This window comes from Halichoeres trimaculatus, unplaced genomic scaffold (genome assembly GCF_033239565.1).
Source record: "Halichoeres trimaculatus isolate MK-OKI-2021-1 unplaced genomic scaffold, fHalTri1.1 fHalTri1_scaffold_6, whole genome shotgun sequence".
Classification (NCBI taxonomy): Eukaryota; Metazoa; Chordata; class Actinopteri; order Labriformes; family Labridae; genus Halichoeres; species Halichoeres trimaculatus.
Window position 1 is genome coordinate 24,729,600 of NW_027437184.1, and position 232,831 is coordinate 24,962,430.

Below are 232,831 nucleotides of genomic sequence, written 5' to 3' on the forward strand. Positions count from 1 at the left end.
AATTGTCTTCATAAAATTAAGTGGCATTAACTGCTTAAGGGTGCTTGTCTTCTCAATTCAACAGATCATTTTATAAAACTAACAGGTCATAAAAGCTTCTCAGATAAGAAATACTCTATAGTGAGTGAAATAACTAAAAAAAAAAAAAAAAAAAAGGAAAATCAATCTTCTTTTCTACTGGAGAGCAGAGCACCTGTGTGATTAGCTAGTTTAGCTTCAATAATGCTAGCAATTCCACTTAGCACTGGCTTTTTTTTAGTGAAGCCAACTTTATGAAAAATTACACAACAAACTCAAATATTTCACAACTTTGAAATGTTCATGTCAGACTGCATACTGTTGCATTATTATCATATTAACAGCTTAGCTTAAGCAGCTAAAGCTCCTGAGCCAAAGCTAACAAAGCCCATTGTTGTAGCACCAATCTTTCCTCTTAACTACACTGTCTTTAGCTTTATCAGCGTTAGCTATTTCTTCACCTCAGATCAAGGACAACTGAAAAAACTCGAAATATAATTAAGGTAGTAAAATAAATAAGTACAAACGTTGTAGCAGGCTGAAGGAAAATGATGTTGATGGAGTGAACACTGATGGGTATTTTTGAGCCAGTGAAAGCTGACTTTTACAGAGGTCAGATTTATTCTAATAAAACATTTATAACCAAACAAACATTAATCCAGGTGTAGACATATCTCTAGCTGTTATCTTATGAGACTTTGTGTTGATTTACTCCATCATGAAATGTTTGGGTGTGGTTTGATTAGCTTCGATTGATGATTGATGGACTAACGGCCTTTGGGTTTGGATCATACTTCACGTTGGTGCACTGATATCATCGTTTGGTAACTGAGATTTTCTTTCTTAAAATTTGTACAAGAGACGGACAGATTTACAGAAATTCGTACAGGATCTCAGAGTTAGAAACTGGTTGAAGAGGAGTGTTTTAGGCCTCTTGCTGTTACACTTGACAGATTTCTTGTTTTGCATGGTCCCTGCCAAAAAAAAATAGAAAAAAATTAGATAAAATTAAAAAAACTACTGCCGATCGGTAGTCAAAAAGATCTGTAGCAATGCTACCATAGCACTTTTTCATGACTCAGTCATGTCAAAAACATAAAACCCCAGAGGAGAGATATTTCCTGTTTGCTCTGTATGAGGGAAGTGCTGGGTTTGAGGTCTGACTGTGTGAAGGGGAAATATGTTTGAATTTTTCATGCTGCACCATTAGAGTGCAACGTATTTAACTTATTATGCATGTTAGTCTTTAGTCAGTCTTTAAATGAGCAGAATAAACTCATAACGCTGGAGAAGTTTCCATTAGGATCACGTCACTCATCTTGATAGTGTCAATCATTTATTTAAAATCTGAAGTGTGCATGTGACCTTGATGCATGGGATGACTTCATACCCAGCAGATTGCCGTTGTTATCTGATTTTAATTGCTGCAGAAATGATTATGACCTGGAGCCCTTCTCATTCAAAGCAGTGAGACTCGACTTTATCTCAGAGGAAGATTAATCTGACGCTCATTCTCTCGCTCTGCCTCTCTTAGAGACGCTGGACTCTGCACCGAGGGCACGCCAAGCCCTTGAACTCGAGAGATAAGATAGTCCAAGTTTATGAATAAAAGAGGAAGGATATGTTGAAAGTCATATGCTTCTCTGTATGTTGTACTTTTTTAACCATGTTTAAGGGCTCCTATCATGGTGCTTTGGTGAAGTGACGCTGGCTGACTTTACCGCTGTGATACAGTTTCATTATGACTGTAAGAAGATGTGCTGATGATAAGTTACAGCATTGGATCTCTTATTTTTCCAAACACTCCTCTAATTCATGAGAGATTAACTGTGTTCAAATAAAATCTATGACAGAGAGATGTTCATTTCATAAAGCCACACATCAAGAATTCCCTTTCTACACCTGTTCTGAACCTTTCTGAAGGTGTAGAACACATTCCAAAAAACAAAAAAAAAACAACCCCCCCCTAAAATTAGAACTCCAATGAGGAGTAATTCACTGATTACACTGCTAAAAAAAATCAACACAAATTAAAAGTAGAATTTGTGCTTGAAGCAAAATCATAATAACAGTGAACATGACCTAACTTATTTGGCTTGTAGTTTCATGTGGATGTGATCACCTGTTATTGGGCAAAAGGTTACACCCATCCACTCTGAACAGACTTAAATAATAATCATACTAAGTTGGGCTATTTGAGAATTTTCTTATGGTGACATTTTGATGTTAGAGGATTGTGGATAAGTCACGGTATAGATCTCTACAACCTAATAATCGATCTTGTGGTCTCAGTTTTATATTTCTCTATGGTAAAGAAATTCCTCTTCTCTCATAAACCATTTAGATAAAGCTGATGGCATATTTTAAACTCTGAGACCTTAACATGCAGTTGATGCAACGGTCTTAGTGTAATTCACTGTGTCTTTTACTGATGTCAAAACAAATATTTCAATCCCTGACATAGCTGATTGTCTTTTTAATTATGTTTTTAATGAACTTTAAAATGTCCTTGAGTGTTGAGAAATGCACTTTTAAATAAAATGTATAATAATAATAATAATAATAATAATAATAATAATAATAATAATAATAATAATAATAATAATAATAATAATTATTATTATTATTATTATTATTATTATTATTATTATTATTATTATTATTATTATTATTATTATTATTATCATTATTAGCTTCATTTTCTCAAAATTTTTTCTGTTTAAAGTCAGAATTCTCAAGTAAAACCTAGAACTCTAAATTCAGTTCTATATCGAAATTCTGGAAAAAAAAAAATCAGGCCTAAAAAAAAAACAACACTCAGATTTATTTTTTCTTTCTTTCTTTCTTTTTCTTTCTTTCTTTCTTTCTTTCTTTCTTTCTTTCTTTCTTTCTTTCTTTCTTTCTTTCTTTCCTTATCTATTTATTTATTTATTATCTACAGGTCATTATATTCTCTCATTGATTTTCCTCAAAGAATTGGGAATAGAATTGGATAGCTAAAATTTTAGGGGAAAAAATTTGATTTGAAAAAAGAGTTAGTAACTGAAGAAGTATATTAAGAAATTTTTTTAAGTAAATAAGAGAAAATTGGGGTGCACTAATTTTAAGATTTTTAAGTTCCATCTCTTTTTGAAAAAAGAAAAAGAAAAAAGTCAGAATTTAAGGTTAACAAAGTCAGAGTTATGGGTGAAACATGTGGATGAGATTTGAAAATATGTCAGAAATTAGATTGGGGAAAAAACTGAAGAAAGGAAAGTAAGAATTTTGAGACAAAACAGCAGGTTTGAAGAAAAGGTCAGGACTTTGGGAGAAATTATATCTGAAAAGAACAAAGGAGCCAGAATTTCACAAAAAAAAAAAAAAAAAGTGAGAATTCAGAGAAATAGAACTAAATTCAGTGGTCTTTTCCTTAAGTCAAACAGACACATGATTTTAACCACTGGAGTGAGGAAAGACCATGTAAAGCAGACACTATCAGTGCGCCTTATAAACATCATGAAACAGTAAACTCACACTGTTAATGTTCCTGTTTATTACCAGCACTGTGTGTCTCGTGTCACGAGTCGTTTTACAGCCTCAGAGTTAAAGACTGACGTTATTCAGGGTCTGTTAAAATAACCTCCATGATTAAAAGCATTTCTTCCCTCTCAGTTTATTAGCTGCGGTTATTTTTTATTCTAAAGCATCAAAGTGAACTCTGCACCCTCTTAAACACACTGTTTGGTCGCTGCTTTATGGCGCTGTTGTTTACTCTTGCTCTGCAGGCCAGTCTTTTGCTTCCTCCTGTGATATTGCCTCACAGCCTTGAGCTTCATATCTGTTTGTAGCAGTGCGTGGGAGTGTGTATGAGAGAGCTGGATGTATATTGGACTCACGTGCTGGTGTCATGCAGCATTTATGATTTAACAGATGAACAAAGGGAGTTACTTTGCACCTGTTTTGTCGGTGTCTCCTATTTTTCTGTTTTTTAAACAAAGATAAATCTCAGTTAGCACGGTGGATAATTGTACTTTATAAGATAACTGATAACATATAGTTTAAGTTTTTCAGTCTGGGTGAAAGCACATCTCTCTGTCAGTTTCTCCTGAAGGCCCTGTGAGGAGTTGGATACATATTTAGCGCAGGGGACAAAAGAGATGTGCGTGTGTGGGTCCGGCCCTTCCCTCTGTGTCAGTCATAGTGGAATCAGGATGTTGGACTGAGGGGCCGGGCGCTGGGCCTGTTAAATATTGACAGCAAGTGTAATAATTAACCTTCTCACCAGCTCATGATCTCTTAAACTGGCTGCTCTGCCCCGCTGCCATTGCCTCTCCTGTCGTTGCAGACATCTAAATGCTCTCCCTCCGTCGCTGCTGGCCCCTGTCACTATCATCCTCTGTCTTCACCTGTATCTGCTGTGTTTCCTCTTTTCTGCTCTTTCTTCCTCTGCTGCTCGGGGCCCTGACTCCTCCGTGTAACGACACCCTGCTGCTGCTGCTGCTGCTGCACCTCAAACCTTTGGCCTCGTCCTGTGGAAGCCAGAGGGCCATGTTGCATCAAGGTGAGTTTGAGCTCTTCGACTTCAGACTCTGGGAAATTATATTTAATCAAAGCAATGAAAAGGACAAAACATCTTTATGTCTATGAGAACGACAAATGAGTAATCAGAGAACTCATCTTCTAGTTTTTCTTCGCTGAAGTTGCTTCTTGCAAAAAGAATGATGAGGGACGAAATATTTTTGCTATGATTTACAGGAAATACAAAGTAAATATGAAGTTTTTGGAAGCTGTATATAGCGGTATATATACAGGCTCATTTTGGACCAACTATTGAATAAAACAAAACATTTACAGTTGTATTCTGATCAATGTTATATCGTTTTTGTGTTGAGAACAAAAACATGATGAATGCTGTCTTCTTTTGGTTTCTATCAGACAGAAAAGGGGACCAAATTTCAAGCATTGAAGCCCAAATAGAGCTGCCAATCATTTAATTACTTTACGGTTGTGTTCCTCCCAGAGTTCACTGCAAGGCAAAGTCTACAGAGATATTACAGAGCAGCCTGAACACGGCAGCAGGATGGAAAAGACCCAAATGCATCACAGCATTTCAAAACATAACGACTGTTCCTAAGTTTATTCAAACTTTAAAGCTGATCTTTGAGTAATTATGATGATCATTGTAAGCAGGAAATGCCTCGCCTGCAGGTACAGAGGTCAGACACACCCTTATAGTCACATAATGAAAAGCATGTTGACGGCCACCATAAAATCTGTGTTATCTCCCCGAGCCTTGGCCCTTTGGCCGGGCTGTTGGAAGAGTGTCAGCAGTGATGCTGTCTACTTCAGGCAATAAAACAGGGAGGAGGAAATTACCAGGTCAAAGTCACCTGCAAGAGGAGACTCCTCACGTACTAAAGCTGCTGCCTCTGAGCCCAAATCCTGAGTCTGACACGCTGCTTTTCTTTCTCTTCCTCCTTTTCTCTTGCTTTTATCTCAGGTGCTTCCACACAGACAAACACCCAGAGACTGTACTGTTGTCGTCACAGGTTTGTTATAAGGACAGGAGATCCCCTGGAGAGTTTCGGGTCATCTGGTGCTGGCTGCATGTAACAGCAACTCCATGTGGAAGCTGTTTCTGTTCCACTGGAGGTGCTGCTACCTGCAGAGAGACACTAAAAACAACCCAACAGAGGCTGCTAACTGCTTTCTTTCTTTTCATGGATAATTATTTATTTTCTCCTCAAACCGGCTGTTTAATAAACTGTGTTGTGAGTTTTATTTTGAAGGATCTGGGGAGCACTGGGGCACAAGGTGATGACCTATGAATTGACAGCCAGTGGTTGTAACGTCTGCCTGTCAGTTCTGTAGGCCACTGCTGTGTTTGTCCCTCTGAACCAGGGCCGCAAACAAAGTTAAAGAGAAGAAAAAAACACCTTTAGTTTGTGAATGTCTTAAGTTGGTGCTTTTCTGAACTAATTTGAAGTTTGTATTTTTGAATACATGTCTGTATCAATAAAAGTGTTGCTTAAAGAGTGGTTATTTGCTGAAAACGATGCGTTAAAATGTCTTTTACCTGCGACTTGGCTTACATTTACCCAGATAGAGAAAGTGTTAAGCAGCATTAATATTACAATTTAAAGTTTATTTGTCAGGGACTGATATGGGACACACAATCAAGCTGATAAGAGTCATCTAAAGCAGGTATCACAGTGTTTTCTTGATACTGAGTCACTCATTTCTCTGGTAGGACCTTTGGAAAGTTTATGTAAGTGCATTTAAAAGGGAAAAGGAAAGGTAAAGTGTATACAGCATGTTGCAATAAAACAGACATTTAGCTGTGACTATGCTACAAAATATGAGACATAAGAACCCGTTTGTTGTTTAGAATGTTGGTTAAGTTTGCACAATTTCAACCTGATGATCTAATTTCAGTAAAGTTTCAACCGAAAAAAAAAAAAAAAAACTTATTAAAATAAGTCAGAGTCTGTTTAAGTTTTCCAAACTTTAAATTTTGCGTCCTGTTTCCTGTATTATTCTCCATTTTCATAAACCACACTTTGGATTCCTCCGAATATAATATTTGTTGAGTTTTGTTCCCAAGCCTTGAGTCTCATGTGCATCTACTTTTTTATGAGCCATGACAAGAGAGTGGATAGTAAAACATAGCATGTTGTATCATCTTTTTTTACTCTAAATTGGAAAATAATTGACTAAAGAAACATTATGCTGAATTGAAGAAGACTTGAGACATGGAACTGAGACATCAAAGTCTTTAGGATAATTTTTACTGAAGCAATAAATCAGCAAAATAAGGTCACATTTTCTAACCTAGTTATAAACCATCAGACTTCTATTTAACAAGGTGAGTCACCCACTGCTGACCGCTAAAAAGACTGCAGGTTGGAAGCAGTTCAGTATTGGTTTCACTTTTGAAACCAACAACTATACTTTAAGACCAGTTGCAATATTTATCCCCTAACAAAATTCCTCTATTTTCTTGTTTAAATTCTGTTTTTAATCATGGCCAGGAAAAATTATACTAAATACTTATAATTATTTTTAAATATGCTCGCTCTGTCTAGGTCCTGGATATATATATGGAGAACAGCCATACAGTGATGATCACTGGAAGCCACTTTAACGTTGGTCTGTGCAGTTTATCTATAATAAAGTCTACATCCTGTCTGACAGCAGCCAGCTCAATGAAAATGAATAGTGTTTCTTTTTTTTAAGTTTCAAGTCATGTGATCAACATTTTAACAAAACAATTTAACAGGATGAATTTTAGTCAACAAATGGGCTAGAGCAGTTACATCCTTATTGTGTGGCAGTGCCAGGCTGCTAGAGTGGAATAATTACAGATGCGGGATGCAGACTCACAGAATACCAGTGTGCTGTCCTATGGACCAAACCCTCTTCTCCTATCTTGCTGTCCCCCTGTTGTAATATCATGTATCACCAGCAGAGGGCACCATGGCCTTATTTTCATCTTATCCCTGTTTGGTTCACTTAAAGGCGTGAGTGAACATTTGCATTGTTATCATTTCTTTCCTGTGTCTGTCATCATGTATGCTGAACCCACATTTGCTATGTGCCTTCATCATCCTTCTGCAAACAGTGGTTATCACAAAAACAAATATGAGTATAGCTAAAGTAAAAAGACAGCAAAGTTCCTTACCTTTCATCATTTTCTTCATGCACTGGTCTCAGATTTGTCCACAGCATCCTGTTATCTTTTTACCCCTGCTTGTTCAGCATTGGCAGTTAGGTTCTAGAAATGAAACCCTGTCAGTCCCGTCTGAAGAGGTGAGGTTTGATTATGTTTACTCACAGCCACATGCTCTTCCTGCCATGAATTTTCACCACCTTCCCAGTTAGACTCCAAATCTGATGGAGACTTTTTTTTTAATTAACTGTAAATAACTGACTCAATAACCAACCCTGTATTATTTAATTTTAAGACATGGAGTGAAATAAAAGGAAATGAATAAATGTTAGAGTAGGGATGGGCAAGTCTAGCATAACTACCATCTGATAGCCACTGGTAACTATTTAAAGGTTATTTGAGCCCCACATGTAAACAAACAAACAAACAATATCGGAAAAACCTGAAATACTTTTTATTTTTGCCATTCCTGTTCCAGTATAAATACAAAAACATAGCAGATAAATACAGTGGTGGTGGTTTGATGTACTGTACAACAATGGAAATAGTCATAGTTGTTCTTATGGGTTATAAACAGGGCTTGACATTAACTTTTTTGCTCACCAGCCACTGTGGCTAGTGGTATCCCAGAGTTACTAGCCACTCAGTATTTTCACTGGCCACAATTTGTTGTTGGATAATTATGTTCAATATGATTAAAGCCAATGATGACATGCTAAAGTTTACTTAAAAAAGATTTGCAACCTCTTTAAATGTAAATGACCCCTATGCACAATCAAAACAAGATTACATCAATGTTAAAATCCACAGGTCCTTAATCAGGTATTCAACTCTGATAAAGTTGTGTGTAACATTGTGCTCTTTTCATATGAAAATATGCAGTCTATCAAGACATAGTAATTAAAATAGTAGTTTGTTATTGCTTATAATAAAATGGTAAAGGGGATTAATTGAACTGATAAAAACTCAGTAAGAGACGCTGTCTGCTAAAATATTTATTAACGATTGTAATCAGGAAATCATTTCTTTTTCATTAGAATGATAATGAAGAGAAGTAAATTAAATTTCCTCAGAGCTTTCATCATCAGAGTCATCTTTTTGCTTGTCTCTCTGCTCCATGTTTGAGATAAAATTCAACCCACCAAAGTGGCCAGTGGGAGCGGCGGTGTTACCAGCCACTGCCGAAATCCACCCGCATTTGGCCGGTTGGCCGGTGTTAATGTCAAGCCCTGGCTATTAACCGTCAAAAATATAAAAGAGCGACTATTTTAAGGTGTCTTATAAAGTCCTTACAGAGTCAACAGGAAATAAAATCGAAGAAGAAGAAACAGCACCATCCTGCGGTGGAGGATTGTAGTTGCACTTCCCGTGACGCACTGAAACGCGGTAAAACGATATTCCGGTTTGCAGTAAGAGGACAGCAGCATGGCATCCGACAGCAGCACCATGGCTAACGTGAACGGACGGGAGACAGTCTCCTTGAACGGGGAGCCGGTCGTGAAGCGGCCTCGGGAGAGCGCCTCGCTGGACTGCCCTCTCCGTGTCCCGAAGGAGCCCCAGAACAAAGTGACCGTCGTGCTCGGGGCGCAGTGGGGCGACGAGGGCAAAGGAAAAGTTGTGGACTTGCTGGCCATGGATGCCGATATTGTTTGCAGGTGTCAGGTACAGAAAGAGTCGATTTTACTTCACACTCAACATTTAGACTGACGTTTTCAAAAGGCGTTGTTGTTATTATTATGACGTACTGTGAGTGTAAAACGGCAGTTTGGTAAAAACCGTTCCTGTTTCGCGGCCGTTGAATATTCATGCTCTGGTTCTGACGTCAACAACCTTGTGTGAGCTCCCGGATGTTAAAGTGCTACCTTAATGCTAGTAAACACAGCTAACCTCTTCCTCCTGTTTTGTGTGCTGGTGCGGGGGGCACATATCCTCTACATGACCTCTGTCTCTGATAACTGTTTCCTCTGAATTTAGAGTTATGTAAGACTCTCACCGCCCAGTGTTAGCCAGCTGCCTCTCAGCACTCAGCACAGTGACATTTAACAGCTATGCTCTCATGTTGTCTGTCTCGACAAAGCCAGCGGGAACATTGTTGTCACAAGAAGGTCGACAGAGTGTTGAAACACAGACTGTAATTATTCACCACCAAAATTTCCTTACTGTTTGCAGGGAGGAAACAACGCAGGTCACACTGTGGTTGTGGATTCAGTGGAGTATGATTTCCATCTGCTGCCCAGTGGAGTGCTCAACAAGAAAGCCCTCTCCTTCATTGGTAACACATTGCTCCTGTGTTTTCATTCTTGTCAGACATAGAAGTGGCGGGAAGATACAGCTACTTGTAAAACAATAAAAGTCAGAGTATGACCTACATCAGACTGACTTATCAGGAGTGAGGTCAATGAGAAAGTGTTGTTTGAATGCCATTCTTAAAAATGGGACAGGGGGATCAGTATGCTTTGTCGTACTGGGACAAATTTTTAGCTGGCTAAGAAACAGACTAAGCATAATGCTAAGTTTATTGAACCAAATGAAAATGAGTGTGTCCATGTGCTCTACAAACAAAAACACCATCAAATGAACATCTTCTGTACTGTTATTTTTACAGTAGAGACAAGTGTTAGAATAAACACAGCTTTGTTTTATGCTTGTCTTTCCACTACTTTGAAGTATTTTTCTAGTGTCTGACTCACATAACTGGCATCATAAGCGTCAGAATAAAGAGGAATATTAGTATTTATGATTTATTTACTGTATTAAAGCACACAAATGAGTACAGTTTACTAATTAAATAAATGTCCTATCCTTGGGAAAATGACGTTTTTTTCACCACTAGCTTTTCCATAAACAAGGCAGGTTGGGCAAATAAATCAAACCCACCCATCAACACTGAGTGTCTATGAAACAGCTCTCATTGAATCAGTCTGAAAGATTAACAATGAAGTCTAAGGCTGCAAAGATTAATTAATGAAGTTGATGAATACCAGTTAATAAAAGCGTCATCAGCAAATTTCATTATTGATATTTTGTGTTGCATGATTATTACGTACCTCACAGAGTTGCACAGCTGTTCATGTCTCATGCAAACATGAGCGTAGCATGTTGGTTAAAGTAAAGTGAAGTCAACACGTGAAATATTTGGAGGTGGAGAAAGTGGTTTGGCTTAAAACTTCTTTAGTGTGTGAGCATTTTACGTCACAGTTTGACTAATAAAGTCTTATAAAGACGGTTGGACATAAGCTGGAGTTGTGAATCATGGTTTGTCGACAGACAGTGGCCTCCTGTATCACAGCACACACAGGATGTGAGCAGGGGGAGAGTGGACAGAGGCGCTGATCCAACTTTATGCGTATTTGGAACTGTACATAACCTTTCAGACATTCATTGCGTGTTAAACAGAGCTGTTTTATGAACATACGTGTTCTACGTGTTCAGGATTTCTCTGCATTATCAGTGCAATACATGTGAGAATTAAAGATTTTTTGATCCCACTCTGAAATTCAGGCCCTAGCATTTTAAAAAACTACTGCAACCCTGCAGAAAATCTTGTCTTTTTTAAACTTATTCCTGTATTTGTTCAGATTTAAGGTGATCCAAACATGTGCTGCTTCACTTTTAAGATCACTTTGTTTCATGTGTTATTTTTTACAATGCAATACAATCTTTGCATTATAAACATCATGTGACTTCATCAGATTGAAAAAAAATATTTTACAAAATGAGTTTTAGTGGAAATATTGCATCTGTTTTAGCCATGTGTTTCTCAGAAATGAGAGCACAGACTGTACATATACACACACAGGGTGATGAAAGGTTGAACTTAGCTTAAGACAAAAATTGAACTGCCATTGAATTGCTCTGGCATATCAGTCAGCGTTTCTTTCAGAAGCTATTTTTGCTCTTAAGAGCATGATAGATGGAAAGAGGAACCACTAAAGTCCCACTTTTTTAGAATGAGACAACGTAATGGGGAAGAAGTAGCAGGCTGTGGTGTGAGATGAATGTCTGATTTTGATGTTATCTCTCATAAGTACTGATATGGTTTTGTTTTGCATTGCAGGCAATGGGGTGGTGATCCACCTGCCAGGTCTGTTTGAGGAGGCTGAGAAGAACCTGCAGAAAGGGAAAGGTAAAAGCAGTGACAGTTTAACATGACGATACTTTTAAGTATGTCAGTTATTGTTAATATGGGATGAGAAATAACTGAAAAAAAGGATTATATTGTTTTCAAAAATGTTTAGAATTTTGAAAGTTCACGTCATTATCAGGTAGTGTTTTTGATAAACGGCTGGACTGATCAGGAACTACATAATTGTTGGAGTGCTGTCATATGACCAAGTGTTTTGTTTTCAGGATTACAAGGATGGGAAGAGAGATTAAAGATTTCTGACCGTGCCCACATTGGTAAGCAAATATATCCTAACTCAGGTTTTTTGAATGGCAAATACTCTTACTGAGCGCCTCTTCTGTGAATTTCTAGTGTTCAACTTCCACCAGGCTGTGGACGGCATCCAGGAGCAGCAGCGACAGCAACAAGAAGGGAAAAAGTAAATCAAGCATGTTAAGATATCATTAAACCTCTACTGACAGACTTAAAGCTTGATATTTTGATATTATGCTCTGTATGATTGTTTTCATAAGTTTCAATATCTCTCAGTGGTAAAATGAGTATTTTTTTCACACAATCCATTCTCTGTATCTATTTTCTTTCCAGTTTGGGAACTACTAAGAAGGGTATTGGTCCTGCATACTCCTCCAAAGCTGCTCGAAATGGTCTGCGTGTCTGTGACCTCGTGTCTGACTTCAAAGTTTTTGAAGAGAAGTGAGTGTCTTTCTTTTTTTGTTTTCTATTTCTGACTATTATTACCTCCTCATGTTGCCATACCATGAGATACAGTCACTGGTGAATATCTCTGGTAGTGTTGCAGTCATTGTGTCTGTCTTATTATTACCAACTTTAAAGATCTTTTCAAAGACAGAAAAATCAGACTGTGAATCTTATTTTTAGTCTTAGGGTCATTGATGTCTTTACTTTTTCATTCTTGGTTTTGCTGCTCACTCCACACAGCTCTTTCAAATGTGGATGTGTGTTTATTCTATTTTTGTGACAAGTAATCTTCAAAATTGTTTAACTTGAGGGCTGAATTTAAAAGGTGTTGCAACAATAAGCAGATATTTTGTTTCCCTGAGTCAAAATGTTTCGCTTCATAAGCTGTAGCGTCTGTATCTCACCCTGCCACTAGATGGCAGAAGTACACATAGACATAAAGTCTGCTGGTCCACTGCTCTTCATGCAGGTGTTTCAGGAACCTGTCTTTCCTGTTTGTTGTTAACACAGTGTTAATATTTCTAAACAAAGCTGTGCTCGTAACACATGAACACACTTTGACCCCTCACAGGTTTCGCATGCTGGCAGAACATTTCCTGACAATGTATCCAAACCTGAATGTCGACATCGACAGTGAGCTGGAGCAGCTTAAGGTGAGTTCTCATGCGATGCAAGGAAGCACAGACACACACATATGTGACACGCACAAACACTGCATTAATCTGTGACCAGGTTTCATGCTGTCTCACTGCAAAGACATTTGATACAATAGATAATCGTGATTGGGAATCTTTTAGTTTTCATGATAGCAGCTCAAAAAAATGATGAACCAAGTAGAGATGCATCGATACCGATCCTGCTATTGGTGCATCTCACAGCTGGATCAATATCGATGAGAAAGGACTGATCTGTGGTGCCAATCCATGCAAACAGCTCCATGCCTTTTTTTATTTATTTATTTATTTATTTTTTTACCAGCGCTCTTGGCTATTTGATTTTAAATTTTACCAGTGATGCACTTTCTTAGTTTTTTTACTGCATCACCAGTGTAGAGGGTATAAAAGTTTACATTTGAATATAAACTTCTGTTCATGCTGAAGCTTTGTTTTGTTGGTAAACTTTTAAATATTTTATAGAATATTGACTTCAGTAATTTCATATGTTCATTTTTTGCCTTTTTACCCAAACCATTACCAGTCTTACCCTACTGTAGGGCACAAAGGTTATTAATTAACACTGGTATCGGATCCTACATTGTTTTTCATACCCAAAAGCTCGTCATTGCCTCTCACATGAGATTTAAATCACTCACTGTCAAACATGAATCCAGTGTTTCTGCAGAACTGTCTGTAGATTCTGATTACTTAGAGGCAGTAAAACCTTCAGTCAGTCACTGAGTTGTACGTTCCCCTTAAACACACTTTGAATAGTTTGGTTTCTGTTTTTTCAGGGCTTTGCAGAGCGGCTGCGTCCTCTGGTGACTGATGGCGTGTACTTCATGCACAAAGCTCTAACTGGACCCAGTAAGAAAATCCTGGTGGAGGGAGCCAACGCTGCCCTGCTGGATATCGACTTTGGTAAGAAACACAGGCTTCCTGTTGTTATGATTTTTGCAAAGGTGGGTGAATGTTTTTCTTCCTCATGCTGATATTTCTCTCTGCAGGGACATATCCCTTCGTCACATCCTCTAACTGCACCGTGGGAGGGGTGTGCACCGGTCTGGGCGTGCCGCCATCACATGTTGGGAGAGTATATGGTGTCGTGAAAGCTTACACCACCCGAGTAGGCGTTGGTGCTTTCCCAACAGAGCAGAATAACGTGAGTGACTTGAAAACAAATCTGTTTTTGCTTTCTGCTAATTACAAATAATTGTAATCAAGCTGAAAAGTCGTCGATGCTGTGATTAAAGGACTAAATTCATCACATCAGCTTCCCGGCTGCTCAGCAGCAGCTTTTTGTTAGAGAGCCAACATGCTCGCTCAAAGATGTGTTACTGTTAGTGTTCAGAGTCGACATGTAAGAGGGAAATGTTTCAGATATTTCAAGATTTAAAAGAAGTGAAAATTAAATATAACAAGAACATTTGAGCCATCAAAAAGTGAAGGCTGATTGGTATACCCAACAGATTTGTGCACTATGAGGCCTGGGGCAAACCTTTATTACAAAGTTCAATTTATATTCTGACCAAGCCTAGGAAACTGTTTTAAACATTTTAAACAGGAAATCAGAGAAGTTAAGAGGAAACATCCTGAATCTGAGCAGCTGAAGCTCCTGTGATATAGATCCTGAAGCTTCAGAGATGTCATCAGGTTTTTTCAGGTGTTGTGTTGAACTCCAGCTTAAGGTTACAAAGTTAGACTTGTGGTCATCTGCTCAGGGAGAAGCTTTTGTGGAGAAAGAAGTGATAAAAGAGCACCGGGCATGTGCACTTTAAAAGACACTTAACTTCCAGCTGCTCTGAGGCGATAGCTGTGGAGTGTGGTTGTGCTGGGAAGCCTGAGTGTGAGACTGAAGCAGGATGTTTGTAGAAAAAAGCTCCACTGAAAGTCTCTGCATTCAGACTATTAATCAGAGAGTTTTGAATTATTGTTTTAGTTTTAAGTAAGTTTTGTGTCATATAACTGTCAGCTGACATTGTTCTTTCCTCCTTTGTTTCTTGTATTGTAGGAGACCGGGGATTTGTTACAGTCCAGGGGGAGAGAGTTTGGTGTGACGACAGGCCGGAGGAGGCGCTGTGGGTGGCTCGACCTGATTCTGGTCCGATATGCCCACATGGTTAACGGCTTCTCTGCGTAAGGAACCATCATACAGTTTCTGAAAACAATCCTTCAGTCATCACTTGTTTCAGCCGTGACTTCGGCCACAATTTCCATCCTAGCTCCAGAATAGTTTGAAGTCTGAAATAGCTAAAATGTTTTGTTTTTGTTTAATATTGGCTTTAAATGATTTGCAAACCACCATCGCCTGTTTTTTCATGTTCCACAGCATTTCAGCTCTGAAGAAATTAGTGTTGTAGATATGTGAGTCACTCTGACCCTCCCTTTAATTCATCAACTCTTTTTTCTTCATCCTGTTGCAGAATTGCCCTGACAAAGCTCGACATTTTGGACACGCTGCCAGAGATCAAAGTGGGCGTGGCCTATAAGGTTGATGGAAAACCTCTGCCAAGTTTCCCCGGTGGGTCATTCTCACTGAGATCATGCTCTTTGTTGATACTTCAGATACATTCAGAGAGATGATGTCCTCAATAAACAGGAGTTATTTCATCACTTTAAATGGTTTGAGCTGGAGTTTGACGGCTGCAGGAGTTAATTTGATTAGCTTGAGATTTATTCATCTGTTCTCCTGTATCCTTCAGTTTCAACAGCAGGAAATTTATAAAAACACTTCAGATATTGAAGGTACCCATTATAAACATGGTACTTGTTTTTCATGTAGTACATGCACAAATTATTTTGATTATCATCAAAGTGGTCATTTATTTTACCTTACTTTACATGTGACTTTATTTACTGGTCCGTAATGAAACATTGTTTCAGATCTTTAGTCCCAGAAAGCTAACCTTACAACATTTAACCCAGTCAGATGAATCTTTATTTTCAGTGCAGCTTCCTATAATTTAGTTCAAGGCAAATAGAAAATGGCTTTTAATGGTCCCTGAGGTCTGATTTCACACTGGTCAGCTTTTGCTTGCAGGAAATGCAACAGCATGGGAGGAGTTAAAAATCCATTTTCTGCTTATTTAAATGTGCATTTACCTACTCCACATGCACATCAACAGTATTTTCAATACAGTTATCAATTTGTCCCAAACAGCGAGGAGCAAGACGCTTTATTACTGCTCCAAAGGGAAAGCAATCAGGACACTGAGAAGCAAAAGGTTAAAAAAATGGATCATTTGATAATCATGAGAATCCTGTTTAACTGGTGATAGTACAAAGACAGCTTGTCAAAGTGAAAAAAAAATAATAATAATGAAACATAAATGCTATAGAATAAAGGGGTCACTCAAACCACCTTCCTTCCTCTCTGTCTTTCTAGCAAACATGGACGTTTTGACGCGGGTCTCTGTGGACTATGAGACGTTGCCCGGCTGGTGCTGCAGCACCGAAGCGGCCCGGAGCTTTGAGGATCTGCCGTCACAGGCACAGAACTACATTCGCTTCATTGAGAACTTCCTGCAGGTGCCAGGTCTGTAAAGAAGCTCTTTATTTTAACAAAGAGGCCACTGCCAAACCGTTTCCTGCTTTGCCAAACCTCCCACTCACCTCTTGTCTGTTTTTCTTCTCATTTCAGTGAAGTGGGTCGGAGTTGGCAAGTCCAGAGAGAGCATGATCAAACTGTTTTGATCTAGCTGCAGACCTCTTATCATCCTGAACCATGGCTCATCTTATAATTTCAGTTTTTTTAGGATGACCATAGAAATTTAAAACTCAATCTCTATCCTAAAAGAAAAACTTTGCCAGCAAGGCTACCTGGGAGTCATTTAGTTGCTGCTTGTACTTCACACAGTGTATCCTCTTAGATCTAATTTATGCATTCCTCATAATGTTTTCTATATTTATTAGGATGTTGATTTTTAAAACCTGGTGCAAAGAGATCAATCATTTTTATTTCATTCCATCTAAAGGCAGTTTGTTATTTTAGCATTTAAGGCTAATTAACCTTATTTTCAGTCACTATTTTAGCTTTACTTTTTTTAACATCTACCTGAGGAGCCAGTGATGAACTGAGTTAGGGTCCTCAAAGTGTCACAACAAGGAAGATAATTATTTTCAGGCTTCAAAAAGAGATAGGGAAAAGGTTGAAAGCCGTCATGATCACTCTGATTGTGAATTTTTCTATCAGCGGTTTTAAAAAATATATATATAAACATCTCATTTGTTAAGTATGTAGCTGTATTTTCATGATGATTTTTTGAATAAATAAAGTGCTTTTTAAATCTTAAACATCTAGATAAGCCAACGCTCAGATATTGAATTGTATAAATGTTTTCTTGTTCATAATGAAAGAAAAAAATGAGTCTAAATTCTGTCCACAAAGAGACAGTGACCGAAGTGTGTGTGTAAATGTGAAGAAGTGGCCAAAGGGCAGAGTACATCTCCATGTGTCCTGTGTCCTCTCATTGATCCTGTCCGTAAACTGCCTCTTACTCAGATCGCTGTTACCAATAAAGGAAACTGTAACTAGTTTTGTCCTCCACTCATTCGTTCTTTTAAAAGTCTCAAATTCTCAGATGAAAGATTTTTTATTGGTTATGAAAGATAAAAAAAAAATGATATTCATGATGTATACAGAAATATAAAAAAAATCCACAAGGGACAAGACCAACAATTTCCACCTAGTTTTAACAAACATGTTCAGCTGTAATCTTCAGGTTGATGTTAGAAGTGAATAACACTGCAGCGAAAGACTTTCACATGTTCAGGACAAAAACTTTCTTAAAGGAGCTTTAAAGAGGGGGTGTTACGCATTTCAGTAGTTAACAGTTTATTAATATGTTTAATGCTCATGCTAAACATACAGATTATCAAACAGTGACACAGTCATATGTGGTATAAGTCCCTGAATCTGCTCTAAGCTGACCGTTCAAAAAGGGGAATGAAGTCTTCAAAAGACCTTCCCATAAGGATCTCTGAACTGGTTCAGGAAACATAGCTTTACCCTCTGACAGGCTTCTACAGGGCTGGCCAATCAGAGGGAAGGGGGTTTTTGAAGCAGGGGGCCTTAAAGAGACAGCAGCTTTAATGAAGTGATTGATGATGTGTAAAACAGAATTAACACAGACTGTCCAGTGAAGATGATCAATGCTCTGTATTCCTCTAGAACAACCCTATTGCTCAGGGTAAGAAGACAAATGAGGACTTGAGGGATTGGGGCCCCCTTTTTCCCCAATGCTACTTAAAGTTACAGGTAGGGTCTGCAGGAATTTTTGTTACTTGTTAGTAAACACAGCATTCAAACTAGGCCCCGCCTCCTTGGCTCAGTGCCAGCTGCAGCGCACACCCACAACCTTCGTCCATGACTATATGAACACACACTAGACCAACAACCAGCTGCAGCACCGTGTTTCTTCATGGGAAAGGCTCGAGAGATGTGCACCATACTTAGCATGCTAGCACAAGCTAATCACAGGTATTTGATACATAACAACTCACATCTCTCCTCGTCCCGTACTGCTCTTCAAGTTCCCAAAAGCAAGTGAAAGTCAAGCCAAGATTCACCCTCATTTAGGAAAAATCGCAATAGTTGCTCTGTGCTACGTCACTGTCCATCAATCATACTGAACTGGACAATTTTTGTTAAAAAATAAAAGTGGAGGTATTTTTTTAAAGAGCTAAGTAATGTGGCCACTGTTTAAGGCAGATGTGTCATCCCTGAAGTAAACCAATGCATAGGCTTACATATAGGTTTATCAGTTATGATGAAATCAGTTTAAAGAAATAAACTTGTGCAGACTCATGAAATAAACATCATTGTTATTGTTTGATGCATTTGGTGTTGTTGTTGTTGGTGGACGAATGCTTCCACTTTTTTCCCAGCACCTTCACACACCTCTCACCCATCAGCCTGAAATCTTCTCCCTCCTTTTCTCCCTCTCTGCCTGTCTACCTTTATGCCCTCTTTAGTTATGCTGACTTCCTCTTTTGGTTTAAAAGCTTTTCAGTACCAGGAGGGATTAGATTAAAGTGTAAAGTGGATTTCTTGGTAAAACGATCAGAGGTGTAACAGTGTCGGCTACAGGAGCTTCTTCTACTCCCAGACTTAAAAATGTGTTAAAGGGTTTTGCCGCCTGCAAGGTGTTTTTTTTTTTCTACATATAGGATGGATGGATCTAAATTTTGTGATAAATGCATAAAAGATGTTGTCATTCAAAGCCTGATGGTAAATCAAAATAAATAAATAATTGTAAAGTTATGCATCTGCAGAAAACTGGCAGCCACTCTTGAAAATAGGCATGGAGTCAAAAAATGCTAATAATGAAACTTAACTAACATTTTAAAGAGCTTGAACACTTCTATTTTTTTGAAGAGGAGAATAAAAACTGAATTTCCTGGAAATGTTTGTGCATGCTTGAAAAACAAGTTGTAGCTACTCTTGTGATCAATGTAGGGTTTTCGATAACCCGTATTCCAACTGATCTCACAAATACTGCTAAATAAAACCCAAAACTTTTAGTACCCACTGTATATTTATTAATTAATATTACTTCATTAAAGCATTACATATAAAATATGTGGATTCTTATATTAAGTTTTCAGACATGAGACAAACATTCATTTTGTTGTCACAGCCATAAATGCAGATGTAAAGCCTGTCAACAAACCAAAGGCGTGTGATTGGCTGAAACTTCAGGGGGCGGGACTTATCGACTGGCATGAAAAAACAACCCCACAACTTTAACTAGCAAAGCACACCAAGGTATATTGTGTCTATGGCTGATTTAAACTTGTTCTACTAAAAGATTGTATCATTAGTTAACTTGTACATTTGTGTCAGTTGTTTTTAATCTCTGTTGGTTTATGAAAATTATTCAGTCTATGTGATTAATAACTGGTTATATATGAACACAGAGAGTTTGTGGCTTCAAAGACTTGAGTAAAATGCTCTACTTTACACATTCACACATCCCTTCAAACAGAGGAAAAGCATTGTAATACTCTCATTTTCTTCGAAGTGCCTTTCATTGTGCTTCCACCACACAAATTAAAAAAATGTATTTTCCGACATTTTTACTGCATGTTTTAAGTGCATCTTCTGTTAAATGAGCAAAAGTTGCAGACGTTTGCTAACCAATCAATTTCCAGTCCAAGAAGTCCCTGCATCATCAAAAAGCAAGAGCAAGAGGCCTTAATTGAAAATAAAGTGCATATAATAGCGGTGTAGTCCTCCTCCCCCTCACATTTCTGCCTGTCCCCGCTTCCTCCCTCTCTTTTGTTTACTACCACCTGCCTTCACTTCTAATTGTGAGCATGTTTATCATCAGGTCAATCAATCGGAGCACGTTATTTAAGCTTTACTCCCTCTCTGATCTCTTTCCAAAACCTGTACATTGTCTTCACTCACTGGCTGGACTTAAAGTAACTTATCTTCAACCTGTTTGCCAACGAAACCCCTTAAATTTGAAGGACGACTGGAGCTGAAGCCAAGGATCGACCAGTGAGAAGTAAGGATGTTTTTTTTTTCTATTTCTTTGCATGACTGACCAAAAGTTGAAGGTTTTTCAAGGTTTCAAGCAAATGAGGCCTCTGTGCAGACAGCCGGAGGCAGAAATGTTCAATGTTGTAGAGTATATCCTTACTTAAAATGAGCATCGTTTACAGTAGACACTTTGTCATCATACATGCATTTATGAGTTTGTTTTAATGATTCACCAATGAGAAAGAGTCAGAGGAGTTTCCTGGCAGTGCAAAATGTTCAGAGGTTTTGCTTTTTCTGCAACATTTCAGGCTTCGGTCCTCTCAAAGGAACTCTGACCACTGCAACTCTCAGAATAAATATTCCCTCATTTGCACAAACCTTCCTCTGCTGCATTGTCTCATGATTTAAACATTCACTGAGGCCTCCGTTTCACCGCAGTTAGACTCTGATCTGTCTTCTCAAAAGAGAGGGGAGAAAGCAGCTGTCTCTCAGGTTGAATTGATGTAGCTAAATGTGTTAAACAGTTTATTTGGTAAGTGCATCGAATAAATCCAATTCTGCTGCTCAGCGATTAAAGATCGGGTGTAAAGTATTTGCAGAAGAAAGATGTCTTGAGGTCTCTCACCTCTTCAGATGCATCTGAGTATGGTGATGCTATAAAACATCATCCTGTGACTGCTCATTTCTCTCTTCCACCCATAAAAGAGGGAGAGATGTGCACCTTTTTCTCAGTGTTACATAATAGCCGTCGATCGACTGAAGCACATTTAGCTGAACAGCTTGAGAACAGGTCTATGAACTGCAGCTCTAATGTAAGCGAAGTGTGCAAAGTGGAGCATCTTGATTTTCTATAAGTGAAGGATAACATTAGGAACACTTGTTAATCTTTACCAGGCTATTGTATTTTATCTCATTTCCCCATAAAGTGTGTAATAAAACTGCTGTGGGTTGAATAATACAGCTTTTTTTCTCCCTGTTGATTTAAATGAAGCCTTTTGTTAAAAATAAAAATGATCAACTCTGCAACACTTTAGTCCTACTTTAATGTTATACTCCCTTTCAGCAGACTGTCTGCTACAATTTGGTGTTAGTTGCAGGTTTGTACCATAATTTGTTCCTGACAGTGTTGAAAATGATGATGACCCAGTACATATTTCATATTCAGGATCTTAGTATCCAGAATATTGCCAGGATCTGGATCGTACTTTAGCATCTGTCAGAAATTATGGTGACCTTGTCTTGTATTGTTTTGCAAAGCAATCCGACCATTAATGGTGGAGTTATATACACATATGGTGAAAACTGCCCTGTCTCACAATAATAAAGAATCCTTTAAAAAAATCCTAGCTCCAGTCGGTGATCCATATCACCTCCAAAATTTAATCACTTCTTCCTTATCCCAGTTTGGACATTTCTTGAAAGTTTCATCAAGACCCTTTGTCCTTTGATCCTTTGTTCACAGACAAACAAACAGACAAAGTCTCCCAAAAACACAACCTCCCTGGCAGAGGTAAAAATCTGAATTTAAAGACAGTAACATCAGCTCAAACAGCATTTGCCACATTAAGTGTCACACTGTGTAAGATATAACATATTTGATTAATTTAAAAAAGCATTAAAGGAAACTTGAAAGGACCTTTTATTCTGCTGCAACCACCTCTGCTGTCTGAGTCAGTGGTTACCAGAGAGGGGCTGAGTTCATCCTGGAGGTGAGATTTTTTGTATCAGAGTTTAAAATCTAATTTCGGTTGAACAATTTGCTTATTTAAATGAGTGTGAAAGCATCTTATGGTGCTCGGACCTAAACTCAAGCAGATTGTCTAAGAGTTGTAGTTTTAAGCCTTTCTGCATCAGCACCATTCATTGCTGCCAGAGTTTACTGCCTACTCCGAACAAAGCCTACCTTAGCTTTCCTGCTGTGCAAAGATTTCTCGGACTAAGATGCTGCTTGCTCATTTGAAACACCCTACCAAACCTTTAGTGAGTCTGAACATGTTGGCTACTGTACAAGTTTTTCCAATTTGTCTTTTGCGCCCCTGCTGGGACTCAGGCTGCAAACATGGGTAGAGCAGCTAGAAACTCTAACGCTGCATGGAGTCACATCTCTTTTTACCATTTCAGACCTCTAACATGACATTTTTACCTCCGCCAAGGAGGTTATGTTTTTGGGAGTTTGTCTGTTTGTCTGTCTGTGAGCAACATAACTCAGAAAGTAACAAACAGATCTTGATGAAATTTTCAGGAAATGTTCAAAATGGAATAAGGTAGAAATGATTAAATTTTGGAGGTGATCCGGATCACCGTGTGAGATAGGGCTGTTTTCACCATATGTGTATATAACTCCATGATAAATGGTCGTATTGCTTTGCAAAACAATACAAGACAAGGTCACCATAATTTCTGACAGATGTAAAAGTAAGATCCAGATCCTGACAAAATTCTAGATACTAAGATTTGGAATATGAAATATGTTCTGGGTCATCATAATTTTCAACACTGTCAGGAGACAAATTATTGTACAAACCTGCAACTAACACCAAATTGCAGCAGACAGTCTGCTGAAAGGGAGTATAACATTTCTAGATATTTTTTCCTAAGTAGTTTGGTCCCAACCTGTGGCCCTTTGCTGCACATTACTCCCCATTATCTGCCCTTCTTTTCCTGCTGTCTACCACCCTATCCTCTCCAAATAAAGACATAAAAAAGTGACGACTAACAGTAATCAAGTGACGACTAACAGTAATCTTAGCTTTCAAACCAGAAAGAAGTCAGATTATATCTGCGTTAAAAGCTACATGGTACAACTGCAGAGTGCTCCGTGGTCGATGACATGAACGTTTGCTGTTACAGATGTTTGACAGCTCGGAAAGACTGGAGAGAGTTGACACAGTGATGCGGCAGAGAGGCCTCACCCTCTCATCACTCTCTCATCACTCAGTCATGCTCAGCAGCTCCATTAACCACCACAACATGAAGTGATCTCTGTCTGCTCAACCAGGAAAACACCCTAGAGTGCCTCTCACCCCACTACCAAAACCACCAACAGAGAAGAGTTTAGTCAGACCCTTTTTTTTCTAGTTGTCCCTTATGAGCATGTTTTTAGCTCAAGAATCTCACATTTAACTGGACTTTCTCCTTCTCCTCTCTCCTCAAATGTTTGTGATAAAAGGACAAACCCACGCCCAGGTCCCTCTCTCCTTTCAGCTAAATATATTCCCGTGCTGTTACTGTCAGCGGTGGCTGCCAAAGTGGCGTGCCAGGGTTGTATATCAGGCTGAGGGGATGAGCTGAGTTATTGTTCAGAGCAAAACTTGGACCTGAAATTGGAGGTGGTACAAATAACAGAAGAAGGTCGCTCTGACAGGAGTAAACATCATGTAAATAAAGTCATCTTAATATTCACCTCCAAGTAAACAGACCACCTCTGAGTCTGTGTGTCAGGATTACATTTCCACTCCTTATTAAGGTAGAGTCTGCTGAATGGAGACGTCAAGGACGGTTTGACTGGTATTGACTGATAAGTCATCGTTTTGGTGCTGACATCAGTTTTTTTTATGATTGATTACAGAGATCAGTGCATTAGGTGATTATAGGCATTCATTTGATGAAAAAGGTCTCCTGGTATCAAGTTCCTGTCTGAGTTTTCCTTTAAATGCTTGTTTAGCTGAGTAATAGACTGATGGATCTGATCTCCCCAGACAGTGAGAGCTGGCTCTGGGTTTGTAGCAGTGAAGCATCCTGGGTATTTGCCTACTTGCCTTTATGATCTAAGGTTTCTGGCTGTGCTGACTTCATACTATAGCAGAATACCACACAAATATTCTCAGGGTCACTTTTGATAAGACATTAAAACACATTTACATAACAGTGAAAGAATAACAGCAGGATGTTTTTAGTGAAGATGATGTAGTGTCAGGAGGAAACATTTCTGTTTGCAAGCGTGAAACCAGGAAGATCATCACCTGATGATGTTATCGACTAAACATGGTGGATTGTCTCACACTCTATGCTCCCCACTATGGACTGTATAGGACTCATGAACAGAGCATCAACATCTTCACTGCAGACTGTAAACTGCTGCAGTATAGGTCATAAAGCCTGTCTCCTCTTTTATAACAGATGAAACATGGTTCAAAGTAGAAAGTTACAATAAACATGTTTTTTCTCAAACGTGCTTTCTGTCAAAGCAGGAAGCTCATATCATACTGATTCATGAGTGATCAGTTTTTATAGAAGTTTATTTTTAACACGTTATTTGATGCGACAAAAAGCGGACATGTAACATTAGGACTGACAACAAACACAGGATTCAACCGGCACCATTTACCAGACAAGCAAAGAAAAGAAAGATCAGTGTGTGAAACTGTAACCCACACTAACAGAGAGCTTCACATCGACATGGTGTCTGCCTGAGGGATCTTTGATGTGTTATCAGAAAGTTAAATGTGTGTCTTGGTCAGAGTACGGTGTGTAATTTCAATCCAGGTTGTGTTGTCGAGATGCTGTTTTGATTTCACTTTTTTTACACTTGGAGTGACGGAGGTAGGCTGTTCATAACGACATACAGCTCATAAAACTTCATTTTTTTTGCAGCACATAGGAAAGAGATTATGTTTTTGTCTGCTGGGGATGGATGGATACAACGGTGCAATGCTAAGAGACAAAACTGAGGGAATGACAACACCAGTTGATCAAACTCTGTTTAATCTAACAGACGAATAGCTTGACACTAAAGTGGGTTACTGTGCTAAACTGAGGTGAAATCTTTGTTTTGAGGTCTTTTCACTATTCGAATAGAAGTATGGAGCACTTTGATGGAAGCATTTAACCCAAAGCATGGATATACCTGAAACCCTTCGAGAACTGTGAACATGTATGTCAATTCATGAAGCATGGTCTGCATTGAAAACTTGTAGTTCCTCAATTGTAGCATTTGCCTCATTTCATTTGAGTTACATTTTTAAGCATTTACTTTCATTGAAAGGACAAAAAAAAGAGAGACAGGAAGTGTTGGAGGGACGTTGAGCAATCCATCTTGGCCTGGTGTTGAACCAGAGACTCCTGCAACTGTTTTAAAGTAGGGGAGACCGGGTATGGTTGTAACACTTCTTGCATCAGCACTTTCGACTCACTGAATTTTTGAGCCAGAGTTCTCAAACTTTAATGTAAAGTTCCCACATTGTTTACTACAAATGGCACCAATTAAAACATTTGGGAGAATATCACAGACTTCACCAGGTGATGTCAAGTAAATGGTGGTCCTTTGTTACAACCATCCCCACTACCAGGGTAGGTTGTAACACATGCTGAGGTAAGTTGTAACAGACAAAAAAGCAAAAACAGAGGTTACGCCCCTCAAAAAGAGGTTTATTGAAACAGAACAAACCAGAACAATGTCTCCGTGGCTGACCGTGACTCACTTCCTGTTTGACTTGAGTTCATCCTTAACAGTATGTATGCTGAAACATTACAATGTAGCTGTGCAAGGAACACATAACAAAAACTTTCCTCCGGCCCTCTGAGAAAACCTTGCTGCTGCTTCGGTAACGTACAGTGGGACATCACTGGACCCTCAGCTTCTGCAGTGATTTGTAGTAACATGGCAGATCCTGTGAGCCTTCGTGACTGATCTGACTGACTTGTCATCCTTTGTGACGTCATCAGATGCTTTTTTAAAAACACCTGCAGGCACACCTCTGCCAGTCTTTGTCTTTCCCTGTCTTAACATTATTAAAATCAAGAAAATGTTCTTAGTTGTACATAAGGGGATGTAATACTTTTTATAGATGTGTTACAACCATCCCCACTTGTCAGCCAGTGTTTAGCTAGCTGTATTAGCAAAGTGGATTAAAATTAGCATGGGAGAAATACATCAATTTTTTCCTGAAAAACTACAATTTATTCTGATATACGTCCAGTGGTTTTATCTGGAATATTATAAGTACTGAACAAAATATAGTCTTAGTCAAAAAATTTACTCTTATGTCAAAACCTTTTTTTTTTCTCTATAGAATCTACATGCAGCTGTTTCCAGCACTGACAATCACCATGTGTGATCAGGGTGGAAGTGGGTAAATACTGAAATGATCATGTGACTCCTATCTGATCCCTGGGTGGTGGAATTGGTGGTGTTACAACCACACCCGATCCCCCCTATTGCAGTTACATATGAAATTGAGTTGCTAAATTTTAGATGAGGATCTCGAATGGCACTTGTAGCTTACAATGAATTACAGTGAAATAAGACATTTGCAAAATACAAGACTTTGCAAAGGGAATCCTTTGGCATTGACACAAAATATGACTTTATTCTAAACTAACATGTTATGTAATAGATCAATGTTGTAGATGTTTATAAGATAAAACCTTTGAGTACAACTGTATCACACTGCAACGTCAGGTGAAAACACTCCTCTTATATGGATTTGATTAAATTAGTGTGTTAGAATAAACTTCTGATACCAGTAAAAGAAAATCTGAGTCCTGGTCTGACTGGAACATGAGTGAGAGGAACAGAGTTTGATTTGGTCTCCTGGATCTGTCCACGAAACCTTATCCAGACTGTGCACACACACACACACACACACACACACACACACACACACACACACACACACACACACACACACACACACACACACACACACACACACACACACACACACACACAGAACTGTGGAGCAGCAGCACTTCTGTCAGGCAGCTTGTGAGAAAGATGGGATGCAGAGATCATGGGTGGCTGAGCTGGCCTCACTCTGCAGAGTCTGCAGTTAAACACCAATCAGAGCAGCGAGAATGTCATTACATTTCTCACAGGGAGGTATCGAACACAACTGTGAGTGCGGCACATGCTGCTGTATGATGCACATGTTGAAATTATAACACTTAAATAAAGTGGCACGTGGTTTGGCCTCAAAAACACTGATCATATGTGAAAATTAAAATCTGATCTGGAGTCTGAAAAGACAGAAAATTTCACAACCACCATCATCATCATCATCATCATCATCATCATGACAGTCTTCTGCTGTGCTCCCCCTCTTCCCCTCTTCCTCCAGCTCACTCCCTCACTCCTCATAAAGTCACTTTGATGATCTCCTTCTCCTGTGCGCTCAGCAGCAGCAGCCTCCCTCCTCACCCTCATTCAGGCACACACCCATGCATGCTCACACACACTCACACAGGCACACACACACACACACACACAGGCACACACACACACACACACAGACACGCTTGTTGTCTGCGGCTGCATGAACTCATGAAACACTCTGCATGAGTCGACTGCTCCTCTGGACTCTTATGATTCTTCATTTTGAGGTAAGGCTGCCTGGCGCGTTGGTCAGTAACGTCCATCCCTTGGACCCAGAGGGACTCTAAGTGGTGATAAAACTGGATCACTACCGCTAAGGCTTGGCTGCAGTAGCAGTATTGGTACTTAATGCAGCCCACATTATAATTTCCTTTTGTCTAGTGGAGTATTATCCGTCTGGCTTTGTTTGGCACAGTCTAAGGTACGTTTACAGTAGATTAACTGCATATTAGATGAGCACTGTGATGCATCTTCTTTGTTTTGTCATGATAGACGCTGGTGGAGCTGAAAACACACTCAAATGTTTTTGTTATCTTTTTTAACTAATCTGGTGTTGCAAACTGAATTGTGCTTTTGAGGAAATTCATGAATTACAAGTGCATTCTTACTGTTTTGTGGTGTCATTTTAAGTACAAAAGCAGGAAGTGTATGCAAAAAAAAAAGGAAAGAAGAAAAAAAAGCTTTTAAAGTAACCTAAAACAAAATCTGATCATGACTTTTTTGCATGCATTGCTGAATACCGGCTGCAGGGTATTCAATCCAGTAAGTGGTTGATCACTTTGTGTTTTCCCAGCAGCTGTAAAACTGTTTGAAGAGCCAGTGTATATTTTGCTGTCACAGTGTGACAGTTTATTGCTCTAATTTTGGATCCGGACCAGCTGATCTGCTGAGTTAAGAGCTGCAGTCACCAAACTTTAAGAGATGGCAGATTTCTTTTTTTCTCTTTCCCCTCCCCTCATCCTGGCCAGGTCTGGCCCAGTGAGGCAGAGAGATGAATTAAAGTGGCAGATTGTCTGCTCTTAAATGACAAAACCCTCCCCTCTTAAATCATTCACCAAACTCCTGGGGCCAAAGGGAGCGTCTGGCACATCCATCAGTTACCCAACTACGGTGCGTTAGCAAGGTCAAGATGCACCAGAGTGCAGTTTGAGTTCAAAACGAAAACACTTTTTGACTTTAGCTGGCACAAAACATCAGGTCTGTCTGAGGGATCGGCTGCTGTAGCTTTCACAGAAATATCTTAAAGACTTTTCCACGTCTTTAACTGGCATCACCTTCACTTTACCTTTACCCACGGCAGGAATCTTCTTTTAAAATGAGGCATCTCTCTTTTCCCTCATCCTTGGTTTAACCCGGTGAGGGGAATACCACAGTTTATCACCTGTCACCACGAATAGGTAGAGATAATGTCTCATGATCAAGACAAAAAACAACAGGTGGCGTTGGTTCAACATGTGTGACACCGTCATGCCTGAACGCTTCACGTTGTTGTTGACTGTCATCCTCATCACTGTCAGCTTTCATGTTTGTTGGGAAAGTTTTGTTGGACCTCTCTTTACACTGTTGTCAGAAATGCTCTGAATGCTGGTTTGTAAAAGAGATGTGGTTTTAGGAACTATGTTTTCCCTTTTTGAAGATTACTGAAGTCACCACATTTCTTCAGACTGTAAAAAAAAGTTCATTGCAACATCAAAAATATTTAAATATCATGTGCATTATTCTTGCTAAGATAAACAAAGATGTGTTTTTTTCTCTAGTGCCTCCTCCCTCAGAGTGTGAGGCGGACGGCCTCCCCAGTGGATACGGATCGAGGGATTCGATCCTAAAGCCTGGGGAGAAGGACTGGAAAAGAGGAAAGCGTGGGCACCTACAGGCGATCAGCAGGTAACCTCGCTATGATTAACTTCTCTGTATTCATTCGCATTCAAAGCTGCTCCTGCAGCCACATCTGCTCAGTGTCAGGCCAGCTGATGGGTGTTTTCTCTGCTACTGTATGTTGCATTAACAGTGTGGCAGCCGTGTGGTGAGGCCTGAGTCCACTAAATGCCTCATGTACAGTCAACAGCCTGCCTGCAGCAGGCGTGTGTGCAGCTGTTCAGTCTCTGTGGTCAGAGAGAAAAACCCTCGTGTCTGTGTGGTTTCTGATGTTTCAGCTGCAGCAGCTGGGACCCCAGTCACACCAGCACCGAGGCTGGCAAAGGGAAGCAGCAGCCTGTGTTCGGGCTGGGCGGAGGTGCATCCATGCGTTGCTCCACGTTGCTCGGCATCCTCACCGGGGTGCTTCTGTACCTGGTGCTGGGAGCTGTGGTGTTTCGTGCCCTGGAGGCTCCACTAGAGATGGACAAACACGTGCAGCTGCAGGACGTACGTAGGGAGTTTTTGATGAACTTCACCTGCATCGGCCCTGAAAACCTGCAGAGACTAATAGAGGTACAAAAGAGCTTCTCTTTCTATGACAGTAATCATTTGGGATATCGAAGTAATAAATGAAGGAGGATAGATTTCCTGACTATCTTTCTCTGTCAGACTGTTACTCTGCTTCACTTTTCCTCCGATCTCTAGTGGGCGGGGTATTATGGTCTGTAACGCCTAGGGATGGGTACCTTTCATGTTTGAAACAATACGGTACCGATGCCTTGTACCTGGCATTTGGTACTGAACGGTACCAATTTTCGGTACTTTTTTGTATTTATGTGGTAAAAATTATTATTTTTAAAATAATAAAACCTTATTTTTTTACAATTTAACATATTAATTCTCCATTATATATAAACTTGCAGTGCTCCATTCATGTCCAGCATGGAAAATCCCCTACTCTTCCACTCACTGTCACAAGGATGCATATAGGTACCTAAACATGGTACCTTTCGATTTTGTGTGAATCAGTACCCGGTACGTTTGACTCTGAGTTCGGTCGGTACCTATAAAAGTACCTAATTCGGTACCCATCCCTAGTAACGCCACATTATGTAATAATGCCCCAATATGTAATAATGTAACAAATTTTGACTTCATTATGTAATAACACCACATTTCATAATCTGCCGTATTTTGTAATAAAAATCTTGAACCCAATATGTAATAAACTTTGTCGCATAATGTAATAAGTTCTTACTTATCGAATGCAGGAACCCACATTTGGTAATAGTGATGCAATATGTAAGAACTTTTACATAATGTGGCAAAGTTAGTCATTTTTGTGTTCAAGAATTTTGTTACAAAATGCAGCAGATTATTACAAACAGCGTTCTTACATAATGAAGTGCAAATTGAATACAATATTCCATATTAGGGCATTATCACACAATGTGGCGTTACATGGTCCACTTGTGTTTGCATGGGCTTGGGCTCTCGCCATAAACTTTGAGCAAATGATGAGATCTTTCTCAGGTTTTGGTCACTTACGGACCTTCAAATGAATGAATAGTTTAACGTAATTTCTTTCAGTTCAAAGCATCATTAAATTCATCTTCTGAAGCTCCATTTAGGAGAATTGTTTGGATAACCTTTGTATAATGTATGCTAATTAGTGTTTAGATGAACTCACAGGCTTAAATAAAGCTACACTGTAAAACCTTAATTAGTAAAATTACAGTAACACAGCTCATAATGTGTTAGAAAGAAAATCTTTAGATAGTAAAAGGACAGAGTAATCTGTTGTAAACTTTGGTAAATATCTGTAAAATAATCTTTCCAGGTGTTTAACTCTTTTAGTCTAGCACACAATTAATAAAGCTTAACTTATACCAATCAAGTTAAATGATTTTGATACTCTCATCAGATTTCTACAGTGTTTGGCTCTGTACTGACTCTATTTGTGACCCAGTGGAGTCCAGGGAGCAGGTGTTTTTACAGGGGCTATGTAAGGATAGGTCATCTCCTCCATGTGTATGCATGAAAACTGATCCATGCATAAGTTGAAAGTTACGAGCTGGGCTGAACTCAGTGCATCAATGACAAGATGTTTGTTCTCGCTCCAGAAAGAAACTTGTAAAATACAGTTTTAGCTGCAAAGTGATCTAGATGTGTTGGCTGACATTTCCTGAGAGGTTAAATTAGGACTGAGGGATTGGACGGAAGTAAACAGTCAAAGAGGGCAAGTGTTCAAAGTGAGATGATGAAATAAACTGGTTGACACATTTCTTTACCACGTGTCAGCAAGTTACTCAGGACAAGACTTCAAAGACAGAAGCTGCACAACTAAAGCAACACATTCCATCATAGAGGTGTTTGTGCTATCAGCTCATTACAGAGTGGCTCTTCATCCAACCAGCAACTTAAGCATCTGATAAACAAAGGTTAGTCAGTTAGCTCATGCTATCCCAATGCCCCCCCCCCCCCCCCCCCCCAAAAAAAAAATAAATAAATAAATAAATCTGAATCAAATGATTATGAATGAAAACAGAAAACACTGTAACTGAAAATGTCTTTTACTGTTGAACCCATCGTATCTTATTCTGCTTTCGCAACTTGCTTACAATCTTAGCTGCTTCAAATTTTAGAGATGGCATCAAATAAAAGCTCCAGGATTAGTTAGCCGCATACAGACAACCTGGAAGTGAAAAAAAGAAAAGAGCTGTATACCTCACTCTCGGAGAAATGTTAGTAGAGGTACTGGTAAGTTTGAGTTAACCAGCTAAAGTTAAAGAAACATGCTGCCGCTGACAATCTGCTAACTTAATCTCTGAGTAATACCCAGGCTAATGGCTAAAATACACCGGATGCGTCCGCAGTGCGTCTCCGCTCCTCTCACAGGATCCGTTCTGTTGCGTTCCGTCTGCGTGGCTGGTCCGTTGTGTTGCAGGTCATACACAGCCATAAACCTGCGTAGGGACAATCGAGCGGTACAGGAAGTCGTGACCGGAAACTACCTTAAAAGAGCCAGTGACTTTCAAAATAAAACAGACTGTGTAAAAAATCAGTTCGTTGCTAGCTTGACTACGATGATTAACGGACATAATGAGCGGAGCCAGACCACGAGTTCACAGGTTTGAGGTTTTACAGCACAAATGACTGAAGAGCGACTTATCAATGGAGAGAGAAGCGCGGGAACTCCTCGGTCTCGTGACTCCAGCTGTCTGTCAGTTACTCTGCTTGTCGGACTGAACACGCAGCCGGCGTCAGTTGTCAACGCAGTTAAGACGCAGAGCAAGTCGCACTGCAGACGTATGTGGTTTGTTTCAGGCGTAAGGTGCCACCGAGCTAGCAAGCCAGTGCTAGTCTCTGTGGACTGTTTTGCCTTTGAGTATTAGTATTTCATTAAGACTGAATTCCATATTGTCCTCAGTCAAGCTAACAGGTGCAAAGCGGCTAACTGGTGAGAGTAAGACAGAAAGAGGATACCTACTGAGGCACAAAAGGGAAAACTGAGTTTTTGGAAGTGCACTGAACAAAATATAGCCAGAGAACACTTCATTTTTTATACCTATCCATCCATAATAAATAAATAAAAGAAACAAAAAAAAGTAACTCATGCAAAACATTGCAAGGTGTGAAGCTAGTTGGAGGCATGCTTGATAAGAAAATCTTAAGGGTTAAAATAATTATAATAAAAAGCAGATTTTTTTTTGTTTGTGTTCAAATTTCAGATCCTTTTTTTTTCTTTTTTTTTTTTAAGTATCTTGCTCTTTCTGTTATTTGAATGTTAATGTGTTACTGCCTTTGAGCGTTTGTCAGGTTTGGTTATCAAAACAGCAAAAAAAAAAAAAAAAAAAAAAAAAAAAACACCTGCATGGAAATTCAGCTGACATCCACTCTTAGATGTATAAATGTGAAAACAAATCAGAACAGGTGTGAGCTTAATGACATCAAAACCCCAGTCGTCTTATTCCTGACTGAAGCAGGCAGCTGTGACAGCGCCATGCTTCAGATGTTCCTGTTTTACAAGTGGCATTGTGGGTCTTGTTTCAATGAACCATAGTCAGCTGATGTGTCAACAGGTCCTCAATCCTCCTCCTCCTACAATCTGTTCTCAGCGTTATCTGAGCCATCACCCACCACATAATGCTCCTGTGGCTGTAAATCTTGTCGTTGATCATTTTTGGGTCAGTTGTGATCGTGATGATCCAACAAACATGTTTCTGATAAAACTGTGAAAATCAACACCTGGTTAATGAGCAAAATTTCAATTTTTTGATGACTCGGCTTGATTTTTGGGAACTTCTGTCAAGAACTTTCTTGTGGAAACTGCGAGAAAACTTCAATCAAAACACTTAAAGTGTGTATTTCTGATGCTTACTGTCAGAATTTTCCTTCAAAATGTATTGACTTTATGTTTTTTGTATTAATCATTAAATTGTACAATCCAAGTGATAGATGTACATTGGACAAAAAAACATAAAGACTTGACACAGCATAAGATGAGAAGGACCACAGTGCAGTGTCCAAAAGACAGGTAAATAAACTGAGATAAGAAACAAAATGCGGAGGAGAAACAAGAAAATTAAGGACATCAGTTATCCAAAAATTAGATAATCAGATTAAAACTAAATTTTATGTCCTTTTAGTTTATTTATTTATTATGAAATTCTATATCATAGGGAAAAAACTCCAAACATTGATCACAATGGTGAACCTTTATATAATCAATCCCGTTGTTATTATGTTATTTCATTATATTATATTATTATCAGCTGTTGATATTGTGATGAGAGTCAGGGCCAAACCAGGCCATCCAGGATGAGATGGGTTATTATTATTTTTTTTTTTACCAAACTTTCAAGAACTTTCTGAAAGTTCTGGAAACTTCTTCTGAAGTGTTTTCTCCTCTTTCTAAGATGTTGATTCTGATAATAGCTTCTCTTTTGAATACCTTAGTTTCTGTAGAGACAAAAAGTGTTTGAATTACATATTTCTTTTTACAGTGACCAAAGATTGGATGAGACACTTTATAGGCAAGACAAATTTCTTAGATGTGCTTGTAAATGTTGTAATTCAAAAGATTAATTAATGTTCCAAAACTTTGAAGTTACTACAAAAATCCTTATGTGAATTGTAAGGATTTGAACAAAGATTGAAAAAGAAATAGCCATAAGTGCTGTTAATTCCCCTTCCAATTGAAAACACGGTGTTGAAGTTTATCATATCACTTAAATAACTGAGATGAAACTGTTTAAGTTGAGATGAACCCATGCAGCAGTGTGAATTCAGCCGACAGCCTCTGTCTCTGTCATAAACTCATTAGAGCTGATTATGTCTGCAGAGACCACACTCAGTCTATAATTCAGAGTTAACAAACGGTTTCAAGTACCAACAAGAGCTCAACTGTTAATGGATCAGAGAGTCTGATATTCTGCGCTGGCACCAGTTTGTTTCACTCAGGACTGAATGAGTCGTCACTTCATTGTTGCAGACTTGCCTGAGCAGATACAATGACGATGCAGTTTGGGCGCACTACTCTCATTATCAAAGGGCCCAAACCTCTGAGTCCCTATGCAACCTCCGGCTGATCACTTTAACTCTGTCTATACAGCATGAGATTCTTTACTGTCAGGGGTAAAGCTGACATTAATAGAATATTCTTCACCATGTGATTTAACTCAGAGTAGACATAAAAAGTAGAGGCACAGAGAGTTAATGAATTTTATTTATCAGTGTTTATACCATACCCGATGTTACTCCTGCATTTGTCCCAGTTTGGCTGCCCTAGTCTGAGCAAATCCCTGTTTCCTGAGAAATTAACTGGTCTCTGTGTGTTCACAGGAAGTGGTGGATGCTATGGGTGCAGGTGTGGATCCCAACAGTAACAGCACATTTGTCAGCCAATGGGATCTGGCCAGTGCCTTTTTCTTCTCAGGGACAATCATCACAACCATCGGTGGGTGAAGAGTTAAACTAACAAGGTCATCACAAAGAGGAGATCCTGGTTAAACATTTGTGATCTGCACAGTTAAGACAAACTTATCTAATCTGCTGTTCATTGACCTCTGACCCTTATGTGCCCAGGTTTTGGAAACATCTCCCCAAAGACAGAATATGGACAGCTGTTCTGTATTTTCTACGCCCTGGTGGGAATCCCAATGTTTGGTTTCCTGCTGGCTGGAGTTGGAGACCATCTGGGTACTGGACTGAGGAAAGCTGTCCTCAAAATAGAGACTCTCTTCCGGGTCAGATCCTAAACACACCTTCATATTCTTCATTTTCTTGCACTGTATTTACTGAACTGTGTATTTTTTTCTCTTTTGGGCAGAAATGGAAAGTAAGTCCAACCATAGTACGAGTGATCTCAGCCGTTCTGTCCATCCTGCTGGGCTGCCTCCTCTTCGTTGCAGTGCCTATACTGGTTTTCCAGGAGGTGGAGCAGTGGAGTCTGCTGGAGTCAGCCTACTTTGTAGTTATCACTCTGACAACAGTGGGCTTTGGAGACTACGTTGCTGGTATTTACATATTTTTTTCTTAAATAATCAAATTCAGACAGCAATCCAAGTTATGTTCACATTCTTGGAAAATGAGTATTCCAACGCCTCAGTGAGTATCTTAATGAAACTGTAACTAAGTTTAATAAAACTCTGGGTCTCAAACTTGATGTAACATGCTATTTATCATACCATCAAACACAAGAAAAGGATTTAGATAAAAACACAGAAGGGAAAATAAAACTTTAATAGCAGGTTTCCAGAAGCTTCCCCGCTGGCTTCAGCCTTACCCACCTTTCACCTTACACTTATAAACACTCAGATAGTTGTGAAGACAAAGTGCTACAAGCTAGCCCTGTCAGAGTTTGGATCATTCATTTAAGAACAGAAAGGCTAGCAGTAGTATTATACCCAATTAACAAACAAAAAAGTATCAAACTACATTATTCAAAATATTTTCTCTGGATGACTATTTACCTGTGTATTTTTTGATTTTTTTTTTGTTTTGTTTTGGTTTAGTTAATGATTTGTGACAGAGGGGCAGATATTAAAAGATAAGTCTACTTTCTTCTCCTTTTTCATTCAGAATGTGAGATTTCATGTTTGTCTAATTTTCCTTAATTTAGTTAGTTAGTTACACTGCAAAAAAAAAAACCTAAAATCTTTATGTCTGAGTGTTTTTGTCTTATTACAGAGAGAAATGTCTTTTTGGACCTGATATGAGCCACGTTCACTGGACCAGTCCAGTGTCTAATTTCAAGTTATCTACAGAAAAAAATAAGGCCTGAATTGATCGAAACAAGTGAAAAAATCTACCATTGTGGTAAGAGAAATGTGCTTGACAAGTCTAGAGTAATGTCTTAATACAATTACATTTTTCTTACCCCGCTGGTAAGTTTTTTTTTTTTTACTCATTACAAGCAATTCAGACCTCATTTTTGTCTTTAAATAACTTGAAATAAGCACAAAAACACTTTTCTGGACTGGTCAAGTAAATGTGGCTCATATTTAGTCAAGTAAGACAAAAGCACCTGGTAAGATTTCATTTCATTACCGTGTAGGGTTTGATGACTCATACATGTTGCTCTTTCATTCAGCTTAACCATCGTATAAACATGTGACTACAGGTCAGAAGTAATGAAACAGAAAGGCCTTCTTGAATTGTTGATTGGCGGGACATAGTAGTAGTAAGCAGAAAAATGTGAAGCTCCTGTCAGGAACTGCATTCAAATTTCCAATCTCTTTGCTCATCCTGTATCTTGATAAATCTCATCCTGTTTTCTAAATGTTTCTCTTGCTGTAAACATTTGCTGTGGACAAAGTTAAAAAGGTTTATTTTTGTCACAGTGCTGTTCATCAAACCATGCGACACCCACCATGTCCAGTGGAAGCAGAGGCAGGCTTTAAATGATCTAGAAATGCTCAGTCTCATCCCTGATGATCTGTTTTGTTTTTGTGGCTCACATAGAGACTCCAGTATGGACTTAATTTCATTTCATAACTAGATAAATACCAGAATAAGGTTTAAGTAGAATAGAAATGTTATTCATGTTCACAGTACTGGAGCAGAGGTAATGTTTCAGCAGCTAATGTGGTCAGTGCTTTGGTGTATAGGGGTAACAAAATGCTGAAAAAGTAAACGAGAGCAGTAAATGTGTGCTGCATTTTAGAATCACTTAACCCATCCTGAGCACAGTCAGAACTGTGAGCTGGACTCAACCTAACCAGAGGTTCACAGTGTAGACCAGGGGAGAGTCTCCACAGAGCAAAGGCATAAAGAAAACAGAGGGCATTTCGTCATCACTTCGTATGCTTCAGTTTACAAAGAAAAAATGACCCATGTTAATAATTCAGCATCTGACATGGACTTGCTTTATATTCTTGCAATTTTGTTGAATGTATTTAATTCTACATGAGTTGCATGTGCAGTTTAATTAGTCCCTCATAAATATGTCTGTCAGTTGTGATACATTAAGTTTACTTAGTGCAGACATTTTTCAATTATCTCATAAATTATTCAATGTTTTTCGTCTTGTCGGAGATGAATTATTGACAATGTCGTCTGATAAAAGTATCCCCAGTCGTAAATGTTTATATAGGAGAGAAGAGGAGAGGATGGCTGTATGCATGTGTTGCTGTTGTTTAATGTTGCTTTGTCTCCGTGTCAAAGGCGACTCAGGGAATGAGGGCAGTGACCACTGGTACAAGCCTCTGGTGTGGTTTTGGATCCTGCTGGGCCTCGCCTACTTTGCGTCAGTCCTGACTATGATTGGAAACTGGCTTCGAGTTTTATCCAAGAAAACAAGAGCTGAGGTGCTTCTTTTTTTCTTCTTTATCATCAGCCTCCTCTTCTTCTCTCATGTCTTTGTGTTTCATCTCCACCACTTCCTGTCCATTATCTCTGTTTTCATTCCTTCTTCTTAGATGGAGGAACTACGAGCCCATGCCACGGACTGGACCCAAAACATCCAGAACATGTCAGTGGATTTCCGCATCCCAGGGAAAATCGATGACCCCTTCAAGCGCCGTCGGAAAAAGCGCCGTCATGGCCCTCGCAGCCATGGTCACAGTGTATCAGCTAACGGCGTCCCTGAAGACAACCAAGAGCAGCGTGATGATAAAACAGAGTCTGGATCTTCTTCCTCCTCCTCCTCCTCTTCAAATGAATCAGAGTCTGAATCAGAACCGGACTCTCAGGCCACGCAGACGGAGCGTGTCCCGGAGGAGAAAACACCAGAGCCTGTAAAGGAGGAACCTGTTCCAGACCCTCACCTGTCCCAGCCTCTGGACTACTTTGGAGAGAACCTCGCATTTATTGATGAGTCTTCAGATACTCAGAGTGCTAAAGTACATTTAGGTCCTCTGCTGGACTCAACGCAGTCCAACTCTCGATCTGGTCAGCCTAAGAGGAGACGCCATAGGAGACCGATCCCACAGAGAAGCCCCAGAGCCAACCGCCTAAGCCAGGGCAAGAAGGAGCCCAATGGAAGTCCCAAACCACTCCCAAATCTACCACTGAAGCCCCAAGCAGACTACAGATCTTCCACTGCACAAGTATAGACTTCAGAGAAATGAGACGGGTTTAATGCTGCAAGTAATTTGTGCATCAGTTCAGCTTTATTTCAAACATTTAAAATGTTGCAGAAGCCTTAGCTACACGTGGTTTGCATTGAATGATCTTTGCATGTGAGTGTGTATGCCCCAGAGATGATGAAGTGATTTTTATGTTCATGGGAAGTTACTGCTCTCTACTGGACTGGATCAGAAATGCACTACACCCCTGAAAATGAGGGAGCTGCCTTTGAAAAATCATAAAGCCACTCAGTCACATAGTAGAGAGGTTGATCTGATATGAGACAGTCACTTTAAATCCTGCCAACATTAAACAGGTACTAAATCGGCTCTCACGCTCTTTTGGTGTGAGGAAAGTTTTTTAAACACTATGAGCATCAACGACACTTGCATTTTGTTTGCGAAACGGAGGAATCCTACTGTAATGAAGACACATAATAAAATGAAATGAAATTTGTAAGATTATGCAACACTTTGTCTTGCAGGTGTGTAATATCGCTACAATTACTTGGCTCCTTACAGGTTCAGCTCTGTCCATCACAAAATGAAACATGGTAACTGCAAGTAAATACACTCCTAGAAGTAAAGGGTTTCAAAAGGGTGGGCAGAAGTTCTACTCAGAATCATTTGCTTCTAAAAAACTTGTTTAAAATACGTTCTTCAAGGGATCTCTGTAAGACTAAGGGTTCCTGCAAGAACTGTTTCAATACAGAGAACCCTTTTTGGAGGACAGGGTTCTTTAAGAGCTGTTAAAAACACGTATTAGAAGGTCCTCACCCTCAAATATTCAAATGTTTAGCCATGTTTCAAATGGTATTTTTGTTGTAGATGTATCTGAAATACCCTTTATCAGTTTATCATACTTGTTCTGCCACAGCTTTAAATGACTTTGTCTTAACCCCAAGTTCAAACCACTCAAAAAATAAGTACCTATAAGTGAAATACAAGGCAGATACAGCTGTTGTTGTTGCTTATGTTGTGATGCTGTTTTGTAACAATGATTGATGAGGGAACGCTGTGGATATGAGACCCTGATGAACTTTGAGGAGTTAGGTAGGGGGTATGTTGGTTTTTTTGGCCCATGCAATTGGTCACAGACAACCTGTGCTCCCCGTGCAACATCTCTAAGTACAGCTAGGACCCATATCTATCTATGGCGTTCACATGGCGACACAGAGTATGACACATCCTTGGTTATCATCACATGGGAAACATTTCTGACAAAGCAGGAAGTTTGTTTATTTAAAGCTCAGTGTAAATGTGGACTTTCACAAAGCACCTGAGGGAGGTGATGTGTATCTTGTGTGCACATTAATGCACAGTTCAGCTCCTAGAGACAAGCACTAATGAGGAGACATCAGAGTAAGGGGGCTGAACATGGACTGGCACCTTGGGTAGTGGTTTGGTGCCTTGCTCACACTCATTTCAGAAATGCCTGGGGGGGGGGAAACTGGCACCTCTCTTGCTACAAGACAAATCTCAAAACTTTGACCCTCACTGGGACACCAGTCATCAGCTTCAATTTCTAAAGCCAAGTCCTTGCAGTTCGAACTTCTCTTTATCACATTTATGTAGCATTTGGGTGATCTTTTTTATGTTGTGATGAACAAATCATAAACATTCACTTTTGGCGCCAACAACATGGTTTCTTCTGATTACAGTGGAGGAATGTTAGACGTCATAGAGATACTAAGTATTACACTCCAGAAATGCGAAAACACAAAACGAAATAAACATTTGCAAACTGTGTAAACTGTATCTCAGAGATTAACTGACTAACTACAAATTAACTAGGACACAACAATAACATCAACGTTCAAAACTGCATAATCAGTATCATATTACATTAAATAATTGGGTTCTCTAATTCTTAACACAGTGTGTAGCTTAACGACATGAACACGAGATGTGCTTCATCCTGCATGTCTGTTAGGGTTCCAGCAGTGGGCACCCATTTTACACAGCAGTATCACCACAAGTACTACAAAGAGAATTCACAAACAAACAAACAAACAAACAAACAAACAACAATGACAACAACAAGGAAGGAAAATTAAGAGAAAATATTGACAAATACAGGGGAAATGATGGCAGATAAATCGCTAAAACTGCTGCAGACTCAGATATTTAATAACTTGTTTGCATAAATATGAAATTATAACCTTCAGGGGTCTGTAGGTATTTCTCAGAAAAGACAACAGCAACACTCAACCATCAAAATACAGGATGTGGCTGCATGTGTCACAACTTCAGCTCAACATTTCACCGAGTTCAACCTTAAGTTCCTCTATGGGAATTGTTTCAGTTTCTCATGGTCATCTTCACTGTTACTGAAGGATTAAGGTTTTTTCCTGTATGCTGGACATACCCCAGTGTGAATCTAGTCTGGAGAGAGGCCATTGAGTCTTGATGTGTTAATGTATAAAGTGAGGTTACACTGCATTAAAAAGGGCAAATAATAAGAATCTTAAATCCTACAAGATTTTAGTAGCAAACCACTTTGATATTGTTCAAGCAAGCTTTTTGTATCAGCCATTTTATTAATTTGACAAATTGTATGTTTTCATAATTTTGCAGTCGTGAGATGTAAAGCCTACCTTAAAGCTAGTTTCTTTGAGAGAAAGTACAGCTGTGCTTTATGCCTAATGCAAACATCCTTATGCTAAAAATGCTCACGATGACATGCTGATGTTGGGTAGATAGTTTTTTTTTTTTCATGTATAAATCTAAGTCATGTGTTAGCATGCTACCATTTTCTAATGTCCAATTTTCCTACCAATTGTCCAGAATGCACAGTACAGCTGAAGGGTGTGAGTTCATTATTAGTTTTGCCTCTGGCAATCAGCATGTGATTGTCAAAGCAACACTTTAGTCCTACTTTAATGTTATACTCCCTTTCAGCAGACTGTCTGCTACAATTTGGAGTTAGTTGCAATTATTTGTTACCTGACAGTGTTGAAAATGATGATGACCCAGTACATATTTTATTTTCCAGATCTTAGTATCCAGAATATTGCCAGGATCTGGATCGTACTTTTACATCTGTCATAAATTATGGTGACCTTGTCTTGTGTTGTTTTGCAAAGCAATCCAACCATTTATCATGGAGTTATAGACACATATGGTGTAAACAGCCCTATCTCACAATGATAAAGAATCCTTTAAAAAATCTTGGATCCAGACGGTGATCCAGATCCCCTCCAAAATTCAATCACTTCTTCCTTATCCCATTTTGAACATTTCCTGAAAATTTCATCAAGATCCATTCATTACTTTTTGAGTTATGTTGTTCACAGACAAAAAAAAAAACAAACTCTCCCAAAAACAGGACCACCTTGGTAGAGGTAAATGAACATTAACTTGGTAATGTAAAAAAGAGTTTAGGGGAAGATGAAAAAAGACTGTGTACTGACTTTGACACTCAAAGTGTCAACTTATTGTGAAGCAAAAAAAGAAAAAAAAATAGAGCTCCCCCTGCTGGCTGGCTGTAGAATCAATCATAAAGCCAAATTTCCTTATGTGAAAAGTTGAAAAATGGGCCAAAACCATCAAATTAAAATATACCTTAAAAAAAGACAAAAAAATTTTCAAACGTGGTTTCTGTCTATGTTAAGTTCTTGTTATACTGGTTCGAGCCTAGGTGTTGAGATCTAAGTAGCCCCTAGGTTTTAAAATGATGACTGACTGACAGCTCTGTTGACAAATGTGGGCTCAGGCAGCTAGATGGGGAACAATGAAAGAAAACACAAAAAATACAAGAGTCACTGAATATTTCATAGCCTTATGTGTCAGCTTTAGATGATCACAAGAATCTGTCCTGCCGTGGCCTGTAAAAACCATCAGAACTTAATTGGTAAGATAAATGCGTGTTTTGGACAACAGAAAGGCTGGGATGTCTGCCAGTTTACCTATGCACATGCCTTTGCACCACCAATGAGATATGTTAGCGTCTAATGAGATGTTTTTCAACTTAACTTCACATCTCACTACATTGATTGCCAACTGGGATACAGAGTGAAAGCCTGGAAAGAATTAGCTTATATGTCACGATAAAACAAGATATTTAACACATGACTTAGTCGACATCCAACACAAATAATCAGCTAACTTTTGCTAAAAGTACTGTCTGATCACATAACATGACCTCATAGGGTACAACACATCTTCTTAGGGAACAGGCCTATGTTCCCACATTTTGAATATTATTTTTTTCAAAACCTGGTTTTACTTGTCTGACTTGAGGAAATGAAAACAAGGGTTTCAGCATCTAAAGGCCCTGCTTCAGCCAAACTCTGTTCGTAAGCATGTTTTTCTTGTAATGATTGTGATAGTGAGTATTTCTGCTGCTGCTGACTGAAATAAAAGTAATCATTTATTCATTTACCATAAAGTGCTTCCAAAACATCTTGTGGTAGGATGGGGCTTATATCCAAGGGAAATAAAGGAACACAAGACCTGATTAAGAAAATTTCTAAGAAATGTGGGAACATAGGGCTGACCCTGGCTAATTAACAGTCCTGATAGAAGGCTAACCTTACAGTTATATCCTAACTCTTGGTAGCTAATGAATAAGTGTTGAATAAACTCACAAGCCAAGTCAGGGCAGCTAACATCCACATTTAGCCATACAAGCTGGCTATTGTCATTGAAAAGGAATCTTTTCTGTTGTACCTTTTAGCACAGAAAATCATGACGTTTGCCTGACGTGGCTGAATTAGTCTTAAAGGTGCAATAGTTAACAGTTATATTTGATGCCCAGCTTTTATACAAAGTTTAAAAGTAAATAAGAAAGTAATGATAAGAAAGTTTATCATTTGCATTATCATACTTTTAAATTACAGTAAATGAAAAAGATTTTCTCATTGTTTGCAGGCAACCGCAGGACAATACCTTACGATTTAATGGTGAGGGGGAAGACATGCTTGTGGCTTTAAAGCTTACCATAGACCAGCTTAAGCCGGAGGAGACAGGTCCAACATGTGCTGCAGGATCTGAATAGCATACATTCAGTTTGTACAGTGAAGGTACAGTATAAATGCCCTTCAAGTTGTCAATATGGCTCTGTTAGCATGTGCTACAGTGTCTGACTTGATCCATGTAAATGATACTCTGCTTGGAATTCTACCTTTGAGTTTCTGTCTGAAAATGGCTCCAAGGACAAACAGAGACAGTATGCTGCTTTTGCTTTTACCTTTTATTATGAGCAGACTTAAATCTACTTTGAAAAGATAAAAAAAGATATATAACTCAGACAAAGTTGTTACTAACTTGAGATCATCCCATCCCCTTGTGTTAATAAATGCAGACTATTTTCTGTGTGATGACAACCAGCAGATGGCACACACTGACACACTTTTCCTCAAGATGACAGCCAAAGACTAATTTACTCAGTAGAGTAATATTCATCAGAGGTCCTTTCCTGGGATTGACTTGCATACGTTTGTTACCATCTAAATAACTTTAAATATAACAAAATTGCAATTTATATTCATTTCCTCTCACTGGGTTTTAGGCAAACTCTCTTAGAGATGCAGAAACCAAGAGAAAATGAATTATTTTTTGTTGTTAAAGTGACACTTTCCTGTGTTAAATGTGAAAAAAGAAAGGCCGGGTGCTGGCATTGCAATCAGGAAGTCAGCAGACAGTGATGATGAGCTGTGGCAGTGGTGACCTTTTACTGGAGGACACACACTCAGCTGCTCTAACGTCATCAGCGCTGCTGCTGCTACTGCTGTTACCTTCAGCTGCCACCAGAGGGCGGGTGATGAGTAGTGTGCTGATGTAGGCTACACTACTGACCTAGAGATAAGGGGAGCACACTATGAATTTAGACTGGATTTAATTTATGTAGCATTCCATATTTAAGGTTTGCTTTTTGTATTTCTGTATGCTGAAGAGGAGTGACTGAGTGAGGCAATCACATCATGTAGACAAAAATCTGAAGCTCCTGCATGATGAAGACATTTTTAATCAACAAAGTGGTGCTGCACGCTGAGATATCTTAAACAAGATCTCTCATGCAAGCATGCAGTGAGTCATTTAAATGAAACCTTATAGTGAAAATTTCTGCCTCCCAGTTTCTGAGAATGAGGGTCCAAAACAGGCCTTACTGCTGATTTTCATTATTATGCAGCACAATCCTGATTTATGGTGAATTTTACCTTTTATCTTCCAATTAATGCAAAAAACAGAGTAAGTGTGAATGTAACGGAAAAGTCATTAAACTGTCTTTTCTTTTCTTAAAAAAAAAAACAAAAACATTTCCTCCTGTGTTGACTTTATGGCCTGCTATTATTTACACTTGTCACCTGTTAGTTTATTTGTCAGGACTCCTGGTTATTCAGCTGTGGACCAGCTGACCTCCACACTGATTGAAGTTACAAACACAGATTCAAGGTACCTGTCCAAATTTAACTCAGGTTAACAAGTGAGGGGGAACAAACGATATCTTTGTTTTTGACAATGTACTTTGAGCAATTCTACATACTCATTTTTGTGTTTATTGGTAGATTCAAGGGTACCACAACGAGGTGATTGTCTTGGTTTTGGAAAATATTGGAACAAATAAGAGTTTTTTACAGACTGCTGAAGAAAACAGAAAGATACATTTTCTGATTCTATATGTTTACAATTTCTTAAGATTCAAAACCAGATGGATGTTGAAAAGAGGCAGTTAAATAAAGCACATAAGAAATGCATAAGATAAACAGGCAATAGGGGACAAGCAGTTGTTATAAGGGGGATGGGAATCACAGGGTAACTCATGGTTATAGACAGCCTAATGCATTTTCTACAAGCAGGATAATGATGAAATCACAATACAGCATCATTGTGATAATCAATCAAATTCAGGACAATCATGTGTAATCGCATGTCAAAATATCTGATTGACTGAAGAATGCACAATGAGAAGAGAGAAAACATGTAGAAAATAGCTGCAGATCAGAAACAAACCACAGAACCATGGTCTCAGTACATGGTGTGGAATTTAACACACCTTTCTCTGAGCCAAACCATCACCCATCATAAGACTTAGATCTAAACACTTTTACTGTTTTGTCCCACTGTTGATTGTGTTTTGCAGGTACTTTTCAGAAAGTGTTGAAACAACTGAATATTTGAATTTTTAATTTGAATTTATGAAGGTATAGCCCCTTGAGATGCAGCATCTTGTTTTTGAGGGGGTCCCAGAATATATGTCAGCATAGTTGTCAGTTTGCAGCTTTCTTGCTCTCCCTCCCTTTAACTTTCTCTTTTACAAATACACTAACTGTACACTGAACAAGGTGTTAGTAGTACAGGTGGAGCTGCTCTCTTTAATATGAGTTGTCTATGACTCACTGATGCAGTGCCCAGTGCTATTCATGTACAAGAGACACAATGGTTTGTATTCGTGTAACCACTCAGCTGACACCTGTCTGAGGTCACGACCTGCTGTATAAGGAGCACCCCAGGGACCCCAGCTGGCATCTACAATGTGTTTCTACTCCTCAACCACAGCTTGAGCACGAACCCTCAGTGAATAAAGCCTGTCATGTGTAGGGCAGCTTATAATACAGTAGAGCAGTTAATCTTGAAGCATAAACTAAACGTAACAAATCAAATTTTCAGCGTTTGGAGTGTAACTAATGAAAATAGCATGAGCAGATCGCCTTTGACAGGATGATAGTGCACACTCTGCAGCAGTGTGATGCAGCTCCGCAGAATTGCAGTGTCTGCAGCACAGACTGGATAACCTTGCTTCAAGGTCACAATGACACTGCCGTCAGTTTTTCCTCTCATGCGCGCGCCACAAACCCTGTCCCGAGCCCCGAGCCCGCTACACGCACGTGACCACATCCAGATACACACACACACACACACACACACACACACACACACACACACACACACACACACACACACACACACACACACACACACACAGCCTACACGAGCTCTGCACGATACTGACACTGTTCAGGGAATACAAGTGTGGCTTTAGCGCTTATTGGTTTAAACCGACTAGACTGAGGTTTATTGGTCTATAATTACAGCCAGATAATGCCGGGATCTCAGGGGAAATACTTACTTATCCAAACAGTCTCATCCAACATCCTGATTTATATTCTTTCTTTGAATCAAAGACAGGGTGTCCAACTCTTCAGTGACTACTTGTCTCCTCTCTGTGCCAGCTGTTAGGCGTGTTTGGAAGTGCACGGGCAGCCTATTTAGAGAAGCAGCAACTAGCCTACAGGCCGAAATAATAACCATTTTATTTTCTTTAATGTTAGTATATCCAATAGGCTATGTTAAGGATTTCATTGGGCCTACTGCCTTCAGAGAAGTATGTCCAGTAGATTTATTTCCTCCCTTGTCTGTTTCCCTTTCTCATCCCATTGCAGCGAGCTACTGATCTCTTCCTTGGCCCCTTTCCAAATAGTGTAGTGGTGGAGTGAGCCGGGTCACAAGACCGACAGCATGACTACATTTTCCATAGAGGTGTGCAGCAGGGGACACTCTGCCTCTTTTTTTTTTTTTTAATTCCCTCTTCCGCAGTCCTCTGAAGCTGAGCAGTGTTAGTTGTATGACGATATCTATAGCAGCAGTTTTTAAATTAAAATGTTTGATGATAATGACATAAACAACCCACTTCTGTATGACAAAATGTTCACGAAGGTCAACTGGGCTTACTTCAAAATGTATGCATGAACAGTTGAAACGTCTCAGAGATATTTTTTTTTTCGATTTCTTTAGGGAGATTATATCCACATTTCGTCCTGCAGGCCCCACAATGTTGATTTGTTCATCAGAAATTCACTCTATATGTTTTCGCAGTGCATTCAGATGGATAAACCTGGACCACATAGGGATTAGTGGGTCATTTTTTTCCCTTAATTTATGAGTTGCAGGCTCTTATAATGCTGATGACGCGGGTAGAAGGTGCGTACGGACGTAACGGAGACTCAGCGGACGCAAATTGGGCAGAGGGAGGAGAAAAGACACGGGACAGAGGCTACGTCACAGAGTGGTGTCAAGCTAACGGTAACATGGGAGGAAACAGCCGGATGCCACTCTATTAAAGCCTGGAAAAATAAGACAACGAGTTCTATTAAGTATAGTCGTTTCCACCTTTCTCTCATTTTAACTATTTTTAAAATGGGGAAGTTGGAAAATTGCTTGATTAAATTGTACTACGCTACGTTTGGGTCATCATTTTAACTCAGAAGCGGTAAAACAGACGTGCCACTTTTATTGTGAAACTCCAAACCGGATATTCAGTTGTCTTTCTTAGAACCCTGTCGCCGCTACCCAACTACAACCTCGGCTGTGGCTGCTGAAGACGAAAAATTATAACACCAGGGTACCGATGCGAGCAGGCGGATAAGACAGTGTGTCGCTGGTTGTTGATAACGCCTTATTACACGGTAACGTAGTGATGCAATGAGAGAAACCGAGCGAGGCTTGGACAGCGCCGTTAAACCGGTTACACCGACAGCGGACTTGCCAGCCGCAAAGACTTGACTGACTTCAGATTAAAAAAACAACCTACGATGTTTTGACATTTCCCAGTAAGTAGCCTTACTCAATCATTACTGCAGATGCAGAACTCACAGTTAATGAGGGTTATGAGTCTTTTAGCCTATTGTTGTGAAATTTTCTGGTTGTCAGCTGTTTTAACGGTTGCTATGAGCTGCACGATTCTCCGGGCAGATCTAAGTTCGCGTGGCCACGTTATTCAGGGCAGGGGGCACGAGCTGCTGGATAAATATTAATTACATTGTATAATAATTTACAGTTCAAGATTTCTTTACAGCTCACACCCTATTCATAAATTATCACATGAGTAATTCAAACATTTAAAGGAGCAATACTATACGCTCAGAGGATAGTGCTCTATTTATCGATGGCCATCCAGAAAATGTCCTTATAAACAGCATGCATGGTCACTTATCGGCTTCATTAAGAATGCAGAGCCATGCTTGAGTACGGTGCAACGGATAATGATGTCCTCATACGGCTCACAGCATGTCCTTCTCACTTTAAAGGCGAATCCTGCATGCACAAATAGAACACCCGGCACTTCCCCAACTGTACACACTCAAAGTGCAGCTTTTTAACATATGCATTTTAACCCCTTGAGTTACCTTCTTACTCCTCTTTAACATACTGAACTCTGCAAGTCACCGAGCATGCTGGGCCAGGATTGAGGTCACCGATCTTAAGGTATAATCCACTATGGCAATTAACCTTTCACCGGTCCGAGATCAGTAGGCAAGGTCACCCCTGGGTGCTGTTCTCGTTGTCTCCACAGTGCGCCGCATTCAAAACCCCTCAAACTGAGTTTTCATGGACTGTCAGTATAATGCATATTGACTGAAAAAGACTGCCAGAGCCCCCTAATATCTTTGGAATTAGTAAAGGGATGGAAATTTGCTGTAAAATGTGTGCTGAGAAACAACATTTGTTTTCTATTTTCCAATGTCGTCTGTGTTTCATGAAACTTTCTGTTAAAACTATTCTTCTTCACTTTCACTACCAAAAGATGAAGCCATCATTTAAAATCAGTCCCAACTAACTTGAATAATCCTCAAAAGTTGCTATCCAGGTTGTGTTATTCGTGTGGAAGTAGTTCTGAAAAAGATGCAATTTAGGTTTTCAATATTTCTAAAGCTGTAGTAATATTTTTTTCTCTTTGAAGATGAAAGAGATGTTTCTAGTAATTCTATATTCATTAATGCTTATTAAAAGGGGTCCGGTCTTTAATTATTTACAGGGAGTTATCTCTAAACTTCAGCTTATGACTTTGCATGAGTGAGAGACAAGGTGTTGGCTTTACTCTGCTTGTCCTTCAAGCATTCCTGTAACTGTGACCTTTGGAGCCTGTCACGCAGCATAAGGGGGAGGGTACTCAAGCAGCATGCTCAAATCTGTATAGATACAGTGGAATATGTGTTTCAGGAAAAAAGTCAGTGTTATGAATATAAACATGACTTACAACAGGGGGAAACAAAGCTGATATAGAGGCTTGTAGACACTGGAAGACAAGCTCCCCTAATAACGCAATGTATACGGCTAGTCCTTGGACTTCAGAGGGTATAATTAGACTGGGCCATGGATATGTGACTATTAAAATGACAAATGGCAGGTGGAAACTGAAAAGTGGCCTAGCTGTAAGTTATGTGATGGGACTCAAAAACCTTTCCTCACTATGCAGGTGCCGTAAGAGCTGCTGAAGAAGTCCAAAAGCAATAACACCACATTGAGCCACGACCAGGAGTCACAAACACATAAAGGCTTCACATCCCAGCTCAGCAGACAGGTAACCTGTTTACAAATTTTATACTTCTGAAGTGTTTTGTATTGATGCTACCTTGATTTGTTTTTTTACTTGTGTTCTGTGCGTCCCTAATTTGAAGTTCATTCTGTTTGATTGACTTTAAGCTAGTAAAGTCTTCTCCAAAACTGACTTTAAAGGGAGGGGTGCATTGGAAGAAAATATTTAAGGTTCTTATTTGCCATCCAAAACGTTAAAAACAGCCAGTGATAGCTTGGTGCGTATCATTATTTTGCAGACAGGCGACGCATAGGATGAGCTGCAGGCTGAAATGTGTTGTGAAAGTCCAGCAAAACCCTGAAGGGATAAATGAAGGACAAATAGTGTATGGAGGGGAGGGAGGATTGCAGTATAAATCAAGGGGAGGATGTCTAAAACCCTGTGTGAGGACAAAGAAACAATGAAAGGATCAGTCTTAAGTTGAACTTGCCTTGTGCTGTACATGGGGAAGGGTAAAAGCTTTCTGCAGCACTATGTGTCATTTGGAATCAAAACCTTCTGTTGCTTCTGGTGTCCTTATTTGCTCTGTGCATTATTTATAACAATAGTAGCACTCACCAGTAAAAGTATTAGGCCAACTTTGCCATTCAGCCATGAAAAGCTCTTGTATTCCTGCAGGTGAAATTAATTGAGACTTTGGACTCATAATGTTTGATGCACCGATAGTAAGCTAATTTCTGACTTTGTCAAACAGAGAAAAAGTACATGCTTGTCATTTAGAAAAAACAACAACAACAAGGTTAACAAAGTGAAGCCTTAAGTGCACATGCATCCATTTGTTTGGGACTGTGTTTTTAAAGCACTTTCTTCAGTCTTCAGACCACTCAAAGCACTGTTACATTGTAAGCCACGTTCATACACTGATGGCAGAGGCTGCCAGGTTGAGAGCCATCAGTATTAACTAATCCCATTCACATACTGATGGCACAGTACCGAAGGCGGTTCAGGGTTCAGTGTCTTGTCCAAGGACACTTCATCATGTGGACAGTTGGAACTAGGATCAAACCCCCAACCTTCTAAATTGACTCTACCACTGAGCCACAACTGTTCAAAAACAACCAGTCTCTGGTTGTTTTCTAATAGTTTTTATTTTGGTATTTAATGACTTTATCTTAAATCCCCAGGGTCGCTACAAAACACCTTTCAACATTAGCACAGTAGCAGCATAGCATGTAGTGGCTTGATCTATCACACTTATATGTAATGCAATAAAATACAGACAATACTATTATATATGCAAGATTTCAAAATGCAGTCCATAACAAATTTACATTCAGGATCTAACTTTGTCTGGTGTCTTATCCCTGAACCTTTTGGGAATTGTTTTTATCATGAGTTTGTTTTTTCTTAACCCTAAATATTCGAGTTCAAAGTTAGAACAAGTCACTTAAGCTTAAAAACTATTAACTCTCAGTTCTTTTAGACATCAAATAACGAGGAAACAGATAACATTTTCAGACAGTGCTCCTTGAACTGCTGTGTTTTAGCTACAGTACAGCCATCCATAATCATCAACCAGCTGTTAGAGAAAGCCGATTGTATCCCAGCCCATACACACACATTCACACACACACACACACACACACACACACACACACACACACACACACACACACACACACACACACACACACACACACACACACACACACACACACAGCCTACACGAGCTAGCAGCCGCTAGGTCTGGAGACCGATTTTCAGTTAAAGCTGTGCCATGATATCACCCCATCAGGAGGCTTGAGTGCTGTTGTAGTCACCACCACCAGGTAAGATGCCGCCTTGTCCGGGTTAGAGAGACAAAAATAACCCAGGAGAGGAGAGGAGAGAAGAGCGAGTCAGCCAGGATTAACGTTAGCTACCGCTGCTAGCTCAGTTAGCACAGAGAAGCTAACCTGCAGGTATCAAAATGTGTTAGCTGGGTTAAAGCTAATGCTAACGCTACTCAAAACATGCTCAGTTTACAGTACACACGACACGCTCCTAACACATAACATAACATTTTAAACAAGCTCAGCTTGTTTTCATCAGAGTTTAACCTGCTTCTTTCAAATAAATTACTACACAGGTTTTACATTTTGTCTTTTATAAAAGTCGATGTTCCTCATTTGCAAAAAGCAGATGTGGAAGTGGCCAGCGGTGCACATGGTGGTGGGATACTTGTTGGTTTGAGTCTGAATCATGAAACTTGGATAATTCTTTGGTCGTCTAGGCTTATGTAGCATTCAGTGGACATGAAAAGTCAGTAGAAGTCAGCTAAACTTTAAACAGGCTAGGTTTGCTTTGACTCCTCTTTCCTGCTTACCAAACAGTCCCACAATCAGGTCCAGAGAGGGCAAACTCCAAAGACAGTGTAGACTGCCTGTGACTATATGAGTGCATTATCTGTAGTCTCTGTAAATATGATAAAAGCCTACTTAGTTTGTAATATTAGGTCGCTCACTTAATGCTTAAACAGCCAATGAGGAAGTATTCCTCTAAAACTATACCATCTTTTATTACAGATTGCATTGTGCTACCATGTACTCAGTACAGTTTAGATAGCAGGACTGACTCAGTCGTCATCATACCATCATTTTAAACATACTGCCTGTCCTTTTCTTTCAGTACGTCTTTGTTCCACTCTTATCTAATCTGACTTTCATGTACTCGGACATGCTAAGTTGGAGGTAGACATGAACTTATTTTGTTTTGTGCCAATGACTGCCAGCTTTGAATCTTTTGGTCAGACTGCACAAATGCCAGATGATACAGAGAATGAGTAAAATATCACATATTCATCCTGTCCTACACAGTGACATTGACAACCAGCATATACCAGAGGTCAGGGCTGAGCTCTTATTGATTTTGTGCGGTAAACATACAGATTGTGGGAGAATTTTCAAGTTACAATGAAAGTTAATGTAAACCTTTATCACTTAGCTTTTCTCACCGTGTAACTCAGTAACTGTGTATTAGGTACAATTCAATTTAATCTGTATTATTTAAACAGTGTTAAATAAACAGAGTTCCCACATTTTAAATATAGTAGTGACAACTTGATTTTCAGATAGCAGATGGATGGAAAGGGGGAATTGATCATTAGCATTGACAGATGGTTACACAGCCAAGATTTATTCCTCATGAGGAAATCACATCAGCTTCAGATCACAACTGGTCTGAAGAAATTTATACTGCACAAATCCCATCCCATTTCCTCCCAGTATCATGTATTTAGTAGGAACGAGAGCTCAATAATACGTATGTGTCTTAATGGATCCACTGATGAATGGACTCAGACTTGTGTGGGAGTGGCACACCTGAGTTGTGAATGAATTACCATTATTTGGACGGAGTAATGGTCACCCGTGCTGCACATTTGATACATTATGTGTCAGAGAGATCAGATAACTTTAGGCTGACCATAATATTTATTATTGATGAAAGTAGATTTAAGTTACAGTAAATGGAATCAGCTTTTAAAATTATAGAAAACAAGTAATTCATTGTAATCTTTAACTAATAACGTTGCACTCTGTGTTGGTAGTCATCTGAAGATGGTCACAGCTCTGAACTTATTTAAAAAACATCTGAAAGAAGTGACCATTGGACATTCCACTGTCTTTAAAGACCTGTCAGTGTTTGAGGATTGAACATGTATGTACTGGAGTGTTTTCGTGATTTTTAAGTCTTATTAGTTGTTTTTAAATTTACCGAGATGAAGGTAAAAATTAAAAATGTTCACTAAAAGAGGTGTCTATGACTGTGGAAATGTGTCAGCATAAAATCTTCCAAACTGTCCTCTGCAGTGCTGCAATTTTTTTGGGATTTGTTAGTCCTGTTTTAAACATTATGGGAGTAATACTTTTTAACTAAAACTGTGGATTCAGATCTGCTGTTTCATCCGGATGTAACGATGAGATCATACATGTCAAAGCCATCATGCATGCCTTTGTAATAAACTGAGTACTCCAGGCAGCTGTTGGCAGGCGCGCAGGTTGCTGCAGTGCTCTTACTGCCATACTTGAACATAAGTTATGTGTCTGGTTTGTTCATGAGCAAAGCGACCTTCACTCTCTCCGCTATTTTAATGTCCAGAACGTCAAAGACAAAGGCGTCACACTGCAGGGACAATCTGAGGGCTGCAGAGTTTCATTAAAGGTGTGAAAGGTTCTAGTTAAGCGAGTTTTCTGTGTTACTTATGGCGTGAAATGACCTATTAATGACCTCAAAGCGCATGAGTCCTGCTAAAGAGAACATTTGTTGTGTTTGCATGCTGATTGTGTAAATCTGGGTAGTGAAGGTTAAGGCAAAACTGCTCAATGTTCAATATCTATGCTTTTCTTTGGCTGCCTTTTTATTTTATTTTTTTTGTGTTTATACTCCAACCAACCCACACAGTGAACCCAAAGCATCAGTGCTACCAACAATCAGCAGCGTTTGGCTACCACATCAAAGACAGTGATAGGATACTGTGGCCTATGATCTGCCATTTGTTGCACCTGCTCACACTGTCTTGTCACTCGAAGATCTCACGTCAATATTTATGTATGTAATTAAGAGGGACAATACAGTTAGCAGCTGATTTATTTAAGGAAGTGTTTCATTTGACGCGAATGTGGAGATAATACACAAGATGAATGCCACGGTCAGGATTTGAAGAATGCATATTTGTGTGAAAATCAAAGATGTAGGTAAAAGGTTGTGTGCCTTTGTTTACCTTGACCTTTCTTTGTGTTTTATTTTCGCCCCTCCAGACATCATGTCTTCCAGGGAACGTCGGTCAGATGTCTACATAAAGGCTGAACCCAGCAGTCCAGAGGGAGGCGGGGGAGGTCGGACCAGCCCAGGCGGGGCCTCCTCAGACTCCTCACAGAGTGGAGGTGGAGGAACCAGGGGAGACAGTGCTAAACGTTATTCACCACCGCTGTACACGCCTGCTCTGCGCTGTCACTTCAAAGATGAGGGCGGAGATGGGGCGGAGGAGGGCTCCACTGGAAATGGTGCAGGAAGATGCAAGTACGCCCTGAGCACGCTACCCAAGAGGCTGTGTTTAGTATGCGGAGATGTGGCGTCAGGTTACCACTATGGCGTGGCGTCATGTGAGGCATGCAAGGCGTTCTTCAAGAGAACTATCCAAGGTGGGTGCAGAGGTGAAGTTTTAGTGTTTCTTCTGACACCTTTCTGAAACCTCTCTCTGCAGTATACAAGTAAATAGGTTTAACATTCAGAGATGTCGTGTTAAATGTGGAACATTTTTTATGACACAGTCTTCTGCTGACCACCACTGTTACAGAAAAAAATAGAACTATAAGGTATTATTGGCCGAATAAACAGGTGTATCTCAACAAATCTGGTAATTGTGAAAAAGTTCAAATATTTCCTTTGGTTAATTGAGACAGGGAAAATTAGATTTTCCATAGACTCCTTATATATAAAACCTTGTCAAGTATTTTTCTGTTTGAAGTTTTATAATTCTGGCCTGCTGTTCAAAAACATATCTCAAAATAGTTGAATATCTAATTTTGCATTTCAGTAGCTCACTTCTCAAACAGAACAAATAAGATGTATTGCTTAGTTTAGTCTAACACAAACAACCTCAATCATTAAGAAGACTGCTGGCCCGACAGTCATCCAGCAGACGATCTTCAACATCCTACACAAGGAGAATAAGCCACAGGAGGTCATTGCTGAAAATTCTGCTGTTTGCAGAGTACTTGGTCAAAGCATCATAAAGCACTGTTGACTGGATGGGAAAAGTGTGGTGGAAAAAAGTGCATGAGGGTTAACTGCAGCCCTAAAAAGGTTTTAAGGAAAAGTTGATATAAGAACGAGCAAAGAGGGAACTAAAGCTGGTTTAGAGCAAGAGCCACCATGAACAGACGTTTCATAACTGCCACAGTAATTTCAAGCCATTGCAGACAACATTCCCTTTTCCAGCCAAAACTTGGCACCTGCCCACAGTGCCAAAACATCTAACAAAATGATTCAGGCTTAACTGAGCCTGACTTGAGCTCCACAACAACTCTGTGGCGTATTTGTCAGAGGAAGATGAGACACACCCAACTTAGAGTTAAAGATAGGCTGAAGACTGCTATCAAAGCAACCTGGGCTTCTGTAACACCTTGACTCTGCTACAGACTGATTGCCTCCGTGCCATGCTGCATTGATGCAGTGACTCATCTAGAAGTAGCCCAAACCAATTGCTAAGTTTAATTAATGACTGAACTGAATATTTCTGCAATTTCAACCCATATTTAGATTGATTCAAGCGATAACATTATGGCTTCAAAATACTGGATTTCTGGTTTTCATTAGCAGTAAGACAGAATCATCACTTTACATGTGGTCAGTATAGAATTTATGAAAAAAAATTCTATGCAAACTAAGCCAAAAAAAAAAACCCAAACTTTTTTGCAATACTCTGTTAAAATTAATCTGAGTGTATCATTTAATTTGATGAACCAACATCACAAAACATGACACAATGATAGTTGTCGAAATTTACTTTCACATTCAAAAATAACTTGTGTTTCTTGTCTCTTTGACCCCAGCTGAATGTATGCACTCACTGCAATTTATTAAAAGAAACAGGATGTCCAGGGAGCTGGTCATAGGGCTAGTCGCTAATGCATTAGGCTCTAAAAGAAACAAATGAAGATGAATTAATCAGGTTTAATCAAGATACTGGTACAGCTAAATTCACTTAATCAAGTTAATTGTTCATTCTGGGACTCTCTGGGACATAGAGGTGGGAAAAACTGACCCAGTGACTAAAGACCTGTATCACATCTGTGTATCACATATTGTGTGATTGTAAAACATGCTTCAGTTCACCGTGTCTACAACCATCCCATCTGTTTTCTGCTGGCCTGTTAAAACCTTGAACACCTGGAGGTTATTTTTCAGTGTGTGTGCTTAGAAACTCTGTTGGTGAATAACACCCTGACAACTATGCAGGTCTGGAACTTACATCTTTGTGTCCTTATTATTATCATTGTTTGTTTGAATATTATCAGAACTAAACAATCGTCTTTGTCTCCATAAAGGTAACATTGAATATAGCTGTCCAGCATCAAATGAGTGCGAGATCACCAAAAGGCGCAGAAAGGCTTGTCAGGCATGCCGCTTCACCAAGTGCCTCAAAGTAGGCATGCTGAAAGAGGGTGAGTGTTCATGATATGAAGAAGCTCGGGTGTTTACGGTTGTACTATTTTGTATTTATTTTCTTGTGTCCCCTGATATTGACCTTAATTGTTTATTATGTTTTAATGCAGGAGTTCGTCTTGACAGAGTCAGAGGTGGAAGACAGAAGTACAAAAGACGCCCAGAAGTGGAGAATGCAACATACCAGAGTGCCCCTCTACCGCTCACAAAGGAGAGTGAAAAAGGTGGGATTATTGTTCCTGTTTTAGGACTTGAGATATCACCCTAAAACAGACTGGTAAAACAGGATGGTGCTGAAATAATACTGCCATGATGAGCACGTGGAAATGAAATCATAGTGGCTCAGTAACTCACCAGACATTAAGACAGACAGACCTTTGCTGAGGTTTCTCGGGACCTCCTGTGCTTCTCACACCCAGAAGTAGAAACAGATACTTGGAGTGTTCCCCCAACAAATGCAAGACATGCAGGATGTTCTGAACATTTGACTGTCAGAGTATACCAGCAACACACAACATTCTTCCAAAATACTCCACAGGATTTGTAAACAGCGCCATCTACTGCTTGAAACAGTTGTGGGAGATTCAGCCTGACCTTTTCAGTCAGTCACTGTATCCAGATATTTAAATGTTTTACTTAATTTACATACATTGGGCCAAAGGATTGTATAGCAGGGTTCATGCGGATCCTTGAAAAGTCTTAAAAGGCATTGAATTCACAATTCTGAAAATAAGACCTGAATTGGCATTAAAAAGTCTTAAATCCAAATTTGAAAAGTCTTAAAAATTTGAACACAGTGGTAAGATTAATGTTAGTTTGAAGTAAAAAAAAAATAAGTAACATTTATCTATTTTTCTAAATAATTTCCTGATTTACTCTCGTGGCAACATTGCATAATCACAATAGCGGAACTAACAAAACAGTGATGTCGTTGCACCAGGAACTTTTAAAGCAGATGCATGTCTTGGTTCTACCAAGGGTGCCTGGAGAGAGGAAAAAAATGAGGAAAAATTGGCAAAAAAAATTCCAAAAGTGGCTTAGGAAAATTAATTATGGCAGCAAAATTGAGAATTAAATTTGAAATTAAAATTCAAAAACCATGTAAAAATTCAAAAAATGGTTTTGACAATGGCCAAAAAAGATAAATGAGGGCAAAATAGGCATAAAGTTGTAAAAATGGGGTTAAAAAAAGGTAAAAAGTGATGTTTTATGTAAAATAAACATTGGGTTAAAATTGCCTCTAACCCAGGTAAAACATGTGGTGTTTTTGTTTGTTAGTTGTGTTTGTTTCAGTTGTGGTTTGTTCTCGACTTGTTTTTAAATTTGATTTGCAACGTCATTAAAAAAAAGTCTTAAATATAACTTGCCTTGAGCTGTAGGAACCCTGTATAGACTTCCTGTATAAATTCTCATATATTACCATTCAAAATAAGGACACAGCTTTGTCAATAAGACATCGGTTTGCAGCCAGTCAGTGGAAATCATATACTTGTTAAATTGACAGGAGTTTATAATGAAGCATTATATTTATCCATCTCTTGATTTATGCTTCAGATTTTATCGCTGCATCATTTTAATCCCCAGTTTTGTGTCTGCTTTGTGCACAGGATCCTCCAACATCATCGTGTCTCACCTTCTAGTGGCAGAGCCAGAGAAGTTATTTGCCATGCCCGACCCGCTGCAGCCCGACACAGCCCAACGCACACTTACCACCCTGTGTGACCTTGCTGACCGTGAGCTGGTCGTCATCATCGGTTGGGCTAAACACATTCCTGGTAAGAGATGCAGAGAGGATAAATGATTGGAGTAGAGGCGATAAGAGCATGGCTACTATGGAGGAGAAGTATAGCCTCAACTTTGACTTGTTTTTCTCAGGCTGCAGAGTCTGGATTTACTTCTTATGGAAACTAGAATTCTGACTGATGTAAAATGCCAAGGTCAGCCTAATCAGCCTCATAAATAGGCACAACAAGGTCAAAAACATGGTGGAAATAAATGAGATTTATGTATTACAGCACTGATGCAGTGCTGAACACTCACAGGCTGACTCAGCTGCTGCCCAGCTCTGCAATGAAAACTCTGCCGACCAGTGCTTGATGAGTCAGTTTAGAGCAAAGATGTGAACATATTGCCAGTTTGCTCCCTCTGCATTCACATTCCTATGTGTGTGTGTGTTTCCTCGCAGGCTTTTTGTCGCTGTCCCTAGCAGACCAGATGTCCGTGCTTCAGTCGGTGTGGCTGGAGGTGCTGGTGCTGGGTGTAGCATACCGCTCGCTTGGCTGCGAGGATGAGGTGGTGTTCGCAGAGGATTTTGTCCTTGACGAGGAGATGTCACGTGTTGCGGGACTAACTGAGCTAAACGCAGCAATTAGTCAACTTGCCCGCCGTTTCCGGGCACTAAACGTGGACCGGGAGGAATTTGTCATGCTAAAAGCCATCGCACTCACAAACTCAGGTACTACTTTGACAGAGGTGCCATCATAGAAATTGTTGAGTATAGCTTACTAGTGCATCTCATAGAAGCAGAATCATGTTGATGAGCAAGTTAATAATACTGTTGGTTGAAACTTTCACTGTGTAAAAGGGACAGTGACAAATAAGGGTTGGTATGATGTCCAAAATCAGTGCTTTAAACTTGTTTAAACAACATGTTAGATGTTAGTTTAAATGTGAAGTTTGCATTTCTGCAGGTGTCAAAGTATTTTATATGACATTTCTACCATTTTAACCAATTAAAGAATCAGTCCCACTAAACTTTCAAAAGGGGTAACCACGAAAGCATGAAAAGCATTTAAAAAAACACCTTCCTTGAAGTTATTCAAGTGTACTGATGAAGTAATTTACTTTTTATGAAATATCGTCTCAAAGTTTGTTTAATATTTCATCTCCTAACTTAAATAATATGGGTTTCTGTTCTGAGCAAGTCACTATGCTGCAGGCATCAGTGTTTTCTCTCTGTTCTTTGGTCATTTGGTTTAAAAACATTCCAAATTTCACTTTTTCTGTGTAGTAGACTGATAAAATCATATCCATAGTTACTTTTTGCGCAATATGGTATGAGAAACATTGGTTGCACCAATTGACATTTATCGGTTATACCAACTGGCCACTCTTGTTACCTAAGAACTGCGCATTAGTTGGTTTAATATAATTTTCCGTAGCTTAAGTGTCCCATACTTGAGCTACAAACTTTTTAAAGTATTTCAAATTAAAATATGTGAAAAAGTAGATTGAGAAGGGAATCATAGCTTAAAGATTAATTGCAGGGGGAAGATTGCACAAGTTTTAGCTGTTTGTAAGAATTTACTTCTCTATCTTTCTGAATAATCATGGCACACAGAAGTTTACTTTGTATTTTAAACTGTACAGTTTGGTTGGTACAAATGTGGGCTAGTGTGTCCTTCCAAATGGAAGTCGCTAGTTAATTAATTTAATCAGCCCTCATCTGACTGCTAAATGTAGCAGCAACAGTGGATTAGGTGGAATGGGTACGGTCAATGTCAATTGTCCAGCTTTTTAGCTTGATGAGATTATGTGCAAGTCTGGGACAACAGGAGGACGAGTGATGGGTGTTGCGAATGCTACTATTAAGTGGAACAAATAATATTTATTTCTGTCATTATCACCCTGTCTTACTGGCAGGTCTGCGAGTGCAGACATAAAACGTACCATAGTTGTTTAGTAGTTGTGTGAATTTTTTCAGTCAAAAAATGTGTCATAATCAGAGGGAAGTTTCTTACCTGTTAACTGTTGAATCCATTCACTAAGGTGAGAAAAGTTTCAGTCATTATCCAGCTTACTTCCTGGAGAGAGCTAGCAAGAAGCAGCTCAAACAGATGGAAGAAAAGAAAAAAAGACTTCATTGTGCGAAATAGCACAGCATGTGTCTGCGAAAATTGAGGCACGGACAGCTCCAAACATATTTAACCCCTGATGGTTATAAAAATAGTCAAGTCAAAGTCATAGTAACAGACTGTCTTTACAAATATATTACTGCCGGTATTTCAGAGGTCTTGATCAATGAAGCATTTCAATGTGACAAAGGTTATAAATACTTAAATGCTACTTCCACCAACTCTGAGCAGGCTGTACAAATGTCACTCCTAACTATGCAGGACTGTTAGTGCGGTGCTGGTGAACTAAGTGTATTACACATTACTTTGTGAGTTAGACAGTGCCTGTTTGGCTCATTTGCACAGACTCATCAGAACCAAGTCTGTAAAAACCTTGGTTGAAACGCCTCTACAGTGTCTTACCAAGTGCTCCCTGATGTTTTGGCAGACTCTGTTTACATCGAGGACATGGAGGCAGTGCAGAAGCTGCGGGACCTTCTCCATCAGGCCCTGCTGGAGCTGGAATGTCAGCGGCGCCCAGATGACCCCCAACGGGCAGGACGTCTCCTTTTAACATTGCCTCTCCTCCGACAGACTGCTGGTCGGGCTTTAACCACTTTCTACAGCATCAAGACCCGTGGTGGTGTTCCCATGCACAAACTATTCCTGGAGATGCTGGAAGCCATGATGGACTCCCCCTAGAGCAGACAGCAGCTGAATCAGAGGAGGATGCATTGTGAGGAAAGACCCAACAGAGATCTGGACTTGAGTGGTTTGTGAGACATGGAAGATTTTATTATAGAATTAATAATGAGGGAGGTGACCCTTTTCCCTTTTTTATAGGCTGCACAAACTGAAAAAAATAATATGAGAAAAGAAAACCTCATGTATTCATGTCCCTAAGTGGGAAATGGTTATTTACGGTAAGAAGTAACTGCCAAACGACAGCAGGAGGCTCCAAGAGTGCAAACACCCAACAGAAATGTCCGAACTCTGCTCAGTTTCAACTGTTTTAATGATGTGTTTCACCACAGCACCAATCTGCAGTTGCATCAACACTGAAGAACGACATTAAGGTACCCCAGAACAGACTGCAACGACGTGGCTTTGGAACTTTTTTAAATTAATGCAACATCTGCTCATAAAAGCCATAGTAACATACTTGGGAGGGTGACTTGAGGGTCCAGTAAAGGGTCACATTGACATGCACATGGAGGGCTTATATTTACTATAGTTTAGTGTGCCGTTGTAGGCAAGTCCATAGGAATTACTTGCAATATGTTAAAGCAATATAATGACTCAATTATTGTCTGTCACATTCAAAATGTGGTTAAAATGGAGATACATCCAGTTGTATGTGTATATCAGTAGTTCTCAACTCTCAGGGCCCCAACGTGTTGACCTTTGTAAATTCTAGCTTCCTGTTGGTACAGGTTTGGATCAAGGATACCAGGCCAGTAGGTTTAGAGAGAAAAGTACCATTAGCTTCTGACTAAATCCTGGAGTTGGGAAACACTGGTGTACAGAGTAGGTGCAGGATTCTTTATAAAAGGTTGTGCAATTGATTTTCAGTCTAGGAGAAGATTGTGTGCTCAAAAAATTCTCCACTTGGAAAAGTAAGTTCAGCGTTGTGTGTTAATTGGCACACATAAAACTTGCTCACTGACAAGCAAGCGTGTGCGTCTGTGTGCAGTCTAACTCAATGAGCTGCACCAAGATCAGGGAAGAACACAACTGTTTGACATTAAAGCCAGTGTGGCAACAACAGTCCTTTGAAAAGAAATGCTTATGCTTCATTCACTTTTTATACTTTGCCCCTTCTTCTTTAGATCCTGCCACTATTTTTAACTTCAGCAGCTGAGCTGTGAAAAAAAGTAAAGGTCTGATTTGTGAACTATAACCTCTAATACTAACCCAAATGACTGACAAGTGTGTGATGAGAATTTGCTGCATTTTCTGCAGCAGTGAAGAAGGTTGCATTAAAGATCTCAGTTGGTTCAATATGAGATCCGTCCTTTGTTAATGTGCATCAGCTGAACTTTATTTCGAAAGTGCCCGTGATGGGCTCAGGAAGAGACATGACACATATGCAACATCTTCCTTTTGGGTCTTTAACAATGTTTGTCAACATCCTGCCAGTCATTTTCATTGTTCAGCAGGTCTGTGTACTTAACTCTAGAAATGATTAGACGATGAGCTTCAAATGCAAAGTAAGGCCATAGAATCATATGTCTGACAAATCCATGAAAACATTTAGAGGCCACTGGACTATTAAACCTAGCCATGTACAGTTCCATTTAAATAAACAGAAACATGCAATTTTTAGTGGAAGATAATAAAGCCAGCAAATGTGATACAAATTCCCCATTTCAATTACATTTGTGCAGCTTACAGTGTTCTGAAATTTGTAAAGACTTGAAACTTGCTTTTTCATACGTTTCCTTTCTAGGATTTAAGGGTATTTTATTTACATTGTGACACTGTTGTGGGTTTGGTGTTAAAATGAAGCTTTCCATTCAGGACATTATGAATACTAATTGTTTTTATTTTGATGTAAGATGTAGTGTGTTTTCTGAAGCTGATTGTAGGGATCAATTAACAAGTCAAAGATTTAGCAGCATGGAGAGGTTACAGAGGGCTACCTCAGGAGGTACAGTAAGCCAGATGGCCAAAAAACTGTGGAGATAACAGTTATCATTGATCTTTTTGATTTGTGAATCTGAATATTAGTTTTTAATGAATGTCTTGCAGGTGTGCAAACTTTTGAGATGATTTTCCTCTTAGTTTTCGACATGTTAAGGTGTATAAGACTGGTTAATCAGGTTGTAGACGATGCCCCGTGGTACAAAAGGTTTCACACTGAGAGGCAAAATCACAGTCGCTGGTTTTACAGGAATAATGATGCAGCTAGAGAACATTGGAGGTCATTTTACTGCAGTTCACATCGCAAAATATTCACACAGATGTTATTTACTACAGCTAGCACTGTGGAGCAAGAACTGATATCTCTGACTCACCTTGTTTTCATGGTTACAACATAAATATTTATGTCATCTAAGATGATTTTTGGTCTCTGATGTGCTTACTAACCGACTTTCTCTTACAGTTAACTCAATTCTAAGGCAAACAAAATGAAATGTGGGTGCCTGGGTTACTTTAGGGCTCTTAAAGTTTCTTGGTATTTACCTGATCATTGAAATAAAGTTCGATTTCTCATTAGCATACGACTAAGTTTTAGGTACAGTGGGTTAGGGTGAAGGCAGGGTCATGGTGTTAAAATTATATAGTTATTTGTAGTTTTATTAAAAATGTGCGCATTAATATAAATGAGCAATACAATAAATTACCAAACCTCACACATTTCCTTGTATAGCCACGATGTACATTTAACATTGCCAGTTATAATGAAGAATAGCTACTAAACGTTCTATTATTTAGAAGTTCAAATCAATGTTTGTATTTTGAAAGACTATTTAAATGATTAAATTCTATTTTTTACTCAATTTACTGTTGTTTGTTGACACTGCTTTATTTTTCTGTGTGGTATTGGCTGTGAATTTCTGTGTGTAGGCTCTTTTTTTTTGTTTCATTTAGATCAAACAGTTTGATGTCCTTGTCTAAACATGTCCACATAAAATCACTGTGAAAAAAGTGAGATCTCCCACTGTCTGAAGCAACAGGGAGTGGACTATTGTAGGTGCTTTGTGTTGTGTAATAAATGGACACACCACCACCACATTACACTGGCCTCATCTCTCCCTGTCTTAGATGTATCTGTGTGTATGTGTTGGTTTCTAAGAATGTTAGCCAATGTGAAAAAGACCATCAAGTTTTATATTAAAATTATTAATATTGGTGCTAAAATCACATCTCATCCACTGTTTCATGAAAATAACCCTGCAAAGGTTGTGCTAAGCAAAGCTTTGATAAATTTGGTATTCATTTAACTAAAATAAAACAGTAGTAGTAGGTTGTTACCGGACCATACTTCTAGGGTTGTATTTTGTTAATAATCCATGTAAATCATGTGTCACATCATTAAGGTTATAATTCAATAATATTGATATTTATTGTTAACAATGAGCTACATCTTAGAGTTGAGATAAACAGCAAGAAGAAAGACTACAACATGTATATGTCTTAACAAAAATGGTTAATTCCTTTGTTTTTATTCATTAAAATGTTTACTTTTTGCACAGTCAAATAGTGCAATCTGAATTAAAACCATATTGTACTGGAGAGAAAGTTTCTGAAGTGTATATCAGCACGTAGTGATGCAGTTCACATGCTCAGCATAATCACTGCCATGCTGAAATTAGGAAGTGTAATACAACAAAAACATGAATTGAAAACCATGTTTTAAACTAGAAATAGTTTTACTGTTCTAATACATATCGAAATACCCAAAAGTGTGTAACTCGCACAAGTTTTTGCTTTATCTTTAGACACCTATATCCCACTAAGGTTAAATAGGCCAGTTGTAACTTTTATCAGTAATTTTCACCACTTTGTAGCTTCCCTCCTTGTAAATGTGTTCATGGCCAACAAACAGCAAAGAAAATTGTCCTTTTTGTTTGACTTGTGTTTGTATGTGCAGCATTCAAGTCTACGAATGTATCAATCAGTGTGACATAAATTACATTAGACTTACAGCTTCTTACTAGCAGATGGCGCAGTAAATAAAGATCTAGCAGGCCCATTTCTGGATGCTATGTTTAATCCAAACTCTATGTGGGACACTGCTGAGAGTTGAGTGAGTCGGGAGTTTTAGTTGCAGGACCGCTCAGTCAGGTTGTGGTGTGTCTGAGACGGCAAACGCAGCACACCGTTCATCCCACAGCGCTATCGCAGCATATTACCAAAGGCTACAATGCTCACCATCACATCCTCTCTAATCAAGAGCACCCGTGCCGTCCCGTGCGTGAGACTGTTACACACTTCTCCTGTCGCTAAAATGCCGATACAGGTGAGTTTTGAAGCGTTGACGATAGCATTAGCAATATGAGCTATATGGCTTGTTGAAGCAGGAGTGAAGCTGAGGTTTTATATAACTAAGGGTGATCTCTTTTATTAAGCAGTCTCTGTAGCTCGCCATGCTACCACCCCCCTTATAACCTCGTCGCCATGACAGCCGTTAGCTAGGAGTGACCGAATGTACCGTTTATTTTGACCGTTGACGTCCTCTCGATAGTTCACGGGCTGCTTCTCCAATACCTGCTCAGTTTGATTTGAACGCAGCATGGTATAAACTGTTATTGAGTACAGAAGTGCCATATTCCTGGTCTGGTGGCTTTCAGGCAAGGCCATTTGAGGGAAAGGGAGGATTTCAATTTGACAGGTCGAAGTAGTGACAAAGTTTAGTTGTCCAGAAGTTTCTTTCTGTAACACAGCGATAGTAAAGCCTTTAACTTTAGACGGATTATGTGACAGCTACACAACACAGCGTGCATATCGTCTCACAGATGACAATATGTACAGATAGTGTTTTAGTACAAGTATTTGTAGTTATAACATTTGTTAATTTAACACAATGTCCGGAGCTTGGTGAACAGGCTTCTGTTTAAGTGTGTCAACTGTAAATCGGTCAATGTCAGGCTTAAATTTAGGCTTTCAGCCATCTTAACGCGAAACACGCACCTGTCTATGGAGATATGTCGCCCTCCAGCGGCCATCAGCGGAAACATATTTACACATGATGACTGAAATTTTAACATCGATCAGTTTATTTAACTCTTCATCTAATTCCAAAAGTGATGCTCACAGTTTCACATTTCTTTTAACTGTAATGATTATCTCTGACAGTCAAAGAAGACTCAAAATTTAGTACCTCCTTAGATTTGAGTACTATAAAAAGGTTCAGTATCAAATTATTTTGCACCTGAATCCGCTTCTAAACTGAAAACACTTGCAAAGTTTCCCTGAGCCTTTAAATGGTCTCTTCATCTGGCAAGTTGGCTACACAATCATAGGGAAGACAGTTGACTGACAGGTATTCAGAAGACAGTTGTGATACCTTCCACAACAAGGGTCAGCCACAATAGGATTATTGCTAAAGAATCTGTCTGCTAACGGAGTGCTGTATCCAAGCAGATTACTAGAAAGTTGAGTAGAAAAAAAGAGCGCCAGAAAAAAAGTTTCACAAGCAACAGAGACAACTGCAGCCTTGAAACGATTGTCAAGTCAGAATCAGTGGTACAAAGTCTTCTTTTCAGTTGGAATTCAGATTTGCATGACAACTGGGAATCAAGGACCCAGAGTCTGGAGGAAGAGTGTAGAATCTAGGCAGCTTAAAGTCTTGCGTAAAGTGTCCACAGTCAGTGTTGGTCTAGGGTGCCATGTCCTCTGATGGTGTTGGTCCACTGTGTTTCCTGAAGTCTAGAGTCAACACAGTTGTTTCTTATGAAATTTCAAAGCACTTCCTTCTGCTGGCAAGCTTTATGGAGGTGCTGATTTCATTTTCCAGTAGGACTTGGCACCTGCCCACACTGCCAAAACTACCCAAAGGTGTTTAAATGACCTTGGTTTTACTGTGTTTGGCCAGCAAACTTGCCATACCTGCACCCCACAGAGAGTCTGTGAGGTGTCAAAAGAAAGATGCAAGACACCAAACACAGTAACACTGAGGAGCTGAAGGCTGCTATCAAAATTCCTCCTGGGGTTCAATAACAACTCAGCAGTGCTACAAGATGATATTCCATGCCACAATGTATTAACGCAAAAAAGGGACTCAACCAAGAATTAAGTGCATGGAAATTAAAACACTCTTCAGCAAGCCAATATCTCTGCATCAGAAACATTTTTTGTTTTTCTTATTTAATTTTCTTATTTTATGAAATGCTGAATATTTGATTTTGGAAAAAAAAAAATCTAGAAAGATTTAATAACTTTTCCTCAACACTCTAAATGACCGAAATCCACCCTAAATCTAATAAAAAGGGAGCTAAAAAACGATCAGATCATTCATGATCAGATCAGATCGTTTTACATTTTTCTTTGTTTGTTTTTGTGGCTTAAAAAAGATTAATGTGTAAAACTTTCTGTCTCTTCCCTAACAGGTTGGAGCACCCCTCCCTGCAGTGGAGGTCCAGGAAGGGGAGCCAGGAAACAAGGTGGCTATGGATCAGCTCTTCAAGGGAAAGAAGGGAGTCCTCTTTGCTGTACCTGGAGCTTTTACTCCAGGTTGTTCCAAGGTTGAGCGCACACTCTTATCACTCTGTCGGCTTTTTCCAGCTCACAATCAACTTGCCATCAGCTGACGTCGTATTTCTCTTGCTGCTTTCAGACTCATCTTCCAGGTTTCGTGCAGCAGGCTGGGGACTTGAGGAGTAAAGGCATTCAGGAGGTGGCTTGCATTTCTGTCAATGATGCATTTGTCATGGCTGCCTGGGGAAAGGAGCACGGGACTGATGGCAAGGTTAATGTTACATTTTTCTGTGAGGAGCAGTTGATGCAACAACCTGAACTTAGAGGAAGAAGCTAAACTTCAATTAATCTCACATCTTTAATGTGAAGTAGTTTTATTTATTATTGCTGTCTTACCTGTTTGACACTGAAGCAAACTTGTAATTCCTGTATGGCACTTACCTGTTGTTGTTGTTGTTTTAACCAGTAAAGAGATCTCAGTAGTCAGCTTGACAGCCTAACAGATTTTGTACAATTTAGATTATGATGTATAACTGGAACTGATTGCATGTGACCTTTAAAATGTGGATTATTAAATGCCACACATAGCCTTTGAGTCTTAAAAAGAAGACTGTTTCCCTTCTCATAGAGTAAGAAGCTTTAAGAAAAAGCAGACAAATAAAAGACAAATGTTTGTGATTTTACAAGTGTCATTGATATTAAGTTTACTGCTACACTCTTCTGCAGGTGCGAATGCTGGCTGATCCTACTGGAGCTTTTACAAAGGTGAGCCTAAATGTCTGTTATTTTTGAATTTCATTGTCCCGCAGTGTGTGCTCATCTGTCATTTCCTGTCTGTCTCTTTCTTAGGCCGTTGACCTGTTGCTTGACAGTGATCAGATCGTGCAAGTACTTGGGAACAAGAGATCCAAGAGGTACAGTCCATCAACATATTTTTTTTGTCAAGCAGTTGTTAAACTTTTTTTTCCTAAATAAAATGTCAATAATTTCAGTAATTTTAGGAGTAAAATCTCAGTTTACTGCCCAAATAAAGATACTTTTCACTATTGAGTGAGAGCAATTGTTTATCCGCTAGTGATTGGTGGAAAAGTGAAAGAAGGAAAGATTTCAAACATGGCATCAGATACAGAACGTCTTTGTGTGTTTTCATGATCTGTTTAATTGATACACAGAAACATTTTATTCATTTTTTAGTTAAGGTTCATTGTTAGTTCTTCAGGACGTTGTTTTGAGTCCAAAGCTATAAATCTGTGCATACTTCATCCTGTGTTTCAGATATGCCATGTTGGTGGAAGATGGAGTTGTGAAGAAGATAAATGTTGAGCCCGATGGCACTGGGCTGACTTGCAGCCTGGCTTCTAATATCCTGTCTGATCTGTAGGCTTATTTAGATCTCCTTGAACCAATCTGCAGGCACTGAGTCAATGCAAGAGCTGCATTTACGGAGCCCGCTAAAAAACCTCTTCAACCGTTCTCTCTCCTTAAAGATGGATGGAAATGTTACAAATAACAGCCTGAAGGTTATTAATGCGCACAAGTATAACTTGGAATGGCAACCAAAGGAATTTTCACAATCCTCTGTGTAATGTTACCACTGAGAAAATAAAGTTCACCCTAAAAGCAATAGTCCCTGTTTTCCTGTTTAGCTTTAACTCAGAGTTATATAGTTTTCTTGATCAGTAATGTTTTTTTTCTATTTATGATTAAGACTACTAGAGTGATGTTTAATGTCATGATATAGAAAAAAATTACAATGTTATACATCAAAATTACTCTACACTGAACCCCCCTCCTGAAAGTTGGCTCTGAAAAAATCTCTAAAAACTGTATGAGGAAATTTACAATTTACATGAACACTTCCAAAATACCTGAGGCATACTGCAACAATTATTGATAGAAATTATCACCACTGTTGCATTTTTTTTCCTTTTGAGGTGTGATACTATACACAGCCTGATTTGTATACATACTTTTAAAAGGGGGTTGTTTTTAAACACCAAAACGTAGAGAGCTTATTTTTGAAATCTATGTGATTATCTGTATTACACTAACAGTCCTCTATATTTTATGTCTCCGTATAACTGAAGTGATGGTTGCAGGCACTAACTAAGCCTTAAATTGCACAGTAATAAGCTTATCATTCAAATATGCATTAAAGTGCTCAGTTCGCTAGTGGATTTTTGTCTGAATCTCCATCACTCTATGTTGATAAAGACGTCAGGTTACTCTAATTAAAGGCTTTATGAACAGACAGGCTAGTGTTTGAGAGTGAAACTTAAGAAAAATATCAAATTTCGTGACATATAAACACACGTTGAGGATACTTTTTGTTTAATTTGTCAAACAGCATTCACAGTTGACCATAATTTTTTATTTAAAATACACCACGAATTTAAATTGAATTTCATTATATTAATATCAGGACGAGGCATATGTCGTTTCTCTTATCTCATATTTTATAAGGTCAACTGCCAGCTGGATGATAATTGCACCCTTCCATGTGATTTCACACCATTTTTTCATGTTAATTTGTCACCGTCTTCCAAAGCAACGTCTCTGCGTGAACTGTTATGATTTTGCAACTAGAAGCACAAACACTGTTCTGCTTCCTCAAGCTCTCCCTGTTTGCCTGAATCTCATTCTTACTCCTAAAGTCTGTGGTAGTTACTTCCTTCCTATCCATATTGAATAAAACAAGCTCACACTGCTGAAGTGTCACATGGAAGCTATACAGCTTATACTACTTTTTAAATGCTACATAAGAAATACACGACTCTTTTTCATTACTGATAAATCATATTACTGTAATTCCGTATATTTGCCGATCCTGTAAGACAATTCTCGGGGTTAAAAATGAGTTCAAATCGCGAGCCATGACGTCAGTGCACAGAAAAACAAGCGCAGTGCATTGTGGTCGCCGGTGCTTGGCTAGAAACAGAAACCACACGACTGTTAGTGAGCTGCGGTAATTTTCAGCCTGGGCGCTCTATTAAAAGGTAGGTTTGAGGTAACGTTCGTAGACCATCTTGCTTATAACCGATGGAAGCAAATAAGAAGAGCGAAGCACAAAGTAGAAGCTAGGTAAAGGGCAGTTAGCCTGCTAGCTATAGCGCTGATGCTCCGTTAGCCTAGGCTTTATACGAAGGCGCGTAAATTTTGAGCGACGGACCAACGACACCCAACATTTAAGCTGCTCTGCAACGGAGATGATTGCTGAAGCATCACGTCATGTCTAAAAATGCGAACAAATTATCATGGCCGATGGCCACTGGTGTTAAAAACGCTTGTAGATATTTAATGAACGTTAGCACAAGTGCTAAAGCTGTTAGCAAGCGCCTCCATTGCGCGCGCAATTCAGCGCTGTTCATTCAACACTGTTGTTGCTCATTTATGCCTTTTAAGGCAATGAGGGTCAACTGTTCTGCCTACATACCGATCTGTATGACTTACAGTTCCGTTAATTTCTTATTGACGATCGGTTACTCTTATAATGTTTGATATTCTGTCCTTTACATCACTGTAAATTACACTATCTTTAATTATTAAAATAAGTTGCTTGTAATCAAAGTTTCAGTTGTGGTAATACTTTTGCTTGCATCGTTTTTTTTTTTTTGTTTTTTTTTGCCATTCTGCATGGCACACCTCATAATATATCTGAGTTTTTTACTCGGAGCCCGAGGGCGTTAGTCTCTCCTCTGCGACTCTTCTTAATGCTTGAACACATGGTGTGTCCAACATTGATCCCAGTGCAGTCAAAACGAAGATAGTGGGTTTATAGTCTACTTGTTTAAAGAATTATCTCTCTGACTTTCTCAGTGACCCAACACTGTGCTCTAACACAACACCTTAACCGCACCTCATTACAAAATGCAGGACTAGTTAACTTTACAGTCCTGCAGTTTTGTTTTGACAGACGAGCAAAAGCTGCCCCCCCCCCCCCCCCCCCAAAAAAAAAAAAAGTAACTACAGCAAAAGCGAAACTTTGAGTATATATGTTGTTAGCACCATTTAAAGAACAGCTACAACTGATTCAAAGTGAAAATGCAATTGATTGCTGTTTTCTTTGCATTACAGATCAGAAGCTGTTGATTTAATCCCACCCACATATCAGCCATGTCGTCCACATCCCAGAAACACAAAGATTTTGTGGCAGAGCCCATGGGTGAGAAGCCCGTAACGGCTCTTGCAGGCATTGGAGAGGTCCTTGGTAAAAGACTGGAGGAGAAAGGCTTTGACAAGGTAAGATATGTTTAAATCCTCTTTTCTATAAAAAGTGTAAACAAACAAGTTGTGAGTCAGGGAGGTGTTCAGCTATATTGTGACATAGAGGTGGGTAAAAATATTGATGAATTGATGTATCGCAATATTTCCGTGTCCAAGTCAATATCAATTCAGCAAATCCTCTGAATCGATTCACCTCCTGGCAAGTTGATGGGGCTGTGTGTGTTATTTGCATTGTATGGACGAGGGACGCACGAGACAAAACAACAGCAAAATAGTAGCCAAAGCAGCAGCAGCAGCGTAAAGCCAGCTCCTTCAGCTTTAAAGTCTGATGTGTAGGTTGTTTTATTGCTCCAAGACGTGAGGTGACATAATGTCTTTGATCACTTGAACATGAAAACTGAAAATTAAAGCATTTAAATTAGGGATGCACGATATTATCGGCACAATATCGGTATTGGTTGATAAAAGCTCAAAAACACGTTTATCGGTATCAGCAGATATGAAAATTTCTGCCGATAGGCCCAGCTGATAAGGTGCTATTCAGTTAGGATTATTATTATTTTCCACCCGAAAAATAAGCTCCTTCAATAAAATGTAGCACTTCATTTATTTGCACTGCAGAGCTCTGTGTCTGTCACCAGGTTGTTACAGTAGCTCTAAAACAATCAAATGCAACTTGGTTATGTCTAAAAATGCCTTGTATATTTAAAGTTCATGTGATCTAAAGAAATTATTTTTCTGTATTTCAATACTGAATGTCTTGAGTTTGAAAAATAATACATTTCGTATTTATGGTAAAATCAAATGTTTTTTTGTCTTGTTTTATGTGTGTTTCTTAAACAAATAAGCCCGTCACAATAAGAGTAACATATAAATTCCAGTACAGGATAGACTTAGCTTTCTTTACAGTGAAAAAAACAAACTAACTTATGATTATCGGTATCGTTATCGATATCGATATCGGCCAAAAGGAGTTTCGATATATCGGATGTCGGCAAAAATCCAATATCGTGCATCCCTAATTTAAATCAATATCAAATCGAATTGTAACCTAAAGAATCGAGTTGAATCATGGAGTTCTTAACAATACCCAGCCCTATTGTGACAATATTATTTTAAAAAATTACGATAATGCTGTGTTAAAACAAAGAACAGAAATAAATTTATCCAAAAAGACCAGAAGTTGTCACTCAATACAGAGGAGAAATTTTGATGGCTGTCAGAATCACCCGCAGAAACAACACAGGTCTCTATTTGCCTTGTTTTGTAACAGTCATCTTTGTTACTTGTACCTGTCATGTGTTTGAGTGTTTAATGTATTCTCTTCAACCTCTGCAGGCGTATGTTGTCCTCGGGCAGTTCCTGGTGTTGAAGAAAGATGAGGAGCTCTTCCGGGATTGGCTGAAGGACACATGCGGGGCCAATGCTAAGCAACAAGGTGACTGCTATGGCTGTCTGAAAGAATGGTGTGACGCCTTCTTATAAAGCGCCAGGTCCTTGTTTTTTACTTCTGAAGCCCAAACTGTATGTTACCTCTTCACTGATCTTGACTCAAATCTGCTGCACCATCTGTTTGGACTGACACTGCAAACACTGATGATGTTTTTAAAAGTATACTCAAAGGAGGTGTTGTATTTCTGAAATCCTTTGATCCCTAAAAAGAAGTCTAACTTGTTCTCACAGTTTTGGTTAAAATGAATCTATGCCCTGTTGACACTCTTTGGATTGCTGTTAAATTTACAGGCTCAAACAATTTGACATGTCAAAGAGATAGACCAACAGGTATAACCATCATTTCCACTAGTGTTAACTTGTAATGTTGCTCACGTGGGGGTTGGTAAATCTGTTTGGCATGTCAGAAAAATCAGCTGTTAATGAGGAAGCTTTAAATTGAATGTCTACTTTTCAGATTTGAGAGCTGCTCATGTTTATCATTTCAATATTGCATGTACTGTCTCTTTTATCAATTTGTTTCCTCTGTTGTTGGTAATTTCCTGAGATTTTACAGTGTTATGATTAAAAAGGAAGTAATTTGTATGCCACAATGTTCAAACTTCAGTCGAAGATTTTTTTTTTCCAGACTAAGAACATTTTTATTCTCTGTGGGATGTATTGGTACAACCCAGACTGATAGTCTTGCTCACTTTTTTTTTTTTTTTCTGTCTTTACATGTTTCTCTGTTTTACAGCCATTGTAAAGTTGAAGTAAGCTGTATTTTCTATCCTATCACAGTCTACATTCATGTACTGTAAGTGCAGAGACATGGTTACATCATTGTTTTTTAAAGGGGTGTCTTGCAGTGGGTGTGACTCGTTTATATGACATGGAAAAGCTAAATCCAAGAATAAATGTGACACTGTCGTAGCAGAGAGGGGTTTTTTATATAGATATATCAAAAACTTAATGAAGCTTTTGTTTCAACCGTAAGTCTGAAATGTAAATAAAGATGCTGATACAACAAACTCAAAGCTGTCCAGAACGTGTTGCTCTATTACAGAGGAGTGGGCTGCAGCCTTTACTTTAAGAGTCAATAAGATAGACAATACTGCTAATTTAGTGAGTGGCTCTTAAAGCATTTTGTACTTGCCTGGAGTGCAGAGTTGAATAAGAAAGTTAAAGATGGGTTTTGTCATGGCAGCCCCCTAAATCAGTGTGCGCCCTGTTTATTCATAAACAGTGAAGAAGCTAATGTAATCAACATGCTGTGCTACTATAGAATGTATCTGAGGCTTTAGTAGAAGTTGACTGTTTTAACAGATTTTAACGTAAATCCAAACACGACAGTCACAATCCAAACTATCTGTTAGACGATGTCCTCTTATTACCTCTAAATGAAAACCCCCCGAACCAATGGCTTTATTTTTAGCTGAAAACCACCAACATTATGCACACAACCCTGACATACGTCTTCTTGACTGAGCTGATGTTGTTTTTGTCTTTTAACATGAGATGCCTTAATGCCTGCTAGATTGATTATTTTATTCAGAGGAACTAAAAAACTGCAGTAGTGCATGTCCAGGCTGTGCCACGTCCTCGTCCACATCACCAGCTGTGCAAAGATGTAACTGCTGCGTGGCTGCTTTTTGTTGAAAACAACTGGCTGGTGTGTTTGCATTCTGCTGTGCAACTCCTCAGTTTTTATAATGCTGTTAATACGAAATAAAAGGCAACTTTCAGACACTTGGTAACAGGATGTTTTATTTCAATGCCTGGTATTCCATAGTTACTTTTTCATCAAAGCTCCTAATTTTATACTTGCAAACACTGAAAGTACATTGGCTTCATATTTTGAAGTGCTCCAGAGCAGAGGTTTCTTGTGAGGTCTGTCACGTCAGAGATGATGGGGGAGTCGTGATGGGAGCACCACTGATGTGTTGCCTGTATTCTGAGAAGTAGTTTTTCTATTTTTTCATTTTTTTTTCAAATTTAATTCCACTTGTCATGAATATGGGTTAAGATGATCAGTTTTTCCTCGGTTCGTTGGAAACCTCTGCTCTGGAGACCCTCTGATTGGTTAAAATGATGATATACACCTGTCTTTAAAAGCACGGTATAGCTGCTTTTTTTTTTACTTTATTTGCTTTAAAGAAATAGAAAAAAACTGTTCCAATGACAGACTCTCATTTAGCTTTAATTCAGCTTGAATGGCTTTAGTCATATGTTAAATATCCATAACCCTTGGAATGTGTCTTTTTGTTTTGGGTCTGTGTGCTAGAAAATGTGGTTTAACAATGATCAGATGGAAAAAAAATCAATGTTAGTTTCACAGTAGCACCTATACACACTCACACATGCATACTTTCACATTCACACTACAGCAACAGTATAGAAATGAGCAAAATCTTAATAAAACTTTGAAACAAATAGACTGGATGATAATAATCCACTTATAAACAGCTGGTAGATACAAGTAACTGCCAAAGTATGAGTCACCAACGTGAACAAAGAGTACAAAATATATAAACAATAGATGGATGCAGCTCTGAAAGACAATCTAAATGCTATTATCAGCTCCTTTTACATATGGAAACACTCTGTTATGGTATATGTGCTTGATTACCTAACATAGGCGTGACTCTTCTTTAGTTTCAGATCTCACATGTATGTTTTTTCTTTTAGGGTCTGACCCAATCAGAGCAGCATCTGAGACCTGTAGCACCTCCAAAATTGAAAAAAGCCACCTAATACGGGAACTGAAGTCCCAGTTGAAGGTTTGAAAATGCTGCAGAATCCACATGAATCTGTTAAGACACTTTATGAGACACAGACCGTTTCCTCTCAGGCAGTTACATGTAATATAGAAATGAGCATGACGTATGTTTTCAGCTGTTACTTTAAATGTGATTTCTGATAGTTGTGACTCTATCTAGTACTTCAGTGTTCAGCTTTAGTTTCAAATCCCCACACCAGTTTTGTTCCTCTCCTCTAACACTGAGACAGACGATAGCAGGTCAGGAATTTGGATCGAGATATTTTGTCATAACTGATGATGTACTGTACATCGGCAGCTTTTATGCAAGGTTACTATAGTACACTGATGTTTTATTTTCGGTTGGAAGTACATGTACACACTGTACATACATGTACATACTGTACAGTTGTACTTTTAATCACAACAATCCCTGATTGATCTCAAAGCAGAGCGCAGAAGAATTTCTTCTCCCTGAAAGGATTCTCTGAGGTTGGCACGGGGCTGATCAGGGGGTCGTCACAGGAGTGTGCTTCGCAGTACGCCATCAGGTCGGACGCTGCCTTTGATACCTGCAGAGGAGAAAGACCAGATTCAGGGAAATTAAGAGTCTTATTGAATCTAATCCATTTCTGTATTATTCCACGCTTCAGAAGAAATTGAAGATTTTTGTCTTATTTTTGAGTAAAAATAATCAAATTAAGACATAGATATCCTTTATCAAGATGTCAAAAGAAAAAAATCACTTCTGTATTGCTAGAAAAGAGATAAAAATCGGCCAATGGGGTTAGATTTTTTTTATTGTCAAGTTTTCTTGTATTGATACATTATTCTTGTATAAAGAAACTTGTCAAGCACATTTTTCAAACCCATTGGATGACTTTTTCTAATGTTTATGAGGAATTTAGGTGCCATTTTTGTCCTTAATTACTTGAAATAAGACATTTTTCTGGACTTGTTATGCGAATGTTATTCATACTTAGTCTAATGAGACAGTTGTTACAAAAAAAAAAAGAAATTATTACAGTATTATTTTTTTTTACAGTGTATTTTGGAAGGAAATTTGAGTTATTTCTACGTGGAAGGAAGGTTTCCAGATGTTTTGATACTGAAAGTTAACTTTTACCTCAAGTAGAGAAGCTCACAATACCATTGATAAAGATGAAAGTACATACAATGTTGGCCAAAATTATTAGAACATTAGGCCAGTTGTTTTGTTGAATTGGCCATTAAAAACCAACGAAACAAATGAATTATCGAAAAAGTCATCATGATGCTCTAGATACCGCAGAAAAGAGCCACCACAAAGAGATTTTGGTCATTTTCCTTATAAAATGGAATACTGAAAATGTTGGACTAGCTTCCTCAAGTCTGGACCTCAACCCCATCCAGCAAACTTGGGTGAGTTGTAAAATAGATATACAAATCTCTTGTACACTCAAAGGCCTTTGGCTTGCAGAAAGGCATTAGATAACATTATTGTTGAAGTTCTCAGTTAAAATATTGACACTATGCCAGAGACGTGCTGCTGTAACTGCTGTTAAAGGTGGATATCTGAACCATTAAAGTTAAAATTTGATACTAACAGTAGGACTCATTTCTTCTGATATTTGTTGCGCACAGAGCAACCATCTGTGTATTTCATGATCATGTTTTGAAGACAAAAAGGTCAGTATTTTCAGATATGTCAGGTGTTCAAACAAATTTAGCCACTGCTGTAAATAAATCACCCCTGATATAGATGATACAACTGTTGTCCCTACTATGTATACTGAACACCGTCCCTTAAAACAACCAAGGACCTGAGAAACAAACGCAGCTCACACTAGCTTACAGACCCCCAGAACCCTGTTTCTGCTTTTTGGTAAAACTCTTTCATTATGAAGCTGCTTAATTTTGTTTATTTGATTCTCTTAACTTGATGAAAACATCCACAAAATGCTTGATTGTGCAACAGTTGTTCCTTGTATTTTGTAGGATTTGAACAGTAAACTATACACTATATGCTTTTACTGCCCTTTTGTTGTTGTTTGCATCACATGATAAGTGACCTGAAATCATTTTTTCTTTGTCACACTGAAAAAGTAGTTACTGTTTAAGACATACAACTGCTGTGTTGGCCTCTGTTTCAAGAAACAAGAGCATATTCTGAGGAGAGTATTGAATTATAGAAACAAATTTGTGGTATGCTAAATTCTTGGCTGTATAAGAGAGGAGCTTATGCTGTTGTCAGTATCAGAAAAACTGATATAAATCTTACAAAGTTTTCTTTTTTTACAGGATTAAACTCAGCTTGGTTGTCTTCAGTCCTTAAAGTCTTTGGTGTTTTTCCACTTTTGTAATGGTGATATGCTGATACTGACGACAACCCAGTGTATTTTCTGCAACTGTTCATAGTATTCCCCATTATTCCCATTTTTCCAGTAGGTTTTTCTTTAAATACTACTTTCTATTTTTTTTTGTCATGTCTCCTGTTGGTGGTCTATTTGGACCCCTCATGATATAACACAGTGACATTTCTTTGGATAATAATGACTAAATTTATTCATCAAAAACAAATAAAGGCATTGAATGAAAACTTCTGTTGAGCTTTAAATAAATAAGAATTTTGAACATGCCTGGACGCTGAAAAAGCAAATTAGTGCCCTATAAATATCCCAAACAGGATGAGCAGATTGAATTTATTGATTAAGAAAACAGGATGTTAGTGGTTACGGGGGTATCATGATACAGCAGTAAACACAGAAAACAAGGAGCATGAGCACAGATAATGTTGCCACTAATGATCAATGTGAGTAGAAAACTGAAAAAGAATAAAGACAATGAGTCGATTCATTTTTTTCTGGGCTGGATGTGAAAAGTTTGTGAAATAAGGAAGTTAAAATTCTCATTCAGTCCCAGAAAAACTCTGCTTTGCCTCTGTGATTCCTTTTAATCTTAAAATGATTCAAAGGCTCACATTTAAATGCAAAGTAGCTGCATAGTTAGCTGATTTGGAAAAAGAGGATTTCTTTCAAACTTTATCATTCTGAACACATCTGACTCCAACATCTAACTCACAATTTCACTCAAATGCCCCCCTTTAGAAAGAAAAGAAACGAAAAAGGAAATACAGTCTTAAAACTGCTGGTAAAAACAAAGTTGAAACATTTGTGGATATGTTATTTTTATGCTGATAAGCTGAGGGGGAGATGAGAGGTTCCTCAGCACACAACTTGGAAACTCTCCAAAGAGAACCATTGACTTTAATTGTCTTTGAGAGGGTCACAGCTGCCTTCCTTCATCTATGAAGCTGCTTGGATCATAAAGGGTTGTCTCTGCTTCCTTTTCAACTTTGATTCAAGACTTTGTGTTTCAAAGATGAGCAACATCAGGATCAAACTTTGTCCTTTATAAAAGACAGTAAGTCTCACTTTGACAGCAGTACTGATCATTATTAAATACATGTGTGATAATGCTATCACAAGAGTTCAGCTTGGATTATCTGGATGTGTATCATAAAAAAATAGATTCCTATTGAGCTTTTCAGTAATGCCATGTAAGAATAAACCCTGTGTATTGATCTGATCAATTGCCTCTTTCTCACTGAGTGTTTTAATGTTCAGATTGTCTTACCTTTATCCTGCAGAAACTCGCCTCTATCTTCAGCTGCTCCACCAGCTTCCTGGCCTGGCCGACACTCATGGTGCTGTTCACAGGGGTGTCTCCTTTCATCCTGGGAAACACATGCACAAAAACACAGCAATGTTGAAGCCTTCTGTGTTATAAATGGTTTTGACATTTTTAAGAGTAGAGGAAATTCACTCAGGGAAAGTTGATCCAGAAATTACGAAAATGTACAACACATGAAGTTTGATTATTTGTATCTTTAAAAGAGTAAATGTATATGTCATGTTAAGAGGTTGAAATATTGATGGTAAAATTAGCCTTTTAGTTCACAGGATAAGTTTTTCAACCTTTGACTGAACTGACTTTATAAAAAATCATTGTGTAGCACTTTTTTGTATTATCTGAAACTTCCAGTAATTTTACTTGCCCGTACATTTTTGGGTTTTGGGAGAACTGGCCACCATAAAGCCAGCATGAAACCCGTCAGTCTCCATCAATGAAACATGTATATCTTCCAATAATGTGTCATTGCATTGGCAGAGCTGGTATTGAATGTCATCTCATATGGCAAATAAAGGACAATTTTATGTTATATGACGCAAACGCAACATGTAAACTGGGCCAAATGGTCAGATTTATCCACCATGGCCCACAGATTCTTCCACCATGAGCAAGAATACCCACAGAGATATCAAATCCAGAATGAAAAAGCTACACTGACATTCATAAATATATGGATAAACATGCACACACATTAAAAAAAATGTGTCAGAGATGGAAAAGGAATCAAAAAGGGTGGATTGTCAACAGGAGGAAAAGCAAAAAGAGCGTATCTACATGAACCATTCTGGACCTTTCCCCATTGTCTTTTCCCATCTCCCTCCATCCATTCCCTTTCCTTCTTACCCGTATTATATTCCTCTTCAGGTGCAGTCTTCCCCCCTCTTCTCTCTCTCTTTTTCCTCTCTTTTTCTGTCCTCTCTGTGAGCTGCTGTTTGGTGGTATTAGTGTAGCCGGACCCCACCCCTCACAGACAACAGCCTTGTTGGTACCCTGCTCTGTACAGTCCAGTGCACTGCAATTCTGCCACAATGAGCTCTGGATGTGTGGTGGATGGATAGGATCACCCCCTCTGTGCTGAGTGGTACCTGCCAGACAGGGGGAGGGGGAAGCCATTAGTGATAGTTTTCTTATAAGGGTGGATCGTACCAAATCATCACAGAGGCAAAAGGGTCCAACCATTATCTCTCCAGTTAAAGTCTCTGTCATAGAAAAGTATCTTCTTTGAGGTGTAAGGTCGACTTTTTGAGGCTAAAAATAATTCACAGCTTGATATGTGACCTTAAGAGACCTGAACCTTTAAGTGTCTCAATGCCTTTTGTGATGCCCACCCTCTCCTCTGTTGCTATGGGGACTGCTGCAGTCTGTGGCTGAGTGGTTTACATCACAGTTTAAATTGTGTAATTTCTGCTGGTACTTGAACTCTGTATGAGGTACAGATAAGAAAAACGTATCAATCCTTACATATTTGATTAACTGATATAAAAATGAATCTTCCATGAAGGAAAAGAGAGGGTGTATGTTCTCTGAGACCAGACTCTTGTGACGCTCTCAGATCAAAGAGTTTGTGGAGCAAAGAGTGTGTACCTTTAGCATACAGCCACATCAGCCCTTTGTAATTATAACGGTCTTCAAACGAATGTAGTTAATTTATTCGCTTGTAATCCTCACAAACAGATTGTTTTTCAAAAGTAAATCAGATGAATGTGACCGTTCGTGGTTTTGTTTCCAAAATACTTGCACAGCTAGCTAACGGCAACACAGTAAGTGACGTACCTGACGCCATGTTTGCTAAGCTAGCTTTCTACCTCACTTTAATGGCGCTATGTGCTTGATTTCTGCTCTGTGGGCGGAGACTAATCTCTGAATTGTACCATCTCTGGTGGCGAATGGTGGCGAGTAGGCAGTTTCCTGCCACAGCCCATTTAAGAATGGCATTTACTTACATAAGAGGAAAATTAAACTGTTAAAAGAAGTGTTCTTTATCGAGGGTACTTTGATAGTAAGTCTCTAAAACATAAAGACTGCGACGTGTTGGCTGTTAGCCTGTGTCACAAGTTTTTATTGCTCATATTGATAATGTGGCAGCAACAAAGAGCTAAAGGTAAGTTGTTGGATACTCTGGAAATACGCTTTTCCACATTTCCTGATAATTTTATTTAATGTACCCATGTGTTGGAAAAACTATGAAAACACTGAGAAATTATGTCAGAACCAGAAGGTTGCATTAACATTTTAAAACTTTCATACAAGTCAATGGTAAAAGTCAACATACCAAGTTAACACCATTGTATAGCTGCTGGAGCCATTGAATGCATCGAACTTAAACTTAAGTTCTAAATAAAAATCAATTTATTTTATGCTTACTTCTTTATACAACTAACTGGTGCAGTGCTATATAATATCAGGTACAGAAGCTGAAAAATCAGGACAATATCTAAAAATACAGACACTGGCAAAATTCTTTCGTTATTCCTGACTAGATTTATCCTGCTGACTTCTTCAAGAAAATAATCTGAAGCAGACACACCCAGGCACTTAAATTTAATTGGTTTCAAATGTATTTAAATAATCATTGCATTTACTTCTGCCTCAAATATCACAGTACAAATAGTATGAACACATATTTGAATGTGTAGTTGTATGCGATGATTTGTGTGAAACATTCATACACTCAAAACAGCACGTCTCATTCTTTTCTTTCATTCCTAAACAAATTCAACACCTTTCAGTTAAAAGGAGATAACTAAAATCATGACAAGATACCTCATATTTTTTATTATTTTTCTTTTGCTTTATCTTTCGTACAAAGATTTATATCTTTCATATAAAGATTTATGTCTTTCATACAAAGATTTATATCTTTCATATAAATCCTTCCATAACTTAAAAAGTTAAAAATAATTTGTTGTTTAGGAATTATAACTTTCTTAAACCTTAGGTTCAGTGGTGATGGAAATGGATGTGCTGCACAGACTAGAGAGCAATAAGCAGCACACACACTTTCATTTATTTGATGTCAGTGTCTTTTATTGTGTTGAAACAACAGACTTTTCAAGTTGACGTCATGTATTTGGATTTAGAAGCTGCAGTTGGACTCCATCTGCTGGATGATGCTGGCAGCGTGGACTGCATCACCAATGCAAAGACCACAGCAGGTGATATCTTAACCCCTCACTTCTCAGAGCAAAACACTAGAATCCAACAAACACTAAAAATACCCCCCAAAAAAACACATTGGTTTCGGGAAAAAGTAGGTAGTTAGAAATGAAAGCAGTATTTACATATCAATGTTATATTGTGATGAAGTAACACCAGTTTGATTAAGCAATTGTCAACATTAATGTGAAGCACAACCTCAATTATTGTCACAGATTAAGTGCTTCATTTATTCAGATCCAAGGAATTTTACTGAAACATTCGAATTGGTTGCAGCCCAGTGATTTTGCTGCGATGTTTTAAACATCTTTTTAAAGTTTGGTATATCACTTTTCAATAAATGAGCAGTCATTTGTAGTTAATGCATTAGTTCTGACTTCAACGAATGGGTTACAGCGTTTCAATATCCCATAGGTCTTGAACTATGTCTTAATATCAGCTAATTATTCTAAAATGTCTATTATTTGCTGTATTGATCTAGCTTGTATAAAGGTCAATATTATCTATTCAGTTCATAAGAAATAACTCATGTATACTCCTTTTGTGTGGCTGTTTCTATTGGTGTTTTTTATTGCTGTAAAATAAAAGTGTGTAGAAGCAAATTGTGAACAGGTTTCAGGCAGCACATCTACGGTTTAAACACATTTTAATTCAGCAGGGACTTGGCACGGTTGCTGGCAATTTCAGGACCAGTTGTAATCCTCATGAACGATTTTTTGTCTTGGCACTATCTCTAAAAAACAGGGACAGCAGGTGCAAACCCGAACACGACTGAAGGAGCCGTGTCTTAACTGCTTACCAGATGGTCCACGAGAGCTCCCGCTTCTGCTTTGTTGTGTTGAGTGTGTGTGCGTGCTTCCCAATTAGTCATTAACTAAGAAGCTGGTGTAAAAATAATTGCAGCACCACTGTATAGTGATGACCAAGTTAGCTGTGGGGAGGTATTCATTACAGAAAACAGGAAGGTCTGCTTTCACATCTTTTCAACATAATCATGCCACAGGCCACATGAATCTTGTGTTGTTTTGATCAAATAACATAGTTTACATTTTAATAAGTAAAGGCCTTGTATGTTAATTAGCTTTTACTCTATAAATATGAAAATTAATCAACTCTTCTATAGTTTAATTTATGGGCCTTAATTAACTTGAACATAATTAACATTATTGCACACTGGAGTCTTCATGTCTGGAGACCTCAGAGCTGAGCTGTCTGACTCCTTTCACTTGATCTCTCACTCATTTTTATTTAAGTGTTATTTTTGACCACAGATTTTTACACTTGAGGGTTTTTTTTCATATAAAAAAACCAAAACCTAGGATCAGTCTTTTCTTAATATAAATAAAAAGCTGACTCCTGATACACGCCTGACATCTTGATTCAAACCCATGCAGCAGACAGTGTTATTATCCACCTCAAGGTTAATGTCAATATAAAAATTGAAACAATGTTGGTAAATGATTTTCATTTCAACCCATTTGGACCATTGATTTCATGATTGGATTTGATGGCTGACTGACTCTGAGCTGCTGGCGGTGTTTGGAGCTCAGCAGTAACTGTGGTGATGATATTGGCGTACATAATGCAAAGTGCATTATCTGTGTAAAAGTCTGAGCATTAGACTCTGATGGCAAGGGACACATAAATCAAACAGGGACCCTATAACAGTATCAATGGCACAATATGAACAATGATGATGATCTGTGACCAGTCATCATATAGAGCAAAAAAAGGCTAGTAATTAACATACACACAAATTATTTACATATGTGAATATATACATCAGGCTTTAGGATAAGGACATGTTTACTATACTTTTTATGACTTCTCCTTTAAACAACGCTCTGTTGTGAGCAGTTCCACTTTTTTTTCATGGTTTTTCAAATGAATTCAATGTGTGATAAGCCAGCACGGTGTAGATAATCCAGTTCAGCACTTGGACACTCCTGCTACAGAGCCATGCTGTTTTAATCCATCCAGGATGTGGTTAGTTATTGTCTCTCTGAATATGAAAGGTCCTTCCTAAAAAGGAAATTGTCTGGATGGCAATATTTGTCAAAACAAAACCTGTATATTACATCCTGAGGCATTACTTGTTCCTTCTCAGGTGCGATACCCATGTCAGGTGCAATTAAAGAAGAAGTGTTGCCCTATTTTTTATCTTTATGCTGGCCCTCTGGTACCTATGTAGTAGCCTTACATGATTTATGGACAAAATGAAATCAATGTTTTTCTCACGATGGGGTTTTAAAAAATCTTTGTTTCAGCCCCTGTCTGAAACGCCTTGTTTTAGCAGCTGTCTCTTTAAGCCTCCCTGCTCCACAACCCCTTCATTCTAATTGGCCAGCCTTCTGGAGACCTGTTAAGGGCTGGGCTATGGGCAGACCTAAGTGTAGGACACCGACCACTTCAGGGTGTCATGAACCAGTCAGGAGATCTCCATAAAATGACCTCGTCAGTTCAGCAAGTGTCATGAAGATCTTGTAAGAGCTAATGACTTTGATCAGTTTTTGTATAGACGTGTTGTATGGACACCAAGCAGGCTAAATTCATGTATGGAAAAGTATAATACCCGCTTTGAGGATCCCAATACCGTCCTCGATGCTAATGGTTGCTCCCTCCCTGAGAAGCAGAGGACCTGACACCTAGGATATTTAAAAATTTGATTAAATAGTTAAAAGGAAATTAGTCCAATTTTGTCTAATCTCGGCTTGGGCCCAGGGTTTATACATGGATCCTCTTTGTATGTGGCAGTTTCAACCTGCATTTATGGAAGCGAGAATGAACTGTTTTCAAAGAAAATGGCTTTTGGAAATAATTTGGGCATACAGCGTGATTTCAGCTGTCTATTAATGCATTGCCACCTGAGGTCCTGTGGATCGAGGCCGTCCAGTTTTGGTTTTCTGCCTTGTCATGTTTGTGTAAACATCTCTCCAGATTATCTAAGACTTTTAAAGATATTATGTCTGCCATCCATCTATCTATCTGGACTATGAAAGCTTTATTTTGAATAGAAATTAAATTAAGACAAACAAAATAATCATGAAGCAAATAAAGTATTTCCATTGTAACCCTAATAAGTATGTTTAAATATACTGCAAACAACATAATTTTAAAATAAAGCACAGCTAAAAGAAATTGAACTTAGTTATGTTTGTTTTAAAAGAACACAGATTGCACAAATAGGACATAATCAGAATGTTTAAGAATATAATTTAAATCAACATGGATATGTTTATTTTTCTCCTGGCACATTAGCTGCAGCCTATATAAACCCTTGTTTACAGACAGATATTAATTACTTGATTGCCAGACTAATGTATTGTATGTAAACTTTTCAGTTTCTTTCACACAGAATTAGTCTGAGGAGCCCCTTACGGCAAAGCTAATTCTCGGATAGTTGTATTTACCATCACCATATAGCAACAAAGTGTAGTTAAGCTTTGTTGAATAGAAGCAAGCTGACTTAAAGCCAAAGTACAGGGCAGTGAGAATGGCATTAGCTGATCTAAATTCCTAAAAAACAAATATATTTTCGACCTGATGGTGGGGCTAGATGAAAAGTGAAGGGAACAAGAGATTTTACAACTCATCCTGAGGGGAACACCAGTCCGTACCAAATGTCAAGGAAAGAATCTATAGGTTATTGAGCTATTTTAGTCTCATCTTTTTAGGCAAACAGAGTCATATGTAAACAGTATATACAAATAGGAATTTGGATAGCTTCAGGTTTCAACATTGTTCTCAGATTTTAAGGAGTCTGGATTTAAATAATTCATCTGTGTTACATTCAGATGGTGCAGGCCCATACTGCTCATGCTTTGCAGAACTTAGTGCAGGCACTTTGTTTTAACCTCTCTCATGGATCGATGGGCCCCCGGGTGCTTGCTCACACAGCTGTGAATCCCAACCACCTCTTACGTAATGATGAGCAAAGCAGATCTGGGTGGGGTAATCATCTGAATCATCAATTGCAATTGGTTGTTTGTATTGACTGCAATGTAACCGATCAATACTTTCCAAATAGACACTCCTGGCTTCATTCAGAGAGTCTCTTGCAGTTCATACTTTTATTGGATGTTTCAACACATTCACGGATAAAAAAAAGAATGAAAAATAAACAGATACTCCCTAAATGATTAGTTTTCATTTTTTTTATTAAAAGAGCCAGTTCCAGTGTGTTTACTAGAAATTAACATGGAGAACAACTTCACAGTCCAGCCATCAGGTTTCAATAGCACACTTTAGGATGCTTTTAAGGTAACATTATCATATTCAGTTAAAACCAACAAAAGAAAAGAGAAGACAGCAATTTAAATCACTTGATAAGAAATCAAGCCAACACAGATACCCGCTGCTAATTTAACATGACAGATAAGGAAAGGAGGAACATGAGTGAACCAAGATTGTTACTCACACAGAGCAGAGCACTGTCCAGAGAGCACTTCCTCTAAAATAAGAGTGTCTGTTTTTCAACTTCCTGATGCAGAAAGTGTGTTTGTTATCTACAGCTCTTCTGCATGCAGGACAGTTTGATGTCATAACCACAGAGTTTAATTGTATATAGACAGACCAATGATCCATTTCCACACACATCACTCCACTTAACGTCATCACCCTTACAACTCCACAGAGGGGAGTGATGCTGCTTTTTGAAACCATGATTTCCAAACTTTCCTCTTCTCTAGAAGTCACATGAAAAGCTTGTGGATATCTGAGGAAAAAAATCTTTACATTGACTGACTTGCAGGCTACAGATTCTCTGAAGTGTGTTTTAGTTTAACTCCATTTGAACTGTTGCATATTATTTTGTGCTACATGGTGATTTATAGTTGCAGACTTTTATGGTACATCTGAGATCTACTCCAGATTCTCAGAGTTTTTTTTAGCTTGACTATACCACGTATATATATAAATATCTACTGTGTAAGGAGACAAATTAATGTAGCTCAGAGTGTGTTCATCAGCAGCACTACCTTTATGTTGCTAACCTGAAATACAAATGTACAAAACAAAAACAAAAACAAAACTGTCCCTTGCTAACAGATATGGGCAAACCTCTGTATTACTGACACTGTAACGGCATTACTGCTAATTATAAGTTTTGTCTACTGGTCTATTTGAAATACTTGAAATCACATCATAACATGTGATCAACAACAGGTGTTTAACATTGTCAGACTGACAAAACATTTCTGTCCCATAGATTGTACGTTTAATCTGAAAAAGCTGTTTATTCCCCGATCATAAGCTGGTTGTAGACGTGCAGTAAAGAGAGCAGAGTGTTATCATAATGTTATTTTACATGGTAAACTTCAAATGTAACACACTGATGACTGTACAACCATGCTAGCAACTTACACAGCGATGCTTCAGATAAATAAAAATGTTAGCATGCTAACAAGCACATAGTGCTAGCATTATGATGTTTAACCAATATAGCACCATAGTTTACTGTTGCTGTGTCCAAAACTGAATAAAATCATAGTATTCATAATGAGTGTGGCGTAACATGAAGCATTTGTAAGAACTGCCGTGATCTTACCATGCTCTACTACCTGGATGTAAACCAGCACACGTGCTATCTTGGTGTATGGCGTAGTTTGGCAGTATTTTAATGTTGAAAATGTGGAACAGGTTGAATATAGGTTGTGTGAGCTTAAACTATTAAGAAACCATGTAACTCGGACTGGTATGTAAACACTGACTGGTAAAGAGGAATGAGGACTGGTGGTGCTAGCTCTGCTAATGTTAGCCAAGTATAGTGTTTAGTCAGAATTTCAATTTTCTTTTAAAACTAGAAGGAAATTACATGTTTCAGACTATTCCCTCTAGGTAGCATGTTTTGAACAGTATTCCAATTGGTGTGTGTGAAAAAAAAAGCATGTGTATGGGACTGGTCAGAAGGGGAAAGTAAATATTAGACAAGAGCTAACCTGTATTACTCAATTGCTGAAATGAGGAGCTCAACTGCCAGGCTTTATATCATGTTTTAAACATTATTAATGAGTACCAAAAATGCTAACAAAGTTGTTTAAGTAACTGACATTTAAGTATATTTTTGCTAAAAATGAGTATGTTTTACATGCAGGGAGTGCTAGCTTAATCATGTTACATAAGACCAGAAAAAAAATAAATAAAAAAAAAACTAAAAAAAAAAAAAAAAAACACAGAAAAGACTCACAGTACATTACTAACAGCTTCTACTTGTCAAGTTAGTAAGCAGTATGCAGTTTACATTGTCAAAGTATGTGGAAGGCAGAACTGAAGTTTGTGGTTTTGGACACAGCATGTGTTAGCACGCTAACAGTAGTAAATTAGCCATAAAACAAATTGGCTCATGGGAATGTAAGTACATTTTTAAGTTGAAACTGTACATGGCCTTGGCTAATCATCTGCTCGTGACCATGAATATCTGAACCAAATTGTCTCTATATTTCCATTACATGCTGGTAGTTGTCAACCTGGATAAACAGTAGTGGTGCTATAGGGGCTAATTCTGAAAAATTACCCAGGCATGTTGTATGAAAGCTATATAACGTGTCAATTTTGAACAGACCAGCGAAAACAAACAAAACAACAACAAAAATCCACCCTTAGAGCTTTGTTGCTAGCATAGCATAAATGTATTAAGTTAATGTTGGAATCTGTGTTGGTTGCATTGAAACAATGAAATGAAACTTAAAGCAGAAATTTGTAAGCTGCACGTCTGCCTCTCAGCATATACTCATGCACTTGTCTAATAGTTACAGGATTAATGTTTCAACAGTTTTGCCATTTAGGACAGAGTCTAGATTGGATTTATAATGTCTCATATTTGCCATTTACATGTTATATATATCCAACTGAAGCCAAGTATTAAAGTCTGAAAAACATCTGTTAGCCTGGATCAATGTTGCTGGATGAGTATTTGTAAAGAAAAGCAACATCACAGCTTTATTGGACCACAGTGAGTTGTGAGATGAGCTTAAAACAGGTATCTCTGCTACATTTTGCTTTTTTTCTGTCATGCTTGAAAAGGAAGACCAACAGGAACAGCTACAGATCCCACGCTTGTGCACTGTTGCTCTGAGATCCAAACACTGCACCGAGGCAGCACAATAAAGCCTGGACTGAATTTGAACAATGTCAGCACGGCCTTTGAGTTGAAGCCCACATTGTATCAGTCACCTTTAGGGATATCCACCCCTTTGTTTCAGCTAAATGTGACGTACAAAATAAAAGTCTTTGTGATATAGCAGCATTGTATTAGTCACAGTGCATGAAGGTAAAAACATTGTCGAAATACAAGGAACAGTTACGACAATATGAAAATATTACATTTGCTTAAGAGAAACAATCCATTATGAAAAGGAAAGTGGAAAGAGGAGAGCATCACAGGTTAGATTACATGAGTTTTTGGGTCTCTGGAGGAGGTGAGAGCACAGCTTTACAATGAGTCGTACCTGAAGAGTTCTTACCCCCCTCAGGAAGGAAGGAAGGAGGTGATCTGCTTTTTTTTTTTTTCATCATTCCTATGAGTCCTACAATTCAATATTTGGTACAGGAAATAACACAATTTTTGAAAATGAGCAATAAAATACACACATGAAGAATAAAGTTCCCACAAATAAGCGATGCACAGATATACAATGTCCTCATCACTAGTTCAGTTCCTCTTTTAAGGTGCAAAACAAACAAAAGATTTTTTACACACACTCACAGAGACACTGGCCCTTCAGTTCAGAGGAATTAAAAGACAAAATGTTCAGTTTCTTTCGATGTGTCTCTTGAGTACAAACAACTGAGGTCAGCATTGACTCAACTGCACAGCCAGTCCACACAGCGTGGACTTAAAGATGCTTCAACAGCCATTTTGCATATAAAGTCTGTATAAAAATCAAAGAGCAATAACAACAGGCCCTCTGCAAAGGTTAATACCACACCTACTGGGGAGAGAGCTGGAGAGACTGGAGGAGTGAACTGCAAGTTTGGTTCTCCAGCTGAAAGAAAGGCGAGGAGGTAAAAACAGGGTTGCGGTATGTTGACCCACTGAGGTCTGATAACAGTGAAACTGTAACACAAAGCACAGCTGAATATCCTTGCTTTCATGTCATTCTGCCTGGACGGGCTTTCTTACAACACAAAGCTCCATGTGAGAATAAAAAACAAAAACAGTGAACACACAGGTGCAGTAGCTGTGCATCCTGAGTATGACGGTAGAAAAATATATAGCCTTTATCAAAGTCACTCAGCCAAAAATAAACCCAGAGATAAAACTTCAGGATCATTTTACAAATTCATACTTTTAACAGCGACAAGGGAGGACCAAAATACACAAGGCTCAACTGAAGGCATTTCGGTTGTAGAAACTTTGTGTAAATGTGACTCAAAATCTGGGCTACCGTTAGGGCTGAGGGGGTGGGACGTATATCGATTAAGAATATATCAACAAAAAAAAAGGAGCAGGCCTGCTCTGAATTTGTTTGGGGTTTGTGGACAAATAATCTAGTTTTGTACTTCTTCTGTTTCAACGGATATTTAAGTTTTTTGAAGTGGGGTTATATGAGTTACATATCACTCGTCTTTGTATTTAAACAAAGGATATAGTTCAGGTCGACCCCTTGAATGAGAAACTGCACTGGAGCTATAGGCTGCGCTTCTTTGCAGACAGACCAGTTCTCTTGTCTAATTTCACCAACTTTGAGAGACTTTTTTTGCACTCAGAAAGCCTTTTTTTTTTTTTTTCGCACTACCCGCGGACACAACACAGACATGATCTTCAGCTCTGTGATCAGCTGTCGGGGTCTGCAGGCTTCAGAGGGACAAAAAAATACAACCAAACTTTTTAAGTGTTTCTAACAGTGCTGATGACATGCTGTTTTTAGAGGATACACATGGTCACTACACCAAAGGAAAGAGCAGAGAAACTTTGATAGAAAGGAAACTTTTAAGGAGCTGTTTGGACTATCTGGAAAATTTAGAGTATTTCTGGGATAAAGACTCCATTTCCCATGAGCACTTGCGCTATCTGGCGTAAGAACATGACCCGTTTTTTTGGAAGCAAATGAATGGAGGGTTGATCTTCTTTTTAACACTTCTTTACTTGGTTCAAGACAACTTTAACTGCGATAAGGTAATATATTTATTCACACTTATGCAGCGCTGTTGTTTGAAACGTGTCAACAAGCAAACTTTGTAAACTTAGTTTTGTAGTCAAGTAGCCAACTATGATTAGCGCTACTCACAGCCCAGTGGTCTAAGACATGTCCATAACCTAGCGAACATAATGAATCCTCGTTGTGTCCTACCAGTGCTTACAACCTCACCAATCAGAGCTAACGTAACCTCACTCTTCATTTTATTGATAGACTCTCAAGTTTGAACAGACCACTGCAGAATAACTGCTGACTGTGGGTTGGAACGAACATTATCACAAATAGGATCACCTGTGTTTTAGCTCGTACTCTATCATTTTCCTGTTTAGCTTTCTTCTGCTTTTCTGTCTGTTTTCTTTTTAATAGTTCAGCTTCAGTGTCCACTGTTACTATAACATTAATCCAAGAAATTGCTCACAGCAGAGAAAAACTCAGATCTCCCTTCTCACTGCTAAAATTTGTTGCCCGGCATGGTGTTGTCAGAGGGAGTGATGTAAATCAATCCTGTCCGGCCTGACCGAGAAGCTGAGAAATGCCATTTAGAAATAACTAGTGCTGGGAAAGTTAACGCGTTATTTTTGCGTTAACCCGTCAATCTATTAACGTCGTTGAATATTTTATCGCACATTAGTGCATGTTGCTCACATGCTTTTATTTTGTAAATGTCTGTTGCTGACCGCGGTGTAACCGGAAGTGAAATTGGCGGAAAAACATGATGAGTAACCAAAACAAGCGTGAAACAAAACAAGAGGGGCAACAGTCTGCGCGCACGGCATGCCAGATATAAACAAACGCAGGTAGTCTGTCAGGACGAAGAGACACGATGAGAACTAGAGCCTTATTTAGCGGTGTTTTTGTGTGAAAGTGACGTGCTGAAAATTCTCTAAATAAAGCATGAATGCAGACCGATGTCAGATTTTTTCGGTGGGAGTCCGTTTATTTGTGTTTTTGGTCAAGTAAAAAATGGCCCCGTCTGAGTGCAGAGGAAACCGGCAGAGGAGCAGGGAGGGGGTGTTTGGTGCGAGCGCCCTGGGCTTCTGCTGCACAAAATCACTGCTGTAGGGGTAATTTCTGCCCTAAACCTTGTGATAGGACCCAAATGTTCCATCCCAGAGTATCACTTTAATGTCCTGACAGTGGCAATAAGCTTTGATATTGTATTTACATTTTGTAAATTTGATTTGCACTAAATATGTGATTTAACTATTACTGTATAACAAGTACTGATTTAGTGTTTGCATGACAGATGTTATGGCACTTTCACAATGCGATTAATTATGACTAATCAGGGAAATCATGCAATTAATTACAATTAAAAGTTTTAATCGTTGCCCAGCCCTAAAAATAACCTATATTGGTGCTGATAATCTCATTTTAAGTTGTGGATTGCTATCAGGCATATATCTAGAAGTGAGACTTTTTCAAGTAACTTCTGAGCACTTGTGACAAAATGCTGTCACCAGTGAAAAATTGGTTACACGACACATCTGGCTGCTTTGTGTGACGCTTGCAAACCAGAGTCCACTACAGTTTGTCATCCACTTACTCCAATATTCAGGAGATGAATGTGGAAACAAGAAAACTGAGGGGAAGTTTGTCTTGGGATGTGTTCTTTAAATTCTTTAAACTACACAGTGACACAACCCATGGTCCACACGATATGTTTGCATTATCAAAATACTCTGTTTAGTTGCTAAATGGGTAGGCTGAGCTGAAATTACAAACATTACTGAGTCTGCGAAGTAAACTCTGGCATCTGGTGCTTAACACTTTGAAAGACTGTCAGAATTTGCAACATATCAGGTGCACAAACATCATGACCTGATGAGCTTATCAATGAGCAGTATTGGCCTGTTAACAGAGAAATGTAGAGGCCTAGCGGACCGGTATCTGTTGTTTCTAATGCAATAACTGGTAAAATGTAACTCATACAACCCCACTCAAAAAACAAAAACAATTGAAATATCCCTTTAATGTGTTCCTAAATGATCCTTAATCACTAAAGCTGTGTGCTGAATCCCTGCACATCCCTTTATTCAACTCATAAAAATAACACAAGCAAAAGACGTTCCCCACTTCAACACGCTTGCATATAGGAATCAATCTTGCTTTACAAAAATGAAACCATTTCACGATTGACACGAGCCAAATTAATCTTCATTTTTATGCAAATGCTTGAGTTGTAAACAAACTGATGTATTAAGCATCTTACCAAAATGTTCATGAAATCATTTTACAAAATGTGCAAAATAGTTCTCTCTGACAAATTACAAAATCCATGAATCACTCATTCTGCCCACAAAGTGAATTTACTAATATTATGTGAGAAAGGAGCAAGCTTTGAAAGTCCTGTGCGTCCTTTTGTTTTATATACGTGCCATTTCTATCACATATTCTTAATAGATTGACTTGGTGTGGAATACAGAGTGCATTCTGCATTATGAGCCTTCAGAGCAGTAGGAGGATTCAGAGAAGTCCAATTTTGTGTCTTTTTTTTTTTTTTCCTGTGTGTGTAGTGACTAGTTTTAATAGTGAATCACAACAGCTTCTCTGCTCCATCAAGAGCCTTCTTATGGAAATTGATGCACAGCCATGAGGGCCAAGGTCCAGCAAAGACAATAAGGCAAAGGGACAGTGCGGGGCTCTCTGACCTCTACAGAACATGTGAAAATAATTTAGATTTAGTTTTTAGATTAATCATGGCATAAAGGGATAATCTAATTTTGAATTAGTGTTGCATGAGGTAATTGTCATAGTGAGTGTATTACCTACAGGAGATGTCAGACAGCTCGGCTCCCTTGTTTGTAAATCATGAAACAGAAGCTAGGCTACTAGCTTCTTTAAATAGAGTCAACATTACCATGTAATTCAGCTCATTTCTGAAACATGAATGCCAGTGTAACTGTACACTATATTTGAAAAGATTTAAGAGCTTTACTTTGTTGTCAAAAGGTGCTCCATGTAACCTGGTGTTGCAGGCATGTAAAGAGTGAATCCATGCCCACAAACCCACAAACCAAGAAAGCTACTGCTGTCGAAGAATTGGTGAAAACACCAGCAGCTCACATGTATGACTGCAGTCTGCATCACTGACCAGCAGTTACATCAAAGAAAGGTGAAATCAAAGAAGCAAAGGAGAACTCAAAAATACCTGAAAGGAGCAAGCACCCACATTAGTGTTAGGGTCAGACTTTATTATCTAATGAGCTAAAATCCATGGTTGAGCTGACCATGTCTGAATAGCTCCTGTTCGACCTCTGCAAACAAGCCGAGCTGACAGGGATCCCCTGAGTAATGTTTCTGCTAATTACAAGTACCTAATGCAACCCTACCTAAAAAAAAGTAACTACTCATTTGTTAATTATGATTTAAGGTATAAAACTGTTAAATAGTTACTTGGTTGTTGTCATTTTTTTCTAATTAAGTGGGGAATATATTCTGCAGTCTTTCACGGGATGTAAAAACAATCAAAAATAAAAACTACAACAGAAAAAAAATTGACCAAGGAATGTCAAATGTTGCCTCTTTAATTTGACTGTTATATGTACTTGATTTGAAATTGCATGTGCTTTTTAAATATCTGAAGTTTGTGTCTGTGCATCAAAAAGGGCTGATGGATCAAAAACATTGTCTAAAAATTACAATAAAAATGATGGCATTTCTTTTGTAACAAATTAACTGACGCAAAGTTGGAGGAGGTGTCTTATTTTTAAAGCATATAACAAGATCTAACACAGTCCTCTGGTCAAAAAACTGTGAAGAAATGTGGTTTTGCTTTAATACCCATTTTAACTTTGTGTTCATGACTGCGCCACAGAAATCCCACACCAAGTCTTTTTTTCTGTCCTTACTTTAAGAGCTGCTTCACTGAAATAAAAGGATTCTCACACATTTCCATGAGGTGCTTGTCACTTGTGTCTCATTCAGGTTAATGCTACTCAATGCTACAGACTAGGTCCATGCTTCTCCATTGCACAGTTCAAAACAGGAAAAGAAGCAGACATAATAAACGTAATGGAAACAATAATTGAGGCCAGTGTGTCAAATCCTTCACATCTGTTTGACAGAAACAGAAAAAAAATTAAACAAATGCATGAGATTTAAAGTGCACTGTAATAACATGTGTGCTGCTACTTAATGGCAGGGCCATGAGAGTGTTGTTGTGGATGAAGGAGGACACAAACAGAGATCCCTTTGCATGTTTGTGTCCCTGTGCTGCATGCATTGATGTATTTCTGTGAGCGGCTGCGATTGTAAACAACAGGAACGAAAAGGATGAAGCAATAGAAAAAAAAAAAAGAGATGAGATATCTGAGAGTCATGTTAGGTCTATACAAAATATTGGCACATTATCTTATAAACAGTATACTGGATGTAGATCATGTTGTCTAAGAGCTACTGCTTAAACAATGATGCATCCAGTTCTTTGTCTCATATTTCACAGTATTAAAAGTGCACTAATTGCCAGACTGTCTCCCAGATGTATTTTTTCTCATCATGTCTGTCATCTAAAATGTGCCACACTCTTTAATTTCACTTTATTCTTCATTTGTATCAGCTGTAAAAACCTGCATGCTCCTGTCGGCTGACCTCTTCTCACACCTGTGTCTCCACACCGTTCAGTTTGGGCATCAGGATGCGAGGAGTCACCCCAGAGTTGAGGTCCCTCTCGAATTCCAAAAGCTGACCCATGAAGTTTAGATTGGGGGACACCACGGGACGCCGGCTCCGCACGTATTTGTAGGCATCTGTCATTGTCATGAGGGTGTGCTTCATAAGGTAGGCAATAACGATGGTTGCAGAACGGGACACGCCTGCCTGGCAGTGCACCAACACTCCCTGTCCACTCTGATATGCCTCCTCTGTGGATGAGAGCAATAAAAAAGTTTAGCTTTATTTTTTCAGTCAGTTCAAGAGGGAAAACTGGCTTTATATTTCATTCTAGCTTGCTGTAAGCATCTGTGAAAATGAGAATCATTTTTACAATCATTAACATTCATGACTGATGTATATTTTACAAGGTAGGGGGGTTGAAATCACCAAGGAAAAACTAGTTTTTGGCAGGCAAGAGTCCAAAACAGACAAGTGTCTAGGGTATTTTGGCCCAAAATAAAACTGTCACAACACAAAAATTGCTGTACACCTATGAGTCCGGCTCAAAGTTTGTGCCTGTTAAAAATAAGTTCCTCCCTGCCATAGCTGCCATAGCTGCCTGGTTCTTATTGTTCACAGTAGACTCTTTAAAGATGATACTGCAAATGTTTGAAAGCTGCTTTTGTCACAAATTTCATTACATCTACTAACTAGGGCAGTTTCCAGATAATTACCATGGGAATTTTAGCTCAGGAATATTGGAAAAATTACAGGAGTTTGTTGATATCAACTTGAGTTAATTTTTTTTGTAACAATTGAAATAACAAAAAATTGTGCCAGTTGAAACAAAATGATTGAATGCAAAAATAATGAATCACATGTGAGAACACATTGAGTCTGAGTTGAGAAGCACATTGATCATCATCAATCACTACTTTGCTAGACTACAGCATTTTCACTGAGACCACATTTCTACAACTGGAGTCTAGGGGTGCGGTCACACTGGCCACCCAAACCGTGCCGTGCTTAAGCACAATTGCCCCCCGCAGCGCTGTTCCTCCGCTGGAGAGTACGGCCGGCGGTCACACTACCTCAATATGAACCAGACTTCAGTGGGTATCACACACGCGCACGGCCCGCCTATGTCATCGTGAAGCATCTGTTTACATGTTTACTCTCATCAGAGTCAGCACAATGAGACACAGAGAGCACTGCTACAACTTCAGAGACTTTTGGACTTATGGTGAGTTGTTTTTGCCGACACAGCCCTCTAAAACCCCTGCTTTGTTTAAAATGATTGTTGAGAGATGTGCTTGCGGCAATCATACGTCATGGATCACATGCGTGCTCGTGTTAATGCATGAAGCGTGCCAAAGCAGAGAAGTGAATCGTGCTTAAACACAGCACAGTTTGCCAGTGTGACCACGTCTAGAAGTGCCGTGGAGGTATAAATTTGAATAAATTTAAAATAAATTTGATGGTATGGTTTGACCTTGAGTAATGGACACATTTCAAAATAAACTAACTCATGCTAATCAAAATGCGATAAAATTGTAATTGATTCTCTGAAAATTAATTTATAATGTTTATAATTTATAATGTTATAATGTTTATAATGTTTATATTTCTATATGTTTATATTTATAATGTCCTTTAGAAACATTGCAATCAGGGGTTTATATTAACACCTGCCAACCTGCCAAATGCGGGTGAATTCCAGCTGTGGTGGGTAGCACTGTAACTCCTACCAGCCACTTTGGCGGGTTGAATCATTTAATTGTAGTTTTCTGAAACGGCATCTAAAATACTGAACCCATTGCAATATGAGACTATGGCACTACAACTCCCATGAGCACTGCCTGCACACAGTGTTTGCTCATTGGACGCGCTCGTCTCGAGCCTCTGTCTTGGACAGCCTGACAGCTCCCGGTGTTTAGCGCCTGATAACGTGATTAAAACTTCACTCACGTCTTCCTTCCTCTCTATTGTAAACAGATTCCAGGGTTTGAGTCACAAACTAGCGTCAAAACTCCTGTAACTTTTTAAAAGTGAGGACGCAGCTCATTTAAACGCACACTGCACCGATCTCACCAGCAACACTCACCTAGAGCAGGGGAGGGGAGGTGGGCGTGGAGAAGCACACGTAGAGAAGAGAAACAGGTCACAGATACAAGGAGCTGTAGGACCAATATTTAAACCTCCTAATGTACAAACATTTATCAAAGTTATATTATATATCATATGTAAAAAGTTCACTCTAGAAATACTGTAAACAAACCAAATCATTCTAAATATATAAAACTTCTGGTCCAGTGTAACTTATATCTGCTGTTTTTGTCTTCATGACACATTTTTTTTAACTTTTGATTGATACAACTTAAAAATATATATATAATTATACTACTAAATGACAAAGTCCAGAAAGTATGGTACTTACTTAATTACTGAAAAATTACTGTTGTAAATAAATATCTAAGCAGACATTTTTTCTTGCTAGTTTTTCAGTTTAGTTTTTATCTTTTCAACTAACCTTCAAGCATAACAAATTTCATTCAATACAACAATAAACGTCTCCTTTAATTACTTTGTCTTAATTGTCTGCATATTTTCATATTAAAGGAGCACAACCGTTTTAGAACTTAATACCTGATCATGGGGTCAAACATTTATGTAGTTTTGATTTAAGTGTAAACAGAGGTCATTCACATTTAAAAAGGTTGTACATCTAGTTCAAGTAAACTTTAGCATGTTTTTGTCTGCTTTCATCATATTAAACATAATTACCCAACAACAAAATTGTGGCTGGTGAAAATGCTTAGTGACTTGTAAATCTGGAAAAACACTAGCCACAGAGGCTGGTGAGCAAAAATGTTAATGTCAAGCCCTGATTGCAATTGCTAATTGCTGATTAACTGTGTATGCAGGATTTATTGACAGTGGAAAGTTGTTGTAACCTCATTTAGTATGATATACGAATGGATGGGATCTATAAATTCTAGGTTCATCAAGCAAAGTTTCCACTAAACCTCATCTTTTGTTTGTGTTTTTGTTGAATTTCCTCTCAGAATGTGAAAATAATGATAGAAAATAACTGTGGGGACATACTTCAACAATAATGTACCGTTAAGCTCTTCCTGCCCTGCTGACCAAACATGAGCGACTCTTAACACCAGCTCCTGCTTCTCATACAAACTGCTTTGCACACCATCTCCACCCCAGCTCCTCCTTACATGCTGTGTCTGATTGTATCAGTGTCATATGTGTCATCACTGATGCCTGCTCTGTTCTGTAAACCTGGATCTTTGCTGCTGCTCTGCCCTCCTTGGCTTTTCATACATGCACATGTAAGAGAGGGGAGGCGTGGTCTCTCCACCTCAGGCTTTGGCTGTTAGTTTAGGCACATTGTAGGGCAGGGAATATAAATCAGAGAGTGAGTCTCACCAATGAACTCAAAAACCTCCTCAAAGTACTGTCGAAGGTTTTGCTTGCTGTTATCGGTGGCGGGCAACCTTTTGTAGCGCAGCCCAGAGTTGATGTGATAGAGGGGCAGGTGTGTCGTCACGTTGACCACATAGCCGATGTTGAGGCGCATCAGCAGGTCCAGGTCCTGGGCGTCTCTTTCGTTCCCCAGAAACAGGAAGGGCAGGATGGCACTGATCACGGCGTTCTCTGCATCGGGAGTCATCAAACTCTCGTCTGACAGAGAGGCGGGCAATGACGAGGAAAGCGGCAGAGTCAGGTGCACTGAGGAGATAGAGAGAAAACATGATTTTCTGAAGTGTGAAAAACATGAAAGTACAAGAAAACTAATTTTGACCCTGCCCTTGGTGAAAGTCTAAACCAGTGTTTCTCAAATTGTGGTCTGTGGACCACTTGTGGTCTGCCAGCGCCCCCCAGTGGTCCGCAACAACCGACAGGAAATTGTGTTTGTTTAAAGAAACATTCAAGAAAAAAGAGGGGGTGGGGGTGCGAGTTGTTCGGCTGCTACACAAATTGATAAAATCTACACAAAATTGATTCATAAAAGCGTTGGCATTACAATTCAATCCCAGTGCACTGACATTGGATATATGTGAGTAGCGAGGCAGAATTATGCATTTAGACACAGTATGAGTAATTAAATGTAACCTGTGTACTTGAGTATTTAAATACTGGAAATTTTAAGTATTATCAAATAATATATCAGTAATGTAGTTTTACTCAGATTTTCACGCCCATTTTTTCCTCATTCTAAAAAAATATAAAAACACCCAACCATGAGGGACTTAGTGCATTTTTTTTACTCCAGTCAGTGTAATTGTGAAAAAACACTTGTTCTGAATAAAGGGAATTGAAGAAAAAAAAAGTATATTTTTAATCATAAAAATAATTAGTGTATTAATCTATTTTCAAAATAATTGTTAGTTGCAGCCCTAGCAAGCTGTAACATGTATGATATTTGTCTATAGTACATCCATTTTTTTTCCTCTGGGGTGTTGTTCTGGGACTATTTAGCTCAGGGTGGTCCGCAAGATTTTTCTGGGGGGATAATTGGTCTGAAAATATTTGAGAAACACTGCTCTAAACCAAAGTCTCAAATCAATTAATTTACAGCATTTTGATTATTTATAACAGAAATGGAATAACTGTGAGTTTAAGGAAAAGGTATTTGTCAGAACTGCAGCATGACTGTTTAACTTAAGTAAAAAATCATGAGAGCACACCGCCGAGCCCTGACTACAGAGACTGCCCTTGGCCATGATTGATTGTAAGACATTCTTACTTCTGCTGTTCTCTTCATCTTGCTCTCTGTTCAGGGAGTTGAGGGCCAGGTGAAGGGACTGAGCCGATGGGAGAGAGTGCCCCCCCTCCCTGTCTCTTTGCCAAGGTTTGGGTTTGATGAGTGTGCTGGGGGCGGATGGTGGAGGCGAGAAGGACACAGGTGAAGGAGGGGAGACAGAGCGGGGAGAGGGGGAATGTGGATATGCTGCATCTCCGTCTTGCTCGTGACTATCTCCCATCCCTCCATCTTCGGTTTTATTCAGGAGCCTCTTTAGTGAGTTACGCCCATCATCGTACCCAGATCCAGTCCTGCGGCCCATGAAATCAAGAGCAGCCATCTTTCCTTGCTGAAGGCACCGTCTGCCGGCGTGGTCTATGAGCTGAGACGGTGGATACTCCTGGAGGTTTTGACAGTCCAGCATGACCAGGCCTGTCCCGTTGCTACCATTTTGTGCCTGGCTTGCGCAGGTTTTTCCGACTCCCAGTCCCATCCCGGCACAGTGATTCTTTTGGGCTTTGGAGTGGGTCATCTTCTTGGCCAGCTCTTCGGGCCAGATAGTACGCACGCTATAGTCATCATCATCAGCCTGGAACATGCCCATTGGGCGAGCTCCCCCGATGCTCCTCCCTGGGGGTTTGCCTCGGCGGGGGTTGAACGTCACTACTATTGGGTCACTGCTGCAGTAGCTGCAGGTGGAGCTGCCTGTCTGAGAGGCTTTGGGGTTGCAGCCTGTGACACAGCTCTGTATGGCCCGCAGAGGGGCTGAGGAGGACAGTGGGGTACAAGGCAGGCATCCCCCTACCAGTTTTTTGCGAAGAATAGCAGGACTTTCAAAGTTCCCTGCCTCCCCTGAGCAGGAGGCACAGCGGAGAGGTTTGAAGAGACCTGCTCGGCAGTCAGACACAGTGCTGTTGGAAGAGGACGTGTTGGAGGTGGAGGCGTTGGAGAGACACCCCCCTAGATTTTTCAGGCCCATCACTTTGCCTCCTCTTTTCACTGCTCCGACATTGTGACCACAGGAGAATGAGGTGGAAGAGCTTCCTCCTCCTGCTTGGCAGCTCGCTGAGTGCCCCTTATACCCTCTGCATCTTACCAGCTTCCAGCAGCCACAGCCGAAAGGATGGGTGCAGTCGATAGTGCAGGTGTGGTCAGGGCTGGGGAAGCCTCCGGCATGGGAGGAGCATGGGGACAGGGGTAGACCATGAAGGATGTGAGGGCGGTGATCCCGTCGGTGCGACAGGTGGGGCGGACCGAGCTGCTGAAATGAAACGGGGACATGGGGGGGTTGGGAGGGAGGGGATGAGGGGTAGCTGGAGTTTAGGATGGCAGCATGGGGGACGGGGACGGAGTTGTGGTGATAGGGCAGACTGTGAGTGTTATGGCTTTGATGGACAGTTCCCAGTTTGGAGCTCTTCTTGTGACTTTGAGAGTGAAACTCCTGCTCGCCCCTGCTCAGAGAACTTGTGTTTTCTTTTTCCTTTTCACTCCTGAATCTGTGGTGCTGGGCCTGAGCTGGAACAAACTGTAGGATGCCTCCGGGGGAAGATGACAACAGACTATGGCGACCTCTCTGTGACTTGTGTTCAGCTCCACCTGGTTTACCAGCAGTTTTCTCACACTGCCCTGGATCCCACTGCGAGGTGACACATTTCCCTCTGCCGCCTTTGACGGCTCCTCCTCGCCCCAACGAGTTGCTGAATCCTCCCCGTCCGCCTTTGTCTACCGTTACTCTGATATCAATAGTATGTGTGTGGGAGGGCAGCCGTGGGCCGAGAGTTACTGTGCCATTGCTGTGGCAGTGGCTAGGGTTGTGTCTGACACCCGCTGGGACTGCAGGCTGGTCGCCCTTGAATTTCAGCGCGCGAGTGGATCTGCGCTTGCATTCCAGAGTCAGAGATTTACAGGCGGGTGAGTAGAAATGGGGCTGCGAGGGGTGGAGGTGAGGAGGGTGGGCCACGTGTCCATTGGTGGAGGCTGAAATGTGAGAGGAGTGCTGCGGGATGCTCTGTGGGGAAGCCTCACACAGGGCTAAGTTTTTAGGGCGCTGGATGACCACTATGCGCTCATCGAGAGGGAGGGGAGGCATCTGGGTTTATGCAAAGCTGCCCAACGAAGAGGGAGAGAAAGAGACAGAAAGAGAGGCGGAGTCAGGAAATTACTGTAATTACACAAACACTAAAAATATGGGGCAAACTTTACATTTCATCCGTTAAATCTTGAAGAAAACACGCTGATGCATAATGAACACTGCCTCAGAGCCATGAAATATTTAGATGGTTCAGAGCGTAATTGAAAACAGTTGTTTTCTCCATAAAGAGGATGTAACAATCTTGTGCCATTATATTTACAAATGAACAGTATACATTATTTATGAAGTGTAAAGTAAAACCCCCAAACGTTCACCAGAAAGACAACATGACAGTTTTACAACAGATACATCAGCAGGTTTTTATGTTTTGCATATTTTTGTAAGTCATCACCGGTTGGGGTGGGTGTCTTTTATACCAAAACATATCAGGAACAAACACATCAACAACATTGCTGTTATTGCACACGTCTCCTTTCACATCTGCTGCAAATGAAAGGAGCAATAAAGAGGAAATCCAGAGAGGTGCATGTTTGATGGGAATGGATGAGACTGTAGCAGTTAACATCGATTGAATCCATTTAAACATGCACATCGAAAATCATCAGTTATCTGTTTATGCCAGGACCGGCTGATGGCCATGAAATGCTCTGTAATATGAAGCAGAGTTGAAATTGAACCATTTTCCTTCTAATCTCACTGTGGATTCAGTTTAAAAACTGGGGGAAAAAAATTAAAATCGACTCAATCTGATCTCAGGTATAAGGGTGTTTACCTGTTTTGCTCTTGAGGCAACTAATCCAAACTAATCCTGACGACAGCGAGGCTTCTTAAAAGCTCAGTCAGAAAAGCTGCAGCAAATGAGCTGCATCAACCTTCAAACCTCTGGTGAGTCCTCAATCTTACTGAGACACTCAGTCCCAGGACACTACAGCTAAGTCATAGCTTATGATACAAACAGCTAAATATGGTGCCGTACATGACTGAATTTACTGTTCTTGATGTAGAGATGAAAAGGCCTGACAGAAAAACGAGCTGCTTTGCCATAAATGTATTTTTAAACTACAAGCTTATATAAGTCGCTGCTTCTCTTCACAGAGAAACGACGGCTCCTTGGGACTCTTCATTGGAAACGCTGTGAAATACGAGAGAGTCATGAGATTATCTGAAATGAAACACAGTCTGCTCCCAGCCATGTTCACTCTGCCTCTTGAATAAATTAAATTAACTGAATCCTTTGGGCCAATTAGAAAGGAGCATTTGTCCAGGCCATGGTATAAACAGAAGGTCACCACATACACAACAGCATAACTCAGCTGGAGAGACAGCTTTCTCACCATGACACAGCAAAAAGAGATTAAGACACTGTAGTTTATAAATATACACTCAGAGAATAAAAGACAGAGAGGTTTCTACACTGTGTCCTCAAATCGCCTTTGAGAGTAATGTTATTAATAATAGGTTGGAACAGTGACTACAGGACTTTATGTTTTTTACATTTATTCTGTACATCCATTATCCAGCTGCCCTCAAACGTTTGGATGAAAAATTGTTGTCGTTAAAGTAGAAATCCACCCTCTCATACACACACTGTTAAATACAATCAATCAGAGACGTTAAATACACCCAGGAGGTGTTTGGCTGATAAAGTGCTTTAATTTGCTTTTTTGCCACACAAGCAGCACGGCTGTAGAAGAGGCTATAAGGGTCAGAAAGAAGGATTTTAGCATTTAGCTCAAAACACAAAAGAGGTTTAGGTAAAGGTTTTGTTTGAGTAACACAAAGAGAATAAGAAGCTATCCATTAAACTACAAAAGATTTCTCATGTTGTCGCTTTAATGTATTCTAAGTGTTTAATATCTACCATTAGTTTCAAAGATTTCTTTCCTCTTGATCATAAAAAAAACTGGTGTAAACTGATGCCTATTAGCTTTGTGGCTTAACTTCAAGGTAAACGTTTCAATATTTTAATTTAACATTTATATCAAGGGTGCTGTTGGGCAGCCAGCCCAGGATGTGGTACCTCAATACCTCATTGTTTACTATTACACAGAGATGCTTGTAAAACTTTTTAAAAATGGTGTGCCAAGTGTAGCTAAAGTTAGCAAAGCTAGCATTTTCAGCCTTCTGTCATTCTTGCCGGTTAATGTCCACATGCCTGCTGAGTACTTCAATACAAGATAGCCTTTATACTACTTCTAAATACTAACATACCAGGCCTGCATGAGAGGCCATCTGTGCTTGTTTGCATCTGGGTGGTAGAGCATTGTAGGGTTGTAGTATTATGGTAGTAGGCCCCCACTAATGGCTCAGCTACATCCCTAGTTAGTATGCTAACACAGAAAACTTAGATAGCCACATTTAAAAGCCTTTAACCCTGTGGAAACCAGCATGCCAGTATTTTATTTGTATGTTAGCATATGGTGGTAGCTTAGCATATCCCTTTAACACCATAAAACAGCCAGAAGAGCTGCTAGCCTAGCAAGGCAGGACAAGTCTTCACTGTTGGCATAACAGACTATGCAGATTTTTTTTGATCAATCCAACATTTAAGAATTCAGCTATTTCTGCTTTAACCCAAAAAAATCTGATGTAAATCTGACTTACCTCACAGAAAGAGAACAAAATATTCTATACCAAAGTGAAAAAGTAAAACCGTGACAACAATTACTTTTTTAAAAACACTTTTCACCAGAGTCATAGTTCAAATGATTGACCTCTATTTCTCTTGTTGGCTACATTAACCTGAGAAACAGATATCACAATAAGTTCAACACACTGTGTCTGTATGACCATGAACCATAAGAGAAAGAGTAATTTGGATCAGATTCAAATAAATAAAACAGGAGGGTGGAGATGCAACAATCAACCACCGAACTAAATGAGCTTGTTATTGCTCTGAGCATCAATCTGTACATATAGCTTTAAACTCAGTGTTTGGTGTGGTGCATACTTTGTTTTGACTTTCAGCCCTTTGAGCCCTATTTATGGAGGATCTCTTGGGGGGGACCAAAAAGGTTAAAAGGAGGACTGGGAGAACCGGTTGCAGAGGACGACACTGGCTGACAGTAACAGAGAGGGTATAAAGAGAAAATACAGGGGGACAGATTATAACGTGACACTGTAAAGCACAGAGCACAGGCAGGGAAGGAACACGTCAAGATAATGTTGGGATGCCTTCAGTCCCAACACAACACAGATACCAACCCATGGTGAGAGCAAACCACGCTGCAGTGTCCCCATGCTTAAATCCAGAGTCTGCCGACGGTATCCTCATCTCTTTTTTTTCCTTTTCAGCCTTGCCTGTGGTGGAGGGGGTGGGGGTTACATTGACCCAGTTTTATCATGGTGGAAGTCACTATCACTCTGATCACTTTCCTCTCACACTGTTAACTGCAGCCTGGCCAGTGGCCTTTCACTCTCACTCATTCACTCACTCACAGTCAAGGCTTCAGCAGACAGAGAGGACCGCAGAGAGATGGAGAACAATCAAAGTGAAGCCAAGAGGCCTCCCTTAATTTCACTTCATGTTGCTATAATACACAAAAATAAAAAGAATAAAATACACAGTTAAAACTGTGCTCTCTAGAGACTGTAGTTATCCTAGAAACATCCCGTTATCTTGGGCAATTACTGTGAAATTATGTAGTGGCAGCACATAAAAAGAAAGTCAAATCTGCAGAAAAAAAATAAAATAAACAACATGAATTTTAATGATCCTCTCTGTTATCTCAGCAGAGATCATTTGACACTTATTTCTATGTTCTAACTGCAAAATGCAAACCATTGTGACATTTTCCCACATTTCATCCACTTTCACTTCATGAAAAAAGAAAAACACATCATTCCATCTCATCACAGTTTGGTGAAAAGCTACAGCACATTTAGAATGAAAGATAATGAAATGTTGAATACTCTGGTCAGAGATTTGTGGTCATGTCTTGTTATTTTACTGTCCCAGTGACACCATATTTCACATAATATAGCAAAGTCCATAGAAGAGCTCACGAAACAAGAACAGTTGTGTTCAAGAGCCTTTCTTTCATTAGTTCATGTCTCTGCCTGTGGCATCAACCTCGACTAACTCTGATATATGTTTCTGGATGGCCCTGACCCTGATGTTATGAAACAAACAGAGAAAGAAACAAACAAACCCAGGTCTAAACCACCTTTCTGTAAATAGCAGTTCAAGAACCAGTGACTTCTCAACCCGCTACAAAGTTAAAATGTGCTGATACCCATGGTTAGAAGAGTTATACAATTTTCAGCATTTTTCTTGTTCCTTTGATGTTTTGAAATACTGTTTTTAATTTCAAACTGGTTGTCATTTATCATAAAGGCTGGTTTATTGATTTACTTTAGATTTATTTTCAAGTTTTTAAAAAATAATGTTAAATTAATTTTTCAAACTTACATTTTGTAATAACCTTTAATACTGGTTCCTATACTAAGAAGCAATATTTTTCAAGCTTGCATCAAAGTTAAAAACTTCTGACATTAACTTAATGATTTTAAGTTGGATTGTTTGAAATAAGAAATTGGCTCAAGTTTGTCGTTATTGCCTTATTTTTTTTATTTAATTTTTTTATTTTTTACAAATGCCCCATCGACATTTTTTCCACCTAAAGTATTACCTCCTTTTTACAGTTAATTAATTAATTTATTTTCATTAAGATTGATAACCTTAATCACAAGACATGTGGACTGGTATGAACCTTACAATAAATCTGAAACAATACTTCAGGCTAACAAAAGTGGGATTATAAATGTAGAAAACTTATGTGTAATTTACTGTTAAGCTGCTGTGAGGAACTTGTAGTTTTCCGTCAGGTTTGGCGCCCCTTGTGGACAAATTGGTGCTTCTTTTAACTTCATCATTTTTTTCCCCTGTGCACGTGTAAGGGTGCGGTCACACTGGCCATCCAAACCGTGCCGTGCTTAAGCACGATTGTCCCCCCCGCAGCGCTGTTCCTCAGCTGGAGAGTATGGCCAGCGGTCACACTACCCCTATGTCAACCAGACTTTAGCGGGTATCACACACGCGCACGGCCCGCCTATGTCACTGTGAAGCATCTGTTTACATGAAGCACGATCTCATCAGAGTCAGCACAATGACACACAGAGAGCACTGCTACAACTTTAGAGACTTTTTGACTTATGTTAAGTAGTTTTGGCTCGACACAGCCCTCTATCACCACGCTTCATTTAAAATGATTGTCGAGAGATGCGCTCGCAGTGATCATACGTCATGGCTCACACGCGCCATCTGCGTGTTTGTGCTTGTGCATGAAGTAAACCGTGCCGAAGCCCACCTCTCTGAAACATGCCAAAGCAGAGAAGTGAGTCGTGCTCAAGCACAGCACGGTTTGCCAGTCTGACCGCGTCCTTAATCTCATTTTTGGGTGCTGCTATGACCCAGCAGTAAGATCCCATGAGGCTAGCCCTCAGGTGGACAACAGGGGTTTGAATCAAACCTGCAGCCCTTCCTCTCATGTGTCTTCCCACTCTCACTCTGTTTACCGCTCTGTCCACTGCTCAGTTATCTTTGAGTAAAGCCTGAAAAATACCTTTAAAGAGAAATCTCATCCTGCTTTCTTTCTCATTAAAAGTATCACTTAACTGTCTCTGCAGCGTGCCGATCATCATCATGTCTGACATGTTCTGTGCTACAGCAGTTTCAGACATTAATAATGGCTTTGTAAAAATAATAGCTCTTTCTGCTGATGGTCTAATTTCCTTTAAGAGGCTATCTAAAGGCATCAGTATCCATTTCTGTCTGTTTCATAACCAGCTCAAAACTCCTCACAGGAGTTTAAATAAAGGGTTCATGAAGTTTTTGAAGAATAATCAGGGCTTATTTTAATTTAAGACTGAAAACCATTGGACAAAAAAAGACAGAAGTCACTGATAACTCACTTTTCCTGACAGCTCAGTGCTTTTCTTCTCTGAACCTGAGGACTGGATGCCGCCTAATGCCAGTATCCACCTCCAAAACCAAACAGTGTGAGCGCAGTCGATTGAGCGGTTGGCTGAAACTGTGTTCAATTAACTGTGTTTATGTGAAATCACTTCAGCGGGTTGGTGCTCAGTCATCTATCTTTCTAACACATTAATGGAGTCTGACGAAAGCTGCTCTGTCAACACGCTGAACATGCTGAGCGCTGTCGTGTGTTTTGAAAAGAGAGCCGCCTCAATCTGCTCCTCGAGGACGTCACAGACAAACTGTACAAACTGAACAGATTAGTGTGACGCTTGGAGAATGAGGAAACTGTAGCTTGTATGATGAGAGGAGCAGGCTTGTTCTGCTCGGGTTGTGATTTGACAGTTTTTCATTATTGGACCCTTGTTAATAGCTCCAATTGGCAGATCCCAGAATTGCGATGGCAGCCACTCTGACAGCTCAGAAATAAACACAGCAGAGAGCCGAGCGGAGGGATGAGGAGACGAGCTCATTACGGAATAAGAAAGCCATTACAATTATCTCAACTTGATAACAAGAATGAATGTCTTACGATAAACTCTAAACATAGAAAACTCTGCTTAAAGGGGACATATCATGCTTGTTTCTCCTTTTCACTATGCCAGACTAGGATGCCTGCAAAGCATTTCTGCCCTCAGTACAAGTCATTTAGTTCCTTCATTGCCCCACAATAGCGTTCTCAATATCCTCATTTTAGGCCATTCTGAAGATCTCGTTGAAACGCTCCGTTTCCAGAATGACTTCCAGTAACCTCGCAACGTCACAGCCCTTTGTGCTCTGATTGGTCAGTTCTATCAGAGGGGCGGAGGGGGTAGAGCCAGGGGGCGGTTTTTGCAGCATGGCAGTATTTACAAAATCCCCACATTGAATGGAGCAGACCGAGCGAGTTTGCTGTTTGCCAAAACTTCACCGTAAGGCATTGATAGCACTAATAAAATGGCAGAGTGTAGGATACGTCCTTTTGTATTGGACCCAGAGTCAGACCCGGACGGTTCTGCAGCTCAGGAGGAAGAAAATCCACCTCGACACAGATCATCTCAGGACGCTTCAGTGTGGTGAGTCAAACCGGTACTGTAACATGTAGAGTTTATACGTGGAAATATAGGCAGACTTCACCAATAAACTATTTCTATAACAGGGCTCCATCCTGCTCCTTCACTTTTCTCTGTCTGTTTTATCCATCATGCTGAAAGTGTAGTCTAAAGATCACCTCTACCGTCAGTTTGTCACTATGTTAGCACTCAGTCAAGTTAGCCAGAGCTAGTAGGAAGCTTTATTTATACTCGGCTCTTGGTGGGTGTATCCCTCGGTGGTGGTTGTGTGACTAACTGACTTCACAGAGGAGGAGCTGCTTTATCAGATTACTCCAATAAAAAGAAAGGATCCTCGTGTCGTCATGAAGGTCGAAATCTCGAAGCCAAATGTCAATGACCTATTTTCAGAGGCATCAAATCTCGTTCTAGGATATCAGAAAAAATACAATATCTCGTTTTTTGAAAATTCAGGGGGTGAAGGGTCTTGTTTTCAACTTTATTATTTTATATGTAAGTATTAAATCACGGATCAGCATGATATGTCCCCTTTAAACGGTTTTTGTAGGCCGTGGCCAGGCTAAAAGTGAGCATTCAAGTGCATGACTGCCACAATATTATGCATAAAACTAGTCATATCAGTGTGGGATTGTGCAATATTTCCACTGGGCATGTATTTCCTCAAAAGCCGGCTGTTAAGTGTGAATAAGTTATGAGTCTCTTTCAGAAAAGCCACCTATAAGAAATTTCTGAAGCAGTTAGCTTCTTATACCGTCTGAATAAACAAATGTCACAGAAAGGATCAAGGAGCAAAGAAGCGAATGTATGCGCATGATTAGGTGTGTATTAATATTTAAGGCTTGTGCATGCTAAGCTTTGCAATCACATTAGGAGCTTCACACCTCGGGCGGGCGCACAGGAGTGTGACGAGTGGAACTAAGAACTCACACAGATGAAAAGAAATATCAAAAAGAAGCCGGAGAGGGGGAGTTAGTTAGGGCTGCATGAGCTCTACAGGAGGGATGATGATGCCCTCCCTCAGCGCGCTGCCGCCCGCCCCACCAGCAGAATGGAGATAACAGCTTTACAGTCACAGGCATGAGGAGAGAGCAGGCTAATGTGTTCCAGATGATTTAACACCTGGGCAAACCTGCAGCATAATAAACTATATAATTAGCCTGGTACGAGTCTTTGAACCGTGAAACATTCAGTAAAAAAATAAAAAGTACATGTGGGTCCAGGCATTTTGGGAAAAAAATAAAGATTCCAGCAACTCTTACCTAAATGATCAAACTTGATATTGAGCTGGAAGTTTGATTTGGTAACGCTGCCAGTTTTAGGATTGTACTGATATTATGCTGATTGAAAAATACTAAAGAAAGCCTGAAGAAACCACAGGATTCATTAGTTAGACTTCAGAAAAGAGTGTTTTGCATGCGCTAGTCGGCTTTAATTTTCTGTAGCTTAATCCTTTCATTTTTCAAGAGCAGAAGATGCAAACCACAACAAATGCTGAATAAAGCAGTTCAGAGTCTTCTGAATCTTGCAGCAGCTCCTCTCTGAACAGCGATAGGGATGGGTATTGAAGAGATTTTATTGATACCAAAGCTCTCATCGATTCTGCATATCGATTGGATTCTTTATAGATTCCCTTATCAATTCCCTTGTGAATTTTCTCTCTACACAAAGTAAGTTTTACAGGCTTTCTGCATCAGCAACATATTGAGTTTATGAGGAAATAAATATGAAATTAGTCACTCGATTTGGATATCTCTAGACGTAAATGAATAGCAGTAATAAATAATTGCACGTCATGTGATGTTGATGTTCTGTTTTGTTTTACGTTATTGACTCAAGTAGGCCATCCAGTGTCTTGAAGTGGTTAAAGCAGTTGTTTAAGTTGTTCGGAACCTTGTCATAGTTATGAAGCCAGCCATGAGCCTACACAAAACTTTTCTTTCATTTTTGTCACTTTGAGTTTTCAGTATTGTTTACAAAGAGTAACTGTGATAAGTCTCTGATGAAAGTTTAAATTCTATTCTGAAGCTGAAGTTATACCAATTTATGCTAACCGCTAGCATATCAATGCAATTTCCCATATAAGTTGGCACCTACCTAGCGCTATTTTGTTTGAATCGTTTTGGTAAATAAGGTGACGTATAACATGTTGAATGTGTTGATTAGGAATCTTGTGTAGGAGAGTAATGTACATTTTTTTGTTTGTTCAGCTCTTCAATAAAACTTCAAGTGGAAACTCCTGAATCATAGTTTTCTTGGGAAACTGTTATCTAACTGCTAAGCCAAGATAGCAGTAGCAGACTATTTGTCGTAAGGTCCGGCAGCTTCTGCATACTGTAAACAGTCGATAAGGAAATCGTTAAGCATAATGGCTATCAATATCGATGGAGTGAAACATTTCTCATCGATTCTTTACAGGAACTGGTTTTCGATTCCCATCCCTACTACTTGATGTTGTCATTTCTTCTGTGTTCAGCAGACATGCAGGTTTAGCAAGAGTCTAATCCAGAAAAGTCAGAAATGCTAAACTTCCACTGTTGAGTACATTTCTGTAGCAAGTTAACGATAATGTTAAAAGACGACCCAACCAAGATGAAAAGGTTCTTAAAGCTCTTGCTAATAGTGGCTAGGCTGCAGGTAGTTTTGAGGTTTTTTGGACACCTGCAGTGAAGGAATCTACATCCCCAAACACACTCACAGGGTCAGTCAGAGTCTGTCATAAGGTGAGACATGTTTTCTACACGTCCTAAAGTCCCACACAGCCAGTCCACGTTGACTCAGTGAATAGTTTGGAGTAAAACAGCACTCTTCCTTCAGATACTAGGCTACACCAATAAAGCAGGGTCATCTTTAATCGAATCTGAGACTCTCAGAGCATCATGAGGAGCTGCTTCTGAAACTAACTCAGCTTGTTTTCAGGAGCTTGGTTTGAGGTTATGATTTCTTTAACAGTTGTCCAAACAATGACCAAATTACTGTCCCTGAAATAAAATTTTCCCTCCTTGTGGCTGTTAACTGAGACGCACTTCACTGAAACCACCAAACACATGCAGTATTAATGGTACGGTGAAGTATCTCTGCTTTTGGAAAATGAAACCAGGAGTACAAATCAAAGTCACTACACACCAACCACCTGCCAATCAGTCGGTTCAATTATCTGTTTTTCTTCATCCTCCAAGTTATCCCATCATTCAAAATGTTTTATGAAGAATAAGTCTGGCAGTTGTTTAAGTTGTTCGGAACCTTGTCATAGTTATGAAGCCAGCCATGAGCCTACGCAACTTTTCTTTCATTTTTGTCACTTTCAGTTTTCAGTATGTTGTACGTTTTACATACTTGTGGGTCAGTGAATTCACATGGCTGTGCAATATGCCGGAAAATCTTCGTAGGGTTTCTGTGTTAGTCAATTTTTTTGATCCCAGTCCAAGATTTGTGTGATGAACATGCAGTAGATATTACAAAGGGGGAAACAGAGCAGTACTGGAGTAGACGAATGATATGAATAACATATGACGTTTACAGAAATGCTTTTGTTGCAGGAAACACTGTGTTGACCAACCAAAGGGTTTGACGCTTGCGTTTTTTCAACACACAATAGCATTTTGAAGAAGGTGCGTGACAGGCTAGGGTACTGTGTGGGTCATTGTTTCCTTATAATAGCTGTTTGGATACAGCTCTTTTTGGCATATCAGGTGAACTCATTCATTTTGTTTTGAAAACAGGAAATGGGCCTCAGATGCAGGCCAGCATGACAGGCCATGACTTACAGCGTAGAGGAGACCATAAAGTAGTGTAGTCTTTGGGCAGCATGGTGTGCAATGCGTCTCCAGCTGCAGGGTTGATGCAGTGAACATTTTTAGGGACAAATTAATGGAGGGGGGGGCTGGTGTTTTTGGGAGCAGATGGCTGTCTGGCGGTGCAAGACTGATGGCAGGCTCTCCGTTCCCCTCACTGCGCCCCAGCTTTACGCAGCTCTTCCATCAGAGGGCCCCTGACTGACAGCCAAACACCCACACAGCAGAGTGGACAACACCAGAGCAAAAACCAGGCAGTTATGTGAGCATGTGCTGCTCAATTACTGACTCTTAAAATTCCCTGACTTAGATAATCTCTTCCTCTGCTGCATACATTTTCTCATCAGAAAAAAAAACAGGCTGCAGAAAGTGGATGGCAGGAAAATTAGTCATCTGAGTCACTTGTTTCCAGAGGCTGATGAGCAGGCCGTTTCTGTCAGAGGACAATCCACGTTTCCACATTTATGCTCGTGTTAAGCTCTGAGCTGGCACAAAATGACAGGAGGCGGTACACTTCTCTCTTTATATGGTTGTCCTCACACATAACCAAACTGACAGAGCTACAGGCGCTGTGCAGGAAGGAGGAAAAAAAAAAAGAATAGACCAGGATGTTCCCAGAAATACAACGTGCAGCATGGAGGGTTGAACAGCTGTTACAGGAGCTTCTACATACACACACACACACACCTGAGGTTTGCTCTGGTGCTGCTGATGTGGCAGAAAATCAATGAACAGGTTTAGTAGATGGCTAAATAAATGCTGGAGCACAATGTCACGACCGTGCAGCCCTACTAGCGCCAATAGAAACTACAACCACTTGTGCTGTTGAAGAAATGGTTTAACACAAAGTAAAAGGATCCACCCAAAACCAGTGTTTTTTATTTAGACAACATGTAAACAACAAATCTTCAGGAAGTTTCTACAAGCTCATGCCCCTATGAAACAAGGAGGACTTTAGCTGGTAACATAACAGTTAAAATTTAACACTGATTCTCTACCATATGTAGCAACATAAAAGTTAACTAAGCTGTTGAGAATGATCCAAAGGGAAACATTTAAGAGTTGGATAAATAAATTTAAATTTCTGACTAACTGACTAGTTTTAATGGGCAAAAATGATCCAACATACCTAATCATGGGATCACAGAGACTAGAGTTGGTTTGCCAAGCATGGCTACAGTAAGCAGAGCTAGCACCATTTGGTTACCTGTGCTGATTGCACGTTAAACTGGTCAGTGTTTTACGACAGCTTAACAAGACACAGCCAACAAACAACTTAATCTCCCTTCACTACATTGAAATACTGAAAAAAACATCCACGCCAACGTGATATGATCTGTAATCTATGCTCGTCTACATGGGGGCAGTACAGCCTTATAAAAGCCTTGAAATCTATTAATAACTCAATCAATTGAATAAAAGTTCTGGTACTGAGCATAGACTGTATATAGAGTGGACAGTGTTGCTCCGCCATTTACCATTGTACGGTTTAGAAGCCAAAGTTCCTCCGTCACAGGCGCAGCCAGATAGCAGCTGTGCAGCCAGAGTCTGTGCAGTAGAGACTGTGAGGGATTCTGGGAGAATCTGAGTGGAGCCGGGTGACAAAAATAATAGCAGTTTTTTTCTGTTGAGAGTCCAATCTCTTCTTGGTTCTACCTCTTAACACATTTTACAATCCCTAAAAAAAATAAACAAGAACGTTGGCTGTCAATCATAGTTAAACTTAACGTAAAACCTTGTTTTTAACCTCTTATAACTAATGAAAATAAACTTTTCAGAAAAAAGCAGACCTAAATACAAGGCAGCCAAATAATATCTTCAAATCACCACAACAATCGGACGTGAGAAACATTTCTACGAGGTGTATTACTTTTTTTAAGTTTGACCACAGTCCATATGGAATGACTGGAGAGACAGATTTTTTGACTAATACTGCAGCCAGCCACCAGGGGGAGCAGTTTTTGTGGGCCGACCAAGATGACATCACAATTTTTTTACAGTCTATGGTGTCTATGGTGGCTGACTGACAAGAGTGGTGACATTTTGTTCAGTGTACCAAACCTACACATTCTGTATCTATATTTTAATTACTGAAACCTCTGCTGCTGCCTGGAGTTACATGTGGGACAAAAGAAGCTTTTTTTCTCTCAAGGCAAAGATTCTTCCTCAGCTCCTTACTCCGGCTGCTCTATCAAATAAAGACCCCCCCCCAAAAAAAAAAAAAAAAAAAAAATCTGAGAAACAGAAACAATTTGCTCACGTACAGGAAAAATATCATGAGAGATGAGAGGTTGTGTTATAGTCCACAGGGCGCACTGAGAAACTGAAACACAAAAGATGTTCTGCTAACCAAATACACAGCATCCTTATCTAATTTCAGATTTGGAAAAGCAGGAAGTCAGATTTCCATATGTCGATCTTAAACATGAGCTCTCAACAGTCTTCTGTCTCAAACTGGGTGTTGGTAGACTGATGCTTCTGTGCATCATTAGAAAGCTAATGATAGTAGGAGCTGAACACTGGTCATTATCAGGGCTGTTGACCTAATTTGTCTTTAAGTTTTTAATTTGAAAACATTCATCTCCTCCAGTCATCATGCTAAGCTAGGCTCTCAGTTTGTTGGTCGTAGCTTTGTGTTGATCTGACAGGCATGAGAGTGAAATCAGTTTTCTCTCCTATGACTCTAAACTAGCGAGTAAACATCCAAAATGCTTCACTACTTCAAACCACTGCAGGTTTATATTTATACACACTGAACCACATCCTCCTCTCAGCTGTTAGGTGAACACAGAGGGTTATCATCATCATCATCATCATTATGAGGGGGCTTGGAAGAAGTCAGCGTCTTACATAACCTCACTGAATTTTTCATTTTGTTTTCAGATCTGGGTGAGATTTTATCAACTCTCAGGCTGAAATATGTCTCTCGTCAGTTTCTGTTTAGTCTCTGTTTGTTGTGTGAAAATGCTGCTCGCCTGATAGAAAACATCCACTTTGAGCTGGCTGCAGTCAATTTTCCACTCAGATGTTAAGGCCAAAAATAAAAGCAGAAATCAAAGCGGCTCCCTCTGCTTTTCAAACAGGATGTGCAAAGATTGTTAAGTACACTTTGACACCTTTAGACTGAACGTTCGGCGTGAAATGAGTAGTTGTGCAGAGCTTTCAGCTTGAGCAAATGTTGGTCTAATCAATGAAAACAAAGACTTTTATTTGCCTGCACAGATGTTGTTATCACAGAACAAGATTATACACAAATCCGCATGGAAGCAGGGAATTATCAAACTAATCTGGGTTTTAACACTCGAGCGTGATTCAGCATCCAATTTCAACAAGATAACACACTCTCTGATGCATCCCTGATATATTTCCCTGACCACAAAGCTTTCAGGGCAGCATTAAATCCATCCAGTTTTCACAAATGAGGTCAAAGTTGACTTTTAGAAAGCAGCACTGCGTTTTTTTTTCTGACCACAAAGTCACAGCAGCATCTACCTGTGAGGGAATGTTAATTCAGCTGCAGCAGTGTGGGGCTGCAGGTGGAGGGAGGCGGCTACGTGAAGCACCTCCAGCTTTCTGCAAATACAAATATATGATAATGATCACGTAATAACTGATGCAGCATCTGCTACAGATGGCTGCTCTCAAAACCAGAAAAAAAAAATCACCTTTTAATGAGTTTTCCATCCCACCTCTTCTGACTTCAGCCGTTCAAGTAAATCATAGAGGTGTCGTTAGAAACACATGTTGTGTGAGCGGTTTCAAGAAACAAGTCACTCAGCTTCACACAGACAGATTTAATAATTGATCAACTTTATATTAGAGATGGGTACCAAACTAGGTACTTTTACAGACTGAAAACGGGGTCATGTTTAGGTACCTAAACGCATCCTTGTGACTGTGAGGGAGTGGAAGAGTAGGCGATTTTCCATACTGGACATGGACACACCATTGCAAGTTTATATATTGAGAAATAAATGTGGTAAATTGAAAGACTTATGGATTTAGTATTAAAGCAATACATATCCATTACCACATAAACACACACAAAAGTAACAAATAATTTTACTGTTGAGTACTGATATGGATTGCCAGGTACTGGGCATTGGTATCTCACAGTGAAAGGCACCCATCCCTATATGAACATGCTAAATCTTCCATGAAACTTATAAAACTCCAAGGATGTTTCTTAAAATTATCCAAATTATCATGTTTATTGACATCAACTCCATATATTTAGGGATTCATAGAAGGGATTCACAGATATATAACCTCAGTGTGTTGGCTTACTCTCACCCTGTTGGCATAAACTAGTAACTATTGGGGTTACAGACATCTAAAGGCAGCTGATCTGTGTTACATTTGATGCATAGGATGATGATGATAATGAAAACCCTGATTTTTCACAGGCTCTAAGTTTTTAGTATTAAAGACAACACATGCAAACAAAAAATGTTTGAATATGAAAAACTAATTTAAAAGCTGAATAAAAAACCTGCTAAACGTGTGTAATTATTAATTTACAGATTTTCTTAAGATCTGACTCACATCAAAGATTTTGTGGTCTTACTTTTTTTTTGCTGTGAGAGTAGATTAAAAAATGCTTCTTACAAAGTCTGTGATCATAAACCAGACTGAAAAGCAGAAATAGGTTACAACACTCAATGTTAATGAAACTGGATTGGTCAGCATTTTCACTGTAGCACTCTTATTTATTTTTTTCTTTTTAAATGGTTTACCAGCCGCCTAAATAATGACTCATGACTTCAGGAAACTAAGCTGCATTGTTGTGGCTCATGCTCTTGACAGTTTGGTGAGATCCTAGTTGTTTTAGTTTGTCAAGTTTTGGGGCAAGTATTTGAAAGTTCCCCAAATTCAATTGTGAAGCGTCTTTGTGCACCTTTTGTAAAAAGGTAGCCGAGTCTTCTCAAGAAACAAGCCTGTAGCTTTTCTGGCCATGTTGGCGACACTGGGAATTTTCAGTGATGGAGAGTTGGGTGGTTGAAGCTTAATGAAAAGTCAAACATTAACACATTTCACCATGCAATGCGGATTACTGATAAGACTATCCATTTGCATAAGTATTTATAAGGAATATAGGTACTGATACTACAGAATTTGTTTCAAGCAGGTTTTTGTAAATTAGTGTGACTGAATTTGTATTGAATTTGAATTTGTGACTGTGCTGTCTTTGGTCAAAATTATCTGTCACTGTTAATTAAAATTTAATGTATCAAAAGTGCTAGTGGTATTGGGACTTGGTATTGGTGAGTACTCAAGAGAGAGTACTCGTACTAGTATCGGTCTGCATAAAAAGCAGTATCTAACATCCCTAGTTTTTGGTAATGTTTTCAAAATAAATATTTTTTTGGCCCAGGTGAGGGGTTTACCAATGAAAATAAAATGTGCAACCAAAATTAACAGATAAATAAAATAAGAAGCTGTGTTGAAATTGGTTCACTCACTGTTGAATTTTCATTTTTAGCACTGGAACCATTGGCCCTGTTTGCATCCCTGATTCAAAGTCCAAATGTTTTTTTGTAGCTTAAGGTAAAAGATTTGACATTATTAGTATATCAACAATAAAAGTTTATCAGTCGCTATTTATAATGAATGTTGTCTGAAGTCACCTGCGAAAAACGAGCAGGTGTTGAGCATAATGTTTTTTTGTTTTTTTTGTACGGAGAGTAGGAACTGGTTAAACTGTGAGAGCCATGGAGCTGATTAAGTTAACGAAGAACCGTTTTTAATCTGCAGACACAGATAAGGTGGACTGAAGTCATTATGACTCAGTGATCAGGCTTAACTCGCACACGTCTAATGACGTAAGATTAACTTGGAACAAAAGACATTACCTCCAACCTGAAATCCTGCCGGCTGTAATGACTTCCCTCTGACTCAGGGGCCTTAATGAGAGTGTGTTTGCCAACAAAGGCATGATAATGATACAATAATGACACGCAGGGATGGGCCTCGTGTTAAAAAGTAAGCAGCATTAAATCTTTCTTGTCTCTGTATATTACTCATCCTGTTGTTTGGCTGATATGGATCAGCTCCAGCACAAACGCTGCATTAATCCTAAATGACTCGAAGAAAAGACAATGACTCCTTTATCCTTACAGCTCATCTGTTTGGCTAATTCTGCTTTTCGCAGTAATCTGCTTCGTCTGACTGTCTCATCAAAGCTCACACCACTACAGGCAACTGATGGCAAGTCAAAATAATTACATCAGCTTTATCTCTGCAGTCAGCCGACAGAAAGAGACGGAAGAAACAGCACAAACCGTCCAATCAGAGCGCAGAGTGATCGTGAGTGTTGAGCCATCTTTTCTGTTCTCATAGTTTTCATTTTACCTTGTTTCACACTGAGACGAACACCTGACTCTCAGGACAATGAGTATCAAATGTCCTAAACATCCAAAGCTAATTTATTTCAATCATTACAGAAAAAAAGATGATGGTGTAAATCTGTGCTGCAGGGCGATGAGCTTCAGCGTGGCCCACATATTCCTGTTCTTTTGACGGATATTGAAAAGAAGTCAGAGCCAATCCGTTATGGACAGCACCTCTGTGAGCACAGTGATTTCTTTTTATGTTCAGAGACAAACCTAGGCTGCCACGATGTAATGTATTGGCACATTGTGAAGTTGAAAGACGAGAGCTGAATTTGACTTTTTTCCTGAAATAGAAAACTAAGAATAGACACAGACAGAGGAGCTCAGAGCGAGAGAGGTTTTGTGCTTGGCTTGGATCTGAGCCCTCTGTCACACCAAGATAAGAGGAACAGTCAAGTGCTTTGAATATAATTTTACATCTTTAAAGTTTTATCTTCTAGAAAAAAAGCATGAGCTGTGCTTAGAGGTTGGAATTATAATCAGCTGATGCTGTAAATCTTAAATCTGGACACTGCCAAAAGGAGCACTAAATGTCATTCAGACTGTGACTTCCTGACTTCAACAGCATACATGAAAAACATGATTGTCCTGGTTGTATAGCTGCTAAAGAAACGTGACCTGCCTGTTACAAAAGAAGACTGCGTTTTGATCTGAAACAGGGAATGATTAATTAAGATCTCAAATGCACTGGAACTTGTTGAATCATGCATGCAGAGGTCCAGAGGATCCCCAAACCATTTTGTATCCAGCAGGCTTTTCATCCAGAACAAAAATAACCCAGTGGCAACATCTGCTAGTGTCAGTGTGGTAACAACAGTCTGTTTCCCTCCCCTCTCTTTAATTCATGCCGGACCGTGTTCATGTCCTCAAACAAGACCTTTGAGAGAGGATGACTGTGCATGAAAACAGCAAAACAGCAAACCTGGAGGCTGTCACTGCAGCATCTCCCTCAGCTTCACACTGCCTGCAGCATCAACATTTTTCATGAGAGTAACATTATTAATAAGGTGGGTGAGCATAAGGATGTGTATGAGTGTGCAGTTTTCTCTGAGGATAAGCACTATCTAAGAAACTTTAATATCATATTTCACCTTATATCACAGTTTTACATAGAAGAGCCTGCACGTCTCTGCTCAGCTTGAGCAGCGTCTTAGCTTGTGCTATCTTTAATTATCGAGCTGCACCACATTCTGCATTTTTCTGTTTTTTATATGAGCATGACACTTTCTTTAAATTCCTTTTGGAGCCAAAAGTTTGGGCCAGTGTGACCCAGAAGCATTTTTTGAATCTGCTTCAGAAAGTTTTGATACACTTATGCAGACGACACTGTAGCTTAAAGTGATACTCCGGGATGGAACAAGTTGGGTCCTATCACAAGGTTTAGGGCAGAAATTACCCCTACAGCAGTGATTTTGTGCAGCAGAAGCCCAGGGCGCACGCACCAAACACCCCCTCCCTGCTCCTCTGCCGGTTTCCTCTGCACTCAGACGGGGCCATTTTTTACTTGACCAAAAACACAAATAAAGGGACTCCCACCAAAAAAATCGAATATCGGTCTGCATTCATGCTTTATTTAGAGAATTTTCAGCGCGTTACTTTCACACAAAAACACCGCAAAATAAGGCTCTAGTTCTAATCGTGTCATAAAACGGCGCTATCTCCGCTGCAGGGCCACAGCTGGCGATGAGATATAAACAAACGCAGGTAGTCTGCCATGACGGAGAGACATGATGACAACTAGAGCCTTATTTAGCTGTGTTTTTGTAGGAAAGTAACGCGCTGAAAATTCTCTAAATAAAGTGTGAATGCAGACCGATATCAGGTTTTTTCGGTGGGAGTCCGTTTATTTATGTTTTTGGTCAAGTAAAAATTGGCCCCGTCTGAGTGCAGAGGAAACCGGCAGAGGAGCAGGGAGGGGGTCTTTGGTGCGAGCGCTCTGGGCTTCTGCTGCACAAAAACACTGCTGTAGGGGTCATTTCTGCCCTAAACCTTGTGATAGGACCCAACTTGTTCCATCCCGGAGTAACACTTTAAAGACCAAACTTGCGCTTTTAAAGATAAAACATGAGAAACAAAAAGCCCTTCATTTCCTTAACTGTGCTAAATAAATTACTAATAACTCCACACTCCATCACAAATAATTCAGGCTTGCTCCTTCCTATTCCACCGGAGGCTATCCCAGCATGCACTGGGTTTAAGGCAGGTAAGCAGAACAGGTCCCAGTCACACGCTGCTAAAACATGAACAGGCATACAGTCACATCTGTCAGCAGTTTCTGGTCTTTCTGGCTGGTGTGTCTGCAGACTGTAGGAGGAAATTAGAGCACTGGGGGAGATGGTTAGAGTACAGTATGCAAACTGGAGCTGAAATAATTAGGTGATTGACAGAAAAGAAATCAGCCACTATTTGGTCCAATTTTCAAGCTGTGGTGTTGAACATTTGGATGAAGTTAGTGTGAGAAGACTTTGAATCGAATGAAAACTTGATCAAATCTAACCTTGCTGCAAAATGATCGATACTTTTTTTAGTTATGAAACCTTATTAAAAAAAACTGAGAAATTACTTTTTTAGCAGAAGCAGCCCAAAGCTCAGCCTCTTACATTGAAGGCTTACCTCCTCCTACATCAGTAATATCTTTACCCACCTGAGGCAAAGCATTACTTTTTTTAGTTTTATTTTTTTTACCAACTTTTAATATCATCAGTGTGTCTGAAATGTGCTTATCTTTTTAAACGTAAAACACAGAACAACACTGACTTTGTTAATCCTCATTACTGTTGCTCAGGCGTTTCAGGTTTATATCATTATTATAGCCTCTAAATGTTGTCCATAACAACCACATTGTTTTATACAATTATAAGGGTTAAGGATTTCTTCCTATGCAATCCTCACGTCTCCCTTTTTTTCTTTTCTGTTAATACGGTTTTGTTTTTTAATGTAACTTATGCAGTGACGGTAAGGTAAGGTAAGGCACACCTCATCCTTCCTGAGAGTCAAAGTAAACTTAATTATTGTTCCACTGGAACATTACACCCACTCCAGTAATGGCTGCCTATAGCTTTATACAGGAGATTAATGGAAACACTGAGTCACCTCTATAGTTTCTGTACTTCAGATAAGAAACCCCTCATATGAAAGGAAGGAGGCGTCACACTGTGAGCTGCTGAGTTTGATGATTACTGTCAGTGGTGTGTGGTCACTAAAAACCACAGGAGCCTCATTAACTTTAATATTGCAGAGACAAGTTTGTAACTGATCCGTGTACATCCCTACTTTGCTTTGTTTCTTTTAAGACAGCACCACTCTGAATCCTATCTTTGTGTATTTCTACACAGTTACCACACTTACTCATTAAACAGCTAATTATCAAACTTTTGATGAAATAAATAAGCTAATGTCAGATTTCCAAATGCATCAATCGCTTTCTTTTTGGCGTCTGTTACACTCAACTGCATCTGCTCCTCCATCTTTGTAGGCACATCCTGTTAGTGACACTTTCTTTTGTTCCTGCTGGATTTGTACTCCCATTGTAAACAGGGACAAGAGCATTTACTATGAAATGTGTGTCAATGAATCACCTGGTGGTTACACTTTAAATACCTCAAATGTTCTCTCTGACAGCTTATTATCTCTCCTCTGTCTCCTTTCAGCAACACTGAGGCATAAATAACCCACATATATGTAGTTCTCCTCTTCCTCTGCATTGTTGTTTATATGGCTGTTTTGCAGGCCAGTAATGGAAAATCTATCAGCTCCTGTTTAAATCATCGCTAGGTGGCGCACTGCTTAATTTATCTGTAATTTTAATCGCAGCTTCCTTCTTTAAACCTTTACAAAGATGAGAGGTTAGCTAATTGTGATATAGAGAGCAGGCCTGGACCCACAGGCCGCTGAAGCTTCACATGCTGTGGTTAAGAGCGGATATGTTTAATTAAGGCTCATTAAAACATGGCTGCAGTCTCTGATCTCGATAATAAACCAGCTCCTTGTGACAATAAAACAGCTGACCTCCTCCACACAGCGGTGACCAACATAAAGATGCTTTACGTGCTTTTAGTACGAGTCGTCAATGTGACTGCAGAGTTAAATCCTCAGGAATCATGGAGCCATGCAATAAGCGATGTTTCTGTGCTGTGAGCTAACCTGACCCTCACGCATCGCGGTGACAGCCGCTGCTCTGAGCGCATCCTGCTGCTGATGAAGGGCTCAGAGCAGCGGCAGGCCGAGCCGGACCCGTCGCCGGGACGAGCAGCGTTAGTAAGAGATAAACATTACTTACATCAAGCGTGGCAGAGCTGTGGTGTGTTCATCATTTGTGCGCAGCGGAGTGAGGGCTCCTCATGTCTGTGGTGGCCCGGGCAGCAGGAGCCGATGCGTTGGTATGATCCAGATGTGTAACACCTTCCTTCCTGCCTGCTCGCTCCTTCATGTACTTTAAAGAAACACACACATAAAAACAACTAAAGAGAGCTACCTGGCCGTAGTAAGAGGAGCACAGCTCTGCCGGGCTGCAGACAAACAGTTAAATAAATAAATGTGATGCAGAGTGCTTGGCTCACTCAGCTGGCGTCACGTCTGAGCGTGTGTCACTCTGAGTTGCGCTTCGTGTGTGAGGACACACTGACGGGGAGGTGGGCTCTTTTGTCTCTCCTCTGGATGACATCATCCCAGACCAATGGAGAAACACACGAGATGAAGGGCTCAGGGGCGAGCACGCAGCACGTGCGAGCTGGTGGAGGAGGAAGAAACGGAGGAAGAGGATGGAAAACAAGCCAAACAATCACTGTCTTATCAAAAATCTAACGAACAATTTACAAATTAAATTAATAAATTAAATAAAGTGGGTGAAAGATTAGTGTGCGAGGGAGCAGCAGTAGGTATGAAGGAGTACGTTTACTTTATTTACGCTTTACCTCTACTGCTCTACAATCCTGAAGCTTGTATTCAATTTTTCTTCTATTTCAGTCTAATTAAGGTGTTTAAATGAAAAAGAAATTTGTTTATTGATGTTTTTTTAAAGTGTTATTAAAATTAAATCCATAAACTATTTAATGGCTATAGAACTAAGTGCATTAAATACTTATTTTTATGAGGTTGCCTTTTAAAGTTATAGGAGATATGATACAATGTTGAAAACTATATTACAATTTTACAAACACATACATAAAAAAAAAAAAAAAAAAAAAAAAGCTCTACGACTGAAATGACAAAAAATGACGACATTTTAACAACATAAGAAACAGAGCATAATGTAATTATTGTCAAATGACCTCAGCTCTTAACAGAGAATTTAATTCAGTGTAGCCATTCATCACTTAAATGATTTCAGCCTGAAAAGCACTTGCAATCGATTACTGTGTTAACATCAGTCATGAAACAATTTTGTATTACCATGTTTGGCTTGCTTTTTCTAGGTGTAATGAATGGCTGTCTTGGAGATCTTCAGTTTTTTTTTGCTACATGTCTCTCTCTCATGCCAATTTCCAGCAATGCTAAGATGACTGCCTCTGTGGATTCACATTATTCTTTTGTTTCAAGCGTTATGTGAGAGCTGACCACTTCTGAGATGTGCTACAGCTTGAATGTGAGCAGGAAACCACTCCTGGCCTTTGCATGTGCAGTACTGCTTATGGTATGAAATAGCCTCTCATATACCCGGGGAATACAACAAAGTTTAAGCATGTCATAAAGGACATAAAATATTATGTAATCAGTTGCATTTTTGGTCATGTTCATTGTATTTTCCAGGTAATATAACTTTACCACACATTAAAGTGATCAAGAAATTGAAGAAAACAAAGGTGGTCTTATTTTTTGATACTGCTGATGGGGGGAAAAAAAGTGTGAACATGTAAATTAATTATAGCGTAGTAAACTTCAGTCACTTGCTAAACACCGTAGTTATCTTGCTCCCTGCTGCCATTGTGATAGATTTTTTTTTTTAATTGCAAAATTTACTTCAAAAGCTCTGAGAGAGTTCGGCTAAAAAAAGTTAAAAGTAATTCATTTATCCTGTTAATTGGAATTGAAAACTTAATCAAAGTAGTACCTCAAGACTAATGCCGTGTCCCTCTGTAAGTACACTTACATGAAGAGCACTGTGTACTCTCTGTACTTACTGTAACAGTGCACGAAATCTGACAGGATAGTGTTTTCCCAAATCAAACACTGTGTCTTCAATAGAGAATAGAGTATTTTTACTGTTGTTTCAATAAGATGCACTGCAATTTAAAAGGTAAATTGTTTGATAGCTCCAACTATCCCAACTATTTATTTCAAAGTTTTTACATTTGTTTTTTTATCATGAATTCTTTAATAAGTTTTTCTGATTAAAAAGTTTGTTTGTTCAACAAATTCATAAAAGATTGTTTTGTTGAGCTATTTTATTTTCTATTATTTACTTTAATTCTTTTCATTAACCCTCCTGTTATCTTTGGGGTCAATTTGACCCCATTCAATGTTTATCCTTCAAAAAAATAATAGTTAACTTTTTTATTTTGGCTTCATATTTCATGACTTTTCCTCATTTAATGGGAACTATTGATTTAGCATAAAATTATTATGATGATATTTTTTCATTTTGCTGTACACATATTGTACGCATCGGTGATCCTCTGGGGTCAATTTGACCCCAAGCTGTTTTGGCTGTGTAAAACTTGTTTGTCTTTGTGTGACCCACGTGTGACCTTATATTTCCACACCTGCAGGTGCAGAGTTAATTCTTTTGAGTTGATACATGTCATGGAGGGGGGGGGGAATGTGTGTGTGTGTGTGTGTGTGACCTACTACTCACACCTGACAAATAGAACTGATATTTCCCGCACTGTGGAAGGTGGGGTATTCCCGCAAGGACAATGGTCGTTTATGTAAAATAAGGGAGGAGCAAACATAAAAGCTTGCATTGCAGCTCTCTGTCCAAATCATTAGGGCTCGAGCCCACCAAGCGCAGGTTGGGCGAGAGCCCTATTGAAACCCTTGTGATTATTATTCTACGCATTTTTTTCTTCTTTATTATTTGTTTCTGCCAAAACATTGCCAATTGTGTGCCCTTTGCTTGGAAAAAACGCCCCAAAATTCACATGCCTGAAAAAATCTATGAATCTGCAACTTACACAAAAATGAACGCTCCATAGTGCCCCCTAGGGGATTAAAACTGCAGCCCCTTGGGCGACTTTGAGCTACAGCCCTAAAATTTGGTGTGTATAATGAGCATGCCCAGCCCTACAAAAAATGTCCCTAACGACTTTTGTGCTTTACGAACTTTGCTATTTGGGCCTAAACATCGTAATTTGGCGATTTTGGCCAACATACAAACTAGTCCTAGGTTTTTTCACTTATCAACTCAAAACTTGGCTTGACTATACCACTCCCATTGAAGATCAATAATCATAATTAAATTTTTATAATTTTTTTCGGTATGGGTACGTCATGGGCTCAAACTCTGCCACTGCCGGTCCCAAGCCCGGATAACAAAAGAGGAGGGGTGAGTGAGACTTTATAGTGACCACAAATATGTTACAAAAAAGTAGATAAAATAAGTAAATAAAAATGTTTATGAGAGTAAAGGGGGGGTTACCAACATCAATCAATATGGTTCATTCTGTGAGAGTCATGAATGTGCACCCCAATCAGAAGAGATTTGGATGAAAGATTTGAAAGATACACAAACTCTAAAACTGAAAGTTTGACCTGATGGTGGCGCTGCAGGAAAGGTCATATCATCACCAAAACCATCAGGGTTCATACTCTTATTGTCATTAATGTTGTCAGTAAATTTGAGAAGATTTGGATAAAAACTTTTCAAGATAAATTATTTCTGATTGAAAAGTTTGGCCTGATGGTGGCGCTAGTGGTCAGGTCAAGGTGCCATTATCAAGGGGTTATTTATGTATTCAACAAATAAACAAAGTTCCCGGCACAAAAAATTGGTCAACTATTTTCTGTAAATCATCTTCTGAGGGCAAATATCCCTTGGGGTCAAATTGACCCCAAGGGTAAAATGTGTGAGCAATATTTGAGGACGATAGGAGGGTTAAGTAATTATTCATGTTTTAGCTATTATAAATTATCTCTTTTAATATTTGAGTGTTGGATTTCAGCTCAATATTTTATTTCTTTTTCTTTTTTGCCACACACTCTTTGATCAAAGCACTTCAGATGCAATTTCTTGATGTCTTATTTTATTTATATGTCTTCTTTCTTTTTTAAACATTTAACTTTGTATAGTTATTCTCATTTTGTGCCTCAGTGTCATGTCATTTTTCTCTCAGTGTTTATAATGCCTTTTTTTATTTTACTCTGTAAAGCACTTTGAATTGCTCATTTTATTAATGGTGCTTTCTGAATAAACTTACCTTAAGTTTGCTGAAAATAGAAAAACACACAAATTTACACAGAAACACTCACACAAAGCACACAGCGCACCATTATCTCTCTCAGTTTGTTATTTAGAGCAAAGCTACTTAGCCAGAACAGAAAAATCCACTTTTCCCTCATCTCAAGGAGAGAGGATGATTGACGTGGATGTTTTTCCGACTGGGAAATGATTTGCTCATTGTCGTGAAGTAAAGTGGAGCCAACAGTCCCAGAATAATTTTAGCAGTTTAAGAGTTGGCCCAGAAAAACAGAGATTTTAGCCTTGGCTGGTTTTAAAAATAGTTGTGTGTTCATCCAGCTCGTGTGGCCTTCAGAAACATCTTTTTTTCCTTCTGCCATTTAAGTCACAATAACAAAGACTCTCAGCCTTGAATCTTCACTGTATTCAAGTGAACTCATTTTTCAACAAATACTTTTTGAGCTCTTATTTAAAAGACTAATTCAAGAGCCCTATAACTGCTCTGCTAGCTCAACAAAGACATCACCGTCTGTTGCCAAACATAAATTTGGCGCAAGCAGAAGCTCACCAGACGGCTCTTTGATGGCCTGGGCTTATTAACAGCCCTGGATAAAAGCCCTGGCTGAGGGTCTTACAAGCTGGCCCACCTCGAACAAACCTCTGCAACTACACCTCTGATCACACGGGCCCGCTCATGATTAGAGAAATTACCACCACGCAAACCTGCACCCACATTGGAGTTATCGATTCATTTGAACTTCATTAACTCCAAATGTGCGTCTCTGACTGCCACATAGCTGCCTCTGCTACCAACAACACTCCTCCATGACACATTGTCTCCATCTGCAAACACTGGAGACACTTCACCCACCACCGTCACTTCAGGCCTGTTCACAGCTGTGACTGTACTGTTAAACAGAAGTCTCTCAGATTCACTAATTAGCAGCACGGAGCAGACAACAGTTCATGTCCCCGTGGATATGTCAGAGACACCTTCTTCACTTGGTGATGTAATGGGATGTAAATCTGACAATGTGGAAAATCACTCCTGACACCTGCACTGTAAATTAGACAACGTGTGTGTGTGTGTGTGTCTAAAACTGGTTCACTGAAAACATTTGCAAACCTCAGTTAAACACTGAATGTAAGCCAGGATCACACAATGAGCTTTATCTCAAATATATCAGTCTTTATGACCAATTCCTCCTGCTGAAATTATCTAACAACCCCCAAAGAAGACTATCTTGTCCTAATGTGGCCTGCGCAACAAAAGTTTTATTATGCAGGAGTCATACTTACATATCTCTGCTTCATTTCAGAGCAGCAGGCGGTGTTGAATTTTAATGTGCTTGTCCAACCTCTTTTTATCCGTTACAGAGCCTCCCTCACAATCTGAGACTAAAGGTCAGCTGGTTTCTGGTGCCAGGAGGTGTAAGTGTCACCTCCTGGATGGCTGCTAAAGAAGCAAAACAGAACATGTGTGAATATATTGTTTTTTTATGTCATCTGTGCTGGTAAAAATAAAATAAAATGAAATAAAATAAAATAAGATATCTGAATTTGTTGCAGGCAGTCATTGGTTTTGGTTTGTTCACCTGCTTTAAAGAGAGGTACTCCTTGACCACTGGCCTTTTGTCACACATTCATCCATTCTTCCACTTGTCTGGGGCTGGGTCACAGTCGCAGCAGGCCAGGCATTTCAAGACTGACATTTCTCTCTGAGCAACATTTTTTGGCAGCTCCTGTGCATTAACAGGCCAAACGGGCTGTGTAATCCCTCCACTCAGCTCTGAGTCCATCCCCTTCAGAGGCATCCAGGAGTTAAATGCCCATACCCTCCTCTACTGACTCTGTTCATTGTGAAGTACCTCTGATCCGAGCTCCCTCCAGTTGTTTGAGTTTCTGAACCTTTTTAGGACTGAGCCAGGCAGCCTTTGAAGGACACTCATTTTGGCCACTCATATCTGTGATCTCACTTTTCAGTCGCTACCCAAAGCTCATGGCTGAAGGTGAGGGTTGGAAGGTGGATCCGCCGTGCAGGAGAAACTCGCTGGGATTAAAAAGCTTCTTTGAGAAAGACAGGCAGCACGAATCAAAGAGCAGCAACACATACAAACACAATACAAGACAGCGCGGAAAATGAGGGAGAGGACTGAGTTGCAGATATAACAAAAAGGTTTGATCTAACTAAACTCAAAAATCCAAAAACTCAAAACAAAAACTCTAACATAGGAAACAAAACCAAAAAATACTGGAAAAACTCACGAGGACTCAAGAAGCACTGGAAGCACAAGGCCATGACAGGAGACAGCGACAGCGTACAATCCAACGCAGACAATGAACTGACAGAGGAACACAAGAAACACAGAGACTATATAGACAGGGGAGTAATCAACGCAGGTGTGAAACAAGACACAGGTGAAACACATGAGGAGCAATCATACTGGAGGGAAACACAAGGAGAACTAAACCAACAGAGGGAAAACACAGAAAGAATAAGAATAACCACAAGAAAACTTACTTGTGACTAGAACCAAACCAGAACCACAAGGAACACAAGCCAAAGACGAAAACAGGAAGCACAGAACACACAACAAGAAGACCTGAGATAAACACAAGAAATGCCAGACAAGAATCACAAAGAATAACCAAGAAACCCTGAGACACCCAAGAAAATCCAAAACACAACTGAAAACCCAAATCATCACACCTAGACATTCAAAGGTACCTTAAAGACATTAAATGAGACTAGTGCCCCAAGTTCCAGGTCTTTTTGATTCATTCCACCTAATATTAGGGGAACAACAAACTTGGATTCTGATGGACCTCAGTGCTCCATGGTTCATGTGATTCACAGTGTCCAGAGTAACTAGGCGATGCACATAAAGAAGTCATTTTGGACTGGAAAAAAAGTAGGATTTGATTCCAAAAGGTGTTTTAGTTTTAGGCCATGTCCACAAGTATTTGGGAAACCGCATATATTTTCATACGTTTATGCCTGTCGTCCGCACAAAACTGCAGCTTTACGTCACTTAAAACAATGTTTTCTGAAAACTTATTATTCTGATTGGCTGGCATGGGTTTTACGTCAGGAAAACACTGCCCATTATGGGTTCGGCGTGCTTGGAGCCGCACTAACCAGCAGATTTACCCGCTGTGTACGGACAATAGTCTATTTTAAATGAAGGGGGGGGGGGGGGGGGGGGGGGGGGGGTACTCGTTTTTGTAAATACCAGGCTACGTGAAGACATGGCCTTGATCTTCTTAACATACTTCTTTCAGGAGCTACATCAGTGTAGCTGACTGACTTTGTGAAGCTTAAACTGGTATGAGCCTCCTCTGTTGCCATACTTTTTGGTGTGACTCTGGTTGCAAGTCTAATATTTATGTCTTTGCAGTAACTATGAAGTTCATTCATTCATTCATTAATTTTCTGAACCGCTTATCCTGTTTAGGGGTTGAAGGTGGCTGGAGCCTATCCCAGCTGTCTTTGGGCGAGAGGCGGGGTACACCCTGGACTGGTCACCAGCCAATCACAGGGCTGACACATAGACAGACAACCATTCAATCACACACTCTCACCTACGGAAAATTTAGAGTGTTCAATTAACCTTGTGAGCATGTTTTTGGACTGTGGGAGGAAGCAGGTGAGAACCCACGCATGCACAAGGAGAACATGCAAACTCCACACAGAAAGGCCCACTAGCCAAGCTGGGAATCAAACCGGTGACCTTCTTGCTGTGGGGCTGCAGCACTGACTATTGCACCACTGTGCAGCTCCACTTTGAAGTTAACTCAAGTAAATAAAGCGTGGGGGCAATTCATGGGTTGGACTTTCTTAGAATAAACTAATGTGTTAGGGTTCATCCTGTTCATGGCGTTTGACAGCCTCGTTTCAGGGCTGGTTCTCTTTCCACAAATAAGCCGAGCTATCTGGGATCTCCCTGAGGGTAAAGCACTCTCAATTTATAAGAACAGACTTGAATTTTAACAAATTACCTTTTTAAAGTCAATCACAAAAGTATTACAAATTAACACTGTATCACTTCACTGGTGTTACATAAAGTCTGTATACACCATTAACCATCAGAAACTATAGAGACTGTTTGCTGTTTCAAATACAGGACACCCCTTTTATAGAAACAAAGTGAAAACATGAATTAGAGTCAAATAATTTTCTAAGTGATATTATACACATGGTGGTACAAAGTAGATCTATATTCTGAGTCAGCTTGAGTTGATTTTCTTCTCCATTAGCGGCAGCACAGCAAGCTGTTAGCAGTGATTTTAGCTGTTGTTAGCTCTTATGAAACAAACAGTAGCTTACCTCCATACCCAGCAGATGCAGGGAAACCTCCATGTGGAGTCATGTTTATGGTAACTTGATCTACAAAGCACAAGTCCACAATAAGCTCTCCCTGAATCCAGCCTCTCCTGACTCCTGTGGGAAATATCTGGCTCGTTAGCTGCTAAATGCTTCACCATGTTCACCAGCTGCTTGCTAACTTTGTTATGTGATGCTGAGCTGAGTGTTGTGTAAAGTGAACTTATCTGCTGACTGTAGTTTCCTGCAGCAGGGATATGAAAACAAAACAGTGAGGTTTAAAGATGCTACAGGCTGGAGAGATGAGGGGAATTACTTCAATAAATGATAATTGTTGGTTTCAAACAACACCGATCACATCATTCACTGTTATTACCAGAAAATACGAGTGATTTTAATGTTCAAGCACTTAAATCCCAGATGTTTTGAGCCACACTGTTTCTGTGACATGTGTCTCTGAGTTCACATCCTTTTGTTTTAGTTCTTTATCAGCCGTCGTCTTAACCTGCTTGTTCCTCCTCAGGGGGCTGCAGCATTTCTCAGCGTGCTGTTGGCAGCAACAACCAAACCCATCTACAGCCACAGCATGTGTACACATATTAGGTCCATGCTTCATTTCTGATGGTAGAGCTGGGAACAACAATGTCACAGAACAAACCAATATGTGTAAGCCTCATTGGCAAGAATGGTCTAACAGAGAGATTTTTGAAGCAGAGCGGTGATTTGGGCTCAACAGGCTTTATTATGTGATACCAGAACTGAAGAGGATAATACAAAAGATTATTCTCTTTCAGAAAAGTTTGAGACCTCTGTGTTGTTTCCATGTGTTTAAGGGGTGTATGGAGTTGGAGGTGGAAAGTGAGGGTTGAATGAAAATGGTTTGTAACAGGATCACAGCAATCAAAAGTGTGTAGGGTAAAGGGGATGTTTGGGCAAAATAAGTCAGGGAATCTGGACGAAAAGGATCAGAGGCAAGCAGAGGCCAAATTAAATCTGAGAGAGAGCAGCTCATCCCTTCTTTTTGTTTCTCATCTCTCTTCTCCCTGTGCTCACTCATTACAGTTTTTCTCAGTTGCTTTGGTTCATTTCTCAGAATTGAAATTCTCAGCTGCTTTTTGATGATGTGGTCCTGTTGGCTTCATCAAGCCGTGACCTTCAACTCTCTCGAGCGGTTCGCAGCCCAGTGTGAAGCGGCTGGGATGAGAATCAGCACCTACAAATCCGAGTCCATGGTCCTCAGCCGGAAAAGGGTGGTGTGCCCTCTCCGGGTCGGGGATGAGATCCTGCCCCAAGTGGAGGAGTTTAAGTATCTCGGGGTCTTGTTCGTGAGTGAGGGAAGGATAGAGCGAGAGATCCACAGGCGGATCGGTGCAGTGTCTGCAGTAATGCGGACTCTGCACAGGTCTGTCGTGGTGAAGAGGGAGCTGAGCTGGAAGGCGAAGCTCTCTGTTTATTGGCCGATCTTCGTTCCCACCCTCACCTATGGTCATGAGCTTTGGGTAGTGACCGAAAGAACAAGATCGCGAGTACAAGCGGCCGAAATGAGCTTCTTCCATAGGGTGGCCAGGCTCTCCCTTAGAGATAGGGTGAGAAGCTCGGCTTTCCGGGAGGAGCTCGGAGTAGAGCCACTGCTCCTCCGCGTTCAGAGGAGCCAGATGAGGTGGCTTGGGCATCTGATGAGGATGCCTCCTGGACGCCTCCCTGGTGAGGTGTTCAGGGTTCGTCCCACCGGGAGGAGACCCCGGGGCAGACCCAGGACACGCTGGGGAGACTACGTCTCTCAGCTGGCCTGGGAATGTCTCGGGATCCCCGGGAAGAGCTGGACGAAGTGGCTACGGAGAAGGAAGTGTGGGCTTCCCTGCTTAGGCTGCTGCCCCCGCGACCCGACCATGGATAAGCGCTAGAAGATGGATGGATGGAAATTCTCAAAACTACTTGTTCAATCATCACATCATTGTTTTACTTGTGCACATCAGAAAAGCAGTTTCTTTGAACAAGTGGCAAATGCTTTGGGACACCCATGCAAATTATTATGTACAATTATCTGCTGTTCCTTACATTATCATTTGCTTTTGTCACGTTGATTAAAATGGATTATCATGGGTCTGTGTTGAATAGTCTCACCCCCCAAAACATTTAGTCATGAGTTCGTCTCATAAGTATTTACATGCGGTTGACAAAAGGTTGAACAAGTTATCATAATCTGTCAAGCATTTTTCCACACAATCCCATTAATATTTTTCCTGAATCTGTCTGGATTAGTAATTTGCTCCCTGGTCAATCTTGACTTTCTCTAACAAATGGAAATGTGTGAAGCATCAGATCAACCAATGATCAACCAGTTTTCTGAAATAAGTCAGAGGTTCATGTCATGATCCAACCATCAACTGGAAAGTATGTCTGTGTACTTTCCTCTGTACAGAAAGTGGCAACAAATTTTATTTAAAGAACAAAAAAGATGTTTCACACATGTGGACCATGTTCTCAGTCATCAGCTTAGCTTTTCCCTAAAGAGACTGTTTTGTGTTCACATTTCTCCTTTTTTTGTGCTATGCAGCGCCTTCTTCTCCTTTCTGTATCAATGATGGGGTCAGTTACAGTTTTTCTCAGTTGCTTTCATATATTTCTCAAATCATCCTCGCTATTTGCTAAACAGTAATTGCATTTCTTACAACAGTTTGTACAAATAGCAAACCACCATGGATTACCTGCAAAAGCCAGTCTCCTTCTCAAAATCCTTAGTTCTTCCCTCAAAGTAAATTTTTGTGTCAGTGAACTTGTCAGTGCATCAGAATGTCAGTGTGTATGGATAGGACAGTCAAAGTGCTTAGTCATGTTGTCAATATAACAGTTTACTCTGGAAGGACGTTCCGATGTAAACTTTGCCTAAAGTTTTGATAACAGTTGTTGTAAATTGTAAGATATATCTTAGTGAAAGTGGGAGATTAATTACAAGAGACTAGACAATATTCATGTTTTCTCTTTTACTGTTTGTGCTGTAATTTGTTGACCTTCCCCATCATTGTGATGAACATAGATCAGTCATTTTAGAGAAAACTGTTCATGCAGTGCTGTGGAAATTACAGAGTAGTGTAGCCTTCCTACATCTCTACACAAAAAGTCTGAATGATTGAGGACACAGTTGTTCTCCCAACTTTTGGCTGCATCCTTCAACCAACCTGGGCCATTGTGAGCTTATGATTGAGAACATGGTCCACCAGTGTGATAGATCTTTATTGTCCTCTTACAGAAAACTTGTTGCCACTGTCTGTACAGAGGAAAGTACATAAACATACTTACCAGTTGATTGTTCATGAAATGCATCTTTGAGCTATTTCAGAAAACTGTTTGATCATTGGTTGATCTGATGCTTTACACATTTCCATTTGTTAGAAAAAGTCAAGACTGACCACGGAGCAATTTACCAATCCGGACAGATTTAGAAAATCAGTCTAACGGGATTGTGTGGAGAGATGCTTATAATGTTATGATAGCTTGTTCATCTTTTTTGCATGTAAATACTTATGCCATGAACTCATGACTAAATGTTGTGGGGGATGAGACTATTCAACAGAGACCCATGATAATCCATTTTGATCAACATGACAGAAGCAACTGATGATGTAGGGAACAGCAGAGAATTGTACATGATAATTTGCATGGATGTCCCAAAGCATGTACAACTCGTTCAAATAAATGAGAAACTGATTTTTTGATGAGCACAAGTGAAACAATGATGTGAAGATTGAACAAGTAGTTTTGAGAATTTCAATTCTGATCTGAGAAATGAACCAAAGCAACTGAGAAAAACTGTAACAAATTACAGCACAAACAGTGTAAGTGAAAATGTGAATTTTGTCCAGTCTCTTGTGATCAATCTCCCGCATTCGCTAAGATGTAACTTAAAATTTATAATAACTGTCATCAAAACTTTAGACATAGTTCACATCAGAACGTTCTTCCAGCATACACTGTTTTACTGAGAACATGACTCAGCAACTTGACTGTCCTATCCATACACACTGACACCAGGACTCGTCATTCTGATGCACTGACACAGAAATTTACTTTTGAAGGGATGAACTAAGGGTTTTGAGAAGTAGACTCACATTTGCAGGTAATCCATGGTGTTTTGTTATTTGTACAAACTGTTCTGAGAGATGCACTTACTGGTTTGCAAATGGTGAGGGTGATTCGAGAAGCAACTGTGCAAAATTGTAATAAGTGATAGGAGGGGAGGCAGAGCGTACACCCTGATCCAAACAGGCTTCTTACCATCTCCTTTCTCTCACACAGACTCTTCTCTGGTCTCTGGTTGTCTTGTTTCCTGTGTGTATAGGTGTGTGGGTATCATAGGAGGCCAGAGCTAAGTGTTGAGCCTCCCTGAGGTATTGTAAGGCTGATTTGATTAAACACAAGTGAAGATTCCCCCTTAATAACCCTGGTGATGTATTGGTTCACTCCTCATCTGTCTTGATGCTTTGGGCGTGGAGGACATTAGAGGCCATGTAACAGGTCATGTGACTTATTAGGGCAGTAAAACTACTTGGTTGTTGGATAATGGTAAAGTTTACTCGACCTTCACATAAAAGCAAAAGTATCCTGTGTATGTTGGAAACCAGCGTCTTGGAGAGGAAGTTCTTTGCTTTATCTGCTTCCACTTTAAATTCAGAAAAGTGTTCACATCCAGCAGGAGTGACCTTTAATACAAACTCTGTCAGGAGAGGGATGAACTGTTTCCATTTGAACAAAAAGTCCTCAAAATGAAATCCCCCTCTTCTTTAAAGTGAGCAGAGGTAATCCCACAGATGTGAGGGAGAGCATGCAACGATAATAAGACTCTCCTGACACAGTGGGGGTTCATTTACAAGTTAATGTGTTTGGACTCAGTACACCCATACTCCTGCAATAAAAAAGGTCCAATTATGAAGACGCTATGTATGCCACAGGGGGTAAGTGGATAATATTCACTCATCAGACTGGGTTTTCCTTTTTTTTTGAAAGATTATATAAACTTTGGTTGATACTTTTGATTTAGGTTTAGCTTTTGTTTAAGAGATGCTTCTTAAATACTTTTTTTTCCTGTTAATTCCTGCCAAGGATTGGTAGGAAAGACCCAAATACACAACTTCTGGGTTTATAACAAAATAAGCAAAAATAAGCACTTTATTTTCAATAGCTGTAAAAAAAAAAAAGTGTAAATACAGTAATAAGTGGGTTATAACAGAAAATGATTGCTGAGCTGGAATAAACAAAATAAGCAAAGCATAAACCAAGAAATGGTATCTAACTGTGAAACAAAACTCAGAATTTGGCAGATGAGGGTTAACAAATATAAATGGAGACAGACATGTATACACAAGGTCATAGGGCATTGTGAAGTTCTTTGGGTTGTGTGAGTGTTTGCATAAAATGTGCCACGAAAGAGATTTGGATTTGATTTTGAATAACTTTGAAAACTTTGAATAAAGTTTGACTTGATTCAACTTAGGTGAGATGGACCAAGTAAAATATGTCTAATATACACTTACCAACCACTTTATTAGACACACCTGTCCAACTGCTTGTTAACGCAAATTTCTAATCAGCCAATCACAAGGTAGCAGCTCATTGCATTAGTCATCTAGACATGGTCAAGACGATCTGCTGCAGTTCAAACTGAGCATCAGAATGAGGAAGAAAGGTGATTTAAGTGACTTTTAATGGGCTGGTCTGATTATTTCAGAAACTGCTGATCTTCTGGGATTTTAACCCACAACCATCTCTAGGGTTTCCAGAGAATGGTCCCAAAAAGAGAAAATATCCAGTGAGCAGCAGTTCTGTGTGACAAAATGCCTTGTTGATGCCAGAGGTCAGAGGAGAATGGACAGACTGGTTGGAGCTGATAGAAAGACAACAGTAACTCAAATAACCACTGGTTACAACCGAGGTCTGCAGAAGAGCATCTCTGAACATGACAATGAGTTCACTGTACTCAAATGACCTCCCCAGTCCCCAGATCTCAATCCAATAGAGCACCTTTGGGACGTGGTGGAACAGGAGATTCTCATCATGGATGTTCAGTCGACAAATCTGCAGCAACTGTGTGATGCTATCATGTCAATATGGACCAAACTCTCTGAGGAATGTTTCCAGTACCTTGTTGAATCTATGCCATGAAGGATTAAGGCAGTTCTGAAGGCAAGAGGGGGTCCAACCCGGTACTAGTAAGGTGTGCCTAATAAAGTTGCCGGTGAGTGTAAATATGAACAATGATAAAAGTGATGATGAAAGTAGGACTGATAATGTAGGAGGAATGTATAATGAATGGATGGCTATGCAAACTCAGATCCCTCGAGGGTGAGCAGGATCCTGATTTCATATGGCTTGTTTGGGTTTTCCTGGTTTCAGCCAATCAGAATTAAGTATTAAGCACTGCCAGGTGATAATAGCTGAGACAGAAACCTACTCAATTTCTTTTCTTTTTTTATTTTATGCTTCACTCTCAGTACATTTATCTGATTAATGAAGCCACATAAATAGTTATTTCTCGGTGTTGTCACAAAACAACTGTTCTTGTGTTGGCGTGAGTTAATGATCTGACACCTTGTATCCATATCACTGGTTTCCAGATCATTATCCCATCCTTACAGCTCCCATACAGTTATTTGCTCTGGGCTTCAAACAAACTGCCCAGAGACTGACACTCATCAACATCTCTAAAACAAAAATAACCAAATACGGGCAGAAAACAGAGTCTCTGCAGGCACAGAGACAATGGTACGATTTTGGCTGTTTTAGAAATGCCTTTTAAAACTAAAAGCTAATCCTGTTGGTGAAATGAACATTTATGAGTTAATATTATGTTTGTTGTAGATGTCATGGTAGTGGTTGAAACTCCACTAATGAGATGTGTCTGTTGTTCCCCTGAGCTCTGGTATGAACTACAGTAGGTGTTATTGTGTTGGAGACTTTTAAGCCTGTTGCTAGGCTAAAGCACAAAGTTACAAAATAAAACCGACGATAAAAGTATATTTTGAGAATATGATCCATTTCCCCCTGTGCTTCATTTTCTGTCTTGATAACTGAGCCGTTTTTGTTACAAGCACACAAGAAGAAAATCAAAAACATTATATCAAAAATGAACCCCCTGCCGTGCTGTTAGCAGTTCCACCGAATGATGATTTTCCCCCATTAAATTTCCCAAATTTTTCATATAAGTAACAGTTTCAGCCTCACAGTACTAAAATTATCCAAATTTCTCTTCAAAAAGGGGTCAAAGGGTGAAGACAAATTAGTGTTGTTGTTTCTTCTTCTTCTTCAGCCCTCGTTAATTATCTCACAGCCTCATGACTTCACTTGTGACCCTTTCCAGAGATCTGACCTGCAGGTTGGGAAACAGTGGGCCTGACAATCGACTGTGTGCAGAAGTTAAAACAGCTCCAACAATTCAATGTGCTCAGTTAAGACTTAATGGATCAGTATTTATACTCTGAACACTTAATGATCTGTCGCTGCAAGAGAACATTTTCTGCTGAATGAAGATAACGCGTTAAAAGTGTCTTGTATGGTTTAACATGAGCCACATTTATCTGACGAGTCTTATTTCAACATATTAAAAGAGAACAATGAGACCTGAATCATGTAGGAAGAATTGAAAAAAAGTTGCTGGTGAGGTAAGAAAATAATTGCTTGTTTTGTTTCTTGTGTTACATTATTCTTGTCTCACAAAACATGACAAGTTCATTTCTTACCATAGCAGATATTTTGGTCATGAAACATTAACTACAACATGGAATGACTGAAAAAAACTGAGGTTAATTATCATGACTGAACATGAACATTTATTTTTTCTCTCAGCTAGTCAGTGGATCTTAAAACTTTTGTATAAGCTAAATTGGTCTCATAAGAATAAAACTTGTTTCAAGATTCAGTCACGACCCCAAGTTGCGTGATTTAAGACTGACATTATACAGCAGAGGGCTGCATGGTGGCGCAACGGTTAGTGCTGCAGCGAGAAGGTCACTGGTTCATTTCCCAGATTGGCCGGTGGGCCTTTCTGTGTGGGGTTCGCATGTTCTTCCTGTGCAGGCGTGGGTTCTCCCCAGTTACTCCTGCTTCCTCCCACAGTCCAAAAACATGCTCACCAGGTTAATTGAACACTCTAAATTGCACATATGTGTGAGTGTGTGAGTGAATGGTTGTCTGTCTCTGTGTCAGCCCTGTGATTGACTGGCGACCAGTCCAGGGTGTACCCTGCCTCTTGCCCAATGACAGCTGGGATAGGCTCCAGCCACCCGTGACCCTGAACAGGATAGGTAGTTCAGAAAATGGACGGATGTTGCTGGGCGCCGCCCTGTTGGCTATGGCAGCCTGTTGCAGCAGCTCTCTCACTTTTGTCCGTTTCTTGTAATTTTTTCATCTCTTTTTTGTAATCTTTGTATTTGGAGTGGATCATTACTTTGTATGGCTCATTTGTTGGTCATGGACACCAAACTGGTTTTGTCTTTCAGTGATATTTTTACTACTTTTTCTCCTGTGTTTGTCTGGAGATCCTACATGTAACCATGGCTGCATTGTTTACATGTGAAATCAGCTGTTAGCAGCCTGTAGCATGTCAATGCTAACTGGTACAAGGCCTGATGTTTCCACACAAGGTGAGGAGAAGGAGGTGAGGACGATGTGCTGGTTCTCAGGTGTGAGCTGAGAAGTGACGACATGGACCTGTTCTTCCATCCATCGTTATTGGGAACGTAAGATCTATCTCTAATAAGATGGACGAGCTAACTGTGCTAACCCAGCAACAGAGGGAATACCAGAAGGCAGAGTAGCATCATGCTTCTGCTGTGAGCAGACAGGATCCAGGAGACAGAGACTGAACAGACTGCTGAAGAAGCTCAGTCCTGGACCCTGTGGAGGTGGAGGCTGGCTGAACTGAAGAATGATGGACAAGCTGTCATCTATTTCGGACCTTTTTGCACTTTTTATACACTTTCTTACTTTTGTTTTCTTGATTGCTGCTGTGACTCCTCCTGAATTTCCCCTTGGGGAGAAATAAAGTATTTTCTATTGTTTTGTGCTGCATTGTGTTCTATTCACCATTTGTTTCTATTGATTGTGTTCTTATACATTGTGTTTTATTGTACTTGTTTTTAAGATTTTACAGCACTTTTGTCAACTGTGGTTGTTTTAAAATGTGTTGTATAAATAAAGTTTGATTTGACTTGACTTCACCTAAAAAGACTCTCTTGTAATGAGCCACTTCCTGTAGGGGTCATCATAGATGCTTTCAATGAAAATGTTAAATTAAGACACTAGAAAGGCTTTTTTCATCATCATAAATCATCAACATTTATTTCCACTTTTTATACATTAAACGTGCATATCAATAAAATGAAATTGATCATATAAATACCTTTACCGTAATACTTTTACAATAAATATGGCTCTACAGATTCTAGGTTAACTAAAAACCAAACTTCAATATCAACTGCTGTGCGACACAAGGAGACACTCCCAGGAAGTTCTGTACATGTCTTCTTTTTTGGCAAATTTTCTCATCTCGAATGATGGAGCTTTTTCAGTGGTTGTGCTGTGATCAGGATCTAAAAACTCCTTCCAGAGTCCTCAGAAAAAGAAAGAAAAAAATCTGTGCTTCTTCTAAAAGTGTGGATGCTGAAAAATGTTCACAGTGTCAGCGCGACAGACTCCCAGGCTGCACTTTTCCTTTTGACATGAACAACTTTCACGTTTGTGTTATCAGTGACCACAGGGTGTGGAGCTTTGCGCAAACTTGTGCTGGAGAGCAGAGAAGCACACACACACACACACACGCAAACACACACACACACACACGCATACATAGAAATCATTAATGTGCTTTAAAAATTTACGCCTTCTAGTACAATGAAAAGCGGGACCTCTGCTCCAGGTTGACTTATGTTGTTTAAAAAAGGCATCTATAACCCTGGATATGTCGTGATGTTTGGGAGGGTTCATGGGAAAGGGGACCAGGCAGTGAAAAGATTATGATACAGCTGTGTTTCACATGTACAGGAACACATCAACACGTCAACAGCCATGTCAAAATATTACATACAGTACTTTTAAAATAGATTACCAAGGAACTCCTATTCTGATAACGTGCAAAATTTAAAAAAAGAAACACGCCTACTCTTTCACAAAACTCCCACACACAATGTTCATCTTTTACATGATATACAATGAATAATTAATGTATAGATTGATTAATAAATATCAACACACGAATATGCTTTACGAGTCACCTCAGCCTTGATAATGTCTTCCTTCGTATGTGAATGTCAAGTGTAATGTCGCCCCATGCACCTTCTGCTAACACCCTCCAGATAACAAGGAGTCGTGGAGTGCTTGCTCATGCTTTTGCCTTCTTAACACTTCATAACTCAAATTAATGTCCGCACAGAGAGAGGACGTGATGCAAGGAAAGTGACTGTAGGTGTCATGTAGCTAATGCTGATAGCAAGGGTTAGATAAATGTCCAGTGGAATAAAATGTTTCAAAAGAGGAAGGGTTTAACTTCAGTGACTAAAGCTGTACTTCACAGCAAACTGGGTGGTAGCAAAAGTCCAAAGATTCAAAGTCAATCAGATATTGTGCGGTATCAATAATAACGAATGATACAAATCGATATAAACCTTTGTGAAAATAGACAAAAAACTGAGAGAAAACACGTCAGAAGATTGTAAAAACAAGGAAAAGAGCTGGTCTGTGTGTGTTTCCCTCAGTCTCAGAAGCCAGGCACGTGGCAGTACGCCTCCAGCGAGGACAGCAGGATGTAGATGAACCAGAGGGAGAGGAACATTAAGAAAGTGAGTAGCTTGGGTGTCCGTGGGCCTCCCAGCTCTCCGCCTGACACACTGGGACGCCGGCGGTAAAGCAGCACCAGCACACATATCAGCGCCATGATGGTGAAGAGGGTGACGGAAAAAGCCAGGGAGCCGGGGTCCACCTTGAACGTCTTGCCTTTGGTATGCCAGTAAACAGCAGCGATGGTCCACGCCACGCCAATACCCAGGAAAACGTTCACTGCGTTGCTGCCCGTCACATTGCCGATGGAGGCGTCAGCGTACTGGTCCTGGATAGCGGCGACTTTACTGGCAAACGTATCTGTGAAAGACAGAGAGGTGAATTAATCAGGTACTGGTGTGAAGCTTGGTGGACTAAAGTCTCCTCTGAATCCCTCAAGTGTCAGGACAAATAGATTCATTTTATCTTTGTTTGTTGTAATCCTAATCTCAACAACTTTCAAGTGTCACACTCAGGTGCTGTGGATGCAAAGCTTTGAGGTTTCTGATGGTCACTGCTGGTGCGGAGGCTGGAGACCTCACTGCACTGGCTGCAGCATCGAGTTCATGTCCATGTTTAATTAAATACATGCAAATGGCATAAACCTATGGTCCAAACACATGAAGCCAATGTGGACGTGATGCAGTTCTTCAAGAGTCCACCAGATGCTGGCGACAGAAACACCAGAAACCAAAAACACACCAAGACAAATGGGACAATTTTAATAAAAGATTGAATATGTTTAAAACCTCATCAAAAAAAAGAAATGCTTGGATCTGAAAAGCTCTTTTTCCACTGGCTTACACTGTACAAGGAGGACATTTTTTATTCAAGTCGTAATTTTTGAAGTTATTAAAATGAAGGTTTTGACTGTTAAAAGGCATGGATGACTTTATTAAACACTGGGTTCTCTGTAGCTATCTGTGGAGAAGCTAAAGGCTGATTTCTTTACCTCATCTAAACTGAAACAAGGCTTAGTTGAGCAAAGTTTTTTTTAGTATGGCCCTCGGAGACAATAGACTTTATAAGTCCATATCAGAAACAAATGGGTGATGTCACGGACATATTTATCATAGAGTAAACAGTATTTCATCATATGTTTTGTTTCTCTCTCTACAGCTGCCCAACTATATATAAATATACTTGTGATCCAAATCACAAGTTGAGTGATTGTTTATGTTTGTGGACCCTTTGCTTCAGTTGTTTCATCCGTGGTGAAATCTTTATGTAGAGCTGCCTGTAGTGACTAACAGATACAAATCTCAGCGGTTATTAAATCATGTTCATTTGTCCCTTTCTAATAATCCTCTCTGCAGCTATGAATATCATTATTTCCAGATGGTCTAATGGGAAATATGCCAGCTTTCTGCTGAATGAAGATGTAGTCAAAAGAAGAATAAAGCCAAGTAGCCAAAGGATACCCCCAACTCACCCCCACCATTTTTTTTTTGTGAGTCAAGAAAAACATGCTAGCAGACCTAAAATGTTGTCGGCTTTCTGCAGCTAGTTAACAGCATGTGCATTGTTGGCTGACAGAGCTTTATGAAAAGGACCAGGTAGGCAGCCACATAGCCTTGACAGTGTCCAAGCAAGACAGAGACAGACTCATTAACCCCTTAAATGGCACGAGGAGTGCTAAAAGTCGCTGTTGGCACACACTGAACGGGGTTTTTTTTTTTTTTTTTTTTCCACTTAGTGGTTTAGAAGATTTGAGGATCGTCTGCTTGTCCAATCAGAGACACAGCTCAGCTCACGTGACTGACAGGGGCCCTATAGCTGTTATGGAAGCTTAAAGCCTGCATCTTATCCAATATGGCGCTGTCAGATTGGCTTTATTTACCGTATCGGGAACAGGAGTACAATGGGTGATGTTGCAGAGACTACATCTCCATTTAGTGTAAAGAATAAGTTTAATGGTTGTGCTAGTAGGTGGATTTTGTTACTCTTGGTTTTTATTCCCCTGCACTGCAAAAACTGAAATCAAAGAAAGTCTTTGTGTCTTCTCTTCAAAAGAAAATGTTTTATCAGACTTAAAATATTTCTTATTACAATACATTAAAAGACAGAAAAATGATTCCTCAGTTAATTGTAAAGAGTAAAAAAAAAAATCTGCAAAAGGAGTAATAAAAACATGGTTTAGGTTCCTTGAATTAAAAACAATGTTTTGATAAATGAAACTTGTCAGGTGAAATAAAAAAATAAAACTTTTTTTTTAATTTATTAAACAAAAATAAAGAGTAATCACTCAGATTTCAGTTATTTGAAGTGTAATGAGTCTATTTAGTTAATTGAGCTGAGCAAAGCTAAGCAAAACCAACAGTTTTTAAATTGTTGAAGCCTCATATTTTAGCATTGCATACAGACATGAGAGATGTACTAATCTACTCATGAAACTCTGCCAGAAAAAAAAACACATTTCTTCAAACTGCTGCTTTAGGCTATTAAGAAATTTGAGCCAAATTTTCTGCAAACTTTTGACCTTTTGCTGGAAGGTTTTGACCAAAGGAACAGAAATCTGCAGAGGAAGACAAACACCTGCTGAAAGAACAATTTGTGTCACGGCCAAATAAACTTTGCTCCTAAACATTGCTCCTAAAAAGCATTAGTAAATAATTTATTTAGGGTCTTTTTTCAGCATTTCTAGTTGGCTTTCTATGCAGTACCTCTATATCATTTTAGAAACTAAACTGGAGCATCAGCCAGAAGAGTGACTATTTTTCAAATTGTTATTTTTAATGCCTTTGCATAATTCCTGGGTCTGTGTCAGCGAAAGTGATTTGTAGCCACTGAACAGATGTGCCTTTATCTGCAGTTTCTGTGAAAAAGATTCTCAGTGAGGCAGAGATTTGTTAGTCTGAAGACAGGAAGAGAGTTTTTCTCCTCTAGCTGCAGAATTTGAAAAAAATTGAGAGACCATGACGGACTTCAGATTTACCTTTTTGTTTAAATTTACCATCAAACTTGGTGAGGAGGTTAAATGTGTGCTGTATTTGTTTTCATGCAACTTAATGAAGAAATCTTAAATGTGTATCCTGCCAACTAAAATTACCTAATTTATTGTGGAAGTAAATCAGAACAACTGCAAACAGATGCTTGTCTGGATGTAAGTATGGATAGACTGGTGGTTGCACTTTCACCAGCCCATGAAGGGTGATCCTCCAAGGGCTGGTCTGCTAACCTGTGCAGGGTCCACCTGTCTAATCCTTATTGTCATGTTCTAATTTGTGCCTCTGTGTGGCAGTGTTTAACATACTGGGATGTGGATGCAATCGCTCAGCTCAGAGAGAATAACAAGTGAGGCTGTGTTTTTCTCAGTTTACAGCCTGTTAATGTTTGAGGCGAGCGCTCTGCAGAGAATTACTCCGACTGAAAGGCGGAGGAAGAGGTTACACACGTCTCCTTAAGCATCTGCTCCTTCTATACAGGCAAATCCCAGAGAGGAAACCCTCAGCAAGTCCTCTGTTAAACTGATAGACGCCCACCTGGAACTGAAGTGCCGAGGGCCACGAACACCACAGCCGTGACCGAGTCTTTGAGGCCAATGGTGCAGCCGAAATGGGAGGCCAAGTCTCCGGTCACAGCTGTCAGGACGCCAATCAGGGAAATGGACACGAAGAAGCAGGCCCAGCCGTTCCAGTACTCAGTAGGTGGGACAAAAGCAAAGAGAACTTTCCAGAAAACTGTCAGGAAGTGCATGATGTAATCAAAGCAGGATGGCAAACGCTCCTCTCCGCTCTCCTCTTCGTCATCATCACCTGGCAGGGATAAAAAGAGATGCATGAAAAACGGTTTTGAGTCATTTAAAGCTGAACCTGGCTGATGTTTCGAGAAATTGGATGTGAAAGTTTTACAATCCAGCTTCAAAGTTACATCTCAAGGCAGAAATGCTGGTTTTAATGGGGACGAGCATCAAGCCGTTATTTCTGTGCCAACGACAAACCCTAATGCCGTCATTAGTGTAACTGCTAATACATCCTCAATGCAGCCTCAGAGTCCCTGCAGCTCCAGAGGAAATGCTGCAGATGAGATCAGCTGGACTAAAAACGCAGCGAAAGGTGAGATTCCTGTTATTACACCTGGGGTTGTTCAGACACCTGAGTTAAACTCATCATCCTGCAGGCACAGCTTACATGAAAATTCACAAATGAGAGGGACGAAACTCAGACAAGTTCCTAGTGTCTTGTGTTTCATTTGGCAGCCACTTTCTTCTTTTAAGAGAGACATTAAAACGACCACTCTCCCTCTGCTTGAATCATTCCTCAAGACTGTGGGGGCCAGACAGATCACGCTTTGATTGACATCTCCCTCCTTTTGATTGACGCCTGCCTGCCTCTGCACACAACAGCAGAGTGACAATCAGCTTGGCCCTGCTTTAAATGTTTGAGTCTTTGATTCACATTCAGAGGAGGACGCAGAAGCCCTGCCAACTGCAAATTTATTCATTTCAATTTGTCACTGAGTGGTGAGTTACAAAATACTCTGCTATCCATACCGTTTATAGCAGTTAGCGCCCTCACGCAGCATTAGCTGAGGCTTCCCTCTTTGTGACCAATACTTTGCAACTTTATTTCAGGATTAGTTTGTGCTGTGTGATAATCTAAGTAAATTTCCTCTACCCACTCAGTGTTAGTTACTGTTAGACCATTGTTTTGATTCATTCACAGAAATAACTGAAAACTTAAATGACGCATGGTGTAACCATGCTACATCAAAAATCATCCTCAAAGTTTACAGACTTCAAGACACTGCAAGTCTTAAGCCTTATCTCCACCAAGAAATCTGGTTTAGATCAGTATGGTCTGGTTTGGGTTGGCTCGGTTAAGCTTGGTCCTGTTTGCGTTTCCAGCCGCGCCCCCTCATGGTAGACAGCATGTAAGCTGGACGCTGACAGCCGCATCAGTAACATAATACTGTGACGCCATAGCAGCTTGACACAGTGTACCCTGCTCTAAAATCCAATGAAGAAGAAAAAGGCAACACAGTAAACAAAGAGCAACGATGGGACACATGCAGCATTTCGTCTTCTTTGTGATTGTCATGTAGCTCTTTGAGACAAAGCATAATCAAAGTTTCATTTCAGAGAAGGCTGTGTGCCACCATGAGAAATGGTGCTGTCGCACAGTAAGTGACAATACTTTCGACCAGTCAACGGTCTGCAGTTTTGTAGCTCCACCTTCCAAGATCAGATCGGATCGGTTTAGTCTGGCACCCCTACGGAAGGGTGCCAAAAAGTGGGACGGCTTGTCTCAGTTATTTAGGAATCTGTCCCTGGATCAGTCAGTGGAAATGCGTGCAGACGAACCGAAAAGAACAGCTTGGTGGAAACAGGGCTTTAACGATTTTGGTAACCCCTATAGGTTAACTCTTAAGTGTTTACTCGGGATGAAAACTACATTTCCCATGAGCACCACCACCCACTGTCCCAAAGATGTGAGACCGAACCACTCTTCTCAAAGGTGACAAACCATGACTTTCAAATATTCAAATAGTTCATTTATACAAAAATGGAATAGTTCATGTGACTTAAAAATATATTCTTCATTATTTTACCAGAGTCTAGCTTTATCACAGTACAACTGAAACATGGCTGTTCGGAAACTGATTGCTAAAGAAGAAGAACACGCCAATGCCAGGCACAAGTAAACAACAAGTGTGTTTCTGTGAAATTTCATTAGCCCTAAAAAAGTTCTGTGAGAAACACACAGGGTCGAATTACAGCAACAGAAGTCTATCGCAGAAGTCTATCGCCACCTCCATGCACGGCAGGTGATGTACCCAGCAGAAGGGACAACGGCTCCTGGATTAATCACTGGTTGTCACCCTGTGACAGCTGAATAGCATTTTGCCTAAAATATCCATCCTGACTTTTTAACAAAACTTTTGTTTTTAAAGACTACTCTACACATGGTGCTCCTTATAACAAACTGTAATGCCATGACGATACATAACCAAGTGATGTATTAGCACAAAAAAATGGCACCAGCAGTGAGAGCGCATTACTCAAACTAGTTTTGTCTTTTTGTCTTTTCCCATTTCTCTCTCGTCCTGCCTCGCAGCAACGACAGGCTGACAGCAGTCAGAGTTCAGGACATGTTTAATACTCGCTGTCAGTCTCTTCTCCTATTGCTGGAAATGAGATGGATTACCAAATTTGCAATGCTGTGTTGGCATTTAGTAAAGTTAGGCCCACAGTGAGCAGCATTGGTCTCATTTTTATCAGATTTTAAAATTGCTGAAGTTTATGTGGCAAGACATACACTCACCAGCCACTTTATTGGGCACACCCGTCCATCTGCTCAACGCACATTTCTAATCAGCCAATCACATGGCAGCAACTCAATGCATTTAGGCATGTAGACATGGTCAAGATGATCTGCTGCAGTTCAAACCAAGCATCAGAATGTGGAAGAAAGGTGATTTAAGTGACTTTGAACTTGGCACGGTTGTTGGTGCCAGACGGGCTGGTCTGAGTATATCAGAAACTGCTGATCTACTGGGATTTTAACCCACAACCATCTCTAAGGTTTACAGAGAATGGTCCCAAAAAGAGAAAATATCCAGTGAGCAGCAGTTCTGTGGGTCAAAATGCCTTGTTGATGCCAGAGGTCAGAGGAGAATGGACAGACTGGTTGGAGCTGATAGAAAGACAACAGTAACTCAAATAACCACTGGTTACAACCGAGGTCTGCAGAAGAGCATCTCTGAACACACAACACGTCCAACCTTGAGGCAGATGGGCTACAGCAGCAGAAGACCACACCGGGTGACCCTCCTGTCAGCTAACAACAGGAAACTGAGGCTACAATTCACACAGCAACACCAAAACTGGACAATAGAAGATTGGAAAAACGTTGCCTGGTCTGATGAGTCTGGATTTCTGCTCCACATTCAGATGGTAGGGTCAGAATTTGGCATCAACAACATGAAAGCATGGATCCATCCTGCCTTGTATCAACGGTTCAGGCTGCTGCTGGTGTAATGGTGTGGGGGATATTTTCTTGGCTCACTTTGGACCCCTTAGTACCAACTGAGCATGGTTTAAAGTCCACAGCCTACCTGAGTATTGTTGCTGACCATGTCCAACTCTTTATGAGCACAGTGTACCCATCTCCTGATGGCTACTTCCAGCAGGATAACGCTCCATGTCATAAAGCTGGAATCATCTCAGACTGGTTTCTTCAACATGACAATGAGTTCACTGGACTCAAATGACCTCCACAGTCCCCAGATCTCAATCCAATAGAGCACCTTTGGGATGTGGTGGAACAGGAGATTCTCATCATGGATGATCAGTCGCCAAATCTGCAGCAACTGTGTGATGCTATCATGTCAATATGGACCAAACTCTCTGAGGAATGTTTCCAGCACCTTGTTGAATCTATGCCACAAAGGATTAAGGCAGTTCTGAAGGCAAAAGGGGGTCCAACCTGGTACTAGCAAGGTGTGCCTAATAAAGTGGCCGGTGAGTGTAAAAACTACAGGTGCCTCTACAAACAAATAACTGTTAACACAACGCACAAATATCTATGAGTATTTATCTTGTTTAAAGGGGTTTGAAGGACCAGGTTATGTGATGTAAATATGCTCACAGTTTAACCCTTACGTCCACAAAGAGCGGTAAAGCACTGGGCGGATATCTGTTAGCCCCTTCCTCTCTTTTACAAAGCAAAGCCCTGATTTTAAATTTCCCCTCAGCAGGAATCACAAGTCTCTTTAATAAACCTGCAGAGGAGCACAAAACATTACGTAAGGAGAAAACTGTCTGAAGAAAGAGCTCCCTTGCTTGCTAACTTCCAGGTGAGTGCTGAATATTGACTCGGCTCTTTTTTGTGTGGAGAATAAACACAGGCACTTAAAGCCAGTACTAATAAATAACCACTCTTTGTCACTGAAAATCTCATTTTGCACAGAAGAGCAGAGAAGAGTGTTAACAAGGTGAAAATGCTCACAGTGACTTTAAATGACAATATTTCAAATTTGTATTGAAACTTGTTACTTGATCTATTTTATATGAAGTCCTTCATCAATCTGACTCAGCCATTGATGATTTTTCCCCTGGTAGCTTTAAGTGGTTTGATGAATGTGTAGGATCTAACCTTTTCCACCAATTACATTAAATCTCTGAGTATAAAAATGATTCACTAAATGTCACATTCGTTAAGGCAAAGGATTGGATTCTGTTTCGACACACGTCTTTTATGAAACCTGAGTGAAACTGCGCAGAGAGACAGAGAGAGTGAACTGATAAAATGACACGTCTCTGGTGTCTCAGTCAGCTTTTAGCCCGAAAGCTTTGCAGAGTGTTGCAGATCCAAAAGGTTCACAAAGCCAAATGAATGGCTTCTGAAAGGGCAAAATAAAAAGGGTTCATCATACAACAGGCATCTACACAAATTGTTCAGGGCTATTAATTGACCCAGCAGAGAGCTGCAAGTTTAGTTTTTTTTTCTCATGTAGAGCCACGGGAGGAATTCACTACATCATGAATTTTTAATAAACCCCCTGCAATAAAAAGGGAAGCAGCAAACAAGCACAGAAATTGCCAGAATATATTCTAACAGGCTTTGTTTCTGTAAGCGTTTTCATTGATAATCCCTTAAATTAGGGTTTTAAAAAATGCAGCTAGTGTCAAACTGGGTCATCTGGGATTTCATTAAAAGTTAAAGATAAAGTGAGGAAAAAACAAACAGCAAGAAGCAGGTGAGGAGCAGCTGGTGGGTCAGATCAGCCCGCAGGCTTGTCCTCCACAGGTACGGACACAGAGGGCTGAACATGGGACATCTGAGGACGCTGCGACTCACCTGCGCTGACAGTGACGGCGCTAACAAACTGCTCTCTCCAGCTGCTGCTTCCCACCACCAGAGCCAGGTTCGTCTTCTTAATCAGCTTGTCCACTGTGCTCTGCAGACCGTACGAAAAACAAGGAAGAAAGAGGAGGAAACAGGAGTTAGTGATAGTTATCGCTCGTGTTTACAGGATCAGTATTAATGTAATCCTGTCATGTGAGAATTGGGAAGCCAATGTGCTGACTTCAGGTGCAATTAGAAAAATCTGCTCTCCCACTGAGATTAACAGGGGCCCCAAAAAACGTGAGGGGCAGCATTAAGCCTCTGGAAAACAGCAGAAAGGCAACATAGATTTCTTTATTCCTGTGAAAAAAATGATTTATTTCAGTTGCAATATCAAGTTAGAGCTGAAACCTGGTCTTAAGGTTCACATCGTGAAGAAAAGTAGAGTTACATGAAGATAACAGCTTGTAAAATGGTGAAAGTGTCATCTGTGGCTCTGCCAGGAGATTGGTAACCCCAAAAATGTCACAGCACTCAGTCCAACTGCAGTTCATGAAATGTTAAAAAAGGGATTCCTGTGCATGAATAAAAAAATTATTTTAGTAGGAAAAAAAAGTACTTCAAACGATTTCTATTTTGTGCTTGTAAAACAAGACTCTGAGCTAGGGCTGGACAATTAATTGGATTTTAATCATGATTTCAATTTTGCCATCTGACAATCATAAAAATAATATAATCGAAGAAAAACAATTAATATGTCACACAGTGTAGATGTATGCAAGTTCCTGTGCTTCATAGCTCTTCTGTGTTTCATGTGCAGCCACAGCGAGTGTGTGTGACTTATGTGTATCAATAATACTGTATGTGCCACTTGCTGGTTCTTTAAAGTTGTGTTTAAATCAGTGCTGAAGTTTTTGAATAAATGAATAATTGTGTATATTAATTGTAATTTCAATATCACTTAAAATAATTGGGATTCTTATTCTTAACATAATCACCCAGCCCTACTCTGAGCAGCAATAAATTTGTGTTTTGAGTTTGTCACACAGCAGACACATGTGTCACTGACCACTGAGCCAAATTTGAAAGATTAAAAAAAAATTCAAAGTATATAAATAAAAGTCTCAAAATCATGGAAAAACAAGCACTTCACGCTGCTGTCAAACGCTGGGGGCGTGTCAGTTCGAGGTGCTGGAACCACGCTCGCACGCGGGAGGGGAGTCTCCTCCGTGTACTGAACAAAACCAAAACCTACAGTAGCAACGGTAGCTAGCGCCTGTAGCCTCATCGGTCAGATTCAGCCCCACCTGTTTGAGCCATCAGAGCCAGAATATGAATCAGACACTGATAGAGCTCATCTTCATTCCTCACAGTCTAGTAGAAACAAATGCTGTCCGAAACTCGAGAGAGAGCGGGAAAGCCACCGAAGCTAACGACACTGAACTTATTCATGCTACACCAGCAGCAGGGGCAGGGTTATGCTAATGATGGCCCCTTTATGTAACGCGGCTATGATTTCTGACCCGCACATTACATCCTGAACACAGAAATTCTGAAACACAGTTTGTGAGCCTAGCCCCGCAATTAAACCCTAAATGGTTGAAAGACTTTTTCATATTTGAAGGAAATACATCTATGACCTTTTTAATGCATCTATAAGAAAATGTCTGAATTTGCTTTATATGGACTTAAAGCATTAGTTCATGTTGTAGGAACAGGAACTACAGGCAACAATGGGTCAAACAAATGCAGATCTTTATTTAATGAGAGCACACACAGGGGAGGGACCTGTTAAAAACCAAAAATGAAAAATGATTTGTTTCAACTACAAAGAAATATCTCCAGCTCTCTGGTGTTAATCAGTTATTAAAATGATGTCCCCAAAGCAAACACAAATAACATTATCAACTTTTCTCTGTATACAGAGATGTTTTCAGGTGTTTTAAAAGTTTTAGGGGCTAGTCTCATCTAATTTTTTTTTTTTTGACAAAGTGTAATGCAGAGAAGCATCACTTATAACCTGGTAGGATTCAATAATTACCAAACTGTCCACAGCCAACATGTTTTAGATTTACAGTCTTTTGAAGAGAGAGTTTTGCAAGTGGCTTCATGTACTTTTAAAAAGGAGGTGAGTCTCTCCACAGGAAATAAAAGCTGCAGCTGTAGACAGACATATTGTTGAAACAATGAGTGGCTCATTGTGCTGGAGAAATGTGCACAGCTCGTGGTGAAAGTAGGGTTCATTTCATAAAGACCTGTGTAAGAAAACCTGATCTGCTGTCCTTTCTGAAGTAGAAATCAAATGGCTCAATGACTATCATAGAGGCAACATACTGCATGCCGAGTGTGTGAAAAAAAGAGGGTCAAGAGGAAACAAAAAAGCATGTGATAGAAAACATAATAGGGGATGATTTGTAACAATAGTCCTTAAAGGAAAAGAAGATGGCACCTTGATCAAACTGAGGTTATGGAGTTGTGAAGGTTATTGAATGAAAGGACATATTTTGATATATTATGGAAAGAACAGTGTAGTCCATGGTCGACTAATACAAAGGTTTAGATTGAATTTTCTGACTGCACTTGAGTCTTTTGTGAGAGTGACACAATAAAAACATTCTCAGTTGGACTTAGACACTGCAAACTTTTATCAGGACACTGCAACAATTTTTACTTATGGAAGTGAATCGCTGTCATAGAAGGAAATATATATCATGTTTCAATTAGGGCTGCCACTTTAACACATTAACTATATTATGAATTGCACCACAAATTAATTAGTAAAAAAAAATAACCTGACTAACTTATTCGCTGCCAGACATTTTCAGCGCATATTGAACAATCTTTCAGGCAGGCAGGACCGTAGTAGTCTTGTTTTCTATGATATTCTAAACATTAAAACTACCTAAAAGAGTGGACTATCTTCTTTTATGTCTCTCTTTCTGTTTTTGATAAAAAACAAAACAAAACAAACAAAAAAAAAACAGATAAACCTTTTTTTTTTGATCGCGCTCATTTTGGGTGCTTCATCCTTTGATCCTCTCTATGATCTCCTGATCTCCGTCGTGTTTTCTGACAATTGCGCCGCTCTTTCTCTCTGAACTACTGTGACACACCCTCAGTTGGAGCGTGAGTTGTCTGAACTTTTCTGACTTGCAGCGTCTCGCTTTGCCTCTGTCATCTCACTTCTTCTCCTCATATCAATCCTGATCTCTCATCCAAAGAATGCACCGCTCTCACACACAGTAGTTAACAAGCATGATTTTGATTGACAAGCTCCACCAGACCCTGCCTCCTCCTGCTGAAAAACATAGTTTACTGCTATAGACACAGTGAACAGTTGCCCAACACCAATAGCAGTGAACACGAACATTTTAATATTGGTCAGTCGAAAAAAATGTGGTACTCTTTGAGTATTCATTTGATTAGTCATGCACTACAATTTTGTAATGTCCTAGAATTCAAAATCTTTATTTGGGGACCTTAAGCAGATATGAGATTAAAGTGATTAATTAGATTGATTAATTACAAATCCTGTAATTAATGGATTATTTTTTTTAATCGCCTGACAGCACTAGTAATAATACAAAGAGTGTTTTTGTTCCGCTATTTATCTTGTTGTCATAACTAAACATGCGATAAAGGAAAAGGTTTCAGGTTTTAAAGTGAATTTTATGGTGAAATGTGTGTCAGCGAGGAAACGGATAACAGATATCTCAACAAAGGAAATTGGTTCACTTACATGATTTGATTAAATTTTACTTCCTGCTTGAGTTAAATTAAATAAGTGTCAGCATTTTGAAATGCATGGGGCTCTATCACAAAGAGTCCAACGCCACCCAACACTTATGTCAAAATGTTTTACTGAATAACAATATAAGTTATTGTGAACAGTTTGACCGTAGAACAAGATAAAGAGGATGTTGTAAAAATAAAGGAAAGTAATGTGTCAGGATGTCAGAATCGTGCAGTTCATAAAAACAAAACTATCTTGCTATAACCTGAAAAAACATACTGATATGACAGGAAACTTGAATATAACAACATGACACAGATACTTTTTTTTTTTTCCCCAGTGTAGCGGCAATAGGCACCCGTAGTTACTAACATGGCAAATGAGTGCTGGGTTGGAATATGTCGGCCTCTTTTGCTTCCATTCAGAACTCCTATTTCTTTTTTCTCAGTGTGTCTCTTGTAATATCCTCAGTACCAGCAGAGTAGCTCTTTGAAGACTGCACTGAGGTTAAAGTTACGCTCTTCAAACTTCATTTGGTTATTCTAGCAGTATGAAATGAAGAGCGTATGACTCTTCTGACAGAGTCATTACTTAAAACCACATCACTAATAATTCATCGCCCATTCCTGGTGTTATTAAAAATGTATCTCCATCAGTCATGGCTTAAATATTGTGACAGAAGTGATATTGATCTAAAACCTCTTTAAAAATAAATGTCTTATTTGGATATCGTCTAGAAACGATGCCGTGATTTGTTTCTTTAGTGAGACAGGAGAAAATGAATCTTAAAAGTATACAAAACAAAAGCCTTCATCATTATTGCAGGCTAAAGGAACAGTTTGACAGGTGAGTGTGGCTGTGAGGAGGAAAAGCTGCTTATTTTTAGTTACCTTGAACTCGTAGGACTCCTCAATAACCACCTCCAACTTGGTGTGCTCACCCAGACAGGGGCAGCCCATCTTCGACACGTCCTCCGGCCCCACTGCTGTCTTGTTATCATTGGTGTCTCCTGAGGCAAGAGGCACAGGTGTTCAGACTATCAGCCAGCGTTCAGCACATGGGCTTAAAGATAGAGAGTCTGCTGATAATGAAACCGACTTTACATGCACACTGTTTGCATGAGAATAAAGCAAATTACTGATGCAGGTAGCTATCCTGATTTGCAGAGAAGAGGACAAGCTCCACAAGGATTTATGAGTTGAACTATTTCAATATAATTTAATATAATATATTTTAGAGGCCCATCATGTTGTTTTGTGTATGAAATGTACTTTTTAGATAAAGTATGACTTGACTCTAACTTTCAAGTACTGCTGGATTACATCTTACAAAGCGTGAAGGAGGGTAAAAATATGTCAGTCATATACAGACAGGTAGGGCAAACAGAACTTTATCATTAAAAACAACCAAGCCTGCAAAACTAAGATGTGTTCACACCATATGTAAATGAAGTTATAAGTGTGGCTGGATTACGTCACGTGTAGAATCGATGTGAAGACCAGTTCTTGTCAGGTAATGGTGATGATGCCAATCAGATGGCGTGAAAAATAAAGATTTGAGCATGCTCTCCATGCGGATGGTGCAAAACCCCAACACATTCAACACAACTTATAACTGATAGTTAAACAGATAATCTCATCCTCAGTGAAGTTTTTGTGGAGCATTAACCAAAACATATGACAGAAAGAACAGGCACGGCTTCAGTCATCTGGAACATGTCCGACAAACTTATCTTATCTGTGTGGAGCTTCCCTGAAATCTGTGGCTTGACCTTTTTTTTATTTATTTATTTTTTTAAAAAAAGGTGATGTGAAAATTTGTAGTGCTTTTTCAGGGATTAAGGCTCCAGTACCCATGAGCACTATCACCTACTGTCATAATGATGTGATTACCACCAAGATATGTTTGGTTTAGGAAGCAAATAAACAGAGAGCAGATCTTCTTTTAAAACACTATGCTTCTTTCTTTTTACAGGAGGCAAAGTGATAAGGTAATATATCCATTAACAGTTACTTAGTGTGATTGTTTGAAATGTGACAACAAGCAAACATTTTAAATACCATTTGTAGTGTAGTGTAGTGTACGGAAGGTAAGCAGACTATCTGTTCAGTGTTACTCACAGCCCGGTGCTTAGCCCGGTACCACTGCTTGTCTATCACCTCCAACCTCACCAAGCAGAGCTAACGTAACCTCACTCTTCATTTTATTGATAGACTCTCAAGTTTGAACAGACCACTGCAGAATAACTGCTGACTGTGGGTTGGAACGAACATTATCACTAACAGTTCAGCCCCTGTTAGAGCTTGTGCTCTGTCACTCTCCTGTTAAACCTTCTTCTGCTCTTCTGTCTTTTTTCTTTTTGAAAGTCTTTTTCCAGCTCCAGTGTCGAATCAAAGATCCTTTTCTTCAAGAACAATGTAAAGATCTTACTTCTCACTGCTAATCTTTGCAGGCCAATGTAGTGTTGTCATAGCGACTTTCAGGCCATGTCCACACATAGCTGGGTAATTTCAAAAACAAATACCCCCCCCCCCTCATATGTTTTTAAAAATATTTTGTCCACACACAGTGGGCAAATCTGCCAATGAGTGTGCCTCTTCACATGCCAAACCCATTATAGGCAGGGTTTTCCAGATGTAAAAACCATGCCGTGCACTCAGAATGAGCCCATGTCATTCAGCTGTGACGTTTGAAAACCAAAAACTCCATTGACCAACATCCACATGAAACCACGAAACCGTAGTTTTCCAAACTTTTTACTCTGGCTGTGGTTTACAGAAAACATCGTTCAGTGACATAACTGCAGTTTCGTGTGGACAACAGGCCTGAACCAATAAAAACACATTTGGTTTCCCAAATACCCGGCTACGTGTGGACATGGCCTCAGTCTACGTGCCGTGAGAGACTATTTCAAGATCACTTAGAAAGTCCTCAGAGTGTCTTCCATGAAGCAGTCTGGTTTTGATCTGTACAGTTGGTTACAGGTTGGATCAGTAAAGCCTGATCCCATTTGTGTTTCTACAACCTATCATGTCCTTTTTTTGGTAGGTGTTGTGTAAGCCAGATGTTGACAGCACTGTCAGTTACGTAATAGTATGATGCTACTGCAGCATAACACAGTGTACCCTACTAATAAATCTACTGAACGAGTAAAACGCAACAGTGAACAAAGAGCAACGACAGCAGTTTGTCCTCTTTGTGATTGGCATGTGCCTCGGTGTTACAAAGCGCAATCAAACTTTGTTTCAGAGAAGGCTGTGTGCTGCCAGAAGAAATACAGCTGTCACACGGAAAGTGACGACTCTTTGGACCAGGGGTAGGCAACCTTTTCCACTCATGCCCAAAGTGCCAAAACTTACTTCTTTCATAAAATCATTGACAGTTGATAGAAGAGTTTCCTTGAATGCTTCTCCATACTTAGCTATGCAGTGAGAAATGGTATCACTTCCTCCTGTTGCCTGGTTTTTAACAGTACAGAAAGTTTTGAATGTGCTGCTCTGTTTCACATACTTTGCTAACACTGTTTTCATGTTTGGTCTCAAAAAGACACTGCCCACTTGATGTCCTACATACCACACTTTCACAGCAAAGGGTGCATATTGCTCGACCTAGGGCCATCTCTGGCAATAGATAGATACTACCTTATTCAGCCATCTTAAAAAGTATACCTAGAACTTGGTTTGTTTGCCTTGATAACCCTGCCAAATGGATGCAATTACAAGCTAACAGTGTGATGTCCCAAGAGTTTTGCGGTGACGCACTTGCAAGGCACATTCTCGCACTTGAAGCGTAAGCTAAATTTATTATCTAATGTTATTTGTAAAATTGCTATGTCAGAATATTTAAAGTGTGCTCAATGTCTTGTTCAGTGCTGAATAGAATACAACACAATAGTTTTAGAATTTATTTTGTCCTCTGCCTTATAGAAATTATTCTTTTCGTGCCAACATAAAAAGCTACACATGCCAGCTATGGCACCCGTGCCCTAGGTTGCCTACCCCTGCTTTATACCAATCAGCGAGCTGCAGTATTTCTAGCTCCACCTTCTGGGGTTGGATCAGTTTAGTCTGGCAGCCAACAGAGGGGTTCGTCTTGGTCCTGTCCCAGGATTAATTGGTGGAAACACCACAAAATGTGTGCTGTACCGAAATGAACCAAGCTGAACCGCTTGGTGGACACAGGGGTTTACTTGATTCCAACTTTTGTTTGTACGAGCAAGTTAGCACTGCCCCAGTTGGCATGACCAGCTCTGACCTTCAACATATTGTGTTTGGTGACTGGAGTGGAGAGTTTTTGAGTGAATCAAGCAAGCTCGCAGAAAACTTTCTGGCATTCATTTGCAAATTAAACGGTTTCTTTATTTCAATTACATCCCATGTGAACACAGCATTATGCCAAACAAAATAACTAATTTAATGCCACATTTTTTTCTTTTGCATGAAGCACAGTGTCCGCTCACTAGGTTTATGAAAATACTAATTTTTTTTTACATTTTCAACCTTTTCTCACATCCCTTTATATCTGTATGTGGTAGGTGATGTGTATTATTTACAAAGCAAGTTTCAAAATCTTTTCTCTGTTAGGTTGATAATATTTGGAGGTGTGTTGGTGGTTTTTAAGCATGTTTGAGCTGTTTTTAACACCTTCTTTGCTTCACCCTCTCTACATTTTGTAAATGCACCCATCACTTCACATTACTGCTTAATGACAAATCCATTTTCTATGCATCCCAGTCAAGGTTATGATGATGCATTTAGAAAATATGACTGACATGCAGCTGTGAAGAGAGAGTGAACAAATATTCTGATCAGAAATACTCTTTCCTCCCTTTCAGCTCTAACCCTGATCTAACTACTTTGGCCTCAGCTCTTTCAAAATGCAACCTCCAGCATAAAGCCTGGCTCTGAAAACGCTCCGGGGACTAATGAGATCACAGCTCTGACCTTGGATTACCTCCAGAGTTGTGAAGAATTTGTATCAACACATACAAACCGTGTGAGCACATTAGCATAAATAAAATATCACGAAGAACGAGTGTTGAGTAAATGTGTGTTTAAACCATGAGATAATGAGGAAGATGTGTCCTCAGCTCACCATGTCTCTGCCCGACCTCCAGCAGGATGGGCTCCTCCAGCACGATGGTGAAAGTTTTGTTCTTCTCGTACTCTTCATCGTCGATGATTTTCACATTCAGCAGCTTCCTGGAAGAAAAACGAGTCAAAGCAGAAAGAAGGAGGCAAACAGACAGGAAGGAATTATTTAATTTGCATTATTTAGGGCAGAACAGCAGCTGTCAGTGAGGTTTAACCTGCAGTATGTTATTTAAACTAAATCAAAAATAGACCACAGGCAGCCAGTGAGAGCAGCTTCTATTGCTAAGCCTGAGCTTTTGTACACATTGGAATAAAGGAGTGCAGCCAAGAGGTAGACTGCCTACACAATGAATCATAAAACAGAGATGTTAGATAAGAAGATCCCCGCTTCAGATTTTTCCCAACAATTTAGCAAATACTCTCTTTAGCAGAGCACCGTGTACAAAATTAGATAAATAATAGAAATATTCCATTTTTTTTTCTGGTACCCCACAAGAGGGCGGACTCCTTCTTCACCATTAATTCTATTAGAGCACAAGAGGAACCTCATGAAAAAGCCCACAGCACTCCCACACATTTCAAGTTATAAGTCATGGGAAATTAAATTATCATCTCGTCCTCGAAGGAAATCAAACTCTGCTTCTCGAGGAATCCATGTGGGGGGAAACAAACTCTGAAGACTTATTCAGAAAAACAGTGTGTACAGTCTGACATCCAGAAACACGTGAGGATGTGGTGTCAAACTGTGACCGACATATTCGCCTCAGCCCGCTTCGTTCTCCTACACTGTCACAGCGAGTCTTCCTCTCCCTCTCTCCATCTCCCTAATGATATGTGGGTGGCTGTCTATTTCTGTCCACACTTATACACCCCGGATTCGACAACACGCAGAAAGAGCTTTCACTTGCTGGAGAGAAGAAATTTATTTTAAAACATGAATGATACGTCATCGGTTGTCTAATGTCAGGGAGAGTCATGCCTGTGGGAGCAAAGGGATGCACAGTATCGCCTGGAGTCCTCACAGCGGAAACAAAAGAGATTATCTTTGAAACGAGATGTTATTTCCAGAGGAACATGTACAGGAACACAGCAGGCTTCATCTTAGGCATCATGGGAAGCCCTAAAATAAATTATCATGTTGGTTCAGTCGCCATGGACCGTGTTCATGCAGCGGCCATTTTGCATCCCACTTTGTGAAGATGCTGCTTCAGAGTTTTGATTTATAGTTTGTGCTCAGACAAACATTTACATTTCAAAAACAGAAATATAGGCTAAAAAAAGAGAAGCTGTCAAAAAGCAGCAGGGAACGAGGTTTGCATACTGCATTAGACTGATTAGAAGGTGTTTCAAAATCAACCCCCGACACAAGCCTTTGCACTCATTTCATACAAAAAGTGATCAAATCAAAACTGACAACAGATAAATCAAACTACAAGATAAGAAAAGGATTGCATCTCCTTTGTTTGTTTTCTAGGGAGGGGAGCAAGGGCATTAAGAACGACACTTCTCTGGTTGAGTTTGATGAAAGCAAATGTTTGCCATGAACATTATAGGTTCATAATGGATTCACTCTCCTGTGCATTAACAGTTGTTGTTGTTTTCCACAGGGAACAAGCCCTTGTAGATGTTTTTTGGCTCCTCTTACAGTTTACTCATCTCTAAAGTTCAGTAACAAAGTGAATATGCATGAGCACTAAACTCAAGTACATTATTTGAGTATCTACAGTTGACTTGAGTTACACTTATTTGGGGACGGGAGTTTTTCACTTTTACATCTCAAAGACAAATATTTTACTTATTACAATTTTTCTTTCACTACTCACAACTTCTGCTCTGACATCACCACATTAATTTTTTTGCATTTTCTGAAGTCTGACCTCGAAGACGGTTAAACTATGTCAAGCTGCTTTACGTGTGGTTTGTCCAAGTGGTGTAGCCATACCTCTAAATTAAAGACAGACCAATATGGATTTTTCTGAGCCAATACCAATACCGATTATTTGTAGTCAAGGAGGCCGATAACCGATATTTGAAGCCAATATTAATTTGCAGTCAAAGTGAAAATATTGGTGTCAAAATTTTGAACAATACAAACTCCAACCCTTAACTGCATTCAAATGGCTTCAAGCACGAGTTTATCAAACAGCTCTCAGGCTTTGCAGCATGTTTTATAAAGTTAAATGAAAACATAAAAAAATAAATAGCTAAAGTTTTCTACAGTAAATTAAGTTTTCCATAATTTCAATGTAACTGTAATAACTGTAATAGATGCACTGCTGATTGGCTGTTACCCAAGCCATGGCTCTGCTTGTAACCAATCAGATTGTACTGTGGGTGGGACAGTGCTGGGGATTGAGTAGTGACTGCAGACAGCGGAGCGGCTGGATCAGAGCTGCAACAACGCAGTTTTAAATTAGTTTCTTATCGGCAGAAGGATTTAAACAAAGCCTGATGCCAATATGCCTCAAACTGCCAAATATTGGCCCCGATAATCGGCCCGACCTATAATTGGTCTATCCCTACTCTACATGATGCTTCTTCATAGTTGAACCAAGCAGCCACCTCCAGTCTAAGAATATGAGACAATGCAGAAGTGCTAAAATCTGCTGTGAGTGTTGGCTTGAAGCTGGCTCCGGAAGTAGCAGAAGTCGCACACACACCAAACCAAAAAAGCTGTTTTCAAAGCAGAAATTAACCTATTTACAGCCTGGTTCAAAAAACGTCTCCTGTCTGAATTTTACCATCGGCACACACTGTAGGGGGGGTGAATTTTTTTTCTAACTTGGTTGTTCAGAGGATATTAAGATCGCGAGATTGCTCAATCAGAGGCACAGCTCAGGTAATGTGACTGATGGGCGCCCTATGGCTGTACACTGTAAGCCCTTGCCACTCCCAATATGGCAGCGATTCCCAATTTGCTTCATTTTCCATTTAAGAAACAGACTGGTGACGTATGGGAGACCATGTCCATGTTTTATACAGTCTATGACATGAACATAAACTATACAAACAAATTCAGATTGAATGTCACTCAGACCAGGTGGTTCATTTTGTGGTGGACTATGATTTTCCACCTGAGCAAACACTGATTTATCTTCAGCTTTCAGGATTCATTTGATCCCTAAATATCCATTCACCTCGCATATTTCATCTTAAACAGTAACACGCGAGCACGATGTCTAACTTCTTTAAAACAGCCTAAACAGAGTGGTTATTCTGCCGCCAGCGCCTGTAAAGATGGAGTCTACCACAATTGAATGTAATGCTCTGTTGGGGCGTACTCTTTATCAATTTTATTTCACTATAAGTAGAAGAAACAAATGCCCTCACACTAGCCAACTTCCAAAAAGACCTTTTAGAAGAAAGTTAAAAAGTAGACGAGCAAAGATTTTTGCTGTTCCTTATTTCACCATAAGTAAAAACAGTCTGTTTTCATTACCAATGACTGGACCGGTGTACAGTTTCAGGTCAAAACCACAATCCGAAGAGTATTTGTGGGTTAAAAGAACAAAAACAAAAACCTATTTGCAAGCAAAAAAACAAAAATTGATTTTGAATCTAACAGTCAACTATAATAACTTCTAAATTCTGTAAACTGAAGGGCCCTTCGGGGAATAATGAAGTTGTCTTTTTTATGTTTTAGGAGCATGAACTGATTAACACGTTGCAGTAAAAACAAAATGACTTGAAGGTAGTAATTTCAAAGACAATCGTCAGTTAATCTGCTGATCTAGATTATTCAAAGTAGCTTAAAAGCTATGTAAAACCAATCATTATCTTACACCAAAGACCTGCAGTTGTTAAGTTTTGTATAATCCACGGTCTTATGTGAAGAACTGGTACTTAAACAAAATAAACACAGAGACAAATATTTCTTTTGAATTGATTAAACTCAAGTGTTAAGATAAATCTAAGTCAATGCTCCTTAAAATAATCCTCCAGTGATTAAAGGATTGGTTAGCCGCAGCAGATACAGAACTGCTGATAACAGAGAATAGCATTAAGCTAATTTTGAAAAAAAAAAGAAAAGAAAGAAAGAAAGAAAGAATTTTGGATCATTTCAGTCACAAACGAACTCAGTCAGGTTGGGCCTACAATGCCTACATTTGTCGATGTTAATAAAACTCTGGCTGCTTCTTTGACACTGCCCCTTCCTGATTACTATGAGAGGTTAAGAAGCTAGCTAGCTAGCTTTAGGAAAGTTTCTTTCTTGAGGTCTGGCCTTGGAGGTTTGCCAGAAAGTAAGTAGCAAGCAGCTAACATAATTTAGCTTTTTTAGAAACTTGTTTTCTTTCAGAGAGTTGTGCAAGAAGATAATCACCACCCTCATGACTGTGTGGCTAAAAGTAGCAGGTGGTGAGTTTAGCTTAGTGTTTCGCCTGAGACATACAGAGAGGCAGTTAGCCTGTCTTTGTCTGGAGGTTAAAAAATTATCATAGAAACAAAAAAATCACCATCAGAAACACTAAAGCTCATTAGATTAAATTCAAATTAGCTTCATTTATTCAAAATAATGGAAATTAGTTTTTAAAAAAGCTGAATTACATGTTCAACTTCTTTCTCTGACTTCTATAAAAAACATTTCTCTCTCAGTTACTGTGTTTTCTAAAGATCTCTCTCTGTCCTTTAAAAATGCATGAAGTCGATATTTGTGTTTTTCTGAGTTTCTTCCTGCATTTAAATTTGATATTTTACTCCAAGAGACAAATAATCAAGTAAAATAAATCCATCCACCTCTGCTCCCTGAGCCTTGTATCCCTGCAGGTTGATGTAAACTCTCTGTACATAGAGCACAGTCAGATTGTAGCGAGGCAGCAAAGCCCCAGTTATTGCGTATTACATTCCCCCATGTATCGGCGATGCATCTGCCCGTCAGTTTCTGAGGAGTCAGTCAGAGTATCATTGTATCTGTCAAACACAATTGTGAAGGAATGTATCATCTGAGCTGGGAAGATTGATCTCTGTTCCACTTGAAACATCCGTAATCTCTGCAGCGTTTGTGAAATTCACTGCGGACTGCAGAAACTCGGCTGTTCCTTTGAATATGTCCCAATAAAACGCAGCAGGCAGCAGAAGTTTTCTTTTTTAACTGATTTTCTTTTTCAGGCCTTGACTTAAAAAAGTCTATGTCCTCGTGTTGATTAGATGAGATATAAGATGAGATGCTAAACTGTGGCTGCACACAGGGAGAGGATGGTTGGTTTTGCTGTAAATAGAAGGACCTTTATTTGGAGTTTCCCTCACCTCCACACACCCTGCGTTGGTCTGTTGAGGCTGCTCCAGTTTCCTCCTACTGCCAGAAGACACACACAGTAAGTTATGAAGACCGGAGACTCCAGACTGCCTACAGGTATGAGAGTGAGTGATTTTATGCCTCTGTGTGCACCCTGGGAGAGGAACTGTGCTCTCTATACTCTGCATGCTGGGATAGACTCCAGCCCTCCAGAGAAAAATGAAGCCAGTGAAAAGAATGACTGAATGCATAAATGCATGACAGCATGTCAAGTGCCCATGACTGAACAGGACACTGACACTCAGTCAGAGAGTCCCAGACAAAACCAGAGTGTCAGCATGTGTCTGCCTTACTGAAGTGTCCTTGAGCAAGATAGTGAATCTGTATCAACCTCAGAGAAGCCTCAGTGTGGATGTACACAGGCAGCAGAAGCAGCATGAGGAAATGTGTTTCTCATATGTGGAGCAGATGCAGGGGCCTTCGTCATTACATTGTGTTGTGAGGTTATTATGCACAGATAATTTATGTGGAAACTAAAATTCTTTGACACTGATAATGATGTATGACCCTTCTTCAGATCGTACTTGTACTTGTGTGGGGCAGCATACGCAGTACGGCTTCTTAATGATATCTGAACTAACGAGCGCCAGGGGGGACCGTAGAGATGAGGAAGAATCCAAAATATAAGTCAGTGAGTTTAAAGCTGCTACAGAGCTGCTTGTGCGATGGTTGCTGATTTTTTTCACACTACCTTGTTTGAACACCCTGTTTACGGCCGGCGTTATACCTGATGTGTATCTGAGTTTGTGAGGAAAAACGTGTGCTTATAGTTAGGCAGACTGCAGATAGTTTGTCAGTGACAAGTTGAATAATTTATAACTTTATTCCCAATTTCAAGATGTCAGAATTGAACAGATGTCTGAACTTTGAACCTCATCTATGTTTTATCCAGGTGTTTCTGTAAAGGTCAACCTGAAGCTCCTCATCAAAGACACTGTGTGGTGGTCTCTTGTATGGTTTTACAGTAGGTCTCTCAACAGGGGCAACAACTGGGTCAGTTGTCCAAGGGGGACCCCACACTGGGCCTCCTTACCGGTACGTCTACTGGAATTTGTTGAAACTCATGTTTTTTGTTATAAGATGTGTTGTATTTAATTTCTTATGTTTCTTTAATATTACAATTTATTTTTTCTTCCCCTCCATGTGTTAATGTCCTATTACTAAAGGGGTTCAGAGCACTTTTGACCAAGCCCTCCCCCCATGCCCCTTCTGTTACCGTCAAAATGACGAGTCGGCAAAAATCAGGTGTGTAGGAGGCACCAGGGACTACAAGATTTTTTTTCCACCTTGAATCTTTTTATTCATTTTTTTTGCAGACAGCACAAAATGATTCGGATTGGTCAATTTTATATAAAGTACGCCTGTGCCTCTAAAGTGTAATCCCAAACTCTTCCTACACCACCGTCCCAGCTGAGGCCATGACTCACGACTTATTAAACATTCAGACCTATCAAATATGGATGAATCAACAGATAATTAAAAAAAAAAAAACTAAAACAAAAACGGAAGACAAAAATGAGTCAAAGAAGAAAACCCTAATGAGGATAACCTACAGTAAAGTAAGACAGTTGGACACAGAGTGAACTCACAGATGACCAGATGTCAGCCTAGCTTAAAAGTTAATTAGCTTCTATAAAACAACATTTCCTCTTTTACATGTCACATGCATCTATTCACACCACGTCCACACGCTGATGGCCCAGCCACAAGGGGGCAGTTTGGGGTTAAGTGTCTACTTCTGCATGAACCAAAGGGCCACTTCCAGTCCAAAAACATGAAGCCCATGCAGAAGTGCTAAAAACTGAAGCTCTTTGGGAATCCCTCATGGCTGGCTGCAGAGACACCAGAAACCTCACCGACACAAGCTACGAAAGCAGATTTTTTTTCATCCTTGTTCAAAAAGTGGCTTGGGTCTGAACAGCTCATTTAGTTATTGGCACACGCAGTAAGGGGGTGGATTTTTAATAACTGGCAGGGCCGACTTGACAGACAGGTGGCCACCCTGTGGCTGTCTGCAAAGAGGCAACGTTATCTTAACTCGCTCTGTGATAATAATTTTCTGCAGGAATGTTTAAAAGGACGCTCCTCTGCTGGTGTGAGTGTGCCACTCGTTTAGAAAGCAGTTTAATGGCTAAAATTTCAGAGTGTTTCTGTCCCTCTCCACGCTCCAAGAGATGTGTTAACATGTCGTGTGTCATGTCTACCATCTCAGATTAGCTTGTTAGCATGCTAATATCTTCTGCTCTGCAGAACACGTGATATATCTGTGGCTAATGAGAATAACTGTAGAATAAATTAATGTATATGAACACATAACAACAAACTCCTTTTTCCTCTGATCCCAAATTTTCAAAGGGCAGCACACATGTGAATGATAATAAAGCTTTCCCCCCCCCCTTTTTTTAAATATATTTATCCATATTCAAATTATTTTAGCTTTCTTCTGATTTGGTTTGCTTCATGTATGACTTTGTATGCTTTGACAGAGCTGATGATAACTGTGTAAATACTAGGAAAAATGATTTTAGAAACATACTTTGAAATATTGAATCTTAAAAATGATCTAAAATGTAAGTTTTATCCTACAAGTAAATAAATGAACAGAATCTGGAAAATGGAAATGGAAATGCAGTAAAAGGTCTGCATCCTTATCAAAGACTATAATACATGGACTCAGTCTCTATGACATCCCCAATTTGTTTCTGAAGTAGAGTTTTTGAAGCCTATCATCGGTCCATACTAGGGCTGGGACAATATTCTTTTCATCTGATTCAATTCTTTCACAATGTTTTGGGTTGCAAAATGCAGATTCAATTCCACTTGTGAATCTTTGATATTCCTGATTTTGGGGATTTTTAGTTCTCTTTTTTTTTTTTTTCACCACCGGACCATGTGAAAAAGTTGAATGATGATGATAATGTCTACAGACTATATCAACTTTTAGGATCTGTTTAGGGGATTTGACATCTCAATTTTTCCTACCCTGCTATAAACAAAGACTAAACTGAGGGACTTTAATTTGAAAAAAAAAAATTGAGCAAAAAATCACAATTCAAAATCGAAAATCAAAAAATCAAAAAATTTCTAATAATATGATACATCTATTTTTTCTCCCACCCCTAGTGCATGCCATGATGAAAACGCTCTTTCCACCTAAATTTGGTGAAACTAGTGTGAACTATGAAGACATAGTCAAAGCAGGCTTTGAAACAGTGTTGTGTGCCGACCTTTTGAAAGGCGAAAATAAAATAAAAATACATATAGCAGGTTGTCACCACTGAGTTGGCAGCTAAGTCTTGAATGTTTTCAAGGGCCCTTTAGCGAGCAAGTTGCTCCCAAAAGGGTACTGCAGCACATGTTTTGGCTCCTATGTGAGCACTTTAGTGCGTCTTTTTCTATAATTGGGCCACAAGAGGGGCCAACAGCCCATCCAGCTACAGATTTGCCAAACATTTAAGTCAGCTGTGCCTCTTAATATTTGGTCACAGTTTTCTGGCCGATTACTGATCAACGATCTTTACAAAGCCTGACCTGCAGATACCGTTTTTTATTTTTTACTTTTTATAACTGACAGCAGCTACCTTCAATTTTCCAATCTTACCTTAGTGAAAATCATTGAACAATACCTGTGAAACAATAAAATCTTTATGTTTAACTTAAACAACCAATAAAGTGTCCTGAGTTTTAGGTCTCAGAGCAAAAAGCAACAATGGCTGGCTGTCAGACCTTCCTGGAGGTTTATAAGATCAGTTTTATATGTAAGGACAAAATTAAGGAAATCTGCACCGATGGATTGGTGCATGTCTGCTTACAACGTAAACTTTTAATTAGAGCTGAAACGATTCCTCGAATGGTTCGAGGTACTCGATAACAAAAAATACTCGAGTAATTTTCTCCGCCTCAAGGAATCGTTTAATTTTTAAAAAGATCAAAGAGTGGTATTTCAAATAGAGCTGAGGCCATATTAAGAGAGTTTTCAGACCCCTCAAGCTACCTGTCATATAAAATAGCAACTAGCAACAAATCTAGCTTCTTTTCTGGAGTTTGGAGACTAATGGGTCATTCTACGAAACAGGTGCCATTTGGGGCCACAACATTTAATGAGATGTACAAGGCACAAAAATGTGTCAAAGTGTGTTTACAAATTTTGGAGCTACCAAAGCAAGTGCTCTTATTGACATGCTGTATCAGAAAATTCTATTTCTTAAAGAGAAAAATCTTCATTTGAAAAGAACCTGCTCTTTAACTAAGCAAAAATGTATTTTATCCGATTACTCGATTAATCGATGAGATTTTCAGTAGAATACTCGAATACAAAAATATTCGATAGCTGCAACCCTACTTTTAATATTAATTTCTTCTGTGTTAGGGGTGACTGTGGCTCAGTGGTAGAGTTGTCGCCTCACAATCAAGTAGTTGGGGGTTTGATTCCAGCTTCTGCAGTCACAAAGTGAAGTGTCCTTAGGCAAAACAAGGGTCATAGTAAACCGTTTCCACTGTTGGTCAGTGGGGTGTGGATGGGTCTGAATGGTTACATAAAACTGATGGTTCTTCCCTAAAACATCCCCACCATGAGTGATTGGATGAATGAGAATGGCAGTGTGAAGTGCTTTGAGTGGTTAGAGAAACTAGAAAAGAGCAATATAAGTACTGGTCCATTTACCATGAATTATTGGTTAACTAAAACGATTTTTTCAAACAGGTTGTGAACTTTTTTTTCAGCTGTAAAACCCTTTTTTGGAAAGAGTGTGTTAATAGTTTCTGATACTTTCAGAGCCAGCCTCAAGTGGACACCCGAAGAACTGCAGTTTTTTCAGTTTTCTCAGATTATTTTCTCGCTGCTGGAGGTTGGCATTTGAACTTCCGTTATCATATTCATCAGTCAACAGTGACCATTGAATAAAGAACTCTGAAGGGTGTTTTGCATCAGTAACCAAAGCCTAGATACAGTAGATTCAACACTTTTAATATGCAAACTTTTTTTTTGGTTATGCTACCATTAACAGTTTGCCATGCAACCCCAGAGGTTGTCGGCAGAAGTTGGTGGATCACTGTTACAATCCCTACCTGTGGAACTGTGAATTGACTGTAAATTGTGTCAAAATTCTCCTCATTTAATCATAAAGTCTGAGAAACTGTGATCCATCCATAAGATTTCACCCCATGTTGTGAAGGTATCAAATTTAAATGAGTTATAATGAATCGCTGTAAGCTTTCAATACGACAATGAATGTTTCACAAAAGGAAGACCACCAGTGCTGCTTTAATAAAACACACCTTTTATTCTACCTTGAAAGATTTTAACGGATCTAAATGTGTTAACACTACCCAGCTCCACTCTGCTGCTCTGCTTTTATCCATTTTTGGCAGAAAGTTCAGGATGTTATGGATCCTGACTACATTAAGCATGAGAAATAAAGAATATCAGAGTATTGATTTTCTTTTTCAGAGGTGATCTCCTCACACCTCTTTTATCTTAGCTTATGCAACCGGCCCCGTTATCCGCCTCATCCTCAACCAGTATATAGTGCCACACATTCTGCGGCTCTAACAAACAAAAACTGAAACACAAGGAATCTACAAACAGGCATCAAAGGGCCTGTGCAGATCTGCTAATCCATATACGTCCAATGTAAGAGTGCTTCTCCGTTTATTTTAGCCTCAAGGTTTGTGTCTGTACATCAAAATCTATTTACTGCAGTGCAGGAATAGATGCTAAATTATGATTTAACTGCACGCCTGGATTTTAAACCGTTCCTCCTAGCTCTACGTCAAAATGCTTTAAAACTCGTCTTCCTTTTTTGCTGCTCTGCATGCGCGTATATCGATGGGGACAGGCAGATGTACACAAAGCCGGAGACACTGTAACAAACACACACACACAGAGCTGCCTGGAGGCCTGCTGCCAAGTGTCAGCTCTTTGTCCTGGACGCCCAGGGAAACACTCGGGTAAGAAAATACAGCTCTGTTTGAAGGATGAACTTTGGCAGCCTGTTTAGCAGCAGCAGCAAGCACGGATTTATGTTTAACACAGAGCGTGTGCAGACGGGTTTTACACACACAGATAGCGACCTTAAAGTCTGTAATGCTTGAAATTACAGCAGAACAATCTCAGACATAAAAACACACATTAATATGTTTTAAAACAAGAAGTGCTCCGAGCCGCAAAGATACAGAGTGATGGAGTTTCACCTACATTTTTTAACAGGATAGACCCAACGCTCCAAATTAAACAACCTCATAAAAAATTCATTCTGACTCGAGCATCAGAGTAGCATGAAGCAGAGGCAAAATATGAGCACCCTGAAGAGGGCCCTTGAAAATCTGTTCAACTGGGAGACGATGGCTCAACGGCTCTTCACCAGCTTTGATAAACGCCTTTGTGCAGGAAATAGACATGAGTGGTGACCTTTTTCAATAACCTTCTAACAACAGGTATCCAAGATCCTAAATTCAGCTGGATAAAAAGATAAGTACACTGCTGCGACCTGACCTATCTGGACCGGGATATTCTGGCTCAAGATCTGACTCAAACCTTTTACCTCTGATCACAGCGCTCCCCCATTCCCCTTTAAGTCCGTCTTTGCCATTCAAAGGAGCAGCTGAGCACAGCTTTGGCATTTCCCATTGCGTTTGGAGTTTCTTTTCATTGGCTTTTCTGGTGGCACACTGTCCTGCCCTGCTGGATCCTGCTCTCCACAGCCCTTCCTCTCCCGCTGCAAAAGCAGGAAGCAGGACTCCAGATAAGATGCTTGTGTCACTGTCAGCTTGCTACAGTCAGATAAACAGAGTCTTGGCTCAGGAGGTGAGGATTTTATCTACTGCTCAGTCTCCATTTGAGTGCAAATACAAGCTGCCAGCCTCTCATTTCACATTGTAGCACAGCACTGTCTCATTAACTACGGCTTCTGAAGCTGTTTCTGCACTGGTGAGAACTTTTGGGACTCTTTTAACCCCTCTTCACTGGCTTTAATTGCTACCGTTGCTCAAGATGCTCTTCTGAGCTCCCCTCTGGAGCGACATTTTGTTTGATGTGGGTTTAAAGTGGATTCGGCGTGGGGGTTAAGACAAGAACACCCTTCAAAACGCACACGGGGAACACAGAATCAAAAACGATAATGTGGACAATAAAACCGACAAACGCACACACAAAAATATTCAAATCTCACCTGCACAGCGAGGCAACAAAAGACAAATATGGAGATCTGCGTTCTCTTTGACACCATGTATTCACCTGCCTTTCCTCCCACTCAGCCATCCTACACAATACTCCTACACACTGGCCCTGAAAATGCTCCTCACACAGACACATTCATCTGACACATTTTATTCCTTTGTTTCCTCCGCTGGTGTTGCTGTAAATCATTTTGGGATAAGCTTGATACAGTTTCTTTCTAAGCTGTGGATAATTGCCAGGTCCTTTGCTCAGCACATCATGAAACAAACACTACAAGTGTGCTCATCATTCAGCCAAAGCTGCCACACATTTTTCAAGAGAAAGCTGGAAAAACATCACACTTTCAGTGCTCTCCTCTCTAGCCTCTCTCTGCCTCTCTGCTCTTTTCATCTGCCTCTCTGTTGGTGCATCCATGAATCCTTTTTGGTGAGATTATCGCACAGCCTTCATCAACATGCACCTGTTTCTGTCACCACTCAACTCTTATCCCCTCCTACCCGCTGTGGAAGTCACCTGTCTGATTTTCATTCCTCTGCTCGCACACCTTCTTTGTTTCTCCGCAGTCGAGTTCATTACATTGAACTCCCAAATAACCTTCTCAGAATTCCCGAAGGGTCGCGTGTTAATTCATTCACAGAAAGCTGATTCCCTGCCTCTCCTTCTTCCTCTTCTTCTCCTCCTTTCACATCAGCCACACTGTTTCATTATCTTCCTCACAATTATATCCTCTTATCCTCCCACGCTAACCCTCTGGAAGATCTGAACTTCTCGGAGTGAACGTATCTGTGAGTCATGAAAACAGTCCCTTTATGCCTCACCAGAAGAGATCATTTACAGTAATCTAGCAGGACTGTTTAACGTACCAACATGTGGGCTGTGATGTTTGACCAAGTAATGAGAAGCAGCAACAAAACAATACGTAAGAGAAGAAGAACTGTCACTCACATTGTCTCGTCGTTCTGAAACTCCAGCTTTCCAGACACCTCCTCGTAGTCCTCGCCGGCCTTGGCCGTGCCCTCCACGGTGTGGTAGGGCACCGCCACCTTCCCTCTTGCCCCGGACGTCCTGTGAACCTTCACCTGCATGTTCCCGACGCTCTCGCTGACCCTCGTGGAGTTGCTCTCGAATGTGAAGATGCCAGCGTGGTCGTCGTCGTAGATTGTAACTGTGGCGGTGTGAGCGTTACCCAGGGCTGCCTTCGGAGGGATGTGGGCGGAGAGGCCTACCGTGCTGTTGCTGGAGGTGATGGAGCTCGGCTCCAGGACGGAGACCTCGGCTCTGTGCACGATGCGTGGGTTGCTGAGGCGTACGTAGAAGTGCTCGTCTTCCTCAAATATGTCATCATCAATTACTCCGACTGTGAACTCTTTGGTGGTCTCACCAGGTTTGAAAACCAGCGTGCCCTCAGCAAACTCATAATCTGAGCCGGCATTAGCAGTTGCATCCTCTGTCCTGTAGTCCACCTATGTGAAAAGAAGACACTTTATTAAATATTTAGAGTCCAGAGCTACGATAAAAACATGAATTATTAACACTCTGTAAGCCTCAAGCATTTACAATTGATTGTAAATTGACCCTCTGCATTTCTAATATTTCTCTTATTACTTTTCCTAACCTTCACGGTGCATCCACTCTCTCCCCCATGCCGGGTCACGGACAGCTTCAGGGACCCACAGTTCTCAAAGCACTGGTAATGAGAGGACTCAAACTGCAGGTAGATGGTGTTGGGATCCTCCTCTTGTCCGCTGGCCTCATGGCAGCTCACCACCTTCCTGGCTTGATCAGCGGCGTGCTTCTTTAAGATGTTTCCAGCTCCGATCATCATGCGAGTGGCTTGGATGCGATAGAAGGCCCGGCTCTTCTGCTGTTGGACCAGCACTTGGTAGTTTGCCATCTCGATCAGCTGCTCCATGTCTTTCTCTGGGTGCCTCTGTTTTAAATCTTTCAGCGTACGAGCCATCTCTCGCCGGGCCTCTTCCTCTTGATCCTGTTCTGCGCTCAGCCCTCCACCTTCCTCCACTCCCTCCAGCATCCCATCCAGGGCCTCTTTGGGATGAGTGTGGGAGTTCACACCCTGGCCGTCCATCTCCAAGTCCATTTTGGTGAACATGGCGTCCCCCTCTGACTCGATGATGATGCCACGGGTCTTGTCAGCACGATAGCGCTTGTTGACATACTTGTAGAAGAGCAGACGCCGGTCGGCAATCCAGGCTTGCAGCACACAGACAGGGAAGAAGAAGAAGGTCAGGATGGCCTCCCAAAGTTCCACTTCACCAGGGGTGAAGACGGACAGGATGAGATAGAGCCAGACGTAGGCGAACATGCTCCAGGCAGCAGTGACAAAGAACACCCGCAGGTGCTTTATCTTTCGTATTTCATTCTCAGGCACCACATAGACGCAGATAGCGATGATGATGAACATGTTGAAAGCAGCGCTGCCTACGATGGTGCTGGGACCCAGAGCGCCAGCCTCAAAGTTATGGCCAATAACTTCAATAACAGAGAGCAGGATCTCAGGGGCAGACGAGCCCAGCGCCATCAGTGTCAGGTTGGATACCGTCTCATTCCAGATGCGCACGGTGGTCGTGGTCGTCTCCCCGTTGGGTTTCTTGATGGTGATCTCCTTCTCTTGAGAGGTGATGACCTCGATTGAAGACATGAAGCGGTCTGCGATGATGGACATGCCCAGGAACATGTATATGAGGGCTGCAAAGTAGACAATGGCTCGTGCCACCTTGTCCCCCACCGCAGGGTTCTGGGGGTTCCACATGGGCAGCACCACGCCATCCGAGCAGTTATCTTCACTGGAGCAGTTTCCTGGTGAGCTGTTGTGGCTGGCGCTGCCCTGAGAGAAATGTGTGACTCCTGGAAGCAGCAGCAGGAGGATGGAGATCAACACGCATGGTGGGGTGAAGCTCAGGACAGGTTTGTGCAGGAACATGGCAGCGTGATGATGCTTGGCGTCTTCTTATTCTGGTTCAACCCAGGTCACATGTGAAGGTCTGAACAAAAAAAAAGGAAAATAAGATTTTTTTTGTGTCAGATTCATCATTGATAAGACTCTATAATGCATCATAGCAAACCAAACTCTCAACCTATGCCATCCAGCATTAAAATTAATATACTGGCTTTTTTGCACGTCATTCCAGTACTCACTGTTATAGTGAAATGCTTATCTTATACTGATCTTATTTTTTTTGCTTTTATGTAAATATGTTAATAGATATATTTTTTCTATTTTCCTTCAAAGTTCTAATTTCATATTCTTTTTCTATTACATAGAGTGTATAAAACATGGGCGTAGTCTCCCCCCATCATACGTCTGTTTCTGAAACAGTAAATGAAGCACATTGACTGTAGCGGCCATATTGGTAGTGGCAAGGGATTTGCATACAGCTATAGGGCACCTTTTGGTCATGTGACCTGAGCTGTGCCTCTGATCTAAGGATCTAAATATCCTCTGAACCGCCGAGTTTGAAAAAAATTCACCCCTCGAACAGTGTGTGCCGATAGTGAAATTAACTACTCAGACAGGAGACGTTTTTTGAATCAGACTGTAAATAGGTTAATTTCTGCTTTGAAAACTGTTTTTTTTTAACTTGGTGTGTATGTGACTCCCGATACTTCTGGAGCCAGCCTCAAGTGGACACTCGAGTAACAGCAGATTTTAGCACTTCAGCATTGTCTCATATTCTTAGACTGGAGGTTGCTGCTTGTTGTATTACCAATCTATTTCTATTGTTATTGCATTTATTGCACTTTTCCTGTGAGCTGCTGCGGCAAGAAAAAAAAACATGGGGTATAAATAAAGGGATATTCTATTCTATTCTATTCTATTCTATTCTATTCTATTCTATTCTATTCTATTCTATTCTATTCTACTTTGAGTTATATTCTGAAGATCAGCCCCCCCAAAAGCTGTGGTGTAACACCACAGAAGTATGAACAATCAAACTCTCCGGTGTGCAAATGACGTGGGATCTGGTAGTTTGGTAAGTCCGAGTTTGGAGATCCAGAAATATTGGCACCTACTAATGGTTGACTCATTGATATTGAACCACCGTGTCAGACACCCACACATGTAATGTGGTCATTCTGCGCTAAGCATCAGTGGAAATGTTACCCTCTGCACCTGTAGTACTGAGGGAAAAGTGACTCAGTCCACCATCTACTGTAAAGTTCGATGGGCTTCCAAAAATAATCCTCCCTGACAATGAGTACAACCAGAGGAGAGAAGCTGCTCTGACAGTTTAAACCTGCACAGAAAGATTATTCAAAGGCAGAAATCTTTGATTTCCGCAGCCCTGCCTCTGTATCTATCTCTGTAATGTACCATCCAATCCCTGAAAATGAACTAAATACCTTTGTTTCATTTTTAAAATAAGCTATTAGAGCTATGTCAGGGGACAACTTAAGATAATATCTTGGAGGTTTTCTCAGCATCAGCGTGGCCATCAACTGTGCAAGTGAACAATCCAGAGAGTAAGTGCAGCAGAGCTGTTCAGAGGATTCAACATCTGCATCAGTGTGAACAGGGAGACAGAGATGGAAAACGCAAGGGAATGTAATCTGATGCTTCCTAATTAAAATTTTAAGATCATCTCTGTCTTAAAAATAGGTTGCCTACCTTCAGCAGGAGTAAATTTGACAATGCTTTATGTACAGCACATGCTCTCATTGACATGCAGCAGAGAAAAGCTGCAATCTTCTCCCCGACCTGCATAAGAGCAGAGCACTTTTTCCATCAAGGCTGCACATCGGGGTGGTAGGTGAAGTGTGCAGCACAGAGGCAGGAATCAAATAGTCAATTTTTGGTGAGCTCATAAATAAAAGACTAGAAGGTTGTACTTGTGCAATAACAACGGCCTTATGCAACAGCTCTACACCTGTCTGCTGAGGGGGATGAGGGAGTCATCAGCAGGATCAGCACCACGGACAGCGGCTGGCGTAACAAGCAGGAGGAACACAGCGGTACAGGAAACATGTGACCCACAGCCTGCTTTTTCAAAGGATGGTTCATCCACATTCAGCAAAGACTTCTCAGGGTTTCCTTTCACAGGCTCGCTGTGACGGCTCTGACATAAAAAAAGACCCCAATATCAAAGCTAAGAGGACAGGATTTTGCACATCCTGTCGTTTAAAGAGCCTTAAATATTCCAGCAGTGCTGACGTGTCATCTCATTGATTCCTTCCAGTAAATAAATGTAATACTGCTTTCATCTGGCACTCAACCCTGCACAAATTTTGAGTGGGAGATGTTTCTATGGTAAAATCAAGCTCTCCAACTGGTTGGAAAGGCAGGGAGTAAAACATGTTTTCCAACAATACTATGGAGACTAAAGGTCTCCACATTTCATCTGCTCAGTGACTCTCATTCCTGACCGAAATCTCCAGGTGGCAACAAGCTAACAAGGTACACAAACTTTTAACAAGAGCAACTCTGTCTGGTTTTCTTGCAGAATGTAGGTTTTTCCAGCCAAGAATGAAAGTTTTTACCTAACTTTTCATAATTGAGATAGATTTCGAGGACGCATACCCCTTGCTGTGACTCTGCCCCGCTGTTTGTCACGTCTTGATTAGCAATCTTGATTTGCTGCTCACCTTTATCAGCTTATCAGCGATGGACAAGCCCAGCAAGATGCCACTCTTCTGTTTCTGATTTAACCTTTAGTGATTAAAATATATCAAAAACTTCCAAAACCCTCCTACCCAAACACAATTATGATGATTTAATCCTTTTGGAAAACAGAGGTCTCAGGTTGGCAAGTAAACATTAGTACATAATGAGTCACACTTTGATGCAAGTGCTTATTATGTGAGTTATTTTTTCCTCATGATGGCATTCTCAGTTTGTAATGAGGCTCCTCATAAATGTCATTTCTACTACCTTGGGGATGAAAAGTCATAAATATAACAGACGGGAAAATGAAACAAACTGTGAAAAGAAACAAAAAAGAAAGGAGGGGGGGCTTTGCAGAAAACACCTCCAGGCTTCATGTTGAGGTAAAAGCAAAATTAATAAGCAGAAATCTGAGCGGAAATTACCCCAAAACATGTGCTCTGCTAGTTTTCATGTAGCTGTGAGTTTAACAGCCAATCATGTAGAAAAACAGACGGAACATGCCAACACCTGGTGTGTTTTCTAAGAATACACAGCTCCTATTCTTGATATAGTAACAAACTGCATTACTCACCTGAGTGCAGTTGTCAGTGAGTCAGCTCAGGGGTGGAAGTTCTGGCCTCCGGGGCTAAACTTATTTCTCCATGTTTCTCTGTGAAAAAAAGAGATGTAATATTAAATTCACAATGTAGATAGAGTGTAATAATCAGCATGAAAACTAGCTCGAAATGACTCCACTGAAGAGAGTTAAAAGAAGCAGAGTGAAGCCACATATGTGTGAAAAAAGATTGAGCAGCTGTAGAGAAAATGCAATTTTAACAGTGCTGCTGCAGCCCAGAGGAAATTCAAAGTGTTAAGTTACAAATGGCTCCTGAGACAGCTGATTATTGGACATTTCAGATGCAGGAAAAAAAAAGCCGATTATTCCTTAAGCACGCTGCTCAGGAGGGACAATTAGACGGGTCCATTTGGTGCGCACAGCAGTCCCACTGATACTCACAAAAAGCCGTGAATCTCGGCTGGACCCCGGTCACAGCGTGGTTACCCTGCACCAGATCAACAGAAGGAGACACTCCGTGTGCCATTCACACAGCAGGCTGGTGTAATGGTGTTGGCTTGTTGCGCTGGTGTCTTGGAAATGACGCGTAGCTCTCCACGGTGCTTTTTTTTTTTATCTGACAGGTAGTCTACCTCAGCAAACTTAACACAGTCTGTTTAGTTCCTCTTCTTAATTTCTCCTTCTGCTATCACAGCGACAGCTTCCGCATGGCTAAGTTATGTTTCAAAACCCACAATGCGTTTTTAGCTTTTTCCTCTCCAGGCTACGTGCGAGTGTTGATGCGTAAAATAATAAATAAAATAACTGGCTGGTCTTCTTTCGTCCGGCATGTACAGTCGGAATTTCTTCAAAAGTCAAATCATGGAGAGCTGTAAGGGTGTTTCTCTGCCCGGCAAAAAAACAGAGTGGAAAAATTCCCTTGCTTTTCTGTCTGAGATGAAGAACGCAAAGAACCAAACAGGACTGCTCATGAGAGTAGGCGTGAATGAATGGAGAGGGATCGAGCGGACGCAAACCACACAGTACGCGGATCTGGACAAGATGGATATCAAGCAAAGGGATGGTGGCAGACAAGAAAAAAGAGTGTGGTGTTATGCAAATGGTAGTCTTGTCTTACTCTTGCGGTGGGCAGCATTGGCACAAGAAACGATGAGCGAGAAGCAAAAAGCAGTAACACTGCAGAAACAGGGGAGGAGACGTTCAGAAACAGCGCTACACGCACGGCTGGTCCTCCTGACTGCGCATCAGGAGTCCAGATGAATGATCATTTCACTCCTAAATCCTCATAATTTGCTCATTATCAGCCATCAGAGCAGACAGCCTGCTGTCAGCTATAAGCTAAAGATCTGCTGTTCGAGTGGAGACTCAGTAATCCCAGATGTTGCTGGCTGCAGGTCTGCTGTAGGTTGCTGGTTTGATTTTTGTTGTCTGGATACCTACAGACGGAGATGTAGTGCAGGAAAAATATTGATTTTTACACTTGGTACAGTTTTCTACCAAGTAACTGCACAAGAAACACAAAAGTAGAAGAGAAGACATAAATTAGACATACATTGGACGGGTTAAAGTAGAAAATACGGTCTTTAAACGGATAAAAAATAATGAGCATAACACTAAAAGTGCTCTATCAGTAATGCACAGTAAGCAACATCAGGCAAGATTCCTGTTAAACTTAATAAAAGAAATAAAACTTTGCTATTTTGATTGTTATCACTCGTGGGGTAAATATGATGTTTGGCCTTGAGGTGGTGCCAGAGTAAAAGCCACCAACTTAAACACGAAGGTCAGACTGCAGATCATAAGGAGTCAACTCAGCCTGAGGGAAGAGTTGCGTTTTTATTGTCTGAAGCTCTCCAAGGGGTTTTCAGATGAAATAACCATGATGATTTCATCTGATGGTGTAGACATGGCATCAGGTTTCTCTTCAGCTTTAGTTAAACTCTGGCAAAGAAAACCTGGGCAGTCAAGTCTAAGAAGAGTGCGAACAAAAAGCTGGAGATGAGCGGCACAAACATTTAACAGCAGACAACACGTTGCCTGTCATTAACTGGAAATGGCAGGAAATCTAAAAGGTGTTTTGAAAGGGGCCATGAGGACTTGAGGATCCTGAAAAAGTTTCCCCTTCTAGTTTATGCCCGGTCGTAATCCGCATTTAAAAATGACATTAGCGCCAATTTCGAAATGCTACGTCGTAGCTTCCCGATCGGATTGAACAACACCAAACCGGCTGACAAGGGTTAGAAGTTAGAAGACACATCTGTTTTTTTCCTGTTGTCAACGATTTTAGTATTTAATTTTGTAGTAATGGTGGACACTGGAGCCTAACTGTCCAAAAAAGGACATAAGAGCAAAAGAAAGCTGAACGGAAGAGTGATACAGCCCGAGCTAACAGGGCTAAGCTAATCTCTTTGTGATAAATTCATTCCCACCCACATGCAGCAGTTATTCTGCCGTAGTCTGTTTAAATGTGAGAGTCCAACACTGGCAGGACTTGAACAGAATTCACTATCATTACACGGTACAGACATGTCTCACAGCTGTCAGTGGCACTACATAGGGCTACTAAACTACCATACAGACTGACAGTTAGCTTGTTGTCATACGTCGTAGCACAGGGCTGCTAGTCGCGCTAGCCAGCTACAAACGTACAGTACAAACTCACATTTGCTTGTTGTCATGTTTCAAAGGAATTTAAGTACCTTACCTTGTCGTGTTGTATCTGTTAAAAGGTGGTCCTGATAAAAGAAAATTAGTTCCAAAAATGTCTTATCTTTACAATATTGTGCATGAGACTCCAGGCCAGAAGGTGGCGATGCAGTTCATTTAAAACAGATCATCCTCATTCTATATTTAATAAAGGATTCAGATAATTTTCTAAAGATGAAGAAACAACAGTTGGTTTGCACTAAGTGGATGACTAGTACATAACAGTATCATCTGCACATCTGTGACATGAAGTGCATCATGAAATTGATAAAAAAAAAAAAAAAGGTTTTCTACATACTTTGTAAACAGCAGAGGTACCACTATAAAACCCTGTGGCACACCTTTTGATACTAGAAGAAAAGCTGAGGACTGACCACTCAACGCTTTTTTACTTCTTATAAACAAAGTGTTACCGCTCTAATGAGGAGGATACATGCTCTTTATAAATCCATCCCATTAGGCCTTCTTCCCAGTAATAATGCTAACAATAAGTTCAAAAACAACTTACCACATGTCCATTAGTGTCTCCCAACACCAGAGCATGAGGATAGATGGAGACAGGCGCTGAAAGAGGCACATCACTGAAGGTTTTGAAGTGGGCCCCTCCCTTCACTGATGTTTTGTCAAGTTAGGCCCACAACACCTCTGAGAGGCTCAGCTGGAGCCAGCTACCAGAACCACCCCCAGCCATGCTCTCACCTCTCACCAAACCCACACACCAAAACAGAAATGACAACAAAGAGAGATGATGGGAAGAGGACAGGGAGGGTGGAGCCAGGGTGAGAAGCCTGTTTGGTCTGGGTTTCAAACCTGCTGGGCTCGGCTGAACACTCTGTGTTCATCTACTCCCCTGCTTTCATGGAGAAAAAGAGGAGAGGGGACACAGAGGAGAGTCTGCAGAGGCAGGGTGAGAAGTCTGTTTGGGTCAGGACTTCTCCTCCCCTGGTTTGGCTGCACACCCTATCTCCCCCCTACACCTCCTGCACCACTAGGCCGTACACTTTACCTACGTACTTCTCCATTTTAATAAGAGAAGAGGATTAAAAACACATTAGGAGCATGCGTGGAAATATCATTACTAACCAAATTAAACATCTGACAGGAACCATTACAACAAAAGGACAGCATACCAGAGAGTATGTGCCTTTTGTATGTCAGTCTCAATTTTAATTCTACATATTCAGACGATGGCTACTCTCTCTTTCATCACACTTTGGGTTGGAAGCCCTTATGTTTTTATCATGTTGTACTGCTGAAATTCTTGTGTGAGAATCTGAGCCATGGAAACAGACTTAAATATGTGACACTTTTTTTGATTATCAGCACTATATTGGGAAAAACAAAACAAAACAAAACAAAAACAAAACAAAACAAAACAAAACAAAACAAAACCCCTCAGTAATTCAAAAAGGGACTTATTCACAGTAAAACAACACATTATGTAAAATTAAGGCATTAGAAGAAGTGACATGTTTATATTATTCTCTAAATGATATGAAGTTTTACCAATACACACTGTTTCGCAATAGAATGCAGCACAAAATCCTTCTTAAGCTGTAACATTTTAATGAAAGTGGCTCCAGTGAGAATTTGGATCATGCATTTATTTTCCCCAAAAAACAATAGAAATAAAATTACATCTGTAAAAACCTGCAGAGAGCTGTGATTGATTAGCGTTGTGAGAAATGTAGGATCTAACGTTTGTGCGTTTTAATAGTGGGTGTACATTCAACAGTGACCCGTTGTGTTGAAAAATTAAGCCACATTTGTAAAAGCTTGCAGTTCCTTTAGTTTCTACTTGAGACTGACAGCAAAAAACAGAGACTTTTCTTTCAAGCCAATAAAACATAAATCGTATCACAGCATTAAACTTATTTACAGATGAGTTCATAAATTACAGTTGGCCAAGTTACCTTAGTTTATACCTAAATTTTAAGTCTGCAAAAAGTGGTGCATTTGTGATAACTCATCTGTTTTGATTGTATTAAGGCAAACAGTTGTTCAGAGTTTCAGGTGATAAAGGGCATGGCGTCTTTGACCAACAGGTGGACACATTTGAGACAACGACCTCAACACCACCTCACTTTTAGCCAAAGGGTGGTTGGAGTCCATCCACCATCATCTTTGCTGCTGCTCCTTTCAGAAGTCATATGGAGCCTTTCCCAGCTGTCATTGGGTGCAAGACAGAGCACACCTTGGACAGGTCTCTAGCCTATCAGAAAGCTTACATGATCAATCAACATAATACTCATATTTTTTGTACAGCAGGAGGGAGCTGGGCAGTGGTGTGCACAGATTTTTTAAAGGCCAGGGGCAAAAAAAAAAAAAAGGCACATAAAGCGTGTTATCACCACTGATGAGGGTACTCGTGTTTCGCCAACCAGGAGGACACTTGAGCTTAAATTTATCCAACCTAAGTGGGCGCGTTAGTGCGTTTTGGCTCCCAAGGAGGCATTTTAGTGTGTGTTTTTCAATGATTGGGCCATGAGGAGATACATGGAGAGATCCCACACAGGCACCAGCAGTCAGTCATTAGGTTTCGCGCATGTTGACGTTTCTTTTTTTCATTTCTTTATCCAATAAATCTTGAATGAAATACTTTTCTGCTTGATATTCATTTAACTGGGTAGAAATCTTTTAATTTTAAGGTTGAGGTTGAGGTTTAGGTTAAGGTTCGGCTAACCCTCCAGTCAGGCTTCTTTAGCATAGCTATGTGCTAAGCTAACCCCTCATGTTTAAATGCTATCAGGCCAACAGTTTGTATATAACAGGTCATATACATACATAATCTTCCTGTGAATATGTGAGGGATGGAGATTCAGTCTCTGGTCATTAACTGTAATTTGGTGGTGACCAACAACACCACTAGGCTTTAATCCTTGGGGTATCATTAACATGTGTATCCACTATCTGCAGGATTTGTGTCTACAGATCAACACCCCAATGCCTCAAGCCCCACTGCAAGCAAAGCTGAAAATACAGCTTTCATTTGGATAAAATTCATTTTGTTTTATTGGTGGATGATTGCCTGCAATAACGAATGGAGGCTGTAGATTACCCACCTGGAGGGATGATCCTGGCAAACCTTGGAGAGACATAAAAGAGATTATTAGACTGAGATCTGGAGGACAGAAAACATCAGGGGAGGGGAAAACCCCCCAGAACGCCAGCAGGAGGAGGAGGGAGAGGAGGAGGAGCAGAGTGAAAGCGATAAAAGACTCAGTTTTAATTCAGATGATGGATCATGTGGAAGTTTGCACTGTTTTCTGTGGAGATGCTTGATCAAGGCAAATCGCTTAGAGAGTGTCTGTTTCTTATTGGTCTGTGTAAAAAGGATAATTGCTCAGTTGTCACTTGACTTTTTCTATGATGCTCTTTTTTCCTGTGATGCTGATTCTCTTTTCTATTACAAACAAGAGACCTTCAAATCATAACTCATCCTGATTCATGTCAAGTATCTGATATAAACCGACATCTCTAGTTGTGATTAAAAGCACAAGGTCAAAACCAAAAGGTTAAACAGCAACTAAGCACATTTGAATCTGTATGAATTTAAAGCATAAGTGTGTTGGTTTAAAGAAAACGAACATTGATTCACTATTGAAACAACCAACCCCTGCGTTAGCTGAAGGCTCAGTGTCTTGTAAAACACTATAGCACCAGTGAAGCAAGCTTTTTTTCTTCTCTGTAAACCGCAACAGATGGCACCGTCTATAGCTTAAGAGAGGAGGAGGTGCTGCTCAGTGTAACACATGACACTGACGACTCCTTCTATATATTCATTATCACATTTTCCAATGAGTCCACATTAGCAGAAATGTCCGTCACAGGCCAGACACTTCAAACAATGTCAGAATCCATCTTTCACATCTGAGTCACTGTCTGTCAGCACCATGGACAGCACCTTATTTAACACCGAGTAAGAGCTGCAAAAAGACAAACACGCTCAGTAACACATCATTGTTTCACCTATTTATTACAGCTCATTTCTACAACTCTGCCTTAACATTCATCTCTAGATCATTATCATATAATTTATAACACAGAAGCAATTTCAAATGCATGTCATCTAAACTTCTAAACTCTCCATTTCACAGCTGTTGGGCTTTATACATATAAAATGTGGAAATGTATGACATTCTTTATTGATCTACATCTAGTATCTTTATCTGTCTTTATCTCTATCTCTATTGGTCAGATATTTACCTTCGCTGAACTTGTTTTTCCTCATTTTAAGCAGACAGGCAACTCAAGATGCATTCATTTCACACTTTTCCCGCGTCATCGTGACATCCTCCTAATTTGGCAATCTATTTATGCAGACAGTCTCTCTGCTTTGTCATTGCCACCACTCCTCTTATTCCCAGCAGCAATCTGAGGTGAAAAATGCAGCCTATGTGGAGGATAAACAACAAAACCTGCAGTTCCTGGAGCGTCCGCTTGATGCTGGATCTCAAAAAGCTCCATTAACAAACATTTTAACATGCTAATTTTTAGGGCCAAAAGAAACATATTCACAGTCTGGTTCAAACAAAGGTTTTGGTTCAAGAGGCTCATTTCTTCTTTCCTAAAATCAGGGTGGTTTCCAAAAACATTAGCAGACAAGCTAATATCATATTATTAACAAAGACCCAACATCAAGACAAGATAAGGAGTCTTATCTCAACCCACCTTGAGCAGGGCACTTTGCAGCATTCAGCTAGTTACAATAGAGAGTGTAACCTTCCTTTAATAGACAGAAACCTCGAGCAGACTCCTGTTTTACAGGCTGCGCATACCATTTTGGGGTTAGAGGGAAAGATAGAGGACGATGCAAAAAGATAAAGAGACGGGCAGGGTTTGAAAATTAACACCAGTGTTGTAGCAGTGATGATGATTGTGAGGCTGTAACTTCCAAATAGCAACCACAGTCTGGCAGACCCACCGCAGCAGGTGGTTTACAGAGGAACCTAAAGGAAACAAGGGAGCTCAGGGACTCCCAGACAGATCTATGTTCAGAAACGTATATACATTTCTTATTCATCTGTTTGAAGCTAACAAGGCACTCCTCTAGTCAGTGTTATTGTATGTGCAGAATTAAAATTGCCTTTGATTCTGAATCTGAGCAAAATCCGTGACAGAATTGGCTTTGTGATTGATTCGGTGGTTCTGTCCTGGCTCTCACAGTCTGACCTTGACCAGGATACTGAATCTAAAGTTGCTATGTTGCTGTATAGCCAGCTGTATGTGGATGATAGAGTACAAGATCAGTGTGTATATGTGTGTGAAGGGGTGGGCAGTGTGATGTAAAAGTGCTGTGAGTGGTTTAAAAACAAAAAAAGCCCAAAGATGCAGTCCATTTACCTGCCCAATGCTGAGAATTATAATACAGTTTAATTAACACGGTGTTAAGTGTTAATAAAGCAATAAATCCATAAACAAAACATCAGCTGCTTCACAAAGCAAACCTAACGGCCGAGCAGCTGTGTAGTATTAAAAAGGTCTATCTGACTAATTCAACCCCTCAACACAACCCTCTGTGCTCTAAATTAAATGTTTGTGTCAGCTTTGTTTATAATAAAACATTGATCAATCACCAAAAGGAGGTTTGGACCTTGTGTGAGTGAGCTCTTAAAAGTACAGGCTGTTGAGGTCTCTGTCCTCCCACCCCCTTCCTTTCATGTGTGTGATGCCACAAGGTGGCCCAACGGGGAAAACATCTCCCCAATGCAACACACAGAAAACACCTTCAACATTCAAAACATGCAAAAACTGAATCATGAATAAAAATGAAAAATGAATGAACAAAAAAAATACAAGGCACAACCAAAAAATCATTGACTGTGAGGCAGCAGGGCCGGGGTCCCAGATGTTTACACTGCTCCTTTCTGTGGGCAGCAGTGGACAGAACAACTGAGAAGAGATGACGTACATGAGCATAAACAAAAACATGTGTAGCAGACGTCCCAGAGGGTGAGGGTAGCAATGCCAGGTGAGAGGACAGGTGTTACTACTCTCAATTTGATAGCACGAGAGGAGCTGATTCATCAGACCTTCAGATGGTTTGTTTTATCAGACAAAGGCAGACAGAAAATAATAGTATCTGAGCAACATTACCTAAAAAATGTTTTGATTTCTTCTGAAGGTTGTCTGGCTGTTTCAGTCTCTGTTGGTATTTCTCCGGTGGAACAGCACGAGCATCCTGTACCATGTTGGTGTTATACCATGAGCACCTCAGCTCTCTGCGGTATTCAATGAGAAAACTTGCTGATTTCACATCAGGATGCTGAACCTGTCTCCTGTGCTCTTCTGTAATGCAGCTGTTTGGTCTTCTGTAATTTCCACCCCCAGCTGACTCCTCTGACCTTGCAGTGCAGCACTGTGGTGCATTTAGTGTGTCTGCAGGTTACACCAAAGTTTTTTTTTTAGTTAAAAAAGGGTTTTGTTTTCTCACTAAAAGCTGCAAATATTTTAAGAATTGTGCATTTATATTTTGTCAGAATGCTTAAGCCAGCTCCCTTTTGTTGCATTGCTTTGTGCATTTCACGAGTTATCTCTTACTATCTTTAGCAAGGTAAAGGTTGGATTGATTCTTACGTGGGTGTGTCTTTGCCTGCACCTGGTTTTTATTTCTTTAGCAGCCAAACCTTCTGTAACTAAAGTACTGTTAACCTACATTTTCAACATGTGCACCATGACCCTTGACCTTTGCAAAAGCAAACACATATGTCACTTAATGGGAAATTAAAGTTACAAGGCAACAGGTGGCTGCAGAGGAGTTTTGTTCAATTATTTTCCCAAGATGATTTCTTAAGATTTAAGAAAAAAAAACACTCTGATGCTTTGATAACTTTAAAAATAGGGATGGAGGTATCTCCTTTCAGCCTCTCTTAGTGACTCACACACCTGCAGTGCCATGGAGGCTAAAGCAGCTACTGCACTTAATCTGAGAGTAGAGTTCCTGGGTTTATTTTTTTAGGTGATGTATCGTACTTAATGAGAGCATATGATCCTTTATGTCTTTATTTGGCCCATTTACTTGGTATTTAGTGCTCTTACAGTGCAGGTTGCAGTGTGTTCTGCTTTATGACTTAGGATATCATAATGTAGGTTATCATATGTTTCATGTTTTTAGACAGTAGGTTGACGCTTGTTTTATCACACAGCTTTTATCAAAACTGGTTAGGTTATGGACTCTGTTAAAAGAGAGTCTCACGTTGATCAATCTGTAATACATAATTTCAGATGACAGCCTTTGAAATGAACTGTTCATCCCTCATGTTGGAGAGCAGTTATTAAAAACAGGGTGAGCCAGAAACAGCAGGAGAGACAGGGAGAGCTACGACCTCCGTGTAAACAAGGACGTCTTTCAGGAAAATTTGAACTCATGTTTAAAGGGCAGAAAGTGTTTGATTTCTCGTTCAAGTCTGAAAGACAGCCTTACTGGATTTGTTGTGGTTGCTATGGTAACTGTTGGGCCACTGTGCGTCTACGGCTGATTAAGACGCCTTCACAGTTCTGTTGAGCTCTCCTCTGGCACTCATATGTAGCCTGGGTTTATTTTAAACTTGTGAATAGATTCATTAACGCTCTAATGAGGCAATGATTGGATCGTTTGTGTGTTTCATTCTCTGACAGCCAAAGATGAGCTGTGTGTGTCTGTGATGGTCAGCAGCACTGAGGTCAATGGATAACAGGAGAGCACAGGACACCGAGGTGTTTAACACTGACCTTACAGACATAGAGAACATTTATTTACCTAAGAGTGCAATAAATAAATAAATAAAAATATAAAAATAATAACACTAAGGAGATATATTGTGTTGCTATGCGCCACCCTGTTGGTTGTGGCTGCCTTTTGCAGCAGCTCTCTCTTCTTTGTCTGTTTCTTGTAATTTTTTCATCTCTTTTTCATAATCTTTGTATTTGGAGTGGATCATTACTTTGTATGGCTCATTTTTTGGTCATGGTCACCAAACTTTTTGTGACTTCAGTGATATTTTTTCTGCTTTTTCTCCTGTATTTGTCTGGAGATCCTACATGTAACCATGGCTGCATCGTTTATATGTGAACTCAGCTGTTAGCAGCCTGTAGCATGTCAGTGCTAACTGGTGCAGGGCCTGATGTTTCCCACAAGGTGAGGAGAAGGAGGTGAGGACGACGTGCTGGTTCTCAGGTGTGAGCTAAGAAGTGATGACATCGACCTGTCCTTCCATCCATCGTTATTAGGAACATAAGATTTATCTCCAATAAGATGGACAAGCTAGCTGTGCTAACCCAGCAACAGAGGGAATACCAGAGGGCAGAGTAGCATCATGCTATTCACAGACATGGCTAACAGAGCTAACATCAGACACAAACACCACATTGGAAGAGCTTCCAATGGGAGGTGACGACGTGGACCTGTCCTTCCATCCATCGTTGTCGGGAACGTGGGATCTCGCTCCGGGGGATGGACGAGCTAGCTGTGCTAATCCAGCGGCATCGTGCTGTTCACGGACGTGGCTGATGGAGCTGACATCGGACGCCGCGACACATCGGAGGAGCTTCGCCTGCTGTGAGCAGACAGGATCCAGGAGACAGAGACTGAACAGACTGCTGGGAAGGCTCAGTCCTGGACCCTGTGGAGGTGGAGGCTGGCTGGGCTGGAGAGTGGTGGACGAGTGGTGGACGGGATGTCGTCATCTAATTTCTTATGGACATTTTTGCACTTTCTATACTCTTTCTTACTTTTGTTTTCTTAAATGCTGCGGTGACTCCTGAATTTCCCCTCGGGGATAAATAAAGTATTTTCTATTCTATTTCTATTCTATTCTATTCTATTCACCTGCTGTGAGCAGACAGGATCCAGGAGACAGAGACTGAACAGACTGCTGAAGAAGCTCAGTCCTGGACCCTGTGGAGGTGGAGACTGGCTGAACTGGACAATGATGGACAAGCTGTCATCATCTATTTTTTTATGGACCTTTTTGCACTTTGTATACACTTTCTTACTTTTAATTACTTGATTGCTGCTCTGACTTCAATTTTGTTCTACTTGTTACAATGACAATAAAGTTCTATTCTGTTCTATTCTAATCAGTGCAACAAAGCAATAATGCAATAATAGTGTAATATTTTTATGTACAACGAGATTTGTAAGTAATGCCAATACAGAGGGAGTAGAGTCTTCAGTGGTCTATGCATTAAAGATCTGAGAGATTTAACAGAAGTTAATGTTCAAATTGTACATGCACATGATAAGGATGGATAAAAGCATTTTCAGTAAATAAAAATGTATGATTATTGCACCTTTGCACATGTGCAAAGTTTATATATATCATAATAGATGGGCCAAATTATAGTTTAAATGATGTTGGTGTAACATTGGTATGTGCAATATATTCATGTGACGGTAAAAAGTGCAAAAAACCGCCCGGTGTACTGCCTGTGTACATGGCTGTACAACACATGTATACTGGATTGTGTCAGAATCCTCTGCAGACCTGATAACAAGCTTTTGACCCTATTCTGAACAGATGTGAACAGCATGTTGACGGGTTAATCTCAGATTTATAATAAATCATAATCACGCTGAACTGCAGCGATAGAGAGAAGCTGACATGATGTTTTGTTTACTACTGGACAGAAAGGCATGGCAGAAAAAATGACTCAGACTGCCCTATTACTTGCAGAGCCGCTGTGTATCAACATGTCACTGAGGTGCTGTAGGCCTAAATTTATGCATTAGGTTAGGATACAGCGATCTGGTCCCCTTGGGTGCTCAATTATGTTTGGTTCTCCATTCTTTAAATGGATCAATAATGCCGAGAGTAAACAACAAAAACATTTCATTCAGGTCCAAAGGGCAGCAGGTCAGGAAACAATAGATGACCTCTTTTGTTCCTTGGAGTACTGGTGCTACAGTTAATGAGTTTAACACCTGTTTGCACCCTTGGGACAGTTTTGATATCTGCTAATTGCTTAAATGATCCACTAAAATCTGCGCTCATCTGTTCAGTGCTGTGAGCTCGCGTGGCATAGTAAATGAGTCATCAGTCCAGATTGCACTAAAAACTGTCCTGGTCTTAAATTTAGGAGCCAGTGAAACAGCTCTTCCCTTTTCTTTCCTTGTTTCCTGATACACTCTCCTGTGAGCAAAAGTATCAAATCTTCAAGTCCACAGGTAAAGAGAATAAGCAGATTGTAGGATTATAGCATTCTGCTTTGAGATTAAGTCATTTGTAAATCAATACTGCTGCTGTTAGACACCTAATGGAACCATCTGTTGCCTTCTCGCCTCTCGTATGTTGCCATCTTGTGGTCAATTTAAAACCTGTCACTCCTCATTTGCACAAACCCACCAATTAAAATGTTCTTGGATTCACACACAGTGATGTGAAATGCAATGTTAATTGCACTTTAGTAGCCATTTCCATGGCTGCAGGGGCTAAAAAAAGACTAGTTTGACAGCTTGGTGTCCCTGAGAGCAACAGAAAAACAAAAAAAATTAAAAGAATATTTGATTGATAATTTATTATTTAGGGAAAATATGTTTTCTTTTTTCCCCCTGCACAAACTATGTGATTATTTACATTATTGTTGAACTTTTTTTCCCTTTTGATTAGGATTTTTTTTCGGGGATTTAGCAACAAACTGACACAACTGACTAACATTAGTGTGAGATAATAACACTGTATGATTTATTAGTAACATTAATTTGGAATCTGTGTAACTGCTTAAAAACTAGAAAATAGAATCATTTTCATCTTCCTAATCAAAGGTTTAAGATGATCTTCATGATAATTTTTTGTCTTACATAAGTTGAAATAATTTATTATTCTCATATGTATATTTTTTTTTCCCAAACAACTAGCGCCCACCTGTTAACAAAATAAAATGATTCAGAGAAATTGTTACATCTGGAGGAGGGAGGAACATCAAGTACATTAAGGAGCTGCAATGACTTATTTTCACCACTAGTGGGAGACATAAAGCTAGCAATGAGACAGCAGAGCTGTAAGTGGACCGGACTCAACAGGGGGAAAAAAAAAAAGAAAAAAAAAAAAAGCCTTTTAAGAAGAGGTTTGATTACTGTTTGTTTAGAAGCACAGGTGCAGCAGATTGCATATTTTGTAGCAGATGTTTTTTTACTTTTCCAATCAACTTGTATTCTTTTTTTTGATAAATGCACATTTGTTAATTTGTCTTTATTGAGGTTACCATGCATGGCTTTACACACACACACACACACACACACACACACACACACACACACACACACACACACACACACACACACACACACACAAAAAAAAAAAAAAAAAAAAAAAAAATCCTTTGTATGAAACATATTATGTTTATTCCCAAAGTAAATAAACTTTGTCAGGAGGAATCCTCGAGGACAAAGAATTGATTTGTTTTCTGTTTTTCTTTTTCTTTTCCTGTTTTTCTTTTTTTTTTCTGGAAAACAGAGAAGATTTCAAAGTATGTATTTTGGAAAGTTATGAGGTTTGATTTTTGCATTTTTTTAAGTTGAAAAGAATACACAAAAAGATTTAAAAAAAAAATCCAAAATATAAGTAAATTGTTTTCTAATTTGTCATTACTTGTCAAATATCAACAAATTTGGGATTTTGAGTAACAGTGTCTTGAATCATTTTGATTCTCAAAAACCCAACATCCAACTCCAACTAGACATGAAACAACATAAATAAGGCCCAGGAAAAAATAAAAATAAAATTAAAGGTTCCTTATTTATTCCAGTAGACTGGAGTAGACCAAAGTTTGGTCTTTTGCTAAAGGCTGCACACTGGCCCTGGTAGTTTTTCATGATAAGCAGCTCTAAAATAAATAAATAAATAAATAAAATTCCCTATTTTTCTCACACTGGTGTTTTAGAAAGCCCCTTTTTTCACCCTTTGTCTTTAAGGCCCCCCCACTCCATAAACCCCCTTTCCTCTGATTGGTCGGCCCTCTGAAGGCCTACCAGAGGCAGAGCTATGGTCAGACCTTGGTGTTTGAAGCCCACCCCTCCAATGTACTGTGAACAAAAGATCTTTATGTGATGACCTCATCATTTCAACAAGTCTTGTTAAGTCTTTGCAAAGTTCCCTCTGTGAAATTAGCAGTTTACAGAGAGATTCAGGGATTTCTGCAGGATAAGAGCATGAAGCAGTGTAAAAGTTTGTACACTTTTAGTATGGAGATCCAGCTTTGTTACTTAACATCAATAAAACATGACAAAGTATGACACCTCCATCATGAGCCTGAGGGATGTAAAGAGTCCTTTCCTTGCTTATGAACAAGTGGCTTAGGCTGATGTCAGAGTGAAGATCTGTGACATTAATTTGGTCTCTTCAGGGGTTAGAGGACAAAGCTTGATGGACTTGTTTTGGTCCAGAGGTGTTGTCTTGCCATTAAAGCTAATAAGCAAACTTTGTCTGGTGTGTTAATGTAGCAGAATAAAGAAACTTGGCATCTGAATAGATATTGATTCAACCAAACAGTATGTCATTAGTTAGTCTCATATTACACTTTGACTTAACTGCTTTAAAAACTCAAAAAAACACAATAAAAGTAACACAAATAAGGAAAATGACACAGTTTGACCGGACTGCAGGGAATCCCCGACCACTGACCACAGAGCTGACAGAAATAGACCAGAAACCTCCACCAAATGCTTAGAGGCCAACACACTAACCCAGATTTCTGAAAACATCACAATCAATGCTCTGTGCTGCTAACCAGATCATGTTCCTCACACCAGATTTTCATTTCTGTCTATAATCATTATGTGCTGCCATGTGTTGTATTTATGAGCCTGGTGAACAAACTGAACATCATGTCTCTTGTATAAAAAAGGTGGGTGGTGATTCAGAGGTTTGGAGCCAGACTGTGCTTATATACAGACATACCACTGTGCAGATAAGCCATGAATACCTGTATAATATGAAGGGATTGAATATGAGGGTTTCAGCCTTTAATTAGACTTTTCCTTTTTTTTTCAATTTCAATTTGATTATCTAATCTCATTTATGTCAAAAAAAAATTCTAAAAGTCAAAAACCAACCTGCACATACTTTCATGAAAGTATTCAAGAAACAATGAAATCAAAACACAATGTGTCAGTTCACACAAACAAGACTTTTTATTCATGCAGCAAATACCAACTCTGTATATTGAGGGTTAAATTTAGGATGTAATGGATGTTGACATAATCTTTACCAGCACAGTTAAAGTCTCCTTTTAAATCTATGAGTGAATGAGTTGCTGTCTCTGTCAGTCTGAGGTTCATTTATAAAGTTTATTTAAAAAAAAAAATAAAAAAAAAATAAAACTAAGGTTGACCAAAGTTCTTTACAATTTAAAGAAGAAGAAAAAAACCAGTAGATCAAAATGATATAATTCTGTTTTGACAATTAGGCTTCAATCTCAAAAGGAGGCTGAGAAGAGCTAGCAAAAAGAAACTAGTGAGCATAAACAAAACTTATTTAGAATTAGTGAGGAAAAAATGATTAAAAGTAGAAGTCATTGATAAACTTTGATTCTACTGTAACAGCATTCCTCCACTATTGTCACTTGGTCATAGCTGCTTGATCTATTGTTGTATATTCTACAAACTATCCACTAAAGTCATATCTGCCTGACCATCAAATAACCTGCAGCAGTACATGAATAACTGCAGACCCTGAATCTAGCCACCTTAAACACCCCAGGATTGTAGAAGGTTATAGATGTACTTTAAAGTTTAACTTTTTATTGTCATAATGTTCAATCAAATCATAAATCATACATATAACTTCTACTTTTAATTTGCATATGATTTATGATTGGATTGAACATTATAACATTAAACAGTTAAACTATAAAGTACATCTATAACCTTCTACAATCCTGGGGTGTTTAAGGTGGCTAGATTCAGGATCTGCAGTTATTCATGTACTGGTGCAGGTTATTTGATGGTCAGGCAGGTATGAGTTTAGTGGATAGTTCGTGGATTATACAACAATAGATCAAGCAGCTATGACTGAGTGACAATTGTAGAGGAATGCTGTTAAAGTAGAATCAAAGTTTATCAAACAGAAAGTGGAAATGGAAAATCATTGGGAGGGGAAATAAGGTGTTGAACACACCATTATATGGACGATATTGTTCATTAAAATGTCACGGTGCAGTATTAGGAAACAGTGTCAGTCAGGACAGATTTTTATTTAATTTTAGATCAAAGGGCTTAACTGAGACCTGTTCATTTTGAAGTTAATTCAAACACATAAGGCAGATTGTTTTAAAAAAAAATCCAATTACTAAGGGAATGCTAGAACAATGATCCATTTATTATCTCATATTTACTGTTGTCCAATGAGAAAATGATTGACCTGTTTCTCAAGTGACATTTTGGAAATAAAAAAGTTATTGTTTGTTTTCAGGTGGATATGTCCACAACCTTCAGTTGTTGTGATGCTGTGCTCTGTTTTAGAAGAATATGGCAAAAATCCCTTTTAATTTTGGTAGTATGTAAGTAACAGTAAGTTAGGAGGGACACTGAGTTGTGGCTTTTGATTGGTAGATTTGTAAGTCATTCATACGTAGTCATTAATCATTAATTGATGGACTATCCTGTACTCCAAGGAGCAACATTGGGTTAGTAAAAATGAAGCCTATGCGTAAATGCTTAAAGCTGCTTTTCATCGAGAATCCGCTTGAGGCTGGCTGCAGGAAGACTGGAAGTCAAGTACACACTCAGCCATAAAAACAGACTTTTTTGGCACTAAAAATCATATTTACAGCCTGGTTCAAAGAACCTCTTGGGTTTAGAACACTGATTCCACCATCAGCACACACTGTACGGTGAGTGAAATTTTTTTCTAACTCGGTGGTTTAGAAGTTATTACGATTGTTTGAATGTCTAATCAGAGACATGGATCAAGTCGTGTGACTGCCAGGCGCCCTGTAGCAGTTCAAAAGAAAACTCACAGCCGGCGTCATAACGACTGTGGCTGTGTCCGCGGATTGGCTTCATTTCACGGTTTCAGGAACAGACGGGTGACATTGCGGAGGCCACATCCATGTTTTATACAGTCTATAGTTATAACTGGATGTGACTGATTAAAGTTTTTTATGTTTGTTTTAAATACAACTTGGGTCACAGTTAAGTCTTGCTAGTTACCTCATCCAAAATGTGACAGTTTGTGTGAACTAGTCAGCTAATGTTAGCCCAGGGCACTAGCAAACTTTAGCGTGTTGGCTGACTTAACCACATGCTAACTTATATGTTACCTTTGAATTAGCTGATGAAAATTCTTAAAAAACAGCTCTCTGGGCTAACATTAGTTTTTATATACTGTACTACTGTATTTCGACTGCATGGGAAAGCACGTAAAGTTTAGTTGTCAAAAACAGTGTTGTAGAAGATGATTAGAAAGAACGTGAATTGGGGGTAAATGACAGTTCAACCCAGCTTCTCTTGTGCGTTAACTTAACTTCAAATTGGCATTGGTGTTTTATTTTTTCTTATTTTAATCTAACCAGGTTTAGATTTATTCTTACTAGTTGCCAAGTTGCCATGGATGTAGCTGTTAGCTTTCCCTAGCTAGCTAATGTTGACTAAACTTTGGCATGCTGGCCAAAGTTAGTGTGCACTGTGTTCCCTTTTCTCCAACTGACGTAAAACTAGTCTGTAATTAAAAAGAAGAGTATGTGAGACTTAACCTCTTAAAACCCAGCGTCCACATATGTGGACATTATATTTCTGCCACTCAGACCCATAATACTTTATTTTTTAAAGCTTTGACCTGTTAGCCACATTCAGGGACACAGGCCACATGATCTTTTGGTAAAATCACAACATTTACACCCATTTTAGTGAAAAAACAATGTATTTAAGTTCAATAACACTAATAACAAACAACTAATAGAGAACTCATAACACAAATAATCAAACTTCCTGTACAATGACTAAGTTAAGTTTTTGTACTTATTAGGTCTTACTTATCCCAAATAGTAAGGGGAATTAAAAAAGGCACACCAGACAAAAGCTCGGGTCTTAAGAGGATAAGGGGTGATGTGGGTCAAATCAGTGTTTGCGCTCATCTGACAGGACTGTGTTAGACTAAAATATAACCACAGCATTTAATTATCACATCACCCCTGCTCTGACCTTTGCGTTAACCAGCAGAGCGCTGTTATTAAACAACAGTGGGGTATGAATCAATGTGGTATGCATGTAAGTTTTCTGGTGAATCAAAGGGAAGACCAAACGTAACTTTGTCGGATGAATGATGGTTATTTTCATCAAAGATGAAGCAGGGACATGCGGCAGATGGCTCTTAAATCTGATTGTAAGCAGAGGTGTGGGTGAAATAAAGAACCAACAAAGAGTGGAAATGAGCTATTAAACAGATATTGAGTGAATAGCGAATGGAGGGGAGGATTGAAATAAATGACAGGTGATTGAGAGCAACTCCTCTGGAGAATCAGACTCACATTTCAAAATATGACAGATGACTGAAGGAGAGGGTGGAAGGAAATGACAGAGAGATGGATAGAGGTGGGAACAGAGAGAGGGACGCAGACAAAGGGAAACACACTTCCAGCCTGCCCTGCCCCCTCATCGCTCTCTGGGGAAGGAGGGATTATGGAAATGTATAAAATGTGAGGAAGAGGGAGGGAGACTGACAGACAGAGAGGAGGAGAGAGCAAAAAGTGAGGCGGAGGGATGGAGCGATGCTATTGGCTGGCGGTTTTACCATCAAGCGTGATAGAAATATTTCTCTCGCAGTCTAAGAAATACGGGGAGACCGGCAGAGACAGTAGACTCAGGAAACATCATCAGGTCTGTTTTCTAGAGAGCCTGAAAGAGAGACTTAAAAAAGAGAAACAGACAAGAGGAAGGCAGTAGAGAGGTGGACTCACTGACTCATGACTTCTGACAGCTGTGGAGGTTTTTTTTGCTTTAACATCTGGAGTGATTTCAAAATCTGAATGTAGATGCTGTTTGGGTTTCTGGTTAAATTTCCTCCAGAATTAGAATCTTAGCATGACAGTTTACCGAAGCAAATTCTTACTTATTGTCTTTTCTGAGGGATGCGTCTGAGAGAAAGATGCAGAGCAGAGAGTTCTGACATGGTGCCGACCCAAATTGACAGAGACGAGGACAGAGTGGACTGTTCAGAGGCTGACACGTCTCCAACCAGACACAGGTATTCTCTACTCCATTTAAAGAATAGTCGAGATATTGATCCATGCTAGCTGAATCCACAGCTGTTGTTGTGCTCTTATGTTATATTTTGAAGTCCTTGTAGGTGTCATGCTTGGATTCTAGTGAATGTAGAATGACAAATTAGCTTGTTTGTGCAGTTTTATTACAAGAAAAGAAGTAATTTGCTTTGTTGGAATAAATCTGTCTAACTTGCAAAGCAATACAGAACAGATTCATACTGTCTGAATGAAATAATACCCAGAGACCGCCTTTGTATAACAGCCAACATAGTTGCTTCAAAGATGTGCTCCTGATTTAAAGCAACAGATGAACTGAAAGCCATACAACAAACAAAACTATCACAAGCCATAACCATCCAAGACAATAATCCTCGCTGTTTTTAAAAACACTCCTCTGCTCAGTATCGACAAGAATCCTGTGCTTCTGTTGTCAGCGTGTCAGTCGCACACTTTGTGGTTTGCCTTAGCGTGAGGCAGTGAAAAATGTGTAGGCTTTGTGTAAAGAGAAACTACACGGAGGAGGAGGAGGAGACAGACATTTTGCCTGTCAGGGACTGAAAAGAGGAGCATCAGGCCAACAACTGTGGCTGTGAAGTGCCTCCTAATCAAAGCCAGAGAGCGGAAGTCCTGCTGTTCAGACATTCAAGAAGAGACAAAGAGTGGAAGGCACTCAGTGAAGGTACAGCTCATGCTGATTATCGATTGTTTCTAAAAGTGAGTGCTTCACCCACCTGGACAGCCCAGACTCTCAAAGGGAGAGACAGACTAAAACCTCCTCTGACAGAAGGAGGGAGCCCGGGCAATAGAGGAGTAGAGAGCAGGAGGGGAGCTTCCCTTTCCCACTCTCTCGACCCATCTCGTCGTCAGGCTGGCCGGCTCAGCCATGGCGTTCACCTTTGCGGCCTTCTGCTACATGCTCACCTTGGTGCTGTGCGCTGCCCTCATCTTCTTTGTCATATGGCAGGTGAGTGGGGCTGCTGTACACACACACACACACACACACACACACACACACACACACACACACACACACACACACACACACACACACACACACACACACACACACACAAAATGGATCACCTGTAGGGCCTGCAAATGTCCATCCCACACAGGCAGACAAACACATCCACCTACACTCTGTGGTACAACACTTACAGGAACACTGCAAACACACACACACACACACACACACACACACACACACACACACACACACACACACACACACACACACACACACACACACACACACACACACACACACACACACATATACACACACTCACCTCCCTCAGGTGCTGTGGAGGTAATGACATACAGAAATATATCAGCAGGATCTCAGAGAAAACCCCAGCATGATTGCACTTATATGTGAGTGACATTTTGAATTACCTCCTAAAAGCCACAGAATGGCACTTTAATTTCTAACAGCTGGTTGCAGAGACAAAATAGGAAAAAGATTAATGTTGTGTGTGGACGAAGTCGATGAGAGCGTTGTAGGAGATGGATGCAGTCAGCCTGAAAAGTAGGAGGACATAATCATGAGTGATCGAGTAATGTTTTCTCTGTGACACTTTCAGCCTTATTTATTTATACAAACTTATAGAAGTTTATATTAAACATGTGAGCTGGGAATGGAGAGCAGGAAAAGCACATCCTATTTCTTTTACTATAGCAAACAGAGCGAAGTTTCTCAGTAAACGCTCTCTGAACTCATTTTAAAACTACACAGGAAATAACAACCTTTGTCCGTAGTGTACCATGTAAAGAGGTGGCAGTCTTTGAACAGGCTGAGCATCTGTCACACGTTCAACTCTCATACTGAACCTCCTGCTCAAGTCATCTCTATTGTAAAAAAAATAATCTTCATCCCCTGTTGAACAAAAATGAAGCCTAAATGCCCTCAGATAGCCATCTTGTGATGGTGACCTAACATTTTGTGCTTCAACATGGGCAAAAGGATCTGACTCGTGGGTTCGCTAACCAAAGCACTAACTAGCAGCAAGTTAGCCAATTAACAGTCAAACAGTCAAGAAGTAGAAGTGGTTCTTTGGTTGATTTTAAACAGACGTGCTCACATACAGAAAGCTCGAGGTGTCATAGGTCAGTGTTAATTACGTCCTCTCGTTAAACTCTGCTTGAGTGGCGTATGTCAACACAGATGTGAATGATGTTGTCATATTCCTTTTTTATCCACCAATAAATAACTGAAACAAAATCTTCCAGAAAATAATCCCTTGGATATATATCAGCATGAACAGAACTATCCATAATAAGAAAAAATGTTTTTTATATATATTTTTTTTACCTACATCTGTTAACAGACGAGATAGGCTTTATACTGCGATCAGTCTTGAGGGGGAGCTGTTCCCTGTTTCCAACTCTAGCAACTTGCCCGTGCTCATGACAAGCCCCCACAATAAATAAAAAAAAAAAAAAAAAAAAAGAATATTCAATAAACACAAGTTAAAATGATACTTATAGTTATAAATACTGTATAAAGATTCACAGTCAAAACAAACTTTGGCCACACTCCTCACTGCTATGGTGTTTGCTCTGTGACAGACCAGGGTCAGTCAGGGGTTAGTTATTAACTCTTTAGTCAGGCTGTGTCTCAGTGTTTGAGCTGTGGACTCTGAGTCAGAAGGTCAGGGGTTTGATCGGACCCTCATATTGCTTCTGTTGTTCCTGGTTGTCCTTTGTGAATAACTTTGAGAGCTCTCCTCCCTTAGACACAATCCTACTTTACATCTCTCTAATAAACTTGACTCTGCTTTAAAAGTTTCCAGAGAGCATGAGAAGAAGAGGGTTCAGACAGAACTGATCTCAGGCTTAGAGACTGAGACCACCATGAAGAGCACTGATCAGTATAATAAAAAATAAAGGAAAATATAAAAAATACATTTTTGGCATTTTTTCAACTTATTAGCATGTAACTCTATATAACATTTCAATTACTTTATGATTTTGGTTAGTCATCATGAATAAATAATGATTATGACAAAAAACTTCTGTGGAGGCGTATATCTTAATACCACAGAGGAGAGTTTGTATAATTTGAATTTATTCACATGCTGTGACTTTTACTGACCTGCTTCTGTGCAGCTTTATGAATTTTAAATTAAATGCTTCTAATGTGACAACGACAGAGTCACCAAAAAGACTGTCACTAACAGCCTCCATCCCTTCATATTAAAGCAGCATATAATCCCTCAGGTCTGACAATAAACACCTCCTCAAACAAGGTGTTCAGGCTTCAGCAAACAGCATAAAATGAGAACACAGAGGCTGCTTAACACTCCAGCGTACAAACACAGCCACCACCACCAGACTGTATTGAACCTATCTGCTCGCTATTTTGAGATAAATTTGCTCAGGCATGGCAGGACCTGCTGCGGCGTTTACAGACTGAACAAACACTTTGATTTCCACCTCTGACTTTTGCTCCATGGAGGCAAAAAAATGTGCATTTCAAAACATATCATTACCAATATAAGCCGCGAAATGACTAACGTACAAATTGACTAAGTGGGTGAGACTACATATGAGTCAAGCCGAGTGTCTGTGAGTGAGAGAGACGTGTGTGTGTGTGTGTGTGTGTGTGTGTGTGTGTGTGTGTGTGTGTGTCTGACTTGGCGCTCCACCATGTGATTGAAACGCTTATCAAACCGATTCGGCTCACCCCTTCCCCCCTCCCCACCTCAGTCTGCCTCCACCCACGACCACAGCACCCTGATTCTTTACGGCTCTCAACCAATCAGAGCACTCGTTCACTGCTCTAGTAACCATGGAGCCCACTGAGGGTCTCACCATGTCGCCATGGAAACTGCATCTGTTTACAACAGAGCTAAGTGTGAAAGAAGAGGATGGAGAGCTGTGGAATTACCACCGGGGAGTGTTTCAGTTTCAGACAGAGAGATGTGATCCATCAGACGCTCATCTATCCGCTCATAATGTCTTGATTTTATTGTTTTTCAATGAGCCGTCAAAGTGAGGCTTCGCTGTGTTAAAGTAGGACTGATGATAAACACAGCAGGTGGTATTTACAGTGAGAATTATCTGTATTTTTATTGGGTAACTAATCAGGAAGTTGGGAAGAGAAACAATCCTTTATAGCCTCCTCTCAGGGAGCAGTTAGAGAGCTATCAGAGCAATTTAACATTTTATGACATTTTGTGTTGTTTAATTTATTTATTTTTTCTTAAAAACAGAGAAAGTTATGCATGATTTTTTTAGAAGAACACCACATAAACATAATCCTCTCTTATGACACAAGACAACACAAACATTTCATCACGATAAAGGGGTTACCTTTTATTTTAATCCTGAAATATTATAAAGAAACATTTTCTTATTTTGTGATAGGTGACTCTGTCTGAGAGTTAACGTTACAGTTTGTAAGGCTTGAATCAGGGGTGTCAAATGATGCCTTTGCAACAAGTAAAATATGAGGAAACTCATTATTCATGCACTGACTCTGCACTTTTAATTATAAACTTCATATATCTACAGAGCAACAGATAAATGAACTTTCTTCCTCTAGTGGTCAGGAAATCTACAGATATGTAGAAATAAATGTACACTGCAAAAATTGTCGATCCTATCAAGTGTTTTTGTCTTGTTTTCAAGTAAAAATTGTCTTATTGTACTTGATATGAGCCACATTTACCTGATCAGTCCAGAAAAATGTCTCGTTTCAAGTTACTTGAAGACAAAAATTGGGTATGAATTGCTTATAACAAGTAAAAAACAATCTGCCAATGGAACAAGAAAAAAATAATTCAGAATTTGCTTGATACCAGAATAATGTCTTAATACAAGTAACTTTTCTCTTGTTACATTGGCAGATTTGTGTCTTTAGATAACTGGAAGTAAGACATTTTTCTGAACTGGTCAGGGAAATGTGGCTCATATCAAGTCTAAAAAGACTTTTTCTGCTGAAAATTAGATAAAATCACTTGTACAGATTTCAGCTTTTTGCAGTGTAAATTTAAAGGTCCCATATTCTGCTCCTTTCCTGCAGTTTAATATGGGTCATTAATGTCTTCATGAAATGGTAGTAACATGTTTTGGTCCAAAAAGCCAATTAATCAAGCACAGCAGCATTGTTTCCAGGCTCTCATAGCCCCTCTGTTCAGAACGGTCTGATTTAGTGGGCGTGACCTTCATATGTAAATGAGCCACCGCTGATACCGCCCCGCTGTTCCACGTCACTGAGAGCGGTGCCATGAGCTCCGAGTGCACAATGTTTAGAAAACGGCGAAGCTTGTTTACCGTAACATTACAGGCTAAAACAACAGGCTAACTGCAGCTAAAGTTAGCATCCTGAAGCTAACACAAAGACAGGGGGGACACTGAGGAAAAGCTCTTACATCTGCTCCACAGCACACAGCATTTAAAATACTCACATTTCCAGGGTCCGAGGTTTGTTGGTGGATGGTTGGTAATGCGCCTGGATTCAGGACCAGTCTATTCTCTAGCTCTCTGTTGTACTGTCCAAAGTTAGAAAAGCAGTCGGCCGGGAAGTGACTAGCACACACATGCACAGTTTTACGGAGTGTAGCTGGCACATTTCCTCGATAAATGAACTCTAGCCACTGAGTCTTGTCTTCTTCCGAGATGGGAAGCTTGTGCATGGAACTATGTGGCTGTTTACAGCCAAAAACAGAGCAGTGATGGCTCTTCAACTTTGGCATTCTCCTCCCCGCTGCTGGGGAGATTTCTCTCCAGCAGCAGGGAGAGGAGTGGGCGAGGAGGGGGTTCGGGGGTATCTGCCCTGGTGGACCAATCAGGTCAGACTTGCTCCTGATTGGTCAAAAAAGGGAATTGCTGACGTCGGCAAATCCCCAAAATCTAAACAGCTCATTTTAGGTCAGGATTTTACATTCACAAGCACTACTAAGTACAGGTTTTGTCATTAAATATCACATTTTGTGGGCTGGGAGGAAAGAAAGACCCACAAATTTCACTAAAAGACTAAATAAAGTGATTTTTGCACAACATGGGACCTTAAAAATAATTTCTAGATCTTGAAGAGGGACAGGTTCCAGATACCTGTGAGTGGTTGAGTTCTGCTTTTGAAGATATACTGTTAGGCACAAAAGTGTTAAAATTGCATTTACTTTGATGAATAAAGTCCAGGTTGTTCATTGTGTTTCGTATAGGGAAAGTGAACAGCTCCTTCTTTCATTAAAACAAAGGGAAACATTAGGAGAGCTTGTTATTTTTTACAGTATCAAACTCTGATTTTACTGCTCCAGCCCACCTGAGATTAACCTGAGCTGTATGTGGCCCAAGGACTAAATGAGTTTGACACCCCTGGTTTAAATAAAGGGACTCCTGTTTAATACCAGAGTGTATGAGGGAGCAGAAATATTAGCCCCTCGGATGTTCAGAGACCACATATTGATGCATAGTTAGGACACAGTGGGAGCTCATTTACAGTGTAAAGGGAAAGAGCGAAGCAGCAAGTAATTAAACATGGACTCACTCGCACTTTAATCACCATGTGTGCTCAGGCGAAGTGAACAATGTGGCTGCAGCTGTGCGAGATGTCGCCAGTCTGCACTACAGTCAATGGTTCAGTGATAACATCCTGGTACCACAGTGTTGTACAACAGCCTGAAAGATTTCCTCAGAGTGTGGAGTTGGAAAGACACCAGAAATGTCTTATTTCGATCAACAGTATGTGCAGTACACTGACGGCGTGTGTATACCAAAGACGTCTCAATGAAAACAAACTAACGTGTCTGCTCTTTTTCAGATCATCGCGTTTGATGAGCTCCGCACAGACTTCAAAAACCCCATTGATCAGAGCAATCCCACCAGAGCGGTAAGAACCCTGCTGTTTCACTTCTTTCAAGGATGATCAAAACCTCAGAAATCCCTTCGTTTTACTGCCAGGAGGAACCCTCCACCACCAACACAAAAAGACTCCAAACAAATGAGGGATTCGCTCCAAAAGTGTTACATATGTCCCTGTTAGCAGTCATAAAAATACATATTCCTGAAACAGGCTAAATCAGCACACTGGGTGTATAAAAGACATCCTTCCATGAGAAACCCATGTTGAATAGCAAAACATAATAACAAGTAAATTAAGGTTTTGTGATTTTAGAACAAAATCTTTGCAATGTTTCATTCAACCACATTTTCACTCTGCATTAATTCATCAACATGAGCACAAATATTTGTGTCACACTGGAAAGAAATCTAATCGAAAGCTTCCAGGTGATTCTGACAGCAGCATATTTCTTGAACGCTCATTTGTATGCAGATTGAAGCAATCAACCTTGTGCAGACACGGCAGCTTGTCGGCTTAATCAATTAAAGAGGCTGTTGCAAATGAAGCCGCTGGCTATGTAATGAGTTACTGTGATACCGCCAGAATAAGAGCGCAGACACAAGGTATCACCTGTCTGTTGTATGAAAAACACATATTACTTCAAGTGACAGAGGAAATAAACTCATGTGCTTCAGTTTAAAAAATGTAGCTGATATGACGCCCCAAAGTGTTGAAGCTTTAACGAGTTTGTCTTCCCTCTGGATGTGCTCCTTATGTAGTCTACACTTCTTTCTTTACCTCTCATATAGCAGCGTTAGCATGAGTCAGTGATGGCTACCTTTATTCATTTAGTGAGGTAACAGCACCTGTGAATGTCTCTTTCACAAGTTAGCTAATGTTCTTGCTGTCATGTGAACCTGCATCTGAACCGCAAAAAGATGAGGAGTGGGAGAGGTAACTGTGAAAGCCGACTGTGGGTGTGTGGAGGAACGCCAGCCACAGGGGGTGGGCACAATAACTGCAACACCTGTACAGTAAAATGTACCGAGTACAGACAGGGGCTCTGCAACAAACCCTGCTGTTAAAGCTCAGTTTGATTTTCTTTCCCCCTGAGACGAAGATGGAGAGCTGGTTTCTTTGGCAAAGCGTCAGAGAGTATTGAGCATTACAAGCTTTGCAGCAGCAGGATTTATGTCAAGGCTGCTGAATTGGATTGCATCACAGCGTGCAGGTGTTGTACACTCAGCCTAAACTTGTTAACTTAGCCGTTGTCAACATGTCACATGCGTTCAGAAAGAACATGATCAGCCAGGATGTGCCCCTGCCAGGCTCCGCTAAAATCAATAAACTTTACAAACAGACATGGCAACGGCCGTGGAAAAATACACAACAATAATTTCTGATGTTAGCAGAGCGCAGCTCAGGCTCAGTCGGCGGCTGTTGAAAAAGAAACAAAAGCAGCAAATATTTGGAAGAGAGATACAGAGGAACATAAAGACAAAGAATAAACAAGTGTGTCCAAATAGAGACATTCATCACGGTAACAGTGAAATGGAGCTGTTGTAGCAAGCACAGGAATCAACTGGGTTACAGAAAGGGACTAAAGTTTATGGTTACTGGTTTGTTGAAATCATGCCGAAAAGGTGTCAATTTTAGTGCCTCCTTTTTCAGGTTAAATTGCAAAAATAATACTTAAAAAAATGTTTAACTAAGTAATGCTCTTGACATTTCTATCTCCCTCTGTGATAATGAAATGAAATGGCTCACAGAGTGCTGTTCAATTTTGCTTTTATGTTTGTCCATTAAAAGCACAAAGTCAGGCAGGGGCTTGTTAAATGTAAAGTTTGGCATTTTCAGTAATTGTGGTTAATATGGAAACGCTAAAACACAAACATACTGCCAGCATACGAAGGTTATAGAGTGCTGCGTGATTTCGTTTATTTCGGTGTTTCCAATAATGGCAGGAAGTTACTGAAGGACTTGTTAAGAGAATTAACTTGCATTTGGCGAGTTAATTGGTTTGAATGAGGTAACACTTAGAGAGGGGATATTATCCTTTTTTATTTTTAAACATGGATATAAAGTAAAAATGCTGGATGTTTATATTAAACATGCAGATTTTCAAACTTCTGCATGTTCATATGTAGAAATCCCTAAATCTGTCTGTAAAGTGCTCAAAACAGTCTGTTCTTAAACAAAATGTCACAAGATCTTCATGAAACTTGCTGAAATAATGTAGTCATTACACAAGGGTCAACCAACTGGTTCATGATACGTTGGAGGGACAGGCCTCAAACACCAAAGTCTGCAATAGCTCTGCCACTGACAGGCTTCTAGAGAGCTGGCCAATCAGAAGGTAGGGGGTGTTTCAAACGGGGAGCCTTGAAGAGACAGCACCTAAAACTAGAAAGAGGCTGAAACAATGATTTCCTAAAACAATAAAGTGAGGAAAATTGGGATTATTTTCAGCTAAAACTGTCATAGGGTACCAAAGTAACAGTATAAAGACCTTGTAGACTTGTAACAATAATATCATTAATTTTCTTGAATAAAATCAGAGAAAGGAACAAAACACTACAAAACAACAGGCCTGGTATGACCAATAATCTGAAAAATAAGAATGAATCCTCTTTTCTTTGAACCTCACACTAATTAAAGTGTAGAAATGTGAATAAAAGACCAAATCTCTGGCTAAACCACTGAAATGTGTCAACTGCTGGAGTATACTTTTCTGTAAAGTGAAAAAGAAACACTGTGTGAGCATATATATAAGATGCACTTTATAATAATAATTTTTTAATTTCAGCCTTTGCGATTTGAATATTGCGCTCTATTACATTGAAATGTTGGTTTAAATTCGATTAATTGTTCAGCCCTAACTAACAGGCTTCTAGAGAGCTGGCCAATCAGAGGAAAGGGGGTGTTTCAAGTGGGGAGCCTTAAAGAGACAGAACCTAAAACCAGACAGAGGTTGAAACAATTATTTCCTAAAACAATAAAGTGAGGAAAATTGGGATTATTATTATTATTATTATTAATATTATTATTATTATTAATATTATTATTATTATTATTATTATTATTATTATTATCAACCTGTTATGGTTGACACTACATTTACTTACTTCTGGTTGTGTCATTGAGTTGGAAAAAACAGTCAAAAAGGTTAAGGTCATATCAGTATTTGCTCTCCATGGTGAGTAGTCAAAATTTTAATATTTTTTTCATCTTATTTGTCATGGTATACCTTTAAATGGGCAAATAGTTCAGAATTTGCCAACATATTCATGATTAAACATCTGAAAATCTAGTCATAGAGATTTTAATTCAATTGACTTTCGTAACACGGTAATGATGTTTGATTCCTTTTAGATAATTATAAAATTGAATTACTAGTTGCACTTGTCAGCACTTGTTTGTTAATCTTTACCATGTCCTGTTTATCACGAGTTGTCTTCACTGCCTCTGATTAATTCCTCCAGTTCTGCTTCCCTGATTGGAACAATTAAATATTCAGAGTGAACGGCCGACCTGACACTAATTAGTGCAGCCCTGGGAGGCTCAGTGCTGTAAAATCCCAACAGCTTTATAAGCGCAATTACAGACCAAACAGTGTACAGTAGTCTAGCAGGAGGGTCCGTTTTGTTCTCCCTCCACAACTTAAAGCAAAGTGTCTCAGAAGCACGAGGCGAACAAGTTTACACAGCCCAGAATCAACAACTGTAAATAAACTGAGGCTGGAGGGGGTGTCAGGTCTGGAGGCTGGATGCTGTAGATTCAGGCCAAAATCCAATTTCAGGTCACCAGTGGGGGCTTATTTTATGTCTACAGATTCATAAAAGCTGCAGCCTGTAGCTCCAGCTGGGGATAGAGGCCTACGTGAGGCTGAAAACCAGAGGCTATCACACTGTAACTAAGACAGATACCCCAATAAATCAAAACTAATACAAATCTGTGTCTCTCCAGTTTTATCTTCGATAAAAACAAAGTACAGAAACACATTGTTTATGAGACATAAATCAGATCTACTGAGACGTTTGTCCTGCTGCTCTTTGAGCCATGTTATGAGAATTAATTAATTCGGGCTGATTAGATGTAGCTCATCATCTCATTTCCTTTAGTGAGTCACAGATCACCACAACAGTCTCCTTCCTAACGTTGAGCAGATGAAAGTGGACGTCTTTTATTCTAAAAATGGGTACCGAGCCCTCTGTCCTGGCTCCCAGGAGACTAAATAAGAGACAGCAGCATTACATTTTCTGTCTGTCCTGTCAATTAAGGCAAAAAACACTCAAAACAGTGACTCAAAAAAAAAAAAAAAAAAACAGTTGCTGGACAAAGGTAGTTTTCAAAAATAGAGTTTGAGATATTTGACGTGGGACTACTTCTATGGGACGCCAATTGTAAAGTTGCACACACTGCAAAAAACAACATCTCTCCACATTTAGCTCTAATGCATCATGTTTTTCAGATTTAGAGAATTTTTTGGGAAAAATATTCCTAAAATATTATATACAAATGTTGAATGTTATTGATAAATATTATTAATGAATGTCCTGATTCTAAATATTTAGCTACGTTTCTAAACATTAGTTTCTATTCTAAATATTATGACTAAATATTTCCTAGGGTTTCTTAATATTTAGTCAAGTTTTCTAAATCTTAAGCAAAAATTTACAAAACCTGAGCAAAGATCTCTAGATAACTAGTCAAGATTTATCTTTTGCAAAGATTTATAAATATTTGGTAAGATTTCTAAATTTTGGGGTATGATTTCTTAATATTTAGCTAACATGCAAATTCACAGTCTCACCTGCCGGAAGAACCAAAACAAAAGTTTGAGGTAGTTCCAGAAATGTGGGATTATGAGAAAGTCAAACACAGAAGGCTAAATCACCCGTTAGAAATCCTTACTTCATGTTTACAAATCTTAGAAATATCTTGAAATCTTTGCAAAAGATTTATAAATCTGGAATAAATGTTTTGAAATCTTTGCAAATATTTAGAATTCTTTGCTTAAGATTTATAAATCTTTGATAAATATTTAGTCTTAATATTTAGAATGAAAACTAAATGTTTAGAAATGTAGCTAAATATTTAGAATCAGGACGTTTATTCATAACATTTATAAATATCATTCAACATTTAGATAAAACATTCAACATGTATATATAATATTTGACCAATATATTTCACAAATATTTCTCTGAATCTGCAGAAAAAGTGATGTTTTAGAGCTAAATATGGATAAATGATGTTGTTATTTGAGGTGTGTGCAACTTTACGATCGGCGCCCCATATACTTCGACAAGCTCTGCATCATGGCAGCGGTATCTCCCAAACAGGCAAACATCTCCCATGATGTGAAATATTTATCACTGCTTGCCTTCTATACTTACTCAGGAAAATCCTGAATTACATCTTAACATTTGACCTCTTCAACTGAAATCCTTTTTTCATCATGATAATGTGTCCAGATCTTTCTGAATACTGGGTTAACTGGGATTTGAGTAGCCTGTCCTCTCTCAGACATTTATTTTGATGAAGAGACATGTTGAGTGAAATAAGCGAGACGGCACTTGTTATTCAGACTTTCTATTTGTCCTCTCCACAGAGGGAAAGGATTCTCAACATTGAAAGAATCTGCAACTTGCTTCGCAGAGTGAGTAATAGCTGTTTTTTTTCTCACCTGTTTGATGTTGGTGGGTGACTAACAACAGGGGGCCTCAGATGTGCATGACCAGTTTTTTCCTCTTACCCTGTGTGGACCGTGATGCATTCTGATTCATTTCACATGTCGTCCATTCCTCCATCAATGCGCCGCAGACTCACAGTAACAGGCAGATTTTTATGTGCAGTGTTATGTTTTCTTTTTTCTGTGAAAGGTTTTAAAAGGGAACCTGATGTCCCTGAAATGAAATGTGCTGCGGAGGCCATTCTGAATATGTGCGTGATGGAAAAGCATATTCTGCCACAGGAGACTTCAGTGAGCTCCAGTTATGAAATTATTAAACTGTAAATGTGCAGAAAGAGCTTTTATATACACGCACAGCCTGCATGCTGCTCTGTTCTGACTGTTCTTCACAGGCTCATACATTAATGAAGAGTGTATGACCTCTGAGTTAATGCATCACAATTCGAACTATAATGTATTTCACCTCAGCGTAAGGATGTCTGGGGATGGCTGTCAGGGTGATAAAGTCTATGAGGTACTAATGGAGCAGGAGGGTCAGCAGATGCCTGCTCATAGACCTATTTACAGTTTGTATCCTGTGATAGTGTAAAAGCTGAACCATAATTAAGCAACAGACAGAAGTATGGTCAAATATCAAGACTGACTCTCTGGGTTTTGTGTTGTGATGAAATTCATCAAAAGCCAAAAAGAAGCACACAACACCCCCATGCATGAGACCTGGACCATAATGAATAAACTAGGAAACTACATGAAATTATCAAAATACATTTGTTTATCAAGGCAGTGATCGCTAGCTAGCATAGTTAGGTTGCTAGCCGCTGTGAGGAGTTAGAAAGTGATCCTTTCTAGATATATGTATGATCGTAATCCACACTTTAAAATGAGATTATAAGCGCCACTGTTACTGGATGAGGCTGAGTTTGAAAAGAGATAAAACACAGAGATCTGTGTTTTTCTCTGCTTTAAACAGTTTCTGAGACTAATTTTGTAGTGATGGTGGACACAGGAGCCTAACTGTCAGACAGAAAAAGGACAGAGGAGCAGAAGAAAGCTAAACGGGTCCATAACACAGGGGCTAAACTGTTTGTGATAATCTTCATTCCAACCCACAGTCAGCAGTTATTCTGCAGTGGTCTGTTCAAACTTGAGAGTCTATCAATAAAATGAAGAGAGAGGTTACGTTAGCTCTGCTTGGTAGATGACTGGCAGGACATAACCAGTATTTACTAACATTACACATTACAGACATGTCTCAGAGCACCGGGCTGCCAGCTGCGCTAAATATCAACGGCTACTAAACTACTTACAAACTGACAGTGTTTACTTGCTCTCACGTTAGCCTCCAGATCCGTCAGAGCACCGGGCTGTCGATAGCCGGCTACTACAAGGTTTGCTTGATGTCACATTTCAAACTATAGTACTACGTAACTCTACTGATAAATCCCTTACCTCAGTGCATTGTATCCAGTAAAATGTTGTCTTGAACTAAGAAAATTTGTTTCGATCCAATCTCCATTTCATTCAAAAAGAAACACATACCTCACTAAAATTTACGAAAGTGTGCGGGGACTCTGGGCCACAAGGTGATGAGGGAGAGCGATTAAAACAGATCCCCCTCATAGCATCTTTAACATAAATTATGCTTTTGGTAACTATAATTCTAACTTACCCTCATAACCTACGTGTTCCACACTTGGACAAAATCAATCATTCTCCATGCACACGCAGGTTTGTATCATAACTTTTACTCCAGATCTAGAAATAGAGAAACACAAGCGGATCAGTTTAACATGGCTGTACATTGCGCTACATCTCGGTCTACAAAAGACGTGTTCTCAACACTTTTTTACTCAGATACACAGCAATGATCTTCAGTTAGCACTGCACTTCACTTCCATACTTTGCAATATTCAGCATGCTCACAGTAAGGATCAAAGCAGACTACAGGTGGTTAGACAACATCTTTCCTAGCTAGCAAACACTTCACAGACTACTTATTAACTTTCAACATTTAAACAAAATTGACTTGTTTGCATTAACAGAAGTCTGGTGTCTACCATGAGCATTATCCATTTGTGTCGTTTATGCAGTTTCATCACTGTTATCCACCTGGAAATATTGCAGTCCATCCCGGTCTACTGAATGACGCATCTGCTGTCCTAAAACGCCTGTGAGCCTTGCTCATTCTAACCACCAGTAAACTACTAAAAAGTGACAGATGCCTTAGCACATGAATAGTCAACATTTAACAACTGAACAAGGTTACATACAAAATAACAAGAATAAACATGAGAGTGGGGAGTGTCAGTGTCCATTTACATGTTTCACATTATTGTGGGTCCCATAGGTCTCTGCAGTAAGTCCAAACTCCCCCTCCAACTCAGGCCTAAGTAAGGCTTTAAACCAAACTGTCAATAACTTCTAATGTCAAAAACTGAGTTGAAAATCTTGGCTCTTAGCATTATTCACTGACAGTCAACACGTTCATCACATTTCTGGTGAGTTCTCTAAAATGGCTGTGATCGTGATTGTGTTGGAATTGTAGGAACTGAGTCCATGGTTGGGAAATCAGATCTGACAACAAATGAAGAAAAGCATCAGACATTTTGATCCTGTCAACAGTTTAAATTCAGTGTTTGCTTATTCATCTGGATGAATGGAGAAAAACTGCTTCTGCCAAAATGAGCTTGCATATATTAATTGTCATGGGCTGTGAACTGATCTATTATACAGCTGTCTAAATAGTTGATTCTGATCAGTCAACATTCCATAGTAATGGTCTGTTAATTCTCATCAGTACGCACTGTGGCTGTGGGTTTGATGCTTATCACAGACACCAGTGGACTAGCTGTAATCATATCGATACACTGAGAGGAGTCTGGTTTATTTGACATTAATTAGGTGGACAAAAAGAAATTAAACCATATGCTACAAAAGACAAATACACTTAACTGAAGATGTGCAAAAGGAAACAGGTTAACTGAACATGCACTGCAAAACCTGAAATGTGTTGGTGTCTAATGTATTAGAAAAAAAAAAAAGTCACGACAGACTTTATATGAAACATTCACCTGATAGGTTAAGGGAAAAAAAGTCTTACTTCAAGATTTACTTCATAAATTTCTTTATATAAGAATAATGCCTTGATACAAGAAACCAAACAATTACATGTTTCTTACCTGATAAGCAGATATTTTTCTACCCTTTGCAAGCAAATCAAGCATCATTCTCTCTTTTAATATCTTGAGACAAGACATTTTTCTGAACTTCTCTGGTAAATGTGGCTCATATTAAGTCTATTAAGACAATTCTAATCAGAATGAGACAAGAGCACTTCATCAGATTTCAGTTTTTGCAGTGTGGCGCGGTATCTAAAGGCGCCATTAGTGCAGTTTTTTTTTTTTTTTTTCATTTCAGTTTAATGTGGGTAGTAACAGCTAAGTTAGCTTGTTTTAAAAAGTCGACAGGGTTAACTATTACTCTGGATGCAGTTAAACAGTAAATGTAGCTGAATATCTTCAGCACAGGAAACTTTTTGAATCAATAAAATCATGGACAGATTAATAGTTGGTTAAAAAAAAAGAATGCTTTGTTGGGCATGAAGATGTTCAATAAGCAGTAAATTAAACTGAGTGCATTGTGTGATAGTGAAGGATCCCTCAGGGGTGAAATGATTGCACTGCTTTCTGTCGGGGTCAATGCACATTATCTGTTATATAGATACGAGTCTGTTTGGCATTGAGTCTTTTTTCATTATTCATCTGCAGTAGAGCGCTGCGAGAAACATAAAAGCTGTGAAATGTTTCAGATATATAAGCTCCTTCAAAGAAGCTTCTCTGCCAACAATGGATCACTCATATATGTGTGAAAGGAGTGCTTAGTGATGGAGATGAACTGAATATTTCAGCTGTGTTCAGCTATGCAGCTTTCAACATCTCTCTGTGCGTTATATTGATTTGTATCCAGCTTTTTTTCTGTTTCTGGGAAGTCTAAGAGCATTCATAGTGTTTTTATGGCTCCAGAAGTGAACCGTTTTAAACAGTAGCTACCTTTAAACTGTGCTTTGGGTGTTTCAGTACCAAGCAGTCAAGGTTAGCAACAGACTTTTGAAGTATGTGGAGTATCTGTCAGCAAAGACATATTTTCATAGACTTGAGTCAGCGTTAATGAGAGTTTTAATGCAAAGATTTATCAGGCAAAAAGGAGTTTTTTGGTGTTTTATCAAATGAATAAGCCAAATGTGTCTCATTAAGAAGCTGCAATGCAAAAGTTCTGCTAGCTCACAGATTCTTTAGTTAGTTTAGTTAGTTATGCAAAACAGTGGCGGCTGCTGGTCAGTCAAGGAGGGGAAGCTCAGTTTTTTCCGGTCTACATCATAAATTTGTTCATTTATTTAAACGTAAATTCTACCCTCTGTTCCTTTTCAAGAAAATGATCTGTGACCCGGTCATACCAACCAGGTGTTTTTTCCAGGAACTTTACTAGTGTTCTCTCAATCCTCGTCATTTTTAGAAAGGCAAACTCGCTGAGGATCGACAAAGCCTCCAGATCAGTCCAGAACAACTCAGAAGATGGAGGGTTATACTTCAAGATCGCTGACTGGCTCATTTTACTGTCAATCAATGGGATTTGGCCTCAGACAGATCATCCAATCATCATGCAGAAGCCCAGCGTCCAGGCCAGCCCACTGCCTCATAGACCCTCAGAGACGCTGAGCGTTCCATGGGCGGGACAAAGCCGATTGTTTATCCACTGACCGTCCAGTTTCCACAGTAGAATAACCCACTCTATGCTTCCCCCCTGAAGTCAAAAGACGCTCAGCGTCCGACTGTGTTAAAGCGCTGAGACGCTGCTGAGATGAATGAGAAGGAGGTGGAGCCAGTTACCTGTGATAGGTAGCTGATTCTGAACAAAAGATGAAGGAATTCTAGCACAGATTTTGTCAATGAAATGAACACACAGCAGAACATATCACCACTCTTTTTGGGGACATTTTAGGAGAAGCTGAGCCTCCCTTGCAGTCTTAGAGAAATCGCCAATGATGCAAACAGTGTTGCACTCCTTAAACATCAGCCCTGATTAACACTTCCTGTGTGAAGTTGCAAAGCATCCAACCCAGTATTTTACCGGTAAAAGAGTGACTTCCATACTTAAAGCAGACCTCTTACCTGACTTCCTGTGTCTGTCCTGTGCAGTTGGTGGTACCAGAATACTCCATCCACGGCCTCTTCTGTCTGATGTTCATGTGTGCTGGAGAGTGGGTCACTCTTGGCCTCAATATCCCGCTGCTCTTCTACCATCTGTGGAGGTAAAGTCTCATAGCAGATGTCTGGCCAGCTTCCATCGCTGTTATGAGACTAACTGCTCTGCTTCTTTATCAGGTTTTTTCATCGACCAGCTGATGGGTCAGAGGTCATGTACGATCCTGTCAGTGTGATGAACGCAGATATTCTAAATTACTGTCAAAAGGAGTCGTGGTGTAAACTGGGATTTTATCTACTCTCTTTCTTCTATTATCTCTACAGGTGGGTAAAAATGTAGACCTTGTCAGTCCATCACTGCCTTAAAGGGGACATATCATACTGATCCCTGATTTAATACTTACATATAATATAATAAATTTGAAAACAAGACCTTTCACCCCCTGAATTTTCAAAAAATGAGATATTGTATTTTTTCTGATATCCTAGAACGAGATTTGATGCCTCTGAAAATAGGTCGTTGACATTTGGCCATGAGATTTGGACCTTCATGACGACACGAGGATCCTTTCTTTTTATTGGAGTAATCTGATAAAGCAGCTTCTACTCTGTGATGTCAGTTAGTCACACGACCGCCACCGAGGGATACACCCACCAAGAGCCGACTGACTGAGTACTGGATGCAGGGACTCTGCTCTGCTCTGCTGAGCAGCTCGGCTTTACATGATGAATTAGCCGTTAAAACACTGTAGTTTTAGAAGACGTCGTAATACCTGTGAGACTGTGATATTTGCATGCTTGTTCTGACATGCACTGCGAACCTTGACCACAATAATGCTGCGGTAATAACATAGTGACGAACTGACGGTAGAGGCGATCTTTAGGCTACACTTTCAGCATGATGGATAAAACAGACAGAGAAAAGTGAAGGAGCAGGATGGAGCCCTGAAATAGTTTATTGGTGAAGTCTGCCTATATTTCCACGTATAAACTATACATGTTACAGTACCGGTTTGACTCACCACACTGAAGCGTCCTGAGATGATCTGTGTCCAGGTGGATTTTCTTCCTCCTGAGCTGCAGAACCGTCCGGGTCTGACTCGGGGTCCAATACAAAAAGGACCTATCCTACACTCTGCCATTTTATTAGTGCTATCAATGCCTTACGGTGAAGTTTTGGCAAACAGCAAACTCGCTCGGTCTGCTCCATTCAATGTGGCGATTTTGTAAATACTGCCATGCTGCAAAAACCGCCCCCTGGCTCTACCCCCTCCGCCCCTCTGATAGAACTGACCAATCAGAGCACAAAGGGCTGTGACGTTGTGAGGTTACTGGAGGTCATTCTCCAAACGGAGCGTTTCAACGAGATCTTCAGAATGGCCTAAAATGAGGATATTGAGAACGCTATTGTGGGACAATAAAGGAACTAAATGACTTGTACTGAGGGCAGAAATGCTTTACAGGCATCCTAGTCTGGCATAGTGAAAAGGAGAAACAAGCATGATATGTCCCCTTTAAGGTTGCAGAGATGACTTTCAGTGTTGTATGATGTTCTACAAAGAAGGTTGCACCAATATCTTTTTGCCCTGTTTTACTTATCTGTTGCCATTATCTTTTTCCTACCACAGTATGGTCTACGCTCTGGTGAGCTTCTAACAAACAGGAGATCTGGAGAAATAAAAGGAGGAAACTGTGTGAAAGACTCAATAGAACACGACATAACACACACTGTCTCTCCAGTCCCTCTCTGGCTGGGCTTTGTCAAAGCCTAACCTTGGACCAAACAAAAAGACCAATCTGAATGATAATGTGAATGTATAAGTGTTGCCTCCACTCGATTATATGGCTCGATCCTAGATACTGCTGTTGGACAGCTGGACATATTTTGTAAAGACTAAAATGGAACAAACAGAGGACATTGCAGCAGGTGTTTGTGTTGCCTTTGACCCATTATACGAAATAACAATATATCTCTGAAGGGCTGGAGTTTTCCGTGCTGCTCTTACTGATCCGGTCCCTCAACTCACTGTGAATCTCCAAACACTTTGGGGCTGGAAACTAAATAAAACGTCTGTATTCTATGACTTTGAAACTGTACGCAAAGCAGGAACATTTTCTGTTTGATGTGATGGACACCTCTGAAATAAAACCGCCGCTCTGACCATGTCACAGCTACAGGAACTGTAAGAAACAGAGAACTTTCAGTCACTGTAAGAAAGGCACAGGGTCCGAGAAATAAAGAGGAAGATTAAAAGGAGGTGATACACAGTAGAATATGACATCTCCTCAATGCCAGCCTTTGGGAAACCTAAGCTTCACACTGTACGGAAAAAACAAGGTATTAACCATGAGTTTGATTTTGAGGTTCTTAGCTTGTACAGTCGCTCACGATAAGTATGTCCATACAGTTTGAACATATATTATACAACATGCTAAGTTCATGCTTTCCAAAGAGAGCAACGCTTGAACACAAAACGCCAAAATTTTGCATCTAAGAAACTTAGTGCCGTAAAAAAAAATGTGTTACAAGATAAAAGATCAGTAACGAGGCTGAAGAGCGCTGAGATACTGTCAGGCTTTCTCTTCTTCAACACACATTTAAATTTGGCACCAATGTTTTTTTTTTGTTTGTTTGTTTTCCAAAAACTAGATCAAAGAAGTAGTTCAGCTGTATTTTTTTAGTGTGCAGCGCCTAATTCCTGTTTCCAGTGAAGTTTACTCTTACTCATTTGCATCTATACTGTAGTCATAGCAAAGCAACTTTCTCTGATCTGACGTAGAGTTTAGAAATCTCATGTACAAAAAGCAATGAAAAACAAGCAAACAAGCAATGTAACGTAGACCATGAGACATTGGTGGAGTGACATTCATCAGTGGAATAACACTGAATGAGACAGAAGAGGCAGATGCGACAATAATGACTCTATGATAATATTTCATGTATTTGAGAGTGTAAAGTCCTTGAAGTCATCTCAGTGCGTCAAAATCATACCATGAAGAAGAGAGCAGAGCCTTTCTCAGCTGGTGCTGCCTTTGCGATCATGTGTTCATTAGTTTGACTAGTACGTAGAGAAGTGACAGCTCAAACGTGTTATTTTCACAAAGCTTGAGAACAAACTGTGATGTTTGTGATGAAACGTCTGGTATATCAACACTGGGACTTACTAAGAGACAAAGTTTCTGGAACATTACAAGCCACAGAAGTGATTTCTAACCAGATCATGTTATGAGCTCACATGGAGACTCATGTCTCAAGTGTTGTCAAACCAGGTGAACCACTGGTAGTCTTGATATGCTTTCAGGTAAATTCTTGAATAAACAGCCAATATTTAGATTTCATATGGGACAAAACCCTTTGTGGGTGCAGAAAAATCTGGCTTACGTTGCTGACAGAGGCTGTGTGCTCTCTGTTGTTGACCTCACTGTCCAGTAGATGGGTAATTCTTAAAAGATGACAAGACAACGACAACTGTTCCTTAAGTGTTTGTGTAAAACTTTGTTTGGCTTTCAAATCCTTAATTCTGAACATACACCTGTAGGTAATGGTCAAGGACACATCATTTGGAAGGTTTTTGAGGTCATTTTAACATCCGCCTGCCTTTCTTAGTAACCCATCCTCTGCTGATGCTTTGAGCAGCTTAACTTGTCCACAGATCCTCATGATACAGTTGCTCCTTGCAGATGGCACTGATCTACCGTTTTGCCTTCCCGTGGTATTTTGGTCTTCTGATCTTAAGTCTGTATTCTCAAAGAAGCTGAGCATCCTTAGGCTGAGGGGCCAAGAAAGCATCTGTACCCAACCTCAACCGGTCACTTTTACCTAGCTTGATCCTCTTGTAGACTTCCTTCTACTTCTTTACCCAGGGAACAGTGAATCCTTCTGAACCATACGTGTTGTCTTTGACATGAGAATCATATCGGTCTCAAAGCGGGGACTTCGTTGAGCTCTTGGAATCTGAACTGTACCCTGAGGTCAGCCCTTAACTACCAGTCCTGTCCGATTGCACAACTGTGCTGTTAGTCCCTTGTGCTGTACTCAACATTGCTGAAGAGAGATTATAAGTAATCTGATTGCTGATGATGTCCACTTGTATCCTCATAGGTGTTTTCTCAGTGACATACCCATCTCCCAAAGCAGTTGGGCAACAGCTCAGTTAATGCTTGGGGATCCTCCCTCTGGAACAACAGGCATGCAAGTTTCACCCAATCCTCAGCACATTTGGGATAGGCTTTGGATGACATTATTCACCAAATGAACAAGCCCTGTCAGCGACATCTTCTGGTCCATAACCTGCCCCCTCCACATCTGCACTCCACTGTCTGGCTGAATCACACATCCCTTACCTTGCTCAGACCTTTTCCTCACTTGTTAAAGTGTGGGTAACATCAGCCCCATCCTTGTTCAGGTTACCATAAACCCCCCATCTGCCTCTTGTTTTCACCCCTGCAGAAGGTGAGGGTGATAAACTTTGGGGTAGGCCCAGCCATGTGAGCAGCAGTCATTTGCTTACAGCTAGAAGATTTGTGACAGGTTGCCATGTTCACTCACCAAGAATCAAACTCCCATTGGAAATCCTCAGACTAGCTTGTGTTGTACTGATTTAAAGACATTAATGGTCATAAGCCCCACTACCATCAGGTCTCCAATGTCTCCTGGTGGCAACTTGATCAGATGGGATATTGCACTGAAGTACAACATGGTACCTTGTACCAAGGTATTGATATAACATTGTTGATAAAACTGGTCATCACCTCTTCTTCAAAAGACCTTTCTGATCATCCACAGTGGAGGTCAGGGCCTGGGGCATCGCTCATAAACATTAAAAACAAGCTGGAAGCTTTTGATGACCTTTTTGATTTCACTGAGGCTGAGCTCCTTGCTGTGGTTAGATATGATGGTGAAGCAAAGCATGGCCTGGGTCTTACTGTAGCATTTTGTTGCAATAGGTTGGAGGTACTGGTCCACCTATCCTCTGAAGCGAAAACAAGGTGGCCACTTGGCTTTTGTCCAACACCCTCCTAAATTTATTTAAAAGGATATAAAATAAAAGTCTGGGGAAAGTTTTCCTTGCTTTTTGTGAAAGCTCTACATCTTCCTCCCATGTGTGCTTGAACTGGTGTCTAGAGAGTCACCAGCACTAACTGTGCTCTTAACTGGAAAATCTTCACCTTGTTTAGCTCAACTAAACCCTTAGCCGTTCTGTGTCAAACCTTTCAGCAGCAATGCTGAAGATTATCGTGCACATGACTTGTAATTATGGTATGCCTTGTCTTTAGCTGTAGTCACAAGGGTTAGAGTTTCATCCAGACTGGAGTCGTCCTCTCTCCTTGTTGGCAGGTGGCCACTGAGCCTGGCATTGTTTTGGTTGCCTGGATGGATCAGGGCTTGAGGGCTCTGGGTTGACTGTTGCCCTCCTGCACCTCATCAGCTCTTAAACCAGTACAATGAAGTGCTTGTTTAAGAAGTTGACTTAATGGATCCGAAGCCTTAGATAGTTTTTATCTGAATGTATATTTTTAGCAGACTGTAGTTGTTTATTCGTTTGGGTCACTGGTGTTATGTCCACCCCTGTTGGGCAGCTCTGGGGGTCTAACTCAGAGATTACCTTTCTATTTTTGAATGGGAGCTAGTTTGGGGAGCTATTTACTATCCCAACTCTGTCTTGATGGTAGGGCTGAACGATTTTGGAAAATAATTGAATGCACTTTTTTTTGGGACCAATATTGCAATTGCGATTTAGCATACGATTTTTTGGGGGGGACGTTTATCATCTGCATTGTTCACTTAACACAAGTTTTAAGTCATTTTATTGTATGACTAACCAACATAAGATACTCTTGGCATTAAAACAAGTCATTTTTGCAGTTCTTAATTGAAAAAGAAAGGGAAAACTGTAAAATTTTACTGACCTCCAGTTGTCAGTAAGAGTAACAAACCATACAGAAAAAAGTGATCAAGGGAGTATGGCTCAACAATCTACTGGATGGATCTTTGTAGCTCATTGGGCCAGAAAAGAAACAGAATTTTAACTTTTGCTGGTTTTAAGGGAGAACAAGTACACGTTACTACATTCCCTCCAGGTCTGTGTACATGAAACTTTTTTTTTTCAAATTGCAGCCATTGCGATTTAAAAATGGCATTCTTTTACATTGCGATGTTGGTTTAAAATCGATTAATTGTTCAGCCCTACTTGATGGCAGTCACTCTGTCTGTTCCCATGATGCTATTGGCTCAAGCCAGAAGAAACTGGTTTAGACCTACAGCTGTAGACAACAGCTTAGAGTTATACCCATGCAGTGTCACGCTGTTGTGCTATTTAAAGTTAGACGCTTGTCAAGAAGAGTTGTGTTATAACACAATTGTGCTAGAACAGCTGAATTTGATCTCTTCATCAGAAATGTTGACACTATATATTATCACCAGATAATTTTGCCTGTGTAGAAACTTAAACATCTACAACACTTCACAAAAAAAGAGCAAAAATGTATTCCTCGTGACCTGTTTGTAATGAAAAGTACCTTTGTTGTACATTCTATGGAGCCTTTCCCTCATATTGAATCAGTGTGTCACAGAAAGCTTCACTACTGAGAGTTTGTAAGTTTAAAAAACATTTTGGCCTGACTGCTTTCAGTATCAGCATCTCGAACCATTTCCATATGTGACAAAACCTCCATGACGGCTACAGAGAGGAAATGCAGCCAATTTAGAGACACACACACAAACACACACACACACGCACCTCCTGTGCCAATCAAAGTCTTTTTCATGTTGCTTCAGTACTAATGAGGGTTTTAAGTAGGAGCATCTCAAACTGCTTGTGTGATTCTGAACCAAGCTGAAACATTTACTCCACTGAAGTGACTTTAATAGTCTGTCAGCGTTCCTGAAGACTCGGTAGACAGAACACGTTGTACCAAATGATGTTCCCATTTAAATAGTCACAGGATGCTGAGACCTCAAAACTCTGCCAACAGTGTGAGCGTGTCGAGTCTGGACAATCACTATTATAAAGCACAGGAACAGGAGGAAGAGAGGAGGAGAGATACAGCTCGTTTGAATGTCATTATGTAGTTGCTCTGAACAAAGCATTTTAGAAAACTGTATTTAAGTATATCTATTTGTATCTGTCTTTTATACATTTATCATCAATGTACGCTACAGTAAACTTGGTGGGTTCCTTTATATTTATTAGGTTACACGATGATGTACAGTTAATAAGCAGCTCATGACGTATTCTAATAAAACAGTAATACCAAAAGGATCCTGTCCATGTTTCGTTTTTTTGTCCTGTGTATGTGGATTTATGTGAGGAGTGTTGCAGATGTATGCTCTGCAGACTTTGAAGATGTTCTGCAGGGAAAAAAAAAAAAACATTTATGAGTGAGGACACTAAGTGCACTAGAGGAGCGCAGAAGTGTGAGAGTGGCACTAAACGGCAGCTGCATTTAAAAGTGGTTTCAGACATTCACAAGAGCCTCTTTAAAGGAACTAAAATAACTGAAAAATTCCTCAAAGATGTGAAGAGAAGCAGCAAAGAGAGGAGGAAAATCGCTCATTAATGTCTGCACCTCCAGAATACTAATATATTAAATTACAGTCTGCTCAGTGCAAAACACAACGAACACAGCAAGAGATCAGGGATGAAAATGCCACCGCAGCTGTAACACACCTCCATTTGTACGCAGAGTGACATTTCTTTTTATTCTCATGTCTGAGGGGAAAAAAGGCTGAGTGCGTCTCTGAGGTCGCACAAGGCTTCATTTAGAGGTTCTGTGAGGTTTGTCGGGTTATCACTTGTCAAAATAATGATTCAGATGAAAACAGAGCAACAGCCGGCTTCAAGCTGGCGTTTTCCCTGTGAAAAGGACATATCACTCCCTGCTGTCACCATGGAAACTAAACTGTATTAGAGATTCCTGTTGACTCACTCTGAGACTTGCAACACACACTCACTCAAAACACACAACAAGGTAGCTCTGACACACACTGTAGCTTTAAAAGTCTTATAGATTTAAAAGGATCATGTATTTTAGCACAGGGTGAAAAAACTCTGGTGTTCCTGTGCGACACCTGCTCTTTCCTGCAAACACACACATACACACACACACAAACACATAAACACACAACACACAACACACACACTGCTGCTGCATATGCATCTGTTTCTCGCTCTGTCTCATCCCACGGTTCACACCGTTCACACTCATCATCGCGGGCTCTTCCTCTTCCAGCACCCTCCACCACCATAATTGTCTCACCCCCCCCAATGCACACACATACACACACAAACACATGCACACACACTCCCCCCTCCCACGCCTGTGCTCTCTGGGAGCGGTTACCATAGAAACTGGCTACAACTGATGGGCCTGAAACGTCACGATTGGCACACACTGTTGGCAAGCTCATGCACGCGCACAAACACACCGTACACAAAAACAGTAATGTAAGTACACACAAAGAAACCCGCGCGCGCGCACACACACACACACACACACACACACACACACACACACACACACACACACACACACACACACACACACACACACACACACACACACACACACACACACACACACACACACACATTCTTCTCATTCATTATTATGCAAGGCACTCCAGGATGCTGCACATTGTTTCTGCTGTGCAGATATGCATATAAAGGGAAACCACACTGTATGGAGCTAATCGCTAAAGCTAAGATGATAGACTGTGAGGCTGTGTTTGCACAATGCATCAACAGTGATGAAAAATCTTGATGTGAAAAGCAAAACAACTCAGAAACAAAATAAGATTAACAAAAAAAAAAAAAAAGTTTTCACATTTTCAAACTTAGTAAGTCTGGATGTTTTTTAAGTCCTTAGTGAAAAGTCTGAATTCAGGCTTTTAGTTTGCAAATGTTTTTGTTGATTTCTGTCATGGAGTTTTTAGTTCTGTTCTGAATGAGTCTGATTATTTTGACATTGAAACTTTGTGTTGCTGCCATTCTCCACGTCTCCCTTGGTAAAGAGATCACTGATCTCAGTGGGACTAACTTGGCTAAATAAAGGTTAAAAAAGGAAGCAAGTTCCTGTTAATTACAGAATACATGGATCAATACCTGCAAGCTAGTTCAGACAGGCAACTTGAAATGCTTTACATTCACATGCCTCACTCTCGCTGTAACCTGACTGGTATCCTCCAATCAGGCGGCTAATCAATATATAACCAGCATTGTGTTATAGTAACTGCTTAAATAAAAATTCAGATCAGCCCTTCAGCATTCATATAAGGTTCCTACTCACCTGAATGAGCTGCGTTGTTGTTGTTTTTTGTTATTATATCTCGAGATTATGTTAGCTATGAATTGGTTTTATGTAAATAGTAGGGGTGGGACACGTTAATTAGATTAATTAATTACACCGCAAATTAACACGTTATAAAAATCAACGCAATATTAACTCATTGGCTGCCAGACATTTTCAGAGCATCTTGAATGATCTTTTAAGACCCAAATAATCTTGTTTTCTCTGACCATGTAAACACCAAAGTTACTTAAGAAGAGTAGACTCTCTTCTTTTATGTCTCTCTTCCTGTTTTTGGTCCAAAAAATGGAAATATCAAACTTTTTTGATCGCGTTCATCTCGGGCGCTCCATTCTTTGATCGTCTCGATGATCTCCGTCGTCTTTTCTCACGATGGCGCCGCTCTTTCTCTCTGAACTACCGCGACACATCCTCAGTTGGAGCGTGAGCTGCCTGAACTTTCCTGACTTGCAGTGTCTCTCTGTGTCTCTGTCATCTCACATTTCTCCTAATATCCATGCTGAGCTCTCATCCAAAGAGCACACCACCCACAGTAGTTTACGCGCAGGATTTTGATTGACAAGCACCACCAGACCCTGCCTCCCTCCGCTGAAAAATATAATTTACTTCTATAGATGTAGCAAACAGTAATCAAATGTTAATGGCAGGGAAAAGAGACCTTTTAAATAATATTGACCAGTTGAAAAAAAAAAAGGATTTACAAATCTTCTCTTTTTCGTGAATTCATTTGATTAGTCATGCACTATAATTTTGTAATGCCCTACAGTTAAAATTCTTTATGTGGGGACCTTAAGCAGATATAAGATTAAAATGTGATTAATTAGATCAATTAATTACAAACCCTGTAAATGATTTGATTATTTTTTAATCTACTGACAGCACTATTTCCCACATAATGGCTGATGAATGTACTTAAAAGTAGTGTCCACAAAAAAAAAACATCTTCTAACCAAATGTGGTTTAAACTTGTGTATGAGAATATTCAGTGATTTAGTCTTCTACCAAAATCTGTTTAGCTTGAAAAGTGTTGCTTCTGATGTTGAATATTGATGTGATTAAAATGCAATTAATTACGATTAATTAATTACAAATGGCATAATTAATTCAATTAATTTTTTTAATCAAGTCCCACCACTAGTAAATAGCTATGATTAAAAGGAGTTTAAAGAGGCTGTGAGGAGTTCCAAAGTGATCTTGAAAAGTCTCCCTTCTGGATATATGCCTGTATCCAAACCTTAAAATGAGATTATCAGCACCAATATAGGTTATTTTGAAATGCCACTGCTTCGCTCGGCAAATGGGCTGAACAGGACCAGATAGCTTTATGGCACATTTAAGTCTCTATGCCAACACCACACTGGCTGACAAAGTTTAGAAATGAGAAGTGAGAAGAAAGATCTGTGTTTTTCTCTGCTGAAAACAACTTCTTTGATTAATTTTATAGCAACGGTGGAAACTGGAGCCAAACTGTCCGACAGAAAAAGGACAGAAGAGCAGAAGAAAGGTAAGCGGGAGTGTGATAGTGCATGGGCTAAAGGCTAAAACACAGGCCAAGAACTGTGTTAATGTTCATTCCAACCCACAGTCAGCAGTTATTCTGCAGTGGTCTGTTCAAAGTTGAGAGTCTATCAATAAAATGAAGAGTGAGGTTACGTTAGCTCTGATTGGTAGATGACTGGCAGGACATAGCTAACCAGGGTTTACTGATGTTACACGTTAGACATGTCTTAGGGCACCGGGCTGTTAGTGGAGCTAAAAAGCAAACACTGTCAGTTTGTACATAGCTTAACAGCTGTGAGGTTGTTCTCATGTTAGCCTACAGATACGTCAGAGAACTGGGCTGCTAATTGCATTACATGCTGGCAACTAAACTACAGTTAAAACTTACAATGTTTGCTTGTTGTCACGTTTCAGTACTGTCACATAGCACTATACTTGTGTTGTATCCTTTAAAACGTTGCTTTAAAGAAACTTTGTTTTGATCCCATCTCCATTTGATTCGAAAACAAACACACGCCTTGTTAAAAGTCATGTCTTTACGACAGTGTGCGAGGGCCAGAAGGGGGTGAGGAAGTCCAGTTAAAACAGATCCTCTTAACAGGATCTATAAGGTTGTTTCCAAAGACAAAGATTACTTTTTTCTTAAAAAGATACAATTTTAGCTTTCAATTAGGGCTGACTGAATTGTTCTGACCAGTTATTAAAGCGATTGCGTCTGAGCAATTTTTTAAATGGAGTAGGAGAAATTAAATTTTAAGTATAAACTGAAAAAAATAAAAAAACGAATGAGCAGCCATTCACCTGATCAGTCCAGAAAAAAAAATCTTGTTTCAAGTTATTTAAAGACAAAAATGAGCCCTTAATTGCTTGCAACGTGAAAAAATCTGCCAATGGAACAAGAAAAAATTGCTTAAAACTAGATTATTGTCTCAATACAAGTAACTTTTCTCTTGTTCCATTGGCAGATTTTTTTTAACTTATCACGAGGAAATCAGACCTCATTTTTGTCTTTAAATAACTTAAAACAAGACATTTTTCTGGACTGGTCAGGTGAATGTGGCTCAGACTAAGTGAAAAAAAGACATTTTGTACTGAAAATTTGTCAAAAGCACTCGTAGAGATTTCAGTTTTTTTGCTGTGAACAGCCAGTCAAATCAACCTTATAATATTATAATTATTAATTATAATAATTATTTAATATTGTAATTATTATTATTCTTTTCTACTACTTAAACTCTATTTTTTCTACTTTTGTAATTCTATCTACGTTTGTACTGAGAGAGTGCAGTTTAAACCGGAGTCAAGTTCCTTGTATTCTTGCAAATACTTGGCGAATAAAGGTGATTCTGATTCTGATTCTGATTCTTATTTTTTATTGCACTTTACTCTAAACACACCAGATCCAAAGTGAAGTCAATGAACTTAAAAAAAGTTAATGAGAGAAACAAAAAGCAAATAGAGGATTAAGGAGAAAAGGTCCAAGTAGGGACAAAGCCTCACATCAACGGCATCAATAATGATGCAATTAATAACTTGCAGGAAGTGGATGATAGAGGTACAATTTGTCTGTGTTACCTGTGTTTTATGGTTTGACTCAACTGGTGAACAGTTTCCTGTTTTGGACAATAAATTGAAGAATATTTCCATGTTAGCCAAATTCCAATTTTGTCTTAAAAAATAAAGGTGCTGTTCTGCTTTTTCCCGCTGAGAGTGAAGAGGAGCAGATGTGAAGTCTTATTACAGCTTGTTAATGTCCAGGAATGTGTCAAACCTGTTCACACTTCTGCTTTTTTTATTTGGACTGCAGGTCGTCTTTCCAGACAGAGACATGATCGTGACTCACTGAGACTGTCAGCTGCTGTCTCGATTTAAAACATGTGCGCTGTCTTTTTTCTAAACACTGAATTCATTTTCATCAACTGTGTTACAAAAAATCTGATCGTCAGTAAAACGGAAATTATCAGCATGCTGATGATGAAAAAGAAGAACTTTTGTCTGTAACCCATCCATGCTATGATGGTTGTTGACGTAATGTCAGGTTTGAGGTGTAATCTTTGGAAGATGAGCCCAAACGACATGAATTCCCCTTCAGGGATTAATAAAGTATTTTATCTATCTATCTATCTATCTATCTATCTATCTATCTATCTATCTATCTATCTATCTATCTATCTATCTATCTATCTATCTATCTATCTATCTATCTTTCTATCTATCTATCTATCTATCTATCTATCTATCTATCTATCTATCTATCTATCTATTCACACTAAGTTATATATGACAGAATAAAAATTCAAAGTTCATATTGAGATCAAACCTCTGTTAATGTTTTATAAATAAGGGCCCAGGCTTATTTCTCAACTGTTCTCTCTTTGTGCTCTGTAATGATTATGACAGGGTCTAATTTTAACCCAGACTGCTAAAATATTGATCAGACCCAAGGTTAAAGCTCAGATGATTGTTATAACTTTCTATGGGTACAAAGTTCAGTGGAAAGGTCAGGACAACTTTTCATTCGAAAGTCACAAACTTGATAATGGTGCAGGTCGGGAAAATAATGAACTCAGCTTAATGGTATGGGGTTTGGGATGTCTGTCTTGTTTTTAACATCTTAAAGGATTAACAAGGGCAGCAGGGCTGGAATAGCATGCAGACCCTTAACCAAAAATAAAAGTGCAACAATCCAAAAGCACCTAATTACTAAACTGACTTAGTATCCTGAGCTTTAAAGTAGGCTGTTGTGGTAAATTGTGCATTTAGTGTTGTTTTACTATGGTATTATGTCTTACATTCTTAGAAAGCCTATTTGACTAATGTTTGTCAAACATGTTTTCATGAGAGGTTTATGTTACAAAATCTTTAGGTATCTAGAGATATCAAATAATGACTTTAAAGGGTCTGATACTACCCCCAACATGTTGTTAAAGATAGCTTTCAGGTTACATTAGCTGAAATTTGTGAGATTATTCAAAAAAAAAAAAGTACTTTAATCAGCATTTCAGCACATCAGGGTTAGCAAATAAAATGTTTTATCCTCACAAATGATGAAACAGCTGGAGTGAAAATGTTAATTAAAACTAATTTACAAGTGCAAAAGT

General features: G+C 39.7%; 8 protein-coding genes across 12 annotated transcripts; 6 read left to right on the plus strand and 2 right to left on the minus strand.

Annotated features, from left to right (window-relative positions):
- The first annotated feature begins 9,017 nt into the window (after positions 1-9,017).
- Positions 9,018-17,724, plus strand: adssl (adenylosuccinate synthase, like). The gene is made up of 13 exons (XM_074672938.1): positions 9,018-9,328; positions 9,836-9,938; positions 11,724-11,792; positions 12,017-12,067; positions 12,144-12,210; positions 12,378-12,485; positions 13,063-13,144; positions 13,942-14,068; positions 14,155-14,309; positions 15,159-15,283; positions 15,571-15,668; positions 16,533-16,682; positions 16,788-17,724. Exons 1-13 carry the CDS (start codon positions 9,092-9,094, stop codon positions 16,838-16,840), a joined length of 1,425 nt encoding a protein of 474 aa, XP_074529039.1. The 5' UTR covers positions 9,018-9,091; the 3' UTR covers positions 16,841-17,724.
- Positions 17,725-20,520: 2,796 nt separating this feature from the next.
- Positions 20,521-39,580, plus strand: kcnk4b (potassium channel, subfamily K, member 4b). Of its 3 annotated transcripts, none has more exons than XM_074672685.1 (8): positions 20,521-20,658; positions 29,484-29,610; positions 29,880-30,156; positions 35,428-35,542; positions 35,671-35,831; positions 35,915-36,101; positions 38,251-38,393; positions 38,505-39,580. In XM_074672685.1, coding segments are annotated over exons 1-8 (1,647 nt in total). In that variant the 5' UTR covers positions 20,521-20,657; the 3' UTR covers positions 39,141-39,580. The 3 variants fall into 3 exon arrangements, with proteins under 3 accessions (XP_074528786.1, XP_074528787.1, XP_074528788.1); XM_074672686.1 differs by lacking the exon at positions 20,521-20,658 and adding an exon at positions 27,793-27,953; XM_074672687.1 differs by lacking the exon at positions 20,521-20,658 and adding an exon at positions 28,019-28,147.
- Positions 39,581-48,435: 8,855 nt separating this feature from the next.
- esrra (estrogen-related receptor alpha) lies at positions 48,436-65,252 on the plus strand. Of its 2 annotated transcripts, XM_074672328.1 has the most exons (8): positions 48,436-48,703; positions 50,350-50,454; positions 55,206-55,589; positions 57,498-57,614; positions 57,726-57,839; positions 59,223-59,390; positions 59,801-60,070; positions 61,897-65,252. In XM_074672328.1, the coding sequence occupies exons 3-8, from the start codon at positions 55,211-55,213 to the stop codon at positions 62,148-62,150; spliced, it is 1,302 nt and encodes a 433-aa protein (XP_074528429.1). In that variant the 5' UTR covers positions 48,436-48,703; positions 50,350-50,454; positions 55,206-55,210; the 3' UTR covers positions 62,151-65,252. The 2 variants fall into 2 exon arrangements, with proteins under 2 accessions (XP_074528429.1, XP_074528430.1); XM_074672329.1 differs by lacking the exons at positions 48,436-48,703; positions 50,350-50,454 and adding an exon at positions 52,089-52,238.
- An 862-nt stretch (positions 65,253-66,114) lies between these two features.
- Positions 66,115-70,234, plus strand: prdx5 (peroxiredoxin 5). Its single transcript, XM_074673165.1, has 6 exons — positions 66,115-66,414; positions 68,504-68,638; positions 68,731-68,862; positions 69,318-69,356; positions 69,441-69,505; positions 69,867-70,234. The coding sequence occupies exons 1-6, from the start codon at positions 66,319-66,321 to the stop codon at positions 69,970-69,972; spliced, it is 573 nt and encodes a 190-aa protein (XP_074529266.1). The 5' UTR covers positions 66,115-66,318; the 3' UTR covers positions 69,973-70,234.
- A 1,217-nt stretch (positions 70,235-71,451) lies between these two features.
- Positions 71,452-75,132, plus strand: banf1 (barrier to autointegration nuclear assembly factor 1). Its single transcript, XM_074673166.1, has 3 exons — positions 71,452-71,587; positions 72,666-72,830; positions 74,154-75,132. Exons 2-3 carry the CDS (start codon positions 72,705-72,707, stop codon positions 74,298-74,300), a joined length of 273 nt encoding a protein of 90 aa, XP_074529267.1. The 5' UTR covers positions 71,452-71,587; positions 72,666-72,704; the 3' UTR covers positions 74,301-75,132.
- An 863-nt stretch (positions 75,133-75,995) lies between these two features.
- Positions 75,996-126,150, minus strand: LOC141791820 (uncharacterized). The gene is made up of 6 exons (XM_074672476.1): positions 125,905-126,150; positions 102,325-104,426; positions 101,004-101,306; positions 97,570-97,831; positions 80,620-80,719; positions 75,996-77,576 (listed from the first exon to the last, which is right to left on the minus strand). Exons 2-6 carry the CDS (start codon positions 104,408-104,410, stop codon positions 77,448-77,450), a joined length of 2,880 nt encoding a protein of 959 aa, XP_074528577.1. The 5' UTR covers positions 104,411-104,426; positions 125,905-126,150; the 3' UTR covers positions 75,996-77,447.
- Positions 126,151-143,587: 17,437 nt separating this feature from the next.
- slc8a4a (solute carrier family 8 member 4a) lies at positions 143,588-182,751 on the minus strand. 2 transcript variants are annotated; one of them, XM_074671870.1, is made up of 9 exons: positions 182,472-182,751; positions 181,370-181,447; positions 176,791-178,177; positions 176,121-176,638; positions 162,707-162,813; positions 158,503-158,621; positions 153,892-153,991; positions 148,573-148,845; positions 143,588-145,411 (listed from the first exon to the last, which is right to left on the minus strand). In XM_074671870.1, exons 3-9 carry the CDS (start codon positions 178,114-178,116, stop codon positions 145,032-145,034), a joined length of 2,823 nt encoding a protein of 940 aa, XP_074527971.1. In that variant the 5' UTR covers positions 178,117-178,177; positions 181,370-181,447; positions 182,472-182,751; the 3' UTR covers positions 143,588-145,031. The 2 variants fall into 2 exon arrangements, with proteins under 2 accessions (XP_074527971.1, XP_074527970.1); XM_074671869.1 differs by lacking the exon at positions 182,472-182,751 and adding an exon at positions 181,796-182,462.
- Positions 182,752-200,717: 17,966 nt separating this feature from the next.
- On the plus strand, positions 200,718-226,175 carry cnih2 (cornichon family AMPA receptor auxiliary protein 2). Its single transcript, XM_074672273.1, has 6 exons — positions 200,718-202,202; positions 208,005-208,073; positions 213,640-213,687; positions 218,916-219,028; positions 219,102-219,245; positions 220,550-226,175. Exons 1-6 carry the CDS (start codon positions 202,122-202,124, stop codon positions 220,575-220,577), a joined length of 483 nt encoding a protein of 160 aa, XP_074528374.1. The 5' UTR covers positions 200,718-202,121; the 3' UTR covers positions 220,578-226,175.
- The last annotated feature ends 6,656 nt before the right edge of the window (positions 226,176-232,831 follow it).

What these genes read in the sequence shown, in the direction of transcription:
- cnih2 (XM_074672273.1), top strand. Translation starts at nt 202,122, where the DNA reads ATGGCGTTCACCTTTGCGGCCTTCTGCTACATGCTCACCTTGGTGCTG. An exon ending in TCTGCAACTTGCTTCGCAGA is followed by an intron (nt 213,688 to 218,915) that starts GTGAGTAATAGC and finishes TGTCCTGTGCAG; the next exon opens with TTGGTGGTACCAGAATACTC. An exon ending in CTCTTCTACCATCTGTGGAG is followed by an intron (nt 219,029 to 219,101) that starts GTAAAGTCTCAT and finishes CTTCTTTATCAG; the next exon opens with GTTTTTTCATCGACCAGCTG.
- prdx5 (XM_074673165.1), top strand. Translation starts at nt 66,319, where the DNA reads ATGCTCACCATCACATCCTCTCTAATCAAGAGCACCCGTGCCGTCCCG. An exon ending in TTACTCCAGGTTGTTCCAAG is followed by an intron (nt 68,639 to 68,730) that starts GTTGAGCGCACA and finishes TGCTGCTTTCAG; the next exon opens with ACTCATCTTCCAGGTTTCGT. An exon ending in CTACTGGAGCTTTTACAAAG is followed by an intron (nt 69,357 to 69,440) that starts GTGAGCCTAAAT and finishes TCTCTTTCTTAG; the next exon opens with GCCGTTGACCTGTTGCTTGA.
- kcnk4b (XM_074672685.1), top strand. An exon ending in CACCTACAGGCGATCAGCAG is followed by an intron (nt 29,611 to 29,879) that starts GTAACCTCGCTA and finishes CTGATGTTTCAG; the next exon opens with CTGCAGCAGCTGGGACCCCA. An exon ending in CCAAGAAAACAAGAGCTGAG is followed by an intron (nt 38,394 to 38,504) that starts GTGCTTCTTTTT and finishes CCTTCTTCTTAG; the next exon opens with ATGGAGGAACTACGAGCCCA.
- banf1 (XM_074673166.1), top strand. Translation starts at nt 72,705, where the DNA reads ATGTCGTCCACATCCCAGAAACACAAAGATTTTGTGGCAGAGCCCATG. An exon ending in AGGAGAAAGGCTTTGACAAG is followed by an intron (nt 72,831 to 74,153) that starts GTAAGATATGTT and finishes CAACCTCTGCAG; the next exon opens with GCGTATGTTGTCCTCGGGCA.
- LOC141791820 (XM_074672476.1), bottom strand. Translation starts at nt 104,410, where the DNA reads ATGCCTCCCCTCCCTCTCGATGAGCGCATAGTGGTCATCCAGCGCCCT. An exon ending in AGATGAAGAGAACAGCAGAA is followed by an intron (nt 101,307 to 102,324) that starts GTAAGAATGTCT and finishes CTATCTCCTCAG; the next exon opens with TGCACCTGACTCTGCCGCTT. An exon ending in AACGGTGTGGAGACACAGGT is followed by an intron (nt 80,720 to 97,569) that starts GTGAGAAGAGGT and finishes TGTGTTTCCCAG; the next exon opens with GATGAAAGGAGACACCCCTG.
- adssl (XM_074672938.1), top strand. Translation starts at nt 9,092, where the DNA reads ATGGCATCCGACAGCAGCACCATGGCTAACGTGAACGGACGGGAGACA. An exon ending in GAACCTGCAGAAAGGGAAAG is followed by an intron (nt 11,793 to 12,016) that starts GTAAAAGCAGTG and finishes TTTTGTTTTCAG; the next exon opens with GATTACAAGGATGGGAAGAG. An exon ending in CCTGCTGGATATCGACTTTG is followed by an intron (nt 14,069 to 14,154) that starts GTAAGAAACACA and finishes TTCTCTCTGCAG; the next exon opens with GGACATATCCCTTCGTCACA.
- esrra (XM_074672328.1), top strand. Translation starts at nt 55,211, where the DNA reads ATGTCTTCCAGGGAACGTCGGTCAGATGTCTACATAAAGGCTGAACCC. An exon ending in CTTCAAGAGAACTATCCAAG is followed by an intron (nt 55,590 to 57,497) that starts GTGGGTGCAGAG and finishes GTCTCCATAAAG; the next exon opens with GTAACATTGAATATAGCTGT. An exon ending in TTGGGCTAAACACATTCCTG is followed by an intron (nt 59,391 to 59,800) that starts GTAAGAGATGCA and finishes GTTTCCTCGCAG; the next exon opens with GCTTTTTGTCGCTGTCCCTA.
- slc8a4a (XM_074671870.1), bottom strand. Translation starts at nt 178,116, where the DNA reads ATGTTCCTGCACAAACCTGTCCTGAGCTTCACCCCACCATGCGTGTTG. An exon ending in AGAGTGGATGCACCGTGAAG is followed by an intron (nt 176,639 to 176,790) that starts GTTAGGAAAAGT and finishes CTTTTCACATAG; the next exon opens with GTGGACTACAGGACAGAGGA. An exon ending in GGAGGTCGGGCAGAGACATG is followed by an intron (nt 158,622 to 162,706) that starts GTGAGCTGAGGA and finishes CTCTTGCCTCAG; the next exon opens with GAGACACCAATGATAACAAG.